Source organism: Labeo rohita, chromosome 9 (genome assembly GCF_022985175.1).
Source record: "Labeo rohita strain BAU-BD-2019 chromosome 9, IGBB_LRoh.1.0, whole genome shotgun sequence".
Classification (NCBI taxonomy): domain Eukaryota; kingdom Metazoa; phylum Chordata; class Actinopteri; order Cypriniformes; family Cyprinidae; genus Labeo; species Labeo rohita.
In genome coordinates this window covers 27,498,618-27,745,201 of record NC_066877.1, presented here as the reverse complement: position 1 = coordinate 27,745,201, position 246,584 = coordinate 27,498,618, and the positions used below count along the sequence as shown (strand labels likewise).

The window sequence follows — 246,584 nt, the reverse complement described above, 5'->3', positions numbered from 1 at the left end:
TAAACAAACAAAAAATCTTAAATATAAAATACTTATGATATGATATACACTACCAATCAAAAGTTTTTGAACAGTACAATTTTTTATGTTTTTAAAGAAGTCTCTTCTACTCACCAAGCCTGCATTTATTTTCAAAGTACAGCAAAAACAGTCAAATGTTGAAATATTTGTACTATTTAAAATAACTGTTTTCTGTATGAATATATTTTAAAATGTAATTTATTCCTGTGATTTCAAAGCTGAATTTTCAGTCACACGATCCTTCGGAAATCATTCTAATATTCTGATTTGCTGCTCAAAAACATTTATTATTATTATTATTAGAATTACTAGAAAAAAGACCTGATTTTGAATGATATAGTGTATAAAGCTTTTTATTTCAGATAAATGCTGATCTTTGGATCTTTCTATTTATCAAAGAATCCTGAAAAATGTACTCATCTGTTTTAAATATTGATGATAATAATAATAAATAATAATAATAATAATAATAAAGAAAAATGTTTCTTGAACAGCAAATCAGCATATTAGAATGATCATGTGACATTGAAGACTGGAGTAATGATGCTGAAAATTAGGAATAAATTATACAGGAATAAATTACATGTTAAAATATATTCAAATAGAAAGCAGTTATTTTAAATGGTAAAAATATTTCAAAATTTTACCGTTTTTGCTGTACTTTGGATCAAATAAATGCAGGCTTGGTGAGCAGAAGAGATGTCTTTAAAAAAAACATTAAAATCTTACTGTTGAAAACCTTTTCACTAGTAGTGTATTCATTTTTAGGATATATGATATAGGCTACAAATCCATGGAAGCTTGTTGGAAGCTGTGGGATAAAAAATAAAAAGGTAATTGCAACCTTTTATCTCACAATTCTGCCTTTTTTAGAATTGTAAGATACAGTATAAACTCACAATTGCAGGACAAAAGTCAGAATTGTGAAATAAAAAGTCCCAACTGAGAGGTGTAAAAAAGTCAGACTTGCAAGACTCAGAATTGCGGAAGTCAGAGTACTGTGTTTATATCTTGCAATTCTGATGTTATATCTCGCAATTCTTTTTTTCCTCAGAATTGAATAATATAAAAAAGTCTGAATGGCAAGATAAAAAGTCACAATTACTAAATATATATATGGTATATACATAAATGGGCTCCCTTACAAATCAGATGGTAGAATCGCTATCAACCCATTGCTGTTTTTGTGGATGAATTATGCAGCTGCTCCTTGGAAACTAAACAAGTGTAATCGGATCAAATCAAATGTTTCTATTGCTTCTATATATGAGGTGAAGCAATTATAAGACCCTTTGTGCAGGGAGTAAATTATATTAATTGAGACTGCAGCTGAGGGGAAACACTTGACAGTACCCACTCACCTGCTCCTGAATGTAATTTACCTTGTTGGAGCCCTTTCTGACATACCCTGTTTCGACAAGTGTCATTCACTTTAATTTCAATGTAACTCTGACACCCAGAACTAGTATTTAAGCGCTGCATGTGTACCAATTCATTTTCACTAGCTGAGAATCATACAAAAGCAGAGATGTCATGTTGATTATGAAATCATTCAGCTATAATGGGAAGATATAGACATAGATACAGATTTAACAGATGTAACAAGAAATGTTTCTTGAGTAGCAAATCAGCATCTTAGAATGATTCTGAAGGATCCAGTGACATTGAAAAATGGAGTAATATTTTAGTAAGTCATTTAATATAATATTCTGTAACAAATTTTAAAAATCATGTTATGGTAAAAACTATCAGCTGGTTCAAGAAATTCAAGGAAAATATGAACATTTATGCACTTGCAAAAAGCTTTTATCCAAAGTGGCTCACATTGCAGTCATAGGGTTCGATAAAAAAAAAAAAAAAACTGTGAAAGCATGACTTTCCCCACACATCCTGTGAATTGTTTGTGTTGCTTTTGGTTTGTTTTCAAGCTAAATTCATTGTCAACTGCACAGTTGTCATTTTTAGGATTAATGTGGTAGCCATCTGTCAATCAGCTGTCAAAACAGAGACGTCTCATATTTTTTCCTGGCATCCTTCATTGGAATTTTGGCACACTATTGTTACATTTATCAGTACCCGAAATCGTCTCAGTTCATCTCTATCTGTCAGAGAAAAAAGAAGGAAAAAAAATAATCAAGCATGCATGGCACCTTCGCCAGGCTGCTAGCTGTTGCTGGCCTACTTCCTAAAAATAGCATCTAATACCAAGGCAGATTCGAAGACTTTTACTGTACTGCTCTCTCTCTCTCTTTCTTTTTCACTGCCTCTCTCACCCTTTCTGGCACCCCCCCCACCCAAACCAACCCAACCTCCACTTTCTCTCTTTGTCTCCCCTTCTGTCTGATATCTCTCTTTCCTCACACCCTCCTTTATTAATGGGCACACTCAAAGTGTTGTTTAGCTATTTATATCAGCTGTGACATGTAAGTATATCAAACAAATTCTGTAGGGTATTCACATATGTATTAATTTGTGAATTGAAATTGCACGCACATTTATTTATAAAATGCGGTTTAAAGCCCATTTCCTCTGTTTTAACACATTGTTTACAATTTGACTCACATATGCTGCTTTCACACAAATAATTAAACCATTCAGTTACAGCATTTTATGCTCATTAATGCTTATTAAAATCGCTCTTTCTCTCACACCACAGGAATGAAGAAATTAGCATGGAAGTAGTGTCGTGGAAATGTTATACACTTAATAGAGAGGGTAACACTCTCCCTCTTCTTAGTCTCTGCCTAAGGCAGCATATGCATGGACACTTCACTGACCGCCTGTTGCATATTGCACTCAACTTTCTGCATCTTCTTGATCTAAAAAAGCTTTTATCTGATTGGCTGTCTTTACACGTTTTAAAACAGAGCAACAGTTGGGTTCCGGAAGTAAAAATCCCATTCATTTAGGGGAGTTAACCCACATTATTTCAACATATTTTTCAACATTTTTTTTTTTTTAATAATTGTGATCAAAATAATCATTTTTAAAAATCATTTAACAGTAGAGGAAAACATTATATAGTGGGGATCAAAAGGTTGAAGGTCCAAATTGCAGTTTCAATGCAATGCATGATCCCAGCCGAGGGTCTTTTCTAGTGAAATGTTTCAAATGTTTCGGGCATTTTCAAAAAATATGAAAATGTATAAACTTTTTAACCACAAATGCTTGTCTTCCACCAGCCCAACCTCACGCATTACGTAATCATTCTGGAAAGGTAACGCATGACGTAGGCAGAAGTGACATAGCAAACATGCAAACCAAGTCAAACGCCTTTTACGAAAAAGCTAAAACAACAATATTGCACAATTTTTAAGTTGGAGGTGAAAATGAGATTGAGTTTTTCACCCAACCCATACTTTTTTGAACCGAAGTACACTGACGAACTGCGTGTGACTTTTCCACCGTGATTATGTAATGTGTCAAGTCGTGCATGTGCATTGCACAGCTAGTGCAAAATGAGCATTTGTGGTTAAAAAGTATATACATTTTCATTTTTTTTAGAAAATGACACATTATTCCTCGGCTGCAGTGTTGCCAGATTGGGAGATTTTGAATTTAATTGTGCGGGTAAAAATTGTCTTGGGCGAGTGGACAAAATTTGGGCTGGTTTTGGGTCAGTTTGGTGTTTTTTTTAAACATCTAAATGATCCCAGCTGAGAAAGAAGGGTCTTATCTAGCGAAACAATCTGTCATTTTCTGAAGAAATTGACAATTTATGTTCTTTTTAACCTTAAATGCTCATCTCATCTCTGTGATGCGCATGCATACTCTGTGTAATCCAGTTCAATACAGTTAAGGTATGTTGAAAAACTCCCATCTTGCTTTTTTTTTTTTAAAACTGTCCTACATCGGTGTTTTACCTTTTTCTGTAGAGGGTGTTTGATCTTCTTTGCATGTTCACTTTGTAAACACTGGGTCGGTACTTCTGCAGCGATGTAGGATGATTTTGAAGCTGGGGAAGAAAACAAGATGGGAGTTTTTCAACATACCCTAACTGTATTGACTCAGAAAAAACAGAGTTCATGCAGATGTTTGAGGTTAAAAAGTATATAAATTGTCAATTTGTTTGGAAAATAGCCGATTGTTTCGCTGTTTTTTTTAATCAGTCTACTTGGAAACAGTGTTGTGCTTATTAGGTACCAAGCTGTTGCAACAACCACTTGTGAAGAAGAATTAATCAAACTGCCATTGATTTTTCTTTGAGGCACTCGGTAGAAGTAAACTAGCAAAGGTTTGACTCATCTTAACCTAAAATGGCATATTTCAAAATAGCCTACTCTTACTATTTCTGTCATCTTTATATGCCAAAAATAAGAGTGGTGTGCTATTCTGAGTCATATTTACTTCCTGTTAGGGTCCTGATTAACAACATTTTCAAGAGATGTGAGTCATTCGAAAGGACTATATGGTGACAAAAATGTCCTAGATATCTTTCAATATCATTTGAAATGATACTTCTATGTTTATGGACAAAATTGGCTGTGATTTAATTTAAGAGGACAAATGAACGACCTTGTGTTTTGAAGCCAGAAGAATTGCATGTCATGTCAGCTGCCCACATACAAGCAGATACGAAATACTCAAAATTCTCAAATTGTTTTGTCAGCCAGCTTGCTCCCTCGTTTTATCTAAAGCACACGCTTTTTTACATGCAGGAGGAGAATCTCAGCCGTAGTCTTTTGGCCATGGGTGTCTTATGCAGCCTAATCCAGCGGCAGTGTGTATGTGTGTGTGTGTGTGTGTATCTGTGTGTTTGTGAGGAAAGGATTAGAGCCAGCTGAATCACTGTGTGTGGGAGTGTAAATATCCTGAAAGAGGAGTGAGTAGTGGCTGCATACAGGACCACAGCCCCTCCCAGCATCTCCCTTTTCACTCCTCTTCCTGCTGCAGACCCCCAAAACATGTCTGTGAGCACATCTCTCAATGAATCTCCACATCTGACGCTGAGGAGCGATAAGAGAGATGTGCTGAGGGGAGAGGTTTGTTTTGGTTGAGTCACTGTAACAATGAAAGTCTCTCAGTCACAAACCCCTTAGAAGGGTATAGTTCCCAGCGGGTATTCGCTACTCGAAGACCACACTCAAAGAAAGCACGAACATCTGTGCATGTTCAAAAGTAAGAATGACTGTATTGATATCGCTTAAACATTCAGCTTTGGGTTGGTTCCCCCACCCTATAGTATTAAAAAGCAAGCAGTTAATTTAGCATAAACTGCTAGATAATTTTAGCCTTAGGTGTTGGTTCTCGAAAATGTGATATTTTTAAAGAAATTGAAGATTACAGTTTGAAAATCTCCAGTAGACTAATAGAATGTGCAACTACGTCAACCAAGTATGCGATGGGTCTTTTTGTTTGCATGCTGAATTGTAATTGGTCTTCCTTTCCTGCTTCTAGTTAAATAAACCCTGGCAATATTCTACAACCAAATCTGTTTAGAACTGCTTTTACTGATTTAGTCTGGTTAGAAAATGTTTTTAAAATCATACAGATCAGACTTAAAAGAATGATTTGTTCATGAATCAGACATCCCTGCCATATTAGACCGCCTTAAATTTAACCTCACTGACTGTATTTACATTTACATGATAAATACCCCGATGTGTCATAAACGCCTTAATTTTTTTCTTCTTGGTTAAAGGTCATACACTGGTAAGCAAAATATGCATACATAAATCAGAATATGAACATGTATATAACAAGTAAGTTTTTTAGGAAGTCTCTTCGGCTCACCAAGCCTGCATTTAGTTGATCCAAAGTAGTACAAAAACAGTACAAATTTGAAATATTTTTACTATTTAAATAAACTGTTTTCTATTTGAAGATATTTTTAAATGTAATTTATTCTTGTGATTTGAAAGCTGAATTTTTAGCATTATTACTCCAGTCACACGATCCTTCAGAAATCATTCTAATATTCTGATTTGCTGCTCAAAAACATTATTATTATAACTTTATTTCATAATAATATTATTATTATGTTGAAAACAGCTGAGTAGAATTTTTTTCGGGTTTCTTTGGTGAATAAAAAGTTCAGAAGAACAGCATTTATCTGAAATAGAAATCGTTTGTAACATTATAAATGTCTTCATCATCACTTTTGATCAATTTAAAGCATTCTTGCTAAATAAAAGTATTAATTTAAATGTATATATAATGACTATATAAATATGAAATAGTTGTTTTTTATAATAAATCAAAATATACACACGCACAAAAAAACAGCTTAAAACCTGAAACTGAACACTGTGCCTTATGCTTCCTTTGTGGTATTTCCTTCAGGAAATGCAAATCTACAATTTCTTTTTGTATGTTGTGCAAGTTTTTCTTTTGTGCTCTCTTTAATTACAATCCGAAGACCCAGCATTGCAAAAACTTGCACTAGCTAATTAACTCATCTCCGGAAAGTGCGTTTTTAAAAGTAAAAAGTAATTATGTTGTTTATGAGCTTGCCTGCAGATCCTGTTATTGGCCATCAGCGCAGAACTCTATAAATGGAACAGGTAGAACTAATAAGATATGAAACCGGGCCCACTGGAATGCACAAGGACTCAGTATGTGACAGGCTGTAGGCAGCAGGTGAATTTGCACTGGAGGAGGAGGGGGCAAGAATAGCACCGGTGTGGGCGTACAGGCGGCCACCGAACCGTTATGCTGTATGCTGGCGTATTTTCAGTAAGGTCAACAAACATGATAAATGTCCATGTATATATATATGAGGCGGTGCATGCGGCTGATATGAGGTTTGGTATTCCATGCAGCAGCCTCCCACGCGCCGCTACCGCCCACGCCAGGATCTGCGTCACGCAGGCGCGTGGGAGTGAGAGAGCAATGTAGCAAGCGCGGAATATCCCAATTCTGGCAGTAGGGGAGAGAGCGGAAACCAACTAGTTTGAGAGTCCCTCCGTAGTTCAAACTACAGAGTGTGTGAGAGTTAATTCAATAACAGAGAGCCGAAGGACGCGTCGCTTACCCGCCGAACGCGCGTCACCTCACTGGACGTCAGGTGAAGCGTCGCGTAACTCGCGGAACGTCATATATTTCAAACTTTAATAACAACCATACAACCAGACGCCGCTTTTGGAAGAGTTTTGGTGGAAAAAGACAAAGAAAGAAAACCAAAAGGTACGTTTTTGCCGGTAACTCTTGCTCCGTGTCGCTTGCAAATGCAGTTGAGCGCTGAATTCATGTTTTGTGTGCAACTTTCCTGCGTGTTTTTGTGATCCATGTGCGCGCCGTGCAGACCGGACAGCTCTCGGTACCGTGTATAAACGCGCCCCCGTGGGCGTCTGGTCGTCGGCAGCTGTGTGTGCACAGCATCCTTAGCGTTTCTTCACTTCCAGTCATAGTTTTCCCAGTGCTTTCCAGTGTGCATTTGCTTTTGTATGTGTGGATTTCAAGAGCTAGCTGTATGATACAGTATGACATATTATTTGGAATATTCAGTAATCTATATTTAAAGCTATTTATATATTTATATTTACAAAAAATGGTGTTATGTATGGTGATAAAGACATAAATTAATATAGTGCAGATGCAGATATTACAGGGCCAAAAACAACATAAATGTGACCCTGGACCACAAAACCAGTCATAAGGGTCAATTTTATTAAAATTGAGATTTATACATCATCTTGTTAGGATAGGACGAACTATTTGAAAATCTGGAGTCTGAGGGTGCAAAATATTGAGATGATCACCTTTAAAGTTGAAGTTCTTAGCATTGCATATTACTAATCAAAAATGAAGTTTTGATATAGTTATGATAGGAAATTTACAAAATATCTTCATGATCTTTACTTGGCATACTTGGTATAAAAGAAAAATCGATAATTTTGACCCATACAATGTATTTTTAGCTATTGCTACAAATATACCCGTGTTACTTAAGACTGGTTTTGTGGTCCAGGGTCACGTATTACAGTGTTGTAAGATTAAATTAATTATAGCATTCCTGTAGATGATTGACTTGTAGCTAATATAGCTGCTTATCATTGTTGACCAATACTTGGCACTGTCCAAACATTATGATTGGTGTGACAACTTGTTTGATTTAAAAAAAAAAAAATACAATTAATTGCTAGCATGGTCTAAAATGATCTGCCATTTTTAGTGAAAAATTTATGGTGCAGGAAAAGTACAATTTTCAAGAAATTTTAAATTGTAAAACAGCATTGCATTTTTTTGTCTTGAAAAATATTTTGACCAAACTTCTCAGGTTGAAAGGACGGTTTTGCCTCGCTATACGTAATTGTTAGAAACATACAGCATTTTATGTTTAATTTTAAAATGGCCAACACATATGGCTGACATTGACACAATGGGTGCCTTTTTAAATTCTGAAAGACTTAAAATGACTTTAAACTGTATTATTTATTGTTATAAGCAGTAATATGATATATGGCTCCATCTCCAAACAGTTTACTTTATATTAAAACTATAATACATAAAGCTGTTTGATGCTTGGCCCCTACTAATAATGAAATAATGCTGTTCTTCCAGAGAAGGTTTATTATTGTTCCCATAAACATTAGTAATAGCTGTTGATGCCTCATATTTGGTGTATCATTTGAATAATAAATTGGAATGAGGTAATGGGAATTTTTGTTTTGAAATGTTGCCTTGTGAATTTTGTGACTCATTGTTTACCACCTCATTGTACACACTGGGCCCCCCAATATATACCAACTCAGATGTTACTAATACTAAGGGCAAAGTGGTGAACTTTCATTTTCCCCTGTTATTGTCAAAAGACTTGATGAATCGTACAGTATTTGGGTTAAAGGTGCTGCTATCCAAATGAGTGCATGTTTGCACCCATCTTTTGAAGTGCTTTGAAAAGTAAAGAGCATCAAGGTTGAACTTGAGTCAATGGTTCTCATAATGAAGCGACTGAAAGGTGATGTTGAATTTATTTATATCTTTACAGCTAGTGATATTTGCAGTTAATCACAAATCAATTTTTAGTAAAAGAACAGTTGACTCAAAAATAAATGGAAATGCTCACCCTATAGTTCATTCTGAACATGACTTTCACTCTTGTATGGAACATAAAAGGAAATGTGTAGGTTATATTGCTGCTGTTTTCCATTAAGTGAAAGTGAATGGTGACTAGAGGCTGACCAATATACTATTCTGAATCATTTGAAGTCATATAATAGCCTTTGGTGCAGAACACACCAAAATTCAAGTTCCTTTTTATCATTTCTTTAGCTTTTTCATTCAGTTTCAATGGAAAAAAAGCAGCATGAACATTATTCTAAACATCTCTTTTGCTGTTCCACTGTAGAAAGTAAGTTATTCCTATTTCTTTAAGAGATCCCTAACTGCTTATGTACACACAAGTCCACTTAAGCAGTGAATCGGTTGTGTTCCTCTTGTAGTGCCTTGTGTTCCTTTCACAAAAGCAGCCCTTATAGCTTTCATATGGAGAGCAGCTGTTCCACAAACATTTAGTCTGATGCACAGGCCTTTTAAGAGAAGCTCCTTTACGATTGCTATTTAGGACAGGTCTCAATGTGAATCCATTATTCATTTAGATTGATAAGAGGCCGCTGTTGGGCAACACGAGTATGCGCTGTGAGTGCTCTCAGTATGTTGCGTGAAGCCCTGGCCTTAGATCTCCAGCATTAGGAAGCCAGCATGCTGCGGGGAGAGAGAGCTTTGGATAAATTGCTGCCTAAGTGCCATCCATGCTGATACTGAATTGGTTTCAACAAGGCACCCTTCACTTGGGTCTAGGCCTCAGTCATCCATTAGAGTGGTGGATCACTCTGCTGTGCAGTGGGGTGTCCTCATTAGACTTCATACACTCACTCATCAGTACTCACTATCGGCCTCGCTGTGTTACTGTTCTTACGCACCTCTAGTACACTAACAGTCATGATGATTTAGCAGCATCTGTCATCTTTTACTGTCACTCGGATAATAATTGAGGTCTGGCATTCACATTGGAATTGTTCTTGATCTTTGAAAGTGGTTATTTTTATTATTTTATTTTTTTCTTTTTGAAATAAACTACCAGTCAAAAGTTTTTGAACGGGGTAAAATTTTTGATTTTTTTTTTTTTTAAGAAGTCTCTTCTGCTCACCAAGCCTGCATTTATTTGATTCACAGTACAGCAAAATAAATAAATAAATATTTTTACTACTTAAAATAACTGCTTTCTATTTAAATATATTTTAAAATGTAATTTATTTCTGTTATTTCAGACATAATTTTCAGCATCATTACTGCATCAAGTGATCCTTCAGAAATCATTCTAGTATTCAGATTTCCTGTTCAAGGAACATTTTTATTATTATTATCAATATTTAAAACAGTTAAGTTGAGTACATTTTTATTCAGGATTCTTTAAAGAGTAGAAAGATCCAAAGATCAGCATTTATCTGAAATAAAAAGCTTTTGTATACACTATACCATTCAAAAGCTTGAAGTCAGTGTAATTTTGGGGAAGAAATTATAAAAATTAATGCAAGCAAGGATGCTTTAAATTGATCAAAGTGATGATAAAGATATTTATAATGTTACAAAAGATTTATATTCCAGATAAATAATGTTTTTCTGAACTTTCTATTCATCAAAGAAACCTGAAAAATTTTTTTTTTTTGAACAGCAAATCAGAATATTATAATGATTTCTGAAGGATCATGTGACTGGAGTAATGATGCTAAAAATTCAGCTTTGAAATCACAGGAAAAAAATACATTTTAAAATCTATTCAAATGGAAAACAGTTATTTTAAATAATAAAAAATTGCAAAATTTTACTCTCTTTGCTGTGTTTTGGATAAAATAAATGCAGGCTTTGTGAGCAGAAGACACTTCTTTAAAAAAACATAAAAAAATCAAAAACTTTTGACTAGTAGTGTATTTTTAATTTTCTTATTTTTTAATTAATTTTAAAGTTTAAATAAAAAATTATTTAGTTTTATTTGATTTTATTTTTTGGACAGTTATAGGAATGTTGTTCTCTATAAGCAGTGTCTTTTTAAAGGTTTTATGTCTTTAACTGGCCACATTACTTTATAGCAGGCATGTCAGTGCAAGTTTATTTCGAAATTTAAGGTAACAGGACATTATTTAAAAGCAGATTCATTTCTTTAAAAAAAAATTAAACTTGCTGTATTTTTATTGTAGAATACTTTTGTCCGATTACATTAAAACACTGCTTCTTAACATATCTCTAGGGGCCAAAACCGCCTTAAAAAAGAATATATTCACAACATACAGTTCACAAATTATTAGCCTTATTCTTATTCACAAAATGTGATTCACCACTGTAAAATGAAAAGGCTTGTTTGGAGAGCCTCCGACTGCCACACTGGAGGAACCCTCTAAAGAACCTCTAGGCATCGTTTTGAACATGCCTCAATTATGCTTTTGTGTACTAAGGAAGTTCAATATATAATTTAAGTGTCTCAATGCCTTTGCCATGTGATGGGGAAGGGAATCATAGACAGTCTTCAGAGTTCATGTAAGAACTTATTGGATCCTTTTGTAAGTTCCACAGGTTCCTTGAGCCTCTCCACAGTGTTCTGCCATTCTGATCTCACGGCACTTCGTACATTTTTTACGAGGTGGCTAATTTGTATGATTTTAGCGAAAATGTATGTATTTTACGATTTGCACAATACGTATGGTATGAATTTGTACGAATGACCTGCACCTAAACCTACCCCTAAACCTACTTTCACTAAAATTGTAAAGATTCACTTGTACAAATTTGTACAGATTAGCCACCTCTTAAAATACATAGAACTGGTCATGAGATAGCGTTGGTTCTGCCAGTGAATTTCTAAATTTTGCCTTGATCTTGTCATTCTTACAGTGAAAACAAACCATACCTCAGTGGAAAGATGCAGAATGCAGAACTGAACTTCAAAAAAATTGACCCTTATGACTGGTTTTGTGGTCCTGGGCCACATATGACTAATCTAAAATTTAACTGACATTCACATAATTTTTCATTTGAAGATGCAAAACATCATTCACAAGTACACAGTTGTGCTCACAAAGTTTTGAACGATTATTCATGCGCATTGTATTTGCATTTGCAAATCATCACTATATGCATCTTATTCACAAATGAGTATCAGTTTGCAAATGCAGATTCAAAATGTATAAACTTCCCTTCCAAATCTCAGATATGTTTTGCATATAATTTCTAAAACACATCGAAAGCGAATGAGCTCCGTTACCACATTAGTATGCATTACAGTCTCTGACAAAGTTTGCAGAGAGCATTATGTGTGCGCGCTTGCATGTTTGTCGTACATTCATAATCCCCGTATCCTTTTAAGGAAGAAGTGGGTGAATTAAAGTAAAACGCAGAGCGCTATCTTCTTAGCACGCACACCTAACGTCCCACTCCCACACGGCTCCATTACCCCACCTCCCTCGCCTGCAGCCAATCTCGCTTTTATCTGTGCTGCTGTGGATCCAGATCCTGACAGTGGCAGCTGTAGAAGCCAGATCCCGGCAGAAACAAATGAGGCCTGTGCTGAGAGAGCCCACCTACGCGTGTTGCAGAGGTGGAGTGTGGTATGTGACTCTCCCAGCAGCCCAGGAGCCTGACAGGCGCTCTCTTATAGTCGCCACTCTTGGATCCAGCCACACATTTCTCTTCCTCCCCCTGCTGTGGCAACCAGTGTCCTCTCCTTCAAGCTGTGCTGCTTTGTTTCCTGTAATTGCTTACTTTGTTCCTTCCTTTGTTCAGGTATGGCAGCGACTTTACCCAGAACCCTTGGGGAGTTGCAGCTCTACCGCATCCTACAGAGGGCCAACCTGCTGTGCTACTACGACGCCTTCATCCAGCAGGGCGGAGATGATGTTCAGCAGCTCTGCGAGGCTGGCGAGGACGAGTTTCTTGAGATCATGGCGCTCGTAGGCATGGCCAGCAAGCCGCTGCACGTCAGACGCCTACAGAAAGCTCTGCGAGACTGGGTCACAAACCCTGCCCTGTTCAATCAGCCCCTCACGTCCCTTCCCGTCTGCAGCATTCCCGTCTACAAGCTGCCCGAAGGCTCACCCACACTATTGCCTGGTAATGGCGTCCGTGGAGACACCCAAGTCAAAGTGCCCAAGTGTTTGGCAGCTGCTTGCGTAGATCCTGGAAAAGGAGAATCAGGCAACGGGAACTCTTCGGCCACCGTTTCGCCCCTTCAGAGTGGCAGCGAGCCACGTTTTTGGGCCGGTCACGGCACTGAGAGCGAACACAGCCTGTCCCCGGCAGAACTGGGCTCTCCGTCTTCCCCTCGGGACGGCCTGGAGGCACTAGACGCGGCTGCTGTTCAATCCGTGGCCGAGTGCGTGGAAAGAATCGCTCAGACTTTGCCCAAGAGTGACCCAGGAGAGGTTAAAGAACTGTTGAAGGGAAATAAGAAGCTTGCCAAAATGATCAGCCACATTTTTGATATGAGCGACGAAGATCCGCACAGGGAAGAGGAAATCCGCAAGTATAGTGCTATATATGGTAGATTCGACTCGAAAAGGAAGGATGGGAAGCATCTGACTTTGCACGAGGTGTGTTTTACGGGGCTTTTGCATTTTTGGGGGTTTAAATAAATCATGCACTTCCAAGCCTAGCTGGACTTTCAGTAAGAAAAGATTCAAGAAGTGCTTCATTAAAGGAACAGTTCATCCAATAATTAAAATTCTGTCATTAATTACTCACCCTCATGTCTTTCCAAACCTGTAAGACCTTCGCTCTTCTTCAGAACGCAAGTTAAGATATTTTTGATGAAATCCAAGAGCTTGAACAAATGTCGAAGACTCACAAGGAAGAGAAGAAATTGTTGAATAAAGTCAATATGTTTGTTTTCTTTGTGCACAAAAAGTATAGCTTCATGAAATTAAGGTTAAACTACTGATGTCACATGGACTATTTTAACAATGTCCTTGCTAGCTTTCTGGGCCTTAAACGTGTCAGTTGCATTGCAGTCTGTGCAGCGTCAGAAAGCTCTCGGATTTCATCAAAAATATCTTAATTTGTGCCATGAAGATTAACAAAGGTCTTACGGGTTTGGAATGACATGAGGGTGAGTAATTAATGACAGAATTTCTTCATTTTTGGGTGAACTAACCCTTTAATTATCATGCTGGTCTGTTTAAGCAGGGTTTTGCTTGCTTGTGGGACTGGTTTAATTCCATGCACATAACAATGTCTATTATTTATTATCCAATTAATAATAAAATCTCCTTTGTTTCTACATAGCTGACAGTGAACGAGGCTGCGGCACAGCTTTGTATGAAGGAGGTGGCATTGCTGACTCGCAGAGATGAGCTTTTTGGACTGGCCCGACAGGTCTCCCGAGAGGTCACCTACAAATACACCTACAGAACCAGCAAGTAAGTACTTTTTTGAGGTTGTTTCCCAAACCTGAAACTCCATGGTTGACTATTTTTGGAACTTCTGGTTAAAACTGAAGAATGCATTTTTTCAGTTTTAAAATAATTTCTCCTCCTATCCAAGCTCATTATGCACAAATTACCCTAGAAAGTGTTAAAGAGGTCCTGTTATGCTCTTTTACAAAGTCTTGATTTTGTTTTGGGGGTGTACTAGAATATGCTCTCATGCTTGGTGGTTCAGAAAACGCATTATTTTTCACTTAATTTACATGATTACAATACCTTTCTCTCCAGCCTGGCACAAATGGCTCAATTAGTTCTGGGTTTGATTAAGGCCCACCTTACAAAAAACAAAATGTGTTGTGATTGGTTAGCTATCCCAGTGCGTTGTGATTGGTGAACAGCTTAGACGGCGTTTCAGTACTGCCACGCCTCTTGCCAAAGCAGGAAGTTCCATTTGCTCCATTGTAGTTAAGGATATATTAAAGTGTAGTTGACGCTACAGTAGTGCTATCGTCAGCCTGCCAGATCGCCAATACATGATATTATCTAATTTATTTAATTATTTACATATTTAGTTTCATTGCCCGAAACCATCTCCAGCATAAGGCTAAAAGCAGCCAAATGTTTTTAATATGACTCAATTTGTATTTAACATGACAACAATTGAATAAAAACATTGTAAGTTACTAATTATAATGCTTACGTTTCCTTAGTTATTCAAAAAGCAGCTACAGAAAACGAACGAAGAACATTAACATTTTCAAAGAACATATTTACTGATTAGCCTAGCCTAGTCTAGTGGAAGTTTATGCATTTTAAAAAACACTCTCGTTATAAGTAAAGCCATCTACATTGTATGATGAATAAATCTCTTACCACATGTCTGCAGTGCGTTATAGCGCTGACGCGGCCACTGGAGCTGATCGCAGCCACTTTAGTCAATGCTTGTGTTTATACCAGCTGCACTGCAGCTCGTTGAAGTGTCCCAGAAGTGGCTCTCCGCGCTGCATTGATAAACTTAGGCTAATCCCCCACATTGTCCCAACCATTCGAATTTCCGTAGGTGGGATTTACTTTAATGATATTCTAATGGACCGCATTGTGGCATCATAACATCCAGAAAACAAACGCTGTAGTCCGAAGGAGCCGATCGTTGTAGTTCTTAAAAAGGGATTTTCCCTTTTCCCTTTGGAGTGGACTTTGAGATTTGTAACTTTGTAGGTCTTTTTTATGCCCAAACATACACACCACACACTGACTAAAATTCAAAAAGTGAAAAAGCATAATAGGACCCCTTTAACACCAGGTGGTTTTCCATTATAGATTTGCACAAAACTTTTGCGATGTTTTATAAATGTCGATAAAAACTGTTGCGAAATGACAGCTTTTCTATTAACCAATGTTATGCGACTATCTTGCGATAAGTCTTGATGGATGTTGGTATGTCGCAGCCGCCGCACTAGCCGTTAATTTTAATCGTAGGAGACGTAGGCATCTATCTGGGACGCTTTTGAAATTGAAACGAGCTGCGGCGCACCTGGTATAAACACAAGCATTGACTAGAGTGGCTGCAATCAGCTCCGCAAACTTGTGCAATGTAAATAACGGGTTATCGAAGCTTTAATGGCAAGGATTGTGTAGTCAATGCATGTGTAAGCAGCCACATATGAGGTGTTTTTTAAGGTTATAGTACATTAAAGAACGATCATGTGACTTATATGCAGGGTGACCTGTAAGTGTTAAAAAGCAGTTTCCATTGCAGTTTTGCGAAATAATATTCCTTTTTTAAATTGCCTGAAAAAACACCTCATGTGGGCGTAAAAAAATGTTTGCGATATATGGGCGTTTCGGCGAAATTTATGTTTTCATTAGGTGTATTTTCAGTTCACAATTTCAGTTTGCACAATTTGAAGGGTAATGACAATGTAGCTACTGTGTCTCTGTTGGACTGTAAAAACATTGCTTTATTTGAGTGGTTTGGGTAACCAACATCATGAGCTTGCGGCAGGGCTATCTGATTGTCAACCTTGCTCTGTTTAAGAAGTTTGCTTAACCAACGGCACAAGTTTGTGCCTGTTTGTCTGACCATGTCCAGATGCAGGCTCTCAATATGAGTGTTATAATCTGTTTAAAACATTTTACCATTGTTTAAATCTTAAAATTCTGAAGATTTTCCCTCTAAATCAGTGCATAGAATCCTGGTAAAAAAAAAAAAAAAAAAAAACCTAGTTAGTATGAAAAACGCACAATGTAGAGGAGTTGTTTGTTTGCTGTAATGGATGTAAATTCTCTGCATGCATCACTTTTTACACCCTGTGACTGGAGTAATCATTCATGATGTTTAGCCTTTAAGCCAAGAAAGAGATAGCTCATGCTAATGCATTGTGAGCAGCTCAGGATCTGCTCTCCGGTAGTCTGCTTAGAGCCGAGCCGAGAAATCAAAGTCGGCTTTGTGCGTGGCATTTGTGTTGAGGTGTGAAGTGCTGCACTGAGGTCTACGGAGAGATGAGAACACTCCCACTCCTTTGCATCTAAAGGCACACGGGCCTTATCAGACACTCAAAACCTGCCATCCAAAGAGACCGTGCAGGTGTTTCCTGGATTGCCAGGCTTGCGTGTCAGTGGATGGAAAATTCCTTCTGGCGTTACATAATTGCAGTCACTCATTCAAAACTTGAAAGATTGCATCACAATCATGGACTGGGTATTGCGAAAGTTATCTAGGCCAAGTTTTCTTACAATGCTTCCTACGTCATAATGAAATTTGCCAAGGGCACTCCTAAATTAGGTTGCAGGTGAAAAGCTAGTATTACTAAGGCAGATATTGGTACTTTAAGGCCAAGGTTTTCAAGCGGGGTCTATGAAACTATTAAAGAGGATCCATGCAGAAGACAATAAAACATAATAAAACATCTCTAATTTAATAAGCGTAACTGACTGGGGGGTCTCAGGGTTTGAAAGTTGAAAACCTTTGCTTTAAGGTATTAATTTCAAGAATTAAAGATAAAAATATCAACATTTTGGGGAAATTGATTGTTCTCTTAAGAGGCTAACAAAATTGAATTACCTACCCTACAATTCAAAAGTTTGGTGTCGTAAGTAAGATTTAAAAAATATTTTTTAAATACATTTTTTTTGTGCTCACCAAGACTGAATTTATTTGAATCAAAAAGATAGCAAAACAGTACTGGTATGAAATATTATTTCAAAAGAACTTAAAATAACTGTTTTCTGTGATGTCAAAGCTGAATTTTCAGTAGCCATTATTCCAGTCTTTAGTGATCCTTTAGAAATCATTTTAATATGCTCATTTGATTCTCTTCATATAATCAGCGTTGAAAACAGTTGCTTAATATTTTGGTGGAAACCATGATACATGTTTTTTTTTTTTGATTTTTTGATGAATGAAAATTTCATAAGAACAGCATTATTTGCAATAGAAAACTTCAACATTATAAATATATTCACTGTCATTTTTGTCACTTTAAAGCATCCTTGCTGGATTTTTTATGTCTTACTGACTCCAAATTTTTAAATGCATGTTGAATTAATTAATATTTAATTATTTGTTAAATTATGTGTATATGTGTATGCCAGTCAAAAGTTTTTGCACCAGGCCTGCATTTATTTGATCCAAAGCACAGCAAAAACCAATTTTAAAATATTTTTACTATTTAAAATAACTGTTTTCTATTTGAATATATTTTAAAATGTAATTTATTTTTGTGATTTCAGGTTTCTTTAATGAATACAAAGTTCAGTAGAACAGTAATTATCTGAAACTGAAATTTCTTTATCATCACTTTTGATCAATTTAAAGCATCCTTGCTAAATAAAAGTATTAATTTCTATAATTTCTATAAAAAACAAAAACAAAAAAACAAAAAATAAATATATATCTTGACTTCAAGCTTTTGAATGATATATAATATGGTGTATACTGTTACAAAAGCTTTTTATTTCAGATAAATGCTGATCTTTGGATCTTTCTATTCAGAAATGTACTCAACTGTTTTAAATATTGATGATGATAATAATGTTAATAATGAAAAAAATGTTTCTTGAACAGCAAATCAGCATATTAGAATGATATCTGAAGGATCATGTGACAGGCTGGAGTAATGATGCTGAAAATTTAGATTTGATCACAGAAATAAATTACGTTTTTATAATATATTCAAATGAAAACGGTTATTTTAAATAGTAAAAATATTTTACTGTTCTTTGGAACAAATAAATGCAGGATGGTAAGCAGAACAGACTTCTTTAAAAAACATTAAAAAAATGTACAGTGTGAAAACTTTTGAAATACATGTATAAAGTCTTACTGACCTCAAACTTTTGAACGCATGTTGAGTTAATTATTAATTATTTGTTAAGACATATGGTCAAAACACATTCTTTTATAAGTATATTTTATTACTAGAATGGTGGGGGCTGAACATTTCATTTTCTTTCCTACAGATCTCGATGTGGTGACAGAGATGAGCCGTCGCCCAAGAGAATTAAAACTGAGGTGAGTTAAATTGCTTCAGGATTTCTCCAACCTGAACTGCAAATAATCTATGTCAAGCTTCCAATGCGATTTCACAACTCATTCTGTTATTAATGTGCGCTGAGGCGCTAACACCAATATGCGAGGAAACTGTTGTAGGAGGCAGGATTGACACTGGGTGGGTCCAGTGGCTTTTTGTTTGCATAGCTGCCTGTCAGCATACTGAACTGTGTGGGAGGGCTTTGCAGGAGCATGCGGGGTAGCTCCATCAGGATTGCATGTCATGGTGTAGGGGAAAGTTCAAAGTTCAGCCTGGAGAAGTTACAAAGGACTAATGTTCACGAGCCCACTCCCTCGATCACACCTTAAATCCATATTTAGCCGGCCCACGGTCATTATTTTTCCATAACCTACATTTCCGTGATCAGTCTGCCATATACTTAACTGTGCACATAGTGATCTTATTGATGTGGTTTGCTGAAGAGGCCTTTGTGCTCTATGGCAGCTGTCCATTCATGGCTCTCTAGTGACACATTTGATCGTTGTCCAGTCGTTAGATCTGCTGGAAACTTCTAACATCCCACATCAATGCTTATGGGCAGGGCTGGTGTCTGAAGAAGAGCAGGTGTTTGCCCGCTTCACCCCTGCCCTGGTTTCACTGTGCGTACGGGCACAGACATGTGACCGTTTCGGAAAATCAGTGGTTTCTACCCACTCTACCTCTAAGGAGAAATGAGTCCTTTATCATTATCAGACAGCGGCAAATTACCAAGTGCCTTCCTTTTCCCCCTAATTTGCATTGTTACTCACTTAATAATCATATTTCACCTCACTTTTACGTCATGCTTCTATACTAGTCATGTGAATAAACAACAGCATTAGAGAGTGTGGTTTCGGGGTCAGAAAGATTTTTGTTTTTGTTTTTGAAAGTCTCTTCCTGTCAGTCTATTCCTGTGATGGCAAAGCTGAATTTTCAGCAGTGATTTCTCATTAATGTCACATGATGCTTCAGAAATCATTTTAATATGCTGATAATTATATAAAAAGGACATCTTATAGTATATTTGTAACATAATACATCTTTTACTGTGACTTTTGATCATTTTATTGTGTCCTTGCCTTAATAAAATCAAACAATTATATATAAAAATAAAATCTTACTGACCCCAGATGGTAGCATATTTATTTTAGTCAATAACGCTACGAGCTACAAAAAAAAAAAACTAGTTTTTTTGTAATCAGAGCCGTGTTTATGACACAAAAACAATGAAGATATCATTTTGGGTTACAGCATTAAACTTATACATTTGCACCAAATACAACAAAAGAAAATATAAAAACTCTATTTAGTAACATACAAAGGATGTTAAATTTCTTTAATAGAAACTGTGCAACGCCTGTGGTGCATATTTATTTTGGCAGCCTTATTTAGCGTACGAGCACTGAAGTCAGCGGAAAACATGTTGAGAATGTACCATAAGCATATTTATCAACAGTCTTTTGCAATAGACTTTCTATGTGAAGCAACATAAAATAATAGGGTGAATTACTCACCCATTGTTAGAAAAAATGACATCTGCAAGTTCAACAAGCAGTGACATGCACCCAAACAGCACGTTTTATTCAGACCACTTAAGCAGGTTATAGCTACAATTTGGCTCCATGTAAATTAATTCTGTTTGGGTGTAAATATGATGCCTCATGTCATGCTGATTAAAGTTGCCATAATTCTAAATGGCACGTGTTAACCATATTATAATTTATGAAATTAATAACTGGAATTTAGAAATGCAGAAATAATTATTTCTTTATAGAGCCACAGATTAGTCACATATCCATCCCAACCGCAAACGTAATAACTGAACTGAACAAACTGAATATGTCTTTCCTTCTACTTTCAAGAGCAAATGCATGTTTTGTAACATTTTTCAACAATTAACCACATTTTCAAGCTAATTACATTGGTAAATCATTTTTATTAGAACAAACTAAACTAAATTTACTTACTCTTTCTCTCTTATTGAAGCAGGATAACTTTTGTCCCTTTTTTTTTAGCAGCATACCATGGTCAAACTTGAATTGGTGAATCATTTTACATTTATACAAACTAACTGATTCACTAAACTGAGTCTGACTGCTTTGTTACAAGAGAAAGATTACATATCGTTGCATTTTTGAACAATGTACTGTTTGGTCAGGCTACTCAAATTGGTGAATCATTTTTTTTAACAAACAAACTGATTCACTAAACTGAATATGACTTTATTCAGAGTATATTTTGTCACATCTATTGGCAGCATACCATTTGGTCAGTGCTGCTTGAATCTGTGAATCATTTTTGAATGAACAAATTGATTCACTGAACTAAATCTGTCTTGCTCTGCTTTGTTAAGAAAAAGAAAGGTTATATATTGTGTTTTTGAACACTGTATTGTTTGGTCAAGCAACAAATTGATTCACTAAACTAAATCTAACTTTCCTGCTACGTTTAAGAAAGAGACGGTGTCACATTTTTTAGAAGCATACCATTTGGTCAAACAAATTGATTCTGTGAATCATTTTGTCAATAAACAAAATGATTGACTAAACTGAATCTGACTTTCTCTGCTTTGTTAGGAGAGAAAGATTGTATTTTGTTGTTATAACAATGTACCATTTGGTCAAGCCACTCAGACTGGTGAAATTATATTTTGAACAATCAAACTGATTCACTAAACTGAATCAGAATGTCCTGCTATGTTTAACAAAGAGAGAGTATACAGTAGTCAACATTTGAAGTGGATCAAAACTTTTTATCAAAGTTGTCATAAAACCAAAACAATACTAGTTCTTGTCTTAGAACAACTCTGATGAACTTTTTTGACCCACTTCAAATGTTGACTACTGTATATTGTGTCAATCATTTTTGTGAATTAACAAATTGATTCATTAAACTGAATCTGACTTTCTCTGCTTTGTTAGGAGAGAAAGATGATATTGTATTTGTTAGCAATGTATTGTTAAAGAAACTTAAATTACTGTTTTTTTAAAACAAATAAATTCTAATTATAAATAAATAAATTATAAATAAATAAATTTCCTCCTACGTTTAAGAAAGAGAGGGTGTCACATTTTTTTAGCAGGATACCATTTAGTCAAACTACCTGAATCCGTGAATCATTTTTTGAATGAACGAATTGATTCACTAAACTGAATCTGACTTTCTTTGTTTTTGTTAAGAGAGAATGGTTATTTTTTGTCACAGTGTATTTTTATATTATATTTTTTCAACAATGTCCCATTTGGTCAAACCACTTAAATCAGTGAATTATTTTTTGAACAAAGAAATGTATTTACTAAACTAAATCCTAACTTTTCTGCTGTTAAGAAAGAGAGGGTGTCACTTTTTTTAGCAGCATACCATTTGATCAAACTAATTGAATTTGTGAATCATTTTGTTAATGAACAAATTGATTCACTAAAGGTCATATTTATATATCACATTTTTGAACAACATACCGTTTGGTCAAGCCATTCCTGCTATGTTTTAAAAAAAAGAGGTTATATTTTGTCACATTCTTCTTTGAAACATACTGTTTTGTCAAGATACTTGAATTAGTGAATCAATCACCAAACAAACTGATTCACAAATTCTTACTTTCCTGCAACATTTAAAATAGAGAGGGTCTATTTTGTCACATTCTTTTAGCAATTTACCAATTGGTCAAACTACTCCATCACTCTGTTTTGCAAAAGTAACTTGTTTGTGGACAGCTGAACTATTGCCTTTGCTACTGAAAATGCAAGTTAAGTTAGTGTCTTGCTGTAAACTCACTCTTGAATGGATTTTCCACATTTAATCATTTCAAAGTGTGTGACAGTTAATAGCATGTGCGTCTGAACTGCAGAAAAAAGCATAAACTTCCCCTCCCCCTCTCGCTGTCCCTGTCTGGCCTCGACTCTGCCCACATTACACTCCCATCCACACCAGTGAGAATAAGCCGCCCGCCCACATGCACCCAGACAAGGTCCAAATGAGATCAGTAGCGCGCCCACCCGTATTCTTGAGGTAGAAGTGACATCATTACGTGGGCGCATTTGGAATCACCCACGCCCATGCATTTGCGCAGATACCACAAAGTGAAAAGGGGCAGAGTCTGAGGACACATGCGTATACATGCAGGCGTATGCGCGCACCTTTGTCTGTGCACTCTAGAAGACCAGCCTCCGTGTCAAGAAAGAGAAAAGCCATAACTCACAGGAGTGGCTCGATGATTTCATTGTTGCTGCGTGAGTGTTGGCAAGTTTGCGTCAGAGCTGTTATTAGCAGTTACCTCTCTGCCTCAAACACCCAACTAGTAGTGAAAAGACTGGAATGTCTGTGGTAGTTTGCATCCATGGCAACCCATGTAAACATTTGAAGTTTTCAGGCTCATCCCTCGTGGAGCAATTTACACGTAGCGGTACGTCGGACAAAATGTTCTGTTTGCTCATCCGCCTGTCAGGTTGAAACTCATCCTGAGGGGATTCTTAAGTGGGATGACATTTTATTAAGTATCTGACCTTTTCGCTCAAGAGGAATGAAGCTTTAGTTAGTGAAAAATTAGTGCCTTCGCTCTGCGAAGTGCTTGAGATTAACAACGTGTCTTGGAATTGTTCAGGTAATCTTCAAATGTCACACTAAGCTCATGGACCTTCAGTAAAAAGTTGATTCATATTGCTATCGCTTTGGTTTTTAGTTCTCGGTCCATTGCTGTCATAGTTTATGGACTTACTGGAGGTGGTCACAGATTCATCGATGACATATATTGTCTGGTGATGTGATGTGTCATTTTTTTTTTGGTGTTAATATGCAAAAAAGGCCCGCACATGATAAAGCTGAATAAAGACAACTGGGAAATGTAATAGGGGAATGGTAGATGTTTTGGCCACAACTTGATCATCTTCACTGCCTGAAGTCTTTGACACATTCATATTGTACGGGACTTTTTTGCAAATTGTCACCTGTTTGGATAATTGTGGCTTATGCACTTAGTATTTGTGGAGTTTAGAGCTGCAACGATGATCCCTGCTGAAAAAAAACAATAGACACCATCACAAAATTTGTAATGGTTTTACTGGTATTGAACTTGTAAGGACCCTTTTCACAAGACTGTGATGACGTGTTTTAACCATCATCATAAATCCTTGACATTTTTTCATATTTAGATTTTTTTTTTCTATGTACATTTACAACACTATACTTTGTATTATATCACCTTTTCTTCAAGTTACAAAAAACTAGTAAACGCTAATGCGAGGGTGTTTCTAATGCCGCGTCTATGGGAGGGACGGTAAATTTTACATCGTTCTCTTTTCTGACCGCCTCACTGTCTTTGTCGCTTGTTTTCCTTTGAATGAAAGACGTTAAAACACTATCGTGCACTTTTTTCTTTTTATTTCTTTTGTTATTTGAGCAAATAGGAATGTAAAAAATATATATTTGTGGTACACTCCCATTCACTACTCTCTGATTTTTACCCGACTATGATGACTTCCGCTATGAGAAACCCGGAAATGTGAGAAAGGTCCATTGGATTTAATGAAAACTGTAATGGACCCTGTTGGTCTCTTCTGGTAACTGGTCCCCTTCTATTGGTGGCTTGTCAAAACCAATAAATCCTAATTAATTATGTCCCAAAACACACTACAGAAAACAAATTTTCAATGGTTTTAATGTTTAAAAGTTGATGGTTTGTAATGGTTTCTGTAGTGGAAACCATTAGAATTTTCTGTAATGGTTCTATTGTTTTTTTTATATTCTATTTGAGTATTAGATTTTTTAAAAATCCTCGATTGCGTTTTGCCAGTGACGAGTAATCGGCAAAATACCGGAAGTGGCGTATTCCACATATTAAACCCATTTAAAAATCATAATACAGCATAATACTATTGTGAATTCACAAATGATACGATTCAATTAAATAAATATATGCGTTGCAGGTTTAACATATGGACTTTAACCGTTCAACCAGTTCAAACCCTCTCTCTGAGGCACTCTGGCATCATTTTTTGATGTCCACATATTCAAGAAATTACAGTGGCTGTAGCTTTTCTATCATAAAAATGGCGAATTATTAAAGATTAAGTGGACATTGGAATTAAATGTTGTTTAGTCAATATTAAACAAGGATTAGATCGCCAGTAAAGTGTAAAAACAATCGCCAGGCCGTTGGCACCCTCTGCAGTCATTTGTTATAAAACGTAATACATTAGCTTTGTTGTTTATAATAGATTATGTATATTTGAACGGTTTTGTTTAATGAAACCATATGATTACTTGCTTTTGATACTTTATTTGAACTAATTAGTATTGCCTTATTGCTATTATGTATGTATTTTAAGTCATTTTAAAGGCTATTGCTCACTTAGGTCTATTTTTATTACTTAAAAAATAATAATTATAATTATCCAATTACTCGAATAATTGTCAGAATAATCAACGGATTACTCGATTACCAAAAAAATCATTAGTGACATCCCTAGTGGGCTCAAGTCAGCAGGTTGATTCAAAAAGGTCTACAGCAAAGTTTTTTTTATTTGAGCAGAATTAGGCAACATATATTTGGGCAGGACTGTCTATTTGTCCTCTCAAAATGAGGTGTGGATGCAGGGAAACCGGTTTAAAACTCATCATTTTTGCATAAATGGCATACTTCATTTTGAAATTGACTGCTCTGAGAGGAAATCTCAATCGAATGTGTATCGATCTGCAGGAGGGCTGTTTTGACCTCCAGGAGGCGCTGCAGGCCATTCACATGCGCCAGGAGACCCTTAAGGAGCAGCTAGCCCACGCCAGATCTAAAGGAGAGGAGACGGTTGGGCGGAACATCCAGGTGACTGACTGCATTATGACAGTGTGTTTATTTGTGTGTGGGAGAGGAATGCTCTTAGGCGCCTCGCTGACTCCGTCTTCATGTCTGTCTACCACCACACGTCTCGCTCTGGTATCCTATCATGCAGGTTTTCAGGTCAGTAGATGCAGGAGATTCACCTGTCCTTCTGACCATGACCTACTTTTGGTTGACTGGTCTAAGAATAATCAATAGTTGGGAATTTTGTATAAGAGATGTACTGAGGAAGTGATGAAACTGATAAAACAAGCTTGCGTAAGGAAGTGCTGTAACTTTTTTTGCTGATTGTTGTTCTTTAGGAAAAATGAATAGGAAAATATCTTAAATATCTCAGTTGTTGTTGTGAGTCCAAGTCCCCTCCAAGTATCCAAGTGTGGTTTTCTAGGCAGAGAGCTTAAAATAAATAAACGCAAAAATATAATCTAAACTGATAGATGATAAATTATATATCATATACAATTATATAAATTAACTAAAAACACACTACCAGCCGAAAGTTTTGGAACAGTAAGATTTTTAATGTTTTTTTAAAGAATTTTCTTCTGCTCACCAAGTCTGCATTTATTTGATCCAAAGTACAAAAAAGTACAGTAAAATGTGTAATATTTTACTATTTAAAATAACTGCTTTCTATTTGAATAGTATTTAAAATGTAATTTATTCCTGTGATCTAAGCTACATTTTCAGCATCATTACTCCAGTCTTCAGTGTCACATGATTTCTGAAGGATCATTTGATGCTAAAAATTCAGCTTTAAAATCACAGGAATAAATTACATTTTAAAATATATTCAGATAAAAAACAGTTATTTTAAATAGTAAAAATATTTCACATTTTACTGTACTTTTTTGTACTTTGGATCAAATAAATACCGGCTTGGTGAGCAAAAGAGACTCAATCTTACTGTTCAAAAACTTTTGACTGGTAGTGTATATTTATATAAATTCTAATAAATAAACCCAAAAATGTAAAATAAAATTATATATGATACATTATTTATTTTAATCAATTATATACATGAAATACATTTTTTTTTAATATATTTAAATGATAATAATACAGACATAAAATATACTGAGTATAATAATTTAATAGCTAATGTTAAAATAACTAAATTTCGCTAAATTTTGTTGAGGCCCCCTAGTGGGCCCCGGCCCCTGGTTGAGAACCAGTGGCATGAAATGGAGAACAAATTGAAACTTTTAAGTCTTAAGATTCTCTGATTTTTCTTAAGATAATTAAAAAATGTCAACATCTGCATTGAATAATTTAAGATTTTAATATTATTTTGAAAGTGTGCCATATTTTTGAAGATAAAATCATGCAAATATGTTTGACTCTTTAAACTTTTGCCCGCCATGACAGTACTTGATTCTAAATGAAAAAAGAAGACTAGATTATGCTAATATCTGCTATAGCACCTGTAGTGGCTACAGTGAGAGCTGAGAATGCACTGCATTCGTGTTGCATTATAAATTCATTTTTTACACACTTTGGCATGCAATGATGCTTACATAGCTAAAAGTGTTCGTTTTCATGTACATTCCTTACTTTTTGTCAACAGTCATCTCGTTTGTGTCTTTTTATGTCTTTTGTGTTTAGGACAAAGTTGATACTTGTCTCCATTATATCTTTTAAGCTGTTAGAGCAACCTTTGAGCATTTAAAACATGGGCTGGGCTGCTTTTCTCTTTAATTGTTCTGTTTTTTTCAATGGATAGATTGACAGAATGCATTGTCTCAGAAACATCAGTTAATTATGCTGGTTTTGTCTTTTGAAGTGGAAACGTGTCATTTTGTAACTGTGAATAGCATCTTCCTGTGTTAAAAAAAAAGTTTTTGTTTGCCTCTTTTTAGATAGGATGCTATTGCATATGTAGGAGGGGTGCTACTGGAATCAGTCAAGCTCCACACGTAGTGTGGTTTTAAAAAAGTGTACCGCAAAAACATTAATATAATCGCAACAAAATATAGTAATTGCAAATACATGTTTCATGTTCATATGTGATTGAGGAACATTCAAATTGCTAGATATTTGAACTGTAGGAGTTTGTTTATGCATAGTTTTGTTTTGTCTCACTACACTTGTGGTATGTTGTGAATGATGAATACTGGAAATCGTTTCTGTCACACTGTACGTACGGTGCTATACACATCCGCCTGTCTGACTCCCTGCTGTCTGTGCATATTATAGGTTCAGCTGGAGCGTCTGTTGGCCAAGCAGATGGAGATACTGCATGACGCCGCCGCGCAGGACAGACTGCAGGCTCTAGAGTGGAGGGTTCCACCGGGGCCCTACAAACACAGCACTGACAGGCAGAACAGCAACGGGCTCTCTGCTGACAAAAACAATGACCAGCAGGGTGAGTTTGTGCATTGTAAAATTTAAGATGATGGGCAATTTGTCACAAGGCGGCTGTATTTTATCCAAAGTAACTTGCTGTGCAGCAATTGCAAGGACAGTGTCTTGTCTACGAATTTAGGAGTTTTTTAAACTGAGGTCCAACTAGGGAGTTCACAAACATTGAAAAGGAAAATATTTTTGGGGACTTAAGATTGAGATACTATTTTTTTTTTTTTTTTTTTTTTTTTTTTTACATTGACATTCATTTCATTCTCCTGTATAGAGACTGCTCAGATATTTTGCCGTGAGTAGCTAATTTTAATTTTTTTATTATTTTGCACAAGAGCATTAGTGTTTAATAGTAAAAAAAAAAATATCCATCTAATTCTAAAGAATTAAAAAAAAATTGTGATTTCAGATTTCAACTTAATAAATAGTATTAATTATTAATGATTAAACATCAAATTATATTTATAATAATATTTATAGAATTTTAAAATGTTTTACTATTATTTTATATATATCTTATTAAATATGTTTACATTTATATGTATGTGTGTGTTAATAATAGAATTATTCATCTTTATGTAATAATTTTTATAAAAATATTTCTTATTGTATTGTCAAATATTTTTGTAGTCAAAATATAAAAGCAAATTATTTAATTTCAATAATATTTATATAATTTTTAAAGGTTTTACTATTGTATTACATTGTTTACATTTATGTGTCTATATTATAAAACTATTAATATTTATATAATATAATAATAATAATTTATATTTATAAATAATGTATTAGCAAATATTTTTGTACAATTAGAATATAAAATCAAATGATTTAATTTTAATATGTATAATATAATTTAAAAATATTTTACTATTGTTGTATATATAATATATATCTTATTAAATTTGTTTGCAATAATTCATAATCTTAATTAATTTAATAGTATTTATATAATATAATTTAAAAGGTTTTACTATTATTGTGTGTATATATAGTATTTATTTTAATAAATGTATATGTTTACTTGTGTGTGTCTGTATTATAAAATTAACCTTAATATAATAATAATTTTATATTTATAAATATTGTAGTAGCAAATATTTTTGTTACTATATAAAATCAAATTATTTAATTTTAATAACGTTATATATAATATATAATTATATATAATATTATACATATAATTTAAAAATGTTTTACTATTACTGTATATTTAATATAAGGTTTTACTGTTATTGTATATATAATATATCTTATTAAATGTATATGTTTACATTTATATGTATGTGTGTGTATATATATGTATATTATTATATAATTGTTGATCTTTTATATAATATATATATATATATGTTTTATTACATAATTTTATAGTTAAACAGTTTTGGAAGTCCTTTACATCAAGACATTTAGAAACCCTTGAGCGTTTGAATCCTAAAGCAAAACTATTTGAAAACCACATTGCACTACCTAGAATACATTTTCACGATCCCAGACCAAAAAAACTAACAAAACAACTATTATTATTATTATTATTATTACTATCAGAAAAGCATACAATCTGTCTTTTACTCTTGATTGACCATCCAGATTATTTTTGTACACATTAGACAGTACCGAAAACCAGTGAAGTGTTTCAGTTGTTGTTTCTCAGATAATTCAGTAGCTTGCATCACCTGTTTCAGACTCTTTTTTCTCGTTTCTTGTTGGCACTCTCATTTCTGGGGCTCATCTGGCAGCTGCAGGCGGAGGCGGGGTGGTGGGTGTCAGAAAGGGGAGGGGGATGTCGGGTGGAAATATGAACACAGCTCTGCGTTCTGCTACTAATCTTGTGCCTTAGAATGCCACCCGTCTGGAGTTCGTTCTGACCCTCGTGTTGGTACATGATGATAATTACTGCGCATATACCCAATCTGAGCACTCATTATCTGCATCACAGCACAAGCACAAATGTTTACACGTTTACAAGGGCTTTTGCATTACAAAGTAGTGGCCAACCACCACAGGCTTTTTAGGTGTAAGATAATTAGATAATAGCAAATAAGAAGAACACAGATTTGATTTAAAAAGGTTACTTTTAGTGCTGTCAAATCGATTATTCACAATTAATCGCATCTAAAATACGTTTGTGTATTTATGTGTGTCTGTGTGTGTATTTATATACAGATATCAGCCAATACATGAGCTATAAGTGTTTCAAGGTCACATAATTCCTTATTTTATGCTCCAGCCAGGCAACTACCATTGATAGCTTTCTTTAGCTATTATAGACCTCTTTTGATAAACCGCATAATTAGCCTTAATTTCTCTTCTGCTTTAATGAGACACTCTGTTCATTATTTATGATAATTATTTGTGGTTGTTCACACTGTGCTGAACACAACAGTGTTTTCTCTCTCCTCAGCTCTGAGAATAACTCCTTCATGAACTCTCTGAGTACATGATCCCTCTCAGCTTCCTAATATCCCATGTGTTCTCAGAACTCCAGAGTGGGCGTATGGGATCTGCGGAGAGAGAGAGAGAGAGAGAGAAAAGCAGAGGTAGAAAGTGAGAATTAGATGAGAACTAAATATGTTCGTCTTTAGCCTTGACTGTCCCTTTGCAGGTAGGCCTTTAATGAAATGAGTCAGTGCTGTTGGGGTTACAAGTATATCAACTGTAATAGCATTTCAACCACAACAGCAATTTCATTCTGGAATTAGAATTGAGTGTAAATAGACATAGTGTTGTTCAAACGTTGGGGGTCGGTAAGATTTTTAAAATGGGTTTTTAAAGAAGTCTCTTATGCTCACTGAGCCTCTAATTGATCAAAAAACATTAATATGATCACAATTTGAAAATTACATTTTAATATGTAGTTTTTCATAAATCATTCACATATGCTGATTTGGTATTCAGCTATGTAAGGAATTATAATTTGAATGTAAAAAAAGTGGTATTTTAATAAAGATTGATGGATGGATAGTGAGGTAGATAGAACAACAGAATGATAGAAGATAGAACAGGTGGATGGATGGATGGATGGATGGATGGATAGGTGGATAGAGATGTGTGGATGGATGGACAAAATGCTGGATGGACAGCTGGATGGAACGATGGATGGATGTATGGAACGGTGGATGGATGGGTGTGCAATGGTTGGATGGATGGGTGAGGGATGGATAGATGGAACGATGGACGGATGGATGAAACAGATAGATAGATAGATAGATAGACAGATGGATGGAACAATGGATGGAAAGATGGATGGATGGACGAAACACTGGATGGATAGCTGGATGGAACAATGGATGGATGGATGGACAGAATGCTGGATGGATGGATGGAACGATGGATGGATGGATGGAACGATGGATGGATGGGTGAGCGATGGTTGGTTGGTTGGATGGATGGGTGAGGGATAGATAGATGGAACGATGGATGGATGGATGGACGGAATGAAAGATGGATGGATGGACGGAAGGATGGATGGATGGAACGATGGATGGATGGATGGAATGATGGATGGATGGATGGATGAAACTGGATGGATGGGTGAGCGATGGTTGGTTGGTTGGTTGGTTGGTTGGATGGATGGGTGAGAGATGGATGGAACGATGGATGGATGGACGAAACGCTAGATGGATGGATGGATGGGAAACGCTGGATGGATAGCTGGATGGGAAGATGGATGGATGGATGGATGGAAGGATGGATGGATGGATGGACGGAATGATGGATGGATGGACGGAATGGATGGATGGATGGATGAATGGATGGACGGAATGATGGATGGATGGATGGATGGATGGATGGAATGAATGGATGGATGGAATGATGGATGGATGGAACGATGGATGGATGGATGGATGGATGAATGGATGGATGGAATGATGGATGGATGGATGGATGGATGGAATGATGGATAGATGGATGGATGGAATGATGGATAGATGGATGGATGGGTAAGCGATGAATAGATGGATGGAATGATGGACGGATGAATGGAAAGATATATAGATGGGTAGATGAATGGATGGTTGAACAGAACGATAGATGGATGGATGGATGAATAGAACGACGGATAGATAGATAGGTAGATGGACATTTCCCAGAATTTACTACCTGTATTGAATTTGTTCCGTGAATTCCTTGTCCCGTCATTCCAAGGCAACTTCCTGTGGGACCTGAGCAATTCAAATTCACTCTGAATTTTGCCCAACCCTAAAATCCAGTGGTCGTTACTTTCTCTGTTTTAAAATGAGGTATTGTGAGGAGTGGGTGGCAGAGACGTGTCCCCTCAGCGTTCAGATTAAAGCTGCTGGTAATTAAAGGGCATTGTGTTAAGTTAAAAATGACAGACATTAGTCATGATGCTGCACTGATGCTGTCAATAGACACAAATGAGATCAGCCAGCCAGGGACAGAGCAGGTTAATGTGCTGTGTGAAGGAGGTGTATGCGCTCAATGCAACTCGCGATCAACGTGCTTCAAGCCGCATTCACTGTCCCCGGGCTATTACGGCGCGTGCGTTGGCTGGCTGTAGTCGAAGAAAAGGTGCATTCGTATCAAATGAAGCTCAGTTGCGTGCGCGAGTAAGAGTATTGTACTGAGCGTTTCTGGTAGGCGGAATGCTTGTTTCGTAGCATTAGCTTGGACTCAGTAATGGACATAATGATGCAGCCTTGCGTTTTGTTAAACGCCGATCATGAATACAGTTGCGAGGTGAAAAGAGAACATGAGTTACGAAGGGTTTGTTTTATTTTGTCTCTACAGGAGAGAGACCGCTGAATCTGAGGGTGAACAACCAGAGGACGAGCGCATCAGAAGGAGACACACCGCTTGGAAAGCAGCTGGCCAATGAGTTGAAAAGGCATCATCATCACGCTAATGCTGAGAGCAAGACGTCAGCAGCTACAGGTGTGTGATTGAGGAATATGCATATATGTGCCACACACAAAGATAAAACCTACTGACCTGCCTACATAGGCAAAGGGATAGTTCAAACGGATAGTTCACCCAAAAATTTAATTTACTCACCCTCAAGCCATCGTAGGTGTTTATGACTTTGAGAGTTCTATTAAAAATGTCCTGGCTCTTCCAAGCTTTATAATGGCGGTGAAGAGGTGTTGAGATTTTGAAGACCAATAAAGTGCATCCATCCATCATAAAAAGTGCTCCACACAGCTCCAGGGGGTTAATAAATGCCTTCTGAAGCGAACTGATGCGTTTGTGTAAGAAAGATATTTATATTTAAAACTTAATAAACTGTAATCTCTAGCCTTTACTGTCACATATGCACATTCACGAGAGAGTGAGAGGGTTCATCAGACATTCAGATGTATGTTCTGATCAAGACATTTAAACTGTTAATTAGATTTACAAAACATAAATATATATATGTAGAATTTATTATATATATATATAAATGTATTTTATTTTAAATAAATTTAATAAAAAGTAATACAATTATTATCATTATTTTAATAATAATGAACTGACACCTTTTTGATTTTAGAAGCACATGAGGATATGGCAAAAATGATAATGATCAATGATTATTATTATTGATATTATTATTATTATTATTCATGTATTATTTTTCATGTATTATTATTATATCATGTATTATTTAATAAATTGCCAGTTTTTCCATATTAGAAACTTGGAGAACATGGCAAAATGACAACATCTGATTATTAAATTCATAAAGTAATGTATTATTATTATTATTATTAGATTTTTTAATAATAATAAATGTTACACTTTTTCCATTTTAAAAGTACATGGGGACATGGCAAAAATGATCATGATTATTAATATTTTCTTTTATTTTTAAAAATGGCCCACTTATGGGAACATGTCACAAAATGAAAAATCTGATCATTAAATTCATAAATTAATAAAAAATATTATTATTATTATTTTATTTTATTTTTAACAATAATAAATTGACACCTTTTCAATTTTAGACACACATGGGGATATGGCAAGAATGATAATAATCAGTGATTATTATTATTAATATTTTATTTTATTTTTTAAAATTGCCAGATTTTCCATTTTAGAAACTTATGGGAACATGGCATAATCATTAAATTCATAAAGTAATTTTTATAATTATTATATTATTATTTTATTTTTTAATAATAATTGAAACATTTTCGATTTTAGAAGCACATGGGGATATTAGATAATGATCAGTGATTATTATTATTAATGTATTATTTTATTTTATTTTTAATAAATTGTCGGTTTTTCCATTTTAGAAACTTATGGAGACATGGCAAAATGACAACATCATAAAATTCATAAATAATGAAATGATTTATTTCACCATATCTTCACTTAATCGTGATAAACTAATTAACATGATTTGATCTTTAACTTTGTGAGGTATATTTAACCATGATATTTAGACATAAATGATCAAGCATAACAGCATATATTATTTGTATCTGCCAACATTACATTTATTCATTTAGCAGACACTTTAAATCAGAGCAGCTTGCAAATGAGCCTTGCAAGCAGTTTATCATAAATGACATAAAAGGTTTCGGTAATCCAGGGCATTTCTCTTAATCTTTTTTGCTTTTCTCTTCCAGAAAACGGAGGAGACGCATCTTCACGTGCCCTCAACCTCTCTGAGAAGAAGACCATCAAATCCGAGCCGGAGGATTCCAGATAGCAGCCCCGAATGCTTTCGTTTCAAACCTACAACAATACACGTCGTCTGTCAGTGAATACTAAACAAGCACAACTACAGTAGAGCCTTAACAACCAACGTTGCCTCAAAATAGAGTTTATTTTAGTTCCTCGCCATTTTTCTTTTTTGCCAAAGCACCTAGAGCCCTTATTTCCATCTTCCTGAGTAGATTCACACTGTTTGTGCTGTCACTGACTGTACTCGTTTCATTCTCACTAGCTCTCATCACTCGTTTTTATGCTCTCCTATCGGTGTGGACCACGAAGTCCGCTATTTGTACATACATAGAAAATGTCTGTTTGAAAACGGTTAAATGTTATTTAAATACAGTATGTTGTATGTATATATGAATGCATGTAAAATTTCACTGAAACAGAGGGACGCAGTGTTTTAGTAAGTTGTTAGTAAGCAGCTGTTGTTGTCGCCTATTTAAGTGAGCCTCCTAGATTGCGGTTCTCTTTAAAGACCCCATGCAATCACCTTCATTTCCTGTATTCCTCAAATGACAGTAAAAGTTTAGCCCGGTTTTTAAAGAGCCAGTAGGCTTTATTTACACCATAAACAGTGATTTGCTACTTACTGTTGCTATTTGATAGCTCATGGAGCAATAGTATCATTCTAGAGAGCGTTTCATTCAACAAAAATATTACGGTTGCACGATATATCAAAATATTGATATTGCGATATGGCTAAATGCATCAGTCAAATCAACAAGGCTGTGATTTACTAATGCACTCTTCATTTGCACAAGTAAATGTTAATTTAGGCAAAAATGAAGAAATTAAGACGTAAATATATATATATATATATATATATATATATATATATATACACACACAATGTGTGTATACAATATTTTTTACATGTATATGACATATTTTTCCATTTTATAGTACAATAGTATTATTGCAACATTTCTTATTTTAAGATTTTTTAGTTAATAATAATCACAAAAATCATCTGATTTTATGGTCATATAAAATGAGATAAAAATGGATATGTGGCCTATATATATATATATATGAGGAGTTCATGTGCAAAATATATATCTCACTGTTTATGAGATATATATATATATATATATAAATTTTGATAAATTTTGATACACACACACACACACACACACACATATATATATATATATATATATATATATATATTTTTTTTTTTTTTACCATATATATGACATGCATATATTTCCCCTGTTTGACTCATATATATGTGTATATATATGTGTGTGTGTGTGTGTGTGTATGTATGTATTTATGTATATATATATTTATTTATATATATATATATATGCCACATTTCCACTGTTTTTAACATTCTCTATTTTTTTCCACGGTATTTGACTCATTTTATGATTATAATAATCATTTTATAGTCAAATAAAATTGGTCAAAAACAGTGGAAATGTAGCCTAATTTTTTTTTTAAGTTTTTTGGTGTAAACAAATTTTTAGTTTTTCACTAATTGTTTTACTTTAAGTAATCAAAGTAATTTTTCAGCTTTCAAAAATTATTTTTCTTTTCTATGCAGATGCACTCTCCAGTCACAGAAATACAAAATATTGCACAATATAGATTTTTTTTTCTCCCCAATATTATGCAGCCGTAATCTATATTTTGGATTGTTTTTCCCAGAAAATAACCAAATTTGTGGTTCTTAAATGCATAAAAGTGAATTTTATCACTAGTACACTAGCATGTAGATGACACATAGGGACTTAAGAACTCTAATTTTGATCTCATGGGGTCTTTAAGGAAGTCAGCTTTTCCTCTGTCAGGGTTTCTGATAGCAATGCTAACGAATCTGAATTTAAACGTTTCTACTATGGTGCTATGGCTGAATTTACTCGCGTAACAGAGGAAAAACTGTGGTACACGTTGCTATTTAAACACTGAAATCTCAGTCATCTTGAACGAATAGTAATGCCTGATTTGTTCCGATACTAAGCACAATTAATATATGTCATCGTACTCTATACATACCGACAAAATGCTAATCTAGACGAGCATGTCTCCCCTCCTGACCGATAGTCTTGTAAATAGACCGACTGGACCTGAAAACAGGGCGTCATTCCTGCACCATTCCAGTCTTTATCATACTCACGAAATGTATTTGTATTTCTGAATATTTAGTCGTAGAGCAATACCGGGTAGCTGTTGTCACTTAACTCAGTGAACGTGTCTAGGTGTCCCAGCCTCAGAGGACATTCACTGTACAGTATTTCTACTCTGTTTCGTAGTGTAGACATAGTCTTAGCTGACGTGCAAATGTATGTGAAACTGATATGCACTAGTGTTTGATTCTCGATTTTGCATCCTACTGCTCAACATTTCTCGTGTTTCTCAATGGTGATACATGTTTTTGTAGGACTTGTACCCGTGAAATCATCGAGTCGCACTCTTTATGTAGTTGTAGAGTATCACGTGAGGTGAAGTTAGGCACAAGATAATCAGGTTTTCCACAAGTTACATGTCTGTAATGTACCGGTCAAGCTGTTATTATAATCTGTATTTGTGTCAATGACAAATACCTCTCTATATCGGTACGACGAGACCGATTTTTAACGTCCTGATCATACACTTCAGTATTTGGAGGGAATATGTGGAAATATTGTGTGCTTTTATTTTTTTAGGATTGTTTTCAGAGATCTCAAGTATGCAAAATCTTAATTTAAGTGCCATTTTAAACCTATTTTTGAGAAGTCGGTGGGCTGCGAGACGTCCTGTGTGATAAAGACGAGCGTTATGTGAATATTTATCTGCGTTTTCAACTTTTTGCCTTAGTTTGAAGCATTCCACGTTACGATTCTTCATTTTGGATGTTCGTTTTAGGTGGAATGGGAAATGAGATTTGGGAAGTTGTATGAACATCTGAGACTTAAAAGCCTTGGCAATATCAAGCTCTTTAAGAGCACTGGAACAAAATTTGCTTCGAAAAAAAATTGATGAAGAAAAAATCTGATTGGACTGTACCGATTACATTACTCTACCAATGACCTATATAGCAAGACATATCTAGACGCCTACCTTTGTTCCTTGCTTGTTACTGTCTTTAACCACTCACAGAAATGATCAGTCTTTCTCTAATCTTTGTACTTGCTTTGTATAATAGACTTATGCATCTTGGACTGTGGGATGAAACTGTGTTGTCAGTAGAACTTGTTCTCATCACTTTTGAGTAGAGAGTACATTAGGATATGCATACGGTAGTCCTGCACATATTGTTTTGTAAACACTAATATATTTAATTTGTTATACAGCACATGAACATTAAACTCTATTTTTTTGACATCTGACTGCGACTTTTCATTTCTCATTTGTTTAAGGACCCAGATTTTATACTGGACATCTGGTGGGTTTTTTTTTTTTTATTTAAATGTATACTCCATTGATGTATGGTTTGTTAGGATAGGACAATATTTGGCCAAGATACAACTATGTGAAAATCTGGAATCTGAGGGTGCAAAAAATAATCTAAATATTGAGAAAATCACCTTTAAGGTTCTTAGCAATGCATACTACTAATCAAAAATTAAGTTTTGATGTATTTACTATAGTAAATTTACAAAATATCTTCATGGAACATGATCTTTACTTAATATCCTCATGATTTTTGGCATGAAAGAAAAATCGATCATTTAGACCCATACAAGCTTTTGTTGGCTATTGCTACAAATATACCCGTGCTACTTACGACTGGTTTTGTGGTCCAGGGTCACATATAAAAGTAAGCATTAAACATCCTTAAAATCAGACGTTTTAATTAAATGTCCTTCGATCTACACGACTAAAGAAAACATTAAGGCTGTGACGAGAAAGGCAGGAAAACTTCAACACCCACAATGCAGTGGGCTCGACCAGGCTATGTGTGAGCGGGAATACAAAAATGACGATGTACGATTTGTAGTTTTCACAAAAAACCCTGGCGGTTAAAAGCGTAAAACGCCTCATGCAGCGGACTTTTTCTGATAATACACACAAATAATACACACTACTCACTTGTTTACATTACCGACATTGTAACAAAGCTGAAAGTCGGCGAATTTACCCGTTTTAATTAATTTGATATTATTGAGAATGATTTCAGCTGATTTACAGTGAAATGTATTAAACTCTTTTGAATTTGTATGTTTTTATTAATATTTCCTGAAACCTGTGACTCACTGAACAGATGTCAGCTGTTAATGGTCAAAAGTTTTTAAGATTTACTTAAAAGTAAATGACGATAGCCAGAAAACCTCAGTTTCAGTCTGATTCAAGTCTGACTACAACTTTGTTTTAGTAAGAAGTTGTGATATTCATAGCGTGGAATTCCTGCCCTTTGTAATTATGATAATCTATTTAAAGAAAAAAAATGTTTAAAATAGTTACACTACAAGCCAATCTTTAATATGACTATGCTTAATATTTAACGCTAAGATGCAATGTTAAATGTTATAAATAACAGTAAAGTCATGAAACTATGCCACAAATTACAAAATTGAAGTATGGGGATTATGTAAAAGTTTTTGAACAGTAATATTTGTAATGTTTTTTAAAGAAGTCCCTTGTGCTCACCAAGCCTGCATTTATTTGATCCAAAGTACAGCAAAACAGTACAATTTTAAAGTATTTTTACTACTTAAAAGAACTGTTTTCTATTTAAATATATTTTAAAATATAATTTATTCCTGTGATTTCAAAGCTGGATTTTTAGCATCATTACTCCAGTCATATGATCATTCAAATATTCTGATTTGCTGCTAAAAACACTATTATTATTATGTTGAAAACAGCCGAGTATAATTATTTTCAGGATTCTTTGATGAATAGAAAGTTCAGAAGAACAGCATTAATCTGAAATAGAAATCTTTTGTACCATTATAAACGTCTTCATCATTTTATTTCAGCTTCAGCTTTTTATTTCAGATAAATGCTGATCTTTGGATCTTTCTATTAATCAAAGAATCATGAAAAAATGTACTTAACTGTTTTAAATATTGATAATTGTAATAATAATAAATGTTTCTTTAACAGCAAATCAGCATAGAATGATTTCTGAAGGATCATGTGACACTGAGTAATGACTCAGAAAATTTAGCTTTGATCACAAGAATAAATTACATTTTAAAGTATATTCAAATAGAAAGCAGTTATTTTATATAGTAAAAATATTTCACAATATTACTGTTTTTGCAGTACTTTGGATCAAATAAATGCAGGCTTGGTGAGCACAAAACATTAATAATCTTACTGTTCAAAAACTTTTGACTGGTAGTGTAATTAAGTATAAAAATGAGCTGAATATATAATATGCTTACTAAAATAACGGTATACAAACGGCTAAACTAATTGTACTAAACGGCTGTTCTATTTTTTATTGATTTGTGGTGATGTTTCTTATCTTCTTTCAACTAGGCCTATCTGCCTTTGATGACATGCGTGCAGACAGATGACAGTGAGGGAGCGTGTGGGTCGATGTGTCTTCACCTCTATTCATTTGCATCTACATCATATTAACACATTTTGAAACTGCAAAATGACTCACAAACACTCACTGTTGTGCTTCCACCCTTTGTTGTGCGTACGCGGTGTCTGTGTGCGTCTAAACCCAGTGCTGATAACCACCCCACTGCCGCCCACAGTCAGCCCGGAATGATGCCTCTCCACGCGTATGTCAAAGACCGGTCACGGCGCCAGGCCTGATAAGGCGTCATTCAGGTCATTGTGGGTTTATTGTGAACGATTCAAGGGAAAAATAAACATTTTGGCCCTTTATGTCAAATACACACAGACTTGTAATGCCTGCAACCTAGTTTCCTAAACAATTTGCCTATAGTGCGTCGCGTACAGAGATAAACATGGAGACTGAAATGATCAAAATTCTGATAAATTATGAAAAAAAAAAAAAAAAAAAAAAAAAAAAAAAAGACAAAGTAAACAGCTGAATTGTTTTCTTGCATGGACTCCAAAGAGAACATCACCTTGTAGTGCCCCCTAGTGCACTTGGGAAATAAAATACACACTATATTAGCACTATATGTGAACTTTATATGTAAAATAAATCAATTATTCATAATGATTCTTATTATTATCAATGTTAAAAAACATTTTTGCTGCTTTTTTTTTTCAGGATTCTTTGATGAATAGAAAGTTCAGAAGAACAGCATTTATTTGAAAACTTTTGTAACATTATAAATGTTTTACTGTCACTTTTGATCAATTTAATGCATATTTGCTGAATAGCATTTATAACAATAATACATTAGCAAATCAGAATATTAGAATGATTTCTGAAGGATCATGTGACATTGGAGTAATGATGCTAAAAAAACTCAGCTTTGCATCACAGGAATAAATTACATTTTAAAATACATTCAAATAGGAAACGGTTATTTGAAATTGTAATACTATTTCACAATATTACTGTTTTTACTGTATTTTTAAACACATAAATGGAGCCTTGTTGAGTAGAAGAGACTTCATTTAAACATTTAAAAATCATATTGTTTCCAAACTTTTGACAAGTACTGCATTAGTTTATTCTAGGCTTAATCTTACAACAGTATGAACATTCTCCACAAGATGGCAGCATCACACTATACATGTGTCTTTATGCATTCTTTTCTAATAAAGCCACGAGTGAAATTGTGTAATTACCTATCTGTGACAGTAGGGGGCGAGATATGCTGCATTTTCTTCTGGTTTAGGTCTTTTTTCCAAGTTTAGAAGTTTCTAGAATGAGTAGGCCTGAGTGACTCATTTTTTCCTCAAGGGCAAGGGCATGTGGTCTAAAAGAATTCCCATAGAGAAAATGAAACCATTCTGCTTCTGAACACAATTTGGATAGTCAAGAGACTAAAGATAAAATCGGATTGCATCCCAGGGCTGTTGTAAAGCAAAACATTGACGTCCACTTTTTTAGAGGCCATGGTTCCAGAAGTAGCTTTTCCATTCCCAAACTGAAATAATGAGCCAACCTAACCAACTCCGAGATGTTTAAGACTGAATCAGTAATGTAATTCATAATGCTTAATGAAAGAGGATGGATTCAATTGCAATGCTTCATGGAAGTAATACTTCTAGGTGTCTACTGTTGCACTTTAGTGGCCCAGGAGCACATTTCAGACCCTAACTGAAAGCTATTTTTATCTTTAGTGACTGCTTCGTAATGTTTACCAACATAAAGATTGCTTAACATCTCCTTGAACTGTCACTGAGTGGTTGCACAACCCCATTCCCACACCTGGACTGATCAACATTCCTGAATCCAGTCTTTGCGTTTTACATATAGTTTTCTCTTAAGCTCCATGCAGACCTGAGCTCTTTATGTTACAGCTGTTAGTGATAAACAGCTTTCTCTAAAACATGCCACAATTCAATTTTGTTGTTAGCAAGCTTCTCGCCTGGTTCCTTTCTTATATAACATCTCCTGGAATCAGATTTCAAAAGCTACAGGTAATAATGGTGTCAAAGCATCATTAAATACTATTTATTTATTCATTTAATTTTATAATTAGGACAGAATTTATGTCTAATTTAATTGGACTTGGTTTTATATATTTTTCTTTTTTTTCAAAGGACAGTAGTTGCATTAATGACTCATCAGTAGTTGCATTAATGACTCATCAGTAGTTGCATTAATGATTCAATGAATTTCCACTGAGGTCACAAACATAATAAAAGGTATATGAGATGTTGCACGAGAGAATAAGGAGTGTAAATTATTTCTAGGCTTACATTACCATTTATAAATTATTTATAAATTAATATAAAGTTATAAGAGGTTGCATTAGTAATTAGAATACAGTGTTAGTCTATGGGGAAAAAAAGGTGCACTACCAGTCAAAAGTTTTTGCACAGTAAGATCATTCTTTTTTTTTTTTTTTTTTAAATAGGAAACAGTCTCTTCTGCTCACAGTCTCTTCTGCATTTATTTGTTCCAAAGTACAGCAAAAACATTAATATTTAGAAAACTTTTTTTACTATTTAAAATACTGTTTCCTATTTAAATATATTGACTCCAAGCTTTTGAATGTTATAATGTATAATCTTACAAAAGCTTTTTATTTCAGATAAATGCTGGATCTTTCTATTTATCAAGAATCATGAAAAAATGTACTCAACTGTTTTAAATATTAATAATGATGATAAAAAATGTTTCTTGAACAGAAAATAGGTATATTAGAATGATAGGATCATGTGACACTGAAGACTGGAGTAATGATGCTGAAAATTCAGCTCTGATCTCAGGAATAGATTAAAATTTAATATACATTCAAATAGAAAACAGTAATTTTAAATAGTGAAAAATATTCACAATTTTACTGTTTTTGATGTACTTTTAATCAAATAAATGCAGGCTTGGTGAGCAGAAGAGACGTCTTTAAAAACATCAAATGCTCAAATACTTTCGGGACAACAATAATAAGCATTCACACACTTTATTATACTGAAATAAACGACATGAAGTAAGAGAAAACCATACCGTGCGAGTTATACAGTGAGTCACTGCAGGATGTGATGCATGGCAATCAAAAATGAAGCATGTTTTATTGAGCCAATGATGTGAGAGAATATATGCATATATTAGCGCGTCGTCCAATAGCGCGTCAGGTGGGCGTGTACGTGCTCCTTTGCAGGGTGTTCCTCACTAAAAAGCTCCGCTATCAGTAGGTGCGGAAAGTGTGGGAATTGACTGTGCTGTAGCTTCTAGAACTACAAGTTGTCTTCTAGTATTATTAAAAACAAACACATTAAACTGAATTAGCTCGACAGGATTGAGATGTTACAGTTTAGGGCTTCACTTGTGCTGAAGGAGTTGATTCAAACCAGCCCTAAGCGTTTGTTATCTGACATTACAAGGCATAAGAAGACTTTACCAAACGCGTACTTGTATGGCGTTGCTTATCCGGATGGCAGAGTGTCTAAATTAAAGACTGTCTGTAATGGAAGAGCTTTCATTCAGCCTTTAGCTGGGAAGAGATTCCTATGTACAAAGACCGAGGGAGCGATTGACACTACAGAACCAGTGAAGAAAGATGAGTCCGTCCAGGAAGCGACGGCAGATAAGTACGACATTTATTTATTTATTTTGTCATTTGATCAGGACTCAGAGGTATTTGGTGTTATTGATCGGAAGTATACAGCATGTGTTCAGCACACGCGCCAAAATATCACTGAATGGCTGACAACGTGGCGGTGTGTGTACACTTTTATAGCAAGTGGGTGGAGAACATGTGTAGTAGTAAGGTTATAACCTTACTTAATATTAGAATAAATTGTTATATTGATAAGGTTTAGGTTCTGGTAATGGACACTCCTCATTGCTTTGAAGGACAGTAGTTCATCATCTTTCTTAGATATGAAATTGTGGTGTTTCGAACGAGTCTTTTTAGGTGAGTGAACCGGTCTCGTTCACTGACTGTATTTTCCGTTGACTAAAGTGTCCTCTTTTTGAAGCGCCTGACTGGTTCTGTTATAAAAGACCGATAGTATTCTAGCCAATAGTATTCGAGTTTAGACTGTGAGGGAGCATTTCATTGGTTGAGCCTTCTGAACAGATACGCCCCCTTCAGGGGTTTTGATTCTAATCGAAACGACTCGAAGGACTCTTTTTGAACAAAATTCGTGAGTAAAATAATCGAACGAAGCATCTTCTGAATAAACGGTGAAATTTTGTTGGTCAACCAACTGAAAGAACTGGGGCATGTGTCAAAGAAAATTAATAAATTGGAAGTCATTCGTGATTGAAAATTAAATTAACTGAATGATTCGGGGATATTAAATAATCACTTATCTAATTTATAAATGTTCATTATAGGTTCAAGCCCGTTCATACTAAAAACTGTAACCTAATTTTTCCTATAAGAGTGGGCATGGCCATTTGCAAATTGTATGGGTCTGGCTTCCGCTCTCATTTACGTCCAGCTATTTTTAGCTGTACCAAACAGCTCCTTTTGCTGCTTGATATTGCAAATTGCTTTGTCTTACCATATTATTTTAATGTATTATCTTAATTATGAACACAGTGGTTTGTAATGCAAGCTTTTTTACTGTTTACTGCACATTGTTATTCTTCTCGTTATTTCCCTATAGCGGCTAATGAACCAGAAGTTTCGCTCATAGGCTTACTTAAGAATAAGGTGTATAAAGTTTTAATGATAGCTAACACAGCTACTGAAGCAGAAGAACAGAATGTTATTTTCCAGATAAGGAATGATAAACATTTACAAGCAGCCAGAATCCACCCGACTTTAAAGAACTTGAGCATTTAAAGCGACAAGGAGCAGAACTGCAGCGAATGCTGGTAATAAACAACGTATATATGTGACCCTGGACCACAAAAACAGTCTTAAGTCGCTGGGGTATATTTGCAGCAATAGCCAAAAATACATTGTATGGGTCAAAATTACTGATTTTTCTTTTATGGCAAAAATCATTAGGAAATTAAGTAAAGATCATATTCCATAAAGATATTTTGTAAAATTCCTACTGTAAATGTATGAAAACTTAATTTTTGATTAGTAATATACATTGTTATGAACATTATTTGAAGAACTTTAAAGATGATTTTCTCAGTACTTTGATTTTTTTGCACCCTCAAATTCCTGATTTTTAAATAGTTGTATCTCGGCCAAATATTGTCCTATCCTAACGAACTATATATCAATAAAAATCTTTCAATTTAAAAAAAATGACTCTTATGACTGGTTTTGTGATCCAGGGTCACATATATCCAAACAAAGCTTCATTATTGTTTCATTAATGTTTATTTCATGCTATAACTAGTAGTAAAGAGGAAAAGATGAATGTTCACGCATGCTCTTGAACGTAGATCTTACACCACATTAAAGAGCATCATTTATTGATAAAACTGACAGAATTTACAAGCTTAAAGGTGCAATAGGACATCTTTGAAAATGCTAACTTTAGCCTGATAACACTAAAAGTGAATGTCCCACCCTCCCTGCAAATCACCGTCCAAAGCCACGCCCCCTGAACGCATGAACGCACACAGACTATACGACCAGAGACAACATTACTACAATACATTGTAACACCGAGTTGAAATGTTCAGCAGCCCAGATAGGAAAACTGTGTGGTGCTAATAATGCACGTGAGACGAGAAGATGGTGTATTTTCCCAGAGTTTAATAAAACGGCTCACGTCACACTTGTCCACATGCATGGGGATCGAGCAAGGAAAAATGTACACAAGAACAGGGTGCGCAGAGGTATGCAAATACATATTTGACAGGCAGGTAGGAAAGCCGAACGAACATTTCTTGATCCTATGCCTTCCACAGAATATATAAATACATAGAAATACATTTAGACCCCTTAACTTAATGATTGCTAACGGGATGTGCAGAGACTTTCAACCAGCATAACAAAAATGTTTCTAAAGACAATCACCTATTGCACCTATTACATATTTCAAATGTAAGAAAGCACAATGCATATTGTTATTGGATGGGAGGCATGCTACAAATAATATTTAGTTAAGTTTTGTTCAAGCATTAACAGAAAGCATCTAAAAAGACTGATTTTTGGAATTCTAGAATACTGGTTCATCAAAATGAAGATAGATTAAGACATAATCAGTATTGTCAACCCAGCCCAAGTTATTGTTCTTAGTTTTCCACAGCATGAGCTTAACAATTCGAAATATGTTCAATGTGTTATTGAATGTCTTAATTTATGAAGGCTACTCCTGTTTTTATAGTTTGGTGAAAGTCATTCTAAAGTGAGGTAATAATGATTGAATACTCCTGGAGTCATAGTAGATGTATAGATAAATCAGTATTATTATATGCATAATGAGAGTTGTTTTGGGCGTGAACACCTTAGTGTTTAAAAAAAAAAAAAATGGTTTAGTGGCTCACTCTCATAACAAAGACATGTTATCACCTGATGCATAATAATGTGACTTGCTGAAAGGGCCACTGGAACTTTTTTAATTAACAGATATGAAAGATTTAAGTCACTGGGTTGAATCAAAGTGAAACAACTATTTTTGTTTACATTGTGGAAGTTGGGAATGGGAGTGGCAGCAGCTCTATCAGCTGCTAGATTATGACGCCATTCATATGGCATCTGTGGAATGTCAATAATACCCTTTCACAAACAGGCATTGAGTGCATGGGGAGATCATTAAAACTCTGCACTGTTTTCAGTGCAGCAGTTTTCTCCATATTTATATATATATGAAAGCTTAAAAAAACCTCCCTGGCAGTGCAATCGATCTTTTCCTCACGCTCTCCTGTTTGCTCGCGGTTCACACGGTGTGCGTGACTCATCGCTCGTCTGTCCATATGGATTATTTATAAGATGACGCAGAAGGCTCGTGCTGTCCCTGCAGAGAGACTCTAATCGAGAGCTTGTCTGTTCATCCTCTCATGAATGCTGCTCTGTCTCACGATGGGCATCATGACCACCGTTTTCCAGACAATCTGACAAGTTAAGAATAATTTTCTGCAAGATTTGTCTGTAGGACTGACTTTTACTTACCGTTAATGAAACGCTGGGCATTTGTTCAGCTGGCATAAATAAGTTAATGACGTATGATCCTGTTTAGTGACGTGTCAGACCTGGACTAATGGGTAATGTGTTGGACTACAGCAGATTACACAATTAAAAGTGCTGGAAGGTCATAATGAAATGAGTGCAGTCTGATAGTTAAAGGAGAAGTCCACTTCCAGAGCAACAATTCACAAATAATTTACTCACCCCCTTGTCATCTAAGATGTTCATGTCTTTCTGTCTTCAGTCGTAAAGAAATTATGGTTTTTGAGGAAAGCATTTCAGCATTTTTCTTAATATAATGGACTTGATTGGTGCCCCTGATTTTGAACATTAAACAAATGTAGTTTAAATGCAGCTTCAAAGGGCTCTAAACAATCCCAGCCAAGGAAGAAGTGTCTTATCTAACGAAACGATCAGTCTTTTTTTTTCGGAAAATAAAAATATACTTTTGTATACCTGTGCTACACGAGCACAAAAGCTTAGACGTGATTCGTAGTAGTGATGGGAGGTTCGGATCATTTTACCGACTCGGACCTTTTTTCGAGTCATTTCATTCCTTTTAGCAAAATATAATAAATGTTACGTGTTACTTTCCTAACACATATACTACTAACACAAATGTTGATTACACTACAAACAAGACAAAACTATAATGCTATAAGAAACAGAAAAGATTAATTCATCGTTTACCTGGGTCTTTAGTCTATGATTCGCTCACCTCACCTCTTATCTGACAAGTTTTCGGGGTTGAGTCGTTCGTTCATCATGTGACAGCCCCATAAGCTCAACCAATGCAGTGTTAGTCATAAAAAGAATTGATTAGTTCATCTCTCGAGTCTTCGGGTTCGAGCTGTTCGTTCATCATGTGACAGCCCCATAAGATGAACGAATGACTCGAAAAACTAGAAGACTCGAAACAGGTGAACTAATTCCAGTGTGCGCAACTGAACGAATCACTCCCCAAGATGACTCGTTCTTCCCGAGTCACATTAAAGATTTGTTCAAAATGAATGAATCGTTCAAGAATGACTCATCACTAATTTGTAGCATCGTGGATGCACATCCCAGAGCCTGTGCTACATGAGCTTTTGTCCTTAAAAAGTATACAAATTTTATTTTTTTTAAAAAATGACCGATTGTTTCACTAGATAAGATCATTCTTCCTCGGCTGGGATCATTTAGAGCCTTTTGAGGCTGCATTTAAACTACATTTTGGAAGTTCAAAATCAGGGCACCAATCAAGTCCATTATATGAAGAAAAATTCTGAAATGTTTTCCTCAAAAACCATAATTTCTTTACGACTGAAGACAGAAAGACATGAACATCTTGGATGACAAGGCGGTGAGTATATTATTTGTAAATTGTTGTTCTGGAAGTGGACTTTTCTTTTAACTGATGTGAGTTGAATGGGTGTTAATGATATCTAGAGAGAAGAATGGTAATTTGAGAAATGTAATCATGATATAACTTCATATAAACTGAATGTTTTAACTTAGCCTGTCATGGCCTTGCAGTGTTTCCTCATCTCATTAAATAGCCTTATACATGAAGTGAGAAGCTGCGAACTGACACGTCCGCTTAAAAGCAATCAATTCTGCATTCCTATGGTAATTTGATATCGATTGTTGTGTTGTCATGGGGATATTCTATTCGTTCCTAGTGTTTAAAGAAGCTGGGGAGAGTTGAATGCTCTGCTGCTGATGTTATGGGTGAAAGCACGGTTACAGGCTGCTGGTTTGGTCGTGAAGCTGATCACAGACACCAGACTCATGCTGTCACGGACTCTCCGAGCTTCACAGTAGTGCTGTTGCCTTGACAACAAGACTAACAGGTTATAAGGTGTGAGAGCGATGTTTCAGGAATTGCTCTGATATAGGCTCGGATATCACTCTGCTAATGTAGTGTTTTTATTTAATGGCTAGATCTGACTTCAGTTGAGTGAGTAATAATCAAAAGATGAAGTTCCTTTCATTTGTACAGTATTTAGTTCAGTGGATTATGCAAAAATATGCATTATCACATGGATATTTAATATGAAAACTACGTTGTGGGCATTTTCTTCATACTGCACATCCTTATTTTCAGCAAGGACGTTCTGAAGGTCACACATTAGGCTTCTCTTATTGATCTTTGGGATGTCAGGTTATCTCTTGGGGATCCCAGAAGGCCTTTCTGCTCTCCATCTTTGATGGATTGGCTCTTGTGGAATGACGTACTATGTGAGTGGCCTGTTTTAAAGAGGTAGTTCATCTAAAAATGAAAATTCTGTCACTGATTACTCACCCTCATGTCGTTCCAAAGAAGACCTTGTCCCTGTAAGACCTTTGTTCAACTTAGGAAGACAAATTAAGATATTTTTAATGAAATGTGCGAGTTTGTATAATCCTGCATAGACAGAAATGCAACTGACACGTTCAACGGCCAGTAAGGATATGGATAAAACAGTCCAAGTGACGTTAGTGGTTCAACTTTAATTTTATGGTACTGTCATGAATGCATGTCGGAGACTGACAGGGAAGAGAAGAAATTGTTGAATAAAGTTATTTTTGTTTTCTTTGTGAACAAAAATTGTTTTTGTAGCTTCATAAGATTACGGTTAAACACTGATGTCACATGGACTGTTTTAACAATGTCCTTCCTACCTTTCTGGGTTTTGAACATGATAGTTGCATTTGTGTCTATGGAGGGTTAGAAAACTCTCGGATTTCATCATCCTAGTTTGTGTTCCATAGAACAAAGGCCTTACAGGTGTGGAACAACATGAGGGTGAGTAATTAATGACAGAACTTTTATTTTTAGATGAACTAACTCTTTAACAGATTTCAATCCTTGTGTGTGTCAAAGCACTCTAATCATTATATTACAACACTTTGCTGATTTTTTTTTTTTTATTCCGCTTTTGTAGTTGTAATGTTTCATCATGATGGGTGTGGTGGCTGTGTAACTTGAGACCAGAAATGCTATGTACTCTAAAAAGCATCCATTGAAAGTGCGGTTCTTCTAACTATTACAACATAAACTGCTAGACAGCAGTTTAATGTTGTGAGAAATTAGTGAGGTTTAAATGGACTAAACTGGAAGATCAGGTTTTGACAATCAGATGCATTTAGAAAATACATAGGGTAAGTTTCTGTTTCATGCTAACTTTAAGAAATGATGTGCGCTTGTACAAGTTATGTTTTCATCACTCTGTTTTTATGTGCAATTTGAAGTATTGCGTCAGAAACGAGTAATGGAAATGCCAAATTGGGGGAAAAATACCTTAATTTGCAATTTTTACTAGAGGTCGAGCAATATTGGATTTTATCTTAACTAGGTTAGACCACACTGGCCGATACCGATTAATCGACTGATATTGATATAAACTGGATATTGAACGGAAAATAAATAGTGCTCTGCTATTTAAAAAAAAAAAAAAAAAGTAGCCTACTGAACCATACTTTGTAAATGAATAAAAATATTGATATTAATTATATATTGATCATTACAGTTCAGTTAGTTCATTGTTCATTAATGTTAACAAAAGCAACTAAAATTTTTTAAATATATCAGTAAATGCTGAAATGAACACACTCTAACAAAGAACAATACTTCTATTCTACAGCTTTTATCGATCTGAATGTTACAAATGGACTCATATTGTAAAGTGTTACTATTACATCAACAACCAAGCTAAAGATGGCCATCTTTAAATATCAACACAAAGGCCACAATATTGAAATTGAATACATATGGATATTGTGTACTTTTACAATTTAACTGCTTCTATTCCAGAACATTTGTGGTTATCTAATCAAAATATAAAAATATGTTAATCACACAACGGGCAAAAGTGCAGCGTCGCGTCTAGAAGTACTCACAGCTATCCGGTATCACACACACTGGAAGCGTCGCATTCAATTCAAGTGCTTGTTTACAAGACTTTATTTGATCACCAAACGGGCAAAAGGAAACTGCTGTCCTTTCTCCACTAATGCAACATCTAGTCAACAAATTCATCGCTTAGTAATGACATGAAAACATGCACTACAGTATACTGTACACACCATTTCGTTGTCGATGTTTTAAATCCGCCTTTAAAGTGTCCCGCTCTGTGTCCTGTGTCTAAACAAACAGCACGTGCTGTCAGTGATTTCCGCCACTAGAGGCCACTCTCGTGCTGTATAACAAAGACTATAGGGGCTTTGCTTAGCCGCTCCAGCAACGAACCCAACCCGGAAAAAACTATCGGCATGGATTTTTGCCGATAACCGATAGTTCTGCCAATCAACTATCGGTGCCGATTAATCGGCAAAACCGATACATCGGTCAACCTCTAGTTTTTACACTCACTTGAGGTGGTTTTAGACTTAATACAAATAATAGGAGATGGAAAAGCATTTGGCGAATAAATTCCTCCATGCATAATTGCATATCAAAAAAGTCATGTGACTGCACAATGGGACGGCATAACTTGACTAATCAGCGGACCAATCTTGTTGCACAGCATTTCAAAAGTTATGGTCGTTCTTAAATGCCCATGCAAAGTCTGTCGTCAAAGTGTTTCTGTATAATTGCCTCCCAGAATTATCTTACACGACTCGTTTCCAAACAGCAGGCATCCACCTCCGAAAGAAATGACCGCATTTATTGTGTTTCATCTGCTCGCTCTGAGATGCAAGCAATTCATTTACTTTTCTTAGTGATATTTAGTGCCAGTTTATCAGAAGTGGCAGTTTTGTTCTCTTTGACCCGTAAGATGGAAACAATGCTTATTTGCAAATGAATATTCCAATTTTGTGCATAAGTTGAATTTGCAACTTTGAATGGAAACCCAGCTAAAAAAAGGACTGTTCGTTCTTATAAACCTTTCGTTGGCCTAATTCTAATTCTCCACCCTTTGTAAAGCAATCCCATAATGTGTTTTTGTGATAAATAGAATATTATACCATTCTCTGTAGTGAAAATCTGTAGTGAAGTCTTGCAGGTGCTTGCTGCCATGTAGGGAACAGGCAACAAGGCAGCTCACAAGGTTTTAGAACACAGCCGTTCAAAGAGCCTCATTCATCAACAATATGCAAGTCATTTTCAATGACAGTCTAGCACATATGCAATTGTTAAACAATGAGTGTTTAATATGAAGTTCTGAAGACATAAGCCTTGATGTTTATTGTCTCTCTCTGCTTGTGTGTAACATGATGCATGACTCTTTCAGCACGACACAGGTCAGCTATCTCCAGGAGGTAGAAATAACTGAACATGTTGTCTTTGAAAATATCAGCGAAGACTGTGATGGGTTATATGTATTAACTCTATAGGCTAAGAATAAAAAGATGGATGATGGTCTGTTTGCCAGTCATCTGTGCACTTGATCACTAAAGAACACCTTTTATCAAACATTTGTTTGAAGCTCTAACTTTCACTGTACTGGTTGAGTCATGACAATTGTTGTTGGAACGCCACCATCTGATTCACCACTGACAACTCCTGTCTAATGAGTTAAATAGGTGCGCTCAGGCTTTCTCTGACGGTTCAGCTAATTGTGTCCAAGGCGACGGAGTGCAAAAAATTGACTGAGCTCTTGTCCTTGTCTGCCGGGTAGCTTGTTTTCCAAATCACTGAAAGTGTTGCTAAAAGCTGTCAAACATGGCTCCATCTGGCCTTAAAGGACCTGGAGTTTGACTCTGAATATTGATCTGATATTCATCATTGTTAAAAATTTGCAAAGGCAACTTGATTTTAACAATGATCTATGAGGTTTTTGTCATTTTGTCACATGCACTTCTCTGTAATCCAGTATGTTGCACATGCTTTCTGACTGAATCAGACTGATTAGGCAGTTGCTTTCAGTTTTCCACAATTCTTAGCAGTAACTGATCTGGCATGTCAGTAGAAACTAATCCCATAATCTCAAAAGTCTGTAAACAAATTGCTGGCAATATTTTTGCCAAAAGGTGAATAAACCTGCAATTATAGCTATTATAGCTATATATTAGGTTGATCTGCCAGTCTTTGCTGTCTGTAAGGCAGGTGCAGTGAAGTTATCTGACACCTGAAACCTACAGAGACTGTTCTTCTGAATAGCACGTGGTGCAGAGGTGCGTGCTTATCTCACCACTAGGGCCCCACAGAAGTGCAACAGAAGTTTCCACAATCCTCTAGAGAGCTTCAAATGGCACTTGGCACAGGACTGTAACATTGCAGTTTTTTAAATGATAATGGCAGGGCAAAGACAGTAGCAATGTTTCCATTTCCCTGTTTTTATGTGCATTTTGAAGTATCGCATTAGAAACGACTAATGGAAATGCGAATAATAATCCCTTAATTCACCAAAAAGTTTTTACGCTCGCTTGAGGTGGTTTTTGACTTGTGGAGAAGAAGGGTTCATGCGAATAATGGGAGATGTTAAACACTTTTTCATGTTGTTTGAACATTAATGTGTGTTGGCAGTGTATGTACAAACCTACCCTATAATGATAAAAATCCATGCAGTGGTTTTTAATTAATCTGTAAAAATAATATCCCCTTTTTCAAATCGAGCCATTCTCAGATGCCTGTCGGTGTGCCGCCGCACCAACAGAGGCCGCTCCCATAATAGTTGATTGACATGAGTGTCTTACCTCAGACCAGCTGTCGCAGTCCAGTAACCTCCATAGTTTCGATGCCGGAGCAGGGATGCAAGTTAGATTGAGCGATTGAGGTGTTGTGTTGCTGGATGTAATAATGAACATTGTAGTCGTCATTTACTCCCGACATCTGAGCCGCTGAAGATGCAGTGGATTACGTTTGTTTGTGAAGGGAATGCGGCGCCCGATCTACATATACCCATCTATGTTTGTGTAAATCATTCGTGATGCACCTTCACTTACAGCAGAAGTGCGTATAAGGTTTTTTTTTATGAATCAATTTTTTTTATGAATTGCGATCGCCTTTCCTTATAACGTGGTTTTTAGGAAGTTTAACAGCTAAATGCGGCTAAATGCGGCTAAATGCGGCTAAAGTAAACAGGCTCCTCACTCCACAGAGAGAAGAGAGGGGCGGGGCGAGCAGAGCTCATTTGCATTTAAAGAAACATCCTCTTAGAATGAGATGATTTTTGCAGAGCTCATTTAGGCGCCAACGGCCTAACAATTGTTTTTACACTTTACTGTGCGATCTAATTCTTGTTTAATATTGACTCAACAACATTTCATTCAAATGTCCACTTAATCTTTAATATTTGACCATTTCTTTATGATAGAAAACTACAGCCTCTGTAATTTCTTGAATATGTGGACATCAAAATGTGTAAACTCAGAGTGAGGGTTTAAACTTTTATTTTGAAATCACAATGAACAGTTAGCATATTGAGAAAGATATTGATATATTCTCCTGTGTTTGTGTAGGTTTATAAATTATTTACCTCCCAAATCTGATGAAATAGCGGACGTTGCATTACCAGATGAACGTTATAATAAACCCAAACGCACAACAACATGCAGAGATTAAGAACCTCCATACATGTAAATGATAACAATTTGTGTAGGAGCATTTACTGTGAATGGATCCGCTCTGAGATGCACATACATAACCTACACACATGGAAATAATGAAAGCGCATGTAATAAACCTGCGTCACATATACTTATTGAATTAAATCATAGCATTTGTGAATTCATACTAGCTTTATGCTTTATTATGATTTTCAAACGGGTTTAATATGTGGAATACGCCACTTCTGGTATTTTGCCAGTTACTCGACACGTCCAAAATGCAAATGCAAATACTTGAATAGAATCGAGGAATCATTGCAGCCCTAATTACATTAATAAAAAACAATTTTTTAAAAATGTTTTAGAACTTTCTATTAATCCAAGAATCCTGAAAAAAATGTGTAGGGTTTCCTAAAAATATTAAGCTGAACTACTGTTTTCAAAATTGATAATAGGAAATCAGTTTATTTTTTTACATAATTATTTTTTAAGAACAAGATTTTCTGAAGAATATTGTAGAACATTACAGAACATCATTTCAACCAAACAAGCAAGTAGATACATTTTTTTAATGCAAGTAAATTATAATAAAAATCTGGTAAAATAATTAAGGCATGTTCACCCTACCCTTTGTCAATGAATAATGAAAAATGGCACTTTTGAGTGATGAAATGGAATTCTGCTGAATCTAAGTTTTGAACTGATTCACTGACTTCACATAAATGAATCAAATATTTAAAATGTTACAATGTTACATTTTATATGGCTAGCAAAATCATTGTGAATATATAGTGAATAATGGATATATCACTCAAATTGCAAGTATTCAGTTACAGAATTGTTTTCCATATTAAAAGGAAAGTGCTAATGTTTTAAGTCTCAGTGCTAAATTCTCACCTCATGTACTACAGTGTCTGTCTCTATATCCAGAATACATATTTCCACATGGCACATGGTCTAGAGCAGCATACCGCTGTGTCAGCAGCAGTAATTGTAGAATACAGTCTGTCCTGTTCATATCCCCCACCTGCCCCCTGCACTCTGAAGAGCAAACACTTGACCATGAGCCTAGACTGACCGTTTTACACAGTGGCTAATGCACCAGGGTCATTTTAGTTAGAGCTGTCAGCTGAACATAATTTAGACAGCAGCTCTGTAGGCTTCTGGAAAGCGAGTTATTGAATTTGTAAAACAATTTTTAAGGAAGCTCTTTTGTAACAAAGTATATTCTAGTAACCAGTTCAGTCCAAAATGAAAACTGTTATTTTGTCAAGGCCTATGGAATTCATATGCTTTATAGTGAATTAAAATCGAGACCTTCTGTTGGAGAATCTTTGAATTGAGGGCCAGCAGTAACTGTGCGAATTCACAGACAGGAAGAACAGAAGCTGTATATAGCATCAAGTGTCCAGTAATACCACCGGGAGGTTTAACAAACTTACCCTGAGGGTCATAGTCTCCTTTAATGAAGATCAAGCCTTTTAGGCCAATAAACAACTGTTATGTTTGCGTGATGTGTTCCATGTGTTCAGTGACACGAAACTAGTTCTACATAATTAGCCATAGAGTGAATACATAGTTTCAGCTTCACATTGCCTCATCAATGCGGATACTTCCTCTCATTTGTGTTTTGGCTCAGATGTAACTAAAGCAAAGTCAGTTATATAATGCGTTTGTCCTTTTTCCTTGTAAATAGTGGCCTTTATGCCTGGAATGGCTGATTCACTGGTGATCACGTGTCCGAGAGGCTTTGGTGGTGCGGATGCAAGTTTTGGCAGGTTCCTTTAACCCATAATTGACCACTGAAGTACTGAAGGGAAAGTTCACCCAAAAATAAAAATCTGTTGTTAATTACTCACCCTCATGTCGTTCCAAACCAAGACCTTTGTTCATCTTTGGGACACAAATTAAGATATTTTTGATGAAATCCGATTGTTTTCTGACCCTGCGTAGACAGCAACACGACTAACACGTTCAAGGCCCAGAAAGGTAGTAAGGACACTGATAAAATAGTCCATGTGACATCAAACATAATTTTATGAAGCTGCTAGAATTCTTTTTTCTCTCTGATTTCACCAGAAATATCTTAATTTATTTTCCAACGATGAACAAAGGTCTTACAGGTTCGGAACAACACAGGAGTGAGTAATTAATGACAGAATTTTCATTTTTGGGACAACTTTCCCTTTAAAATAAACCCACAATCCCCGCTGTCAGGTCCCAGTGTCTGCACAGCCTGTCGTTTTTGGTTACGTGCTGTGCCTGTCTTCTGTGAGCGGTCAGTGGTGTGTGAATAGGCGCTCAATGTTTGTTTTATTAAGTCTGCAGGAGGGCGATGAGGCTCTCTGAGAATCCCTGGAATCCCATGTAGGATTACACATGTACTGCAGAGACGGAGAGATGAGTGATGAAAGGAGAAGAGAATGTGCCGGAGTCAGGCAGACGAGCCATTTTATAACATAAAAGACCTTTAGTGCAAATTAGATCCCAAAGGTCCTACGCCCCTGATTCACCCATTTCCCTTTTTAGGGATTTTTTGCTTTCATTAGACAAGCTGCAAGCTGATACCGCAATTCTGATGAGCGCACAGTTGATTTTCTGTCACATAACGTAGGTTGTTGACTGTTTACTTCAAGTGACCTCACTTTGAATTAAATGAAAGTTATTTTTGTTCAGTGCTGTGTCTGGATAGTACGACTGTGTTTTAGTGCCACGTTAAACATTTTTTGAAAAAGTCTGCGTTTTCGAGATTAAAGTCATAATATTTATTCGACTTCACAACTTTATTCTATACCTTATTATTGTATTATTATGGCTAAATAAAGTCATAATGTTTCGAGAATAAAGTTGAAATGTTTCAAGAATAAAGTCAAAATATTATGAGAATAAAGTCTAAATATTACAAGAATGAAGTCGAAATGTTTCGAGAATAAAGTTGAAATTACAAAAATAAAGTCCAAATATTTGGAGAATAAAGTCAAAATATTACGAGAATAAAGTCAATATGTTTCGAAAATAAAATTAAAATTACGAGAATTAATTTGTAGCAATTACGAGATTAAGGTTATGAGATTAATTTCATTCATTTAGGCTATACTGATTTTTTTTTTCATGCTTTCTGATGTTTCTTCCTTTTTTTTTCTAGCTATAAACTTGAAATAACATTTATAATTTGTAGTTTGTGAAAAAATGTATAGATTTTGAAAGCTCAGCTGTGTTATATTAAAAGCAACAATTTTATTTATTCTCGTACTTTCAGCTTTATTCTCGAAACATTTCGACTTTATTGTCGAAATTATGACTTTATTCTCTAGATAATTTGACTTTATTCTCTAAATATTACGACTTTATTCTTGTAGTATTTCGACTTTATTTTCAAAATATTTCAACGTTATTCTTGAAATATTTAGACTTTATTTTTGGAAATATTTTGGCTTTATTTTTGAAATATTTCGACTTTATTCTTGAAATATATCAACTTTATTCTTGAAATATTTTGACTATTCTCATAGTGTTTCTACTTTATTCTCAAAATATTATGACTTTAATCTTATAATATTAGTTTTTTTTTTTTTTATTAACGTGGCACTGAAACACCGTTGTAGCATAGTACAGCCGCAGAATCAGTTTAATTGAAGAAAACAGACAGAGTACAGCCATGCCCTCAGAATCAGTTCTTGCAACACAGCTAAACCAGACTTACATTTTGTCTGTGATACGTCCTGAGACAAAACAAAGGCACTGATATATTTTAAGATCAGTCAGTACAAGTTTCTTCCAGTTGAAACAGCTCAGACTTACATTTTGTCTGTGATACTAGGGGTAAAATACTTAATAAACTTAAGCCAAATAACTGTTGGCATCATGGGACTGGTGTGATAGTTTCTGTTATATCAGATCTTTTTTTGTTTTAGTTTCATGATCCCATAAAGCAGGTTGACTCTTGTTTGGCATGACAGACTGAGAAATACCATATATATAGTCAACTATCTGTAAAACATTATGCATCATGTAAGATTCTTGATTATATTTCATTAATTTTGTTTGTCATAATTGATTTGATTAATCTGTGTATTGTATGTTTCTCATTCATTCTGCATGTTTTTCTCTCCCTCATTGCTCTGCCTGCTGTTTATGTGTGTGTAAGTATGATTTGAATTGTCACATGGAGTTTTTCACCTCTAGTCTAACCATATCAATCCTTTCTCAACAAATTCCCTTTCTATGTTTCATAATCCTCACAATGAACCAAAAAGATCAAAGTAATCTTGTTGTGCAGTTCCCATGACACCTGTATTTAAATTATAAAGCGTCTAAATCGTAATCAAATAATCTCTAGGAAAATAAAGCACATGTAAATGAAGTAAAGGAAATGTTTGTGGTGTGTGATGTGGTGGGAAGGTGGGGCCGTTGGTGCTCTGTGATAGAGGATGTTTTAGTAGGCGCTGGGAATTACAGTCCTGGCCAGACTGTGTTGTGGCTCATTGCCACAGCAGCTTACGAAGAGCTCCATTAGACTCAAAGCCATCTAAATGTGATAATGCAATGGCTAAGTTAGGTTGCCTCTTAATAGAACTTGGCAAGAGTGAAGCTGCACTCGTGTATTGTGCAATGCTAATGCGTGTTTGCAGAAGACCTATCAGCACGGTTAATATATGTGTTGTCATATTTTAATAGAAGCAATAAATAGCCATTTCATTTTTTCCCAGATGTAACAATTTAGAAACCTAAATATATATGTGACACTGGACCACAAACCAGTCATAAGGTCAATTTTTGGATTTTTGATCTGAAAGCTGAATAAATAAGCTTTGTTAAATAAGCTTTGATGTATGGTTTGTTAGGATAGGACAATATTTGGCTGAGAATATTTGAAAATCTGGAATCTGAGGGTGCAAAAAGATCAAAATATTGAGAAAATCACCTTTTAAATCACCTTGTCCAAATGAAGTTCTTAGGTATGCATATTACTAATCCAAAATTACGTTTTGATATATTTATAGTAGAAAATTTCCAAAATATCTTGATGGAACATGATCTTTACTTAATATCCTGATCATTATTGGCATAAAAGAAAAATCTTAACCCATATATATGTGTGTTTATTTTTTTATATAAATACACACAAAGTAATGTATACATTTAAGAGAAATATGTTATTTATGTACAAAATATTTTTATTTATGTATAATGTAAATTCTAGAAAAATGATAATAAATGCATATACTTTCTTAAATATATACATGATTGTGCTTGTGTTTATATGTACATAATAATTACACAGTACACACACATGTATTAGGCAAACTCAAACTTTTATTTTGTATGTGATTAATCGCGATTAATCATTCGCCAGTCGTAATATTTACCTGTTTTGTATATGTGATAATTGTGAATTTTTTTTTTTTTTTAATTTACAGTCTTTCTTTAGCGAACTATAACATTGCGTAGTGATATATTATTTATTAATTATTATTATTATTTTATTGGTTTATAAATGTATTTACTTTTTTAATTGTCAATGCAGTAATTTCATTATTTTTTCTTATGATTAGTAACAATAATTAGTAATATATAATGTAATTAATTGTAACAGTATTATAAATGATTATTCTAAGTTGTTAGTAAAATATATCAAAAATATAAATGTAATTGTATATCTTTGCTATTAAGCCCAAGCCCAATATCTGGTCCCAAGTTTGTTTAAAAAATGAGGGCACAAGAATTAAATCAAGTACTTTCATGGGCTCTTTAACTTTTCACTGGCTCTTTTTTTCTGTTAATCTTTGTTGCATGGCATCTTTCTGTGTGTTAGCCACTTTCTCTTTCCCAACTAACTAAATTATTTTAACAGTTTATAGTTAAATGTTAAAATACACTTCAGGCTGATCTAATACTTGTCTTGTAACTGCAGATTGTGGTAGTTTCTATCATGGTAGAAGTCGTTGATTAAGGTCACATCACTCAATGTCAATGCACTTTTCTCTCTTGTTTCAGGAGAAGGAAGGCTGGCATCCTGCCCAGCTTGGAAGACCTGCTGTTTTACAGTATTGCAGAAGGCCAGGAGAAGATCCCAGCTCACAAATTCATTACCGTGAGTGACAATGCTCCCCTTACATAGTTTCTGTTTGCAAGGACAGATATTATAGACTGTAGCATGCTTTGTGTACAGCTCCTGCTAGTAGGTCACCTGCACCTTGTGATAGTATGACCGAAGAGTCAGTGTGCACAATTCTTGCTGTTATCTGCACCACTAAATGGGGCACATAGCCATGTTTTATTACACCAAGGCTATCTTATCAAACCTCACTGACAAAGGAAGTAAAATCCCCTGATAAGAGTGTTATGATTGATGGTAGTAATGCTTAATGCCATCGACAGTTAGCTGTTAACTCTTATTTGTGCTCATGGAAATCTCTTGTTTGTGTATGCATTCAGGCACTGAAGGCCACTGGACTTCGAACGGGAGATCCACGGCTGAAAGAATGTATGGACATGTTGAAAGTCACCCTCAAATCCACGTCAGATGGCGTGATGCTGGACCGGCACCTGTTCAAAAAGTAAGATGACACTAGCGTATTTGTTTTTTTCAAGAAGTTGTAGTTTTTTAAGCCTAGAATGGTTAGTAAAATAAAAAAAGGCAAAGCAGCAAGGTGTGTGTACAAATTTGGGGTACAACGTATTTAAATGAAGGCTCTTTTGCTTACCAGGGTTGCATTTGTTTGATCATACAGTAAAAAAAATTGTAGAAATATTATTGCAATTTAAAACAAGTTTTCTATATGAATATATTTTAAAATGTAATTTTTTTTTGATGCAAAGCTGAATTTTCAGCAGCCATTACGCCGGTCTTCAGTGTCACATGATCCTTTGGAAGTCATTTTAATATGACGATTGGTGCTCAAGAAACATTTATTATTATTAAATGTTAAACAGTTGTGCTGCTTAATATTTTTGTGGAAAGCATGATGCATTTTTTACATTGTACATGTCTTTACTGTCTATTTAATGCTTCCTTGTGAATAAAATTCAATTTCCATGCTGGTTCAGTGCTGATGGCCTTTGGATAAAAATAGAAATAAAAGCAAAAAAATGTTTGTAAATCAGCATGTTTTTTTTTCCTAGTAAACCTGGTTGGTCATCAAATGGATTAAGATAGTTTCCGAAGTCAATTTAATTCAGCTTGTTGCATTGAAATCTGCAAATGTGGATGGTCATCCATGCATCCATAAAATACGTATTATAATGTATGCATGCTACAAGCTATTTACCACAGAAGTGCACCTGTTATTCCTGTTACTATAATTAGCCCAAAGGCAATTAGCCTGGAAAATCAAGGTGAGAAATTCTGCTGGCTAAAATAATTCCCTGGAGTTAAGAAGAGAGAGGAAATGTACATTTCTCATGCACATTTAGATACTAAACTATCTATGATTGTTTATATTATACATTGTATAGAAGTTGTGATTGGTGGACGGTACTCTACATCTTATTTATGAGCAAACCCCGACAATCTGCTTCCTCTAGCTGTGTGTCACTCCTCAGACATCATCCATAATACCTTCCTCCGTAACCAGCCTGATAGATGTCTACTTTTCAGATTCTCTGCTGTTGGTGCTGTGTTTAGTGCCCGGTCGATCCGGCTCGCACTGACAGCTTCATTACAGACTTACAGACAAGAGATGGGTGCAGTTCTGTCAGCTTGATAAATTATGGCAGTGAGTGACCTTGCATGATAGGGCCATAAAGAGGTGTTTAGAACTGAATACCTACCATACCACTTAAAATTGAAATTTTTAAAATCATTTTAAAGAAAGAATTAAACAGCACTTTCAACACATGATGAAAATGTTCACTTAAGAGATTTAGATGTGTCGAAACTTGTTTCCAACTTTCTGTCATGGGATAAAAGCATAAATAAGGTAATTATGACTTTTTATGTCAAAATTCTGAGTTTATATCTCACAGTTCAGATTTTTTTCAGATCTGTATTGTGAGACATATATACTCGCAATTGCAAGAAAAAAGTCAGTATTGTAAGTTAAAATAACCTTATTTAATTGTTATTCTGTGGTGGAAAAAACCAACATAATTTCAACATGTAAACTCAGAATTCAGAATTTAGAATTTAGAGAAAAAGTTAAAAAAAAATTAAGATGTAAACTTAGAATTCTGAGGAAAAAAGAGAATTTTGAGATATAAACTCAATTTCCAGTACATGTTTAATTTAGTGTATGATGTGCAATCAAAAATAGATGATTTCACATTTTTGAAATCTCACATTCTGTACAAATGTTTTTGTTCAATCAAATAATGAATTGAGAAATTGTTCAGAATATGTGCTTTTTTACAGAGTTTTTTTCAGAGTTAAGTGCACAAGTCATTCAGGTATTCTGTGCATGCATTTTTTTTTCATGGAGCACACAGTAGTACTATGCAGTAATTGTACTATGCTAGTACACTGTTCCAAACATATGGGCTCCTTTTTAGCTTCCCTGCCTTACAGACAGCAAGTAATATATTACCTTTTGAAAATTTACATCCACATAAATCTGAACAGCAGCACTGTTCGCAGCTATTTTGAGCTTGTCTGTCCATTCAGTGACCTTGGTGAAGCAACTGGACCAATATTTCACACACAGTCACTGAACAGGTCTGTGTTTATGATGCCTGTGGATGATTCAATTCCCTCTGCTTTAGTGGAAGTGAATAAACCAACTCTTTGAAACCAGCAATGACTTTTTTTTTTTCTAACACCATTAATATTTTGATCTTTAACCAAAAAAAAACATTTTATTTAGTGTTGCATTTTAAACACTTTTCTCTTTAAAATGCACACTTTTTAAAAATTATTTACAAGTAGACAGCACGATTGAGCCTAAACATATGCCTGAGCCTGAGGATAATTAATCATATAGTAAAGCTAATAATGGCGTTTTGTGTCATTTAAGTTATTTCATCTCTGATATTTGTCATATAATTACGGAGGAGAAAATAATAAACAAATGGACACAAGGATGTACTTTCTACTATAAATGATGACCAACCCACTAGTAGGTAAATTCTTCAGCTCTGTCCTTTTTTTGTTTGTCCAGGTGTGTCCAGAGCAACATTGTTCTCCTAACACAGGCCTTCCGGAAGAAATTTGTCATCCCAGATTTTCAGTCTTTTGCCGCCCACATCGATACACTTTATGAGAAGGGCAAAAAACTCACCGGGGGGCTGGTAAGATGAGAGAAATGGAAATAATAACTCTCAGTGATTCTTTTCTACTTGACACAGCCTTTGTTTCTGATCACTTGTTTCATCTGCTCATAGGTTGCTGACTACATTCCCCAGCTTGCCAAATTCAGCCCGGATTTGTGGGCCGTTTCCCTTTGCACAGTAGATGGACAAAGGTATGAGTCATACACCTTCATCTACTGACAACTACTTATTTTAGCAGGAGATTAAGCTTCATCTACCAAAAGGAACATTAGCCAAATTTTCATCCAGTTTTTTTGCGATGTTTTGTTATCGACAAAGTAAAATTTGCTGTCTCTAGCCTGTTTCCATCCCTTTTTACCGATAAAATGGTGTCAGTGATGATGTTGCATAAGTGTATCACACAAAAAAAAAAATTGCCCTTGAGCTATTTCCATACATAATTCACCTTTTGCGCAAATTACTTAGACTAGTAGCCTGTTCTTGATTCTTTTGAAACAAAACTTTATTATATAGGCTATTATTTAATTGTATATGCCTACATAAAATTAATTGTATTAACAAGTATCGTGATTCTGTAGACTTAGATTTAGATACTTAAGCATCAAGTAAAATTCATACACAGGTGCTGTTGTATTATTATTATTTTTCTGATTAACTTTTATTAGACTGTTCTGGATAGGAATGTTCATTTCGGTTATTTTATTTCTTCTAACCAACAACCAACAGTCGTTAAGACATTATTAACCGTTAACCGGCAAGATTATGTTAAATTACAAATAAATTACGTGGCTGTGACCCATTAAAAAAAACCTACATTTGTCAAAAAGCAGCATAAACAGCAGAACGTGAGGATTTACATGGTCACATCACGCACCTGCAGCACTTCTGTGAACGGAGAAGAACATCTATAGCTATATATAAAAGAAACAAATAGGCTTATATACAAAATATATATTTTTTCTAAACTAACAAAACAAAAGATGCAGAATATATGCAGAATTTTGTTTCATTTTGTGATACGTTCTTGAGAAAGCGGCATGTTTCCTTTATTTTACAAAAGCACAATCTTTTGCTTTTATTGTAAATGTACACAAAGAAATATTTACAATTATTTTGAATAATTTCTTACTCTTATATGACCACAAAAGGAGTATTGTAAGTCGTTTCCACTTTTATCCACTTTTTACTTCCACTCACTCCACAACAAATCCTTTAAATTTAACGGTAGAGCAGAACTGAGAACAAAACAAGAATGAAAACATAAGCTAACAAGCCAAAACGAATGAATGTAATATATTGTACTTTTTTGTACAAAATGAATCAGTTTTAACTTGCAGTGTACTAAAGGAACATCAAATTAAGATATGTATGTTTGAAGGGTATTTATTGATTTAATGTGCTTTTGAAAGACAGAGAAACTGTGCTTTAACGTGAGCAACACCACAAACACGGATGCTGCCTATAGGCTAATTCTGTCATGTGACACCAAATGTGTTTGCATTAAAGCCCTTTTCTCACAAAAAGTGTTTCCAAACTAATTTTTGTGACATTTGAGCTATCGATATAGAATTTATGCGCTAAAGTTAAACGGAAAAAGAACGACACATGAGAATTTTTTTTTTTGATAAATGGCATTCCCATCAGCTATATCGGTAACAATTTTGAAGCGCTAAATATTTTATTGCAAAAAATCCTTGGATGGAAACCTGGCTAATGACTAATTCCACTACATTTGTTACTTAAAAAGCTTTGGCTTTGCTTCAGAGTGTTACGGTTTTCATATTTCAGCAAGCAGTTGAATTGCACTAACCAATAACCGTTCACTATGTACATTGACAAGTACCAGAAATGTACATTGACAAGTACCAGAAATACTTATATATATATATATATATATATAGGTAATAAAAACATCAGATAAAGTGGCAGCTAATCTTGTCGTTTAATAAATGCTCAACATATCTCCTCGACTAGTCACTCAGTGAAGATAAAATGTGCTAGTGTTAATCCTCTTATTTGAGAATCATTGATAACAGGACTGTAAACTCACAGTCATTAATGTTTCCCTTAATACTTAGACCCATGTGTCATGGTACATCCTTTGATCTTTGATATTTAGGACCTACTAAGATACAATCTGTATGTTTTTACCCAATGGTTTAGGATTTGTTGTAAAGATACACAGAGTGCCTACATACCTCTTTGATTACTATGGTCATTCACCAGTTACACAGTAACTAGCTCTTTTAGTCAACAACACTGTGCCAGAGCCTTGACCTATTGACAAAAATTGATGGACTAACATCAGTCATTATAGACAAATTTGGTGTAGACGTCACAGTTACGTCACTTGCAGCTGTGCGTGCGTAGTCGTTGCAGAAAAACACTGGTAACAAGTGGAGGTAAACGGGTAAAATCCATGGAATAAGAGAAAACAAATTTAGTGCCTTATGATGCCAGGATCAGAATGCAAATAGTTTTTATAGAATACTGTCGACAAAGACGCCATTTGAAGTTAAACGCATATGTTTAAACGTACATGAAAACTGCTGTAATTACTCTACTTTTAAAGCATAAATTTGATTTAAACAATAGGTCTACATAATATTCACATATGCTGTTCATAGGGGACGTATTGTATTAGCCCTACAGTTACAGCATGAAACATTATTTAAACCTATTACTATTAACATTTTTACATAACATTTATTTATTTTATCTCACAAATCTGACTTTTTTTCTCAAAAATGCGAGTTTATATCTTCTAATTCGGACTTTATAACTTGATGTAACTCAAAAATAATGAGTTTGCAATTCTGAGGGAAAAAAGCCAGAAGTGTGAGATATAAGCTCCTATTCTGAGCCGAGGGGGAAAGAGAGAATGACAAGTTGTCTTTCCTTATTAGAATTGTAAGATATAATCTTGCAAGAATAAAATCAAAATTTTAAAATAAAAAAGTGTATTTTTTTTTTAATTCTTTTATTCCATGGCTCCATAGACTGCCACTAGAAAACAGTCATTTTCTGCCACCAGATAGGCTCCGCCCACAAAAAATGTCATCCCTGTTTCGGGTCTGTAAGACTATCCCACTATCTAACGTAAATTACGTTGAATAACAGTGCTTATCGCTGGGTGACAAGCTCTTGTATTATGCTGAGAATATTTTGAAACTTACATCTAATCAATATAATCTATAATCTTTTTAAGTTTAACTATTCGGTACCGTATCAATGTAATTCTCTAGCCGTAAAGGCGATCTCTCAGGGGTTTTCTGCAACCATGGTTGCATGGATGCGCGCACATCCTGAATGTTTACAAACCTATAATTGGTCTATACTTTACACAAAGTGCCTGATTGACTGAATTAACTCTGATAGTTTCGTTATAGCAAATTTGCAACAGATTTTCAGTGCCTTTGAGTCTCTTTGTTAAAAGAGAAGTGCACTTCCAGAACAAAAATTTGCAGATAATGTACTCACCCCCTTGTCATCCAAGATGTTCATTTCTTTTTTTCTTCTTTTGTAAAGAAATTAGATTTTTCAGGATTTCTCTCCATATAATGGACTTCTATGGTACCCCCAGATTTGAACTTCCAAAATGTAGTTTAAATGCAGCTTCAAAGGGCTCTAAATGATCGCAGCCGAGGAAGAAGGGTCTAAGAAGGGTGAAACGATCATAAACGATATTTTCTAAAAAAAAATAAATAAATAAATTACAATTTATATACTTTTTAACCTCAAACACTTGTCTTCTCTAGCTGTGCGTGAACTCTGTGTATTCCGGTTCATGACCGTTATGTCAGGGTATTAGAAAAACTCCCATCTCATTTTCTTGTCCAACTTCAAAATCGTCCTACATCGCTGCAGAAAAGTACTGACCCAGTGTTTACAAAGTTAACATGCAAAGAAGGTCAAACACACTTACAAAAAAAGGTGAAATGATGATGTAGGATGTTTTTGAAGTTGGAGAAGAAAATGAGATGGGAGTTTTTCGTCATACCCTAACTGTCTTGAACCGGAATACACAGAGTTCACCTAGAGCTAGAAAAGATGAGCGTTTGAGGTTAAAAAGTATATAAATTGTACATTTTTTTAGAAAGTAACTGATAGTTTCGCTAGATAAGATCCTTTTTTCTCAGCTGGGGGCCCTTTGAAACTGCGTTTAAACAGCATTTTGGAAGTTCAAACTCTGGGGCACCATAGAAGTCCATTATATGGAGAAAAATCCTGAAATGTTTTCCTCAAAAAACATAATTTCTTTACGACTGAAGAAAGACATGAACATCTTGGATGACAAGGGGGTGAGTACATTATCTGAACATCTCGGGCCTGATCCTTTAATCAGGTCCATGACTTTTTTTTTTTTTTTAGTAGTATTTTTAAACATCTTCATATGTTAGTGTCACCATGTGGCTGTTAGGTTCAGCTTTAGAATCATTATTTTTGTTAGTTTGCATATATGGACCATTCTGATCTCTGTTTACTCTTTTGCACAGACACACAGTGGGCGACACTAAAGTGCCATTTTGCCTGCAGTCGTGCGTGAAGCCGCTCAAGTACGCTATTGCCGTGCATGACCACGGCACTGAATATGTGCACCGATTCATTGGGAAAGAGCCCAGCGGCTTACGCTTCAACAAGCTCTTCCTGAATGAGGAAGGTAAGGATTATAACCATCAGCTTCAGCATGACTGCTTTCTTCTACAAACAGGAAACAGTTTCAGCATTTGTCTTGAATTTTATCTGTTTTTCCACAGATAAACCCCATAATCCAATGGTGAATGCTGGTGCAATCGTGTGTACCTCTCTTATCAAGGTAAGCATTTTCCACTTGTTTTTATTTCATATTCAGTTTAGAAGTTGTTTTTGAATACTCCTCCTAACTGTACTTACATTCTCCTGATTTGAATTAGCCAGAACAGATTATAATGTTTGGTATTGGCCAGAAGATTGTTGAGTAATACGTTGCAGTAATCATTTTAAGAGGTTTTGGCTGTAGTTGTATATTGAATAAGTGATTGTGAGCAGTGCTGCCTAAGACCAATTGACCATTAGTGTTTTTTCTAGGTGCTTCTAGTCTTTTCTCTGTGTGTTATTGCTGTACACAGTACACCTACTCAAGGCCTCCACTCTCATTGTAAACTAAATGTGTGGAGTTCATCCTGTTTTCAGGACCATTATGGTTAGAAGTCTGTTTGCAATGAATTTTAAGTAAAATTCATTCAGACTTTCTATTCTCTACATTTTTTTTTTTGTGACTTGGGCTGGGTGATAAAGCAAAATAAATAAATGGTTTAAACAAAAGTCGCACAAAAATGATTTAAAAATGATCAGATTTACATAATAGAGCCCATTCAGTAGCCTAAATCATATGTAATTATTAAGTGCTTTCTTAATGAGATGTTATAGATCCTGAGAAGAGTGGTCTATGTTTCATTTAAATGCTTCTCTAAGTGTTAATTAGGCCCAAATTTATTTTTTTAAATGTAATTTAATTTATTTTTTTTTTTTTATTATTTATTTATTTTTATTTATGGTTTATTTATGATTTATTGTTTTTCAGATAAAATGTAATAAAATATATTTTTATTGATATTCTTTCAGACTTTTGTTTTTTAATTCTAATGTGATATTTTCTATAATGAAATGTTTTTTTTTTAATAAAGATCTTCTAACAACTTTTCTGAAAGTTTTTGATCCACTTCAAAAATGTTGACTACTATATATAGTAGTCAACATTTTTGAAGTGGATCAAAAACTTTCAGAAAAGTTGTCCTGTAACAAGACAATACACGTTCTTGTCTCAGGACAATTTTGACATTTTTTCAAATGTTGACTACTGTGTGTGTATATTTTATTGAATTAAAGTTGTGAATCAGATAGCTTAAACTGATTTGTGGAAATGAATCTTACCAAACCCAGTGTCATTTTTACTACTTAAGATGCTATTAAACATTTTTTAAGAAACTTAGGAAACTATTTACAGTTTTTCTCAAATGCTTAAACATATTTCTTGAAATTATGCCTTGCTTTTGCGAAACTCTAAACACAAATCCGTAACTTCTAACTCAATTCCCCAAACTTACTATATTCAGGTCAAAATGAAGCTCTCCACTCAAAACAACTCAATCTTGCTGAAAAAAAACAAACTTTGCTCTCAGACATAACACAAACCCTCAAAAACACACACATTACAACACAGTTTTACACACTGATGAGGTCAATTCAAAACAATACTATGAAAACTGGTAAAACTTGGGGAAAAAAAACTCACATGATGAACACAACAATTGTATGCATTTGCAAGTGTTTTAAACCTTAGTTTATTGTACTGTAGAGTACAGCACAAAACAGCAAACAACAACAAAAATAATTATTCTGCCCCAGCATCCTGTCTTTGGTCTGGGACAGGCCAAAGAACCTCCTCAACATCACCAACTAAATTGGCCCTGGACAGGCAGCAGGGGTAAAATCCTCTTGCATGCCTGACCCAACCCTGGCACGCATCAACTAAAATATATAAGACTGGTTATTTTCTTGCACTTGCCCTTTATATTTCTCTTCCACATTGTTGTCGTCGTTGTCCTCCTTCTCCTCCTCCTCTTACTCTTTTACCTCCTACTCTTCGTCTTTGAAATTGCATATTACTGTACCCACATACTGATATTGATTGGAAAAGACCGGATAGGATTCACAGTTACGCTTTTACTAGTGGTCTGACGAAAACAAAAACAAAAATATATATATATATATCAACATAAAAAAATAAAATGAAATATAAATGCATTACAAAGTCATTGTGAAATAAAAAAAAGAAAAAGGAAATATGGGCAAAGGCAGAAATATTAATTAGAAAGTACACTGTCAGAATTTGTAAGTCTTGTGTTGTCCTCTGTCTATATATGTTTCCAATTAAAGGTTCATGAGATGTTGATGTACCTTTGAGCTATTTCCGGGAACTGCTTTATCATTGGTTAATCTGTAGACTCTACATTAGTGAAAGCCAATATTCACTTGTACAATTCATGTCAAATTTACAAAAAGTCTAATAGAAATGTGTAGAATATGCGTGACAGTTTATGACAACTAGATCAAAAATTTTGCATTTACTGCAAAGACATATACGATGAGCTAATGAGTAATCGTGTGCTAATTGAGCTCAAACTTTGCAGACTTGAGTGAACAATATTGAATGCTAGTGCTTTCTAAATGACCACATGGTGTTAGCACTGAGAAATGTCTGGATTTGTGTGCAGCGTTTTGCAGTAACAGTTCACCAAATCTGACTGATGTGTTAAGGCATGGTAAGAGTGTTTGTAGTTCAGGGAAATGGGTGTGCTTTTTGAAAAATGGCATTATAGTTTTGAATTTTTAGTTCAAAAGACTGGTTATAGTGTTTTAGCAATTGAGAAAAACTGTAAGATATTCACAGTGTTGCTTGATTTTACATCACAGGAAAAATCATTGCAGATATATTGTGAATATTGGATATATCGCCCAGCCCTACTTGTGCCCTATTAAATATATATATTCTCCGTAGACCATAAAATGCATCATATTATATATTCAGAGTATTTGTAGTGGTTTTATGAAGCCTGACTGGTATTTCTTGGAGTTGTTTGCACTTTTTGGTTGTGTTTGTGTGTTACAGCGAATGCACCTCAGTCTTTTATGTGTTTTGATCCATGTGCAAACACACAAGACAAGAAAAACACTCCAGCTGGTTTTGTAATGTGGATGTTGTAGATTCAAAGGTTCTTATTGCCTTATGTAAAGTTGACACTGTACTACATGCTCACAGTTGAGCCCTTGTATACAGTATGCATGTGTGCGTTTTATGCAGAGTGATCATTTCTAAACAACACACACATACAAATGCACATACACATTTCTAGGACATAAAACGTATTATCATTCTCTGCTTTGACAAGTTCAGTTAAGAAAAACAGTTTATATTTTTATACATTCATTAGGGCTGTCAATTTAACATGTTGTTTTAGATGAACTACTGTCAATGATGTACAGTTGAAGTCCGAAATTTACATACACCTTGCAGAATCTGCAAAATGAAAATAATTAAATTTTACCAAAATAAGAGGGGTCATACAAAATGCATGTTATTTCTTTATTTAGTACTGACCTGAATAAGATATTTCACATAAGACGTTTACATGTAGTCAACAAGAGAAAATGACCGTTTAAAAGTCTGCATACACTTGATTCTTAATACTGTGTTGTTACCTGAATGATCCACAGCTGTTTTTTTGTTTGTTTGCTTAGTGATAGTTGTTCATGAGTTCCTTGTTTGTCCTGAACAGTTAAACTGCCCACTATTTTTCAGGTCCCACAAATTCTTTCAGCTGGTTTTTCAGCATTTTTGTGTATTTGAACCCTTTCCAACAATGACTGTATGATTTTTGAGATCCATCTTTTCACACTGAGGACAACTGAGGGACTCGTATGCAATATCAGAGAAGGTTCAAATGCTCACTGATGCTCCAGAAGCAAACACAATGCATTAAGAGACAGGGGATGAAGACTTTTGAACTGAATGAAGATGTGTACATGTTTCCTATTTTGCCTAAATATCATTTTTTTTCATTTAGTAAGCTCTTCAGAAGCTACAGAAGATATTTGCATGTTTCTCAGGAGACAAAATAAGTTCAGTTTATCCTGATCTTCAAATTCAAAAGGTTTTCACCCCCCAATGCATTTCACTTAATGCATTGTTTTTCCTTCTGGAGCATCAGTGAGCTTTTGAACCTTCTGTAATAGTTGCATATGAGTCCCTCGGTTGTCTTCAATGTGAAAAGATGGATCTCAAAATCATACAGTCATTGTTGGTTCAAATACACAAAAATGCTGAAAAACCAAAGAATTTGTGAGAACTGAAGGATTTCTCTGAAGAACAGTGGACAGTTTTAACTGTTTAGGACAAACAAAGGACTTTTATCACTAAACACAAAATCCACAGCTGTGGATCATTCAAGTACACATTTTTAAGAATCAAGTGTATGTAAACTTTTGAACAGGGTTATTTTTATAAATTCAACTATTATTTTCTCTTGTGGACTTTATGTAAATGTCTTTCATGTGAAATATCTTATTCAGGCCATTACTAAATAAAAAAATAACATGCATTTTGTATGATCCCTTTTATTTTGGTAAAATAAAATAAGATTCTGCAAGGTGTATGCAAACTTCTGACCTCAGCTATTTATCTAGTGCCTGTTTACATAGAAAAACACTGCAGATGGACAAAACAAATATGCTGTACTTTGGAGAGACTAATAAACTTGATTGCAAGAGCAAGCACTGTGGGGGGAAAAAACTATATTAATGTCTAAAGGCACTTTTTGTAATGTCTAATCAATACTTTAATCTGTAAAATCTTCATTTAGAGGCTTTTCTCAGCAAATTTGCAATTAATTTGTTGCAAACCAATATAATTAATTTGACAGCCCTTGAATTTATTTTAACCCTGCACCAGTCCACACATTAAAAGGATGCACCGTCACCCTGCGTGACGAATGTTGGGCATCCTGTGAACAACACAGCCGTGAAGTTCAACCTCACATCTCCATCACACCTAAACTCAGCCATTGTGATTGCTCTTCTCACATTGTTCTCCTGTGAATGAAATCGGTGTGACGCAAAATGTCTTTCACCCTTTTGATGTGTTCCGGTAGGTCAGTGCTGAATGTAAGTCGTGCCTGTCGGTTTCCTTTGCACCTACGTAACGCATGACACCATTTCCTCCCTTTCCTTCCGAGTACTTGAGCACCGCCATGAGCGTGTACTAAAAGCGTGTGATATGCTGTTGAAGGCTCTGTGTGCTGTTTTATGTTGTTGCATATTTTGCAGACGTAGGATCTGTGGGATTTTTTGACCACTGCTGCAGGTCAATGACGTTGGTAATTTTTCCTTTCCATTTTTCCTCCCTCCCCATGAACAAGCCTGGATACTAAAATATCAGTAGTGCCATTGTGTTCCTTAGTAAGGCGGCGACTGCATAAAATAGAGCATCTGTGCAGGACCAAAATGGTCTTTAGTGCCGGAAACTGTGGAACCCCATAAAGGCCATGCATTAGTTTATTCTACCTCTTTCCTATGATCTCGCTGCAGAAGTATTGATGCATGGCCTTTGTGGGTTTCTGAAGTAAACTGGGTTTGCAATACATTCAGTGCTTTTTCATACACCTTAAATACTGTTCAGCAGGGGTGTAAAATGTATAGAGAAATTGTTTGCATTGAGTTATAGGTACTGTGATTTTTACTTATTTATGTATTTAAATGTATTTAAAGGGATAGTTAACCCAAAATGCATCAACTGAAGGCGCATCAGAAAGCTCTTAGATTTCATCAGAAATATCTTAATTTGTGTTCCGAAGATGAACGATGGTCTTGCGCGTTTGGAACGACTTTAGGGTAAGGCTGTCACTAACAATCATTTTGGCAATCGAGTAATTAGTCGATTATTCTGACGATTAATCGAGTACTCAAATAAGTATAATTACTTTTTTTAAAGTAATAAAAATAGGCCAAAGAAAACAACAGCCTTTAAAATTACTTCAAATATATAATAGCAATAATAAGAGGAAATAATAATTAGTTCAAATAAAGTACAGTGCCTACAGAAAATCATCATACCCTATGAAAACCTTTACTTTTACCAAGTTGTTTCTTGAAGACTCCACTGTTAGTATTGCATGGTACTGCAAAGAATTCACCATGGTTGGGAAAGTGCTTTTAAAAGACCTCTGGGATAAAGTTGTGGAAAGGCACAAGTTAGGAGAATGCTACAAAAACATTTCAAACGCTTTAGCTATCTGAGTACTTTTCAGAGCATCATTAAGAAGTGGAAAGCGTATGGCACCACCAGCACATTGCCTAAATCAGGCCGTCCGTCCAAAGTGGACGACAGAGCCAGGAGGACGTTGATAAAAGAAGCTACCAGGAGGCCAAAGGCATCTTTGAAGGACTTACAAGACTTTATGGCTGGGTCTGGTCAGTTTGTGCATGTGACAACTATCTCCCAAGCTTTACACAAAGCTGGCCTGTATGGTAGGGTGGCACAAAAGAAGCCTTTTCTAAAAAAGTGCCACACTCAGTCTCGTTTGCGCTATTCAGAAACACATTTGGAAGAGTCTGATACCTTCTGGCAAAAGGTGCTATGGTCTGACGAGACCAATATTGACCTTTTCGGACTGAACTCCAAGCGCTATGTTTGGCGAAAAGCAAACACAGCACACCACCCAAAACACACCATACATACTGTGAAGAATGGTGGTGGTGGCATTATGTTGTGGGGGTGTTTCTCTTCAGCTGGGACTGGGCGATTGGTCAGGATTAAAGGGAACATGGATGCTGCCCAGTACATCCAAATTCTTGAGGAAAACCTGTGTCCCTCTGCTAGACAGCTGAAGATGGGCAGGTCATTCACCTTCCAACATGGCAGTGACCCTAAACATACTGCCAAAACAACAACGAAATGGCTTAAAGCTAAGAAGGTGAATGTCCTTGAGTGGACAAGTCAGACCCCTGACCTAAATCCACTTGAAAATCTGTGGATGGATTTGAAGAGAGCAGTCCATTGCCGCTCACCACAGAATGTGACTGAACTTGAACAATTCTGCAAGGAAAAATGGGCAAACTTTCGGCAATTAAGATGTGCAAAGCTAGTACAGACATATCCAAAAAGACAGATGGCTGTTATTAAAGTCAACTGGGGCTCTATGAAGTCTATCAATGGATTGATGACTTTTCCAACCCTGTTATTCTAGGTTTTTTTTTGTTTTTTTGTTTTTTAATTAATTTGCAGAACTGTTGGTTTTCCTTTTATTGGTTTCATAACCAAATAAACCAAAATTGTAAATAAAGCTGGAATATTTATTTGGAATGGGGTTTGATTTCAGGCTGTATAATAAATAAAGTAACTATTTCAAGGGGTATGATGATTTTTTTATAGGTACTGTACCAAAAGCATAATCATATGGTTTTATAAAACAATTTTCAGTGACGATTTTCATTTTAAGGTGGACTATCCCTTTCCACATTTAATTCCATATTTAATCCCCATTTAATTCATTTTTTAAGTGTTTTTACTTTTAATGCTCAAAAACTTAAAAGTTGTTTTCTATTTATATTTGTATTATTTAAAAAAAAATCTATGAAAGTGCTTTGAAAGTGGATATTATAAAAACCACAAAACAAATAAATTGAATTGACCATTTTCTAAAATTGTTAAATAAAAAAAAAAAAATTATTTATATATATATATATATATATTTAATTGAAATACATTTGGTTTTTGTTGCAGTTTAAAAGTCTACAATAGGTTTTGATCAGTTTCATGTATTCTTTCTGAATAAAAACATTACTTTCAACAACAACAACAAAAATCTCACCCAAACTTTTGAATGATAGTGTTTATCCAATACAACACAAATGCAAATGTATTGTCCAGGTTTAATGCAATTGTATGTTTTTTTTTTTATCTCTTTGGAAATGTAATTGGTTAAGAATACAGTTTTCCCAAAATAATACATAAATATAGTAATTAAGTGCAGTTATTTCAGTACTTTACACCCCTGATGTTCAGCAGTCTATCAGACAGTCAAACACATTAGTCCAGGGGTGCCCAACTCTGTTCCTGGAGATCTACCTTCCTGCAGAGTTTAGTTCCAACCCTGATCAAACACACCTGTCTGTAATTATCAAGTGGTCCTTCAGATCCTAATTAGTTGGATCAGGTATTGGAGCTCTGCAGGAGGGTAGATCTCCAGGAACAGGGTTGAGCACCCCTGCATTAGTCACGGTTCATTTATGGCAATAATGCAATCAAGCTCCATGTCTCTCTTTGCATTAATTTGATGTGTACCTCAACCCACGCTCAGTCTGGCAGGAAGTTGTAGTTTAATGCACACTGATCCACACTCACTCAAAAACGCATCAACACACAATGCACAGATCCTCCTCACACATCATCTTAAGACGTTACCAACCCTGCTGATTCACATCCACTCTGTTTTTTGACCCACTTCTCTGTTTGGCCTACAGGTCTCCATGTACACGTTTAACTCCAGTCTTTGCTCTGTAGCGGTTCATCATCATTTCCTTTGTAGAGCGTAACAGTACTTTACCGTAGTACGCACATGAAATGATTATGATCTTCTCATTGATTTCTAACAACAGATTACTAACAGATGATTTTAGCATTCTACTGGTAATATTTAAGGAATGAAATTATCCATTTCCTTACTGCTAATCCGTATGAGTTAGCTACTGTTCTTATTATATTTTTTCCCCATGATGCTACTTTTTAAAATGTGTGTTTATCTATTTTATGTTTGAAGGACAAAATATTTATGTCTTTTATGTTTTCCTGTGTCTTTCAGCAAGGTGCAAGCAATGCTGAGAAGTTTGATTATGTAAGTCACTTATTAAAACATATTTACAACATTTTTTTTTTTTTTCAAATGAATTGTTGTTTTTAAGTTTGATTTACCTGTTCTGTTCTCTCTTGCAGTTGATGTGCTTCTTGAAGAAGATGGCAGGAAATGAATATGTTGGTTTCAGCAATGCCACGTATGTTGAGCTACCAGTTCTGTAGTTTAATCATAGATAGGGCTGGAGAACAGTCAATATAAATATTACTCTTCAGTACGTCGAGTATCTGTTTTTAAGTTATGCATAATTTAAGATTTTGGGTTCAGTTGAGGCAACTTTTATTGTATCAACCGTCCTAGATTCCAGTCGGAGCGTGAGTCAGGAGACAGGAATTTCGCTATTGGCTACTACCTGAAAGAAAAGAAGGTTAGTATATCAAGCAGCTGATTTATTGCACCCAGTCATTTCTCTGTTTCTCACCTTCACGTCTTAAACATTTTGTATACAGTGATTTCAGTAGAGCCATTCACACAGAACACGTTTTTGCTTTGAAAACAAAACGAGAAGTAAGGTCTCAAGACACATTGAACTTTTAATTTGAGGGCTGTGTTTTTTGAATGCCATGTCAGGCTTGAGATTCTGCAAAAGATGCCAGACGCAAACACAACTGTCAAAGATTTCTGTATGTAATGCATAGAAGAACAATGGAAGAGTAGCACAGCGAAATTTAAAATGTGCTCTGAATGAATGGTCTCTTTTAATGTGTACTTACTGGAGTGGTTCCTTGTTTTGATCTGAATTTCTTTTGTATGCAGTGCTTTCCAGATGGAACAGACATGACTGCTGTTCTGGACTTGTACTTTCAGGTGTGTATAGAGATGCCTTTCATTACTGAGTCACTGTCAGATTGCAGCATAAGAGTTATGAGCTTGGTGCAATGCATTCTGGGATTGGCTTCTGAAATGTTGACCTTGTAACCAATATACACTATTGTTTAAACGTTTGAACGTTTAAATGTGTTTTTTAATGCATTAATTTGATTTGAAGTACAATAAAAACTAATATTGTGAAATGTTATTGCAGTTTAAAATTCTATTTTACATAATAAATACAATTATTATATTGCAGTATTTTTAAAAAATGATTTAATCTATTTTCAAATGTAATTTATTCCAGTTATGGCAAAGCTGACTTTTCAGCATCTTTACTGCAGTTTTCAGTGTCACATGATTCTTCAGAAATCATTATATGTTATGTTGATTTGGTGATTTTTCTATTATTATCAATGTTAAAAACTGCTTAATATTTTTGTGTAAACTTTTTTTCCCTCCAGGATTCTTTGATGAATTGGACGTTGTAAACAAATTTTATTTGAAATTGAATTTCACATAAGTAGTAACACTTAACAATGTTTTTACTTTTGATCAATTCAATGCATCCCTGCTGATTAAAAAATATAGATTTCTTTAAAAAAAAAAAAAAGTTTTCTAAACTTTTTGAATGGTAGTACACTACCGGCCAGATCAAAAGCAGTAAAATTTTCTAATATTTTTATTATGTAAAATAACTGTTTTCTATTTGAATATATTTTAAAATGTAATTTATTCCTGTGATTTTAAAGCTGATTTTTTAGCATCATTACTCCAGTCACATGATCCTTCAGAAATCGTTCTAATATTCTGATTTGCTGCTCAAAAAGCATTTATTATTATTATTTTTATTATTATTATAATGTTGAAAACAGCTGAGTAGAATTTTTTTCAGGTTTCTTTGATGAATAGAAAGTTCAGAACAGCATTTATCTGAAATATAAATCTTTTGTAACATTATAAATGTCTTTATCATTATCTTTTGATCAATTTGAAGCATCCTTGCTAAATAAAAGTATTATTTTCTAGAATTTCTTTCCCTTAAAAAAAAAAAAAAAATAGTTTGAATGGTATAGTTTATAATGTTACAAAAGCTTTTTATTTCAGATAAAAGCTGATCTTTGGATCTTTATATTCATCAAAGAATCCTAAAAAAAAGTACTCTTTGTTTTAAATATTGATAATAATAATAAATGTTTCTTGAACGGCAAATCAGCATATTTGAATGATTTCTGAAGGATCATGTGACACTGAAGACTGGAGTAATGATGCTGAAAATGTAGCTTTGATCACTAGAATAAATAAAATTCTAAAATATATTCAAATAGAAAGCAGTTATTTGAAATAGTAAAAATATCTTAAAAATGTACTGTTTTTCCTGTACTTTGGATCAGATAAATGCAGGTCTGGTGAGCAGAAGAGACTTCTTTAAAAACAATAAAAATCTTACTGTCCAAAAACTTTTGACTGGTACTGTATATTACCAAATTAATCAATATATAAAGAAATCACATCAAAAGCAGAATCGATTCAAAGCAATTGCTTACGAATCAGAATCACAGAATCAGAAATCTGTCAGTTACTATTGATACACTACAACTGAATGGTTATTGGAGCACTTAGAAAGTTGATTTGCTGGCACGAATGGTTCTGGCTTAGTTTGACATGGCACAAGCATGGCAGGACTGCAGTCTGGTGACTCTGTCCCTTGACTTCTGTCATGTGCCTATGAGATCATGCACCATGTAATGGGATAGTGCAGCTGATGGCTTTCTCCTACACACACACACGGTCAAATTCTTAAGGTGTTGTTTTCAGTAATATCCGCAAGGAAAGCTGCCACACGAAGCATGTTAAAAAAATGTGATAATATTTCTTATGCATATGTCTTTATTTGTGTTTGCGTCCATATGTGCAGCTGTGCTCCATTGAGGTAAATTGTGAGAGCGCTAGCGTCATGGCTGCCACACTGGCCAACGGCGGCTTCTGTCCAATCACAGGCGAGCGTGTGCTGAGCCCTGAGGCCGTGCGAGACACCCTCAGCCTCATGCACTCCTGCGGCATGTATGACTTCTCCGGACAGTTCGCCTTTCATGTAAGTGTGTGTGCATGCAGATTTACATGTGCAAACAGAATCAAAACAGTTGATTTGACTCACTTTCTGTTATTTTGGAGCACCGTTTCACCATATCATGTGAGCTTTCCTGTTTTTCCTTTCCGTTTCACATTTATTTTGTCATTCTTTCCATTAACTTTTAAAATAAGCTTTTAAATGTTCCCTGTGCTCATTAAGTCATTGTTTATCAAATTAAATCTAATCAGCTTTCAGAAATTGAGAACAACATAAAAAATAAATATTTTTAAATACTGAATTGCTTTGTCCAAATGCAAACATTTTTTTATATCCTCTCAAAGTCCACAGACTCGTTGTAGTGAATATTTGTGTATTTTTTTTTTTTAGAATTAAAGTGTACTGATTTCAAATTCAAAGTCAGTTTCACTAACCACGTTAGCATGCAGTATTTCAGGACAAAAACCTGTTACCTATTTCCAGGCTTCCTGTAGTACAACTTAACTGTGGTTTGCAGTCGTTTTTTATGGGCAAACACACCTTATTTTTAAATGTAAATCAAGCTCTTTGTATAACATGAAAATAAACCAGGCTATTTATTCTTAGTGAACCCCACCCAGAACTTATTCAGTTACGGTTGTCCTATTTATCTGTGTATACAGTATATATATTTTTTTTAATGGTATTGTATTTTGTTCAGGTGGGTCTTCCAGCCAAATCAGGTGTGTCTGGTGGTATTCTGCTGGTTGTGCCCAATGTGATGGGTATCATGTGCTGGTCTCCTCCGTTGGACAAACTAGGCAACAGTGTCCGGGGCATCCAGTTCTGCACGGTAATTGAATGTTCTTGTTTGCTGACACACCTTAACACACATAAACACTTCTGTTTCTTATGAAGTTATGTACTGGAACCTTATACTGCAATACTGTAAATATTCACTGCCGTTCAAACATTTGAGGATAAAAAAAAAAAAAAAAAAAAAAAAAAAAAAAGGTTCCTCAATAATATTAAGCAGCACAAATATTTTTAACATTGATAATAATAAAAAAATATTCTTGAGAATCACATCGGCATATTAGAATGATTTTTGAAGGAGCATGTAATAAAATTAAACTCTGCCATCAAAGAAAAAAGTGTAAAATAGTCAAAAAAGAAAATTGTATAAAAATTCTCAAAATATGTTTCTGTTACTTTAAGCTGTACAGGGCCCTATGAAATCCATTTTATTTTTTGCAAATTCTGTTGTATTTTTTCCCAAATTCCGTTTTTTCCATTTTAATTTTTATGGATTCTTTTTGTTTTGTTGTTTTTTTTCCTGTTTTAATTTTTCTAATTTCACAAAAATTACATTTTTAGGGCCCTATGAAATCTATTTATTTTTATATATTTTTTTTTTCCATTTGTCTAAACTCTAATTTAATAGTTAAAATAAGCTGTATTAAAAACATGTCTAATTATTGAAATCATAAAATGTATAATATATAACTCCAATTTATTAAAAGTTTAACAGAAATTACAGTTTTAGGGCCCTGATTTTATTTTTTATTTTTTATTTTTTTTAATTCAGGTTTATTTTGACCAAATTCTTTTTTTTCATTAATGTTCTGAATTCCATTTTAATGGTTTCATTATATTTTAATAATTGAAAAGCACCTCTGATTTAATTTATTATTATTTTATATATTTTTTTTAAATCTCTTTTTGTTTTTTCCAGAAATACTTCAGAAATACTGTATTTACATTTTTCTGCTAAATAAATTCTGGTAAATAATTGTTATTGTTATTGTTATTAATAATTATTCCTTTATAATAATGTTTTTATAATTTTATTGGTGGTAGTTGTAGTACTATCACTCCATTAAGTAATACATTTCTGTCACAGTTTCAAGTTAAAAAGGACTTTTTGACGGGTTGCTCAGAAGTTTATATATGATAAAACAATAGATTTTTTTCAAAAGAAATGGTAAAATTTTTGTGAAGTGACTCTCGGAGCAGTTCAAGAGACTGTGTTTGTGTTTATGTACTTATATTTTGAGGCAGCAGAGGCTGCAAACTCCACAAGCGTCAACTGTTTGTTGTAGTTTTGATCCTATGATCCTGTCCATCGTGAGTGCTTGTCATCATGTACTTGTGAAATGATCAGAATCTATCTGTGTTATTTTAGGTCTCTGTGAGAAGCAGCACTTCTGAATAGAGTCTGAATATTAGTACAGCCTCTCAGACCCTTGTTAAAGGTCAAGGAGTCTATAATTACTCCACGTGTGTCCTAAGGAAATCGGTGCAGCCACAACCCATGCCTTTGACTCATTAGTGTTGATAGTCTGGCCCCAGCAAAGAGACCAGAGCTACATGTAATTGGTAGAGTTAATTCTGGGGTGGGCACTGTGACTAGAATTTGGTATCATTTATTTGAACAGTTTGACAGATTTGTACAGTAGCACATCCAGTAGTGAATTCAGAGCCACAGTGATAATTAAAAGCCTCTGTTCTGTGATCTTGGTTGTTGTGCCAAAAGAACAGTAAGAACTGGCAAGTCACAGGGTCACAAGACAGGAAGTGGCGTAATATTAGACATTCAGACAGTCATGTCAACTCTTTCTAATTTCTAACAAATTCAAGTGTCCTGAATGTATGAACCCTTCCAGTCATGGTTTATAAGGTGAAATAGAGTTGCAAGGTCAGGTTTAACTGCACATTACACAAACCTGAGTCAACATGAAATCAGAATGGAATGTTTATGGAATATACCAGGTATAATGAAAAAATGCAAAACAAATAATTTACAGTAGATACTGCAATATGTCACAATAGGGAAGAAAAGACTTTAAAAGAATAAATATGGGTTTTTGCCCACTGATAGCAAACCATAATTGATATGACAGTGCCAGTATTATTATTATTATTATTATTATTATTATTATTATTATTATTATTATTATCCAAAGTACAGCAAAAACAGTCAAATTTAGAATATTATTTTACTTTTTTTTTTTTTTTAAATGTTTACTATTTAAAATAACTTTCTTCAAAAATTAAGTTATTCTTGTGATCTAAGCTAAAGCTAAATTTTTTTTGGAGCAGCAAAACAGAATATTAGAATGATTTCTGAAGGATCATATGACTGGAGTAATGATGCTAAAAATTCAGCGTTGAAATCACAGGAATAAATTAAATTTAAAAATATATTCAAATAGAAAACAGTTATATTAAACAATAAAAATATTTCAAAATATTTACTATTTTACTACTTTTGCTATACTTTAGATTAAATAAATGCAGGCTTGGTGAGCATAAGAGACTTATTTAAAAAGCATGAAAAATCTAAAATCTTACTGTTCAAAAACTTTTGACTGGTAGTGTAATAGCAAAAACAAATGAGTAGTAGTAGTAGTAATTTAATAATAATAATAATAATAATAATAATAGTTTATTTGTACAAAAGCTATACAAAAACATCTTAGCTAAAAGACTAAAACAGAAATGTAGCACGTTAATTTGCTTCTCTGTTCCCAATAAAGACTTTTTAAGAAAGGAAAAAAAAACAAGAGCGCACATAAACCTGATATACTCAACAACTAGATATCTTTAAAAGAAAATCACTGGTTGCTCCTAACCCTGAAAACACAATAAAATATATTTTTAATGGAAGTCTATGGGGCAAGGCAACTGTAACTTATAAATTCTGTGTTTTAAGACAGAACCGCATAATTTTCTGAGCAACCGCACACTATTAAACCTAGAAATGTCACCTTCAAAAACTATTAAAAATTATCACATTGACTAAACCTCACTGAACCTGAAAAAAACAGAAACCTGTTTAAGTTTAATGACATTGTGAAGGAGATTCATTTCTGTATTATCATGGTTCAAAGGGCTTTAATTAAAGCAGGCGGCTTTTTTATGCACGGCACACTCTCCTGTCACTAGCAGACCACCTTCAGACACTCAACACAGTCCTTCAATGTGTGTGTGTGCGCTAAGTCTTTGACCTCTGAGGCTGACTCTTGTGTCTTTCTCTCCTGCTGTAGGACCTGGTGTCCTTGTTCAACTTCCACAACTATGACAACCTCAGGCACTTCGCCAAGAAGCTCGATCCACGCCGAGAGGGAGGGGACCAGCGGGTGAGTGCCCTCTTCCATTTGCCCGCCAGGCTTGCCCTCCCCACGTGCCCCATCGAAGCGTTACACCACGTCTTGTATGAATGACTGCACGTAATTATTTACTCAAGACTCTGAAGCTGAGAATACCACAGAGGAAGCATATTTCCTCTAAACGCCTGCTATAGGGCCTGTGGTCAGCCGTGTACAATCACGCCTCCTGCAGGAGCATTTTGACACTACATGCCTAGTTAGGAAGCTACATTACGACCCGAAAAGCGTAGTTGGTTTTGCGACTGTTTTTGCTGTTCTCACAGCTAAAGCAGCGAGTAAAGAGCAGCGGTTGATTCGTCATCAAAGTTCTCAGCTGTGCATGAGATTCTAATTTTGCATGTCTTGATTTGCCATGTGTTATGCCGTTTTATCCCAAGAGACTGTTTCTGTTTGGCTTGCTTCAGTCTGCATTTTCAGATTTGTAATAAGAAGGCCCAGACGGAATCTGTAGACTTTTTCCACATTTCAAATAACCTGGAATGGATGTAAACATGATAAAATGTGCTACGCGTAGCTGAGCGTACTATTATCTATAGCTTTAAAAAAAAACAAAAAAAAAAAAAACAGATTAGCTCAAATATTTAAACCTGAATACAGATACAGCAAGGGCAAAGGAAATGTCTCTTACTGAAATATGTAGTAGAAAACCCATGAAAGACCTCCATTATTTAAAAAAATCGACATTGTTTTATATATATTTTGGACTATGGGGGGCGCCATTATTTCGATGGCGTGAAATCGTTGCGCTCGGTGAGCTACTTGTGCTACCTGTTGGTATTTTTACCACAACACGACTTTGAATAAGCAACTCAGAAAATAAAATACTGATATGATGCCACATTATGTGGTGTTTGGTTGTCATTTTCAGTCGAAGGGCAAAAAGAGAGGTGATGTAAAAAGAGGAGAAAATAATAGGAAGATACATAAACTTCCTAAAGACCTACGTCTTTGTTCTCTCCACTTTAGCTCTGATGTCTTCGAGGCTTTTGGTAGACCACAGCTACTGAAAGAGCTCACAAACGGCAGAGACAAGAAACGCTAGATGCCATCCTGACAGGATGTAAACATGCCGACATTTGACGCCGCAGCCACTGAAAGAGATTCTTAGTGCAGATTTCACTCTATATCTGGGGCATTTAGTAAGTTACCTGTAAGCTCTTTCAGTAGCTTTGGTCATCGGATCAGTACTTTATTTTCCATGTTGTGTTGCGGTTAAAAACAAGTGGCGCCCACATAGTCCAAAATATGCATAAATCTTTCATGGGTTTTCTAATACATATTTCTAGGGGTGCCCTTGACTAATGATTTTTTTTGGTCGACTAGTAGTCGTTCATTTTAAGCATTAGTAAAATATTAGTTGCACGTTTATTAATAAACCATATAAATCATAATAATGAGACTTTATTTGCTTGCATAGCCTAATAAGAGCTCAAGCACAAAAAAAAGCTTACCACACTGCACCGGCAAATATAAGAATTATGAATGTGTCAGGGACAAACATCTAGAAGATTGCATTAACGTTTTAATAATTTATTGATAAACTAGTGCTTTCTTTGTTTTCAGCTTAAGAAATGAAGTCTGTGACACTGACTTATCACCTCCACAGTAGTGATGCACCTGTATGCATGTTTCATACAGATTACATAACCGGAGAATATTTGTTTTCATTTAAATTGGTTCATTTAAAAGTAGACATTTTGCTCTCTATAGATATATTTTTAAAGTTTAAAGAGTTTTGAAGTTTCGTGCTCAAGTTCACAGAAACCGAGACGGCAGAAAGCACATCCTGTTTGCTTTCATTATTTTACAAAAGCGCAACGTTTTGTTGTTATTCTGAGTGCACACAAATAAACGTAGAGTCTTTACAGATTCGAAAATGTATTACACTTATCTGTATAACAAAAAATGAAGTATTTTTTAAAAAAGTATTTTAAGGGCAAGTAACTGCACCGGCGCCTTCTTCATTGATCATGCAGTGCTACTTTTTAGCTTCCACACTCTGGACAGACACTTGAATAGCACACATTTTTCTAGATTAACATTAGATGCCATGTAAAGTTGCTACTACTTACATCCTTCAGATGAAAAGCCATGATTGAGGTCGATGAATGATAGGTGAGTGTTTGAATGTACTGTATTACCATATAGACCAGCCGTTAACGATCTGTCCGTCATGGGCCGAGTGATTTCGCCACTTCCTGTGGATTTTTTTTTTCTGCCTCTTCTCATCGACTAACTGTCGATTCTTAGGGGGCAGCCCTACATATTTCAGTAAGAGACATTATTTACGTTATATTAAACCATACAATTCTTAATACCCAGGGCTCCCTTTAAAAAATAATTAAATAAATAAATAAAAATAGCATTTGTTATAAAATATAGTATCATTTGGCACAAGAAAACTGCAAGGACAGATTATAGGGTCTGTGGTCATGTCAGCTGAGGCTTTTGAATATGTAATTTATGTGACTTGTGCAAACCCAGTGAAGTTTTTACTGTAATAATAATACAATTATTACTATATTTAATATTTCTATATTATTAATTACATGTATATTAAAAGTAGAATCTAAAATATATTATTTTATAGTATTATTATTATTATTATTATTATTATTATTATTTAATGTGGTATCTGTTTGATGTATGATCACACAGACAATAATGATCGTGATATAAATGAGACTAGTGCAACCTTAAAAGAGGCATGTGCCGTTATTATAAGATTTTTTATTTAAATAATAAATGTAAAATTTTCTCAGATGTCTGAATATTAGGGCTCTCTTAGAGGCCCCCAAAACTAATCTGTTCTCTGTGTTGCTCAACACAGCAGTACACCTTCGGACCGCAGGATAACGAGAGCCTTTCAAAAGAGCTGGCTCTCAAAGACAATGTGTGGAGAAAAGTCTGGCCTACTGAGCACAAAGAGGACAGCTTCACTACATGCTTTACGCAGTTTATCCGGAAGAGATTGTCTCTGTTTTGATGTCTGCAGTCTGCATCCTCAGATTTATAATCAACAGGTCCAGACGGTATTTGTAGACTTTTTCCACGTTTAAAAAAAAAAAACAAAAAAAAAAATCTGTGGAATGGATTTAAACATGGAAAAATGAGTTCAACTTCACTGAAAATACTCTTACCTGTATCTGAAAAGATAAACAGATTTACATTTTTAAACCTGAATACAAACCTGATTTTAAAAAAAATTACATGAGAAGATCCCTGTCTCTACACTCTACAATGCAACAGAGACTTTTCCTAATAAAAAAGTATGTTGCAAATTAAAATGTGAAAAATAAATTAAAAAGCTTTTTACAAATACAAAATATACTAGGGGGAACATTATCAGTTGACTCAATAATAATACAATTATTAATAAAAAAAAAAATTATTATTGCAAATAAATATTTTATATTACTGTTATTTATATCTAAAAAATTTTTTAAAAATTATTATTATAAGCCTGCATGCACAGATTCCGTGTGGGTCTGGTCATCTGTTCATAACAATCATGACTTAAATCAGACTACTGCATCTTAAATGAGGCATGTGCAATTTCTGTGACAAGACAGACCTGTTATGTTTATTTTTGCTGTTGCTGAAAAATGTGACATTTTCCCAGCTGTGTGAATACGAGGGCTCTCTTTGTAACTCTGTTTTGTTGACTTTGAAATCTGTTCACACGTCAGCATATTGAACAGTGTAAGTCACACATTTTTTTAGGGAGGCCCCTAAAAAACTAATCTGTTCTCCATGTTGCTCAACACAGCAGTACACCTTCGGACCCCTGGATTACGAGAGCCTTCAGAAAGAGCTGGCTCTCAAAGACACTGTGTGGACAAAAGTCTCACCCACTGAGTGCAATGAAGACAGCTCTACTACTGTAGTCTATAGGATGGAGAATATCACAGATGGCAACTAAAACGGATCTGACTCCACTCAGCAAGCTCTTTAACAGTATATATTTATGTATTTTAACAGTTATTTATTTTCACTGAATCTCTGGGCACATGTTGGTTCTTCACGAGTCTTGGTGAGTCTACGTAGTAATGACTGCGGTAGAGGATATGGTCTAAAGCTTCTGTTTTATCTATCTGTGCTAACGCTTAAGCATAGCAGAGGGTTTTATTCTTCACTTGGACTACATTGACTTTAGGTGCAGTGTGACAGACAACAGATAGACAGCAAGTGTTTTTTTTTTTTTTTTTTTGTTTTTTTTTTTCGTTTGGAGTTGAGGATTGGTTGCTGAACAGAGACTGCAGGTGGTTCTACACTACAACTGAATGTTGTGGTCATGCATAATTAACCTCGTCCTTACCACACGCAGAGTCTTCAGTGAGGCCTTTAACTTAATGTCACAAGCGCATGGATGTCCTCGGAACTTTTTGCAAGACGTACTGTATAGCTCAGTTAATGGCAGTAAGGATGACCTTCACTCCAAATAAAAGCAAAAGTTCACTCAGAAGACGCACATTTAAAGGAATTGTTTACCCAAAAGTTAAAATTCTGTCATTAATTATTCACCCTCATGTCTTTTCAAACCTTGTTCATCTTCAGAACACAAATTAAGATATTTTTGATGAAATCTGAGAGCTTTCTGACCCTGTATAGGCAGCAAAAGACATGTTCAAGGCCCAGAAAGGTAGTATGGATATCATTAAAATAGTCCATGTGACATCAGTGGTTCAACCTTAATTTTATGAAGCGATGAGAATACTTTTTGTGCAAAGAAAACAAAAATAGCTTTATTCAGCTTCATAAAATGACTATTGTATCGATGTCCTTACTACCTTTCTGGGCCTTGAACGTATCAGTTGCAGGGCTCTGTGCTTACTTTCCTTTTTCGGAAAGTAACTTTAATTTAGGAGCACAGTCAAAATTTCAGGAGCACCTTCTAATCAGTAATCAAAAAATCTGATCATTATGAGGTTATATTTGACTCCTTAAAGTGGTTTACATGGGAATTTTGTTTTTACCTTTGTAATGGCATTTTTCTAACTTTATTAAAAGTATGTCACCTTTTATGTCAATTTTATTTTATTATATTTTATAAGCTTTTTAAAATAAGAACTTAAGTTACCAATCAAATGGAATCAGTATTAACAAAATTAATTTGTATTACAGAGGTGGCACAGAAGAACACAAAAGTGGCTTGTAGGTGTATTTTCATGTTTAATGAGGCTCAGAGGTGGCATGAGTGCAAATTCTTAAATTTATGTTGAGATTAATGTTTTGAATATAAACTTTTGAATATAAAAATATTATATGATTTAAATAACTGAAAAGATACTTTAAAAATAAAACTAAAACTGCCAGTAGGTGATGGGAAGTCACTGATTTAATTACTGAATCATTCATTTGATTCGTTCGAACGGCTGATTCATTCAGGAATAAAGCAAGTGACTGTCTTTATGAATGGGAAATTGAATCATTGACTGATTGATTCATTTAAAAACGCACATTCATTCATAAACGAAACACCGCTGTGTTTGAATGGAGATGTGCAGCAGCTCAGGTTTGACTTTTCAGACTATTTTTGACGACGAAATAGAGCAAAATCAGGCAATAGTGTTATAGTCAGACAATGTAAGTCACTTAATATTAACTTCTTGTTTATTTAACTGTTGTATTAAATTAATATCTCATTTACAAACTCCCTTAAAAATCATCAAAAGCTGTCACTCATATTATTTACACTCTCTCTGCACTTTGTTTATGAAAGGATTCATGAGATATGCCTGTGATACCTTACAAAAACACATAGAAACCTTAGAAGCTCCCCTCAGCACAAACACAAATATGCTGATCGGGTCAGGCGCACTGGTGCTCCTAAATATTTTTTCATAGTCACATGCAGTAGTTTTCGGTCACACAGTAAAGCCCTGAGTTGCATCTCGGATTTCAACAAAAATATCTTAATTTGTGTTCTAAAGATGAACGAAGGTCTCTTGGCATGTAACGACATGAGGGTGAGTAATCAAAAACTGAATTTTCATTTTTGGGTAAACTACCTGTTAAAAAGCACCTCATGTTGCAAATGAGTTATTAATTTGTAGATCTGTCATGATGCATTCCTACTGAATTGCTTGTTTTGGTGACTGTGTGTCCTTTGAGGACTGTTGTTGTTATAATGTGCATTGGTTGCATCATAGAGCCGCACTTGTACTGCTCAGCAGCCAGTTGAAACCTGCTGCCAGACCATCTTTGCAGTGAAATCAGTCAGTAATGTTACAAACCTTCCACTCTTTCGCTTGAACTTAGTTCTGTTTCACTCAGTATATTCTCATTTATTATTGCTAGAAACATTTATGCACCTTATTGATAGTTCACAACGTTAGTTTATATCAAACTAAGCTTCTGAAGTTGTTTTATTGGTGGAAAGATGCTGCCCTTATCAGGAAGTTAAGTATTATCTATTTTTGTTTTATATGCGTGTTGCAAAATGTTTTAAAATCTTTTAAATATAAACGCTCATTTTATTTTTGCATGACTTGCTTTGTGCTTTCACAGGCTTGTGTATTTCTGGGTTTTGTTGCTTAGTTTCACGAGTTTTGCGCGTGTGTGTTTTTGTATTGTTTTCATGTCTTGTTTTTGTGCTGCTTTATTGGAGAAGTGTTTCTCATGCTCACTGACAGCTTTAACAGTCACTGTATGAGTTTATCACAGCTCGCTCTGATTACTTGAACTGTCCTGAGTCTAACAGAACAGCTGTCAAATGCTTCATCACAATATATTATCATCCGATTTTACTCAATGTCATAACAGTTCTGTTTATTTTCTATTGTTTTCTCATTGTGTATTTATGTAACTTGTTCTGGTTTTCTTTTTTTGTATCATTAATAAATGTATTTAATCTAATCTCATTGTTACCTGAAATCAGTTGTGTTCCATTTGTTGCTGTTGTGTGTGTGTTTTGGAAAATGATGAAGGAACGTGTTCCTTCATCATTTTAGTAGTTTGTATTCTGACACGGTTTGTCTCAAAAAATCATACTTGATTGCTTTACTGACATGGCTTTACTTTAAAAGGCCTGTTTGGCTACAGCTTCCATGAAAACCACAAACAGAACAGACAATATCTCTGTGAAATGATTTTTTACACCTCTCATGTTGTAGTTGATTGATGATTTGGCATGAAACGGTACAGTTGAAGTCACAAGTGTACATACACCTTGCAGAATCTGCAAAATGTTAATTATTTTACCATAATAAGAGGGATCATACAAAATACATGTTATTTTTATTTAGTACTGACCTGATTAAGATATTTCACATAAAAGACATTTACATATAATCCACAAGAGAAAATAATAGTTGAATTTATAAAAATTACCCCGTTCAAAAGTTTACATACACTTGATTCTTAATACTGTGTTGTTACCTGAATGACCCACAGCTGTGTTTTGTTTAGTGAGTTCCAAATTCTTTGGTTTTTAGCATTTTTGTGTATTTGAACCCTTTCCAACAATGACTGTATGATTTTGAGATTCATCTTTTCACACTGAGGACAACTGAGGGACTCAACTGCAGCTATTACAGAAGGTTCAAACACTCACTGATGCTTCAGAAGGAAACACAATGCATTAGAAGCAGGGGTGAAAACTTTTGAACAGTATGAAGATGTCTACATTTTTCTTATTTTTATTTTCTTTCTTTCTTTTTTTTTTTATTTAGTACAGCCTTTCAAAATCTACAGAAGATACCTACATGTTTCCTAGAAGATAAAATAAGTTAAATTTACCCTGATCTTCAAATTCAAAATGCACTTAATGCATTGTGTTTCCTTCTGAAGCATCAGTGAGCATTTGAACCTTCTGTAATAGTTGCATTTGAAAGGGTTCAAATAAACAAAAATGCTGAAAAAAAAAATCAAAGAATTTGTGGAACCTGAGGGGATTTTTCTGAAGAATAGCAGGCAGTTGAACTGTTCAGGACAAACAAGGGACTCATGAACTATCACTAAAAAAACCCCCCACAGCTGTGGATCATTCAGGTAACAACACAGTATTAAGAATCAAGTGTATGTAAACTTTTGAACAGGGTCATTTTTATAAATTCAACTATTATTTTCTTTCGTGGACTACATGTAAACGTCTGATATGTGAATTATCTTATTCGAGACAGTACTAAATAAAAAAACATGCATTTTGTATGATCCCTTTTATTTTGGTAAAATAATTAACATTTTGCAGATTCTACAAGGTGTATGTAAACTTTTGACTTCAACTGTATGTTCTTTTTAGTCAGCTGTTCAAACTGTACATAAACACTGACTCGCATTGCGTGTTCATTCATGCAGCAGTGGTTGTCAGTGCATGTGGGTCACATGCTGATAGCACAGCGTAACTTAATATACAGATGACACTTCACCTCATCTATCTTGTTTACTTTATCACTTGCTAGCTTGCAACAGCTTAGAAAAACCTTCAAAGCAACATAAGATGTACATAACCTTCAAAGTAACCTTCAGGCAGTTTTAAACAAGCAAGTTTGCCTAGGTTTTCCAGTTGACTTGATCTGAAATTAACATACACATTTCTGGAAAATAATTACACATTACCAGACAGGAATAGTGTTTGGCTCTTCTATTTAAGACTTTAAACTGACTTGGATGTAATTAGATTGATAGAGATTATAATTAAACACACACGCAGAGAGACTCTGATGTTCCTTGGATGATCTTTTGGGTCAAAAGACAAACTTTGAATGTTTGTGGGAAAGAAAAGCAAAAATACTGCATATTAGGAGATATGCATAGTGAGATATTTAAGTTATTACATATTCATTTTTATGTCTTCTTTATGTAAAATGTACTTTTTTATGTGTTGTAAAACTGGTCATATTTGTATTCAAACATCTGATTGTTATAAATTGATGGTTTTGGCTGCATTATAATCACTTTTTTGTACAAAACTTACTAAGAATGGCACAGAAAGTGGTATTGCAACAAGATGGGCCCTTTTTTGTAAGTCTGTATTTGTTGTCTTTAGGGTTTGCTTAACATGAAGTGTTGCTGATGCCCCCTAGTGGTGTCTTTCTGTCTTTCACCAACACTTGCTTTAATTTTTGCATCATGGTAAACTGCATGAGTTTTTTTTTTGCATGTCTTGCTTGGCTAATTTATGTAATACGTTGCTGATTCAAATCAAATTCATCCCTCTGCTACTAAATCAAATTAAATCATTTAGTTTTGACTGAGGCAAGGGTCTTCTTTAATACAGGGTGTTGCGTGTGTTCTGCCATTCATTGTTTGATTTCAAATTGTGGTAATAAGTGCTTAACAAAAATACAGTATTATTTAAACGTCCAACAAATTAAGAAAGCGAAAGTTCAGCTGAATGTCACATTGCGCTTATCCGCCTTATTTTCCGTAAGAGCAGCCGCGCAATTTGTAAATGTTATAGGTCTGGCTTCCGGTCTCATCCGTTTCCGGCTATTATGAGCTGTACAATAAAGCTTGTTTTGCTACTTGATATTGCAAATTGGTGAGTCTTACAATATTATTTTAATGTGTTATCTTTGTTATGAACATACAGTTTACATCTCGTTATAGCGGCTAATAAATCGGAAGTCTCGCTATTTTGGCGCCCAGAATAATAATAATACCTTTGCAGGGTTCCCGTACATTTTAATAATATTAAAATCACAGTAATTTAAAGTCATGGACATTAATTTTATTTTTTAGAAGGTGTAACTCTGTCTATAAAATATCAAATCTGATTCTATACGCCAGACTTAAAATGCAATCTTCAGTTTTATACAGTATTAAACTGGGTCATTTCCCTTTCACTCAATCCACTTGAAAAGTATTAAAAATGTAGGTGCCCTTTGAATTCAAGTGTACATATTTCATTGCACTTGATTTAATATCTCATTGTCTATTTGGTGTTTCCTCTCAGCAGTTCTCTCTCTATTCATTTCTGTCTGCTAGAGCTAAAGGACACACTCTGGAGGCCTCCGTTTCTGCCCACCATCTGTCCATAATAACTTATTTCTATTCCACAAAGGCTCTTTTCTATCATTCCAGGTGAAATCTGTCATCAACCTCCTCTTTGCTGCCTACACAGGAGATGTTTCTGCTCTCAGAAGGTACTTTATTTCCTACAAGTTTCTGAAGTGCTTTCTGTTCTGGTTCTGTAACGTTTTAATTTTATGTGACTGCAGGTTTGCACTGTCCTCCATGGACATGGAGCAGCGGGACTATGACTCCAGGACGGCACTACACGTAGCAGCTGCTGAGGGTACAACACTGCACATGCTGTTACTTTAGTTTGTCACTTATTAAGGATGAAGAACCAGTGGTGTCTGTTAAGTTTGGTGTCTGATTGTTTGTCTTATTGCTGGTAGTTGATGAACTCCAGGGTAACAAAAACAGATAGTGAGGCTGTATTTTGCATTTTGACTCAAAATGTGCATAACATTGCAACTGGGCCTTAAATGCCACATATGTTTGATCAGCGCCACTTGGTGGTCAAAAGGGGTAATGTTTTAAACAATGGCAATTAGCAATGCTGCCCAACCTTACAAGGTGCATATACTTTGCAGCTGTAATTTGTATTTATATCTTCTCATTCTAGTTTAATCACTATAAATATAAGTCCTCAAATACCATAATACTATATTTCTATCTAAAATTCTATCTACAGTGTGTGTTGCATAAATACGCTATTCCTTTTTATTTTAGGACATATTGAGGTTGTGCGCTTTCTGTTAGAGGCCTGCAAGGTCAATCCTGGTCCCAAGGACAGGTAAGAAAAAACTCAAAACATTCAACCACCAATGCCTGCTTCATTAGGGGTTCAAGCGTGTAGTGCTGAAACCTTATTCTAATTGTTAGAATGGCCAAGGATCAGCAATCTCCACGTAAACTGTGCAGACCCAACCATAAGTTGTAGAGACTTGAAACTTGGAGGTATGGTAGTACTCGCACTGACTACAACTTGACCAGGGCTCACCCCAGTCGGCCTGATGAGAGCGTTACAGCGATCAAAAGTACGAAATCACTCATAACTTCTAAACTGTCAGTCGCATATTTCACGTATTTTGGATTTTTTTCACCTGATCAGAACCAAAACAGTGCAGAAAGATTCTCTGAAGAATGAATATCAATAATTATTTTAAAAAAAAAGTTTCATTTTCGACTCACCATCACAAAGGGATGGCAAAACGTTTGAAAGGGGCAGGGCCACTTTTAGTAAAATGCTTACAACTCCTGAGCAGAATGAGATATCTTCACCATACTCGGACATGTATGTAAGAGCTCAATCTGAGGTCACAGGACAAAAATTGCAAGCGCTTGGCCACTTGGTGGCACTATAAGAGGGAAAAAACTTACAAATGGCTATACCGACACTGTGCACGGTCTTGGTCCCATGTGCCACAAGTGTCTATAAGGACATATATAACATTTTTGTTATTGCACGTTTTTTTACACATACACGCGATATTCGAATCATACAATAGAGCTCCTCATTCCAAACAGCTTTGCCTCTAGAACCACTGCTGTCAATCAAATTGTTTGTTAAATGATTGAGAAGATGTAAAAATCCTACTTTTGCCAATTATGGTGCGTTCAAGTCATGTCGGATAGATTGTATTTACGAGTTAAACGCTTGGGAAAAAACACTGCAGTACAATTCTCTGGACTCCCTAGGTCAATATGTATCAAAAAGATTTTGACATTTACGCTTTGGGAAGCTATAACAGGGTTGTTTAAAAAAGGGGCCTGTCCAAATTTACCCAAAATCCTATAAATCTAAAAGGAAACCTGCTGAGCACATGCAACAGGTGATGCTACATAAGCATGCAAAGTTTTAAGAAGATCAGACCACAGCTGCCGCTATAACAGTCATAAACGTTAGAAAACATAATATTTTTGCCAAAAATGCTTTTTTTAAAAAATCATTGATTTAGGTGGTTACAGGCTTGCTAAATAATGTTATTTTTCATATATGCTTAAATGCCCTAAAGCGCTTGAACCCCGGTAATCGCTGCTTGCTGTTGCTTTTAATTTTACAGTTAAAAAAAAAAAAAATTCTTAGCCATTTTTATTTAAAAAATAAATTATTGTAAGACATCAGGTTTCCCATGATGGTCTTGGAAAACATTTCAGGAATTAAAATGTTGATAAAATCCTAAAAGTCATGTACAAGCCACCAGTTGATTTCTAACAAGAATCAGGTAGAACTTTCTCTTTGTGAGTGCAATATGTGTACAATTACTTAATGCATTTTGATATTAAATTTCATATACAGTTAAATCTAAATTTATTAACAGAGTATAATATATTAGATATATAACAGATTTATATTGTTATTGTAACAATAAAATGGGGGTGAGATTGATTTTTTTTTAAAAATGAATAAAATTAATAATTTAGAATATATAAAAAGTTATGTTTATTATATTTTATATATTTTATCATTTATATATAAGTGGAGATTTACATTTCTAACATTGTAGAAATGTTAAAGTTTAAATTTAATACTGTTCACTTTACATTTTACAGTTGTATTGCAAATTCATTTTACACTTGCATTGCAATGGAAACATTTCTGTCTTAGCATTAATAATAATTTATATTACCATTATTATTATTATCATCTAATATTTATACAGTAATCATACAGCTGGAAGAGTTGCAGACAAGATAAGGAAACCATAAAAATAAACTAACATTTATGTCCTCCAGGTGGGGCAACACACCAATTGTTGAGGCGACACACTTCGGTCATCATGAGGTGCTTGCGCTTCTACAGGAGTACAACAATAAATACAACCCACCGGTGAACGGTGGCGCAGATAAAGAGAGCACTGAGAAAAACCTGGATGGGATGCTGGAGACGTAACTTTTCCACGACCACTAGAGGACACTTTTCTGTAACTGTTCCTTCTTAATATCAGTGTTCTTTTTCCTCAAAACTTGTGTACTTTTTTCGTTTGCCTTGATGTATATGCAGTTGTAAGACATTTTGGCTTGTTCCCAACTTCTTCCTGGCAAGACAGGGTGTGAGTTATGGTGATGGCCATTGTGCAAAACAACTCTCAAAAGACGGTATAATTGTATCCTTTTGTTGCCTGTGGAAATTTGATAGAGGCGTGGGCAATGAAGAGCAATGCTATAATTGTCCGGAGGGCAAACGGCTATAGTATGGAATGTTACGAAACAATCCTGTTTAGGAATTTAGGAGCCGTTCAGGCAGGACGTGTTCTTGCATTAAAAACGGCGAGATTTGGCACGGTTGCGCGAACGCTCACGACATTGAAAGGCTGCTGGCCAACATATCTTCTTTGTTTATGCTGTGTTAATCATAAACAAAAAGATAGCTTAGCAGAACGGAATGAAACTCGAGGCACGTTTGTATTATGTGTGTTGGACTATTTTCTGCTTATACTAAAAAGTAAGTTTTTCATGTCTGCATATTTTGAGTCTTATAACGTCCCTTATATATAACTTACTATATTAAATCTTTCATGGAAAAGTCTATTGTATTTACATTACCAAACATCGGTCAAACGTTGCCATGAAAGATGATTATTAAAACAGATCGCTAAAACAGATTGACAAATCAGAATCAAGTATCCCACAAAGCAGTACAATTATTTAGCTTACCACCTTGTTTTTGCTGTAAGAGCGGGCTTTATGGCTCTGACTTCCGGTGTTCACCGGTCTCATCCGGGTCCTGCTATTTTTGCTGCTTGATATTGCAAATTGGTGTGTCCTAACATTATTTTGATGTATTATCTGGATTATGAACACACTGGTTTGTAGTTCAACAGTTTAACGTTTACAGCACGGTGAACCGGAAGTCACCCACAGGGTTAAATCTGCGTTGAAAAATCTCAACAATGCAAGAATGTGTCCTGTGTAAAGGAGGAATTATTAAGTCATTGCATGCATTTTATTTACCAGTATATCACTTTTATTGTATTATACCTCATTATTATACATTTTAACCACTGCCAAAGACATTATTTTTGTTAGTTTTTACCGTATCACACAAATATCGTGTATTCTTCAATGTAAAGTCGTATTTTCGTATTTACGTGCAGAGCCCTCAAAATGACTGCATTATGTACAAAATGTTGTAATCTGAGAACAAAAGCGAACAAAAATAAGTTTACTAGATGATAGGAAAAAAGGTAAGTCATAAAAATCACATTATAAACTATATTTCATTTAAATCATCAATAGCAGCTTACTCATTATCAGATACCATTAAACTATCATTATTTATAAATAAAAAACAGTGTATTTGTGCAAACCATCAGTGCATTATATTTTATGAAGTGTTAAATGTAGTTTCTATTGTAAGACAGTTGTTTTAGCAGTGGAAATATGATGTCAAACCTGTTCACTTGGACCAAACTAAAAAAAAAAAAAAAAAAAGTCAGTTGAACAAAAATTCAGTTCATGAATGTAAACTATTTGAATGTCACTTTAGCACTACTCAGTATTCATTGAAGCAGATATTTCTTGCTGATTTCTGTGTAAGACTGTGTGTGTGTACATGTGCAAATAAAGCAATGGTATATAAAGATTCATCTTTGATGTGCAATAATGAATAAAATTGTGTTAGTAATTAAACAGGTGTAAATTCACTCAAACGTTATACGTACAGTAGACAAATTCTCTACTCTAGAACTCTACAACACTGAAATTCTGACTGGAAAAAATGTCCGTTAACCTGAATTCAAATATATATCTCAAAAGTTATAACAATCAGCACAAGTCATGTTCATGCTGAAACGGTGCAGGATGAGGTATGCACAGAAATACTAACCATAAGCAACTATAAAAGTCATGTCTAGCATAATAACAAGATTATTTTCCTACATACTGTACATGCATTCGGGGTATACATTTTTTCAATTACCTGGAAATCAAACCCATGATCTTTGCATTTCCACCCTCATGCTCTGCCAGTTCGATAATTAAATCCTTTATGTCGGATGAGTCTGACAGACCACATGCAATACTTTTGTACCATCTTGGATTTTCAAACCAAAAGTCTGTCTTTATTCATCTCTCCTAGAGTTAAAACAGAACAGAATTTGACTGTATTCCAAATATCCTGGATGGTGTGCAAATTGTTAGATGTTTCTTTTTATTATAAAATATTGCATCTTCCACTGATTGTTTTTTGTGTGTGTGCTTTGTTTTCTTTGCTTGATAGGATGAACTGGGAAATGTTGGCTTAGTAAAACAGTTGTTTCATGGTTAAACTCTTATTTTCTTTACTGTGTTAGTTCAAGTGGGAGATAAATGGTCAATAATGGCTCATTAAAAATATGAAGTGTGTAGATGTGAATGTAAAAGTTTTTACCATCAGATGCGCTGGTATAGTAGCGACCGAAGGCAACGTCTCTTGGGATGTCTGGGTAAAGGTAGATGAGGGGATTCACTGGATCCTTCTCTCCATCACTGATGGTATAGTCACGGATGATGTTTGGTAAAGACATTCTGTTCAGATCTGTTCTAGTGTAAGGCTTTGTTGAATGTATCACAGGTTCACCTGTGCTGACATGATAATCTCATCAGAGATTTTTCAGACACACCAAGATATTTATCACAACATTGAAGATTCCAGTACAAACCATCCTGTGAACGCTCCACCCATGTGATGATGATTCCTCCACATCGAGAGTTTTCACTGAAGCGCAGAAGGAAAGTACCGGGGAGTTTGTCTCTCAACAAAGCCGCCTCTCTCTCTCTACTCAAAAACCCTATAACATACCTGTACATAACGGATGAAGCTTTCCATCAGAGATGTTCAATGACATTGGCTTTCGCTTGAATTAAACAAGAGCAACATTGAGATGGTGAAGATTAAACTCCTTCAGATTTCTTACCCATCATTCCAGATGTTGAGCACAAATTTTTGAGTAAGTTCCAAATGTTCATATATCCACTGCCAGAGTGAATCACCAGATTCAGTAGATGCCTAGATGAATACACACAAGTTATTCTATGCAATAAAAAAAACAGTTGCTTCACCTTGTCATTTATCAAGTTAATTCACAAAGCATCACGTCCTGTAATAGCATTTAGTTAAAGGAGAAGTCCACTTCCAAAACAAAGATTCACATATAACGTACTCACCCCCTTGTTATCCGAGATGTTCATGTCTTTCTTTCTTCAGTCGTAAAGAAATTGTTTTTTGAGGAAAACATTTCAGCATTTTTCTCCATTTAATGGACTGATATGGTGCCCCGATTTTGAACTTCCAAAATGCAGTTTAAATGCGGCTTCAAACGATCCCAAATGCGGTTGTAAACGATCCCAGCCAAGAAAGAAGGGTCTTATCTAGCCAAACGATCGGTTACTTTCATGAAAATAATACAATTTATATACTTTACATTGTCAAACGCTCGTCTTGTCTTAATCTGCCTGGACTGTTTTTTACGGTCCATGACAGTTAGGGTATGTTGAAAAACTCCCATCTCATGTTCTTCCTCAACTTCAAAATCGTCCTATATCACAGTTTTATCTTTTTCTGTAGAGGGTGTTTGATCTTCTTTGCATGTTCACTTTGCAAAGACTGTGTCTGTACTTCTGCAGCGATGTAGGATGACTTTGAAGGGAGAAAATACGATCAGAGTTTTTCGACATACCCTAACTGTCTTGAGCCAGAATACACAGAGCAAGGCAAGACGAGCGTTTGAGATTAAAAAGTATTTCAATTGTATTTTTTAAAATAAAAATAATCAATCATTTCGCTAGATAAGACCCTTCTTCCTCAGCTGGGATCGTTTGAAGCTGCATTTAAACTGCATTTTGGAAGTTCAAAATCGGGGGCACCATATCAGTCCATTATATGGAGAAAAAAAGCTGAACTAATGCTAACAAAAAAGATAAAACTGCTATATAGGACGATTTTGAAGTTGAGGGAGAACATGAGATGGGAGTTTTTCGACATACCCAAACTGTCATGAACCGGAAAAATCAGTCCAGGCAGATCATGACAAGATAAGACATGACAATGAAAAGTATATAAATTGTATTATTTTTATGAAAATAACCAATCGTTTCCCTAGATAAGACCCTTCTTTCTTGGCTGGTTGGTTTACAACCTCATTTGGGATCATTTGAAGCTGCATTTAAACTGCATTTTGGAAGTTTAAAATTGGGGCACCATATCAGTCCATTATATGGAGAAAAACGCTGAAATGTTTTCCTTAAAAAAACAATTTCTTTACGACTGAAGAAAGAAAGACATGAACATCTTGGATGACAAGGGGGTGAGTACATTATATGTGAATCTTTGTTTTGAAAGAGGACTTCTCCTTTAATGTCTGCTCTTTGCAGTATCGTGTTCTCACTAAGTTTTGTTTTAGCAGTAAATCATGTGGTGACAGCAGAGGAACACAAAAGTGAGGTTTGAAAGTGAAAGCAACTTTCCTGTCTTTGTTTCAATCATTTGTAGAACTCACTTTATAAAATGTATTCCAGGAGATGAGTGCTTCAGGGTCACCTTGGGCTTCAGGACCTGAAAATTAATTAAAAAAGAGAAAGAAACATGCTGTTTATTGAACTATGAGTATTAACTCCCATTTCAAGAGGTAAACGAAAGTTCAAATAAACTCACCAAGAATTTTGTCAGTCAGCGTTCTCAGCTGCTCAGAGTTCAGCGCTCGTTTAGTCATAGAAGAAAACTGCCAGCTTAAGACCTCTGAAAGCTGCCCCCATTTCACTAGTGGTGGATTTAAGAAGAACAATAGATTCTGAGAGAGAGAGTCAGATGGACAGCGAGAGTCAGAATGGAAACATGAATAGAGGACAAAAACACTGATAATGGGAAATGGCCATACGTGGGGTTCACTGCAGCACATGTTGTACCATAAGATGGAGCCCAAAGCGCTAGATAGACGACATATAGGATTGATCAACACCACAGGAAGACATGTGATCTGTTTGAACATATGATCTGATGTTGCAGTTACAAGAGTTTGATGTTGTACCTTTGTCTCAAACACTGTAAATACTGTATTTCAAAACTCTACGTGTAGCAGAAACTTTACCGATAAATCAATGCATAGTTCAGGCAGAATGAGCTGCATGTCAAAGCTGATTAAGTGCAGCTCCTCGTACACCGTGATAGACAACTGGGGGGGGGGGGAATAAAAAAGAAAGCCACCTAAATAGTAATAATCGTTAGTTCACTTGAGGGGATTTTACTTATTATTTTGTCCTACCTCTTTACTTCTGTTGCTAGGTCTCTTCTCCTTTATGACCTGGGTTAATTAGAAGGGGAAATTGAGAAAAATGAAGTCAGTAATTATAAATGATCATATATTTATTATATGTTGTAATATCTGAGTGTTTATCATCATACCACATGACGGAACTCAGCTGCTAAGCATCCACTAGATTCATCCAAAGTCATAACTTTGATTCCAAGACCGAGGAGAATGAAATTCCCGAAATCTAGGACATCAAACAACAAGCCACTGCATCAATGAGGACCTGTGACATGCATACAAAACTATATACAGTTGACGTCAAAAGTTTACATACACCTTGCAGAATATGCAAAATGTTAATTATTTTACCAAAATACCTGGGATCGTACAAAATGCATGTTATTTTTAATTTAGTACTGACCTGAATATTAGGTATTTCACATAAAGGCATTTATGTGAGGTATTTCACATAAAAGGCAATGACAAATAGTCCACAAGAGAAAACAACAGTTAAATTTATAAAAATTACCCCGTTCAAAAGTTTTTGTTGTTGTTGTTGTTGTTGTTGTTGTTTTTTGTTTGTTTGTTTAGTGATAGTTGTTCATGAGTCCCTTGTTTGTCCTGAACAGTTAAACTGCCTGCTGTTCTTCAGAAAAATCCTTTAGGTCCCACTTATTCATTGGTTTTTCAGCATTTTTATGTATTTGAACACTTTTCAACAATGATTGTATGATTTTGAGATCCATCTTTTCACACTGAGAACAACTGAGGGACTCGTATGCAACTATTACAGAAGGTTTAAACACTCACTGATGCTTCAGAAGGAAAAACAAATGTAACTTATTTTGTACTTATTTAATAATATATATATATATATACATTTAGGCAAAATAAGAAAAATGTACACATTTTCTGTTCAAAAGTTTTCACCCCCCGGGATCTTAATGTATCATTTGAACCTTCTGTAGTAGTTGCATATGGGTGCCTCAGTTGTCCTCAGTGTGAAAAGATGGATCTCAAAATCATACAGTCATTGCTGGAAAGGTTCAAAAATGCTGAAAAACCTTAGCATTTGTGGGATCTAAAGGATTTTTCTGAAGAACAACGGGCAGTTTAACTGTTCAGGACAAACAAGGGACTCATAAACAACTATCACTAAACAAAAACACAGCTGTGGATCATTCAGGTAACGACGCAGTATTAAGAATCAAGTGTATGTAAACTTTTGAACAGTTTTTGAACTATTATTTTCTCTTGCGAACTATATGTAAACGCCTTTTATGTGAAATATCTTATTCCCTCTTATTCTGGTAAAATAATTAACATTTTGCTGGCACTGCAAGGTGTATGTAAACTTTGGACCCCAATTGTATGTTTTTGGTTTTTTTTAAATTACAAACTGTGAGATATAAGCTAATTTAATAATTGAAATTTGCATTTATTTGTGTTCTTTGGATTAATGTAAAATGATACATACCCTTTCACTGTATCCATCTCAGAAAAACCTCTAAATTAGATAAAATATCCGTAAAAAACAAACGATAGATAGATCGAATGTTTTATTGATCAGTCTATAGATAGATAGACAGATATTTACTTACTTGTCAATAGAGATTTTGACTTTGGGTTGAGAGTTCAGTTCAGGGAGTTTGACTAGTAGTCTATAGTATCATAAAGCAGAATTAAAGCAATGACAATTGCTGTCTATTAAAATGAGTGCCATTGCAGTGTCTGTTGATTGTAACAAAAATTTGTGAAACCCACCTGATCTTAACTGTGAACTGAACTATATTTTTTAACACCAACGGTCTCCGGGGATGCCACAGCATATAAGGCTGTCTCTCCACCACAAGAGAACTGAAAGACACATCACAACAGATTTCATTTTCAGGTCTGTAATCTTTCAGAAGTAACACACACCACAAAATATATTAAAAATCCCCCATGATGAAGGTGTTGTGTCTCACTTTGATATAAGGTTTTTGTAGAGCGAAAGGGCCTGCTCATCCAGCTGGAGAGCGAGGGGGTCATTTTTGTAAGTGAGTTTCTGCACCAATTCCTGAACTTTTTTCAGCTGCTGATGCATCTGCTGCAGACACTCAGCCACCACCGTGAACCTGAAGAGCAATTAGATCATAATAACAAGTCATTCCTTAATCATAAACACAAAGCAACATTGTTCTTGGCCATAAATAAATAAACGATAAACATGAATGTAAGCAAGTCTCTGTATACAGCATCACTCTGGTACAACGACGTAACTGTATCAGAATTTTAATTAGTGAATAAAAGAAAAAGACATAAATATTTTTTAGGCTAATTAATTTCATTTTTGGACAACCATTCTAATCTTGGTAGCCCAGTAGTAAGTCAATGTAATTATATTTTTGATGTAGATGTCCTTTAGAAATTCACTTTTTTCAAAACATGAGAGTGAGTAAATAACACAAAATAGTAGCATTATAATAATTGCTCTGTTTTGTTTGTCACTAGGCTATTTTCTGTCCAGGAAATATTATGAACAGCGCCTGCTAGAGGTTCTCACCAGCTTTGCAGCTGCTCCAGACAAGTGTTGTGTGGACCTCCAATACAAGCCATCTGCTGTCTCTTCTTCCACTCAGGTAACTCTTCTGATATGAGTGTGAGCTGAATCTGCTCCACTAGAATCAGTGCATTAGCAATTTCTTTCTTCACCATCTGCCCACAATACGTATACAGGATGCTATCATGCTACAACTATGTGTATAACATTACAGATCAGTAAATGTAGCTATGCTAAAACACATTCCTACAGATTTTAATATCCACGAGGCCAAACTTGCAGCTAGTTCTCCCTGCAAGTGTATTTGCTGACCTACCTCTCTTTTTATGTTTAGGTCAGTAAACATTTGTTCAGTGGCCATTTCCTCCTGTTGGCTCTCTTTTGTTGTATGACCCATTGTTTCAGCCTTGACTGAAAATATAAAGAATGAAACATTTCTTTAAAATAAATCATAAATTTTTAGGCTTATCATATTCCAAGTCCCACATATTCCAAGTAAAGATAGTTGTACACTTTTGAACACAACATTTTGATGAGCACTGTCATTTGATATCCATTTTGTTTTACAGAGCAAAAATACTTTCTCTTATTTTACCTTGACCTTCTGAAGACTTTCTCTTTAAGTCATACTTGTGTTGCAGATCTTCCAAAACCTGAATGTCCTGTTCTATTACCTGATGAAAAAAGGCAGTTACTGTGATATAGGTAAAAGTTCAAAGTATCTTTACATAGTTAATGTGAAATATCCAGTCAATGTTGAGTAATTTAGGTCTCATGTTTTAAAAATGAGTGAATGTGAGAATAGTTTCATAGTAATTCGAGTAACATACCTGCACACTCTTCTTCAGGATGTTTACTTTATGGTCCAACTCTTTTTCTTGTTCCATCCTGCTCCCCTGTGATGAGTCAGCTTTACCCTGAACACAATATCAAATATGCACTTTGATGAATGTGTATACAAAACTTTGTTTTTTTTTTTTTTTTTTTTTAAAAAAGGATGAATAACATACTTGAGAATCAAGCGCTTTCTCCTCATTCAGGGTGTTGGAAACGATTATAACCATGTGAACAAGTTCCTCCTACAAGTTTTTATAATAGGTGGAATTTGTCCAAAGTGCTACACAAAATAAAATATTTTTTATTGTATCTTAAATACATTATTTAGAAAAAACAGAGAAGAAAGACTGTGTACCTGTATGTTGTCTGTGCATGGTTTTGTTTTGGTTTGCTGTACCAGGAAGCTGTTGAAGCATATGAGTGATGATACATATGCTTGAAATAAAATGCTACCATATTACTTCTACAAGCATAGACACTAAATATATCTGATGAAGCAGATATTAGTGAGTACAGCATTTCTACCAATAAATAAATAAATACGTACATGCATAAAATAAAATAAACACATTTTACTCTTTCTCAGGACGTTTTTCTAATGTCTCCATGACTTAAAACTGATCAAAATAATAGGAATAATTACAGATACTGAATGCAGTTACATGATTTGATTTATTTATCTGGGATTAATGTGAAATGCAAAAGAAAAAAAAAAATCGTAATATCAATCAGTTTGTATGTTCCCATTTATCAACACTTTTTTAATGGGTTAAATTGGATTTCTGAAAAAAGTGTGTGTATGTAGATAGATAGATAGATAGATAGATAGATAGATAGATAGATAGATAGATCTATAGATCTGAAGCACAACTGCGCTATAGGTCAGCGTGCTGCCCACAAGGCTATTGGTGTATGAAAAAAAGATTATAAATACTCATTATTAATAAACAAAAGACAATGCCTTTGTGCAAACTGTGCATTTACTTATATTTTATGAAGTGTTAAATTTAGTTTCTACTGTAAGACAGTTGTTTCAGCAGTGGAAAGATGATGTCAAACCTGTTCATTCAGACCAAACAATGTAAACTGTTCATGAATGTAAACTGTTTTAATGACACATTAGCACTATCCAGTATTCACTGAAGCAGATATTTCTTGATGATTTCTATTATACTGTATCTGGCTTACTGAAGTTGGTGTGTGACGTGTGCTATTAAAATTGGGTTAGTAATTAAAAGGATGTAATTTTACTCATACATTATACAAACAGTAGATAAAACGCCATAGAACACTAAAATACTGACTTCTAAAAATGTTGCAATTATTCTGAATTCTAACATATATCTCAAAAGTAATATAACACAATAACATCAATAATGAGCTGAAGTCGTGTTCAAGCTGAAACAGGATGCAGGATGAATGATGCACCGAAATATAATACTAACCATGATGCATGTACCAGTGATGCATGTCTAGCACACTCACAAGAATATTTTCCTGTATGTATGCATTTTATCCTAAACAACTTGCAGTGCATTCAAGCTATACGTTTGATCAGTTCTCCGGGAATCAAACCCATTTGCATTTCTACCCTCATTCTCTACCAGTTCAAAGCCTAAATTCTCTAGATCAGATGAGTCTGACAGATCATGTTCAGTCATGTCCAACCCGTGGTCTTCATTGACATGCTGTTGTACCATCTTGGATTTTCAAATCAGAAAGTCTGTCTTCATTCACTAAAAAAAGAACAGAATTTGACTGCATTCAAAATGTAAAAATGGTGAGCAAATACCAGGACAAAAACACAAACATATAAGAGTCTCTAAACAGGCACAAAGCTGTTTTATTGTACACTCTAAAAAATGCTGGGTTAAAAACAACCCAATTTGGGTTATTTTGGCAACCCAGCGCTGGGTAAAAAAGGGACGAACCCAACGCTGGGTTGTTTTGACCCAGCAAGTTGGGTTGGATTATTGACCCAGCATGCTGGGTTGCTTTTTTTTATGGTTTAAAATTACTACACTGCTAGGCTAAAATGAACCCAAAATTGAGCTAGGCATTAAATCTACAAATCTTGATCATTATAAAGTCACTTTAACACACACAGAATGACTATCAAAAGATAAATGTTTATTAAAAACTACAACAAGAGAAAACATTCAAAAGTAACATGCATGTGAAAAGAAATGCAGAAAAAGTGGCATTAGCAGGTACTGAGTTTATAAATGAAGCACTGAATATCTGCTGACTATTTTGTCTGGTAAATTTTGTATTTTGTATAAAACTACTGTACAAAAACACTACTGTACAATAATTGTACAATTAGTTAATAGTTTCTTTCTTTTTTTTTTTTTTTAAAACACAAACTAAAAATAAAACCACAACATTAACACTGACATTATAACATTTAACACAAGCAAATGTGTGAAGTATTGTGAGCATGTGTATGAATGAATGTGAACTCCATTTCTACTGAACAACACAGAACAAGCATTTGACATTTTGTTTTTACAGACTATACACTTACGGCTTGTTTCATAGTCCATGATCACATACAGAAAATGCATCACTGCCAATTTTCATTATCTCTTTAAGATAACTGATGTGGTCATGAAGTCCCATCAGCTCAGCAAAGGCGTGCAACATCTTTGACATTATCCGAGGTGGCCTCCTCCTTTAAAACCACTGTTGCATCAGTTTGGGGGAAAGATCATTTCTCCTCTTTGTCCAGCATTCATCCCAGTCACCACTTGCTCTTCATCAGTGGCCTAAAAGAGAAAAACATTTAAAAAAGAAAACATTTAGTTCAAATGTAACCATTTTCAAACAGAGGTGCATCCAATTCTGTAAGGATGGGTAACTAGACTGTTTTATAATTTCAACCATATTGTGTGGTTGTTTATTGTCTTTGTCTACCACAGTGCTTTAGAATACTACAGTAGCAGACAACGGTAACATTTATTTTCTAAAACATAATTCCCATCAATCTTAAAAGAATGAAGCTCTCTTATGTCTCTGCCCTTTTAACCTCTACATAATTTTTTTTACCCTTAGTCAAACAAAACAAAAAAAAAAAATATGACCTTTACTTGCCTTAAACCACCTTTCCCTTTCTTATGAACGAGCTGAAAATATCACCTCCTCACATAAGCAGGATTCTGTGTCATTAACTCCAAAGTTGGTTTAGGTTCTGCAATTAAAAACACAGACATCAGTGGTTTAATTAAAATGTCATCATACGGTTCAAAATGTGAAGCAAACAAACAGGAGACAACAGAAACATGTATTTTCTACAAATAACCTGCATCAATCTCAAAAGAATTAAGTGCTCACCTATGTCTCTGGCTCACCTACATAAAATGTTTTTTGTTCTTAGACAAAAAAAAAAAAAAAACTGAGAACATTATGACCTTTACTTGCCTTAAACCGCCTTTCCCTCTCTTATGAAGAAGCTGGGAAGATCACCTCCTCACACAAGTAGGATTCTGTGTCATTAACTCCAAAGTTGGTTTGAGTTCTGCAATGAAAAACACGGACACCAATGGTTTAAATAAAATGTGAACAAGTCATCATACGGTTCAAAATGTGAAGCAAACAGGCAGAAGACAACAGAAACATGTATTTTCAAAAATAACTCACATCAATCCTGAGAATGAAGCTTTCCTATGTCTCCGGCTTTCAACATCTACAAAAAAGTAAACATTCTTTTACTACTAGTCAAAAAAAATATATAATATGTAATTATAACATTATGACCTTTACTTGCCTTATACCGTCTTTCCGTCTCTTCTGAAGAAGCTGAGGAGATCGCCTCCTCCCACACGCGGCCTTCTGTGCCGTTAACTCCAGAGCTGGTTTGAGTTCTGCAATGAAAAATATGCACATCATTTATTTGATTAAAATGTGAACAAGTAATCATACTATTTTTGCATCAAAATATTAAGTAAACAGGCAGAAGACAATGGAAACATTTATTTTCTACAAATAGCTTGTATCAATAAAAAAAAAATGAATCTATCCTCATTCTGGCTTTGAACATCTACATAAAACATATTTTTACTCTTAGACAAATAAATAAATAAATAAATAAATCAAATAAAAGATAACATTAAATTATTACCTTTACTTGCCTTAAATCACCTTTCCCTCTTTTCTAAAGCTCAGAAAAAATTGCCTCCTCACACAAGTAGTTGCCTGTGGTGTTAGCCCCAAAGTTGAGTTCTGCAAAAAACGGACATCAATGGTTTAAATAAAATGTGAACAAGGCATCATACTGTTGTTGTATCAAAATGTATAAGTAAACAGGCAGGAGACAACAGAAACACGCATTTTCTAAAAAATTCTAATAAATAAGCATTAATCCTGAAAGAATGAAGCTCTCCTATGTCCCTGGCTTTCAATCTCTAAAAAATGCAACCATTCTTTTACTAATAGTAAAAAAAAGGTTATATTATATGGAATTATAACCTTTATACCGTCTTTCCGTCTCTTCTGAAGAAGCCGAGCCGATCGCCTGCTCTCACACGCGGTCTTCTGTGTCGTTAACTCCCGGTGCCGGCACAATGAAGATTCAAAGTTCAACAAGTCTGAAATATTACATGCAAAACATTACTTTTAACAATTAAAACTTAATGAGCCTTAAAATAATTAAGCTAGTCTTCATTACACGACGCCGTTTTCTTTAGGAAACTACTTTAAGTTTAATCGCGGGAAAAAAAAGTTCACGAATTAACATGTAAATCGGTTAACAATCCTCTATTAACACCTAAATCTTGTGTAAATATGACATATGAAACTCACAGACGTTGTATTAAAGCTATCTCTCTAGCTAAGAGCTATCTAAAGCTAAGAGGCCGTTAAGACTATTTCTGAGGCGAAAACCGCGTCAGCGTATTTTACAATAAAAGCTCTTTTCCGACTTTTCCCGCGTTCCAAGTCTTAAAATACTCCCGGACACACATAATGAATGATGACTTTACATTTTTAATCTTTACTTACCGAAAATCGTCCTTCACTCGCTTCCATCTGCAGACGCTGAGAAAATGGCCGCTTCTCGCACTTTTTGACGTACGGTGGACACGACGTGCCTGCTCTCTCTCGAGTCCGCGTTCCTAACCCAGCACCGCTGGGTTATAAATTAAGACCAGTTTTAACCCAAAATTGGGTTAAATTAACCCAACTTTCTTACCCAGCGGTCTCAACCCAGCATTTGGGTTGAAAAAACAACCCAGCGTTTTTTAGAGTGTAAGATATTACAATTTTTAACTTTATTATTTGGTGATTTTTTTATCTATTTATTATTTATTATTATTTTGATTTGTTATCAATTTCCTGACAGGATGAACTTGGAAATATTGGCTTAGTAAAACTATTGTTTCATGATTAAGCTTATCTTATTTTCTTTCCTGTTAGTTCAAGTTGGAGATCAATGGTCAATAATGGCTTATTAAAATATGAAGTGTGTAGATGTGAATGTAAAAGTCTTTACCATCAGATGTGCTGGTATAGTAGCGACCAAAGGCAACGTCTCTTGGGATGTCTGGGTAAAGGTAGATGAGGGGATTCACTGGATCCTTCTCTCCATCAGTGATGGTATAGTCACGGATGATGTTTGGTAAAGACATTCTGTTCAGATCCATTGTAGTGTAAGGCTCTGTTGAATGTATCACAGGTTCACCTGTGCTGACATGATAATCTCATCAGAGATTTTTCAGACACACCAAGGTATTTATCACAACATTGAAGATTCCAGTACAAACCATCCTGTGAACGCTCCACCCATGTGATGATGATTCCTCCACATCGAGAGTTTTCATTGAAGCGCAGAAGGAAAGTACCGGGGAGTTTGTCTCTCAACAAAGCCTTCTCTCTCTCCTTACTCAAAAACCCAATAATGTACCTGTACATAATGAATGTTTATATAAAAGTAGTCAGCGTGACTCATGCTCTATATTACAAGTCTTTTGAAACCATATAGCAGCTTTGCTCTTGAGCATCTGCCATCTTCTGAGCCAGTTTTGATGTCAGAGATGTTCAATGGCATTGGTTTTCACATGAATGACACAAGAGCAACATTTAGATGGTGAAGGTTAAACACCTTTAGATTTCCTACCCATCATTCCAGATGTTGAACACATATTTTTGAGTAAGTTCCAAATGTTCATATATCCACCGCCAGAATGAATCACCAGACTCAGCAGATGCCTAGATGAAAACACAAAAGTTATTCCACAATATAGCATGATAATAAAAAAACTACTGCTTCACCTTGTCATTTATAAAGTTATTTTACATTACAAAGCATCACACATATTATAAAAGTCTTTAGTTATTATCTGCCCTTTGCAGTATTGTGTTTTGTTTAGCAGTAAATCATGTGGTGACAGCAGAGGAACACAAATGTGAGGTTGTTAAAGAAAGCAAAAGCAACCTTACTGTCTTTGTTTGAATCATTTGTAGAAACTCACTTTATAAAATGTATTCCACTGGATGAGTCCTTCAGGGTCACCTTGGGCTTCATGACCTGAAAATTAAAAAAAAAAAAATGAACATAATTAAATGTGTTTTTCATTGATCTGTGAGCATTTACTCAAACACAAATGTGACCCAGGACCACAAAACCAGTCATAAGGGTCAGTCAATTTTGAAAATTGAGCAGAATAAATAAGCTTTCCATTGATGTATGGTTTGTTAGGATATTACAATATTTGGCCGAGATACAACTATTTGAAAACCTGAACCATAAAAGTTGTCCAAATGAAGGTCTTAGCAATGCATATTACTAATCAATAATTACGTTTAGTTAATATATTTACGGTAGGAATTTTACTAAATATCTTTATGGAACATGATCTTTACTTAATATCCTAATGATTTTTGGCATAAAAGAAAAATTGATCATTTTGACCCATACCATGTATTTCTGGCTATTGTTACAAATATACCTGTGCTACTGAAGACTGGTTTTGTGGTCCAGGGTCACAAATGAACTCACCAAGAAGTTTGTCGGCCAGCGTTCTCAGCTGCTCAGAGTTCAGCGTTTGTTTAGTCACAGAAGAAAACTGCCAGCTTAAGACCTCTGAAAGCTGCCCTCATTTCACTGGTGGCGGACTCAAGAAGAACAACAGATTCTAAAAGAGAGAGTCAGATGGACAGCGAGAGTCAAAATGGAGACCTCAACAGAATGCAAAAACACTGATGATGGGAAATGGCCATACGTGGGGTTCACTGCAGCACATGTTGTACCATAAGATGTAGCCCCATGCACTAGGTAACCAACCACCGAACAACACCACCACAGGAAGACATGTGATCTGTTTAAACATATGATCTGATGTTGCAGTTATCATTGTTTCAAATAAATACTGTATTTTAAACTTGTTTTCAGCAGAAACTTTACCGATAAATCGATGCATAGTTCAGGCAGGACGAGCTGCGTGTCAAAGCTGATTAAGTGCAGCTCCTCATACATATTGAGTGAAAACTGGAGAAAAAAAATAAACCCAACTAAATAGCAATAATTGGCAGTTCACTTTAGGTGACTTTTGCGTATTATTTTGTCCTACCTCTTTACTTTTGCTGCTAGGTCTCTTCTCCCTTAAGGTCTTGATTAATTAAAAGAGGAAATTGAGAAAAATGAAGTCAGTAATTAAAAATGATCATATATTTATTATCTGTTGTAATATCTTAGTGTTTATCATCATACCAAATGACGGAACTCAGCTGCTAAGCATCCTCTAGATTCATCCAAAGTCATAACTTTGTTAACAGTACCTAAGAAAAGGAAATTTCTACATCTAGGACATTACACAACAAGTCCTTGCATCAGTGAAGACCTGTGACATGCATAAAAAAAAAAATATATATATATATATTGCTCTATATATGCATTTTTAATTACGAGCTAATTCAATAACTGTAATTGGCAATTATCTGTGCTCTTTTGGTTAATGTAATGTTACATACCCTTTCACTGTATCCATCTCAGAAAAACCTCTAAATGAGAAAAATATCCATAAACACATTCAAATTTAATTTGTCAGAGATTTTTATAGAATAAACTATTCAGAAACATTAAATAAATAGATAGATAGATATTCTTACTTGTCAATATAGATTTTGGCCTTGGGTTGAGAGTTGAGTTCAGGGAGTTTGACAAGTAGTCTATAGTATGGTAAAGCAATGACAATTGCAGTCTATTAAAATCAGTGCCATTACAGTGTTTGTTGATATAACAATCTCTAAAACTCACCTTATCTTGACTGTGATTTGAATTCCTGTTTTTATCACCAAGGGTCTCTTGGGTTGTATAGGCATATAAGGCTGTCTCTCCACCACAAGAGAACTAAAAGACACATCACAACAGATTTCATTTCCAGGTCTGTAATCTTTCAGAAGTGACACACACCACAAAATGCAAATGTTTTTCTTTCTACAGCTTGTGCTCTACATATAAAGACACAGAAAGATGTTGAGTCTCACTTTGATATAAGGTTTTTGAAGAGTGAAAGAGCCTGCTCATCCAGGTGGCTCTTGCCAAGAGTGAGGGGGTCGTTGTTGTAGGTGAGTTTCTGCACCAATTCCTGAACTTTCTTCAGCTGGTGACGGATCCGCTGCAGACACTCCGCCACCACCGTGAACCTGAAGAGCCATTAGATCATAATTACAATTCATTCCTTAATAGAGTGTTTTGACGTCATGTCAGCAATCGGCCATACTGGTGGCGCGGAACGCAAACAATGAATCTGAATCGAACCAAACTCGCATATTTTGCTGCTTATTGCTGCTGAAAATGGTCAATTATTGCCAGGTGGTACTAATCATTCAGACTGGGAAAAACATTTGAAGTATTATAGACTGCCAAAAGTTATAACAAATCAAAGAGAAGAGTGCAAAAAACTGTCTGAGGAACAAAAAGCATTTGTGGTTGGCCAAACTGAACCAGGATTTCCAGAACAAGAATCTTTTTGTGTTATCATTTCCGGCCAGGTAGGTGAAATATTAGGCTAATATCTTAATTAACACTGCTGGTACACATCTTTACCACCTATTAACCTTAGTTTGTCAAATATTATGCCATTTCCTGCTTGCGAAGTCCTTCTCTATATGACTTAGAAGCTTCTACACGTTTTTCTGTGGTTTAAGGCATCTTTACACAGCCGATTTAAGGCTGCTCTAAAGCGGGTCTGTGTCGGCTCAGAATTCATTGTAAAGACGCAATGCCGCATTAAAGCAGACCTAAAATATGCCGGGTCTGACCCGCCTCAGTCCCTAGTATCAAAGGCGACGCAATACTGTTTTGATTCAGTGTAAATGAAACGCGAAACAGTCACGATGAGAGCCATTTTTTCATTTTATTTATCTTAACTTATTGTTTTAGTGGGTAGAATAAGTACGTTTTGGGAAAATTAATTTCAATTTAAGCCCCATATTCTCGCGAGTCGAGACTCTTGATAGAGAGGACTCTCTTTTCGTTTTTTTCCCAGCATAATTCAAAATAATTTCATCATTTTTAGACAGCATAAATTAGCAGAACAAGGTATTCTGTAGTACATTAACTCTGCAGTCTATGCTGTTGTTTACATCCGAGTATCGCCAATAGATCTGAACATGATTAAGAAATGCTTTCAATGAATGAAACAAATATTTCACGAGTTCGCCTGCCCATCCAGTCACAATGGGCAATGGTAAACAAACTTGGCTTATTGTCCTTAATAGAGGCTCGAACCCGAGGCTCGGCTTGAGCGCAGAGTTCGGACCCCCCCAATGCGATATTACCTAGAGGGAGAATAACAGAAACAATGGAGGAGAAGGGGAGGTGGAGGGATGCCAGAAGAACGGAGGCTGGGACGGTGCAATGAGAGCTGCTTATATAGGCTTGTAATGATGATTGACAGGACTGAATGATTAGGCTCCTCCCGAACCTACGTTTAGAACTTCATTTAAATTTATAAGCTATTTGAAAAAAAAAAAATCCCTCATGGACCCTTTTCACAAGCCTGTGATGACGCGTTTCAACGGTCATCGTCATCATAAATCCTTTACAGTTTTTTATATTTTAATTTTTTAAAAATATGTATGTACATTTATAACACTATACACTCAAAAAAATGGTTTTGTGCCACTGTTCATTTTACCCAGGTATTTATTGTTAAAACAACACAAGTGTATTTGTTTTTCCACCAAAACACTATTGTATTGAGCTCTATTAATTTAAACTGTTTAAGTTTCCATTTTACTTGATTATCAATCGTTAAACTAACGTAAACGGTTTAATTTCGCCGTTCAAAAAACCGGATATGACGTTTCCAACGCATTTTATGAAGACGGCGCGAAGGAGGTGTATCATGGCGTCGGAGCTAGAAGTACCAGTCAGGTAAGAAAATCTAAAGACTTCTTTGTGTTAAGTCAAAGTCTTTAATTTCTGTAAGTGTTTTAGTATGCTTTTAGTGTTGTTTTGCAGACGAGTGTAACTGGTATATTGCGCCGTTAATAGATGATTTCGTGCGGTTGGGATGTGAACGCGCATATGGACTGTAGTGTATTTGTACGTGTGCTTGTGGAACAGAGGATGCGGCGAAATATTAAAATTAGTGCTTTTCCGTCTTATTAATGATATATAGGCAGTTAAATAAAACCTTCCTGTGCTCTTTCTAGGCTACTCAAGTCCCAGTAAAATTAGCGTTAGCTAAAGCACGAAAGCAAGTACAAATAATGCCACATTCGACTGCTGCATACTTTTAACATTTTATCTGCTATTCGTTTTTATAACAGCATGAGTTTGATCACGGGTTTCTTCATCGCTGCCTAATTTTGGCGAAATGAAGGAATGGCACAACTTTACTGACGGAGAAAAAAAGTTTTGGCTAAGGTAAGTGAACCGCTGTATTGCCTTTTCATCCTTTATAAACAAAAGTAATAAGGGTATTTTGCATTTTCACTTTTAGAGGAATGCACGCAGTTGTCAGTGTGAACTGGTGGATGGTTAAGAAGCTGATGTGTCTTCTAGAAATCTAAACAAGTAAGACACTAAGATATATTGATATGTTATATGTTAATAAATTTATGTATGCATGTATTTGTGCGTGTGTGTGTATATGAAGAGTTCATGTGTATATTTGTATATATTAAGAGTTAATTTGCAAGAACAGATAACTGTTTTTTTTTTTTTTTTTTTTTAAATAATTATTCTGCATTCCAAGTAATATCAATCAAACTGTGGTTGGTTTATTTTGAATGAATATTAATAGCTCAAAAATACAGCTAACTAACACAATAAAACACAAAAAAACAAACAAAAAAAAAACAACAACACACTTACAATAAAAAACGTTTTATGAATATTAATAAAAACGGATTTATTTGTTTTTGCAAATGAACTCTTCATATGTATATGTTTGTGTGTATTTAATGGGTACTTTTAACTCATTCTTTTTCTTAAAAATGGTTTGAATGCAGAAATGTGATGTTTATCATTTTATAAACTTAATGTTTTTGTGAAAAGCTGTGCCTGAACTATAAATCATGCTTTTTACAGTCATTTTATGACTTTAAATATGCTCCAGATCATGTCCACCCTTTTGGAATAATATACATGACAATAATCACACAAATCTTTTGATCACTGAATTTGTCTTTGCTGTTAAACTATATATGGGTGCTCTTGTAACAAATTGTACTTCATGTGTTTACAGATTTGTGCAGAATAACCATAGGTCCATTAGTGTCAGCTGTCTTTGCCAATGGGTGGATCCACACTGCAAAACTTATGAAGATGATTGCAAACCGAAGAAGAGTCCTTGGACAAAGCATTAAACCCTCTTGGTCCCCGCTACACAGGTAAGAACAGCTACACTCAACAAAAACTTTTGTAATCATGTTAAAGGGGTCATCAGATGCTGTTGATATGATTCTTTAGAGTCTTAATGAGAAGTCCATAGCATACTTTTGTTAAAATTTCTCAGTGGTAGTGTAAAAAACACCCATTTTACCATATCAAAATCAGCCCTTTTCAGAGTGGGCCATTCTGTTGCATGTTCCTTTAAATACAATAATGGTGGTCAGACTATTCTCAGCTCTCACTCGGCTCATTTAGGGCAGGTCTAAGATAAGACGGTCATGTAAATCAACTAATGTGGGAGCGGCCTTGATCGGTGTGACGTCACACCAACTAGAAGCTGAGAATGACCTGATTTGAAAAAAGGCATATTACTTATAATGATTAAAAAATACCACTGGGTGGATTTTTATCATTATAGGGTGGTTGTGTACACATACTGCCAACATGCATATATGTTCAAACAACATGTAAAAGTGAGTTTTGGATCAGATGACCCCTTTAAAACATTGTCTCACCAGCCACTGAGTTTTAGGGTTATGGTCATAGGCATTAACAAAAAAGACAGATATAATAAGAATTGGGTTATTAATATAGTAAATATAAAATATATGGTATTACTGTAAACTGACAGATATTGCGAATACATTAACTTCCCAAAAACAATACATTCTAAAGCAAGGCAGGCGTGCCAAACCTGCTCTTGGAGAGACAGTGTTCTGGAGTTTAGCTCCAACACCCCTGCCTGGAACTTTTAGTAAGACTTTGATTAGCAAACCTGTAAGACCTTCGTTCATCTTCAAAATACAAATTAAGATATTTTTTGATAAAATCAGAGAGCTTTCTGACCCTGCATAGACATCAACGCAACTGAAATATTCCCAAGCCCCGAAACGTAGTAAGGACTTCGCTATAATAGTCCATGTGACATCAGTGGTTCAACCATAATTTTACAAAGCTACAAGAATACTTTTTATGGGTAAAGAAAACAAAAATAACTACTTTATTCAACAATTCTTCTCCTCCAAATCACGTATTTTGCCATTATGGAGAGTATCACGATGCATGCACATTGCTTTCCTCTGCAAGCAAACAAGGCCCAGCGCATGCATGTTCTACGTCAGCAGAATCACACGCATGCGTTATGCAAAGAGGTACTCTCGATAATGGTAGAAGACGTAACTTGGAGAAGAATTGTTGAATAAAGTCAATATTTTTGTTTTCTTTGCACACAAAAAGTATTCTCGCTGCTTTGTAAAATTATGGTTGAACCACTGATTTTTACACTGTTTTACTGGTGTCCTTATTACGTTTCTGGGTCTGGGAGCATTTCAGTTGCATTACTGTCTATGCCGGGTCAGAAAGCTCTCAGATTTCATCAAAAATATCTTAATTTGTGTTCTGAAGATGAATGAACGTCTTGTGGGTTTGGAACGACATGAGGGTGAGTAATTAATGACAGAATTTTCATTTTTGGGTGAACTATCCCTTTAATTGGGAATATTGCTAAACTCTGCAGGACAGTGACTTTCTGTGCTGATCTGGTCCAGTACTGTTATAGTTTCATTGTCCACTGTAATGTTAGTTAGAATTCCATCTGGACATCTTGCCTGTATTTCCCGTAAGGAAATGATCAGACAGAATAATAATGACATTTTTCAAATGTGTTTTTTTTTTTTTTTTTTTTTTTTTAAGAAAAATGTAAAGGCTAAATCTCATGAATTTTGTTGTTGTCTGCATCTTTAGACTAATGACGTTGAAGTACCCAAATGAAGACACTAGCAGTGTTATTATGGAGTATATGGTAAGTTGTTTTATTTATTTATTTATTGGTATTTTCAAGGATGATAAATGCTAAGGTAAATTTAAGAATTTACAGTAAATTTAAGAATTTGAGTACTCTATTCTTTTAAATATCCTCTCTAGGATACAGACGTTGGCAACACTCAGGAGGTGATCCAGAGGAATCATGGGAATCTATGTCATACGATTTGAAGGTGCAGACATTGAAGACAGCACAGCAGATGTTGGAGTGTTGGAAGATAAAGTTCTTCAGGACCTTAGCAGTAAACCCTATGAAAAAACATGTTGCTGGGACTGATATATGGACTAAACTTGAACTCCTGAAATCAGGTACACATTTGGAGTACTGCAGAAGTTATTTCTGGAGCCAGTTCCTGTTCCTGGATTAAGGTTTGATTGGTTACCTTTATATGCCAATTAGAAAATGACAGTAGTTTAATATTTCTGTAATTTTGTAATGTGGTTGTAACTGTAATTGTTGCTCTTGTTTAACAAATACACTTGATAATTTGTGACATCTTGTCTTTTGTGATTCATTGCAAAATAATCACACAAAAATGCTTTGTTGAAGGGAGTAACTTTAACTTGAAATCATTTAGTTAAAGTAACTAGAACCAATTGGATGGAACCGCTGTCCATAATTTAAATGAGTTGTCTGAAACAAACTTCCTTATGTTGATAAAGTGAAACATATTTAGCCAGTTTTTAATAAACCAAAACATGTTCACTAAACTTAACCGGTTTAAGTTACAGGGAAGTGAATAAATTGAGTTGGTTGGACATTACTATTTCACATAAATTCTTCCTCATTCAGCTGTGTTGTCACAACACAAAGAGTTTGCATAGATTCAAAAAATTCCATTCATGTTCATCAAAAACAATTTGGTTGTGTGGAACCACTGTCCATAATTGAATTAAGTAGGTTTAAAGAATCATTTTTTTGAGTGTACTTTGTATTATATCACCTTTTCATCAAGTTACAAAAAACTACTTAACGCTATGGGAGGGACAGTAAATTTGACATTGTTCTCTCTTCTGACTGCCGATATCAGTCTAGCTCAATTTTTTTCCTTTGATTTAAAGTCGTGAAAACACGATCGTGTAGTTTTTCTTTTGCTATTTGAGCAAATGGGAATGCAAAAAATATATTTGTGCTCTAAATAAATATATTTACTGCTCTCGGATTTTACCTAACTATGACGACTTCCGCTATGAGAAACCCGGAAATGTGAGAAAAGTCATACAGACTGCTGTTATGATACTTTTTGTACTTTTGGAGCTTGGCAGCCTGTCATCAGTCAATGTAATTATATATGTGCATGTGGAAGTCCTTCAGAAATTCACCTTTTTCAAAACATGAGAGTGAGTAAATTACACAAAAACAGTAGCATTATAATAATTGTCATTATAGGGTATTTTCTGTCCGGGAAATATTATGAACAGCGCCTGCTAGAGGTTCTCACCAGCTTTGCAGCTGCTGCAGACAAGTGTTGTGGGGACTTCCAATACAAGACATCTGCTGTCTCTTCTTCCAACTCTTCTGATATGACTGTTATCTGGATCTGCTCTGCTACAGTCAGTACATTAGCGATTTCTTTCATCACCACCTGCACACAATATGTATACAGGATGCTGTTCTATATAAAAGATATTAATATTCACAAGGCCAAACTTGCAGCTAGTTCTGCCTGCAAGTGTATTTGCTGACCTACCTCTCTTTTTATGTTTAGGTCAGTAAACATTTGTTCAGTGGCCATTTCCTCCTGTTGGCTCTCTTTTGTTGTTTGACCCGTTGTTTCAGCCTCGACTGAAAATATAAAGAATGATAATGTACACAACTGTCCTCTGTGAAACATTTCTTTAGAATAAATTATTAATATTTAGGCTTTTCATATTTCAGGTGCCACATATTTCCAGTGTAGCCTAGATAGTTGTACACTTTTGAACAAAACTGTTGATGTGCACTGTCATTTGATATCCGTACAGAGCAGAGCAGAAATAGTTAATATTTCTCTATTTTACCTTGACCTTCATACTTCAAGTCATACTCGTATTGCAGATCTTCCAAAACCTGAATGTCCTGTTCTATTTCCTGATGAAAAATGAAGCTACTCTAGTGAAACTTTCAAGATACCTTCACATAGTTCACACAGTGAAATACCTCAAAATACTCCTCTTCTTCATGTTTTAAAAATAAGTGAATGTGAGAATAAAGTGCCATAGTAATTTGAATAACATACCAGCACATTCTTCTTCAGGATGTTTACTTTATGGTCCAATTCTTTTTCTTGTTCCATCCTACTTTCCTGTGATGATTTAGTTTTACCCTAAACATAATCACACATGTACTTCAGTAAATGTCTGTACAAAACTTAAAAAAAGGATTTGTTGTCCAAAGTGCTACACAAAATAAAATTATATTTATTAAATCTTAAAGGCAATATTTAGAGAAAACAGAGCAGAAAGGCATTGTGTACCTGTATGTTGTAGTTGCTCGGTTTTGTTTAGGTTTGCTGTACCAGGAAGTTTTTGCAGAATATGAGAGTACAGTCATGGTATGTATGTTTAGAATAAAATACTACCGTACTTCTACAAGCAGGGATACTTAATAAATCTGTTGAATTTTAGTTAGTACTGCATTTCTTTTGAAAATAAATAAACAAAATAAAATTATTTATTTTGCTCGTTCACAGAACTTTATGTCCCCATGACTTTAAACTGATAAACATTAATATGAATAATTACAGATACTGAACGCAGTCACATGATTTATTTATCTTGGATTAGTGTGAAATGCAAAAATAATAATAATAATAAAAAAATAGTAAGTATTTGTAAGTATAGTAAGTACTTTTTAATATCAACCAGTTTGTGTCTTCCCATTTATCAAACCATTATTAATTTTCATTTGGCACATTTTAAGTATTAAATAATTCTTCATTTAAAGTTAAGCTTGTAAATGCATTGCGTTTAAAATAAATATTCAGTGCATGGATTATGAAGTGTAATTATCAAATCTTTAATAATATTGAAAATAATAAATAATAAAAATAAATACCAAATAAATAAAACAAAATAAAGGGTTTTTTGCTCCTTCTCAGGATGTTTTTTAATGTTCCCATGACTTTAAATTGGTAAAATTAATAGGAAAAAGTACAGATACTGAAAGCAGTCACATGATTTATTTACCACGGATTAGTGTGAAATGTAAAAATAATTTTAAAAAATACTAAGTATTTGTTTTCATTGTAATATCAACCAATTTGTGTGTTCCCATTTATCAAACCATTATTAATTTTCCTTTTGGACATTTTAAATGTTAAGTAATTCTCCATTTAAAGTTAAGCTTGTAAATGCATTGCATTTAAAAATGAATATTCAGTGCATGGATTATAAAATGTAACTATCAAAACATTAATAATATTGAAAATAACAAATGATAATAATAAATACTAAATAAATAAAATAAAGTTTTTTTTGCTCCTTCTCAGGACTTTTTAAAATGTCCCCATGACCTTAAATTGATAAAATTAATAGGAAAAAGTACAGATACTGAAAGCAGTCACATGATTTATTTATCATGGATTAGTGTGAAATGCATTAATAATAATAAAAAAAATAGTAAGTATTTGTTTTCATTGTAATATCAACCAATTTGTGTGTTCCCATTTATCAAACCATTATTAATTTTCATTTGGCACATTTTAAGTGTTAAGTAATTCTTCATTTAAAGTTAAGCTTGTAAATGCATTGCATTTAAAAATGAATATTCAGTGTGTGGATTATGAAATGTAATTATCAATTCGTTAACAATATTGAAAATAAGAAGTAATAAAAATAATAAATAAATAAAATAAAATCATTTTTGCTCCTTCTCAGGACATTTTCATGTCCCCATGAATTTAAACTGATAAAATTAATAGGAAAAATATTACAGATGTTCAATACAGTCATTTCATTTATTTATCTTGGATTAGTATGAAATACAAAAGTAATATAAAGTAGTAAAAACACTCAAAGAATTAGAAATGCAGGCTTTTGACATGTTTGGAAACAATCATTATATATTCAGATCTGTTTAGCACCAGACTTGCATACTTTATCTTTAAGCTTCATAAAGATTGCCATCGGGAGAAAAAGATGGATGAAAAAGACAAATACATGAGTATAATACATGAACACAAAACATTTAATAGTCTTTATTAGTACTTCACATTATGTAACACTATCTGTTGTACCTGGCTTGGATATGTAGCAATATCTCTGACTGTAGAAAGTATGTTGAGTTTTATTTCCGCTTATTTCCGACAATATCTGGCTGGTGTCTGTGTACATGTGCAATTAAGGCAATTGTATGTAAATGTGCAAAAATAAATAAGAGCTTCACACGATGGAGAAGAATGTCCTTTTCACAACAGATGTCTTCACAGAAACAGCTTTTCAGAGTATTTGTATATCCATTACAACAGTATCTTTATCTGAGTGACTACAGAAAATTTAAATCCATGCAACATGCAAGTTTCTTTATCATATGTTTTTTATATAAAAACAAACAAACAAAATAACAAAAAGAACAGGATTACACTGTTTTAAGTGTATTCTGTAACATGACAGAAGAAAATGGCTCCTCTTCTTCACACAAGTGGAAAATAAATGTAGTAGATCCACTAATATAGTACAGAGAAAATCCACGCAAAAACAAATCATTTGGGTCTCACTATTTGTTTCCATTATTCATAACAGATATCTGTGTGCCAGATACAATCCTTCTAAAAAAAGATTTGTTTTCCTTCATAAAAAGCTCTGGATTAAATTTGGATGCACTGGTGGAGAAACTTTCCTCATATACTTTTCCTCTAACACTTATGGGGTCTTGAAAAAGGTCTAAAAACACAGATAAATAAGACATGAATATTGTTTTTCAGTAACAGAAATATATGAAGTAGTAGAAAAAAAGAAAAGTAATAACTTACTCATTTGACACAGAAATCATGCGTCTGCCAATATATGGCCTGATATATGACCTAGGTGTGTCTATCTCCATCTCTTCTGTATCTGAGGGACGAAAGATCAATAAAGTAAGGCATGTCGATATTAACAATACACATAGACATGCTCTCAAACATACTGTTAAAACGTTTTTGAGCAAGTTCCACTAACATTTTACAACAGCAACATCCCCAAATAGTTTTCTACCATGACAAATTAGAAATTTGTAAGGTTTGACATAAATAAATGGCACTTGGTTCAACATTTTGTTATGTAACGCAATGACATCACCATACACTGTATACATTTAGGAAAATGTCCTGTAATATATTACAATACATACAGTGTATTTATTTTGTGATGTGGTGATGTTGTACCCTTAAGATTTGCATCATACGAGTGGATGGTTAAATAAAGGATATCTACCATCAGAAGAGCTGGTATAGTAGCGACCAAAGGCTTCCTCTTTTGGAATATCTGGGAAAAGGTAGATGAGGGGATTGACTGGAATCTTCTCTGCAGCAGTGAGGGTGTAGTCGCGGATGACGTTAGGCAAGGAAATGGACGCAAGATCTGATTTAGTGTAGGGCTTCACTGAATGCGTCTTAGGTTCACCTGTATTTGATGACAGTCATTCACGTACATTTAAAGACTGCCAGAGAGATGCCGTTTTTTTAAATAATTAAATAAATGCTAAAATACTCCAATTCAAACCAGCACACACCATCCTGTGAACACTCCACCCATGTGATGGTGATTCCTCCGTCTCTACAGGTTTCACTGAAGCGCAGAAGGAAAGTGCCCGGGAGTTTGTCTCTCAGCAAAGCTTTCTCTCGCTCTTTACTCAGAAACCCTATAATATACCTGTATATATGTGAGAGAAAAAATGGATAAATTGGACTGGATAAAAATGTCAAATTTATATGCTTGTGGCAGTACATACTATAACTTGGAATAGATTTAGAGATTTTGGCGTATTATTATGTTGTTTTTAGTTAAAGTTGACTTGAAGCAGTATCTTACATATTTTTGTGTGAAATCAGATTTTCAAAAGAAAAAAAAATATCAAAGGGTTATATGTAAGGGTTATTTATCTATAAAGCATATATAAAGGCCACCTATTATGCCCTCTTTTACATTATGTAACATAGGTCTCAGGTGTCCCCAGAATGTGTCTTGTGAAGTTTCAGCTCAAAATACCCCACAAATCATTTATTATATCATTTTGAAAATGCCTATTTTAAGTGGAAGCAGAAACACGCTGTGTTCGTGCGTGTCTTTTTAAACGCAAATGAACTGCCCCCTTTTTCAGAATAGGGCTGTGCTTTTACAGCTCGTATTATGGATTCTCTGCTAAAAAGCATCTGTTTGGTTTTAATTATCATGTCTTATCATTGGGATGTATGGTATATACTGGAAAAATACTGGTATGTATTTTATTTTAAACAGTTCGATACTATCATTTTGATCAGTTCTGTATTTTATACGCTGCTGTAGAAGTGAACTATGGCAAAACAGATGATAAAGGTGAACAGCTGACCTTACTGCACCTGTATGAAAGCTTTGCTATAAATCATGTTTTGCCACCATGTTGCCACAGAAGGCAACACATCAAATCTTGCCCAGCATTTGTCATTTGTAATTTACTCATCTTGATCTTTAACATAAATGTAGAGATTGACAGGTGAGTTTATCATTCATAAACTCAGTTTTAATTAAATTTTATTCACCACTGATCAACGCACATACCTAAGAGTAAGAGTAAGCACAGAGTAAGCACGAAAGCTCAAATGTGCTTGATATGCTAGAACCAGTTTAGCTTTGTTCACATGATATTTGCACTTGCATTTCAAACAATCAAATATGAATTGAATTTGAATGAAGCAAGAGTTTTGCTATATTAATTTTAGTATCAGTAAAATGAAGTTCTCCCGTGGAATTGGGCTACTTTAAAGGGGTCATCGGATGCCCATTTTCCACAAGTTGGTATGATTCTTTTGGGCCTTAATGAAAAGTCTATAATATACTTTGGTTAAAAATTCTCAATGGTTATGTAAAACAACACCCTTTTTACCTTGTCAAAATCAGCTCTGCAATAATCATCTCATTCTCAGGGGTTGTTCGTTTAAATGCAAATAAGCTCTGCTCACCCCACCCCTCTCTTCTCTCTGTGGAGTGACAAGCCTGTTTACTTTAGCCGCATTTAGCCGCGTTTAGCCACTAAACTTCCTAACTACCACGTTATGAGTAAAGGCGATCGCAAAGATTCATAAAAAAAAAACATTATACGCACTTCTGCTGTAAGTGAAGCTGGATAACAAATGATTCGCGCGAACACAGGTGGATGTATGTAGATCTGGATTCCCTTCACAAAGAAATGTAATCCACTGCATCTTCAGCGGCTCACATGTCGGGAGTATGACGACCACTACGTTCATTATTACATCCAGCAACACAACACCTCAATTGCTAAATCTAATTTACATCCCTGCTCCGGCATCGAAACAATGGCACTCGGACTATTACAACTGTTTTAGGGCGGGTCTGAGGTGAGGTGCTCATGTCAATCAACTATCGTGGGAGTGGCCTCTTTTGGTGTGACGCCACACCAACAGGCATCTGAGAATTGGATTTGAAAAAGGGGATATTGTTTTTACATATTAATTAAAAACCACTGCATGGATTTTTATCATTATAGGGTAGATTTGTACATGCACTGCCAACACACATTAATGTTCAAACAACATGAAAAAATAAACTTTGCATCCGATGACCCCTTTAACACTGTTGCCGCGGATTGTTTTTCATGTCCGCGGGTTGAAGTGACCCCAATAACGTAATATTTAGCCCCTGGAATGCCAATTTTACCACAGGAACCCCGCCAAAAACCGTGTATTTTACCCCCCTCAAAACGTGACTGGGCTAGTTTCGGCTAGTTTTGAGTAGCAGTTGGGCAAGTTTTATTGTGAAAACCTGGAAACGCTGCCGGCGACCGCTAATATAAAGCAGCTGAGATAGCGTAAGAGACATTTATATTTAATGCTTTTTCTTTCTCTGAGTCTGAAATCTGAAAACAATCAGAGAGAGAGAGAGAGAGAGATAATAATGTGATTTTGAATACTTTTACTGTTAGAATAACACTTTACAGTAAAGCAAACTTTGTTAAAATTCATTAGGTAAGCTGACCTAACTATATTGCAGCACTTATTGTTTTAGGTCAATAATTCGTTATAAATGATAAATAAACTAATACATGTTTGTATGTTAATATTACTTACTAAATTGTTTTCAATTCATTTATCTTTTGAGGCTGGTTATTTGTTACCTATGGTATCTATTTAGTATCATTCTGGTATCGTACCGAAGACAAAATTATCGAGCCATCCCTAATCTATCACGCTGAAATCACACGTTTTAAAGCCAGGTCAGTTTAAATTTCTGATATAGGGTATTCTGAGCGCACACATCCAAAGCGAACGCATGGAAAGTGGCTGTCACGTGGCTTGTGAGTACTAAACTAAGTTCTCTTTCATATCTTATAAACAGCAGGGAAATAAATTGCATGTTTATATTAGATCTGTGTATTAACCTATACCTATAAGTACCTGTACTGCTGTCAGCGCTGCTAATATGACCCAAACAATAAATACAAACAGAAAATCACTCACTGCTCTGGCTTGAAGAACTTCTATAGCTGTAATAAGAAAACATTTCTTACTTAAATGCAGCTTTTAAATGCTCTAGCATGAAGATAAACATGGCGGATTGTGTGCGGGTCACTCAGGGTGGGGGCTCTGCTAATACGTGTCCATCAGAAGTTGTGGGCGGGGCTTTTACGGATTCTGTGAACGGCTTGTTCTGAGACACTGCTTGTGAGTGGGTGGATTTTTATCATTACAGGATGGTTGTGTACACAAACTGCCAACACACGTTTACGCTCAAACAACATGCAAAAGTGAATTCTGCAAAATAGGTGCCTTTTTAGAAAAACTTTTTTTTTTCTTTGGAATAAAGCAGACTGATGAATTGTACACAATAAGACCAGAAAGATGAGTGAAAATGGGGTGAACAGTGATGTCATGGTGACTTTAAAATTTCAATTGGTTAATTTGTTCATTTAAAAATTTAAAAACGTAAACATTTTTAGAATTCTAGTATTTAAAAAAAGAACCATTGGCTGATTGTGCACATATAAAATGGAACAGATTCTAATATACAGCAGACAGATATATATCTATGAGGTACAACTCTTACCCATCATTCCAGATGTTGAGCAGGTGTCTTTTAATAAGGTCTAAAATTCCATCTATCCACAGCCAGAATGGTACACCCCTCTCATTAGGAGACATCTAGGTGAAAACAAACAAGTTATTTACTTTATAACAATTATAATGAAAATAATGCAAAAGATATTCAGTTAGTTTCAAGATCTAAAAGCCCAGCTGTTCTCTATGGTATCAGGTTTTTCCACAGTCTCGCTAAGTTTTGTTTTAGCAGTAAATCATGTGGTGACAAGCACAGGAACAAACAAGAGCGATGTTGGTTAAGGAAAGTGAAAGCAGTTTTCCTGTCTTTGTTTTAGCACTTTTCTTTAACTCACCTTACAAAATGTATTCCAGTTGATGAGTCCTTCATGGTCGCCTTGGGCTTCAGGACCTGAAAAGAGATACAAAATCTTTTTAAAAAGTGCTATATATTGTAACTATTAGCATTTACTCCTATTTCAAAAAAGTTTGAATAAACTCACCAAGAAGTTTGTCAGCTAGTGTTGTCAGCTGCTCAGAGTTTAGCGCTCGTTTAGTCACAGAAGAAAACTGCCAGCTTAAGATCTTCGAAAACTGCCCCCATTTCACTGGTGGCGGATTTAAGAAGAACGTCAGATTCTGAGAGAGGGTGAGATGGACAGAACTAGTCAGAAGGGAAACCTCAATTGAGAGCAAAAACATTAATAATGGGAAATGGCCATACGTGGGGTTCACTGCAGCACATGTTGTACCATAAAATGGAGCCCCAAGCGCTAGGTAACTGATTCACGTGGGAGATCACCACAATAGGAAGAGATGTGATCTGTTAAATAAAACAGGTCCGGTTAGAATTACTGGTCTGATCTCCAGTTTATCTCCAGTATTTCACAACTGGTACAGTAGCTACATTTCAGAGTACTTTACCGATAAATCAACACACAGTTCTGGCTGAATGAGTTCCGTTTCAAAGTTAAGTATATGCAGCTCCTCAGAAATGATGAGAGGAGCCTGTAAATAAAAGAAGAAAAAACATCAGCAATTCCTTTAGTTTTAGTCCTTCAGTTTTATTTGACATCACTGTATGGTTTTGGCCTACCTCATTGGTTCTGTTGTTGCATTTCATCTCTTTCAATTGCTGCGGTAAGGAAAAATCAACAATAAATTCTCAATTAGACATTATATTTATTATGTGGAAGAATATCTGTTTGTTTTTCACATCTTACCAAATGACGAAATTCAGCTGCTAGACATCCACTGGATTCCTCTAAGTTCATAATTTTAGAAAACGTTCCTAAAATGTTGAATTTCCTACATCTAAGACACCAAAAAACAGACATTTAGATTATTTTAACTTTGGTAGCATGCGTAAAACTGCTTAGCATGTTGATGCATAAATTGTTAAAATACTTAAATCAAAACAATAAAGAATTATTTAATAATTAGAGTTTTCATTATGCATTTCAAGCTCAATATCTTCTGATTATTATAATGATCATTGTGTTACTGTACAGTAATACAGCTGCAGGTTTGGACATTTGTCAAATGCAGACATTTTTGTGGTTGTTGACTGGACCACAGGCTATTAAATGTGGTAACTTGTACTTGCTATGTATCTAAATACAGTTGACGTCAAAAGTTTACATACACCTTGCAGAATCTGCAAAATGTTAATTATTTTAGCAAAATAAGAGGGATCATACAAAATGCATGTTATTTTTAATACTGACGTAAATAAGGTATTTCACATAAAAGATGTTTACATATAGCCCACAAGAGAAAATAATGGTTAAATTTTTACAAAAAATCACCCTGTTCAAAAGTTTACATACACTTGATTATTAATAATGCGTCGTTACCTGAATGATCCACAGCTGTGTGTGTATATACACTACCGTTCAAAAGTTTGGGGTCAGTACATTTTTATTGTTTCTTTTTTTTTTTTAAGAAATTAATACTTTTATTCACCAAGGATGTATTAAGTTAATAATTAAAAGTTTATTAAAAGTTAATAATAAATAATTTACATTGTTATAAAATATTTATATTTTGAATAAACACTGTACTTTTTAAACTTGTTATTCATGAAAGAATCCTGAAAAAAAAAATCACAGGTTCCAAAAAATATTTGGCAGCACAACTGTTGATATTATCCAACATTGATCATTCTAATAATAAATCCGCATATTAGAATGATTTCTGAAGGATCATGTGACACTTAAGACTGGAGTAACAGCTGATAAAAATTCAGCTTTTCATCACAGGAATAAATTCTTTTTTAAAGTATGTTAAAATAAAAAACATTATTTTATATTGTAAAAACATTTTGCAATATTACTGTTTTTTTCTATATTTTTAATCAAATAAATGCAGCCTTGATGAGCATAAGAGACTTCTTTAAAGACTATTACAAGTCTTACTGACCCCAAACTTTTGAACGGTAGTGTATATATATATACATATATATATATATATATATATATATGTATATATATATATATATATAATTTTTTTATTTTATTTTTTGCGTGGTAGTTGTTCTTGAGTCCCTTATTTCTCCTGAACAGTTAACTGTCAGCTGTTCTTTACAAAAATCTTTCAAGGCTTTGGTTTTCAAGCATTTTTGTGTATTTAAACCTTTCAAAGACTGTGTGATTTTGAGATCCATCTGTTCACACTGAGGACAACTGAGGGACTCATATGCAACTATTACAGAAGGTTAAAATGCTCACTTTAGAAGAAAAAAGGATGCATTAAGAGCCAGGGGTGTAAACTTTTGAATGGAATGAGGATGTGTACATTTTTCTTTTGTCTAAATATCAAACTTTTTCCATTTAGTACTGCCCTTCAGAAGCTACAGAAGATACTTACATGTTTCCTAGAAGACAAGATAAGTTCAATTTACCCTGATCTTCAAATTCAGAAAGTTTCCATCACATTCTCATTCCATTCAAAAGTTTACACCCCTGGCTCTTAATGCATCCTTTTTCTTTCTGAAGCATCAGTGAGCGTTTGAACCTTCTGTAATAGTTGCATTTGAGTCCCTCAGTTGTCCTCAGTGTGAAAAGATGGATCTCAAAATCATACATTGTTGGAAAGGGTTCAAATACACAAAAAATTTGCGGGACCTAAAGAATTTTTCTGAAAATTGAGAAGTTTAACTGTTCAGGACAAACAAGGAATTCATGAACAACTATCACTAAAAAAAAAGAGAGAAAACAGCTGTTATTTTCTCTTGTGGACTATATGTAAACGTCTTTCATGTGAAATATCTTATTCAGGTCAGTACACATGCATTTTGTATGATCCCTCTAATTCTAGTAGAATAAATAACATTTTGCAGGTTCTGCAATGTGTATGTAAACTTTTGACTTCAACTATGCATTGACTCATTCAAAACATCACATTATACTAATAAATAACATTTACGTTACATACCCTTTTACTGTGTCTTTCTCTGTTAAATCTCTACAGGAGAAAAACAAATATACTGTATGAGTACAGATAGATAGACTCTGGCAGATAGACAAGCAGATAGAGAAATTTGACTTACTTGTCAATAGAGACTTTTATTTTGAGCTGACAGTTCAGTTCAGGGAGTTTAACTAGTGATCTTCAAAATAATAAAACGGATGGTATTTTAGATACACATCAGCAATTAAAATAAGTGACATTACTGTTATTGACGGTGACTTCACACACCCACCTGATCTTGACTGTGAATTGAACTCCTGTTTTTATCACCAAGGGTCTCTGAGGATGTGTAGGCATACAAGGCTGTCTCTCCACCACAAGAGAACTGAAAGACACAACACAACCGCTGCCATCCTGTTCAAGACTACAATCTCTCAGAAGTGACGCACACCACAAAAACTATTCAAATTCCCCTGTGAACCTTTAAGGCCACAAATCCTAACCAAGTGTTTCTCTATCTACAACTTGCGCTCTACATATAAAGACACAGAAGAGTGTCATGTCTCACTTTAATATAATGTTTCTGAAGAGTGAAAGAGCCTGCTCATCCAGCTGGCTCTTGCCCAGAGTGAGGGGGTCGTTGTTGTAGGTGAATTTCTGCACCAATTCTTGAACTTTCTTCAGCTGCTGACGGATCTGCTGCAGACACTCCGCCACCACCGTGAACCTGGAGTGTAATTCATGTATTAGCTAGTTCTAAAATAATGGACAGCACTAAAACAAACAAACGGACAGCTTGAGACTATGTAGGATATGGAAATACTATATTAATAGCCTTTTGGAACAACTTGTAATTTCTTTATAATTAAATAATATAAATTTTAATAAAATTAAAAAAAAAAAAATTATATATCAAATATGAAATCTTTATTTTATTTTGTTATTGCTTTGTCTTCAGTTGCATTACAGGTCATTTGAGGCACCCCCTAGAGGTTCTCACCAGCTCTGCAATTGGTCCAGACAGGCATTCGGTGGCCCACCGATGCAAGCCATCTGCTGTCTCTTCTTCCACTCAGGTAACTCATCTGATATGAGTGTGAGCTGGATCTGCTCCGCTAGAGTCAGTGCATTAGCGATGTCTTTTATCACCAACTGCGCACACATACATGCTGTATTTAAGAAAATCTGCAACACTAAATTGATTCAATCAATACCTGATGGACAAAATCAAGTCCCGCCTACATCTGTTCGTGTTTGAGAAACAAGAGATGGTCTTTTTATTGAGATACCAAAGTCCGCGGATCTACCATATGAGAAAGCATAACAGCCAACTTGATAGTCAATTACTTTATAGCCTTGAAGTCAATTCTGTCAGAGTTGTCACTTTTTGCAGATACCATAAAAATGGTGATACCATGAACTGCGTCCTATCTGTTGCAAATTTTGTGACTTCTCTTATAAAACAGTATTTTAATTGGTGTAAACTCTAAAAACAGAGATCAATCCAAAATGAAAGTTTCATGTCAAACGTGTTAAAGATTAGCTGTTTGATAAGCTGTTCTCCCACAAATGCAGTTTATTCAGCATAACTGGCCTTTGGTCTCGTGTTATGCTTTTTTTGCTAACACTGCAGGCTTATATTAACGTCACAATAGAAAGGAAAAGACTATTGCAAGTTCTTTAAGCACACTCCTATCCACCTTATTTTTTCCCGTAAGAGTGGGTGCAGTCATTTGTAAATTTTATTGATCTGGCTTCCAGTCTCATCCACGTCCAGCTACTTTTAGCTGTGCAGTAACAGCTTTTTTGCAGCTTGATATTGCAAGCTGGTGTGTTTTACCATATTGAAAACATTTCAGCATTTTTCTCCATATAATGGACTGCTATGGTGCCCCAAGTTTGAACTTCCAAAATGCAGTTTTTGAAATGATTTTTTAAGTTGAGGGAGAAAATATGTTTTTCGACATACCCTAACTGTCTTGAGCCAGAATACACAGAGTTTAGGCAGAGCAAGACAAGCGTTCCAGATTAAAAAGTATTTAAATTGTATTTTTTTATGAAAATAACTGATTGTTTCGCTAGATAAGACCCTTCTTCCTCGGCTGGGATCATTTATAACAGCATTTGGGATCGTTTGAAGCCACATTTAAACTGTATTTTGGAAGTTCAAACTTGGGGCACCATATCAGTCAAAAAACACAATTTCTTATACAGCTGAAGACATGAACATCTTGGATGTCAAGGGGGTGAGTACATTATCTGTAAATTGTTCTGGAAGTGGACGTCTCCTTTAATTATGAACACAATGGTTTGTAGTGCAAACAGTTTTACTGTTTACTGCACTGCGTTATTCATCTCTAATTTCCCTACAGCGGCTTATGAACCAAAAGTCTCACACATTACCAAAAAAGGTGGATAGATGTGAATATTCCTTGCAGCTCTGTGTAGAGGTGCATTAGTGAAATCTTGACATACCTGTCTTTTCATACTCAGCCCAACAAACATTTGTTTAATTGCCATTTCCTCCTGCTGGATCTCTTTTGTTATCTGGCCGTTCATTTCGTGTTCCACTGAAAATGTAAAAAAACAAATCCATACCATTTCTCATTCATGTAAATGCACACCATTTATGTTCATTTAGACCACAACATAGATTTAACTGAGTTAATACCCGCAGCAAAATGCTAAAAATGTTATCTTGTGTTACCTCGACTTTGCAGGGTGTTTCTCTTGAAGTCGTACTCATCTTGCACATCCTCCAGAACCTGAATATTCTGTTCTATTTCCTAGAAGCAAAGAAATATTCCAAAATCGCAGCTGTTTGAAACATTGTAGCTACTTGTAGGGTTCCTCATCATTATTTCACTGAGATGATTTACCTGCACAGTCGTTTTCAAATTGTTGACTTTATTGCCCAACACATTTTGCTGTTCCATCGTGATACTCCCCGTTGATGAGCCACCTGTAGCCTAAAGGCAAAATTGATGAATGATAAACACATGTGCAGCTGAAATGACAGCTGTGATGCAAGAATAAAAGCCTTACTTGAGAACTAAGTGCAGCTTGCAGTATCTTTCTCTCTTCGTTCAGAGTGCTAGCTATGATCATAGCCATGTGAACAGGATCCTCCTGGAAGTGCTCCTAATGGGAGATGATTATCTTTATTAGCTTATTTTAGAATAATGAAATCAAGTGCATAAATGTATATTGAATGTAATATTGTTAGAAAAACACTGTAAAAAATTGCACCTGTAGGTTGCGCTTGATTTTGCGTATGTTATGCTGTAAAAGAAAGTTGTTCCCTAGGCCGAGACGGCTGTAGTGCTCATCCAGTTGGTTCAAGAGTTCATGGAAGCGCAGGGTTGCCAAAGACACGTTACTTGCAACGGATTCCCTGCAACCAACAATAATATGTTAATAATAAGATGTGACGATTGCAGCAATTCATGATGCATAAATTCAAAAGAGCAACTGGATAGTTTTAAAATAAATCTCACCAGTCATGACTCTCAATCCACTGACTGAGATACTGTCGGATTTCCATTGGAAAAGCCTCATCGTAAAGCTGGTCTACCTGCTCTAAATACAGAGAGTCCAGCAGCTGCAGCTGGCTCCAGAGTGACATCTAAAGACATAAAACACAATCTCCTATGAAATACCGAAGAGAGTTTAGGTGCAACATCCTGTACGTTTTGACATCATCTAACACCTTGTTTTATGTGCAGTTGTGTTTGCACATATGGCACTAAGGCAATAATAATAGTTAGATTACCAGTCAAAAATGTTTGAACAGTAATGTTTTTTAAAGAATTCCCTTCTGCTCATCATTTATTTGATCCAAAGTACAACAAAAGCAGTAATATTGTGAAATATTTTACTGTTTAAAATAAATGTTCTTTGAATATATTTTAAAACGTAATTTATTCCTGTGATCAAAGCTAAATTTTCAGCATCATTTCCCCAGTCTTCAGTGTCACATGATCCTTCAGAAATCATTCTAATATGCTGATTTACTATTCAAGAAACATTTATTATTATTATTATCAATATTTAATGAATCGAAAGATTTTTTTTGGAAAGAAATTCTAGAAATTAATACTTTTCTTTTGCAAGGATGCTTTAAATTGATCAAAAGTGATTATAAAGACATTTATATTGTTACAAAAAAAATTCTAATTAAGATAAATGCTGTTCTTATGAACTTTTTATTCATCGAAGAAACCTTAACAAATTTTACTCAGCCGTTTTTCAACGTAATAATGTTTTCTGAGAATACAAATCAGAATATTAGAATGATTTCTGAAGGATCGTGTGACTGCAGTAATGATGCTAAAAATTCAGCTTTGAAATCACAGGAATAAATTACATTTTAAAATATATTCAAATAGAAAGCAGTTATTTTATATAGTAAAATTATTTCACATTTTTTTCTGTTTTTCTATACTTTGGATCAAATAAATGCAGGTGAGCAAAAAAGACTTTAAAACACATTAAACATCTTTTGACTAGTGTATAATAATGTGTTATAAAAAGCACAAGTGTATATTTAATAATTGAGCACACTACAAAAATACAAAAAAAGAAGAATTGTAATATTTTACTAAAACATGGTTCATAATTAAATAATATTAGAGTATTGATGCCGTGCACATATTTTGCCCACAGTCACACTAGATTTCAGACAGCTGTTTATAAATTTACCTCTTAAAGAGACAATTTTGTATGCACATATATGAGGGTCATCAAACCCTTAAAAATTCGCACCGATTCTTTCTTCAGGTCCATCTTGAACTTAAGCGCAGTGAAATGAGAAACTTTGCATAAACTTGCGTTTCCGTTTACCCGCATTCGCATATGTATAGAATTAAGTGTAGTAAGTATGATCGCACCTTATGTCAGAGCAAAATATTATTTTACACATTGATTAAATGCTTCTATTCTATGCAATCCATATTTAACACATCCATTCTTTTTAAAGCTGTCTGTGAAAAATGAACAATTGTATACTATGTATTCTATACATTATAAACAGAGCAATATGCTTTACATGTCATTCCATTACATTCGTCAGTTTTCCCTTTTACAAAAAGAATTGATAAAACGCCAGATAACATAGCAGAAAATTACCTTTCAACATAGAAGGTGGGTCAAGGCACAAAAGCAGTATATCTCAGGTAGAGACACAAGATACAAGTAAGTAAACAGTATCCGTCTATCTGCTTCACATTTATATTCTCTTCACTGACCCCATCATGGTAAAATATGAAATGTTTACGCAGGTTACAGCCCCCACCGGCACTGTAAACCAATCAGATTGCTCTAATTACCATATGCAAATACATCAGCGATTATAACCAATCATTTTCCAGTGCGTACGCTAAGTCGCGCCCCTTTTGGGTAATGGCTGTTCTCGGCAAGTGCAGCCCTCCCTTTACTGACACGCCGAATACAGAATAGGAACTGATGTGAAAACAGAAACTTAGCGAGGAGCTAGAATAGTATCAAATTAATAAAAGCCCTTCATAGTAAACTAATAAGCAACGGTTGTTTCTTTGTTGAAAGACAAATAAATAGACACCTCTTGTTTATGAATACTATATTTGATATATTTTATGCTGACACAACTCTGGTGTGGGCGGGGGGGTTGTGAAACTCAAGGCACAGCCAGCAGGGAAGCACGCGTTTTCTGAGAAAGCGAGAGTTAAAGCGCAGGAATGAAACTGAGAAACGAAACTAGGATTTACGTCAATTCCCTATTATTTTACTACGAGCTACTGGATATTTTAAGGATATGTCGTTATGTGCTTTGTTTAAAATGAGGCACAGACGGATAGAAACTTATACGACGCTTGTTTAGTTTCTTAATATGAAATACGAGTCATTCTAGTTCTAGTTCTAAAAACTTTGAATAAATAAATGTTTGTGTTGAAATTTAAATAAGTGGAATTGGTATACCACTTTTTTTTTAACAATTTGATTATTTGAAATAACAAACTATACCAGTATGATAATGAAAATTGGGTTAAATATTGATAATAATAAAAAAAATAAAAACAACACATAAGGAAGAAGAAAGGAAGATGCAGATTTAGATACCATCACAAAACCCTTTGCGAATATAATGTTTATACTGTTGTTTAACCAAGAAAATGATGTCACTTCCTCAAAAAGTATGTCATTTAGAAACTGGGCCAGATTGCAACAAATCCCCCAAGTTAAAAAAAAGACTTGCTATAAAATAAACAAGTGAGTTAAAGCGATATGAAATACAACCCAGAAGGGGGTTTGCACTTGCGTCACGGTTTTTTGTCAGTTACCTGGATATGCGGCCATACTGAAGATACTCGGATGTAAACAACAGCATGAATTGCATGGTTAATGTACTAGTACTGAATATGTTGTTCTACTAATTTATGCTGTCTAAGCCACAGAAAAAACATGCAGAAGCTGCTAAATCATATAGAGATGGACTTAGTAAGCAGGAAAGTGTGCAATATTTTGACAAAACTAAGTTAATAGGTGGTAAGACTAAGTTAATAGGTGGTAAAGATACATACAATCAGTATTAAGATATTAGCCTAATATTTCACCTACCTGACTGAACAAACAGGAATGTTGTCAAAATTCTTGCTCTGGAAATCCTGGTTCAGTTTGGCTAACCACAAACGCCTTTTGTTCCTCAGACAGTTTTTTGCTCTTCTCCTTGATTTGTTCTAACTTTTGGCAGTCTGTAGTACACTAAATGTTTTTCCTGGTTTGATCGATTAGTACAGCCTAAAACATGACAATAACTGACCATTTTTCAGCAGCAATAAACAGCAAAATATGCAAGTTTTGATCGGTTCAGTTTCATTGTTTACATTCAGTGCCGTGAATATGGCTGATTGATTACGCAGAATAGTTCTGGATAAATGGCATTTTTTTTCTTTTTTTTAAAGGGGTCATCGGATGCCCATTTTCCACAAGTTGATATGATTCTTTAGGGTCTTAATAAAAAATCTATAATATACTTTGGTTAAAAATTCTCAATGGTTGTGTAAAACAACACCCTTTTACCTTGTCAAAATGAGCTCTGCAAAAATCATCTCATTCTGGTCGAGGCTGCTTAAATGCAAATGAGCTCTGCTCGCCCCGCCCCTCTTTTCTCTCTGTGGAGAGACGAGCCTGTTTACTTTAGCCGCATTTAGCCGCTAAACTTGCTAATTAGCACATTTTTAGGAAAGGCGATCGCAAATATTCATAAAAAAACCCTTATACACACTTCTGCTGTAAGTGAAGCTTGATCATGAATGGAATGGATTCGTGCAAACATAGACAGATATATGTAGATCGGGAGGCGCATTCCCTTCACAAACAAAAGTAATCCACTGCATCTTCAGTGGCTCAGATATCGGGAGTAAATGACGACCTCTATGTTCATTATTACATCCAGCAACACAACACCTCAATCGCTCAATCAGAGATATTCTTGTCTAACTTACAGCCCTGCTCCGGCATCAAAACAAAGAGGTTGGACTGTTACAGCTGATCTGATCAACTATTGTGGGAGCGGCCTCTGTCGATGTGACGCCACACCGACAGCCATCTGAGAATGGCTCGATTTGAAAAAGGGAATATTATTTTTACAGATTCATTTTATCATTAAAGGGGAAGATGTGTACATACACTGCCAACACACATTAATGTTCAAACAACATGTAAAAGTGAACTTAGCATCCGATGACCCCTTTTAAAGGACATTGTGTAGCATTCATGGACATGGCAAAAATTACAGTAATGAAATTGTTAAAAATTAACCCATTAAGTGATAGTTCACCCGAAATGAAATTCAGTCATCGTTTACTCACCCTCATGTCGTTCCAAAATGGTGTGTTTCTTTCTCGTGTTGCGCAAAAAATTTTGAAAACTGTGGGTAGCCAGCTAACCACTGAAAAAAAAAATACTCAAAAAAAAATGGAACTCAATGGCTACCGTCAGCTGTTTGGTTTAAAATATCCCCTTTTGTGTTCAACAGAAAGAAACTCAAGGAGGTTTGAAACAAAATGAGGATGAGTACATTTTCATTGTCATCAGTTTCATTTTTGGGTGAACTATCGCTTTATTATTTTGAGATAAAAACTAATGTGATTTCTACCTTTTAAACTGTAATTTTGATATTTTATTCAATATATAAAGACAGTATGACAGGGACAGGGAAAAAAGGTATTCTGTGGTATTGTCTAGACTATTACAGAAACGAAACTCAACTTATGAGCGTATGATTCATAGTCCTGTAAACACTTTTGTTTGATGACATTTTGATAGACATCAGCTTTTTTTTCTCCGCAGCAGCATGCCAAACCAAAGGGAATGAAATAGATGTCAAATTGTTAGCCTATTTAGTTGCAGAAATACAGAAGACTTAACGTCATATTTTGCATGTCTTATGTCTTATTTGCTTTCAGACAGGTAAAATAGATATTTAATTAACAAATCATATTGCAGGCACATAGTGCATGTAGTCACAGACTACAATATGAAGGTTAATATACACACGATAAAGCGTGTTTCTACTTCTAGCTCTAAACTGCTTGATTCTTTGTGCAAAAACTTCATATATGCTGACAGGAAGAGTGTGGGTGCAAGCCTTTCCCATGTTACTAAGAACATGTTGGCTTCTGCCTACTCAACAACATTTCCATCCTCATATTGTGAACAACCACAATTCCTAGCAGATGTTGCATGGTATTTTAAGCGTGCATATTACTACTACCAATAATAAAGATAGTACCAAAGATAAACCATAAAATTCTTTATTTAAAAAAAATAATATGCTTGTTATAATATATACAGAACACTAAAATGGGAATAATATTAAGGCAGACTAAGAGTTTTACAGGTAGATGATAAATTGTTGTAATTTAGAATGATGACATACATATAGTAATACACCTGATACATTTTCATAATGACAGTATTTTTGAATATACATTCTCTGTCAGCAAATGAAAATAGAGACATGATGCATTATAGTGGCACAGAGCAAGAAAAGTGGAAAAACAGCAAAAGAAACCAAAATATAAAGATGAAAATATTTTAACCCATCCATAATCTTGGATCCAAGTGAACTGTGGCTGTTACCCTTACTAGGGTGAACTCATCTGCAATGTGAACAAGAAAAAGTGTCATGTCATTTTTTAGTGACAGAATAATGTTCAGATAATCTCTGCTTATTAGTGACAGCCCAAAATTACCCACAAAATATGATTCTGAGCAACTAAGTTAATAATTTACAGCTGAGGGCAAAAGTTTACGTACACCTTGAAGAATCTGCAAAATGTTCATTGTTTTACCAAAATAAGAGGGATCATACAAAATGCATGTTGTTGGATCATACATACTGACATGAATAAGATATTTAACATAAAAGATGTTTACATATAGTCCACAAGAGAAAAAAGAGTTCATAAAAATGACCCCTTTCAAAAGTTTACATACACTTGATTGTTAATACTGTGTTGTTACCTGATCCACAGCTGTGTCGTTTTTTTGTTTAGTGATAGTTGTTCATGAGTCCCTTGTTTGTCCTGAACAGTTTGTTCTTCACAAAGATCCTTCAGGTCCCACAAATTCTTTGGTTTTTTCAGCATTTTTGTGTATTTGAACACTTTCCAACAATAACTATATGATTTTGAGATTCATCTTTTCACACTGAGGACAACTGAGGGACTCATATGCAACTATTACAGAGGGTTTAAACGCTCACTGATGCTTCAGAAGAAGAAAAAAACGATGCATTAAGGGTGAAAACTTTTTTAATTTCAAGATCAGGGTAAATTTAATTTATTTTGTCTTCTGGGAGACATGCAAGTATCTTCTGTAGCTTTTGAAGGGCAGTACTAAATTAAAAAAGTACGATATGCAGGCAAAATAAGAAAAACGTACGCATCTTCTTTTTGTTCAAAAGTTTACACCCTTTAATGTGTTTTTTTTCTTCTGACGTATCAGTGAGTGTTTGAACCTTCTGTAATAGTTGCATACGAGTCCCTCAGTTGTCCTTAGTGTTAAAAGATGGATCCCAAAATCATACAGTCATTGTTGGAAAGGGTTCAAATGCACAAAAATGCTGAAGAACAAAAGAATCTGTGGGACCTGAAGGGTTTTTCTGAAGAACAGCAGGCAGTTTAACTGTTCAGAACAAACACGGGACAAACAAAAGCTGTGGATCATTTAGGTAATAACACAGTATTAATAATCATGCATATGTAAACTTTTGAACAAGGTCATTTTTATAAATTCAACTATTATTTTCTCTTGTAGACTATATGTAAACATCTTTTATGTGAAATATCTTATTCAGGTCAGTACTAAATAAAAAAAAAACATTTTGTATGATCCCTCTTATTTTGGTAAGATAATTAACATTTTGCAGATTCTGCAAGGTGTATGTAAACTGTACACAGCTGGGTTTAAAAGTCTGAGACCATGTTGAATGTAAATATACAAAATTTTAGGCTTATGAGAATGAAAGTCACTAAGTGCGACTGACTCAGGTCAGGTTACTTTTAATGAAGTATGTTGTGCTCTTTGAGTTATTATAAAATCATGATGGATGATTATCACATGACCGCATCAAAGCAGGGTTTCAAATATGTTAAAGTGTTACTTACAGCGCTTTCAAACTCAAAGGGACTGAGGTGCTGGGTGATAATTTCAAACATTCCAGGGGACATGGGGGGGTTCAGGAGAGGAACATGCATTTTGGACTGGACCACTGAGAATTGAGGACATTGAAGAGAGAAAGGAAAAAAACTAAAAAAAAAGGTTCATTCAAGAAACTATTAAATTAAATCTTGTCGAAAGAAATTGATACTCACTTCCGATGGGAAATTGGAACTAACTGCGTTTGAATGTAAGGGCAAACTGTGAAAGACAAAAAAAGAACATTTAACATTTTAGCATATGATATTTATAATCTGAACTTTCCAAAAAAAAAAAAGGCATGCAACTTTTTTGTGTGTCTGTAGCAGAGGTTGCGCTAGACTTTAACATTGTCCGTCATTTTAACGGACAGGGTCATAAAAATTCCATCATAATCTATTATTACCTGTCAATATATATTTTTTTATATTTTAATTAGAATAAAACATTTAATTGCTTTTATTTTTTGTTCACATTTTCATTATTAATCATGAACCTACAGGACGACAGTGAAGTGTTTAAAAACAACAAAATATGCTAGAGCTGGGTAAACAAACAAACAAAAAAAACAGATTTCTCGATTTTAATATATTCTCATTTTAATGAACCAAAATCGATTCTTAAATCACAGTCGATCTTTTGGTCAAATTCAAGCAATAAATACCATTTTGGCGCTCTTTAATGTGGCGTGATAGATCATTGTAGCTTCTGTGTACTCGACTGTACCTAATCAAATGCATAGGAAAACATTTGTGACAGTTACGTTTTTGTTCTGGATCCAGCGCTCTGCTTAATGTGACCTCTGGTCTGTAGTGCAGTATAAGTAACAGGGGTGTAAACAAAATATAGGACACAACTAAAATAGGAAGAATCTGATAAATTTACAGACATCTAACCTTTGTTTTGCTGGCTGTTGTAATGTTTCCCAAAAGCCTCATCTTTTGGAATGTCAGGGTAAAGGAACTTCAGAGGATTCTCTGGGACAACACCATCTGCAATGACTTTATAGTCCCGTATTATATCAGCAATGGGCAAGGCGTTGAGACGGTTTTTCGTGTATGGCTCTACAGAGATGAACTTTGGGTCTCCTGTAGGCAGAATACATGTGCTTAAGATTATTTACCAACATATTTAATACAATACAGACATGAAGAAGCATCAAAACAGCCAGACATAAGAGGAGCTCTTTCACGAAGGCATTATTCAATCTAAACAATTCAACTCTCAACTGCACACTAAAAATAAGTAAACACAAATTAAATCTACAAAAGGATAATGGGCATCTGCTAATTTTTGGAACCTCTCCAGGCTGGAATTTCCCTCAGCAAACACAAGACATTGTATCAGCATGGAACTTACAGTAATTGCCTAACCTGGCAAGAGTTCCTTAGCTTTAAAACCTTTAACCTGTGTGGACTTGCAAACAGAGCATTTTAACTATTCACTGCTTGGATGAACTTGGATTCTTATATTGTTGTCTTTGTTTTACAACTGGACACTTGCAACATAATGTCTCCTGCGTTACCCTAGTAAACAAGTAATAGATTTAAAATGCATTGATTTTATACTAAGTGTAGTTCAAGTGTGTTAACATATTTACTGACATTTCACTCAAGACTTACTGATATTAAAAATCGTAATTAAACTTTATTTGGGGTGCTACTTTTGCACAATTTCTTAATATTAAGCCTAAATGTCACTTAATATTAATATTAAGCTTTTAATGTCACTGTTAATGAGGTTTGTATGATCTTTAAATAATATCAGTCTTTCAGTGCAACATATTTACAGTGTACCTAAAGTATACATCAAAAGTATATATCTTTAGTTGGACTTTAGCACTACTTCCACACAATTAAATGCATTAGGTACAAAATGAGAAATGAAAAAATTGTTTAAAATTTACCCAGGCTATCCAAGTCATAGATGAGTTTGTTTCTACATCAGAACAGGAAATTTTGAATATCTGTGGTGAATTGGTGCTGTCAGAACGAGAACCAAACAGCTTATAAAAACATAATAATATACAAGTAATCCACATGGCTCCAGTCCATCAATTAATGTCTTGTGATGTGAAAAGCTGCATGTTTGTATGAAACAAATCCATCATTAACATGTTTTTAACTTCAAACTGCTGCTTCTGCCTAAAATATGACTCTATTCATATCAAAGCTTTCTCCAGTGAAAAAGCCATTTTGTTTGAATCAGGGGAGAAATATGCACAGATCAAACACCGTTTTAGGGCTGCCCTTGACTAAAGATTTTTCTGGTCGAGTAGTAGTCGTTAAACCATTAGACATTTTAAGCATTAGTCAAGTAATTGCATGTTTATTAATAAACCATTAAATAATGAGCCTTTAATTGCCTAATAAGTGCTCAAGCACACACATAAAGCTTGCCAGAAGTAATGATTATGAATGTGTCAGGGAAAAACACTAAGGAGGTTGCATTACCTTAATAATAATGTATTGATAAACTAGTGCTTTTTTTGTTTTCAGCTTATGAGATGAAGTCGGCGATACTGACTCATCATTTCTGCAGTACTGCCTGTATGCATGTTTCATACTGATTACATAATCTGAGAATATTTGTTTTCAGTTTAAATTGGTTCATTTAAAAGTAGACATTTCGCTCTCTATAGATATATTTTTTCATGTCTGTAAGGAAGGAATACATGGAGTTTCGAAGTGACGTGCTCAAGTTCACAGAGACAGAAAGTTCATCCTGTTTGCTTTCATTATTTTACAAAAGTGCAATGTTTTGTTGTTATTGTAAGTGCACACGAATAGACGTAGAGACTTTACAGATTCAAAATATGTATTACTCTTATCTGTATGACCAAAAATAGCGCACCTTTTTTAGTTAACATTAGATTGAGCTGCCGTGTAAAGTTGCTACTACTTACATATTTGACATGAAAAGCCATATTTGAGGTCAATGAATGATAGGCAAGCGTTTGGATGTCCTGCCCAATGTACTGTATTACCACATAGACCAGCCATTAGTGATCTGTCTGTCACAGACTGCATGACTTTTTTTTCTATGACTAAGCGACTAATAAAATTATTCTCGTCGACTGATGGTTAGTTGACTATTAGGGGGCAGCCCTACACTGTTTACAAGTGAAAACAGTCCAAAAGAGTTCTAAACAAATATGTCTCTGGAGAACAACCAAGACTTAACAGACAGACTTTCTCACTGGAGGATGTGTTTTTATGGATTATGGACTTGTATTTTGACCAGAAGCAATGGTTCAAAAGTTCAAAGTTCAAAATATCTCTATGATTACTTCACAAGACATTAAATGACTGGATTGGAACTGTGTGATTTACTTGTGGATTAATGTGATGTTTTTATCAGCTGTTTTGGGCTCTCATTCTGACGGCACCCATTCACTGCAGAGGATCCATTGGTGTGCAAGTGATGTAATGCTAAATTCTTCAAATCTGTTCTGATGGGAAAACAAATGCATCTACATTTTGGATGGCCTTAGGATGAGTACACTTTCAGCACATGCTCATTTTTGAATGAACTGTTTCTTTAAAATATAATGACATATAGCAGACAAACCATTTTCATCCTGCTCAACCCAAGTAAAGGTGATTCCTCCAAGGTGACTTTCACTAAAGCGTAGCAGAAATGTCCCTGGCTCCTTCTCCTTCAGTAAAGCACGTTCCATCTCTTTACTCACAAATCCCATTATGTAACTGAGAACCAAAAAATAGCATAATCCATTGAGAAGCAGAAAATAGCATGGCAGAAATCTCAATTATAAATTTACTGGTAAACATACTGATAAAACATTTAATAAAAATTAACTATTCTATCCAGTAGTTGCATTTGTTATTTATTACATGCTTATCAGAATAACAGAGCTAATATGTGTTACATTTATTTATCATGCATCTGAATGTCACAACAAGGACACTGACCCATCAATCCAAACAGGAAGTAAATGTTTCTTAATAAGATCCAAGATCGAGTCCAGCCACAGCCAAAAACTAAATGACTTGCCAGGAATGTTTTCCTGAAAGCAATAGAAAAAAACCCACATTGGATTATTGTTGTTGCAATTTGAGAATAGCAAGAGTATATAATATTTATTCCATTTTACCTTCCAGAACTTGGACCAAGTAACTTGGCAGTCATTATAAGAAGCATGTTGACCTTCAGAAGCAATTATAAAACACTATAAGATGGAGGCCAACATACATTCACAAAACTGTGGTATCAGCATTTTTATGAAAAAAAACATTAGAGTAAATCAAACATAGTGTAATGCAACAGACAATGACATAACAATACTTTCATGTCACATAAACATAGTTTATATAGTTTGTGGTGTCTATAAAGTTTATAGAAAACATACCCAGTAGTTTATCCCCCAGCATGTTAAGCTGCTCTTTGTTAAGTCCTCGGCCTGCGAAACTTGAGAACTGCCAGCTGAGTACCTCTGAGAGTTGACTCCAGCTTGCCCGCAAAGGGTTACTGAAGAATCCAAGGTTCTAAACGTGTCAGAGAAATTCATATAATACTATGTCAAGGCTTGCCACTGATTAAAACTATGACCTCTAGTTATTTTAGTCATAATACAGGAATAGATCAAATGCAGACCTTAAGCATGTTTTGACTGCAAGTGCTGCAAGCTATAAACAAGATAGTATAATCTAGACGTTCATTCTATTGCAAATGGATCAGAAGCTCACCTTGGGGTCATCAGTTAGCAGGTTATACCACATGACAGAGGCCCAGCCTCCTGGAAGCTGACTGACGTTGGAAATGACCACCAGTGGCAAAGAGCAAGTCTGCACAAAATAATACAAAAATATAAAACTCAGTGAGTGGTATCATGAGAAACATTAAGAAAACCATAAAAAAAGCTATATATTAGCACAGCAATTTCCAATACAAATGATTACAGAGGTGTTTTATATTGTATTTTAACTGTAGGTCTTACTAAATAATAAATTAGTAGTAGTAGTAATGGTTATAGTAATAGTAGTAGTTTTATTATTACTTTCTCAACATTGAAATGGAATAATATATGTAATATCTCATGTATTTATGTACAATGGGGTCAGTAAACAATTAATTTAAATTGTAATAACATTTCATAATCATACTGTTTTTACAGTATTTTATCATTAAGTAAATGCTGTCTCAGTAAGCTTTTATAAAGCTTATTTAAAGCTTACTGAAAATTGTCTGTAATGTTTATATATACACGTGTATATACCATACACATACATATTATTATCATAATTTAAAACAGTTTTTTCATGATTTTTTCATGATTCTATTCATGATGAATAGAAAGATCGAAAAATTAGCATTTATCTGAAATAAAAAGCCCTTGTAACATTATGCACTATACTATTCAAAAACGTGGCGTCATTTATTTATTTATTTTGGGGAAAAAAATAATAAGGATACTTTATTTGATTTAATTTAATCAAAAGTGATGATAAAGACATTTATAATGTTACAAAAGATTTCTATTTCAGATAAATGCTGTTCTTCAGAAACTTTATTTTCATCAAGATACCTGAAAATAATAAAATAATAATAATAATAATGTTTTTTTTTAAATCAGAATCAGAATATTAGAATATTAGAATGATTTCTGAAGAATCATGTGACTGGAGTAATGATGCTAAAAATTCAGTTTTAAAATCACAGTTACACAGTCACAATTACATTTTAAAATATATTCAAACTTTCAAAATTTTACAGTTTTCGCTGTATTTTGGATCAAATAAATGCAGGTTTGGTGGGAAATGACACAACATTAAAAAACATTAAAAAAAACCTTACTGTTTAAAAATGTTTGACTGGTAGTGTGTATGTCTATGTACATATAGTTATTTATTTATTTATATAGACAGATAAAGATAGTTTTATATATCCCCTAACCCACCCCTAACCCTAAACCTACCCCTTACAGAAAACATGTTTGTATTGTTACATTTTCAGATAAACATCATTACTATTTTTAATATTTTTTTTTTTACATTGTGGGGCCCGTAGGCCGGTCCCCACCATGTCAAAAATTTCAGCTTTTACTATCCTTGTGTACAATGTAGCAAAAACAAGTACACAAACACTTTCACACACATACATACACACACACACACATTATAGACAAAAATACTGTATATTACCATTTTCAGTGAAGTTTTACATAGACACTAAAACATACCTCAAGATCAATATCCAGGCCCTGTAACATCAGCATGGCCTCGAAATTGAGAGAGTGTAACTCCTCTGTTACTGACAGAGGACCCTGCAATGGAGAGACATAATATGATTACGTTTCAATGCCATGATCCAGCACATACTGTGTGAGGCTGCCCTCTGTTGGCAAGATGACATATTTCACACTGAATAACAACATGCAACCAGACTCAAGCCATGGCATAGGCCTTTTAAGATTTAAAGATGGGCCACTAGAAAGAGATACTCTTGTAAAGAAAGCAGCAAGATGTTAAAAAATAATCCTGTCTTACCTCATTCCCTTTTCCTCCTGTAGGACACTTTCTTTCTTTCAGCTGCTGCAAAACACAAAGACTTCATTAAATATCTCCTCTCTCTTGAAAAGATAGTTCACCCAAAAATGAAAGTTAATTTTCACACAGCTCTTTCTAACAACAGTTCATAGTTATCACAGTTGTCAAACTTGAAAAAGGACACTTACACATACACAAAATACTAAATTATTTCAAGTCTTCTGACATCTGTTAATTTTATGTGAGGAACAGATTAAGTTATTCACTTTTTGAAGCCATGATTACTACCAGCTGTCCTTGTATGGGACAAAAGCTTTAAAAATTGCTCGTTTTATGTTGCATGGAAAAAATAACCAAATGTGGGTTTGGAGCAACATGACAGTACGTAAATAATGACTAGAGAATTTTCCTACAGTGGGTGAACTCATTTAAATATATTTAACACCAAAGCCTTCGTAACAGATAGTATTTTTCTTGAATAATGGTAGAATTCAGAGTGAAGTACCAGATGCCTGAACTCTACAGAAAGACATCCGGTCGACTCCTCAACATCCATTACTTTGGTGTTGTTGGTGAGGATGAAGAACTGTCTGTTCCTGCAAGGAAATATCAATAATGTTAGTTTTGATATCTTCTGTTTAGTCACAACTTCCACTTTACTGTAAATTACAGTAATTTCCTATGTACAATTTGTACCATTTAGCTTGTAAAACACTGCTATCCCCCTCCCCCCACACACAAAACTCATTTTGAGATTTGGCCTAAATAAACAACAGGAAGTTGGTTCTTCTGTTTGAGGTTGAGTGCACTCACACTTTGCCTGGTGGAAGGTCTCTGCACACACATAAATAGAAAAGAGTAGAAAAACATGGTCACGTTGGGCTAATTGCACCTGTGATACAAACATTACTTGCATGGCTTGTAAACAATGGAAAAAAGACATAATCATAGCTGGGTCATTCCTAGCGTGCATTGTTTTCATGTCCCTATCATAAATATCATAATACATATTCGCAACCGTAGTAGTGCAATTCATATTAGAGATTATTACTATTTTGGAAGATAATTTTCAATAATTTAACTGTTAATTTAATTTGTGTGGATGTTGCATTAATGTAATGAAATAAATATTCCAGTTGTTTTATTTATTTATTTACTTTTTTAATAATCAAAATGAAGTAAACAAAGCATAGTATTATTGGGATATTGTTTTGGATAATTATTAAGATTATTTATTTATTTAATTATTATAAAAGATAATTATTATTATTTACTTTATTTTATTTATTTATTTGAGATTTTACTTGGACAAAAGCAAGTTCATATACATCATCTTACAGGAAGTGACATCATGTGTGGTAGGAAAACAACAGCACATATATATATATATATATATATATATATATATATATATATAAAATGCCCTAATATAAAAGATATATATTTATTTTATGTAAAAAGATAACTATTTATTTATTTAATTAATTAATTAATATAAAAGATAATAATAATAATAATAATAATAATAATAATAATAATAATAATTATTATTATTATTATTAACTTTATTTTATTTATTTATTTGAGATTTTACTTTTTAACAAGTTCATTGACATCATCTTACAGGAAGTGACATCATGTGTGGTTGGAAAACAACAGCACAACATCAGTAATTGCTGATGAATAAGCGATTATGATCAATATTATGTGGTGTATTGTGGCACTAGTTGGTTTATCTCTATCTGATAATAATAATCTGTATGATAACATCTAAACATTAACAAATGTAAAATAATATCAGTATTAACTTCAGACTAACACTTATCTGTAGGATACATATTTTTCAATCTTATGATCCACACACTTAAATTTGTCATTTTGTAAGCAAACATGTTAAAATTAATGAGTTTTAATAATCAGATCATACTTATTTAAGTCTGCTTTACCCTTTCACACATTTCCTCATATTACATCACAAGCATATTTCTTTTCAATAAGTTAACAAGTTTATGTATAGCACATGTATTGTAAATCTATTGCATAACATGAATGACCCAGGTTATAAAAATAAGATGTAGACATAATTCAGGAAACATACTTATCGAATGTCGTCTTGACTTTGAGTTGATAATCCACCTCAGGTAGTTTAACCAGTAATCTAAAAAAGAAAAAAGTGAAATTAAATGGGCGACCAAAGGCAGTCAACTCTTTGTAAAATTAGACTTGTTTACGTGAAGAGTTTGATAGAGGCTGTTGTTCATACCTGACCTTGGTGGTAAACTGCACCTGTGTTTTGATGATTAGAGGTTTCTGGGGGTGTGTAGGCATGCAGGGCTGCTTCTCCACAACAAATGAGCTGCAAATATGACCAAGACAGATTACCCAGGTTTCCTGGTCAACCCAGCACAGCCTTTCTATTATGTTGCATTCATGTATTATTCACACAAAGTGAACTGTTGTGCCTTAATTGTTCACCTGTTACCTTTTAATGAGGTGATAGATGAGGTATTTGACTTGCTCCTCCATTTGAGGTCTCTGGAGAGGGATTGGATCACTCTCGTAAGTGACTTTGAGGATCAGCTCACCCAGTTTGTCCAGCTGTCTTTTAATCTGGAAAAGACTCTGGGCTGTCAGGGTAAACCTGTAAAAGTGATTTCACACAAAAATTAGGCGTATATATGTTTAATTAAAATTACTCCTGTAATGGCAAAGCTGAATTTTCAGCAGTCTTCAATGTCACATTATCCTTCACAAAGCATGTGTCACAAAGCATAAGAAAAATATTTCTTAATGATTAATGTCTTAATATCAACATTTCTTATTAACAGTGATACAGCATTTACAGTGCCTTGCAAAAGTATTCATACCCCCTTTTTTCACGTTTTATGTTGCTGCCTTATGTTAAATACTTTTGTCCACATCAGTCTATACCCCATGCACCATAATTACAAAGCAAAAACAGAACTGTCACAACTTCATAAATTTATTAAAAAAATAAAAAACTGGAAAACATACATTGCATAAGTGTTCATACCCTTAACTCAGTACCTAGCTGAAGCACCTTTACAGCCTCAAATGTTTTTGGGTATGATGCAACAACCCTTGGCAATTATATGCCATTCTTCGCCTCACCTCTTCACCTCTCAAGCTCTGTCAGCTTGGATGGGGGCTGGCTGACATTTTCAGGTTTCTCCAGAAATGTTTGATTAGGTTCAAGGCAAGGCTCTGGCTGAGCCACTCAAGGACATTCACAGAGTTGTCTATAAGCCACTCTTGTTGTGTGCTTGTTGGAAGGTGAACCTTCCACCTAGTCTGAGGTTCTGAATGCTCTGGACTGAGTTTTCATTAAGGCCATCTCAATATTTTGGTGCACTGAGCTTTACTTCTACTCTGACGAGTCCTTCAGTCCCTCCCGCTGAAAAACAGCCCCACAGCATGAGGCTGCAACCACCACATTACTGGTTTCGTTTAAACATGATGCTTGGAAGTGAGGTTCATCACACCAGAGAATCTTGTTTCTCACAGTCTGTGGGTCGTTTAGGTGCTTTTTTGCAAATCCCAAGTGGGTTTTCATGTGTCTTCACTGAAGAGAAGATTCAGTCTTGCCACACCGCCATAAAGCCCAGGTCGGTGGAGTGTTGCAGTGATGTTTGTCCTTCTGTAAGTTTCTCCCATCTGCATATAAGATCATGGAGCTCAACTAGAGTGACCATCAGCTTCTAGGTCACCAGCCTAACCAAGGCCCTTCTCCAACAATTGCTCAGTTTGGCCAGGAGGCCAGCTCTAGGAAGAGTCGTGGTTGTTTCAGATTTCTTCCATTAAGGTTAACGGTGACTACATGCTTCTGTGAACCTTCAATCCAGCAGAATTTTTCTCTGATTCTTCCCCATATGTGTGGCTTGATGGAATCCTGTCTCTGAGCTCTACAGGCAGTTGTTTTTTTTTACCTCAGGGCTTGGTTTTTGCCGTGATGTGCATTTTCAGCTGTTAGATCTTTTCTGAGAGGTGTGTGCCTTTCCAAATCATACCCATTCAATTGAATTTGCCACAGGTTAACTTCACTCGAAGTGTAGTAACATCTAGAAGCAATTTGAATGCTCCTGAGCTACATTTCAACTGTCCCAGATAAGGGTATGAACACCTATGCAATAGAATCACTTAAGTTTTTTATTTTTAATAAATTCGCAAAGATGTTAAAAACCTGTTTTGTGCTTTGTCATTATTGTGTATGGAGTGTAGATTGATGCAGAAAAAAAGTCATTTAAAGCAGTTTAACATAAGGCAGCAACATAACAAAATATGAAGACTGTGAGCATTGTGACAGTTTTATTAGCATTAGAACATTTAAAACAGTAATCTATAACAGCATAACTTAAATTGTATATTTTTATTATGTTTCACTATCATAAGGGTTATACCAGTTCTGGAGCTGGTCCAGTCCGATGAGAACCGGTCCTCCGATGCAGGCGATCTGTTGTCTCCGTTTCCATTCCTTAAGCTCAGGGTTGAGCTGGGAGGAAATCAGGGCATCGATCTCCTTTATAACATCTGCAATCTTTGACAAAATCTCCTGTGCAGGTAAAACAAAGTGCAAACACAGTGGTTAACAATGACCAGCCAACAACAACATGTATGGTGGTGTCACACCTGAGCAAAATATACCAAAGATGTGTGAAAACCACTCAAAGCGACCTTTCTGAGACAGGAAGTTCCCAGGCTAGTTCAAAAAGTATAATGCAATCTAAGTAAACAAAACCTTTAACAAACAAGAAGAAAAGGAAATGGTTGTGAAGTAAAACATTGAAACTGTGACTGTATACACTTACCTTTCTTTTGAAATCCAGACGGTTCAGTATTTCCTGAAGTGTAGTGACTTCTTGCTTCATTGTTAAAGAGTTTCTCTCAACTGGATCTACAGGATATTATATAAAGTTGTTTTTTAATATCAAAAACTCTCTCTTATATGCGCATATTATATTATTAGGTTTAATATATCATAAAAATATGGCATTTTTTAGGGTGGCTCACCTCGAAGTTGAAGTGTTTTGTAGCGAAAGTCAAAATCGTCCTGCATGTCCTCCAGATACTTCACACCCTGGTCCAGCATCTGATAAAAGCATGTAGAAAATAATGGCACATGTCACACACTGGACGTTTTCATAGCTAAACCCCCTTGGATAATAGAAAGCAATACTGGACGCAAATTACCTGAACGCTGCTTCTTATGACTGCCACTTTGTTGTCAAGAACTTTCTGCTTCTCCAAGGCGGCTGAGTTTTGCATTGACTTCTCAAGTGGTCCCTGCCATTAATGAAATGTAAACATGGCAAACAAAAGATCTAAATGTAAAGTAAATGTATACATCTAAAACATGAATTAATTCTAGGTCACAATCAAACAGGTGCATTTTTAACACTGGTTAAATAGGTCATAGTGAAGCATCTTTTGGATCCCACACTGGTAAACTGTAATATCATGTGAGTACATTGCAAAACAATATAGCTTGGTTAACAGCGTAGTTGCATGGGGTATTTGTGGTTTTTGCTTGCTGTTTGTCACGTGTGTCTTTGCAGTACCTGTTCTTGCATGCTGGCCGTGGATAAGATGCGTCTTTCTTCCCTCAGGCAGTTACAGATGACAGCGGCCATGTGTAGAGGATTTGCTTTGTATTTTACCTGAAAGAGCGATGCAACTGCAATTACTGACTAATGTGAGACCGGGAATTTCTAGTCATACCACAAAGCACACTGGTGAAAAAAACGGTTAATGTCTATTCAGCATGAAGGCGTTTTATGTGTGTGAAGTGTAAAAAGCAGGTGACTGTGAATCCTGGTGGGAAAAAAGCAGAAGTGGTGTTATGCAGAGGTTTAAAATCAATATAACTTTGAAAGATCTACACTTATTTTTGTTTGTCCGATTCAATACAGTTGAAAAACTGGGTATGTTGAAAAAATCTCCTCCAACTTCAAAATCATCCCACATCGCTGCAGAAGTACCGCCCCAGTGTTTACAAAGTGAATGTGCAAAGAAGGTCAAAAAAAAAAAAGGTAAAACAGCGATGAAGGACAATTTTGAAGTTGAGATGTGAGTTTTTCAAACTACACTAAATGTATTGAACTGGGGTTCACAGAGTATGCACGCACATTGTAGAGCATTGTAAACCTATTTGAGGTTAAAAAGTTTTTTACTGTTTTGCTAGATAAGACCCTTCTTCTTGGATGGGATCATTTAGAGCCCTTTGAAGTTGCATTTAAACTATTTTTAAAACTTTAAACTCGCGGGCACCACTGAAGTCCACTATATGGAGATAATTCCTGAAATGTTTTCCTAAAAAACGTAATTTCTTTACGACTGAAGAAAAAAAAGACAAACATATTGGATGACAAGGGGGGTTAGTAAATTATCTGTAATTTTTTTTTCTGGACATGAACTTCTCCTTTAAGAGCCGGGGGGTGAAAACTTTTAGAATTTGAAGATCAGGGTATATTGAACTTATTTTGTCTTCTGGAAACCATGTAAGTATCTTTTGTAGCTTCTGAAGGGCAGTACTAAATGACAAAATTTTGATATTTAGGCAAAATAAGAAAAATGTACACATCTTCATTCTGTTCAAAAGTTTTCACCCCCTGGCTTTAAATGCTTTGTTTTCCCTTTTGGAGCATCAGTGAGTGTTTGAACCTTCTGTAATAGTTGCATATGAGTCCCTCAGTTGTCGTCAGTATGAAAAGATGGATCTACAAAATCATACAGTCATTGTTGGAAAGGGTTTCAATATACAAAATGCTGAACAACCAAAGAATTTGTCGGACCTGATGGATTTTTCTGATGAACAGTGGCCAGTTTGACTGTTTAACAACAGTTTAACAAAGGACTCATGAACAAATATCACCAAACAAAAAAAACAAAACAAAAAACAGCTGTGGATCATTCAGGTAACAACACAGTGTTAAGAATCAAGCGTATGTAAACTTTTGAACGGGGTCATTTTTATAAATTCAACCATTATTTTCTTTTGAGGACTATATGTAAACGTCTTTTTTGTGAAATATTCAGGTCAGTACTAAATAAAAAATAACATGCAATTTGTATGATCCCTCTTAATTCGGTAAAATAATTAACATTTTGCAGATTCTGCAAGGTGTATGTAAACTTTTGACCTCAACTGTGTATATATGTATACACACACACATATATACATCTATTGATGTCAAATCGATTAATCACGATTAATCACATCCAAAAGAAAAGTCTGTGTTTGGATAACGTGTGTGCACTGTGTATATTTACATGTACATATAAATACACAAACATACATGTATATATTTAAGAAGTATTTACACATATGTATTCATATTTATGTATAATTTACACATATATATATATATATATATATATATATATATATTACATTTATTATTATGTATGTGTGCATATTTATATATACAGTCATGTGAAAACGTTTGGACACCCTATTGAATTCCATGGTTTTCCGTATCAGGACATCATTAAAAAAACTGGTCCTTGGCTGGTCTTGAAATTTTGAAAATAAAACCTCAGATGAACAAAAACACATGGGAAATTGCACCATGTCATTATTTACTGAACAAAAATAAAGCCAAAATGGAAAAGCCATGTGTGACAAAGTTAGGACACCCTTACTGTTAACATTGGAATTAAGAGGGTAAATCACAGTCAAGCACTGATAATTAAATACCTTTGATTAACTGATCATCGGCAAGTCTGAGCGCCTCTTTAAAAGCATAAGCTTTGGTAGTTTGCTGGTCTGGAGCCTTCAGGTGTGTGTTAACACAATGCCAAGGAGGTAAGACATCAGAAATCATCAAGCAATTGTTGCTGCCATCAATCTGAGAAGTGTAATACGGCCATTTCCAAACAATCTGAAGTTTATTCACAAGTGGGATACATTTAAAACAGACACCTCTCCTTCCAGGAGTGGACGTCCCAGAAAATTCACCCCAAGATCAGACTGTGTAAAGCTCAGAGAAATGGCAGACAACCCAAGAACTACACCTCAGACTCTACAGGCCTCAGTTAACATGTCAAATAATAAATTTCATGACAATACAATTAGAAAAATATGGGACAAAAATGGCATGTTTGGAAGGCTTGGCAGAAGAAAGCCTCTTCTATCTAAAAAAAAAAACATTGCAGCACAGTTTAGGTCTGCAAAGTTGCATCTGAACAAAACACAAGTCTTCTAGAGTAATGTCCTTTGAACAGACGAGACCGAAGTGGAGATGTTTGGCCATAATGCACAACGCCAAGTTTGGTGAAAACCTAAAAAGCATATCAGCACAAACACCTCATACCAAAAGACAAACATGATGGAGGAGGCCTGATCATTTTGGGCTTGATTTGTAGCCACAAGTCCTGGGCACCTCACAGTCATTGAGTTGGCCATCAACTCCTCTGTATATCAAAGCATTCTATAGTCAAATGTGAGGGCATCTGTCCGACATCTAAAGTTGGGCCAAAATTGGGTCATGCAACAGGACAATGATCTCAAGCCCACCAGCAAATCTACAACAGAATGGCTGAAAAGAAAAGAATCAAGGTGTTGCAATAGTCCAGTCCATGTCTAGAGCTCATCCTGGCTCAAATGCTGTGGTGAGAGCTGTGCATGAACAAATGCCCACAAACCTCAATAAACTGGAGCAACGTTGAAAAGAAGAGTGGTCCAAATTCCTCCAGAACGATGTGAGAGACTGATAAAGTCACACAAAAAATTAATGCTTCAAGTTATTGCTGCTAAAAGTGGATCTACAGGAAATTGACTCATAGGGTGTCCTAACTTTGTCACACATGGCCTTTCCATCTTGGCTGTACTTTTTCACATGACTGTACATATAAATACAGCACATGCACATATGTTATGTAAACACAAACTTTTATTTTGGATGTGATTAATTGCGTAAAATCAATTTGACAACACTAATACATACATATAATGAAAGTACCTGGAGTTCTACAGAAATTTGCCTGACAAGTAAAAACTCATCACCCTTTACAGGAATCATACTTCATAAGGAATGTGGCATTACAAGGAGGGAAGTAACCTTGGAAAGTGAAAGTTCAAACAAGCAACCACTGATGTAAATGAAACAGTTGATGGTTAGGATCTCACACACAATGTTTTTGAAAACATTTAAGTCATGAGATGCAAAACAATGACGTTTTATGTTATAATCTGTGTTGGAAAGTATTGGTTATTTGATAATCGTTTTATTTCCTGTTTGGTTTTATGCATATGGTTTATTTTAGACTGACTGTTTTTTTCCAAGGCGTTGTTACATGCCAGTGCTTCCTTTCATGTCATAGCTATGCAAAGATTTGATTTCAAAAACAGCATCATAGCTATTAAGCTACATATTATGATTTTAAATAAGCATTTTGACCTCAGAACAATCTCAAAGTAAAAAGAGGCACTAAAGTGTGATTTTGTGGTGCCTGTGTTTTAAAATGAACTTATAATCTTAAATCAAATGATCAAGGATTTTGAAAGTCTGACAGTAATGTTTTGAGTACTACTATAAAGTGAACCCTGCCTGTTATAAGTGTTTCAAAATGAATGACATTCTTTAGAAATTTAGAAAAGTAATAAAATGTAATCAGTTACATTACTTTGATAAACTAACTGAAATAGTTACACTACTTATAAAATTTTGAATAGGGTAACTTGTAATCTGTAACCTATTACATTTCCAAAGTAACCTTTCCAACACTGGTTATAATTAATGTTTCAAATTTGATTTGAAAGCATATAATGATCACACAAATATGATATGAAAGCATACAATTGTATATATGGCATTCATTTTTAAGTGAATTTTTTTCTTAAAGTGCACACTTCGCAGATCGAGGTTTTGATATAGTTCGGGGGTTTATGATATTTGTTAGAAGTTATGGAAAATAATCAGATGTGTTATTTGAATTTTAACGTTAGTCAAAACACTACTGTGGGCGTTTCGTCTAGGTGTTTTTTTTTTTTCATGCAATATTGACAATGATATTTCCATAGGTTTTTTCGAAACAAAACAAACGATGCAAGAGCGAAAGAAAAAACTAGAATTTTTGCAGCTGTCCTAAATACAGTTTATGTGAAAAAGAAAAAATAGTCTTCCCCACGCTATGCTCTGTCATTTTTTTTTTCTGGGGTGGCACACAACACCAGCTACAGACAGATGTAATTTTTTTAACCAAGCGAAACCCCCGACATTTAATTCTACTGTGGAAGTTTTTCTTCACATTTATCAAGCGAGAAATCCCCACAGCACCCACTCATGAAAACACTGCATAAACGAAAAAAAAAAAAAAATGTGTTCAGCAGTCTTAAACTACTGAGAGTTCTGCCAGTCAGCATTTGTCAGTGAATTTAGGGGGTTTGGCAACCTCAACTCTTATTTTCCTTAGTAAAGTAACACACACTATTGTAACTACAGCTAGTACATCAAAACATGTCAGCTATTGCTTACAGACTGCTGGTTAATGTTCTTCCTTACTAAATGTGGTTAACTCTATGTGAGGCAAGTGACCTTAGGTGCTAAATATTGGTTAGGGCTGTTTCCACTGAAATCATTGAAAAAATAGCAAAAACCACATCTCAGTGCACAAACTTCCGTTGACAACCAAACACGTGCTTGAAATAATTTACACAACTGTCACAGAGTTATAAATTGCACAAAGATTCTATGCAATTACCATGATGCCTATTACTGTGAATCTCAATACTAAGCTTTAGATAATGTCCTGCTAATGTCCTTATAATAGAAAATAAAAGTATGCAAATCGTAAAAATAAACAGTCACATGCTTGTACATGCGTGTGCACATTCCTTTCCTCTCAGTTCTCGTTTAAAGCAGGTGTGTAAAAATAGGCATGGAGGCATCACTGAACGAAACTGTTTTTGATGTGCAACATTTATTCAGCGTGCAAAAAAATGGTGTGGAAATTTTCACTTAGAAATTGCTAATAACACATTGAAATAAACATGGTTTTGAAGTGTAAAGATTGAGATAGTATATCCTTGTAAAATGTACTCTAGTAAATGTGAAAAATAATTTTTTCAGTGTGGATATGACACTCGGGGATGCATCAGATGTGTGGTTACCTGTATCTGATGAAATATTCTCTTGAGGTTGTGTCTGTGAAGAAAGTTCTGCTCCTGTGAACACTGTCTTTCCAGTTGAATAAGGAAGTTATTGAAGAGTACAGTAGCCATAGATTCATGGTTTGAAGCTGTTTCCCTGAGGCGATAAGACAAAGATGCTTCAGGAGGATGCATTCGCTTATGCATTAGAGTTGTGTTGCAAATGCATAATTCATATTATGAACTACAGAATATTTTAGGGTGGTTGTTAAACTGGAATTTCAAAATGTGGATTAATAAACATTAAAAATACAAATTTGGCTCAGTGTGTAAAAACAGCCACATACCAGTCCTGGCTTTCAATCCAGTTGGCCAGCACCTGCCTCAGCTCCATTGGAAAGTTGTCATCATAAAAATAGTCCACCTGTTCGAGGAACTTAATATCCAGTTGCTGGATTTGTTTCCATTGACTCATAGTGGTGCTGGGAGGAAAAATACAATGGATATCATTTGATGTTGCTTTAGGTAATCTATGAATAAAAATGTACTGCGCTACATGACATGAATGAAAAATAACCTAGAGAGATCAGGAAGTGTTTTGACATCATTTGTGTAACCCATTAGAAATAAGCTACGGGGTGAAACCACTATCAAACAAGACCATCATTCTCTTGAGGTGACAGAGTTTGTAAGGCTCTGTGTAAAATATGAGATTTACATGACCACAAATAAATAAATAAAAAGTGCACAAAAGTAAATTTCATGTCTGGTTTACAAACTGACCTTTTATCATGTTATTTATTAAAAATAAATAAGTAAATGAATAAACAAACACTAAAGTGTCTGCTAATAATTGTAAAAACATTATAGATTACTATGCAGCATGTTTGCTGTTCCCAGATTATTAGCTGTCATAAATTTAATCTCCCCCATTTTTTTGTTACTCTACCAGTCAAAAGTTTTTGAACAGTAAGATTTTTAATGTTTTTAAAGAAGTCTCTTCTGCTCACCAAAGTAGAGCAAAAACAGTAAAATTTAGAAATATTTTTAAAATTTAAAATAACTGTTTTTTATTTGAATACATTTAAAACGTAATTTCAAAGCTGAATTGTTAGCATCATTCCTCCCGTCACATAATCCTTCAGAAATCACACTAATATTCTGATTTGCTGCTCAGAAACATTTATTATTATTATTATTATTATTATTATGAAAACAGCTGAGTGGATTTTTTTTAGGTTTCTTTGATGAATCCATGGTTCAGAAGAACAGCATTTATCTGAAATTGAAATCTTAGACCCCAAGCTTTTGAATGATATAGTGTATAGCGTTACAAAAGCAAAATGTACTCAACTGTTATAAATATTAATAATAATAGTAATAATAAAAAAATGTTTCTTGAACAGCAGATGAGCATATTAGAATGATTTCTGAAGAATCACGTAAAGAAGACTGGAGTAATGATGCTAAAAATTCAGCTTTAATAAATTACATTTTAAAATATATTCAAATAGAAAGCAATTATTTTAAATAGTAAAGATATTTTTGTATTTCGAATCAAATAAATGCAGGCTGGGTGAGCAGAAGATAATTCTTTAAACATTAAACATTACAAATCTTACTGTTCAAAAACTTTTGACTGGTAGTGTATACAGTAGGCTACCTTTCATATAAACATCATAAATATGTCAACACACCATACACAGTTTATAAACCAACTTTAACAAACAACTCGAATACAAATGTCAGGTCTTTCATTTGTAATATTTGCTTAATACCGAATCTAATGTCTAAAGATTTACCTGCTGCTCTTACGCTCCCGAGACGTTTACAAGATGCACCTGCTAAACGTGATGTTTTTAGAGTAACCAGCAGCCACGCGTTTTAACCAGATGCAGTTCCTCAAGAGTCTTGCCCGCAGACTACAGACCTTATCCAGCGAGAGGCGTTTCAAATGTTCCTAGACGTCTGGAGGTAGTTGTACGGTGCCGTTTCTTCTCATGAATGAATTCTTTCAGGGCAGCTATCTTATCCAGCGATCATGACTGAACGGGTAAACAGGTGGGCTCTTCAAGGAAATGTTGAGCACTTCGCGAACACGGAAACGTAGCTTTAGAAAAAAGCACAAGGGGAACTCCCCTATACGATCGCAAGAGTGTTCATAGGGCATTTTATATTGATTGACTCTGACTCACACCTTTAGAATGGAGAGTGTTGTTCTTCAATGGACTTGTATCATGCACTGACTTATACTCATGCTAGTCATAATTTGCCAAATTATCTATTAATTCACTTTTAATATACTTTAATGTCATAAAAAAAACGTGATATTGTTATACATTCTGATAACACAGATGACACAGTGACACAGTGTTTTACTAAACCGATTATGAGATCTAATAGGTTCAGTAAAACACAACCCAGGCTGGTCCTTTGCTGGTTTATGCTGGTCCTTAGCTGGTTTAAGCTGGTCCTTTGCTGGTTTTTGCTGGTCAAGGACCTTTTATCATGTTATTTATTAATAATAAATAAGTAAATGAATAAACAAACACTAAAGTATCTGCTTATAATTGTAAAAACATTATAGATTATTATGCAGCATGTGTTTGCTGTTCCCAGATTATTAGCTGTCATAAATTTAATCTCCCCCATTTTTTTGTTACTCTACCAGTCAAAAGTTTTTGGACAGTAAGATTTTTAATGTTTTTAAAGAAGTCTCTTCTGCTCACCAAAGTAGAGCAAAAACAGTAACATTTAGAAATATTTTTACCATTTAAAATAACTGTTTTCTATTTGAATATATTTAAAATGTAATTTCAAAGCTGATTTTTAGCATCATTCCTCCCGTCACATAATCCTGATAACACAGATGACAGTGTTTTACTAAACCGATTATGAGATCTAATAGGTTCAGTAAAACACAACCCAAGCTGGTCCTTTGCTGGTTAATGCTGGTCCTTAGCTGGTTTAAACTGGTCCTTTGCTGGTTTTTGCTGGTCATGTTGCTGGTCAAGGACCAGCATGAACCAGCAAAGGACCAGCATAAACCAGCTAAGGACCAGCTTAAAGCAGCATCAAAACCTACCTAACCAGCATTCCAGCATCAAAACATACCTACCAGCATATGCTGGTTTTTTCACCAGGAAACCCTACATAACCATGAGGACACGTCAATAAAAGAATGCAATGAACATTAACTAAATAACATAACATGCAACTTGAAACATCCTTATGTACATAACAGGAAAAACAACATTTTTTAATGTATATCCACCTTTTTCTTTAACGCGGAGGTCTATGGGCAAAACTTCCGGTTCATTAACCGTTGTAGAGAAATAACGTGCAGTAAACGGTAAAAAAGTTTGCACTACAAACCAGTGTGCTCATAATTAAGATAATACATTAAAATAGTATGGTGAGACACACCCATTTGCAATATCAAGCAGCAAAATAAACTGTTTTGTACAGCTATAAATAGCTAGACGCAGATGGAAACCAGACACATAAAATTTACAAATGGCAGCGCCCACTCTTACTGGAAGAAAAAGGTGAATAGCCTATGAATTCTTACTTTTTACAGAGTTTTACCTATGATTTGAACTGTATTTCACAGTGAAGGCATATGTATTACCATGTTAAATATAATGCATTTTCTTCATTCATTTCTATTTCTTCACCATAATTTGTAATTGCTTGTGTTTTTTTTAACAACAATAAAACATTTTACTGCATTTATATTTTAAACATAATTCTAACCGTATGAGTAAATTTTTTGCGCTGTTAAATAGGCTGTAATTGCATATTTTCTTCATGAATTCTACAGTAATTCATACTTTCTATTTCTAATCCTTTAACATCTTTTACAGTATAATTGTGTGTATTCTTTTTTTTAAAACAAACAATACAGTTATTTTTACTGTAGTTACTTAATAATTCTAAATATAATTCTAATTGCATGTATTCTTTTTTAAACAATAATACAATTTTACTATATTTACTTTACATTTTAAACATCATTTAAACAATATTTTACAGTAAAACTTACCATGTTGAATACAATGTCCATTTTCTTTAAAAAAAAAGTTATTTATACTTTTTACTTCTATTCCTTTAACATATTTTACAGTATAATTGCATGCACTTTTTTTAAAAAAGAACAATACAATTGTTTTCTCCATATTTACTTTACATTTCAAACATAATTCTAACAATATTTTACAAAGAAAGTATACATATTGTTAAATATATGATACGTTTTCTTTAAACATAGTACATTAATTTATACAGTATAATTGCTTCCTAATGTATTCTTTTTTTAAACAATAATACAATTTTATTTACTTTACATTTTAAACAACTTAAACAATATTTGACAGTAAAACTTACTGCCATGTTAAATACAGCGTCCATTTAAAAAAAAAAAAAAAAAATTCACACTTTTTACTTCTATACATATTTTACGGTGTAATTGCATGCACTTTTTTAAAAACAAAAATATATATTTTTTCATATTTACTTTACATTTCAAACATAATTCTAACAATATTTTACAAAGAAAATATACATATTGTTAAATATATGATACTTTCCTTTAAAAATAATACATTAATTTATTCAGTATAATGCATGTATTCTTTTTTAAATAATAATAATTTAATTTTACTATATTTACTTTACATTTTAAACATAATTTAAACAATATTTCATAGTTAAACTAATTGTCATGTTTAATTAGTAAATTTTCTTAAAAAAAGAGTTATTCATACTTTTTAATTCTATTCCTTTAACATGTTTTACGGTATAATTGCATGCATTCTTTTTTTAAAAAAAGAACGTCGCCCGGTATGGCGCAGCCGGGGCCCCACCCTGGAGCCAGGCCTGGGGTTGGGGCTCGTATGCGAGCGTCTGGTGGACGGGCCTTACCCCACGGGGCCCGGCCGGGCTTAGCCCGAAAAAGCGACGTGGGGCCGCCCCCCCGTGGGCCCACCACCTGCGGGAGGGACCATATGGGACCGGTGCATTGTGGGATGGGTGGCGGTCGAAGGCGGGGGCCTCGGCGACCCAATCCTCGGACGCAGAATCTGGCTATAGGAACATGGAATGTTACCTCACTGGGGGGGAAGGAGCCAGAGTTGGTGCGGGAGGTTGAGAGATACCGACTAGAGATAGTCGGGCTCGCCTCCACGCACATCTTGGGCTCTGGAACCCAACTCCTTGAAAGGGAATGGACTCTTCACTATTCTGGAGTCGCCTGCGGTGAGAGGAGGTGGGCTGGTGTGGGCTTGCTTATAGCCCCCCAGCTTAGCCGCCATGTGTTGGAGTTTACCCCAGTGGACGAGAGGGTCGTTTCCCTGCGCCTTCGGGTTGGGGATAGGTCTCTCACGGTCGTTTGTGCCTACGGGCCGAATGGCAGTGTAGAGTACCCGGCCTTTCTGGAGTCACTGGGAGGGGTGCTGGAAAGCTCTCCGACCGGGGACTCCGTTGTTCTACTGGGGGACTTCAACGCTCACGTGGGCGATTCTAGTGATACCTGGAGGGGCGTGATTGGGAGGAACGGTCCCCCTGATCTGAACCCGAATGGTGTTTTGTTGTTGGACTTCTGTGCTAGTCACGGTTTGTCCATAACGAACACCATGTTCGAGCATAAGGGTGTCCATCAGTACACGTGGTACCAGGACACCCTGGGGCGGAGGTCGATGATCGACTTTGTGGTTGTTTCGTCTGACCTCCGGCCGTATGTCTTGGACACTCGGGTGAAAAGAGGGGCGGAGCTGTCAACTGATCACCACCTGGTGGTGAGTTGGATCCGTTGGCGGGGGAGGAAGCTGGACAGACTCGGCAGGCCCAAACGTACTGTGAGGGTCTGTTGGGAAAGCTTGGCAGAGCCCCCTGTCAGAGAGGTCTTCAACTCTCATCTCCGGCAGAGCTTTAACCAGATTCCGAGGGAGGATGGAGACATTGAGTCCGAATGGACTATGTTCTCCGCCTCCATTTTCAACGCGGCTGTTCGGGGCTGTGGCTGTAGGGTCTCTGGTGCCTCTCGTGGCGGCAACCCCCGAACCCGGTGGTGGACATCGGAAGTAAGGGATGCCGTCAGGCTGAAGAAGGAGTCCTATCGAGCCTGGTTGGTTCGTGGGACTCCAGAAGCAGCTGAGAGGTACCGGTGGGCCAAGCGGACGGCAGCCCGGGTGGTTGTGGAGGCAAAAACTCGGGTCTGGGAAGAGTTCGGCGAGGCCATGGAGAAGGACTATCGGTCGGCCTCGAAGAGTTTCTGGCAAACCGTCCGGCGCCTCAGGAGGGGGAAGCAGTGCCCTACCAACACTGTGTACAGTGGGGGTGGGAATCTGCTGACCTCAACTGGGGACATTGTCGGGCGGTGGAAGGAATACTTCGAGGATCTCCTCAATTCCGTCAACACGCCTTCCATTGAGGAAGACAATAACATGAGGAAGCAGAGGCCGGGGGTTCAGAGGCGGACTCGACCATCTCCCGGGCTGAAGTTGCCGAGGTAGTTGAGAAGCTGCCCGGTGGCAAGGCCCTGGGGGTGGATGAGATCCGCCCTGAGTACCTAAAGTCTCTGGATGTTGTAGGGCTGTCTTGGTTGACACGCCTTTGCAACATCGCGTGGAGTCTGGGGACAGTGCCTCTGGATTGGCAGACCGGGGTGGTGGCCCCTCTTTTTAAGAAGGGGGACCAGAGAGTGTGTTCCAACTATAGGGGGATCACACTTCTCAGCCTCCCCGGGAAGGTCTACGCCAGGGTACTGGAGAGGAGAATTCGTCCGATAGTCGAACCTCGGATTCAAGAGGAACAATGCGGTTTTCGTCCTGGTCGTGGAACAATGGACCAGCTCTATACCCTCTTCAGGGTGCTGGAGGGTTCATGGGAGTTTGCTCAACCAGTCCACATGTGTTTTGTGGATCTGGAGAAGGCATTCGACCGTGTCCCTCGCGGTGTCCTGTGGAGGGTGCTCTGGGAGTATGGGGTCCGGGGTCCTTTGTTAAGGGCTGTCCGGTCCCTGTATGACCGGAGCAGGAGTCTGGTTCGCATTGCTGGCAGTAAGTCGGACCTGTTCCCGGTGCGTGTTGGACTCCGGCAAGGCTGCCCTTTGTCACCGGTCCTGTTCATTATTTTTATGGACAGGATTTCTAGGCGCAGCCAGGGGCCGGAGGGGGTCTGGTTTGGGGACCACAGGATCTCATCTCTGCTTTTTGCGGACGATGTTGTCCTGTTGGCTTCCTTGAACCAGGACCTACAGCGGGCACTGGGGCGGTTTGCAGTTCAGTGTGAAGCGGCTGGGATGGGAATCAGCACCTCTAAGTCTGAGGTCATGGTTCTCAGTCGGAAAAGGGTGGCTTGTCCTCTTCAGGTTGGTGGGGAGTCCCTGCCCCAGGTGGAGGAGTTTAAGTATCTGGGGGTCTTGTTCACGAGTGAGGGAAGGATGGAGCGGGAGATCGACAGACGGATCGGTGCAGCTTCTGCAGTAATGCGGTCGCTGTACCGGTCTGTCGTGGTGAAGAAAGAGCTGAGCTGTAAGGCGAAGCTCTTGATTTACCGGTCGATCTACGTTCCTACTCTCACCTATGGTCATGAGTTTTGGGTCATGACCGAAAGGATAAGATCCCGGATACAGGCGGCCGAAATGAGTTTTCTCCGTAGGGTGGCTGGGCGCTCCCTTAGAGATAGGGTGAGGAGCTCGGTCACTCGGGAGGAGCTCGGAGTAGACCCGCTGCTCCTTCACATCGAGAGAGGCCAGTTGAGGTGGCTCGGGCATCTGTTCCGGATGCCTCCTGGACGCCTCCCTGGGGAGGTGTTCCGGGCATGTCCCACCGGGAGGAGGCCCCGGGGAAGACCCAGGACACGCTGGAGGGACTATGTCTCTCGGCTGGCCTGGGAACGCCTCGGTGTTCCGCCGGAAGAGCTGGAGGAAGTGTCTGGGGAGAGGGAAGTCTGGGCGTCTCTGCCCCCGCGACCCGGTTCCGGATAAGCGGGTGAAAATGGATGGATGGATGGATGGAATCCAATTATTTCAAACTAAATTCTAACATTATTCTAACATTCTAACATATTTTACAATGAATGTAGGCTATGCATATTGTTTTTTTAAATAATACATGAATCCATACAGTATAATTACACGTATTCTTTTTAAAACAATAATACAATTATTTTTACTATATTTACATTTTAAACAGAATTTAAACAACATTTTAGTGAAACTTACTGCCATGTTAAATATAATGTACATTTTCTTAAAAAAAACTATTACTTCTATTCCTTTCCAATACTTTACAGTATAACTGCATGTATTATTTTGAAAACTATCATGCCTTTTTACTTTATTTACTTCATAGTTTACTAACAAAATTTTACAGTTAAAAAATACTGCCATTTTAAATACAATCTACGTTTTCCTGATAAGTAGTTCACTAATCCAAACATTTTACTTCTGTTTCTACCAGATTTTACGGTGAAATTGCATGCTTTTGTTTCTAAACCAATTTACATGTTTTTTATATTCTTTAACATTTTTGGTAACACTTTACAATAAGATTAATTATTTAGCATTAGTTACCTACATTAGTTAACATGAACTAAGAATGAACAATACTTCTACAAAATTTTTTAAGCTTAATGTTAATTTGAGCATTTACTAATGCATTAAAATCACAAGTTGTGTTTGTTAACATTAGTGAATGCACTGTGAAAAACGACTATTGATTAATAAATAGTGTATAAAATGTATTGTTCAGTAGTGTTAGTTAATACATTAACTAATGTTAACAAATGACAGCTTCTTGTACAGTGTTACCCCTTTTTTCTGTAACTATAATGACTTAACCGTGTTCTCGCAGTAACTAAACGCCCGGCCGCGTGATGGCGTTGTGCTCCTTTAGTTTCTTTTCACTACAGACGAAGAAGAAACGCGCAGCGGCCACATGTGATGTTCAGAGAGGCAGAAAAACATGGTGGAGAAGAGTGACATCCGCGTGGTTCGCTGCGGTGGCAGCAAAATAAACCTTAGACCTTCGATCTTCTCCGTTGACTCCAGGTATCCGCTAAATCATGTGAACTTTGTGTCTGGTTCTGTCTGTATATTCTCTAAATGTACCACCTTAAACATTGATCCGTTTTGGAGGGAATGAAGTTCCCAAAGGGATGCATGATCAGCCAGAGAGCAAAATAAAATCTAAATTATTCTATATGTGTGTCTAAACACTTGCGGGAATGACAGGTTCAACCGCATCTTTAAAGTGTCAGAAACTTAAGCGATTGTTTACACTGCTGATGAATGTGTTAGTGTTGCTGGTTTTGTTTTGAAAGATACAGATATCTCTCTAAGGCAGTAATCATTGTTCTAGACACATATCGGGCATGTTACTTTACGAAAAATATCTATAATAATGTAAATCACATTATTCTGGCGTTAAAGTACAGCAGTGATATTACAGATCTGTCAGACTTTGTTTTCTGCAACCACTCTGTGTTGCTGAGGGTTTTCACACTTCCAAGGACCCCTCAAAATAATGGGCCCATTGAAAGGGCTTCTTCTTAAAATAAAAGAAAGCTGTTTCATTTCATGCCAAAAATACACATCTATATTGTGTAAAACAATAGTATGCATCATGGCTCCAATATGTACTGTTTTTAAAAATGTAGTTAGTTTGTTACTGCACTAGTGTTATTTTAGTATCACTGAGATACTATTATAGTTTTTATTAATTTTTAGAATCTTATTTCAGTTTTTTAGTGTAGTGTTTTTTTAGTTTTAATTTTTGAATCTATCTTTATTCCAGTTTTAGTAATTTTAGAAAATCAAGTTAAACTAAATGGAAATTAAAAATGTTGTTTTGGCAAATAACAGCAATGAGTATGTGTTTATGCTTTTAGTTAGCTGTAATCTTGCATTGTATGTATGTGTATATATATATATATATATATATATGTGTGTATATATATATACACTACCGTTTAAAAGTTTGGGGTCAGTAAGACTTGTAATAGTCTTTAAAGAAGTCTCTTATGCTCATCAAGGCTGCATTTATTTGATTAAAAATATAGATAAAAAACAGTAATATTGCAAAATGTTTTTACAATATAAAATAATGTTTTTTATTTTAACATACTTTAAAAAAGAATTTATTCCTGTGATGAAAAGCTGAATTTTTATCAGCTGTTACTCCAGTCTTAAGTGTCACATGATCCTTCAGAAATCATTCTAATATGCGGATTTATTATTAGAATGATCAATGTTGGATAATATCAACAGTTGTACTGCCAAATATTTTTTGGAACCAGTGTTTTTTTTGTTTGTTTGTTTTTTTTTTTTTTTTTTTTTTTCAGGATTCTTTCATGAATAACAAGTTTAAAAAGTACAGTGTTTATTCAAAATATAAATATTTTATAACAATGTAAATTATTTATTATTAACTTTTAATAAACTTTTAATTATTAACTTAATACATCCTTGGTGAATAAAAGTATTATTTAAAAAAAAAAAAAAAAATGTACTGACCCCAAACTTTTGAACGGTAGTGTATATGTATGTGTATATATATATGTATGTATATGTATGTATGTATATATGTATGTGTATATATATATATATATATATATATATATATATATATATATATATATATACAAGAGAAGTTGTTCATATTTTACATTTTTTTTCTGACCTGCAATGAATAAATGTAATTTCCACCACATCTCAATATACAGCTGTTATTTAAAAATAGAATAACTTATGCCACTCAAGAATTGTCTAAGATCATTTTTGTAACTAGTTTTACCAGTTTTTCCACAATAATAATACATTTGTCAATGAGATAAATTAACTGCCCTTAGGACCAAATGATGAACTGTACACCTATCACTCTTTGAAATTAAATATTGGTTTGGGCAAGAGCTTTTTAGATAATAAATCATTTGAATTTTTATATTAAGTAGAGCATGATCTCATAAATTGTGGATAAATTTTTAATGTGTGATGAAATTTTTTTAAAAATGTGTGTTGTGGTGGAAATGGCAATGAATTAATGTAAATTAATGCTGAGTTTGATGTGTAAAACTGATTTGTCTCACAGATGAACGGTTACAGTGCATACTGTAAATAACTGACACAACTGATGGAAAGGAAAAAATATAAGCAATAAATGATGCATCAAAATTTCAACATGTGAGATAATTATGAGGTTATACAATTGTGAGAGGTCAGGGTCAACTTCTATTTTGTTCCTATAGGCCTGTGACTTTTCTTTTGTTGTAGGTGGCATCTTAAAAATGGATGAAAAATAAAATCAATTATTATAAAAGTAATTTAGAAATAAAAATAATATCATAATATAAATATAAAACGTATTGTAATATATTATAGTATAAAAAGTATTACTGTACTGTACTTTGTAACCATAAATGTCATTTCCACCACATTCTGTACACATTCAAATACTCTTATTTAACTTAAAATTTTTAGCTTTTTAAAAGCACCCTTGATGGTACAGCATGTTTGGAAATGATATAAAATAAATATATTAAATATATTGTTGATGAAAATTTAAATTCCCTCCATGTCCAACATGTGCTCTGATGTCACTGAACATTTCCATAGAAACCACCTAAACAATCTTTCACACAAACGTTTTACAGGGATCTTACAGTGTTGTGGTGGAAATGACACCAATGCCGTGTGACAGTTATATTTTGTATAAAAAGTAATATTGATAGTGGTCTCACATTAAATACTATTATGTATTTTAATTATTTTACTAGTGCTTAATTCAGGTACATTAATAGTTACCAGATAAGTCATATTTTTAAACTTTCATTGTTGAAGTTTAAAAGTCTGGGTGTGTGAGAAGGAGAAAACAGTGATTTTGATACTTATAAGTCTTGTAGTCCAGGGTCACATTTGTGAGTGTTGTGATCATTTGTATGTGGTGTATTTATATGAATTAATTTTAAGCGACCTGTTGGGTGTCTGTGAATGCCAGGTGTAAAATGCAGAGGCATTTTCTGTATCACTTAAATGTAAAGTTGTATCATGGTTGCAGGTTTGTGCTGTGCGCCTCTGGAGATTCAGTGAAGGTCTACAGCACACGCACAGAAGAATGGCTCCATAGTCTACAGGGCCACACCAACCAAGTGACAGGCATCGCCTTGAATCCTACCAATCACCTGCAGGTCAGTGCATCACTTGAGCTCATTTGTATAGAAAGCATGAGATAGTTGATAAGTTTTGATTGTTCTCCTTTTGTCAGCATTCAAATGAATTCTTAACCGGCTGGTTTGTAGCTTTTTGCATTCCAAAAACTATTCAGACAAGTTTGAATTCTGTCTGAGGTTTCTTTAAAGTCAACAGTTAAAATTGTTTGCACATGCCTGATGTTGTGGTATTTGAGGTGTATTTTATTATCGTGGAAAAATGTCCTATAGTCTTTCATGCATTTTAACAACTGTTTTGTTGCAAAACGATCTTTTTGACTTAGAAGTAAACCTCCTGTTCTCCTTATTGGACGTATTTTGAATGGCTTGTAAATGGCTGTTAGTTAAATTTTAAAGCTTTTTAAACAGCAGAATTTATTCTTTAATCTATTTATTCATTCTGCATGCAGGTTTACTCTTGCTCAGCAGATGGCACTGTTAAATTATGGGACTTCATTGATGGCATCCTCATCAAGGTACTGTTGGTGCACTGAGTAAAACCAAAGCCACTGTTGCAGTAAATATTTTCATTTCTTTCATGTTGTTTTATTACTTTTTTCAGACATTTGTCATTGGATACCCTTTGTTTGCAATATGTTTGTCCGAGAAACATGAGGGAATCGTTTTTCTTCATCTTTCCATGGCTACAGGTTCCAAAAATGGTATGTATTACACAGTGCCAAATGCAGTTCTAAGTCATGTATATTACTGTGATGCAATGATTAGGAGCAGACACTCTTCACCAATACAGTATGAAGAAAACTGACTTAAATTGACTTCTGACTTGAGTTTGGGATCAGTAAGATTTTTTTATGTTTTTTTAAGAAGATTCTTCTGCTCATCAAGGCTGTGTTTATTTGATTAAAAATACAGAAAAAGCTGTAATGTTGTGAAATATTATTGCAATTTAAAATGGTGATGTTCTATTTAAATATACTTTAAAATAAAATATATTCCTGTGATGCAAAGCTGAATTTTCAGCATCCAGTCATCAGTGTCACATGATCCTTGAGAAATCATTCTAATATGCTGATTTATTATCAGTGTTGGAAACATTTGTGCTGCTCTCTCTCTCCCTCGCTCTCTCTCCCTCTCTCTCTCTCTATATATGTGTGTGTGTGTGTGTGTATATATATATATATATATATATATATATATATATATATAAAATTTATTTATTTTTATATATATACATATATAAACATTAAGGAGATTATTATTTTTTTTTTTTAAAGAAATCAATACATTTATTCAGCAAGGATGTGTTCAGTCTATAAAAATAGATGGTTAAGACTTATATTGTTAGAAAATATTTCTGTTTTGAATAAATGCTGTTCTTTTTAACTTTTTATTTATCAAAGAATCCTGAAAAAAAAAAAAAAAAAAGTATCTCAGTTTCCAACATTGATAATAAATCAGCATATTAGAATCATTTCTCAAGGATCGTGTGACACTGAAGACTGGAGTAATGGCTGATGAAAATTCAGCTTTGCATCACATAAATAAATTCAATTTTAAAGTATAATAAAATAGCAAATGGTCATTTTAAATTGCAGGCATATTTCATAATATTACTTTTTTCTGTGTTTTTGTTTTTTGTTCAAATAAATGGAACTTTGATTAGCAAAAGAGACTTCTTTAAAAAAAAAAAAAAAAAAAAAAAAAAGACATTAAAAATCTTACTGATCCCAAACTTATCCCAAATTTAAAAACAAAAATTAATATTGAGCATAGCCAGGCTTTTCCACATTGCATTTTACCTGAAAGTTTAGGATAGTTTGCAGGAGTGTGATTATAAACACATGAGGCTATAAAAATGGATTAGAAAGAATGAGTTTATTTGCACGCTGTGATGACATTTAGGGTCCCCGACAACCTCTCTAGTCCCATTTAGCCACTTGTTAGCAACTGCCTTTTTCAAGACACGTAAAAACGTATGTATTATTAATGTATTTTATGTTGTATAACAAAACAAGAAAATATCTTGAGATTGTACTAACCACAGACCTTGCTTTAGACATTTAAACCATTCAAAAAAATCTATTGTCTTTAGTACAATAAAGACAGAAAAAATCCCAGTGAATGTTTCTGGAAAAAACACAGTATTAATAAAAATGAATGTTTGTTCATTCAAAGATTAGTTTGTCCTTTAGAGCTGAATGTTTTAATCCCCAAACCTTGCAAACACAGCTGTGGTTTCCAGGTGGACCTAAGTTAAGCCAGTCAGTCAGATGTTTTTGTGTGAAAAAAGCCTAATGTGGTCAATCTGTGATTGCACTGTCTGAGGCTGAGACTCTACAACAAATAGCTTGGACAGTACTAACCTTGAAGCAGCAGCAAAAAACAAACTTAACCGTGCCAAACGGTTCATATCTCTGAACCTCAGCTGTAACATTCAAGATCCTATCAATTTGTTTAATGAGGTATAAGTGCATGAAACAGTTGAAGGCCATTGCATAGTACATTTTTTTTCTGAGCTTCAGGCTTTGTGTGTCTGCATGTTCAGAGACTTTCCAGTTGGTTGCTGTACATCTGCCCAAGTCAGCAGAGCAGGAGGTGGAGGCCAAAGAGCTGTCTGCTGTTTGCAGTAATATCAGCTCCAACCCCAGCTGCACGGCCTTTGGTAGAGGGGTAAGAGCTCGCTCAGCATTTTCTTTCAGGGTGGTTATTGCATCCCTTTTTATTGATTTGGCTGTTGATTGATTTCTTGAAATCATTTCAGTTTTAGCATAACCTTGAGGCATCTGTCTGCAACGCTTTTTAGTCTAAGATTAGGTGATGTAGGCCTGGTTTCACAGACAGGGCCTGTACTAAGACAAGATTAGGCCATAGTTCAATTAGGACATTTAAGTTATTTTTATAAGCGTGCCTTAGAAAAAACATTACTGGTTTGCACCTTAAGACAAAACAAAAGCACTGGCATTTTTTAAGATCAATCAGTGCAAGCTTTTTCAGCTGAAACAGCTCAGACTTAAATTTTAGTCTGGAGCTAGGCTTAAGCCTTGTCTGTGAAACCAGAGAATTTGGTGAAACTAGATTTTAATATCTACTTTACATCGCTAGGCCTTACAAACACAAATCTTGCATTTATATGTAGCTGATGTTACTCTTTTCCAAAGTGCAGGTCCTTTTCAATGTGTTTTCTTTAAAAAAAAATAATAATAATAAATAATAATTTTATTTAAAAAAAAAAAAAGATGATAAAATCTTGCTTTCACCAATACAAAAAGATCATGTTATAATATAGTAATAAATAAGTGTATTATACTCTAAAACCCAACAAGTTAGTGTGTAGACTTTTAGAAACCAATAGACATGAGTACTGTGGACTTATTTCATTTGAAGTCACTAAAAAAAAGAATATTTCTTAATGTACAAATAAACTGTAAACTCCATTAAAATGCTTTGTGTACCAGAAGATTAAACACTAAAAGACCTCCTCTGTATTAATCTTGAGCAACAACGCATAAAATAACATTTTATTTTAACATTATCTATATAATAGAATACGTTTCTAGCTGATACAGATTAACTGATAAATATTTTTATGTTATGGGCAAAATTAAAATGGTATACTGTTTTGTCTAAATAAATAAAAATAAAACACTAAAACTTTAATAAATGAAAATTCTGCAAAATCTAGAAATTTAGAATATTTGTCACCCTGGACCACAAAACCAGTCATAAGGGTCTTTTTTTTTTTTTTTTTAAAATTGAGATTAATAAATCATCTGAAAGCTGAATAAATAAGCTTTTCTATTGATTGGTATGGTTTGTTAGGACCATATTTGTGCGAGATCTAACTATTTGAAAATCTGTAATCTGAGGGTGCAAAAAAATCAAAATATTGAGAAAATCGCCTTTAAAGTTGTCCAAATGAAGTTCTTACTTCTTAGCAATATATATTTATATATATATTACTAATCAAAAATTAAGTTTTGATATATTCATGGTAGGAAATGTACAAAATATCGTCATGGAGCATAATCTTTACTTAATATCCTAATGATTTTGGCTTAAAAGAAAAATTGATCATTGTGACCCATACAGTGTTTTTTTGGTTATTGCTACAAATATACCCGTGCTACTTAAGACTGCTTTTGTGGTCCAGGGTCACATTTGATGTGAATATTGATGTGAACTGTATTAGTTAAATTATTACTGTTTTTAAATGTAAACATTAGATGGCGTCAAAGTTAACCTAAGTGTAAAATATCGAAAATAAGCATGCACAATAAAATATTCAGTTTTGGCCAATGTTTGATATTAAGGCCAGAACTTTTAAATAAGGTTTAAAATTACTTGGAAAAATCTGTATTACTATCTCCCTGCCAAAGAGGTCCTGAAATCCAACAAGTATGCCTTTTTTTTATAATGTAATATTAAATGTTAGTTCATGTCTGGCTGTGGGAAGGTTGTTCTGGGTGAACACTATGTCATACCTGCTCAGGTTGTTATGGATGCATTTGTCGCCTTCCTGCACAGTCATTGTCCATGTAAGTGTTGATGTGGTAAACATGGTTTGAACCCCTGTAGGTTAATTAGTGTGGCACATGCTGGTGTTTTTGTAGACTGTCGCACCTTTACTAGTTGTTTTGGTAAAGTCATTACACAGCATGACTTCTCAACTTTTTTGGTGGTTGTGAGTATGCTCAGGATATAAAACCAGCAACCTTCCAATGAGAAAAAGAAGTTGTTTCCTAACATTGTTTTTTTGTATGTTATAATTTTTTAGGGGGAGTTTATAGCCTTTGCCAGGCATCTGCAACTTAATGTTTATTTCTTCAGGAAGCAGAAGACATACAGGTAATAACCGCTGTATCCTAAATAGCCTTTTTAAGGTCGGAACATGTAGGAACGTGTCCAACCGCACTGTTTATTTACTGGCCTCAGGGAGCAAGACACATGTCATGTAGCTTGTTTGGGCTTTGCTTTTGTTGGTTTTTCATTTGTGTTTTTCATTTGAGACAACACCTCATAGTTCACCTCACCATGAAAATTGTCATATACATAGTCATTTAAAAACCATTTGACTTTTTTCATTGAACTTAAAAGGTATGACTAGCATTTACACGTTTCAAGTAGTTTGGTTATTGGTTTACCAACAAATAGCATAATTTGAGTTGTTTTTAAAAAATAGCACCTAGTGAGTTTTTGATTTAACTATTATTACTCTTCTTGCTGTTGTGCTGAATGAAAGTCAGTGAATCGTGAATGAAAGTCAGTGAATCGTGAATGTAAATGAGTATTTTTATTTCTGGTTGAAGTATTTCTTTTTTTTTTTTCTCTCTCTTTGTAGTTTTTCTCTAAAAGCTACAGATAAGAAAGGAGCCAAAAATGCATTCACTTGCGTAGCCTGTCACCCAACAGACGACTGCATTGCCACCGGTCATGAAGACGGAAAGATTCGCCTCTGGTAAGACCAGAGTTCACCATCCAGTTTAAGTTCATATGCAGCTCATGTAATCAGAATTGGAGGTTTAAATTAAGTTTGTTTTTCTACAGGAGAAACTTCGATCAAAAGAAAGAGTACACATATTCCACCCAGCACTGGCATCACAATGCTGTGAACACTTTGTGTTTTACTCCTGAAGGTGGGTAGTACCGTAGCTTGGGTGTGTTTCACACTTTCACTTATTCATGTGTGTTAAATGTGCATTACAGTCCCCTTCTGACACTGTTAATGTCTCTACAGGCACTCATTTGCTGAGTGGAGGCATTGAGTCAGTGCTTGTCCAGTGGAAGTATGGGGCAGGCAACAAAAAAGAGTTCCTGCCCCGTCTCGGTGGAGCTATTTTACATATATCAGCATCATCTGATGGGCAGTTGTTTTGCACCTCTCATTCAGACAACAGTAAGTCTTTAGCCTTGGGGTGGATCTGGGATTTCACTCCAAAATTAAGCTACAAGCAAAGTTATTTTAGGTTGCACTTTATTTCGGGGTGTAATTGTTACAGTGTAGTTACACATTGCACATTACACAAGTCCCGAGTAATATTAATTAACTACATGTACTTACTATATAGTTAGGGTTAGGGTAATTACGCATAATTAATTGTTTTATAATAGTAAGTACATGTAATGTGTGTAACGACACCTTAAAGGAGAAGTTCACTTCCAGAACAAAAATTTACAGATAATTTACTCACTCTCTTGTCATCCAAGATGTTTGTGTCTTTATTTCTCTAGTCGATAAGAAATTGTTTCTTGAGGAAAAAAACTTCAGGAATTTTCTCCATATAGTAAAAATAAATAAAAAAGGTTTTTTTTTTTAATTGTAATAATATTTCATAATATTATTTTTGTTGACTGTATTTTTTTGTTAATTAAATACAGTCTTGTTATCATAAGATAATTCTTTCGAAAACATTTTTGAATGGTGGTTCTTTTTTTGACTGGCTGTTTCTGGATCCTTCATGTAGCAGTTTTGGGTTCAGTACAACTTGTTTTAAAATTCACATTGGGTTAAGACATTTATTAAACGGATATTTCAACAAAAAATGAGAATTACCCTGTGATTTACACACCCTCAACCCATCCTAGATTTATATGACTTTCTTGTTTCAGGCTCTTCCAGACTTTGTAATGGAAGTGAATGGGTGTTGAGATTTTGAAGTCTAATAAAGTACATGCATCCATTATAAAAAAGTGGTCCATACGGCTCCTGGGGGTTAATAAATGCTTTCTAAAGTGAATCAATGCGTTTGTGTAAGAAAAATATCCATTTTTAAAACTTTACAAACCATAATATCTCACCTTCACGGGAGAATTGCATTCCAGCGAATGTAGGCGAACGGATCAGATGGATATTTTTTATTTTTTTTACACAAATGCATCAATTCACATCAGAAGGCCTTTATTGACCCACCCGGAGGCATGTGGAGCACTTTTTATGATGGATGGGTACACTTTATTGGACTTCAAAAATTCAACAGCCATTTACTGCCATTGTAAAACAAGAACCTTAAAGCAAGGCCTAAAGAGCCTTTTAATATAACTCAGATTGTATTAATCTGAAAAGTCGTATACATCTAGGATGGCTTGAGGGTGAGTAAATCATGGGACAGTTTTCATTTTTGGCTGAACTTTCCCTTAAAGTTCATGAGAATTTGGGTAGAAAACGTGTCAAAAATAATATAATGCTATAACCAATAATGTAAAAAAAAAAAAAAAAAACCTTAATGCTCCACTTGCTTTATGCAGATTTTTAATAATATTGTTATACTGTTGTTTTGTGGATGATTTATGATATGTACATTTTTACCCACACATTTCACTATGTGTGTATATATCTGGTATATCTATGTATACATAACTATATATCTGGATTGTCATTTGCCGCCTTTTTCTTTTTTCTCCTCAGAGCTCACAGTTATCGAGAGCAGCTTCAAAGTGTGTGGGGCGATTCAGGGTTTAGTCAAAGGTTTGTAAACGCTCATTTGCACAAACCATTTAAATTTCACAACTATCGCAGTAAATGTTTATTCCTTCCGATGCTTTTAATGCTTTCAGGAGATGATGTTCTGACCGATCTAATGATTGACCCGCGCAGTAAAGCTTTAGTGCTGAATGGGAAACCTGGTCATCTGCAGTTCTACTCCCTTCTGCGTGACAAGCATCTCTACGATGTAAGTCTGCCACAGTCTATACTATGATAATATCTTTGAAATAAACAAGCATATGGGGAAGTATGTACTGGAAAAAGTTGGATCACATGTTGGCGGATTAGTTCCATTCTTGTGCGTTCTGCTGACATGGGTTATATAATTTTGCAAGATTATGTCAGATGAAATCACATGATCTGTGGGCCCCTCTTCATGTCAAACATTGTTCATGTTTTGCATAGGTTTTTGTATAACGGTCTGTCTGTTGCATTCACAGCTGGACATAGTGCAGCAAGAATATATTTATGAAGCCGGTCTGGATCAGTTTGAAGTGGTGAAGGCTGCTTTTGACATAAAGGGGTCCTGGCTTGCTACAGTGGAGGAAAGGGGACAAAAGTCCTCCGATTTAGAATTTTTCCTCAAACTGTGGGCTTTCGATGAAAAAACGCAAAGGTATTAATTCTAGATTGCAGATTTGAATAATGCAAATATGTTTCATACAAGAAATATATGATCTTACTAGATATTTGACATTTTTCTTGGTCCACAAGCAGATATTGCAAATCACTTTCAATTTAATTAATACTGTTAGGAGAATAATCAAACATTTTGACACTGGTTCTTCATCAGTGTTAAAAATAATTGCATTCACACCATCGATAACCTAGCCATGACATTATCACATAAACCATACATGTATTAAAGTTTTAAATGTTAAAATTTTAAATAAAAAAAAAAACAAACTAAATACCAGAATATAAATATGCAATTATATAAAATGTCAAATAAATTATGCTTGGTAATAACAAAAACACTCTTTAAATACTCTTTGATATTTCAGTGTCTCACCATTTTTAAAAAAATTGTGAAAATTGTATATTTACGTTTTTATTTTTATTTTTTGTATATGAATTAAAATTAATGACTATAAGTCCTAAATTAGTGATATTTCTTAATAAATAAATTAAAAGCAATTTATTAAGCAATGAAACAACTGTATAATTTTAAGATATAAATGTTTTTTACTTTATTGTTTTTTTGTTCATCTTTATATATATATATATATATATATATATATATATATATATATATATATATATATATATATATATATATATATATATATATATATATATATATATATATATATATGTATGTGTGTGTGTGTGTGTGTGTGTATATAAGCATATATAAGCATTTAAATTTAATTAATTATTAATTAAATATATTTTTAGATTGTATAGATTACTGGTTTGCTATAGAACTTTTTGCCAAATAAATAAAACATTTTACTTTTTTTCTCTTTCTTTTTTTTTTTTTTAAACAGGCAAAAAGTTCTATGGCGAGTCTGGGACAAAAATCCATGTCTATATGTATATATATGTATGTGTGTGTGTATTTGTGTATATAATTTTTTTTTTTGTCACAGATTTGCCATAGAACTTTTTACCTGCAAAATATATGTATATATATTAATACAATATAGTTCAAGAGTTTAAATGAAAATAGTAATAATGCAAAATTATAACAATTTAAAATAGCTGAGCTTTCATCTGTCTTTACGTCAGTGTCAAATGATCTTCAGAAGGCAATATAATATGCTGATTTGGTGCTTGAGAAACATTGCCTCTTATTATCAATGTTGAAAACAGTTGTGCTGCTTAATGTGGAAAAGAGAAGGTTTTTTTTGAATAGTTCAAATCAAGTTCAAAAGTAGAGCATTTATTTGAAATAGAAGTCCTTTGAATGTCTTTATTTTGTTTTTAATTTAATAAAAAAGTAACTGACTCCAAACCTTTGAATGATAGTGTACAAATGATAATATTTTTCTGGACTCTAATGGTGTGTTGTTCTGTCCCATTAGTTTTGTGCTGAACACTACCATCACTGCCGCCCACACGGATCGGATTATATCCATGTGCTTCAGCTCTTCTGAGGAGACCACCATGCTGGTGACCACAGCAGAAGACGGCCAGTTCAAAGCATGGTGTCAGGGTGCTGACGCAGACACACAACGTGAGTCCAAACCCTTCAGACATTCACAAAGGTGTTAGTATTGGACTAAGAAGGACTAAACACCACAGGTCACGAGTCTGAATCCAGACATACCTGTCTCACCGCAAAATTTCCATTTGTCTTTTAGAGGACCAGAACTTCTGGTCATGTGATTTTGTGGGCAGCTACCATAACCTAAAGCCCACAAACTGCAGTTTCTCAGCCGATAGCTCTCTCCTGGCAGTCAGCTTCCAAGAAGTCATTACCATATGGAGCCCGGAAACCTGGGAGATGCTCACCACTCTCTGCCAACCACCTGGAGAAATAAGGTGGGACGTGTTGTTTTACCACTTAGGCTGATGTAAATGTTCCCTGTCTTCAAATCAGCCAGTCCAAACACTTTCTGAAACATTTGGAATGGGTTGCACAGGTTTCTTAAGGTCTTTTAGATGTGTGTGCCATTCAGAGCAGTGGATTAGCATTCACTAAACTCTCTTCAAACTGTTCGCACAGTCTGAATGGTAGTATCTTAGTAATTAAGATTTAGATGGTGGCCAGACAGAATAAGGATTCAGTCCTGCTAAAGAGTTGGGCGTAAGCCAAGACCTGCAGGGTCAGCAAGGACACAGTTTCGCTCTATCATTGTTTTTGAAAAAAGGAAGTTCATTAGGTGCAGCTGGTGTCAGTCACAGTAAAAAGTGCATGACATTCCTTGTCAACAACTGCTCTCAGTTCTTCCTTACCTTCCTGTATAATGCAAGCAGCAATTGTACTGTGATTACAATAGAAGCAATACTCCATTTGTGAACAAATCATCTTTTGAGTCAGTGAACTGGTTCAGACTGATTTGGTTCTTGTTCTTGTCTTTTTTTTTTTTTTTTTTTTTTTTTTTTTTTGTATTTGTATGTAAAAGCATAAACTGTATTTTTTTTTTTTTTTTCATTGAACATGAGGACAGGTTTTTTTGAGGACCCTCATGTCGTCCAAAACCTGTAAGACCTTCGTTCATCTTCTGAACACAAATTAAGATATTTTTGATGAAATCTGAGAGTTTTTTGACCCTGCATAGAAAGTGTTCAAGGCCCACAAAGGTAGTAAGGACATTGATAAAATAGTCCATGTGACATCAGTGGATCAACCTTAATTTTCTGAAGCTACTAGAGTACCTTTTTGCACAAAGAAAACAAAATGAATGACTTTATTTAACATTTTTTTTTCTCCTCTGTTTTAGTCTTCAACCCTAATCCTAGCACTAGGGCTGCCCACAACTAAAGATTTTTTCTGGTCGACTAATAGTCGTTTATTTTAAGCATAAGTTGACTGTTTATTAATAAACCATATAAATCATAATAATGAGCCTTTAATTACCTGCATAGCCTAATAAGCGCTCAAGCGCACATAAAAAAAAACTTGCCATAGTGCACCAACAGATATAATAATTATGAATGTTTCAGGGAAATACAGCAAGGTGACTGCTTTAACATTTTAATAATTTATTGATAAACTAGTGCTTTTTGTTTTCGTCACCTCCGCAGTAATGAAGCACCTGTATGCATGTTTCATATGGATTACATAATCTAAGAATTTTGTTTTCTGTTTGACTTTGTTCGTATAGAAGTAGACATTTTACTCTCTATAGATATATTCTTCATGTCCTTAAGGCAAGTTTAGACGGTTTTACGCTCAAGTTCACAGAGACTGAGACAGCAGAAAGCGCATCCTTTTTGCGTCAATTATTTTACAAAAGCACAACGTTTCGTTGTTGTTCTGAGTGCACAAAAATAAACGTGGAGACTTTAAGAGCAAGTGACCACACCGGTGCCTCCGGTCTGTCATGCAGTGAGCATGATAGTGTTCAGCTTCCACACGCCGCACAGACACTTCAATAGCACACATTTTTAAAGGTTAACATTAGTATTTTGGTCGACTAATGGTTAGTCGACTGTTAGGGGGCTGCCCTACATAGCACAAACTGAATGAAGACTAACTGTGCACAAAAAATATTCTCATAGGTTGATAAAATTATGGTTGAACCATTAATGTCACATGGACTATTTTAACTATGTGCTTACTATCTTTCTAGGCCTTGAATGTTTTAGTTGCATTGCTGTCTATGCAGGGTCAGAAAGCTCTCAGATTTCATCAAAAGTATCTTAATTTGTGTTCCAAAGATGAACGAAAGTCTTATGGGTTTGGAACGACATGAGGGTAAGTAAGTAATGACAATTTTTGTTTTTGGGTGTACTATCTCTTTAAGTTACTGTTTTACTCTATCATCAACTATGGTAGGTGAATATGCAGTTACAGTAATTACGAACTCCAGCGAGTGCTAAATCTGCTTTGTACAGTATTTCCAATCCTCTCATGCTGATTTATTGAGCCAAGTCATTGGCAGCTTTGTACTATGTTTGATTTAATTAGCACACACACACAAAGATTTAAGCCATCTGATGAAAATATGTAACTGACATGGTTCTTGCTGATCACGGTGGTCTTGGAAATTGGTGAAACCGACTAAAGGCAGCTGCTTTGATCCACCAGGGACCTTTGTTTCGGCCGATTAAGCTGCTCCAAATACTTGCTTGGCACGACCACCAGAAACCTGCTCTGCTGCTGGAATCTCCTCACTTGTGCATGTAAGTAGTCATTCATTTTGCTTCATGTTTGCAGTTTGCAGTTCCCCCAAGAATGAACATTGTTATTATTCACTCACCCTTAAGTGATCTAAAACAAACCACTGGATTATGTAGGTATTTATATTTTTATTTAGCCTTTTTTAATGGTTTTAGTTAACTATTACATATGTAACAATATCAAAATCTTAAATATTGTGATATGAAGTCCGCAATATCAAAAGTTCACGATAATGTCGCAATATGAAGTCCACAATGCAATATTTATTGCGATAGTTAAAAAAAAAACACAAATGAAGAAATAGGGGGAAAATAAAGAAAATTTTGTACATTTTAAAGTTAAATTATTCTAATGCACTTTGAGAGTTCAAAATAAAGAGCTCCAACCCTTTCTTAACTAAGAAAACTTGAGTCAGAAAAAAAAGTGAACTGACTTGTGCCTGAACCGGGACTCAACCCTCTTTTTAGTTGTGATATACTGTCTCAGTCTAAATTACATCACTGGTGTTTTAGGAAGGCAAACAAATTAGAATATAATAATCACAACCACAAAGACAGTAATAGCCATATATTGTAAAACAATTGCACTGTAAAATAAATGAAAATGAATATCATATAGTAGGGGTGTAACAATACATGTATTCATACCGAACTGTCACTGTACGGGCATCTCAGTTCGGTGCATGAGGCCTTACGAATACAGGCAATTCACCCTCAATCCAGAAGGGGGCGCCCGCAGTAATGCAACTCTGTTTGATAACCGCCGGTGTTGTGCCCATTTTCGACCCCCTTCGCCAAATTATTACCCCCTCTCATTGAAATTGCTATCTGATTGCCTAATCCAAAGCCCTCCCCCACACCCAATCCTAAACCTACCAATACTAGGGGGGTAGTAATCTGGCAAGGGTCGGAATTCGGCATAACACCGGCAGAAGAACAGCGAATGCCAGGAGCATTTGAAAACAAAGCCCACTAGACAGTGATCATGTGCTGATTCTGAACGCGTTTCTCACTGAAAACGGAGTATAACGTTACTTTAAAGACTTGCGCACTCAACCGTCTGCGAAATGGAGCTTTGTGGTCTTGTATCCTACCGCCCTCATTCGGCACAAATCCAAATATTCTGTAATATTTCCATATTTGCGATGCATCCAAATGCTAAAGTATTATTTATTATTTAAGTAGACTTTGTACTTCAGTCGCGTTCTAACGGTGACACAGTGAGGCGGGCGCGCTAATGTTTGGTTCACTGTGTTTTATTTTGATGAAGTACCAACTGCGCTGTCAAGTTAGCAATGCTGGAAGCCTGGAACTGAAATGTTTTGTGTTTATGTGTGTCGGCGCGATTGCTTCAACTTTCCTCATACCAGCAAAATCAACTTTCTTATTTTCTTTTTTATTTCAAGTATTTATTCCTTGTATGTATATATGTACTGCAGATTTTATAGCCTATATTTGACATTAATTAGATATAATATTTAGTATTTTTCAAAATTTTAATTTGTTCTACTGTCTGTTTAAAATAAATGAAAAGAAACCTAGCATAGTAGATTTGTGTGACATCTGTGTACCGTTACACCACTATTATATAGGTATATTATTGTGCATTACACTACAGTAGGGATATTACAATACTTAATTTCTGCACTTGAAAGAGATATTTTGAATTTGGACTGCAGTAACGTTACCCATGTTAATCACTAGCTGCCAGCAATTCATACTGCACTTTCAAGCTTTTATTTTGATGGAAAACTCCAGCTTCAGTGAAAACCGGCTTACTAAAACGCGTCTCACTACAGATCTAATTAAATGCTGTAATCATCTGCTGCGAAAATAAAGCATAACTGGTGGCCATTGCGTTCCCAAATGTGTGCTAAATTTACAGCACATTGCAAGAAATGAGTTTCCATTCAAGTGAGGCGTAAAAAACACTGGACTTTGCTTTGAAACGCGCAGCGAAAACAGCATTGATGGAGAGATTAAGCCATATTGTGCTTTTAGTTTTAGTTTGTTTGTCCAAAAACACAACTTTAAAGAACTTATGTTAGAATAAGAAGTTTAAATACATTTCAAAAACTAGACGTTTTGCCCAGAAGACCTATATAATATCCAGACAGTTTTGCTATCGCGATACCACAATATTGATAATATCGTTAGATGCGTATTAACTGTAATAACCCTCAAATGGACAGCTTTTATGGTATTTTCAAGGGCTTTTTGGTCCTTTTAGGAGCTTGACAGCCATGATAACTGTAAACGTTTGGGAAAATACCAGCATGCAGGTTTGAAACAACAGTAAAATGCCAGGTGTTTTAGCTTCTTTTTAGCTTGCTCAGTCTTGTTTAATTCACACTTTGGTTTTGCAAGGTCAGTTTTATTTAACGTCAAATCTTTTACCAACAGTGGAGTGGAGCACATCTGTGGAAGTTTCCAAACTGCAGCCGGACCCCTTGTCAGAAAATGTGGCTGCCTTTTCATACCAGTCTAAACATACAGACCGTAAGTGTTTGAAAGGTCATCGTAGTTTTAGCAGTATTTTTATTAATTGGGCTTTTAGTTTCTTGTATCAGACTCATGCACAAGCTAGTTTTAATGTATTTTCTGCTGTCTGTGCAGTGTTTGTTTTCAAGCCCAGCGAGCCGCGGCCTCTGTTCACCCAAAAGAACGTGTGTTCAGAGAAAGTACACCGTGCTGTCTTTGTTCCTCGAGAGGAGCCGTTAAACAATTGTGATGAAAGTTCTCAGTGGCTCAACAGATCTCAACTGTACTTCCTCACACAAAACATGGTATTACAGTTGTATTTCTAATCACAAACAACCTGAAAACACATATAAATAACCGTAGAATGTTTCATTTGTGTAAATGTATTTTTGTTTTTTGCTTTTTGTTATTGTCATGCATGTCATGTCTTTCCTCAAGATTTAAATGCAAAGTTCCCGAAAATATTAAAAATTAAGGTTGAAGTTTATTAGAGAAATGTTTAATTTTTAAATTGTTTCTTAAATATATAATAAATTATAATTTATTATAGTTTTAGTGATCAATTTTACTAAATTATCAAATGCTTTTTAAATATTTAAAATATTTTAAAATATATAATTAAAAATTAATAACTAATTTAATATGAAGAATCATAAAAAACAACAGTATATTTCATGAGCTACACTACCAGCCAAAAGTAAATTTTTTTTTTTTTTTTTTTTTTTTTTTTTTTAAAGAAGTCTCTTTTGCTCACCAAGCCTGCATTTATTTGATCCAAAGTACAGCAAAAAACAGTACAATTTTTAAATATTTGTACTATTTAAAATATTTAACTGTTTTCTATTTGAATATATTTAAAAATGTAATTTATTCCTGTTTTCAAAGAATGTCTTAGAAATGTTGTTATCATCACTTTTAATCAATTTAAAGCATCCTTTAAATAAAAGTATTAATTTCTGTAACTACTTCCCCTCAAAAAAAAAAGAAGATATATATATAGACTCAAAGGTATAGTATATGTGAATGGTATAGTGAATATTGTTACAAAAGCTTTTTATTTCAGATACATGCTGATCTTTAGATCTTTCTATTTATCAAAGAATGATACTTAACTGTTTTAAATATTGATAATAATAATTAAAAAAATGTTTCTTGAACAGCCAAATCAGCTGTCACTGAAGACTGGACTAATGATGCTAAAAATTTAGAATTGGTCACAGAAATAAATTGCATTTTAAAATATAATGAAATAGAAAGCAGTTATTTTAAATAGTAAAAATATTTTACAGTATTAACGCTTTTGCTGTATTTTGGATACAATAAATGGCTTGGTGAGCAGAAGAGACTTCTCTAAAACCATTAAAAATCTTACTGTTCAAAAAAAATAATTGACTGGTAGTATAGCTCATAAAATAAAATACTAATAAAGATATTGAAAACGTCCATATATTAAAAAAAAATCTTACGGTTTAAAAACTTTTGACTGGTAGTGTAGATGTAGGTTAAATTGCTTTGTAATAGCAGTAATTGTGAATGTTATACTGTGCATACTGTGTCCTGATATTTCTAATAAAATGAACTGCGTTTAATTATCAGGATTTATTGACCTTCAGCACAGCAACAGAGGAGGACAGAATGTTGTCTTCAAGTAAACGGGTAAATTTTTTTTTTTTTATTACACCATCCTTATTCTCATTTATTTTGAGGCCCCTCAAAGTAACTTTTCACTTGTGTGTCTTTGATGCAGCTTGTCATTGATGACAGCGTTTCTGTAACACCATTTTACCTGCTGCTGGGAAAACACAGACAACAGCAGCAGAAACTCAACTCAACACCGTCCTATTCAGGGGCTGACAAACCCCAACACACACAGGGCTCTGCTACCATCAAAGAAGTAGGTCATTTCAAGTAGACTATTGGTTATATGTGACCCTGGACCACAAAACCAGTCATAAATGTCAATTTTTTAAAATTGAGATTTAAACATCATCAAAATACATTTTCTACTGATGTATGGTTTGTTAGGATAGAACAATATTTGGCCGAGATGCAACTATTTGAAAATCTGGAATCTGAGGGTGCAAACAAATCTAAATATTGAGAAAATCACCTTTAAAGTTGTCCAAATGAAGTTTTTAGCAATGCATATTACTAATCAAAAATACGTTTTGATATATTTACGGTAGGAAATACACAAAATATCTTCATGGAACATGATCTTTACTTAATATCCTAATGATTTTTGGCATAAAAGAAAAATCGATAATTTTGACCCATATTTTTGACTACTGCTACAAATATACCTGTGCTACTTAAGACTGGTTTTGGGTCACATATTATGTTTCTGAAGGATCATGTGACACTATAGACTGGAGTAATGGCTGCTGAAAATTCAGCTTTGCCATCACAGGAATAAATGACATTTAATTTTTTTAATTTTGTTTAGTTGTTACACACACCAGCTCATGTTCTACCTGCTGCATCAGTCCTGTGCTCGATGTTTGTCAATTCCCTCCTGATCTCCAACACTGGAGTCCGGTAAGACCCCCTTAGGTTTTATGATCACATGCATAATAAATATTTTTTAATATATGTTTTCTTTGACAGTTAACATGCCTACTTTTCAGTTTCCCTTCCCTTTTTTTCATGCGATTCCATGTGCTGCAAGCACATAAGTGTTACATTTTTCCTTTTTGCTTTTTCAGAGAGGAAATGGAATCTTCAGAGCAGGAAATGGACAGTGAGAAAGAGGAAGGGGACTCTGAGGAGGAAATGGAGGCATGTGATAGTCAGCAGGAGCTCAGAGCCCAGGGTTCAGTAGATGAGGTGATGCCGAAGCTCTCTAAAGCGCAGGAGAAGGAACTGAAAAGGGTCAGAAAAACTGACTTTAGCTGGATGGCTGGCCTTATTGACTCCAAACCATGATGAAGCAATCTCACAATCCTGTTATTGTGGGGGTTTTTATATATATAAATATTGCTTCAGATCCAGACCAGTGGTTGGTTAGCCTTTTTTCTTTTTTTTTTGGACTGCAGCAGCACATTAGTGGTTTGATAAATGATTCTTTTTGGAACAACAAGGACGACAATGCGATTTTGTAACTCAGAATGTTATTATAATGTTCATCCAGTTTCAACAATAATTTAAAAAGAACATTTTGAACAATGTACTGTGATGGTGAATTTATTTCAACATGTTTGTGCATTTTAATGATGAATTTAACTTTCCAGAGTTTCGGTGTGGCAGCGACAAAAGCTTGGTTTCCTCGCGGTTTCAGAAATGTATACGGAGCTAATCTAGCTTTAAAAACCAGCAACAAGATTTTAAAATCAATTCTGTAATGAATTGGATGATATTTAAGTTGGAGGAGAAAACGAGATGGAAGTTTTTCGCCCTACCCTATCTTTTTGATCCGAAGTACACAGACGAAGAACTAACCACACATGACCTTTCCAACGTGACTATGTAATGTGTGGACATGCGTCGCAGAGCTAGTATATTCATTTTATTTTTTTTTTTGAAAATGACCAATCAAAAATACACACCCAAATTGTTAAACTAGTGGTTTTACACATGAAGACAAATGGCTAACATTTAAACCAGGGAGCAGCTTCTGAAAGGTCCAAAAACTAAAATCTCAGTTTTGCCTTCATTTAGGTCAGAAAGTTTAGGGACATCCAGGCCTTAACATTCGCTAGACTAGTCAACAGAGGATTCAAACCCATGTTATTAGATCCCATGGGAAAATGTATTTCGGTATCATCTACGTAACAATGGAAGGAGATAGCGTGTTTCTTAAAGATTGATCCCAGGTGGAGCATATACATGGAGAATAAGATCAGACCTAGACTAGAGCCTTGAGGGACACCACATGTAAAAGAAGTTGCATCTGAAGTAAATTGACCAACACTAACAGAGAACCTTCTATTATTAAAATAGGATTTTGAGAGCATTTCCCTGAATTCATACATAATGGTCAATTACATCAAATGCCACACTTAAATCTAACGGCAACAAAGTAGCATACTTGTCAGAATTGAGATTCTGTAAAATATTTAGAACTTTTACCAGTGCTCTTTCTGTGGAATGATTTATCCTAAAACATTTCAAAAATATTGTTATTAAGCAGACAGCTCAATATTTTCTTAAAAATGCATTTACTTGAAAGGCAAATTGAACATGTCTTGTTTTCTGAGAAACTGAACAAAAAGAAGAAATTAAGTGAGTTAATGATTGAAGCAAGATCAAGTATTTGTCAGAGGGGTATGAAAACTTGTCTTGTTGAATTGAGTTGTTTTTTTCCTGAGTGTTTTGGCAGATATTTGTTCTTGTTTTAAGTGTGAATTCACTTTTTTTTTTTTTTTTTTTTTTTTTAACAATGTCTCAAAACATTTTTTTGTGATTTTTGCTTCTAAAGTCAACACATCTTGATTGCAATGGAAACCAAGACAAAAATGATAGCTGATAGACACTACCAGTCAAAAGTTTTTGAACTGTAAGATTTTTCATGTTTTTAGTCTCTTCTGCTAACCAAGTCATTTATTTAATTTATTTTGAAAGTACAGCAAAAACTGAAATATTTTTACTATTTAAAATAACTGTTTTCTATTTGAATATATTTTAAAATCTAATTAATTCCTGTGATTTCAAAGCTGAATTTTAAGCATCATTACTCCAGTCACATGATCCTTCAGAAATCATTATAATATTCTGATTTGCTGCTCAAAAAACATTAATTACTATTATGTTGAAAACAGGTGAGTAGAATTTTTTTCAGGTTTCTTTTGAATAGAAAGTTCAGAAGAACAGAATTTTATTTGAAATATAAATCTTTTGTAACATTATAAATGTCTTTATCATCACTTTTGATATTTAAAGCATCCTTGCTAAATAGAAGTATTAATTTCTGTATAAAGAAAAAAGTATACTGACTCCAAGCTTTTGAATGGCGTAGTGCATAATGATAAAAATCTTTGGATCTTTCTATTCGTCAAAGAATCCTGAAAAAATTACTAAACTGCTTTAAATATTGATGATAAATAAATATTGATATAAATGTCTCTTGAACAGCAAATCAGCATATTAGAAAGATTTCTGTAGGATCACGTGACACTGAAGGCTGGTGTAATGATGCTGAAAATTCAGCTTTCATCACAGGAATAAATTACATTTTAAAATATATTCAAATTGAAAGCAGTTATTTTAAACAGTAAAAATATTTTACAATAACACTGCTTTTGCTGTGTTTTGGATCAAATAAATAGAGGCTTGGTTCTTTTAAAAAAATAATAATAATAATTAAAAAACTTTTGACTGGTAGTGTATAATACTGTATATATAGTGGTCACATCTCAGAGTTACTTTAATTCTGTTGTTTTTTTGTTTGTCTTTCTGTGCGCTAATGTAAACTAGACATGGTAAACAATGTCAACCTCCGTGTATCAGAACTGCTTTCCAGGAAATGTATCAAAGGTCATGGTTATGTTTTTTTTAAAAACTGATACTGTACAGAAAGAATTGCTTGGGACGCAAGTTACTTCACGTGCGCATTTTTTTTTTTTTTTGAAACACTATGGAAAATATCTTATCTCGTACCAGTGTCTGGATTTCTAGCTCAAGCAAAGTCAAACTTCAGTTGAGCTTTGCTCCCACATCTGCTGCAGGTTTTACCTGTGTAATCAAATACATGCTAGCTTCAAATTTTTGCCTGATAAACATAATAGATATTTCTAGGTGTTGTTTCTAAAAACACAAAGTTGCATTCAAATTTCATCTCTAGACCCAGCAGATTGTCCTGATTTGCCACCCACCCGGAAGGGCAGGCGTTGTGTTGGTCACTGGCATATAATTAGGTCGTTCTTTGTCTTTGCTTCTCATGCAAGCCAACATGATCTTGGCTTTTAGTCAGTGCATTAACTAAAAAACCTGAAAGGGCCTTTTAGAGAAAATGACCAGCAAAACCTCCTGAGGAATTTGACCCCGTACTATTGCCGCTGGATGTGTTCCAGCTCCTGCCGTGTTAACGGTCGACCTTATTGCAATCACTCAAACATTGCATTTGGATACAAATCTGTTTATTTCAGTTGAAGTGAGATGCAGTACAAATCTTGAGTTGTATATTCCCCCACAGTGGAGTGTGTGTGAACCACAATCATTGCAAGTATGCCACACAACAGGAGTATGCTCTGATAAAAAATGTTTGTTCTTACATTACATTCAGTTGGGTTTTAAGTACTATTTATTGCAAAAGTGTTTCATTTTCATTATGTAATCAAGGGTAAGATCTGTGTGGTGTATATAGGAGGACAAAACTGAATTCAAATAAAACAAGTCAACACAAGAATATAAAAATATTTTACAGGTGTAAATAAGGCTTCACATTCACAGAAAGACAGACAGTATGCACTAAAGCAATTAAGTGTTTCATAACTGACACCGAGTTCATAAGGGCCTCATGATATAATGTAAAAAATGCTTATTTAACCAGTCTTGGCACCTGCGTTTGTAACCAGCTGCACTTCAAACCAGCCGTCCACACTGGACTCAATAATCCCTTCTCTGTTCTGTGCATATGGTGGATTCCCGCTGGTGTCCAACATCAATATTACACAACTATTAGAACATACTTCATATATATGTCAAGCCAGCTGTGGTTGTCAAAAGGATGTTAGTACCTGGCTTTTGTGGCTCAAGGCAGGTGTGTAATGTTTACTTCGTGTTGTGGAACATTTAGATTAGCATTTGATTTGAATGAAGGGAAAACTGAGGTGTGGCGTCACTTACAGGGCAGTAAAATCACGAGTGTTTGAGCTACACTACCAGTCAAAAGTTTCTGAAGAGTAAGAGTTTTAATAGATTTTGAAGAAGTCTCTTCTGCTCACCAAGCCTGCATTTATTTGATATGAAGTACAGCAAAAGTATTTTTACTGTTTAAAATGAAAACGTTTTCAATTTTAATATATATTAAAATGTAATTTATTACTGTTATCAAAGCTAAATTTAATTTAATAGAAATTATAGAATTTAATACTTACAAGGATGCTTTAAATTGATCAAAAGTGATGATAAAGACATTTATAATGTTACAAAAAATGTCTATATTAAATAAAATATTGTTCTTCTGAACATTCTATTTATCAAAGAAACCTGAAAAAATTCTACTCAGCTGTTTTCAACATAGTAATAATAATAAATTTGAGCACCAAATCGGAATATTAGAATGATTTCTAATGGTTCATGTGCCTGTAGTAATGCTAAAAATTCAGCTTTGAAATCACAGGAATAAATTACATTTTAAAATATATTAAAATAGAAAGCAGTTATTTTAAATAGTTAAAATATTTCAAAATTCTACTGTTTTTGCTGTACTGTGGATCAAATACATGCAGGCTTGGTGAGAAGAGACTTTTAAAAAAAAAAAAAAACATAAAAAATCTTTTTAAAAATTTTAAAAAACTTTTGACTGGTGGTGTAGTTCTAAAATCCCATTTTGTCACAATTTTGAAGTAGATATGAGAATCTTGTTCAAAAAAATATATATAAATTCCAAGTTTGACTGCTACTATTTTGTGCAAATATCGTAATACCTGAAGTGTCTTGTTGCGCTTAATTTGTAATGGATAAAGTGTAATCATGTAAAGTGCTTGCGTAACAATCTTTGCAAAAACAAAAATTATATGCTAAAATCACTTTCAAATCAAACAGGACAAAAATCTAGTGCTAAAAACTCAAGTTGCAATGGGGCAAGTGTATCAGGGCCTACATCTATTTGGAATGTTTAATGGCTGCAATTCCCTCACTTCCACAAAAGTGATAAAAAAAATCCACTTTGGTTATGTGTACAAACCATGTATGTCTGCATAGCTTTCCAGAAGGGTTATAATAACAATGTAGCACCACCGAAGCTAAGATACAGAATACTGACTACATGTATATAAATATATAAGCATTATATAAGCATACCTGAATGAATAACTAGCAAACTCCAAATAACTATTAAAGAGACTTTAACCATGACTTGCAAAAAGCATCAGGCGACAAGCATTACGAGACTACGCTATCTTAAGCAGGGCGCTTTGCAAAACTCACATACCTAGTCTGAAGGTTAACTACGACTATAAAGCTGAAAAACCAAGAAAATATGCAAAAGTAGAATAAATATGCTCATTTTTGCTTTGGAGCTGTTACAGAAGTACTTAAAGCATGTTTAACCCATAAGAACCATGTGTTTGTATGTTTCCCCCTACGATTAGTTCTCACATTTTTACAGCACCTTCAACAAAACATAATGCATGCTTTTTTGACATTTTTCTATTCTAAGCTACGCTAAGGAGATGCTCTTTTGTTAATTTAGTTAATGGCAACACTATATACTCAATGCATAAGCACAGCAAGCAGCAAAAGCATGCATGTTAGTAAAACGGAAGGAATTGGTTCCTGGCGATGCTCTCGAAGAGCACGGCATGCGATACTCTAGCAGAAATTGGCCTACGGTCTCTTTAAGAGTTACACGGAGTTGGGAAGTGAGGGAATATTGGGATCTGGCTTCTGCTCGGGTGAGCAGAACAGGAAGAGTCGACCCCGGAGGCTTTTGTAGGCAAACCTGAAATACATCATATGTCCCATAGCGACGAAGGAAACCGAGATGATCACGAGAAGGCCAAAGGCCTCAGGATTTGGTGCAAGGATGACCATGATGAAGTGTAGGAGATCGAGAAGATAGTTCATGGAGTTCTGGACACCGTTGATCACACCTCTCTCGGATTCAATCACATTCTCTTGGATTAGTTGGGTCACGGTCAAATCAAAGGACCAAAGACCTGAAAGCAATATAGGAAAATCAATTAAAACACATCCTGTCACACAGAAGAGCATCAGCACAATTATCACAAACATGACTGGTTGTTTTTGGTCTCAAAGGTTGGCTTTATAACTTTCAGGTGATATGGATATCATCATAATTTTCCTTTTAAAGATAATGGAAAATTAGGACTATTTCTATGGTTTCCTGTTGGTTGCTCATTTACTCACCGACTCTAGCAGCAATAACGCCGGCGAAAAGAAGACTGACAGACATGTAGGACTCCACTTGTGGGGCTTCCTCAAAAACAGTGGTGTTGGTCTCGATCTGTGGTTCAATTGTAGAAACAAGTGTAGGACTCTCACGCAGCGAGCCGCTGTCTCCAAACAGATGTTTTAAAACATCATCAAAGGGTGAGACGCTGAGATCGAAAGGGCTGCCGGGAGCGAAGACAGATGCCACGCAGAGCATGAGGCAAGACAGTTGGGTGACTCCAGCGATGAAGCCGGTTCTGATCAGGCCGCACTTCTTTCTGATCCAGGTGAAGGCCACTGTTCCACAGATTCCAGATACAGCTGAAGCTCCCATGAGGAGGCTGAGCACTGAGCCGTTCAGGCCTTGAGTGTATGCGTAGCCTGTGGTGATACAGTCGAAACCCAGAACGGTCATGTAGAGGAACGCCAGAGACATGCCAGCAAAGAAGATGGGCTGGTTGTAGTAGGCCACCCAGCCATCCTTAAAGGTGCGGATTGGTTCAGTCATTTGGTAGCAGCAACTGGTGTTCTTCTTCACCTCAGCGGTTTCATTCATCAGTTGGGAGCCTTCAACTGGATTTTCATTATTTCCAATCTCTGCAACAGTGAAAACCACAAATGTAAAATGAGTCATATATTATCATTTTCTTTTAGCAAATGATCAGTGAAAAGGTGCCTCATATGCACAAAACTTTTTGTCCATCTGAGATTTTTCTTTAAAATTAGTTTTTATTTTAAATCAGGCTCCTATGAAAATATCATTTGCAAATAAGGCATTTAAATACTAATTAATAACCTGTTTTTGTCATTAATGAAAAAATACTGAACCTAAAAACATACAAGCCTGATAAGAAAAAAAAATCTCAGAAGTCAAAAGTTTACATACACCTTGCACAATCTGCAAAATGGTACTTATTTTCCCAAATTCAGAGGGATCATACAAAATGCATGTTAAGGTTCAAATGCTCACTGATACGTCAGAAGGAAACACAATGCATTAAGAGTCGGGGGGTGAAAACTTTTGAATTTGAAGATTAAGGTTAATTTAACTTATTTTGTCTTCTGGGAAACATGCAAATATCTTCTGTAGCTTCTGAAAGGCAGTACTAAATGACAAAAAATATGATATTTAGGCAAAATAAGAAAAATGTACACATCTTTAATCTGTTCAAAAGTTTACACCCCTGGCTCTTTATCCATTGTTTTTCCTTCTGGAGCATCAATGAGCATTTGAACCTTCTGTAATAGTAATAACTGAGTCCCTCAGTTGTCCTCAGTGTGAAAAGATGGATCTCAAAACCATACAGTCATTGTTGGAATGGGTTCAAATACACAAAAATGCTATAAACCCAAAGAATTTGTGGGACCTGAAGGATTTTTCTGAAGAACAGCGGGCAGTTTAACCATTCAGGACAAACAAGGGACAACTATCACAAAATATAAAACAGCTGTGGATCATTCAGGTAACAACACAGTATTTAATATCAAGCGTATGTAAACTTTTAAACTGGTAATTTTTATTCAACTACTATTTTCTCTTGTGGACTACATGTAAACATCTTTATGTGAAATATCTTATTCAGGTCAGTACTAAATTAAAAAATCACATGCATTTTGTATGATCCCTCGTATTTTGGTAAAATAACATTTTGCAGATTCTGCAAGGTGTATGTAAACTTTTTGACTTCAACTGTATAGAAGTTAGTAATATGGTTAGAAGGTTGAGCTTGACAAGTGCAGTGAACACTACAGTTTGAGTAACTTATTGATCAAATGGATTATTCGCTTCCAGGGTGTCACAATTTTAAGGAATGTACATTTTTTTGTAATGGGAGAAAACCAATAGTTAACAGGGTTGCGCGCAAAGTAGGGCAGGTGAAAATCAGTGTTTTAAGGCAGACCAAAAGAATCCGGCTGGAATTACAAACCTTTTTGTACGTTGAGATGCTTCAGCTCTTGATCATCAGCTTCCTTCTGTCCTGCCTTGAAGGCAAGTGCTGGAGTCTTCTGATAAACTTTCCAAAGCAGGAAGTACTCCATGCACATGGAGAACAGGTTCCAGCCCGAGATAAAACCACAGCCGATGAAATGGGATCCAAATGCCATGATCTGGCCGACAAGCATTGGAGCCAGAATGTTGGTTAACTGGTCGATTATTCTTACAGTTGCATTCATATCTAACAAAACAGAAACATAGAAAACAAAGGGAGTATAATTGTTAACAACTGATATATTCTGATCTCTTATGCTTACCAAGGCAGTAATATTGTGAAATATTATCCCAATTTTAAATAATAACTTTCTATTTTAATATATTTTCAAATGAATTGTATTCCTGTGATTCCTTTTTCCCAATACTCCAGTCTTAAGTGTCGCATGATCCTTCAGAAATTATGCTAATATGCTGGTTTGGTACTCAGGAAACATTTCTTATTATTATCAATGTTGAAAACAGTTGTGCTGCTAATTTTCAGGGATTTACTGAAGGTTACTGGGTTCACTAGGTACATTGATGGGTTTGAAATGAGAGTCATAAATACTGACAGCTGATCTAAGCACTCCGTAAAGATAAGATGATTGATGGAGTTGTAATGTACTTTATGAGTTTTCCGTAACTAGGTGAAGTAAGTTTTATAGACAATACAATGATCGAAAAGTATGTGTAAAATCAAAAATTATATACAAAATCAATTTACTAAACTATATTAGTTTTCAGTTTCACAATAACAGGCATATTGGTCAAAATAAAGACAATTTTTCTGTTGTCAAATGTGATGTGTTTACCACCATGAGACTAGTTGGTTAAAATTTATTTGAAATTTTGTTTTTGTTTTAGATTTGTACTGTAATGTAATGAAGTAATGAAGTAATGAAGGTTGAAGAAAGTAAAACACGGGGTCCTGACCTGCCAATTTGCTCCGATCATCTCCAGCCACAACCACAACCCAGTCCCTCTGGATGGTGATGGACATAGCTGTGCTGGCCAGGTTAGCGATGTTAGCAATGGTGATGACCATAATGTAGCATGTAGTCTGCAATGACAAAGAACATGTAATTAAATATGTAATTATACATCACTGTGTCTAAAATAGCAGCAAATATTGTTATTTGTTGTTAGTCTACTGGCATAAAAAGCTTGACTTGATTTTCAGGAACAATCCAGAGCAAAAAAAAAATGGTCCATTGAACAAGCCCCATTTTATCTGCTGTATGGGTTCTCGACCTCAGTGACAATGGGACAAACAGCAGGTTTTGTTTGTTATTATATGTAAAGTTAAAGCTTTCCAGCCCTTTAACAGACTCAAAGGACTAATATTGCGCAAGCAACATGCTTTCTGCTCACATGACCACCCTAGATTCTGCTGACACCACGTCACCGTTTTGTTATCAAGGTGTCATGTTTCAGTTGCATGAACTTAAGTTGAGTCCATGCAGAATATAGAAAAAAGCTGCATGTTTTAGATGACATTACCTCCTATATAAGTTAGAAATTATTAAGAAGCTTGGAATAACTTAATATCTTGTTATAAGGATATTATCAGCCACTGCCGGCTATGAGGAAAAACTTGTTTTCAAATGTTTTAAACAGCGAGGCAAATTCAGAGTGAAACTATTTGCATAAAAATGGAGCAAGAAACTTCTACTCTTGGAAATGAAGACTTTCTTTATTAGTACATGAATTTAGATCAGTTCTGCATGCTTTTGCAGAACTATTTACACATTCCGCAAGTACTGATGAATAGTGCCAAAGTTTTACTAGGAAGCAAACTCACGCCTTTTTAAATACTCACCAGCAACCATCCGTTGTACAAGGTAGAAAGCTGTTCTTTAAAGTGGAAAACGGCCATCAGAAGGACACCACAGAGAATGACAGAAGTGTTCTGAACAACCAAAGACGTCTGCGCCACTGAAATTGAGAAAGAAATCCAGAATAATTGTCATAATGAAATGAGAACTGATGCACGCTTTTAGTAATCTGTCAGGTTGCACAATAAATCTGCATGCTCTGTGGTTGAAGCTTTGCCATATTTACCTTTCAGTCTGGGGTTTTTGTCCACCCAGTCACCAATAATAGCGCCCAGTAAGAGGACGGACCCCGCAACCACCAGTCCATACACGGCTGTCAGGAGTAAACTATTGCCATACAGCTCCACCAAAAACACAGCCACAGCAAAATTCCACATTCGATCCCCCTGTAACATTGCAACAACACAATGATCATCAGTTAAAATCACTTCGTGACTGAAATATCACTACAGTGTTATGAAGTTCATGCAAAGGAATTAGTTGTCTTAAATATTTGGCAGCTTATATGAGACCCTGGTCCACAAAAGCAGTCTTAAGTAGCATGGAGATATTTGTAGCAATAGCCAATGATACATTGTATGGGTCAAAACGATCAAAATAAAATTTTTGATTTGTAATACACATTGCCAAGAAACTTTAAAAGCAATTTTCTCAATATTTAGATTTTTTTTTCCACCCTTAGATTCCAGATATTGGTCAAATACGCCATCCTAACAAGCCATACATCAATGGAAAGCTTATTTATTCAGCTTTCAGATGATGTATAAATCTCAATTTCAAAAAATTGACCCTTATGACTGGTTTTGTGGTCCAGGGTCACATATTGGCTGTTATAGATCAACATATTTATATAAGACAACATAAAAATAAAGAATGCATAATGCACACAATAATCTGTGTATTTTATATATATGTATATATATATATATTAAGAGTGCATTTGCCAAAACAGATAACTTTTTTATAATTTTATTTTCAAAAATAATGTTTTTATGATGTTATCACATTTTTATTGTGTTAGCTGCACTTTTTAGTCATTTTTTTACCTAATTAAAAAACCCAACAATTTCATTGAGATTAATAGGAATGCACAATGAAAAGAAAACAATTAACTCTTCATATATATATATATATATATATATATATATATATATACACAAACACATACTGATCTCTAATAATAATAATCTCTTTATAGTATCATAGATAAATAACTTAAGTTATGGATTTGGGTTATTACAAATTTGTGCACGAAATATTGTAATAAAGCTTTTATACAAAAAAAAAAAAGTTTTAAGTCAAAAACCTCTGCAAACCCTTTAGTTATCTTAAAATTTAGGAAAAAAAATGTATCTATCTTTTTTCTTCCTCTTTGTATGTAAAATATAAAATATAAATACAATGTAATAAAGTTATAATAAAAAGTAATAACATATATACGATATCTACAAATAAACAGGTGCAAATAATCAGTGTTGTTGTGACTGACGCATTAAAAGAAGCAGCATGTCAAACACAGATCCTAAAGAGACTTACCCATGTTGACAGGGCATGTCCGAGGTAAATGAGGAATTTCGCAGACTTGAAGAATTCGCGAACTCTTTCTGAAGGGACAGAAATTCATGCGCAAGGTTATTTATTGTTTCCGTCAAGCGCAAAGCGCACTTCTCACGGTCGCCTATCACAGATCCTACTGGTAAACATATTCGTAAAACACTTACCGCAGCAAGATTTTTTAGATGCAGCGCTGTCCATTGTGCGTCAAAATCGATTGTATTTGTTCGGTTGTATTTGTCAGGATATTAATTCCTTTGTATGTTTCGGGTTCAACGCGAAAAGTAAATCCTCGATGCAAATAATTCCTGCGCAAAAAACACGAATATTTCCCTTCTCTCCTCTCCAAACTTAGCTATCACTGTAGCTGAAGTTGGAGAGAAATAACCTCTTCTAGAACGACTAAATGTGTAAAAACATATAATTCCCGAAAGGGCCAGACCCGCGCTCACGGCTGCAGCCGAGCACCGTGTTTACCACACAGCCCCTCGGTCACACTGCTGCTTAATATACAGCGAAAATAGACTCCGCCCAGGGAGAGAGAACCAGGGTTTTCGTGATATTTAATAACACGAGCTTGTCTAACAAGGTCAAACTCATAAATTCTAATCAACTAGGTGAATCTGCAAAATACAGCTGAGATAAAAAATATAAATATACCTAAATATAAAGTCTATAGATATTATTATAGGGCAGATGTGTTTATTTAATCCCCTTTTAAATTGTTTTTGAATTCTATCCGTCAAAGTAAAACGTAATACTATCATATTTGACATTTGCAATAGCTGTTCATTAAGTAAACAAACTGAAACCACAATAGCATACATTATTAAAAGCTAGTGGGGCATGTTGTCACAAAATGTAAACATGTTCAGTCTTGTCCACCATTACTATTGAGTAATAATGGTGGAAATGCTTAATCAATTTTTTTTTTTTTTTTTTTCTTTTTTTTTCTGCAGTGTCTGAGGTGTGACAACTAGCCCCAGACTATATATCATATCATAACTACTTTTTTGTGCATTTCAAATTACATACACTATCTGTCAAAAGTTTTTGGACAGTGTTTTTTTTTTTTTTTTTAATGTTTTTAAAGAAGTCTCTTCTGCTCACCAAGCCTGCATTTATTTGATCCAAAATACAGCAAAAACAGTAACATTTTGAAATATTTTTACTATTTAAAATAACTTTTTTCTATTTGAATATATTTTAAAATGCAATTTATTCTTGTGATTTCAAAGCTGAATTTTTAGCATCACTACTCCAGTCACATGATCCTTCAGAAATCATTCTAATATTCTGATTTGCTGGCCAAAAAACATTATTATTATTATTATTATTATTGTAATTATTATTATGTTGAAATCAGCTGATTGTAGCATTATAAATTTGTTTGATTAATTTAAATGATTTTTGCTAAATAGAAATATTAATTTCTATAATCCCCCCCCCCCACAAATAAATAAATAAATAAATGCAGATAAATAAATAAATGATACTGACTCCAAACTTGTGAAAAATGTTACTAAAGCTTTTAAATTATAAATGCTGATATTTGGATCTTTCTATTCATCAAATAATCCTAAAAAAATGCACTTAACTACTTTAAATATTGATAGTAATAATTATAAAATGTTTTATGAACAGTAAATCAGCATATTAGAATGATTTATGAAGCATCACGTGGCACTGATGACTAGATGCTGAAAATGTAGCTTTGATCAGGAATAAATTACATTTTAAAACATATTCAAATAGAAAACAAGTATTTTATATAGCAAAAATATTTCAAAATTTTACTGTTTTTGCTGTAGCCTACTTTGGATGAAATAAATGCAGGCTTGGTGAGCAGAATAGATTTCTTTAAAAACATAAAAATCTTACTGTTCAAAAACTTTTGACTGGTAGTGTATAGATAGATAGATAGACAGACAGATAGATATATAGATAGATATATAGATAGATAGATAGATAGATAGATAGATAGATAGACAGATGTGTTTGATTTTATTTTCAACATTCACAATCAGCTCTTGAACAGTTTTCTTTCTCGCTTTACTCAGTTGCACTTTGGATCACTGACAGCTATTTCCCAACAGCTTGGCAGTGAATGGCTCTTCAATGGTATCCAGACTTATTTTATTCAGTACTTACGGTCACTACTAACACACAACAGTTTAACATAATGTGAAATCAAAAACACCCAAAATCTACAGTTATCAAAAAGCTATGTATGTCCAGGAATACGGTTTTGCCTTCTGCTTTCAGTCTGAAGGAAAGTTGCTTTATTGCACACTCACTTCTCCAACACATTTATTGCCAAACCATGTACGTGCAACTACCAAAATGTGCAATTCAGTAATTAATTTATGAAGTAAGTTCTAGCCTCAGTGGATGTTCTTCATTTAACATATATGCAGAAGTGCACAGCATGTTTTTCTTATCTATTTAATCTTCATATTTTGAGACATGATAATTTTTAAAAAGTGAAGTAATGCTTTGCTCTGTTTGGTTATGTAATAACATGATGCAATGATGTCACATTTATTCACAAAACAAACACAGAGGATTGTGCCGTTATAGCTTTTTGTTAGTCATTCTTATATTTTCTTGCTGCAGCATTTGCACGGAATGACAGAGCAACATCTAAAACTGGTTGCAGAGTTGATTTAAAAGTCTGACGATTAGGACCCATCCCATTCACAGAAGGCTCAAAGCTGAGTCATGCTGCACACACAACCATCCAATCCACAGAAATTTGAGACATGGAACCACATTGCTCAGGTCAGTGACTTGGCATTGTTCTCTATCACTCTGTTGGTGTCATAACATGACGATGAACTTTACACCTTGCTTGTTCATATCCTTTTTATGTCATTTAATCACATAACATCAATAAATAATTTGACACAGTGACTTTATCAAAATATTACACAGCAACAATGTGTTTTAATGGTTTTCAGGGTGATAAACACATATTTGTGGTCTGTATCTAGGTTAAATTCAGCAAACTGAATTAAATTTGGTTTTCTCTGACCTGGCAAGTCAATAGAGGAACTTTTCCAACATATTTAGTAACACTGGATATTGACAGTTTTCATCTGATAAGGATCCAAACTTTACACAGGTGTCTAGAATCAATACAAGAGTTCTCTTAGTGCCATGACCATGACTGAATCTAAACAAACTAGTGTGTTTCTGATATTAGCACAAGTAAACACTGTCCATGTGACACTGTCCATTTAACACTTAAGCCTTTCATGGGTGACCACACATTTCAACAGAAGTGTACAGCACAGGGGCTAATGCACAATCAACAGGACCACAAACACAAACACTGTAATTCAGTAAATGCAGGTTTTCAGTGTCATGAATGAGGTTAGAAGTTTACAAAACCGAAGAATGGGATCTGACTGGTATTAAAAATAGGTATGATTACAAAAACCAATGGATTCTATGTTTAGAGCAACAGACAACAGATTAAAAAGACTTCCAGGTGCTTGCTTTTAATACTGGAATAATTAAGTACACGTCTGTGCACTTGCAATGACTCAAATCTTAAAATATAGTCTGTCTGTACTATGCATCAGACAAGTTTTGATCAGACATTAGGGATTTTTTGTTTGTTTGTTTTCTGGTTCCACAAAACAAGCTAAAAATATTTATTTGTATTCTTGGAATTTTTCTAAAGAATGAAGATGAATGATAAAAGTTGAAGATAAAAAAAAAAGATAAAAAATATATATGTAGTGGCACATAGAAGGGTCTCTTTAGGGAGACCAAATGTCACTGTTTTTTTTTTTTTTTTTTTTTTTTGGTATATTGTCCCTGGAAATGTCCCCGTTTTCTATTTATTTTATATAAAAAAACCTGGGAAAACACTGCAACTTATCTAAACAGCGTGAAAGTACACCCTGATATGTATTAAAAGAAATGATCAATTAAACACAAAATGAGCCTAAAATGCAAAATGAAAAGCCCAGTAGTAAAGATCCTCTTCCAAAAAAAAAAAATTAAAAATAAATAAATAAATAAAAATGAGGCAATAAATAATGACTGTATACAGTATATTTCATGTTTATTTTATTTATTTTTACTTTTTTCTCATCTGAGTATTCGTTTCATTTCATCTGTTTCATTGTGCAGTGGTTGCTATTTACTATTTTTCATAGTGTAATTTTTGATGAATTGTATAAAAATTACTTAGGTTCAGTAAAACCTGCAAACATCATAGTATTAATGAAAATAATAGTATATGTGACCCTGGATCACAAAACCTTTCATTAAGTAGCATGGGTATATTTGTAGCAGTAGACAACAATGCATTGAATAGGTAAAAATTATTGATTTTTTTTTTTTTAGGATAATGTTGGGATATTATGATAATGTTGTTCCATGAGGATATTTTGTACATTTCTTACCATAAATATATCAAAACGTAATTTTTGAATAGTAATATGCATTGCTAAAAGCTTTATTTGGACAACTGTAAAGGCGATTTTCTGAATATTTGTAATTTTTTTCACCCTCAGATTCCAGATTTTCAAATAGTTGTTTCTCAGCCAAATATTGTCCTATCTCAACAAACCATACATCAAACATTTACCCTTGTTGACTGGTTTTGTGGTCCAGGGTCACATATGCAACCCACAATAGTATATGCAACCCACAACAAGAAGTGAGATTTCATTAATATTTGACTACTGATCTAGGAAATCTCTCTGGTTTACCTTTCAGAAATCTGGTCACCTTAGTCTGTTTACTCACCAAAATATCTTTTACTTATTTAGCAGGTACTGAAAGTTTGTTGATTTGACTATTCATGGTTGTTGGGTGTTGCTGCACTGTAAAATCTAATTAGTTGGGCTTACTTAAAAAAAGCATGCAAACCGATTGCCTTAAAAAAACTAAGTAAAGTGAAATAGGAATAGTATATTGTACTGACAAATGCTTAGTATAGTTTACTTACACGGGAGTTCTAGTAACTAAAAAAGAACTGTAGGGGGTACTTGATCCTTTACTTTAGACTTACTTTAGACTTAGTATAGCTACTCACTGACTCCCAGAGTGCATTGCGGCATGAATAAATTATGCAATTGCTTTGTTTTACTGTTGTTGTTTTTATTTGCTAATTTTATTTACTGTTTTGTGTCAGTAGTAGCACAACAAAAAAAAGAAAAGAAAATAATAAAATAGTTATTGTTACAATTAATAAAAATAAATAAAATTGAATTGTTACCATTGTTGTGATTCACGTGCTGAATGTTAAAGTCTCACTTTGACTAGAGCACATTACCACAAATATCAAAGGATTGTCTTACTTTAATTAAGTTTCTCAAGGTGTTTATGATGAACATTGAAATTGTTAAAGATCATTTATAAATATATTAAAAAACATTAGCTAATTAATTAAGTTATTAATTAAGAAAAATGAGTGGATTACCTTCTAAAAGTAATCTACTTACTATTTTTCTTCCCTTGAAATCAAAAATTATGATTTCATGTTGCATTGCTGCATCAAGAGAAAAAATTTTATAACAAGATAAAGTTCCAAGTGCCCAACCAAAGGGAACATCACTATAATCACTATAATGGTAAGTAAAAAACAACGACAAAACCCCCCACATTTTACGAAAATCAACATCAATTTATGAAGTCAGCTTATATGATGTTCTACCAAATATTTCAGTTGTATTGAAACAACATTCAAGATGACTTTGGGAAATGAGTGAATATAACTAGTGAAAAAAAATTGCAGATTAAAAATTGCCCCACCTCAAAAACTTTTCTTTTCTTCTTCTTCTGTTTTTATTTTGCAAATTAGCAACATATTAGTGCACTGCTGCCTCTCACTGGTTTATTAATGTCATTGGTTCCTTTGTGGCTACTTGAATATTTTTCTAAGTAGTAAGTAAATTGTTTTACTTGCCTTGAAAGTAGATGTAACTTGCTAAAACCTAGTAAATATAGCATCTAAGTAAAGATAACTAATTATATCTAAGTAAGGTAAACTATTGGATTTTACAGTGTGGAGAAAAATTGCAAAAGGCTTCATTGTACCATAAATACCGCTTGAATCCGTTGGATTCAATGCATTTTTTGAGTAAGACAGTAAAAGCCAGTCAGCTTTGACTAAACTTATTACCACTCATGGTTAAAATGCAAACAATGTGCTTTGACAGGTTTTGAGCAAAACTCTCCAGTTACAGGGCAACAAAAATATTTGGATAAGTAAGTATCATGTACACTAAGAGTTATGATATCATATTATTTGTTTAACCCCCTCCCTCAAGTATGGTTGGATATCAGATAGGATCGGATAATATCAGCTGTTTTGGTTATGGAAAAAACTCTAAGAGTTGGTTGCTGTCCTACACTGTAAAAAAATAAAAAAACACAATTTGTTGAGTAAGCTTAAAATAATTTGTTACCCTGCTGCCTTAAAATTTTAAGTTCAGTCAACTAAAATAAGTTTAGTCAAGTTGAAATGTTAAGCTGGACTAAGTAACAACTTAGATATTTGTGTTTGCTAAACTTAACACATGGGTAAGTAACCCAGCTGCCTTAAAATGTTAAGTTGATTCAACTCAAATATCTAAGTTGTCACTTAGTATAATTTAACATTTCAAGTTGAATAAACTTTTTTTTAATTTGAGTTGAACTTAAAATTTTAAGCCAGCCAGGTAACAAATTATTTTAAGTTGACTCAACAAATTGTTTTTTACAGTGTAGGTGTAAAATATTCTAAAATCTGTTCTGATGTATAATGCAATATATTGACCAGTATCAATACATGTATTTATACATTTCAGGAATGTGTTACAAAACCTTTTGTTATCACAAGCAATGACCTCATGGGTCTGGATTCAGGATTTAGGATTGTGGCTGTTGGCTATTTAGTGTTGTGGGGAAAAAAATCAAAAGACTTCTTTGTACACTAAACACTACCTGTACACAATGGATTCAACATTTTTACAGTAAGACAGTAAAAATCCTGTCAGCTTAAACTATTTTTTTTTCTTGAAGGTTAAAATGCAAACAATAAGCTTTGTAATGTTTTGTGCAAAACTATCCAGTTACAGTGCAAAAAAATATTTGGATAGGTTTTGGAAAAGATGTTGTGTAAACCAAGAGTAACATCATGTTAATTATTATTTTTATTAACCTGCACGATATAATCACCCCCAGTATCAGATATCAGCTCTATACAGGCATCAACTTGTACTTGGCAAGTTATTACATGAATTAATGTTTTGTCCTATACATATGGTAGGAAATCAGATAGTATGGTAACAGATTATATAATTTGTAGACAGATATCAGCTGTTTAGTTCATGATTGTTCAATATTGTGAAGCTGTAATTGTTGACAATATACGGACAATTTATATCATATTTTTCAAGACACATAACTAGTATTTAAACCATTAGCTTATTCAGTCTCTCATACTTATTCATTTCATACTTATTCATATTCCACATTTATTTGTTAAAATGCTCCAGTCTTTTGTTGATATCTTCAATTCCCTGTTGCCATTACCTTTAAAGAGTTTAATAACGTAACGCATTATTGTGTTGGGTAATAATTTCGTAAACACTACGTGACGTACTTTTAAAGCGTCGCAGTCTGCTCTCCCTCATACGTCATTCGTGTTCGACGAACGAGCCACTTGCATGTGGAAATGTTTCCTTAAACATCCGAAGCGTTTTGGTAAAAAATGTCCTCTAAAAACAGCCAGCGAACGGAACCTGGAGCTCAAGAAGAGCGCGCACAAAAAGAGGAGCTGAACAATAAGGTTTCTTATCAAAAATACGTTGCATAGCATATATAATGTCTTCATCATAACTTAATGTAAATAAGTACGTGGTGGTGTTTTATGTTTTTATTCTGTGTTTACAAACCTTTACGATTTATTCACAGATAAAAGAGCAAAAGATTGTTGTTGACGAGTTGAGCAATTTGAAGAAAAACAGGGTATGTTTGTCGTCTTGTTATATTAATTATTATGTTATATGAGTCAATTACGTTTGGAGTAGCAGATGCTTTCACATTATAGATGACAAAAACAAACTGCAGTTTACACAGGTCTGTAGAAGGACATATATAATTAAAAAAACTTTAAACTAAAACCTGTAATAGTATAATCAATAATCTTAGAAATCAGTATTTCCAATTATTTTGAAGTCTCTTTATTTTGAAAGCAGGAGAATATTCTTGTCACTGCTTCGTAATGTTTTAAGACATCTTTCCAATTAGAAAATGTGATAAAATGAGTAAATAAGTGAAAATAAAATTTAACCATTACTTATGTAGGAACAGTAAATTATAGACATGTGACCTTGGGACACAAAACCAGTCACCGGTCATTTTTTTGATCAACTGATCAATTTTTTGAAATTGAGATTTACACATCATAAATAGGCTTTCTGAATAAATAAGCTTTTCATTGGTTTATGGTTTGTTAGGATAGGACAATATTTGGTTGAGATGATACAACCGTTTAAATATCTGGAATCTGAGGGTGCAAAAAAATCAAAATAAGTGACAAGTTTTAAGTTGTCCAAATGAAGTTCCTATTAATGCATATTACTCATCAAAAATTAAATATATTTATGGTAGGAAAATTTACAAGATATCTTCATGCAACATGATCTTTACTTAATATCCTAATGATTTTTGGCGTAAAAGAAAAAAAAAAAGATAATTTTGACCTATACAGTGTATTTGCTATTGCTACAAATATACCCATGCTATATAAGACTGGTTTTGTGGTCCAGAGTCACATATAATCTATTGCTATTTTCCAAAACACTGTAATTCAGATAATACAATTTTATAGAATAATGCTTTTATTTCACATGTAATAACATGCAAGAGATATCAACATGTACCTCAAGGTCACAAGATGAAGAGGATAGGGCTCAGTTTCATTGTTGAAGAATTACGACCCATATTTGTAGACTATATCAATTTGCTAGTATATGCATGTTCTGGTACTCATAAACTTATTTTTACAGAGAGTGTACACTCAGCAACCCAACAGCAATATATTCTTCCTGGCAGACAAAGAAGAGACCCTTAGTGCTTGCAAAAGTAAGTTTAATAAATAATGAATCATAGATGACAAATAATTATTGTGCCATTTGAGTGCTTCCTAATACAGCCATCATCATGTCTTTTACAGAAGATCTGGATAACATGAGAAAAGAATATCAAGATATATAGTGCCTTGAGATCATGTGTGGGATCTGCTGTGTGGTCAGTTTGACCACACCGCATGATCGACTGGAAAAGCATGTCTATGAAAATCTCAAACACAGAGGGCCCAACTCTAGCTCTAACATTACAGAAACGGTCTCAAACTGCAGTCTCCTTTTCTCTGCACATGTGCTTCACATGAGAGGTTGCCTAACACCTCAGCCTCTTCAAGATGACAATGGAAACATGCTTCTCTGGAATGGAGAGGTATTTGGTGGTCTGAGTGTAAAGCATGAAGAAAATGACACAGAAGTTGTTCTCCGTCACCTTTCAAAGGCGCAGAGCACCTCAGATGTGGTATCTTTACTATCACAACTCAAAGGACCCTGGGCCTTTATCTATTACCAAAAAGTAGAGCACTGTATCTGGTTTGGAAGAGACTTTTTTGGAAGAAGAAGCCTGCTTTGGAAATTCAACCCTGAAAGTGCATCTTTCACACTTTCATCAGTTGCTTCCCAACCAGCGGATAATATTCAGTCCCATTGGCAGGAAGTACCACCTAGTGGAGTGTACAGGTTTGACCTAACAGACTCTCCACCTCTAGGGACATTTATATTTGAACTTTATCCGTGGGTTTTCCACAGTGACGAAGAGCCGAATGAAAGCCCGGAATTGAAATGCGAAGGTCTTCCCAGATCTGTCTCTGTAAACATAAATAGCTCTGGACTTTACCTGACCTCCCCTATTTGTCCAATGAACACATCCATTTCATCACTTACAACTGAACAAGATCAGAATGTCTCCCAAATCACTGTTGAAAATCTGAAAGAACTCCTAACAAACTCTAAAAAGAAAGCAATGGTTAGCGCGCTCATTGACGTTCTAAGCGAGGCAGTCCGTAAGAGAGTACAGTACCTACCAGCTCAAGATGACATGGCGATCCCCAATCATGCAAAAGCTGATATTGGCGTTCTTTTCTCTGGGGGAATTGATTCAATGATTTTAGCTGCCCTTGCTGATAAGCACATCCCTGCAGACAAACCCATTGACCTACTTAATGTTGCTTTCAAAATCCAAGAAATAAAAGTGCCTCCTAAGTCTTTGAAGAAAGGGAAAAATAAGAAGAAAGACAGTGATCCTGATAAAACACAATCGGATCAGCGGAGCTTTAACTGCTTTGATGTGCCAGACAGAATAACTGGTAGAGCTGGTCTGCAAGAGCTAAAAAACCTCAATCCGAAGCGCAAGTGGAACTTTATTGAAATTAATGTAACTCAAGAGGAGCTTAAAGAAATGCGACAGAAACGCATCTGTCATTTGGTACACCCTTTGGACACTGTTCTGGATGACAGCCTTGGATGTGCCGTCTGGTTTGCTGCCAGAGGAATTGGCGTCATAAATGATGGCATTAAAGAGCTTTATACTTCAGAAGCAAAGGTTTGCACTTGAATTATGTCTTTCTGAAAACTTCCTAGGTCACACTGTATAAAATTATAATTTCTTCTCGCAGGTGGTTTTGACTGGCATTGGAGCAGATGAACAGCTGGCGGGATACTCCAGACACAGGGTGAGGTATAAGAACTCAGGACTGGAAGGACTCGTCAAAGAGCTGGCTATGGAACTAGGACGAATATCCTCAAGAAATCTTGGAAGGGATGACCGAATCATTGGGGATCATGGAAAAGAGGCCAGGCAAGAATTACACTTTGCAGCTCAAGGAATATTTAAATTCCCCTTGACTTTTTGGCTTTTAGTATGAATATGTTAGACTTAAGGTTATGTATAAGCTAGTGTGCTCCAAAACAATGACAAAATTCACATTTACAAGATCCATTACATTCAAAATACAAGATACAAGCATTTAAAAACTATAAGCATTCAAAACTTACAGTCTCTAACTTGAGCCAATATGGATTAATGATTTTGATGACATCACCCTGCACTTCAGCTTCTTGTCAAACTTTCTGTCCAATGAAATGCTCTCTAGAATCCATAGAGTCCCACCCCCTACACTATAAATAGACACTGAAGCTGCAGCTGAAATCGGTTACTTGTTTAGAGAATTTGTATTTTCTGTACGGTGAATGGGCACTATATAGGGGGTAAGGAATGATATAAAAATACTTTTTTTACGCCGGTATAAAAATGCTTTTCGTTGATGCGAAAGAAGTCTGGGTTTGCGCTATCATGCTAACCGCCAGAATCATATATGTGAACCAGCGCATTGGATCCATTTGAACACATTGGATCCATTTGAATTCTACACAGAATGCTATATTTTTTTTGCAATATGGATGAGATTGTGGCTATCGCACACTGTCAAATGCAGCTTTACCAAGTTCAACGGCTCTGGCCTAAACTAATATAAACAAAACGCTATTGCCTATTTAAAAAAAGGGGGTGGATTGATGTTTTGCCTTTTCTTCCTGTTTCAGTTGAAATTACGTCAACAAACAGAATAACGCAGTGTGTTTCAAAGCACTTCTCTGGACCTTTAAGATTAAAGGACCTATTTAACAAAATTTAAATGCTATAGTATTGTTCATAATGCATATATTTCTTTTATATCAGATTCCCGTACTTGGATGAAGATGTAGTCAGTTTCCTTAACAGACTACCTGTGTCGGAGAAGGCTGACTTGTCTCTACCTAGAGGAGTTGGAGAAAAGCTGTTACTGAGGTTAGCAGCTATTGAGTTGGGATTGGGACTCTCTGCTCTCTTGCCTAAGAGAGCCATGCAGTTTGGCTCCAGAATCGCCAAGTTAGAGGACAACCATGAGAAAGCTTCGGATAAGTGCAAAAGGCTTGTGACCACCTAATTTAATATTCTGACAATTGTGTACTGGTTCTGTTCTTTTAAATTAGAATATACTCCTTAAATGATTGGTTTGGGGCATTGGGAATGAGTACAATTAACCCATTTATTGGCAATAACTCAGAAGATACAATGAAACTAAAATTGATAGTCGGTTTTATTCTGATTGTCATTGTACTACATTAAATAAATAGATGGATTTTGAAGTTGGTCCTTGAAGTATTTGTCACATTCTATGTATGATGGAAGATTTCCAACATCAAATCGACCAGATATCCTGTGCACGTACACAGGCCTCCTAAAATAAACAAAGAGTTATTAATGTCATTGAATGTGAAATAAACACAATGCCTTGTTAAATGCACATAAGTAACCTTAATATGAGCCATGAAAGAAAGGTCCCTGGTGCGTCCCGCTCTTCAATGGGTGCATTCTGCATGTTAAAGAGTTAGAATAATTAAACATAACAAGATAGATAACAGCTAAATAAATATAGATAAACTGTACCTTCTTCTCATTGAGAAAAATGTCCAAAAGAGGTAGTGAGGTTCTTGAAAACAAGTAAAAGCAAGGACACTGCAAATCAAGGAAAACATTTTAAAATATTGACTCTAATAATAAGGACAAATACTACTGAAATGTCATCCTGTATCATGCAATACAAAAGAAAACATACTGCATTACGTGAACTTGTTTCACTCAAAAGAGGTTTTTCCTTCATACACTGTACTTTAAGGTCCTCATCCAACTCCAGAATACCATACTTGGATGTTTCTGAAGGTGGAAATGACATAAGAATGGTTTTAAAAATTACAGACTATGTTTAGCAAAGCTAAAAAATATTGTTTTGCTTACCCTCATCCTTGCATTGGTATGAAAGCACTAAGTTGCTCTCTTTGTCTTTATTTTGCACTTCAAAGAACCTCTCGGTGAATTTCTTCAGGCTGAAATCCTCTTTGAATAAAGTATCTCTGCAAAATGAAAAATACGCTTTTTTTTCTCATTTTAAAGGCATTTCAAACTTTTCCCTGGAGTGCATTATTTACAGTTGAAGTCAAAAGTTTACATATACCTTGTAGAGTCTGCAAAATGTTCATTATTTTACCAAAATAAGAGAAGTCATACAAAATGCATGTTATTTTTATTTAGTACTGACCTGATAAGATATGTCACATAAAATGTGTTTACATATAGTCCACAAGATAAAATAAGTTGAATTTATAAAAATGACCCTGTTCAAAAGTTTACATACATTTTTAATACTGCATCGTGTTTCCTTCTGAAGCATCAGTGAGCGTTTGAACCTTCTGTAATAGTTGCATATGAGTCTCTCAGTTGTCCTCAGGGTGAAAAGATGGATCTCAAAAACATACAGTCATTGTTGGAAAGGGTTCAAATACACAAAAATGATAAAAACCCACAGAATTTGTGGGGCCTGAGATTTTTCTGAAGAACAGGGGGCAGTTTAACTGTTCAGGGCAAACAAGGGGCTCATGAACAACTATTACAAAAAAAAACTGCTGTGGCTCATTCAGGTAACAACAGTATTATGAATCAAGTGTATGTAAACTTTTGAACAGGGTCATTTTTATAAATGTATCTATTATTTTCTCTTGTGGACTATGTAAACGTCTTCTAAATATCTTATTCAGGTCAGTACTAAATTAAAAATAACATGCACTTTGTTTGATCACTCCTGTTTTGGTAAAATAATTAACATTTTGCAGATTCTGCAAGGTGTATGTAAACTTTTGATTTTAACTGTAATCTGAGGCTGGTTATACCCTCCGATAACTAGTAAGTTGTCATCCACAGCACACAACTTAACCGTCAGCTGAAGACAGGCAACAGCACCATGTCTGTCCTGCAGAAATAAGTAAAAGGGGTTAAAAACTTTATCTTTTTCATACGCAAATTGCTCCATTCCATGATGCTCAGCTCAGCTCACCTCATTTCTTCTTGTACCATCATTTATGATTTTAACATTGGGGAATTCCTGAGCCCACTGCTGGAATGCTTCATGGTAAAGATCATTTGTCTGTTCAATAGATGCAGTTAATACAATTAATTGTTTTGTGCATAATCTTGCAAGTTAAACACTATGACTGTAAAAGCTCAATATGGTCATATTTTTTAAAGAACTAAATATTTTTATTAAACACTCACAACCACATAAACTGTGTCCACACATCCTGTTTTGGTCAGTGCCTGAACCCAGTGTGAGATAAGTTCACATGGACCGACCGGAAGCAGCGGCTTTGCAATGCCTCTCAGATGCTTGAAACTTCCAGTAGTATCATTCTCGATATCCCTTTGCAGTCTTGTTCCATATCCTGCGGCTAAAATAACAGCTTTCATTGTCAGCTGAAAATAAAAGTGACAACAGCTCTTATCAGCATGTGATTTTAAATAAGTAGCCAAAACCGTAAAGTTTCACACGCTCGCAGAGTTTCGCCAGAAACGTTTTTTGGCCAAAGGTTGCTGTATGTTGTTCAGTCAGGCCCACACATGCGCAGTACTTTCCACAACGTTTTCAAAGCACTCCACACATCCGCGAAACCTACTGAGCTCATGAATATTAATTACGTAGCGTGATGCTCACGGATATTAATTACGCAACGATACGTTACATGGATGGTACGGTAGGGGGCGTTTATTATGGAGCTCTCTAGTTCTGTCCGTGCTGTTTCTGTTCGTTAGTGGTAAGTGATAGGAAGTCTAAATTATTTACGCGAATGGGGTTTAATTAACCGGTTTAAAGGATACAAAATATTTTGTCGAGTTGTAATTTTTTTAAATTTTATCTTATTTATTTATTGGTGCTTTCCTTCCTAGTCATATGTAATATATAACGTATGTACATTTATTTTTGTTATTTTTTAATAATGTATATTTTTGTGATACTCTAATATTTAAAAAACGGGAATGGGATCTTTTGATCAGTTTAGCGATTGTTTTACGTCATGACGTATTTACGCAATAGACGTAAATATGTGCATAGACGTGAAAATTCTTATTATTTTTACTGAACATACATAAAGGTAAACACACATTTACAGCTCAGAATAGATGATCACAATAACAGATATATACACTATATACAAAGAACGTGAAAATTAAAGTATATATAATAAATCGAAATGTATGAAGTCAAATTTGTTTTTGTAAGATAGGGCCTACCACTGATACTAAAAGTACTTCTTTTCTTTCACAACTAATTATTTTATTTGAAATACATCATATTAATTTAAAGAAACGGGCTAACACTAAGCCAAATTGTGAACATTGGTACTACTTTGTACAATATTAGAAACAGAAAAGCTAAAAAGATTTAAGTAGCACTACGTCACTTTGGTTAAATAAATTTAACCAATGTTTTATTTAGTTTAACAGTTTTTTTTTACCCCCTGGCATATAGATTTTTTTTCTTATGTACATGCACGTATTTAGTTGTTTTACAATTTGTTTTTGTTTTAGGGTAATTTTATAATATTCAGTCCATGGATTACAGATGAAAAATAGCCTTTTAAATAAAACAATTATTTAAAAAAAAAAAACAAAAAAAAACAGCCAAACTCTGAGGTAATCCTGCATGTTGCATTGACCCGACCACGAAAGCGAGCAACAGCGTCATCTATCGGTTAATATGAAGAATTGCAGAACGTCACTGTGCGTCGCTGGTTGCTAAGAGCAACGTTCTTCAAACTCACAAATTGTATCGGACAGCTCAATCTTCTGAGGGGAACTTTAACGGTATTTTTTTGAAAGGAAATTAATTACCTTCATTTTACCACAGTCATATCGTCTATATCAGAAAAAAAAACAGATGAAGTTTTGATGGCGAACCCATCAGATCAGAGAAGCGAGAAGGCTGTTCGTGCTGCGTTGACCGCTCAGTCTTTACTTCAGAAATATGACCGCAAAGAATTGCAAGAACTGCTCAGCCTGACCTCCTGTAACTGGTTGCTCAGTGCTGAGGAACACAACCTACCTGTGGATGCACCACCTGGCATAATCAGACAAATGAGAAACATCTTAGCTCCCAACATAATCATTCTGGCTCCCTTTGACTCAAATTTGCCTTTGGATTACAGAATGGTCCACCAGATTGTGAGAGAGCTGACTGTGGGAATTTATGGTTTTAATCAAGTTCCCGCCATTAGTTTGGTACCCAACTATGACCAGAGCTCCACGTGTCAGTTACCACCGGCTTATCACGATACAAAAGTCGGTCAGATACTAATAAACGTAGATTATACCATGAAAACTCTCTGGCACGGAAGTTACATTCCTAGAGAAAAACGAATTCGCTTCTCTGAGTTATGGAGATCCATCATGGCCGTGGGGTCAGATGGAGTTCCTCAAACAAAGAAAGATGTGCTTACAGAGTTTCTCAATGCAGGTGAGATATAAAGTTTTTAAATCTATAACAGCCCAGGAAAGATGTGAAGTAGTATATAACTAGATGAGTAAAGTTTGAGAACAAACTTTAAGTTGGCTTGAGAAAGCCTAGCCTGAAAATTTGAAGCACTTGTAATAGTATGGAAGCAGCTAGCATGATTTAACACATTGCATACCTGATTTAACGTGTTGTTAACATGTTTTAGCATGATTAGCTTATTGCTTGTATTTTTATAGGGTGATTACAATGTTGTTAGCATGATTAGCATGTTGTTATCATAATTTGCAAGTTACTAGAATGTTGTTAGCATGATTAGCCTGATTAGCATGTTGATAGCATGTTTCGCACATGATTAGCATGTTACTAGCATGTTTTTAACATGGATAACATGTTACCAGCTTGTTGTTAACATGTTTCTAGCATGATTAGCAAAGTTGCTAGCATGTTTCTAGCATGATTAACAAGTTGCTAACATGTTTCTGGCATGATTAGCAAGTTATTAGCATGATGTTAACATGATTAGCATGTCACTAGTATGTTGCTAGCATGTTTCTAACATGATTAGCAATTTACTAACATGTTGTTAGCATGTTTCTAGTATGATTAGCATGTAACTAGCACGTTGCTAGCATGATTAGCACGTTACTAGCACGTTGTTAGCATTTTTCTATCATGAATAGCATATTACTAGCATGTTTCTAGCATGATTAGCAAGTTACTAGCATGCTGCAAGCTGATTAGCATGTTGATAGCATGTTTCGCACATGATTAGCATGTTACTAGCGTGTTTTTAACATGGCTAACATGTTACTAGCTTGTTGTTAACATGTCTCTAGCATTATTAGCAAAGTTGCTAGCATGTTTCTAGCATGATTAGCATGTCGCTAGCATGTTTCTGGCATGATTAACAGGTTGCTAACATGTTTCTGGCATGATTAGCAAGTTGTTAGCATGATTAACATGTTACTAGCATGTTGGTAGCATGTTTCTAACATGATTAGCTATTTACTAACATGTTGTTAGCATGTTTCTAGTATGATTAGCATGTAACTAGCACGTTGCTAGCATGATTAGCACGCTACTAGCATGTTTGCATGTTTCTAGTATGATTAGCATGTAACTAGCACGTTGCTAGCATGATTACCAAGTTACTAGCATGTTGTTAGCATGATTAGCATGTTACTAGCACGTTGTTAGCATTTTTCTATCATGATTAGCAAGTTACTAGCATGCTGCAAGCTGATTAGCATGTTGTTAGCATGTTTCTAACATGATTAGCATGTTACTAGCATGTTGCTAACATGATTAGCAAGTTACTAGCATGCTACAAGCTGATTAGCATGTTGTTTCATGTTTCTAACATGATTAGCATGTTACTAACATTTTGTTAGCATGTTTCTAACATAATTAACATGTTGTTGGCATGCTTAGCATGTTACTAGCACGTTGCTAGCATGTTTCTATCATGATTAGCAAGTTATTAGCATGTTGTTAGCATGATTAGCATGTTACTAGAATGTTGTTAGCATATTTCTAACATGATTAGCAATTTACTAGCATGTTGCTAGCATGATTAGCAAATTACTAGCATGTTGCTAGCATGATTTAGATAGCTAGATAGATTAGAAATATTAGAAATATTAGATTGGAAGCTTAAATGAGTCTAAATGGATTAGAAATAGTACATAGAAGGGAAGCTTGATTGAGCCTCAAGGGATTCTGGGAGTTTGAAGAGTGTTGGTTCATTTGAACACTCCGTCAATGTAAGTCTTTGGGATTTTTGGTGGTTTTGATAGTCTGGTTTACGAAAACCGTAAGCCAGATCAGTTAGAAAAGATAGAGCACACCGAGTCAGACCAGTCTGAAGGTCTGGGCCGAGTTTGGTGGTTCTAGCTTGAAAGCTCTAGGAGGAGGTAGATACCGAAATTAGGCTCAGAAGAAGAAGAAGAATCTTAAATAGTACATCAGTAAGTTGGCTTTCTCAAGCCAACTTAATGAAAGTAATGTACACTTTTTTTGTATCACCAGGTTTAACAGACATCTCAGATGATCCTTGTTATCAGGACATTTATAAGGAGAACATCGATGTAGACCCAACTTATGAACCCAACAGCGCAGAGGAGGAGAACCTCTTCTCACAATACTCAGAAAACATCCTGATGAAGCTGAGTGCCAACCTGACCTCTGTTCGACAGCACCAAAATCTATTTGTGTTTGAGGCATCCAGTAGCTTATCTAATGTGGTCCGGCTCATTGAGGACAACATTGATCTGGCCACCTACCAGAGGCTACAGAAAAGGCTGTCAGACCACGTTACTCTGGTGAGAAAGCACCTTGAGAGGAATGCAGAAGTCTCCAAGGACCTCGTCCACTTGAAACTCATCACGTTCCTGGTGCCTCTGCTGATATCTTTGAGGAAAAAGATGTTGGTTCCTAATTTGTCTCAAATGCTCCCACCTTTGTCAGGTTTGCATTGTCTTTTGATTGCTATCACTGCTGTGTCTGATTAATATGTGCATTGACAAATGAATTTTGCTTTGATATTTTGCTTATAGATGACAAGCTGAAAACAGAACGAGAGGTTCCTCCACATCTTCTCGGACCAGACTTTGCCTGCAAGCACTTTCCACAGAAGGGCAATCAGTATTTTCACCTTCATGGAGGGATTGAATTTGATGTGGGGACTCCTCCTCTTGATGACATCACTGAGGAAATGAAGGTGAGATATGAGTTTTTAAAATCGACTTAGAGTTTTAATTCTTCACTCAGAAAATGCAAAGTTTATTTCCTCCTTGAATTTACTTAATTATTTGTTTGTAACATATACAACCATAAAAGAAAAAGAAGAATAAGAACATAAATGATAATAAAATAATAAATAAATAAAATAAATATAATAAAAATTAAATAATAGCATATAATTAAAAATAAAAATGTAATAATAAAACATAATAATAGGATTATTATTATTATATTATTAACATTGCAGATGCGCAATTAAATACACTACCAGTCAAAAGTTTTTGAACAGTAAGATTTTTAATGTTTTTTTTTTCTATTTTGCTCACCAAGACTGCATTTGTTTTGAGCAAAAGCAGTAATATTGTGAATTATTTTTTACTATTTAAAATAACTGCTTTCTATTTGAATATATTTTAAAATGTAATTTATTCCTGTGATCAAAGCTACATTTTCAGCATCATTACTCCAGTCACATGATCCTTTAGAAATCATTCTAATATGCTGATTTGCTGCTCAAGAAACATTTATTATCATTGTTATTATCATTATCATCAATATTTAAAACAGTTGAGTATATTATTTTCAGAATTCTTTGATGAATAGAAAGATCCAAAGGTCAGAATTCATCTGAAATAAAAAGCTTTTGAAACATAATACACTATTCAAAAGCTAAATTAACACTTTTATTTAGCAAGGATGCTTTAAATTGATCAAAAGTGATGATTAAGATTTTTCTAATATTACAAAAGATTTCTGCTTCAGAGAAATGTGGTTCTTCTAAAGTTTCTATTCATCAAAGACAGCTAAAAAAAAGTCTACTTAGCTGTTTTCAACATAATCATAATAATACATGTTTTTTGAGCAACAAATCAGAATATTATAATGATTTCTGAAGGATCATGTGACTGGAGTAATGATGCTAAAAATTCAACTTTGAAATAACAGGAATAAATAAAATGTTAAAATATATTCAAATAGAAAACAGTTATTTTATATAGTAAAAATATTTCAAAATGATACTGTTTTTGCTGTACTCTGGATCAAATAAATGCAGGCTTAGTAAGCAGAAGAGTCTTCTTTAAAAAACATTAAAAATCTTACTGTTCAAAAACATTTGACTGGTAGTGTTTAAAAAAGGCAAAAGGCAAAACAAAACAAAAAATCTTTTGTTGAGTATTATATTTATTACCTCAAGCTTCAATGGCTCAGTAGTATGATATAGGAGAATATGGAGCTCATACTCAAGTAGGAAAAAACACCTCAATTTTATTCAGAGGCCCAAAGTGAGTAAAAATATGGTGCAGTTGCTTATATTTACATGAACAAAAATAAAAAGTTATAATGCAGATTGTGTACAATCAGTTTTTTCAGCACAGTTTTGATAATAATTTACAGGCCTTAGAAATGTGCATTAAAATATGATGCAGTATGCTTTATTGGGTTAAATAAATATTAAATTAGATTTTTGTTTGTGTAGGTGGCTTTCAGAACACTTCAGACTCAAGCAGCCAATTATCTTTCTGAGTTACTTCGTCAGGACTCCACTTATAAAACACATTTTCCAATACCACTCAGTGAGATTGACGGGAAAAGGTCAGCACTTTTGTTTATATTATATATTCATACAATTATATACAGTATTTAATTAAATAAATACTGCACACCTAAAATTTTGCATTTCGTGGCATCTAACATACACTTGTGTGTTGCAGCTATAATGTCATCTGCATTGAGCTTGAGTCGCTTTATCCTCAGCATAACCTGATTCAGTGGTGGGGGGCTTTAAACTCTTCCATCAAAATTCTCAAAGGAAAGAGACTGCCACTGACGGACATTGAGCTACATGAGCAGTTCAAGAAGACATTTGGTTGCACAAAAGCTATAAAGTGCAAGGTGATAAATGATAATCAATTCATACTTTGGTTCCCAAGTACACACTCTATATGTAAACTTCAAAATGTGTTTCTAACTCAGACTGTGGCATTTGGGCTGAAGGCAGCAGCAGAAAGAGGAATGTGTGCAGCGTTTCAGTCACTGAGTCGCAGGAACCCGGCTTCCCACCTGCATGTTCTTGATGAGCAGGGTCTCTCTCTGCTTCACCACGCCGCAGCCAACAACCAACCACACATCATTCTCCAGCTCGCTGCAGCAGGAGTCAACATCAACCAGATACGCAGCGAGAGATTCACTAACTCAGGTCAACACTTTAACAGTCTCTACTAATGTCTAGCTGCGTTTAAATGCATTAAAAGCTTATAGACATTTATACATTTATACTTTTTTTATTATGTTACATTATCTTTATTGTCAGGAAAATCAGGTGTTGGAGGTCCATTCATAGAAGGAGCAGGTAGGGGTAATTAAAGCTGTTATTTGCTGAAAGAAAAAGAAAAAAAAGACAACCAATAATAATATTTTTCATATAATATCTAAACATATACACTGCTGTTAAAAAATTTGGGATCAGTAACAATATACACAATATACATCATTTTACCATTTGTGGTCAGTACAGGTTCAAAGAATCACAGGTTCAATCACAGGTTAAAAAAAAAAATAACCAGAATCACAGGTTCAAAAAAAAATATTAAGCCCTGTATTAAACTGTTTCCAACATTTATAATAAAAGTAATAAATCAGGATATTAGAATGATTTCTAAAGGACCATGTGACACTGAAGACTGGAGTAAAGGCTGATAAAAATTCAGCTTTGCATCACAGGAATAAATTATAATTTAAAATATATTTAAATAGAAAACCATTATTTTAAACTGTAATAATATTTCACAATGTTACTTTTTTGTATTTTTGATCAAGTAAATACAACCTTAATGAGGATAAGAGAATTCTTTCAAAAACATTAAAAAATCTTACTGATGCCAAACTTTTGAATGGCAGTGTATAATATGTATTTTACATACTAATATTTTTAATTTATTAAGGGGCATTTATAAAGGTCACTTGACCTTGGTAACCAAGGTCACTTGTATAACACGTCTAACTGTATCGTTATTATTATTATTATTTAATAAGTGAAACCTCCAGATCACTTCAAAAAGCAAAAAGGATGCAGCCAGTGGAGTTTGCCATCAGTGATGTAAAACCTGGCATGATGTGTGAACCTGGCATCATTTGTTTTTACATGTATTCACCTTTTAGGGCTCACTCCAATGCACCTCGCTGCACAGTGTGGCTCTCTTGAATCCCTAAACTGTCTTCTGGCACTGCGAGCGGACTACAAACTTGTGGACAAGAGGGGTTGGATGGCTATCCATTTTGCTGCCTTTTACAGCCAAGTGGCATGTATTCAAGCACTATGTAGGAAAGACCCTGCGTTATTGGAGATGAAGACCCCTGCTGGGTATGTGATATATTTTAGCAATAAATGTATACTAAGGATGTATACGCTTATGTATGTATTTTAATGTATATACATTAAACAAAGAAAAACATTTCTTATTTTTATTAATGTTGTAAACAGTTGTGGTGCTTGATATGTATTGTGGAAAACATGATTAATTTCCTTTTTGGATTCTCTGATGAATATAAAGTTTAAAAGAACAGCATTTATTTTAAACAGAAATCTTTTGAAACATTATTAAAGTCTTTAAGGCCACTTATGATCAATTTAATGCAAAGTAAATTGTTGTCAATTTAATGCTAAGTTAATCTGGTGTATGCATATATTTAATAGTTTTTCATCATTATAATCAGAAACACATGTGTTTTAGAGATGCAAGATGATGTGTATTGTTTTTTTTTCAGGTATGGCAGTTCTCCGCTGTTATTGTCAGCGACCTCGGGTTCAGTGGAAGCTCTGGACGTCCTGTTGTCCACTGGGGCAAACTGGAGAAAGGAAGACAGCAAGGGCAATAACACTGTACACTTGGCAGCACTTTACTTTCACACAGATGTCCTTAGACACCTCATTCAGCTGAACTTGGATGGGCTTTCCGTGTGGAAGATTCTTGTTGGTATGATTTTGCAGATTTATAATGTGTATTCCACATTTTCACTAGTCACAGCTATTTTACTTTTACTAAATGTAAAAATATTTGTAAAATCAAATAGAAAGCTTTAGCCTTCTCTTTACAATTTTACACTTTTTAAAATATGACCTTCAGAAACATTTAAACAACCCATTCTTTATTATTACAATATTCCATATTTTAGATGAGTAGCAAATTATTAATTTAAATTATTAATTAGTTAAATGTATGTTTTAAATTTGTGATTTATCTCCATCTTTATTTATACAGAAATGATCCAGAGTGAGGACCCCAGGCGGCTGGAGATGGCCCTAAGGTGCCTTGAGGCTCTTTGTGTAAACAATGAGTCCTCCTGTGAGGATATAATGGAAGCAGGTCATGGATATATGAATCTTTAAAAGTCTTAAATAGTATCAAAAAGCTAAATGCTGCAACACTGGTTCTCAACTGGTAGGTTATGGCCCAAAAATGTCATATGACTGTTCTGACAGTAGGAAAAATTTCAATGTAAAAAAATTAAATAATATTTAACAGAATATTTATCATTTTTACCAACCAATTACCATATTTGAAGAACTTTTGCACAGTAAACAGTATTGGTACTGTCAATGCTTCTGCAGGTCTTAAAATTTTTTTTTTTTAAAAAGTCTTAATTCACCCTTAAAAGAGAACTACACTTCCAGACCTTGTCATCCAAGATGTTCATGTCTTTCTTTCTTTAGTTATAAAAAAATTATGTTTTTTGAGAAAAACATTTCAGGATTTTTCTCCATATAATGGACTGATATGGTGCCCTGAGTTTGAACTTCCAAAATGCAGTTTGTATGCGACTTCAAACGATCCCAAATGCGGTTGTAAATGATCCCAGCTGAGGACGAAGGGTCTTATCTAGCAAAACGGTTGGTTATTTTCATAAAAATAATAGAATTGATATACTTTTTAATCTCAAACGCTCGTCTTGCTTTAGTCTCCCTGAACTCTGTTGTTTTTCTGGTTCATGACAGGCGATGTAGGATGATTTGAGTTCAGGCAGAGCGAGACAAGACAAGCGTTTAAGATTAAAAAGTATTTAAATTGTATTATTTTTATGAAAATAACCGATCATTATGCTAAATAAGACCCTTCTTCCTCGGCTGGGATTGTTTACAACCACATTTTGTATCGTTTGAAGCCACATTTAAACTGCATTTTGGAAGTTAAAACTCGGGGCACCATAGCAGTCCATTATATGGAGAAAAATGCTGAAATATTTTCCTCAAAAAACATAATTTCTTTACGACTGAAGAAAGAAAGACATGAACATCTTGGATGACAAGGGGGTGAGTACATTGTCTCTAAATCTCTGTTCTGGAAGTGGACTTCTCCTTTAAGGCCCTAAGGTCTTAAAAAGCTCAGAGCAGGAAGTTTTAAAACAAGAACAAGTATCTGCCAGTGGAGTAAAACTTGTTTCCCTTTAAATTAGGTTGATTTGTCTAGGCATATTGGGAAATATTTCTTCTTGTTTCAATAATAAACTCAATTCATTTTGATCACTTTATTGGAAAGATTATTATAGATAAGACTTCTTATTGTATGCCATTGTGCTTCTCAAGTAAATGTTTCATTTGTCGATTTAAGTCTAGATTTATGAATCTTGCCCTAGAAAACAATAAAAATACTGAGGAAGGACATCACATTTTTGCTGTGATCGGAACGTACAATAAAAGTTATTACCATATTCTAGTGGTTAGGAACAAAGATATTTCAGCTATTTTTGTTTTCTAAAAAAAAATTCTGAAAAAATAATGGAGATTGTTTGGACGTTGTATAAATTTAAAGTATTGCTAATACAATTTATTGTGTGCTCCCTTAACATTTACATTTTTAGAACATACTGACAGTTTGTTCCCTTTAAATTATTCCTTCATTTTTCTTTACCTGGTCTTAAAAACGTTATAAATGTACTGTGTACTGTGTTAAATCGTCACTTGAAAAATGTGGGATCTGAAGCAAAACCAGTTGAAAGCCATTGGACTATTAGATTGAATAATGTTAAGAGACTGCATTTTGTTTCTGCCTAATAATATTAACTGCACTGCAGGAGGTATTCCAGTGCTGGTGGGCCTTCTTTGTTCAGACAGACTTGTGGTGCAGTGCATGGCCACAGCTGTGCTGTGTCAAATGTCAGAGAATAGGAAAGTCTGTGAAGATCTGGTGATTCATGGTGCTGTACCGGTGGTGATCAAGCTCCTTAGTGGCCACCAGCCAGAGCTGCACTCTCGCTGTGCTGTGATACTAGCCGATCTGGCGGGACACAGCGAGCATCACCAAAACCTTATTGCTCAGTTGGTGAGTTTAGCAACCTTTAAAGTTTAGCTACATTTAAAAATCTTAAAACATCTGCTCTTTTTTTAAACATAAAAAGCCCAAAAATGTTTTGTTTAGGGTGGGGTGGCCCTGGTAGTCAAGCTCCTGACCTCTGACCTCCAAGATGTGCTAGTAAATGCTGTCAGATGCATCCGTAAACTGTGCGTCAAAAGCCAATGCAACCAAACTGCTGTTGCACACGCTGGAGGAGTTCCACATCTCGTCGAATTCCTATCTGTGAACTCTGGTAATGTTTACTTTCTTGAAAATATACAGTGGTGAAAAACAACAAATGTCACTTGTGTGAAATGTCTGTCATTTACATTCATCCTAATGTCATTCCAAAACTTTGTCCTGTTTTTGTTTTTTTCTCTGTGATACACAAAAGTCTTACTCATTTGCATTTACATTAAATGGATGTGTTTTTGTTTGACAGAAGTACTGCAGGAAGAGGCCTGCTTGGCTCTTGCAGAGATGGCTCGGGGTCATCAGGAGAACCAGAGGCTCATATGTGAGGCAGGAGCGGTCAGTGCCCTGGTGCAAGCCTTGCGAGAGAGGAAGATTCCTGTTAAGGTCAAGGCAGCCACAGCGCTTGAATCTATAGCCAGTCACAATCCTGCCATCCAGCAGTGCTTCCTCAGGCAGTCGGCTGCCAAGTATCTGTTACAACTTTTAAAGGTAATGCAACGACTGCTTTAACACAGTATGTTGCTTCTGGGTAACTACGCCATTTTTCTTCACTTTCCAAAAACATACAGGCCTGGTTTCACAGACAGGGCTTACACTAAGCCAGGATTAGGCCATAGTTCAATTAGGACATTTAAGTCATTTTTATAAACAATATATTTTAAGACCAGTCAGTGCAAGTTTCTTACAGATGAAAACGCTCAGACTTACATTTTTGTCTAGGACTAGGCTTAAGCCTTGTCTGTGAAACCGCGGGACAATGTTAATAATGCAGGGATGATTTAGAATAAATCAATATAAAGTAGTTTTTTGGTCAAATTATGTAATGTTGTTGTTGTTGTTGTTTTTAATGGTCTTCTGGAGAACTTTTTACCCATCAAAAATATGTTTTACATCCATTAGTGCATAAACTATTTAGAGTCACATAAATTATTCTGTGTATGAAATTATCAGGAATTCCTTTAATGGTTACATTAGAGGAACGTTAATTGGGTTTTGAGTTAATGTTTTGCTTTTTATTGTTTTACTGTTTTACTGTAATGTGTTGCTGCACTTTGGGTATAAGAAGAGCACATTATAAATAAATATGGACATTGATGCAGCTACTACACACCATAAGTACTTTTTAAAACACATTTTACTAAATTATGTTATTTTAGTAGCGTTAACTCAATATTTAAGTAAAATTAAAATAAAAATATAAAAAAGTTAACAATGTAGTATTGATTTCTTTAAAAAACAACAAGAAAAACATTTACTGACCCCAAACTGTTGAACTGTAAAGTGTATAGTAACACAACAATTCTATTTTGAATAAACACTGTTCTTTTTAACTTTTTATTTATTAAAGAAGCCCGAAAAAGGTATCACAGGTCGCAAAAAATATTAAGGAGCACAGATCAGCATATTAGAATGATTTCTGAAGAACCATGTGACACTGAAGACTGGAGTAATGATGCTAAAAATTCAGCATTCCTTCACAGGAATAAATTATATTTTGAAGTATATTAAAATAGAAAACTAATATTTTAAATTGCGATAATATTCCACAAAATTACAGTCGTTTTTATGTATTTTTGATCTAATTAATGCAGCTTGATGAGCATATGTATTTAAATGGCAGTGTAGATATTATACTAATGTTTAATTGAATTAAAATATTTCATAGGATTGTTCTTATTAGTATGCATCATAATTATATTGTAATATATTTTTAATAATAATATTAATTATTTAGTCATTTAGTTTATTAATATGCTTATAATTGACATTTTTTTTAGGAATTTATTTAGCATAATATTATGAATAAATAAAAACCTTTGATCCATTTTCAAAAAAGACACTTTCATCCTAATTTTATTTTTATAAATATTGTTTTTGATTTAGTAATTTAGTAAACTTTAATAATTCTTTAGAAATGTGGAATTTTTTTAGTCTTGCTTTTATATCGGCGAGTGTTGATTGGATAAAAAAATAAACAGATGATAGATAGATAGATAGATAGATAGATCGATAGATTGATAGAAAGATAGATAGATAGAATTACCTTTACTGTTCCTGAAAATTCAATTTCAGAGATTGGTTCTTGTATTACATAAAGCTGCAAATTAACCCTTGGCACAGTAAACTCTCTCTGAACTTCACCCTGTGTTCAGGTGTTCCAGCTGGATGTGCGAGAACAGGGTGCAACGTCCCTGTGGACCCTGGCAGGACAAACTGTGAAGCAACAGAAACTCATGGCAGAGCAGATGGGCTACCCAGTCATCCTTGACCTTCTTCTGTCTTCTTCAGACAAAATGCAATACGTGGGTAAGGCCAGATACAAATTGGTCTCATTATACACCGTCCCAAAAGAGATCACCCAGTTCCATCCAACCAATCAGTCACCCATGAATGTAAGTAACACTCTCGCTGCAAAGCTGTCGTCCAGACAGACGAAGCACCAAATGCAATAAAAACAGCTTCCCATTGACTACGTGTTGACAGGCACTGGATAAACTGAGGAGATTGACTACCTGAGCTTCTCCCTGTCACTGACAGAACAGGTCCGGTCCAGCGGGTAAGCGGCCAGCACTTCCTGTCTTGAGACAGCACTGATCTGTTAAACTCATAAGACAGGAAGGCATGCACAGTGGAATGTCATTCCCCCTGTGGGTTTCTTCGTAAACATTGCTTACAAGAGTGGCTGTGTCTCTTGTATTGCTATTAGTGTTAAACTATGACCTGATTACAGGCTGTGATTCCAAAACGATGCTATAGTCCAAGAGTGCTTCCTCTTCAGGCAGGTGTCTGGATCGTGTCTCCCCTGGATCGTCTGTTAAAACATTCTGTCAGACAGATGTTCCCTAAAAGTCTTTTTCAGACAGAACTGTCTGCACCTTCATAATTATGAAAGCTTGTTTCTGCCACGAAATAAAAAAAGTTAATTGTGAGCTTCGATTCGAGTTTGACTTTTTTCCTCAGAACTGCACGTTTAATTTACATCACAGAATTTAACATTTAAATTTTACATCTCATAATAAACAATAAAACAGACCCATGGATATATTTTTTGTCTCACAGTTCAATTCAACTCACAGAAATTGTGAGTTAACATCTCTTTTTTTTAAGCCACAGAATAAAAAATAAATAAGGCAATTTTTTTCTTGCCATTGTGCGTTTGTGTCTCACAATTCAGACTTTTTTTCCCCTTCTGAATTGTGAGTTAATATTTCGATACAAGCTATAAAATTCTAATTGTGAGGTTACTTTCGAGATTAAATCTCACAATTCTGACTTTTTTTGTCTGAGTTTACATCTCAGAATTCAGTTTTTTTTTAGCCACAGAATAAAAAATAAAAAAGGCTACTGATTTTTTTCCTCATAATTTGCGAGTTCATGTCTCACAGTTAAGACTTTTCTTTAACATCTCTAAATTCTGATTTTTTTTGCCTCAAAATTCCTCTTAATTCTGTTTTTTTTTTTTTTTTTTTTTTTTTTACACCTTTTTTTTCCGCTATGGATTGAAAAATAAAGGTAATTGTGACTTTTTATCTCACAATTCATGTTATAAACTCTCAATTGCAAGTTAACATATCGCAATTTTTTTTTCTCATACTGGGTTCATATCTCACAATTCTGAAGTCTATTTTTCTTTGAAATGTAAGGAAAAAAGTCAGAATTGTGATAGAAACTCAGAATTATGAGGGAAATAAGTCAGAATTGAGATAGAAACTCAGAATTATGAAGGAATTAAATCAGATTTGTGAGATAGAAATTTAGAATTATGCAGGAAAAAATTTAATTGTGAGATAGAAACTCAGAATTACAAGGGAAATATTTCAGAATTGTGAGAGAGAAATTCAGAATTATATGGGAATTAAGCCAGAATTGTGAGACAAAAACTCAGATTTATGAAGGAAATAAGTCAGAACTGAGATAAAAACTCAAAATTATGAGGGAAATAAGTCAGAATTATTGAGATAGAAACTCAGAATTATGAGGGAAATAGGTCATAACTGAGATAAAAACTCAGAATTATGAAGGAAATAAGTCAGAATTGTGAGATAGAAACTCAGAATTATGAAATGATGAGATAGAAATTTAGGGATAAAATCAGAATTGTGAGATAGAAATTTAGAATTAGCAGGAAATAAATCAGATTTGTGAGATAGAAACTCAGATTTATGAAGGAAATAAATCAAAATTGTGAGATAGAAAATCAGAATTATGAGGGAAAAAATCTGATTTGTGAGATAGAAACTCAGAATTATGAGGAAATAAGTCAGAATTGTGAAGGAAAAGAAAGTCACAATTGTGAGATAAAAAGTCGCAATTACAATTTTATGTCCCGTTGCACAAACAAGATTCCATACACTCAGAAAAAAGGTACAAAAGCTGTCCATGGGGCACTATATTTTAGGTGCTATTTACTGTATAATTCAGGAAAGGTGTACTTTTTGAAACCACCCTAGTGACAGCGTTTGTACCTTGTTTTGAGAGTGTACTTATCGTTTGAAACAAATGATTGACACACCAGAGAATGTTATCTGCACCCATCTCGTTGTTTTACAGGGTGCCGAGCAGCGATAGCTCTTAGCCAAGATAGTCGTACCCATCAGGATGGCTTTTGCAGGGAGAACGGGGTGCCGCCTTTGGTGCGTTTGCTTCGAGCGCCTCGAACAGCACTGAAGACCCTTCTCAGCATCATCAAAACCCTGGGTTGTTTGTGCATTGGTAGTATCTCACACTTTATCTTCCATTTCTTTGGTATAAATGCCCTTGTGTTACACAAATGATAAAACTTGTTTTGTGGTTGCAGGAGTGGCACTCACTACTAATAAAAAGAGTCAAAAGACTATTTACAGAGAAAAGGCCATTCCTACATTATTAGAGCTTTTAAAATCCCACGAATCTCTGGAGGTCAAAGTAAGTATTTGTTTTCAAAAAGTAAATGAGATTAAAACAGGAAGTAACACCATAGTGTTTATTAAATCTCATTAGGTGCAAGTGGCTCAGACTCTCGCCTGTGTGCTGCTGGGGAACCAAAAACTACAGAGACAATTTTGGGAACAAGAGGACTTCTCTTATAATATCATTCTGGAGCTCCTAGAGGCTGAAAACAAAGTAATTTAAATTTTATACCACTTTAATCTTGGTTTGAAATATTTTACAGTGCTCATTTTGATACCACTGATATTCTGTATATGTTTCAGAGCATTTGTCTGGATGCTGGACGTGCATTGTCCCTGTTTGCTTACAACAACAAAGCACAACAGAAGGCAATTCGACAAACAGGAAGAATTCTAATGAACACATATGAGACATTTTTGAGCTCTGACAGTGAGACAGAAAGGGCAAAAGCTGCATTTCAGGTACTCAGAAGATGCAGAGTATATACATTGGTGTCTAAAAGTCTGAGACCACAATAAAATGCATTTATTTTACATTCTTTTCTAAATTAATACAGTTTTACTGAATAAATAATGAAAATAGTGTCCAAAATATAAATTAAAATAATTAAAAAACACAGATTTTCAATGTGATCTCAGACATTGTATGCTATCAAGAAACCATTTACCATAGTAGAAAATAAACAGACTTTATGCTTTTAATGAACACTTGTAAAAACCCAGAAAAGCAGCTAATTTAATTTCCTAATTTGTTTGACAGATAGTTGTGTTAGCCAGAGTAATTAGTGGATCAGATGAAGTGACTTTGACTGCAAGGGGAGTCACTCTTCTTGTTGAATTATTGCAGTCTGACCAATACACCACTGTGGTCGTTACAGGTGAGTTTAAATTGTAATAATATTTCTGTTTATAATATTACTGTTTATAATGTATGTATCAAATTAATGCAGCCTTTTTGTGACTTATTTCAAAACCATTAATAAATCTGACTGACCTTTAATGTCTGAATGGTATATAGGCCATTCTACAGAATTGGTCCAAACTGTCCCGCAACCAAAAATACATTTAAAAAGCATTTAAGTATTCAAATCTTAGACGTTTACTAAGATCCTTTTATTATCTATTAAAACCCACAATAATGTTTAAAATATAAGTAATATATATATATATATATATATATATATATATAAATCATCATTTAGTGGGTACTTTCAAAACCCTGACCTCTAAATTTCCACTTATGAAAACATTAAAATATATTTTTTTTTCATTTTATTTCATTTTTAAAAATATCAGATTTTTCAAGTTCCAAAAAAAAAAAATTTTAATTTTCTTTTTAAATTATGAAACTTTATGTAAAAAAATATGACTCGCATTTTCATGTCACTACCAAAACAGTGTATGTTTTAGTCCATTGGCTGAGACTGATTTTAAACTGCATTTATGATCAGGAAATATTCATGTGTCCCTCTCTCTCATACCTACGTGGTGAGTAAATAGGCCCCATCATTTTGAGTTAAATGTGTTCAAAAGTATACATTTTTTAAAAAAAATTGTCACCATCGAACATCATTTTTCTAAAATTAACCACTTTTTTTGGGAGTTATGCCATAATTAGCATCTTCGAAAGGTTTAAAAGTATCTAAAATTGTCACTACCGAAACAGTCATGACAAGATGTTATGATGGTGTTTGGTTTAATGTATATTCAGACTAATGAATTCTTAAGTTTGAAAGCAGTATGATAAACTTTTTGCCTTTGACAAGGAATGATTGGATTCAAAATACAACAAATCTCATAAATTAAATTTTGTTAAAATTGTAATTGTTATTGATTTACCTCTGAGAACTTTTTAATAAAATAGAAAAACATATATTTACTAGTAAGATGCAGGCAAAATCTTAACAGATCAATATAACTTTTCTTATTAAGTTATATATTACTGTGTTTCAGTAGTGACAAATTTGGGGAGAGGACAAATATTACAAACCTTTCTGAAAATACAATATGAGAATTAACTGCACAATTACTAGAAATGTGTACCTTGGATATTATAATTTACATACAAAATTTGTGGAAAAAGACATTTTTTTAAAGACGTTTCCAACTCAGACTTTTAACCAATTCTATAGCATGGCCCACATCTGTCAAAAAATGAGAAAATAATGTATAACATTCCATCTTGTCTTATTCCAGCTGAACTACTTGCTAGCCTAGTTCACACGAGAGCAGGTATTATGAATGCGATTGTTACTATGGGTGCTGTTGAGCATCTTTCTTCGCATCTGGACTCAGAGGATGAAGAGGTAGATTGTGTTTAATAAGCTTATGTGAATTCAGTTTCTCATTCAACAAAAAAAGTGTTTAAAATAGTATTTAAAGTAACACACTTTATTATTTCCTACATTTTAGGTTCGAACTGCTTGTGCAAGTGCTCTGGGTTACCTGACCTCCAATCGATATGCTCATCGACAGCTTCTGGCAAAATGTAGAAAATCTCCTCACATATATGACCTCCTAATGAAGAATTTAGCTAAAGACGCCAGAATATCGCAATTCTTTAGAGATGAGTTTGAAAGACAGAGAAGAATAGGGTTTCCATCCCTCAGGTGCTTTAAATTTCGACAGGAAGTAGCTGAATATGAGGCCTTTAATAATTCACAAGCATAATTTGTTTTCTTTCTGTTTTCTCCATTGCAGTTTGGAGATAAATGGCGGGCCTCCTGTGCCTCATCGTGATAATAAAGGTATTTCAATTGACTTGTTTATGACAGAGTGCTATTGTGGCTAAAGCAATGAGGAATATATCTCGCATACAGCTGTTTGCACTATATCATTTCTCACCAGGACTGGCAAAGAGAGTGAACGCTAGGTGTAGTCAGTCAACAAGCAGTGATAGAGAAACACCAGCTCCTTTTCCGCACCATGTAAGACAGAGGGCCAGAACCGCCAACCCCAGAGTCAGAACGGGACAGACGTCCTGCCACAGTGCCCCAAAACAGAGGTTAAATGAAAATACCTGAAAGGTCATGGACCGCGTTCACACCCAGAGGTGATTGAAAAGACATAACATCATAAACTCAGAATTAAAGCATATGCAAAACAGAAGCATTTACATTTCTTTAAATAAATAATCATTTATTAATAAGTAGGAAATGCCCTTGCAACACCATGTCAGGAGTTTATTCTCAGTCTTAACGGGGGAACTTTGATTGCAGCATCTTTAACTTCTGAAGTGATGTCTAATCCAAGTGGTGCCCTAAAAACAAATCGAAAAAGTAATTACATCGAAACAACCTTCCTGACTAGAAATGATAAAAACAAGCACGAATGTTGTCAAGATCCTTGCCCTGGAAATCCTGGTTCAATCTGGCCAACCACAAACACCTTTTGTTCCTCAGACAGTTTTTTGCACTCTTCTCCTTGATTTGTTATAACTTTTGGTAGACTATAGTACTCCAAATGTTTTTTCTCAGTCTGACCGATTAGTACAGCCATAAGACCATAAACATGCATTGAAAATGTAAACAAGTCGAATATATTCTTAACAGAGCAAATGGCATCTTAACTTACTTGGGTTCATAGATGACCTCCTCGGTATGGGATATGATCCCTTTTCCTTGCTTTAGTCTCTCTATGCCATTCCTAACAACAATAGTGAGGAACCAAAGTCAGTGCCTTACACATGTCAACAAGGCTGTAAGGCAATGTGCACCATTTTTATGTTCTTACCATGCAATCATGACTCCATTATCAGTGCAAAATTTTGACGGAGGGCAAAGCAGATGCAATCCTGTGGCATCCGTGACAATTTTCAAAGTCCGTCTGATGTATTCATTACTTGCTACTCCTCCTGAAACAACCTACAGAGGTGCACAAAGGAATGATTGTTTGACTGAGGTAGAATTTTTACCAAATGTCAGTTCACCACAGGCATTTATTGGTTGAGGTAGAATTTTTACCAAATGTCAGTTCACCACAGGCATTTATTGGTTGACGTTTTTAAAATATTGTAAAATGATTAAGCCAAGCTCAAGTTAATTTTAATACGAAATGCCACAACTGAATCCTGGAGTGCTGTGAACTTACCAGAGCTGGATTATGCTGTGGTAGAAGACCTTTGGATTTACAGAACAAAATGGCACGATGTGTTCGTTTGGCTATGTGAGACGCCAATGTGTGTTGTGAGGCAGCAGCGATGTCTTTGACGCATGATAATAACTGTCCTTTTTCAACACCTGAGGAAACATAACATTACAGTAATGTAATACTGGTTAGGACTGGTTATATAAATACATTTTTTATTGTAATATATTGCAATTAGAATAAACATGTACATCACATACAAATATCCATTTATATATACAGCTGAAGTCAAAAGTTTACATACACATTGCAAAATCTGCAATGTTGGTTCTGAACAGCTAAACTGCCCGCTGTTCGCCAAAAAAATCATTTAGGTCCCACAAATTCTGCTTTTTTTCTGCATTTTTTTGTATTTGAACCCTTTCCAACAATGACTGTATTTCACACTTTCAAACACTCACTGATGCTTCAGAAGGAAACAACGATCCATTAAAAGGGGGTGAAAACTTTTGAACGGAATGAAGATGTTTACATTTTTCTTATTTTGCCTAATTATCATATATTTTTTTTTAATTTTGTACTGCTCTTTAGAAGCTACAGAAGATACTTACATGTTTCCCAGAAGACAAAATAAGTCAAATTTACCCTAATCTTCAAATTCCAAAAGTTTTCACCCCCGCCTCTTAATGCATTGTGTTTCCTTCTGGAGCATCAGTGAGCTTTTCAGGGTTATTTTGCCCAATATTTGTGTCCTTATGAGACACAAATGTTTAAAAGGACTAGATGAAGTACCTTCTTCTCTTTCTTTTTTGCCTATTGCCAGTGTCACCTGGTTTCGCAAACCAGCAAAAGAGAAATTGCAGTCGTAGATTTGCCCCATGGGTGACTTGAAATGAAACGCGAGTCGATTCCCCCTTTGCGCAAGAAGCTCTATGGCTTGTCCACCGCTTAAATTCGAGCACTCAGGGTGATTCCTAAGAGAAAGTCTTCTAGCAATCTGTCATTGAAAGGAAAGACAAACAGTTTGTATTATAAACATCCTACTGCTTTTTCCTGTATTTGAAACTGAAGTGATATCCTGATACCTTATCTAAAGTGTCCCCAGCTGCTTCATCTTGTGTTTGCCCCAGAAGAAGAAATTCATCTATTTCTTTGGCCAGTGCAAGAAGAGAATGACCCCCGGAGACAAGGAGCACGAGGAAAGGGAAGTCTACGGGGTGTAGCATTCTTACAGTGAGGGCATGTGCCTCCATATGGTGTATAGGGATGAATGGCTTTTCGTGATGTCTCACAAACTTAAGACTGAAATCCAAGCCGATCCCTAAGCTAAGGGCAAGACCAGGCTTCACTGTTGTGGCCACAGCTGCGAGTTCACCCGGTTCAATGCCACTTCTGTCTAAGGCCTCCTGGACAACTCTAGAGATGTTTTCTCTGTGTAGGCGTTGGGCCACAGTTGGGATAATTCCACCTGCACTGTAAGAGAATGAATCAAATTAAATGCACCATAATACAGCAACAATTGAGTAATTTTTATGCTTATCTTGTGTATATAAATATACAAGGCAAACTGTATATTTTCAATCACCTTTTTGCTATTTCTGGAATTTACATACCGAGGGGTGAGAACCAGAAGGGTGTAAGTGACATTTTGGATAAAATGGATATATATATATATATATATATATATATATATCAAATGAAAGCTCTTGATGAACTCTTTCTACTGGCAAAAGTATACTGTCATCCATGAGTGTACAATTTTTTATTAGAATCGATTGAAATCAGTACACAAAGTCATATCAAACTATGGTAAATTTTAGTTTTGGCCCTCCTGTAAAGTTGGTGAAATATCATCTCACTTTCTGGTTCTCACCCCTCGATACATGGTCCTAACCTGAAAATGACCTAAATTTATGGAAAAAAAAAAAATAAAAAAAAAGTTGAATGACAGAATTCACAAAAATATATAATTTAATTTATTTTCCAACTTGTTTTACATTAGGTATATAACACCAACATAAGAATCCATTACTGGCACTACTGACTAAAAGCCTGTCAGCTTTCAATCTGAAAATAAAAATATGTTTCTCCTCATAAACTAGTAAAATTATAAGTAAAATCATAGCAAAATATCCAAGCTTTTTTCCTAAACAATGACAGTGAATAGTAACTAGTAACTAGTTATTTTCAGTAAATAATGACTTTACTTTAATCTGTTTCTTACACAAAGCTATTGTATAGCTTATAATTTAAGGTCAGCGTTGTTATTGTTAATAAAATTAAGACTATTAAATCTTTTTTTGTGAACTGAAACAAGACTGACATAAAATAAAACATAAATATTAGAATAAAAACTTAAAAATGAAAGTGAAATAAAATAAGTTAAAGTTGAAGTACTACAATTACTAAAATATTTAAGAAAAATAGAGAAAAATAAATAATAAAACAAAAATAAATAATGAATAAAATGACAAAAGCAGTTCACAAAATAACTAAAACTTTAAAATAAAAAAAATACATTTATAGAGAGAGTGCTGTCAAATCGATTAATCGCATCCAAAATAAAAGTTTGTTTACATATATATATATATATATATATATATATATATGTATGTATATATATATAATTTATGAAGTTATATTTACTCCAGGTGTGTCTGTTTCTGAGAATGCAGAGATTCCCCCCAAATCACTCCAGTCTCGTCCATCACAGCCGCTCCGGTCTCATCGCAGCTCGTCTCAATCCCCAAAACCAGTCTAGGGCGCGCAGCACTGAAGGCTCTTGTCAATGTGCAGTGCTTCATCCAGTGCCTAACAGCTCCATTCAAAGCGCACGGGAACATACTGATTGCAATGGCAATTCAGTGTCGTTAACACTGGATGCTTTAACGCGACAGTAATCTGAAAGGTTACATACGCTTCAACAATTCAAGGACTCGAAAACACTGCAAAACTTGTATTTTCTTGTAAAACTTTATTCACGACCCTGTATGATCAAGGCGTTACATATAAACACGCCCTACTCACAACAAACGAAGTTGGGTTCCGTTTATCCGTTTAAGATGAAAATGACAAATAGCAGTATAGAAAAACAAATGTCTAGGCCAATGAATAATTAAGTATGCTAATAATAATAATACTATTATAGCTAAACGACTCATAAGTCCAAAATAAGAAACAATAGGGGAACCATTATCGCTTCCGCTTGTTTCCAACGGGATAGTAAAATAGGGGGAACGAAGACTCATGTGGGAGAGATGTTTTACTCTGAATTAAATGAATTCTTCACACTTGGCTGCTATAAAGTAGGTTTCAAGACTATTTCTAACTATTACTTAATATTTGCTAATTAAAGTCAATTGCGTACTTCACATAAGGTAATGGTGTATCAGTTCCGTGCATTTCTGAAAACAGACTCATTCATTCTGTGTTTGTTGGTAAGTTGACAAATAGAAGGAAGCATATAATCCATTTAAATTTAATTTAAACTGTTTAAATTTAAATTTAATTGTGTTTGTATTTGGTAATTTTTCCAAAGTTCCAATTTTTTTTTTGTTATATTCAATTTCATGACAGCTAATTTTTTTTTTTTAAAATAATTCTGTTACTGTATTACTAAGTCCATGACAATGTTATTTTAATATAATTAAGATACTATGCTAGTTTTTACATTTTTAAATTAATTATTTTAAATTAGGCTGTATTTTCATAGGGCATTTATTTATTTAGTTTTACTTTTAGTTAAAGTTTTGTTTATTTAGTTTATGTATTTTTGTCATTTTTATTACTTTTTATATGTAATTATTTTTTTTTTATTATTATTTTTAAGATATTTTAGCACAATTGAGCCAAGTAACTTAAACAAATGTTCTTGTTTTATGACAATTTTGATTAACTTTTTTGATCCACTTAAAATGTTCAGTACTGTGTGTTTGTGTGTGTGTATGTATATAAATATATATATATATATATATATATATATTTATTTATTATTTATTTATTTATATTATTTATTTATTATTACTTTTTCCAAGTAACTAGAAAAGTAACACATTACTTTTTAATTGACAAAAAAAGTTACTTTTTTCAAATAAGTAATGCCAGTTACTTTTCCCCCCATTTATGGATTAAAAGCTCTCCTTTCCCCATGTTGAGAGAAATTGGGAGTAAGATGTTAGTTTTAGAATAAATGTGAACATGCATTAATTCATCTCACTCACAAAAAACAGATTCAGTATTCCTCAAAATAAATAAAAACAGTGAAATTCAACTGAGAATATGACACAAACCTGCAATAATTGAATGTGTTAAATAATACAAATATCCTTTATGCATTTAATCCCATTTTATTAACCAATGTCTTTGCTGCCGACCTTCGATGATCCAATTCAACCATACTAATAAGCAAAAATTATTCAAGATAATCTAACATTTGTTTTCCTTTTTGTATTGCTGAAGAGTTGAAATTTTTTTCTTCTGTGATCTACTATACAGACGTGAATTTAATTTTCTCAAAGCCTGAGGCTTTTGGTGTGAAAAGGCTTTTACATTTGACAAAAATAGAACTTTTTATATTAAAAACAAACAAGAAAGCCCTGCCCGGATTTTAAAAATTAACGCAAAAGTAATGCATTACTTTCCATAAAAAGTAACTAAGTAACGTAATTAATATAGTAATGCATTACTTTTAAAAGTAACTTTCCCCAACACTCTATGTATATATATGTATATGTATATGTAATATGTATATATGTGTATATATATATATATATTTATGTATATATGTATACATGTATATGTATATATATATATATATATGTATGTATATATGTGTGTGTGTGTATGTATATATATATATATATATATATATATATATATATATATATATATATATATATATATATATATATATATATATATATATGTGTGTGTATGTATATATGTATATGTGTGTGTATGTATACATGTATATATATATATATATATATATATATATACATGAAGACTACAGTAATGATGCTGAAAATTCAGCTTTGATCACAGAAAAAAATAGATTTGAATATATATTAAAATAGAAATAATAAAAGTTTTAGTTACCTATAATAAGGACATTTTGAGTTCTTCAGGCAGTAACTTTTACTGTCACATTCTGCTTCTACAGATGACATCAGGAAACTCCTGACAATCTATTAAATGCGTAAAACAAGATGGAGCCACAAGCCAAAAAAAGAAAAGAAATGGACAAATGTGACACTTGGGATGTTCTTCCAGTTCTCTCTGATGAACAGTCTCGGGACACTGAATTGTTGGCAGCCTACGCAGCACCCATCATCGAGAAAAGACAAACATCTCGCCTGGTCAAAGAGCTTTCCCAGATCCATCCTTTACCCAGTCTGCAACACATAAAAAGAGTGAGAGCTTGCAAAGACAAAAGCACTCCTCATCCTTTAGAGGTCATTGTGTGCTTAGCCAGTGATGTGCAGGTCACAGACTGCAAAGGTGTTATGCTTACTGATCTGATTCCCTCACAGTCTTTTGACTCCAGTGGTTTAGGAGTGCCTTTCCTTGTCAAAATACCTGCCAATCCTCCACTGACTAGACCACAGTTTGAAAAAGCAAGTAAACACTGGCCTACCTCATTTCACGAGGATAAACAAGTGACGTCTGCTCTGAGAGGCCAGTTATTTACTGCCGATCAGAAGGCTAAAATGCAGGAGTACATGACGGCAGCTGTACAGGCTGCAAAATCAGGCGAGGAGATGGGAATGGATGCGGTGGGCGCTGTGATTGTTGACCCAGAATCTGAGCAGATTGCCGCAGTGGCTCATGACTGTAAGCGCGGCTCTCATCCGCTCCATCATGCTGTCATGGTCTGTATTGATCTTGTGGCCTGTGGGCAAGGAGGAGGCACCTACGATTACGAGAAATATCCAGCCTGTTGGTTTAACAGCTCTGAGACATTTAGGAACGCCTGCAATGGCAAAGAGAACGGTCTGCCTTATATCTGCACCGGATATGACCTTTACGTCACTCGGGAGCCGTGCGTGATGTGTGCAATGGCTTTGGTTCATTCAAGAATCAATAGAGTGTTTTATGGAGCAACCTCTGCAGATGGTGCCTTGGGAACCAAGTATAAAATTCACTGCCAAAAAGATTTAAATCATCACTTTGAAGTGTTTAAAGGGGTGATGTTAAATGCATGTGAGGCTTTAGAAAAAAAGTAATTTTTTTTTATAATTAGAGAGAATATTACATTGACATTTATGATGACATTTTAATTGTTTTTACATTTCTAACTCCAGCCAAATGTTTTTTTTATTAATTTGTTTTTATTTTTATTTTAAGATAGGACCATAATAAAAAGTATAGAAGGGAAACTGGATTGCTGTGTACTTTTAAATATAATATTCGATTAACAGACAATCAAAGCATGTGTCTTATATATACACTACCAGTCAAAAGTTTTTGAACAGTAAGATTTTTAATGATTTTTAATCATTTATTTGATCCAAAATACAGCAAAAGCTGTAATATTGTGAAATGTTTTTACTATTTAAAATGACTTTCTATTTGAATATATTTTAAAATGTAATTTGTTCCTGTGATCAAAGCTAAATTCTTAGCAAATATGCTGATTTGCTCTTCAAACTTTTTTTTTTTATTATTATCAATAATCAGGATTCTTTGATGAATAGAAAGATTCAAAGATCAGCATTTATATATATATAATACATATATATAATATTATATATAATATTATATATATATATATATATATATATATATATATATATATATATATATATATATATATATATATATATATATACATATACATATATATATATATATATATATATATATATATTTATATATTTTTTTTTGGGGGGGGGGTGAATTCTAGATATTATTACTTTTATTTAGCAAGGATGCTTAAATTGATCAAAAGTTATAATAAAGACATTTATAATGTTACAAAAGATTTTTTTATTTCAGATAAATGTGGTTCTTCTGAACTTTCTATTCATCAAAGAAACCTGGAAAAATTTTACTCCGCTGTTTAATTGCAATGCAACATAATAATAATAAATGTTATTTGAGCAGCAAATTAGAATATTACAATGTTTTCTGAAGGATCATGTGACTGGAGTAATGATGCAAAAAAAATTGACTGAATAAATTACATCTTAAAATATGTTCAAATAGAAAACAGTATAATAATAAATATTTTAAATAGTATTTCAAAAGTTTACATGAAAAACTTTACTGTTTGTAAAACTTTTGACTGATGGTGGTGGTAGTGTGTGTGTATATATATATATGTGTGTGTGTGTATATATATATATATATATATATATATATATATATATGTATGTATATATATATATATATATATATATATATATATATGTATATATATGTGTGTGTGTATATATATATATATATATATATATATGTATGTATATATATGTATATATGTATATATATATAAATATATATAAACATGTATATATGTATATATATATATTTTTAGGTTTAGGTTTCTATGTAAGTACTGGTACTTCTGGTACTTCTGATTGGGCTGAGGCTGGAATTTTAGCGAATTTGCAATAAAAGTATTTGATGGATGTATAATATGTGTCAAGAGCATTCACTCTGTATCATTATCTCATTTTTGACTGAGATGGCTTTTAGCTGGTTTTGCATCTGAACTCTTCATATAAAGTTTGGTAAGAAACTTTTAGTAACATTAAGAAATCTTTCCAACTTCAACTTTTCGATTAGTATTGTGTGTATTCTATGATTTTTAGTAAAAGCTTATATGACAGTGTATGATTTACATCAAATATATTTGGTATTTCACATAGGGGTGTGATATTGACAAAAATAATATCTCAACATTTTCTGGGATTTTATCGTTAATAATAATTAGACAATATTTTGCTGAGTGTGTTATTGTGCTGGTATCTTAAGGACCACCATGGACAGCTGACTCCTACATTTTTTGATATTCTTCATGTTCTGTGTGGTGGTCAGTTCACACTGATAGAAATTAATCTTTTCCAGTGACTTTAAATCAGAGGTCTCAAACTCAATTCCTGGAGGGCCACAGCTCTGCAGAGTTTAGCTCCAACCAGCTCCAATTCACACCTGCTTGGAAGTTTCTAGTGATCCTAAAGACCTGGATTAGCTAGATCAGGTGTGCTTGATTAGGGTTGGAGCTAAACTCTGCAGAGCTGTGGTCCTCCAGGAATTGATTTTGAGACCAGTGGTTTAAATAGATTTTTGCCTTTTATGGGCATTTTAACTTTTAAAAAGCCATTTTATTTCTAAAAGTGTGCATTATTTTTTGAGTCAAATGAAAAGCAAATGAAATCAATATCAACAAAATTCATATTTGCAATGCAAAGGAAACACAGAAGCTGCATCTGAAGTGGCATTTATTTACACACTGTTTAATGCAGGTCATGAATGCATTTAACCTGCAGCTACAAATGCATAAATAATGTTTTGATATGTTAAACATAAAACGTTGAATATTTAAAAATATTTAAATAATAAAAAGATACTTTTGATGTGGAATTAAAAGCGCCAGTAGGTGGCAGCAAGCCACAGTTAATAAGTGAGTCATTGCGATTGAACCGAATCATTTAAACAGTTGAATCATTCAGAAGCGAAACATGTTGCTGAGACGCAAACCAGCGATGTGGCTGTGTTTGGAATGATTTTTGTTGGCGAAATAGAGCAAAAACAGGCAATATGGTGTCTAAAACGTAAGTCTCTTAATTCTTGTCTACTGAACTGTTGTAAAAAATCAAGATCACATTTGTAATCATGGTAATTTTAGAGAGAAAAACGGCGCTCATCGTGTGATATTAACTATATGAAGTGGAAAACTCTATATACCTTTTCTGCCCCATGTTTTGAATTTGTTATCATTCTAAATGCATTTAGAATGAATCATGCAGGGAACGAACGCACTGATAAGTGTAGACTTCACGCAATCCGTCCACTGCACTCGGGACGTGTTTTGAATGGTTTTAGCAAAATACTCCATAATGTCAAATTGCACATCGTTAAAACAACAGTTGCGATATTATCGTAGACGATATGTGTCGCACACCCCTAATTTCACACCAGTTTTATTCTAGTGAAGAACAGAGTTTCTATTACTTTGCAAAGTTTTATTTGTTTGCAGCATGTCATACAACACATAACATACTATGTTCATACCTTTTCTCAAAACAAAAGGACAAAACAGTTGGCACAGTTGAGCCTTCGCAGATATTGTCAAAAGACAAGAAAGTGGAAGGATACAAATGGTTTAATGGGTCTATGTTACAGTTTCTCAACTTCAATAATACTGTGACAGAAAACAGAGCAAAGAAACATGATGGTTTGCTGAAGCTTGGTAATGATCTTGAATTTCACAATGACATACTGAAATGGAGTTAAAAGTCAACATGAAATTTTCAGATTCAGACAGAAGATGAAAGAATGTAGGGAAGAACTTGATGTTTTGTTTCAGGTGCAAAGGAAGCAGTTCAGAAATTATGAAGAAATATTCTTTGAAATAATGTGCACTGATAAAATGAGACCAGAAATATGTTATTAAAGTAAGAAAGTTCTATTTTTGATTTTTATGTTGATGTGAAAGTACTTAAAAGTCTAAACACTAAAGTTTTGTTAATGTTAATATTTTTTCATCGTTACTTATAAGCTGTAAGACATTAACTAAAAACTATACATAGTATTGTGATTGAACAAAATATTTTCAGGAAATCATGCAAACTGAGTTTTTATTTGATGTCGCTGAAGCAATGATAACATTAAAGAAACAGCAGAAAGGTTTCATGGCTTTTAAATGAGTTTAAAAACACATTTTGTCATTATCTAAGAACGTATTCAGAAATGTGAAGTGATGCTAAAAGCATAAATCTATCTTAGTGTATCAGTGTTGTGAGCACATTTGAACAAACAAAAACTAATTAACAAACCAAAAAAAAAACAAACACTTTAACCATGAAACC

General features: G+C 34.6%; 14 protein-coding genes, 2 long non-coding RNA genes and 1 pseudogene across 28 annotated transcripts in view; 8 read left to right on the top strand and 9 right to left on the bottom strand.

Moving 5' to 3' along the window:
* Window positions 1-6,702: 6,702 nt before the first annotated feature.
* On the top strand, window positions 6,703-35,873 carry nab1b (NGFI-A binding protein 1b (EGR1 binding protein 1)). 3 transcript variants are annotated; one of them, XM_051118655.1, is made up of 8 exons: window positions 6,733-7,146; window positions 12,739-13,544; window positions 14,236-14,369; window positions 18,837-18,888; window positions 25,602-25,721; window positions 27,933-28,101; window positions 32,847-32,990; window positions 34,676-35,873. In XM_051118655.1, exons 2-8 carry the CDS (start codon window positions 12,741-12,743, stop codon window positions 34,756-34,758), a joined length of 1,506 nt encoding a protein of 501 aa, XP_050974612.1. In that variant the 5' UTR covers window positions 6,733-7,146; window positions 12,739-12,740; the 3' UTR covers window positions 34,759-35,873. The 3 variants fall into 3 exon arrangements, with proteins under 3 accessions (XP_050974614.1, XP_050974613.1, XP_050974612.1); XM_051118657.1 differs by lacking the exon at window positions 32,847-32,990 and having other exon boundaries at window positions 6,703-7,146; XM_051118656.1 differs by lacking the exon at window positions 25,602-25,721 and having other exon boundaries at window positions 6,720-7,146.
* Window positions 35,874-43,423: 7,550 nt separating this feature from the next.
* Window positions 43,424-97,979, top strand: glsb (glutaminase b). 6 transcript variants are annotated; one of them, XM_051118650.1, is made up of 18 exons: window positions 43,424-43,835; window positions 60,746-60,836; window positions 61,181-61,302; window positions 63,838-63,967; window positions 64,061-64,140; window positions 68,446-68,609; window positions 68,707-68,765; window positions 77,347-77,379; window positions 77,478-77,536; window positions 77,698-77,764; window positions 78,154-78,204; window positions 80,126-80,302; window positions 80,979-81,110; window positions 84,307-84,399; window positions 94,456-94,517; window positions 94,593-94,669; window positions 95,113-95,176; window positions 97,120-97,979. In XM_051118650.1, the coding sequence occupies exons 1-18, from the start codon at window positions 43,549-43,551 to the stop codon at window positions 97,274-97,276; spliced, it is 1,905 nt and encodes a 634-aa protein (XP_050974607.1). In that variant the 5' UTR covers window positions 43,424-43,548; the 3' UTR covers window positions 97,277-97,979. The 6 variants fall into 6 exon arrangements, with proteins under 6 accessions (XP_050974607.1, XP_050974606.1, XP_050974610.1 ...); XM_051118649.1 differs by having other exon boundaries at window positions 60,740-60,836; XM_051118653.1 differs by lacking the exons at window positions 94,456-94,517; window positions 94,593-94,669; window positions 95,113-95,176; window positions 97,120-97,979 and adding an exon at window positions 88,202-91,287 and having other exon boundaries at window positions 60,740-60,836.
* Window positions 97,980-99,316: 1,337 nt separating this feature from the next.
* On the bottom strand, window positions 99,317-107,651 carry LOC127170859 (signal transducer and activator of transcription 1-like). Its single transcript, XM_051119145.1, has 21 exons — window positions 107,539-107,651; window positions 106,346-106,394; window positions 106,164-106,232; window positions 105,984-106,070; window positions 105,749-105,827; window positions 105,470-105,564; window positions 105,157-105,308; window positions 104,579-104,728; window positions 104,376-104,468; window positions 104,213-104,272; window positions 104,089-104,118; window positions 102,764-102,878; window positions 102,624-102,662; window positions 102,450-102,533; window positions 102,240-102,338; window positions 102,017-102,152; window positions 101,862-101,917; window positions 100,281-100,372; window positions 100,026-100,165; window positions 99,755-99,943; window positions 99,317-99,459 (listed from the first exon to the last, which is right to left on the bottom strand). The coding sequence occupies exons 1-21, from the start codon at window positions 107,649-107,651 to the stop codon at window positions 99,428-99,430; spliced, it is 1,959 nt and encodes a 652-aa protein (XP_050975102.1). The 3' UTR covers window positions 99,317-99,427.
* Window positions 107,151-121,952, bottom strand: LOC127170578 (signal transducer and activator of transcription 1-alpha/beta-like; annotated as a pseudogene).
* On the bottom strand, window positions 109,638-111,235 carry LOC127170583 (uncharacterized). The gene is made up of 4 exons (XR_007828381.1): window positions 110,989-111,235; window positions 110,458-110,576; window positions 110,111-110,211; window positions 109,638-109,853 (listed from the first exon to the last, which is right to left on the bottom strand). It is a non-coding gene; the product is annotated as an uncharacterized LOC127170583 (long non-coding RNA).
* Window positions 116,277-120,144, top strand: LOC127170582 (uncharacterized). The gene is made up of 6 exons (XR_007828380.1): window positions 116,277-116,365; window positions 116,764-116,860; window positions 116,937-117,010; window positions 117,684-117,828; window positions 119,573-119,630; window positions 119,753-120,144. It is a non-coding gene; the product is annotated as an uncharacterized LOC127170582 (long non-coding RNA).
* A 1,617-nt stretch (window positions 121,953-123,569) lies between the features above and the next one.
* stat1b (signal transducer and activator of transcription 1b) lies at window positions 123,570-137,535 on the bottom strand. The gene is made up of 23 exons (XM_051118647.1): window positions 137,401-137,535; window positions 135,771-135,898; window positions 135,523-135,667; window positions 135,319-135,414; window positions 135,153-135,242; window positions 134,981-135,059; window positions 134,749-134,843; window positions 133,274-133,425; window positions 132,842-133,000; window positions 132,566-132,658; window positions 132,413-132,472; window positions 132,298-132,327; window positions 130,086-130,176; window positions 129,959-129,997; window positions 129,787-129,870; window positions 129,587-129,685; window positions 129,366-129,501; window positions 129,219-129,274; window positions 128,873-128,967; window positions 125,343-125,482; window positions 125,045-125,233; window positions 124,603-124,684; window positions 123,570-124,513 (listed from the first exon to the last, which is right to left on the bottom strand). The coding sequence occupies exons 2-23, from the start codon at window positions 135,896-135,898 to the stop codon at window positions 124,486-124,488; spliced, it is 2,166 nt and encodes a 721-aa protein (XP_050974604.1). The 5' UTR covers window positions 137,401-137,535; the 3' UTR covers window positions 123,570-124,485.
* A 3,531-nt stretch (window positions 137,536-141,066) lies between these two features.
* Window positions 141,067-162,671, bottom strand: stat4 (signal transducer and activator of transcription 4). Of its 2 annotated transcripts, none has more exons than XM_051119426.1 (24): window positions 162,369-162,671; window positions 160,914-161,048; window positions 160,588-160,723; window positions 155,036-155,134; window positions 154,668-154,760; window positions 154,488-154,566; window positions 154,286-154,371; window positions 153,878-154,029; window positions 151,942-152,100; window positions 151,723-151,815; window positions 151,558-151,617; window positions 150,273-150,293; window positions 149,965-150,055; window positions 149,460-149,501; window positions 149,153-149,236; window positions 147,660-147,758; window positions 147,323-147,458; window positions 147,068-147,120; window positions 146,886-146,980; window positions 146,524-146,660; window positions 143,850-144,041; window positions 143,130-143,175; window positions 142,923-143,026; window positions 141,067-141,413 (listed from the first exon to the last, which is right to left on the bottom strand). In XM_051119426.1, the coding sequence occupies exons 2-23, from the start codon at window positions 161,039-161,041 to the stop codon at window positions 142,966-142,968; spliced, it is 2,142 nt and encodes a 713-aa protein (XP_050975383.1). In that variant the 5' UTR covers window positions 161,042-161,048; window positions 162,369-162,671; the 3' UTR covers window positions 141,067-141,413; window positions 142,923-142,965. The 2 variants fall into 2 exon arrangements, with proteins under 2 accessions (XP_050975383.1, XP_050975382.1); XM_051119425.1 differs by having other exon boundaries at window positions 149,460-149,504; window positions 162,369-162,670.
* Window positions 162,672-169,477: 6,806 nt separating this feature from the next.
* wdr75 (WD repeat domain 75) lies at window positions 169,478-191,806 on the top strand. Its single transcript, XM_051118850.1, has 21 exons — window positions 169,478-169,618; window positions 172,623-172,752; window positions 173,184-173,249; window positions 173,336-173,435; window positions 175,280-175,404; window positions 177,509-177,579; window positions 178,073-178,189; window positions 178,279-178,367; window positions 178,469-178,627; window positions 180,137-180,196; window positions 180,286-180,401; window positions 180,655-180,830; window positions 182,242-182,393; window positions 182,521-182,701; window positions 184,914-185,008; window positions 187,409-187,504; window positions 187,622-187,791; window positions 189,083-189,142; window positions 189,234-189,380; window positions 189,933-190,024; window positions 190,192-191,806. The coding sequence occupies exons 1-21, from the start codon at window positions 169,533-169,535 to the stop codon at window positions 190,409-190,411; spliced, it is 2,508 nt and encodes an 835-aa protein (XP_050974807.1). The 5' UTR covers window positions 169,478-169,532; the 3' UTR covers window positions 190,412-191,806.
* A 1,737-nt stretch (window positions 191,807-193,543) lies between these two features.
* slc40a1 (solute carrier family 40 member 1) lies at window positions 193,544-202,393 on the bottom strand. Its single transcript, XM_051118851.1, has 8 exons — window positions 202,069-202,393; window positions 201,884-201,951; window positions 200,574-200,733; window positions 200,332-200,447; window positions 199,446-199,572; window positions 198,469-198,717; window positions 196,517-197,137; window positions 193,544-196,305 (listed from the first exon to the last, which is right to left on the bottom strand). Exons 1-8 carry the CDS (start codon window positions 202,100-202,102, stop codon window positions 195,992-195,994), a joined length of 1,689 nt encoding a protein of 562 aa, XP_050974808.1. The 5' UTR covers window positions 202,103-202,393; the 3' UTR covers window positions 193,544-195,991.
* Window positions 202,394-209,548: 7,155 nt separating this feature from the next.
* Window positions 209,549-211,228, top strand: LOC127171181 (ASNSD1 upstream open reading frame protein-like). Its single transcript, XM_051119662.1, has 4 exons — window positions 209,549-209,693; window positions 209,819-209,872; window positions 210,916-210,991; window positions 211,083-211,228. Exons 1-4 carry the CDS (start codon window positions 209,616-209,618, stop codon window positions 211,121-211,123), a joined length of 249 nt encoding a protein of 82 aa, XP_050975619.1. The 5' UTR covers window positions 209,549-209,615; the 3' UTR covers window positions 211,124-211,228.
* asnsd1 (asparagine synthetase domain containing 1) lies at window positions 211,136-214,120 on the top strand. The gene is made up of 3 exons (XM_051119659.1): window positions 211,136-212,533; window positions 212,607-212,788; window positions 213,668-214,120. Exons 1-3 carry the CDS (start codon window positions 211,136-211,138, stop codon window positions 213,912-213,914), a joined length of 1,827 nt encoding a protein of 608 aa, XP_050975616.1. The 3' UTR covers window positions 213,915-214,120.
* On the bottom strand, window positions 213,942-216,441 carry zgc:136439 (uncharacterized protein LOC678627 homolog). Its single transcript, XM_051119660.1, has 8 exons — window positions 216,077-216,441; window positions 215,859-215,948; window positions 215,695-215,774; window positions 214,766-214,881; window positions 214,587-214,684; window positions 214,418-214,486; window positions 214,285-214,343; window positions 213,942-214,208 (listed from the first exon to the last, which is right to left on the bottom strand). Exons 1-8 carry the CDS (start codon window positions 216,266-216,268, stop codon window positions 214,088-214,090), a joined length of 825 nt encoding a protein of 274 aa, XP_050975617.1. The 5' UTR covers window positions 216,269-216,441; the 3' UTR covers window positions 213,942-214,087.
* Window positions 216,442-217,614: 1,173 nt separating this feature from the next.
* On the top strand, window positions 217,615-235,490 carry ankar (ankyrin and armadillo repeat containing). 3 transcript variants are annotated; one of them, XM_051119933.1, is made up of 23 exons: window positions 217,615-218,312; window positions 220,341-220,778; window positions 220,868-221,031; window positions 222,532-222,647; window positions 222,767-222,947; window positions 223,029-223,251; window positions 223,375-223,404; window positions 224,214-224,415; window positions 224,820-225,028; window positions 225,314-225,418; window positions 227,124-227,371; window positions 227,468-227,636; window positions 227,826-228,067; window positions 229,732-229,885; window positions 232,130-232,291; window positions 232,377-232,483; window positions 232,559-232,681; window positions 232,771-232,929; window positions 233,228-233,345; window positions 234,664-234,773; window positions 234,880-235,076; window positions 235,168-235,214; window positions 235,315-235,490. In XM_051119933.1, the coding sequence occupies exons 1-23, from the start codon at window positions 217,748-217,750 to the stop codon at window positions 235,488-235,490; spliced, it is 4,245 nt and encodes a 1,414-aa protein (XP_050975890.1). In that variant the 5' UTR covers window positions 217,615-217,747. The 3 variants fall into 3 exon arrangements, with proteins under 3 accessions (XP_050975890.1, XP_050975889.1, XP_050975891.1); XM_051119932.1 differs by having other exon boundaries at window positions 223,366-223,404; XM_051119934.1 differs by lacking the exon at window positions 223,375-223,404.
* A 33-nt stretch (window positions 235,491-235,523) lies between these two features.
* On the bottom strand, window positions 235,524-239,547 carry osgepl1 (O-sialoglycoprotein endopeptidase-like 1). Its single transcript, XM_051119935.1, has 7 exons — window positions 239,200-239,547; window positions 237,639-238,026; window positions 237,346-237,550; window positions 236,557-236,705; window positions 236,200-236,330; window positions 236,041-236,112; window positions 235,524-235,726 (listed from the first exon to the last, which is right to left on the bottom strand). Exons 1-7 carry the CDS (start codon window positions 239,394-239,396, stop codon window positions 235,642-235,644), a joined length of 1,227 nt encoding a protein of 408 aa, XP_050975892.1. The 5' UTR covers window positions 239,397-239,547; the 3' UTR covers window positions 235,524-235,641.
* A 2,213-nt stretch (window positions 239,548-241,760) lies between these two features.
* Window positions 241,761-243,225, top strand: adat3 (adenosine deaminase tRNA specific 3). The gene has a single exon (XM_051119936.1). It carries the CDS (start codon window positions 241,761-241,763, stop codon window positions 242,775-242,777), a length of 1,017 nt encoding a protein of 338 aa, XP_050975893.1. The 3' UTR covers window positions 242,778-243,225.
* A 3,111-nt stretch (window positions 243,226-246,336) lies between these two features.
* Window positions 246,337-246,584, bottom strand: part of ormdl1 (ORMDL sphingolipid biosynthesis regulator 1) — a 6,185-nt gene continuing 5,937 nt past the window's right edge. For all 3 annotated transcript variants that reach the window (XM_051119816.1, XM_051119815.1, XM_051119814.1), the window contains one exon: window positions 246,337-246,584. This exon is cut by the window's right edge and continues 401 nt beyond it. The gene's annotated coding sequence lies outside the window, so the exon portion shown is untranslated.

What these genes read in the sequence shown, in the direction of transcription:
- asnsd1 (XM_051119659.1), top strand. Translation starts at nt 211,136, where the DNA reads ATGTGTGGGATCTGCTGTGTGGTCAGTTTGACCACACCGCATGATCGA. An exon ending in TTTATACTTCAGAAGCAAAG is followed by an intron (nt 212,534 to 212,606) that starts GTTTGCACTTGA and finishes TTCTTCTCGCAG; the next exon opens with GTGGTTTTGACTGGCATTGG. An exon ending in GATCATGGAAAAGAGGCCAG is followed by an intron (nt 212,789 to 213,667) that starts GCAAGAATTACA and finishes CTTTTATATCAG; the next exon opens with ATTCCCGTACTTGGATGAAG.
- glsb (XM_051118649.1), top strand. Translation starts at nt 43,549, where the DNA reads ATGTTACAGTTTAGGGCTTCACTTGTGCTGAAGGAGTTGATTCAAACC. An exon ending in CAGGAAGCGACGGCAGATAA is followed by an intron (nt 43,836 to 60,739) that starts GTACGACATTTA and finishes CTCTTGTTTCAG; the next exon opens with GAGAAGGAAGGCTGGCATCC. An exon ending in ACTACCTGAAAGAAAAGAAG is followed by an intron (nt 77,765 to 78,153) that starts GTTAGTATATCA and finishes TTTTGTATGCAG; the next exon opens with TGCTTTCCAGATGGAACAGA.
- osgepl1 (XM_051119935.1), bottom strand. Translation starts at nt 239,396, where the DNA reads ATGTTCCCGTGCGCTTTGAATGGAGCTGTTAGGCACTGGATGAAGCAC. An exon ending in CAGAAACAGACACACCTGGA is followed by an intron (nt 238,027 to 239,199) that starts GTAAATATAACT and finishes ATTCTCTTACAG; the next exon opens with TGCAGGTGGAATTATCCCAA. An exon ending in CTGGGGACACTTTAGATAAG is followed by an intron (nt 237,551 to 237,638) that starts GTATCAGGATAT and finishes TTTCAATGACAG; the next exon opens with ATTGCTAGAAGACTTTCTCT.
- ankar (XM_051119932.1), top strand. Translation starts at nt 217,748, where the DNA reads ATGGCGAACCCATCAGATCAGAGAAGCGAGAAGGCTGTTCGTGCTGCG. An exon ending in AATGCTCCCACCTTTGTCAG is followed by an intron (nt 220,779 to 220,867) that starts GTTTGCATTGTC and finishes TTTTGCTTATAG; the next exon opens with ATGACAAGCTGAAAACAGAA. An exon ending in AAAACCTTATTGCTCAGTTG is followed by an intron (nt 227,372 to 227,467) that starts GTGAGTTTAGCA and finishes TGTTTTGTTTAG; the next exon opens with GGTGGGGTGGCCCTGGTAGT.
- adat3 (XM_051119936.1), top strand. Translation starts at nt 241,761, where the DNA reads ATGGAGCCACAAGCCAAAAAAAGAAAAGAAATGGACAAATGTGACACT.
- stat1b (XM_051118647.1), bottom strand. Translation starts at nt 135,898, where the DNA reads ATGTCACTCTGGAGCCAGCTGCAGCTGCTGGACTCTCTGTATTTAGAG. An exon ending in CTGGACCAATTGCAGAGCTG is followed by an intron (nt 133,001 to 133,273) that starts GTGAGAACCTCT and finishes ATTACACTCCAG; the next exon opens with GTTCACGGTGGTGGCGGAGT. An exon ending in CTCAACATCTGGAATGATGG is followed by an intron (nt 125,483 to 128,872) that starts GTAAGAGTTGTA and finishes ACATATATACAG; the next exon opens with GTATATTATAGGGTTTCTGA.
- wdr75 (XM_051118850.1), top strand. Translation starts at nt 169,533, where the DNA reads ATGGTGGAGAAGAGTGACATCCGCGTGGTTCGCTGCGGTGGCAGCAAA. An exon ending in GCACGGCCTTTGGTAGAGGG is followed by an intron (nt 175,405 to 177,508) that starts GTAAGAGCTCGC and finishes ATAATTTTTTAG; the next exon opens with GGGGAGTTTATAGCCTTTGC. An exon ending in TGCTGACGCAGACACACAAC is followed by an intron (nt 182,394 to 182,520) that starts GTGAGTCCAAAC and finishes TTTGTCTTTTAG; the next exon opens with AGGACCAGAACTTCTGGTCA.
- stat4 (XM_051119425.1), bottom strand. Translation starts at nt 161,041, where the DNA reads ATGAGTCAATGGAAACAAATCCAGCAACTGGATATTAAGTTCCTCGAA. An exon ending in CAGTTTACCACCAAGGTCAG is followed by an intron (nt 151,618 to 151,722) that starts GTATGAACAACA and finishes TTTCTTTTTTAG; the next exon opens with ATTACTGGTTAAACTACCTG. An exon ending in CAGGAGGAAAAGGGAATGAG is followed by an intron (nt 149,237 to 149,459) that starts GTAAGACAGGAT and finishes TCTCCATTGCAG; the next exon opens with GGTCCTCTGTCAGTAACAGA.
- slc40a1 (XM_051118851.1), bottom strand. Translation starts at nt 202,102, where the DNA reads ATGGACAGCGCTGCATCTAAAAAATCTTGCTGCG. An exon ending in ATCTAAAAAATCTTGCTGCG is followed by an intron (nt 201,952 to 202,068) that starts GTAAGTGTTTTA and finishes CTGTCCCTTCAG; the next exon opens with AAAGAGTTCGCGAATTCTTC. An exon ending in GACATGCCCTGTCAACATGG is followed by an intron (nt 200,734 to 201,883) that starts GTAAGTCTCTTT and finishes GCAATGTTACAG; the next exon opens with GGGGATCGAATGTGGAATTT.
- LOC127170859 (XM_051119145.1), bottom strand. Translation starts at nt 107,651, where the DNA reads ATGACTGAACATGATCTGTCAGACTCATCTGATCTAGAGAATTTAGGC. An exon ending in TCCCGGAGAACTGATCAAAC is followed by an intron (nt 106,395 to 107,538) that starts GTATAGCTTGAA and finishes ATGCTTCAACAG; the next exon opens with CTTCCTGGTACAGCAAACCA. An exon ending in CAGCTGAGTTCCGTCATGTG is followed by an intron (nt 102,663 to 102,763) that starts GTATGATGATAA and finishes TAATTAACCCAG; the next exon opens with GTCATAAAGGAGAAGAGACC.
- LOC127171181 (XM_051119662.1), top strand. Translation starts at nt 209,616, where the DNA reads ATGTCCTCTAAAAACAGCCAGCGAACGGAACCTGGAGCTCAAGAAGAG. An exon ending in AAGAGGAGCTGAACAATAAG is followed by an intron (nt 209,694 to 209,818) that starts GTTTCTTATCAA and finishes ATTTATTCACAG; the next exon opens with ATAAAAGAGCAAAAGATTGT. An exon ending in GCAATTTGAAGAAAAACAGG is followed by an intron (nt 209,873 to 210,915) that starts GTATGTTTGTCG and finishes TTATTTTTACAG; the next exon opens with AGAGTGTACACTCAGCAACC.
- nab1b (XM_051118655.1), top strand. Translation starts at nt 12,741, where the DNA reads ATGGCAGCGACTTTACCCAGAACCCTTGGGGAGTTGCAGCTCTACCGC. An exon ending in CCAAGAGAATTAAAACTGAG is followed by an intron (nt 18,889 to 25,601) that starts GTGAGTTAAATT and finishes ATCGATCTGCAG; the next exon opens with GAGGGCTGTTTTGACCTCCA. An exon ending in CAAAAACAATGACCAGCAGG is followed by an intron (nt 28,102 to 32,846) that starts GTGAGTTTGTGC and finishes TTGTCTCTACAG; the next exon opens with GAGAGAGACCGCTGAATCTG.
- zgc:136439 (XM_051119660.1), bottom strand. Translation starts at nt 216,268, where the DNA reads ATGAAAGCTGTTATTTTAGCCGCAGGATATGGAACAAGACTGCAAAGG. An exon ending in TGGACACAGTTTATGTGGTT is followed by an intron (nt 215,949 to 216,076) that starts GTGAGTGTTTAA and finishes TCTATTGAACAG; the next exon opens with ACAAATGATCTTTACCATGA. An exon ending in AAACAAGTTCACGTAATGCA is followed by an intron (nt 214,487 to 214,586) that starts GTATGTTTTCTT and finishes CTTGATTTGCAG; the next exon opens with TGTCCTTGCTTTTACTTGTT.